This window comes from Haemaphysalis longicornis, unplaced genomic scaffold (assembly GCF_048455015.1).
Source record: "Haemaphysalis longicornis isolate Haplotype H1 unplaced genomic scaffold, Haemaphysalis longicornis Haplotype H1 scaffold_2, whole genome shotgun sequence".
Lineage (NCBI taxonomy): Eukaryota > Metazoa > Arthropoda > Arachnida > Ixodida > Ixodidae > Haemaphysalis > Haemaphysalis longicornis.
This window is the reverse complement of record NW_027526295.1, coordinates 90,955,093-91,243,450: the sequence shown is the minus strand read 5'-3', so window position 1 is coordinate 91,243,450 and position 288,358 is coordinate 90,955,093. Positions and strand designations below refer to the sequence as shown.

General features: G+C 46.5%; 1 non-coding gene and 1 pseudogene across 1 annotated transcript; one reads left to right on the top strand and one right to left on the bottom strand.

Moving 5' to 3' along the window:
• Positions 1 to 100,576: 100,576 nt before the first annotated feature.
• LOC144168156 (uncharacterized) lies at positions 100,577 to 108,786 on the top strand (annotated as a pseudogene).
• A 28,681-nt stretch (positions 108,787 to 137,467) lies between these two features.
• On the bottom strand, positions 137,468 to 137,540 carry Trnat-ggu (transfer RNA threonine (anticodon GGU)). The gene has a single exon. It is a non-coding gene; the product is annotated as a tRNA-Thr (tRNA).
• Positions 137,541 to 288,358: the final 150,818 nt, after the last annotated feature.

Genomic DNA, 288,358 nt, shown 5'->3' with positions numbered 1-288,358 from the left:
GGATGCTGGCGATTACGTTTAACCAAATGAGTCATATCCCAAGAGTAGCTAAGCTCACCTTCAAACATCGGGACTAAATTAACAGCTGCGCTTCGTCAGTGACAAGGCTCTGTTGTTATCGCAAATTTAAAATAGTTTTTTTTTCTAAATAGGCGGTCGTAAAATCCCATGAAGTAACATAGTGCAGGGCACGAAGTTGATCCTACCAATGCGCGAGCGAGTCTCTTCTACGTTTATCACCAACAACATAGTGCAACATTGTTTGTCGCAGTTTAATTGTACGCAGAATAACTTGCGCTTTTGCTCGCACTTGCCTTTCTTTGGTGGGGAGTCCATAACATGGTGGCGTTTTAGCTCCGGCGTGGTGGTCGCTTGCTCGACGCCCTTGAAGTCCAGTTATTCTGGTGAACCATCTCCATCTCGGATCGGACATCTCTGCCGGGTCGATGTCTCCGATGCTCTCCATTTCTTGAGGGGGCGAATAGCCTCGAGCTGATGCGTCGACGAAGCCGGCGGCAGAGGCGTCGTAGCGGCGATGACTGGCGAGGCTTAGCTCACCCGTCGGTGTGGCACAGTCTTCTTGTGGCAATAAATGACATTTCGATGGCCTAAAAGGTTTCCTTCTGATGTCCAGTGAGTCCTTGCACCTTGCCCGTTCACCGAGAACACTCAATACTGCTTGAAAAACGATGTTCGTTCATTTAAAACGTAGAAACACAGAGCGGATGAAAAACGCGTCCCCGTCGTTCGGCTCCCCAACGGCTTTTTCTGCCCCCAGGAAAAAAACAGGTCGGTCTCCTTCTAAGCACGTCTGTGCATGAATTCTCGGCGCCAATCGCGTGCCGTTGTTCGGCTGTATGCCGTTTGCCGAAAAAAATGACGTATAACCAGATACCTTACGTAGGCCGGTCTCCTCTTGAACACCGGTTGCCAAATATTCGGTGGCCATTCGCTTGCCGTAATTCGGCCGAGGACAGCTAACCGAATGAAAAACGTATATTCTGGGGCCGTACGTCGGCCGGTATCCTTCATAACACTGGTTGCCCGAAGAAAACGAATATTCTACCGCCGGACGCGCGGTTCACCGTTGAAACAACGAATGCACGGCAACCGCGCTCCGGCCGGTCTCCTTTCGAACACCAACTGCCGCAAGAATACGCACATTCTGTGGCCGGTCGCTAGCCGTGCTTCGGTCTGTTACCGCTTCCCGAAGAAAAAACGGATGCCCTAAGGCCGTACTTCGGCCGTTCTCTTTCTCAACATCGGCAGCCGTATGAGAACTGAATATCTGGCAGCCGGTTAGCTGCCGTTGTGCGTCCGTACACGGGCGGACAGAAAAATACCGAAGAGCTGGTTGCCGAATGGTGGCCGTTCAACGCATGATCAGTGGCTGCCAGAACCTGGATGCTGGCCGGACATGCCAGAAAGCGGCCATAGACGGGCCGGTCTTCGGGCACACTTTCTGTGCCGCCTGGGAAGCAGGTTAAAGATATTGAGAAATACTGCTTTATTGTCACTATACATAGCGCGGGCAAATTGTTTTCTAATATAATCGGATCCTGCTGCTATGTGCATCTTCAAGTTGAAGAAACCCACATCAACTCCAGTTGTTGAAAATTGTTTTTCCTGGATTTTCACACCATTGCCATATACCGTTTGGTAAGGTTGCTATTCTTGAGAGCTGTTCTCGGTGTCGCATAAAATTGTCGGTAATATTGTCGGTACTATTGTCGGTATTGTCGGTACTATTATTGTTTTTTATTTTATTTGAAGCGGTGTTATGTGGAAACGTAAACAGTTCTTTCATGTTAATATAAAGCATTCTGCTTCCCAGGATAGTTTATTGTCTTCTTTTAGGTTATTGTTTTATTTCTTCTGCACTTCCTCGTAACATCGTTTAAATTCACTTCTCAGCAATCTCAGTAACAACCTTTACATTTTGCTTACTCTGCTTGCTTTCTATTTTTAAATCAGTACTCCACCAAAGATTTGGGAGGTTCTGTGTTTTTCACGTATCTTTGTGAATTGGTCCTCTGTTTGTTAAGATTGTTGAATATTTTATCCAACCTGTCGACATTATCTAATATTTCAGAAGAAATTGTTTTCTAACCACTGTCTTGTTGATTTTGAAGTATTTTTTCTTCTGCTTTTCTAGTGAATTATTAGGAATTTTCTGAAAATAGTTTCACCTTTATGTATATTTCTTCGCACTGGTTCTCTGCTTGTAGAACCTCCCAGTTTTTTGTTCTGTCACTTATTCGACAATGACCATAAATCTCTCTACTTTGTTCCGCTTTTTGTGGTATATCTAACTGGGCTCGATGTGTTGTTTATTAAGGTCACGTTATCTACGCTAATTATGCTATTATCTTAGTTATTCTATATTATCTTATATTGGCTCTTTATAAAAGGTTGTTTTCAATAAAATATCCCCTTATGATTGTTCGGCCTCAACACAGTGCAAACATATTTTCTACTTGTTGGATACTAACCTCTATCTTGCCTTTCACTGGTATGCAACATTGAAATATAACGACTTTTGCTTGTTGCCATTTAGCTCTTAGCATCTGTTGTTTCACAAGTATTAGTAATACAACTCGTTACAACAGTTTTGCAACTTTTTACAACAAATTGTATTACAACAACTTGTATTACAACAGCATTACGACTTTGTTTGGTATGCTGAAAAAAGGGCTCGTGCGAAATAGGCGCGCGACGAACGAGCACAGACATAACCGCACGGCGACAAAAAAGCGAAATGTGAAAACAGCCTGCTACAAATAAGCGCGGTGACAAAACAGCAAGAAACAGAAGGGCACAGCACCAGAGCATAGCACTGAAGCAGTTGGTCGCAGTCGCTTATGTCGGTCGTCTGGCACACGCTATCCATATGTCTTCCGCCACTCCATCCCTTTATGATGTAGTAAAGAAGGCGATGGTTACGAGGGATCCGGCATGTTTTGTTTATGGTATTTATTTTAGTTTGTGGGTCTTAAAAAGTGGTGGGGGGTATAAAGGGCCCTGTGTCACACGGTAGCTTAGAAGCAGCTTCTCTACGTAGGCTTAATGAAAAGCCGTAGTTTGATGCCCGTATGTTAATTTCAGCTATTTGGAAACTTGTAGCTGGCTGAATAATTCCCGCAGTTGATTTGTCTCTCTTCCTTGTCCTTCACAACGAGAATAAATGCATGTGCTTAAGAGGCATATCTGCCGATTACCTTCAACAGCACTTCGAACGACACTGCAGTGCTCACCAATAGTTTATCTCGCTTGCAGCCCCAACCTATGTGAGTAAATTGTGTTCTCATGGTGCTCCTTTCTCCCTGACTTCGCCGCAATCGTTCACCCAAGTCTTCCGCCACACTGAACCATTGAAGGTCCCCAAAATACTGTTCCGGACTGTGGACGACTGCATTTGTATGAACTTATCATGGGGTGGCTCCGTCGTAAAAGTGAGCGCCGGTCAGGCTTGTTCACCGCCCTCAGGGGGATCGGACCTCGCTGCTGCTTTGGTTCATCTTCCCAGCGCGGACTGAAAGCAAGAGATACCCAAGAGCTTTTAATTATTTTTTCGAAATCTTGTGGCTTAACGCACCGAAAGCTACACTTGGGCTATGATGCGCGGCATAGTGGACGGCTCCGGGATCATTTTGACCTCCTGGTGTCTTATCGTGCGCCTAAAGTTCGACACACTGGCGCATTAGTTTTTCCCCTTCAGTTGAATAGCCCTCAGCGCGGCTGGTGACGAACCCGCGTTTTTGTTTTTGTTTCTTTGCGCACAACGCCTTAGCTACTCAGCGACTGCGGCCTGGGGAAGAGCAAAACGCAAGGTAGGAGTGTTATCGCGGCGCGCATAAAACGTTCCGCAATGATGAGAATTTTTCCAAACATTTAAGAAAAATAATTCTTTTAGCCCGCACATTCGCTCAGCTATTACGTATGCTGTTGGTAAAACTGGAGCCAACAATTATGCGGCTCTACACATCAGTACACCCGGGTACATGGACTCGGGCTGTTGTGACGGCGCATATTATTCTTTTACGCCCAGCCAAGCCCGCGGAGAGAGAGGGTCGTGAAGACATATATGACACCCCGCTCCCCAAATGGAACGTGGAGCTTGGGGCCCACGGCCTCCCGCCTCTGCGCCTCCCACTAATGCAGAACCGTTTTGAGGAGTATTCCGGAGAATCTATTGTTACCGCGTGATCATCAATCTGCGCAGAATACCTTATCTGCAGTTATACAACCGAAAATGGAATTATTCAGTCTAATGGGTATTGCAATTGGAGCTGCAATTTTAACATCGAGAAATTAGCACACGCAAAATAAAACATTTCCTCCAATCACGTCTGTTTCAATCTTTGCTCTTGGCGTCCCTTGTAGAGTTTGCATGAATGTATCTTTTTGCTTTTGTTTTCTACGTCATGTCCGAAGAGTACAACTTTATTACAGGTTTATAACCTCTCTTACCAGTTCCTAAAGTCCCAAACTGGATATGCAAACTTTCGTGAACCGCAGTTTGGTGGGTCCAAGAGATTTCCGTATGAAATTTCCATTTCAATGACATATTCGCGCGGTTCTACAATACGCCCTGTTATAGCCACACGATAGGGGTTCCACGAAAACTGAATCATATTGGTTCAGACTCACGCACTGTATTCTCAGCGATCTGACGCGCAAGAGCCACCCAGTTCCTGTCTGCGCTTGCGTGCGTCGCCGATATGGACAGTGTTGTGCCGTAAAGACCGGAGGGCATTTTTGAGCATCGAAAAGTGAACGGACGCTCAATGCCTTCATGTCTGCCTCGATGCCTTGGGACATGTTTTGAATTCAGAAGCGCTGTTTTGTTCGCGTCTCCACAAAACAATCATTGTTTTCTGTCTCTGGAAGAAGGCGGCTGCCTTGAGGCAAATTCAACCGCCCCGCTTCTGGTTAAAATATTTGCAAGTGGTGCCTTGGATATCCCTCAGCTCTTGCGTGGGGAATATACTTGAGCAAGTCATCCTCGACCGACTGCAATTTTACTTGAAAGAAGCAAACAAGAATCCTCCAACCATGCCACCTTTCGACCCAGCACATTCTCCTGCAGATCGAAGGAGTTGTAATGGTTCAAGCCCAGCCCCACGTTCCGAGGTTGCCTGGGAGGTATTGCAGGTTATCGTGCCCTTGACGTAGGAAAGTGCAACCTCCTAAAGGACGAGTGAAAATACCCCACCTTTCAGTCTCGTCAACTCAGTGTCCTCCCGCTGAGCCACGGCCATCGCCTCGAAGTCCAAGACTTTTGTCCCGGAAGCGTTCCCGCTATACAAGACGTCAGCTGCTCCGTTTTTGACCCCGGGAACGTGGCGGATGTTTGTAGAAAACTCAGTGATGAATGAGAGCTGACAAATTTTCCGTTCTGAGTAGGAGGAACTGTTGTCGAATACGTAGGTGAGGGGCTTGTGGTCTGTCAAAATGTAGAACTCACGACCTCAGAGGAAGTAGTAGAAATGCCTAATGGAACAATAGATTGCGAGCACCTTCCTTCCGAAAGTGCTGTACCGTACTTCTGCAGCCTTCAGGCGTTTCGAAAAAAAGTCCAGCGGCTTTCATTGTGCACCCTCGTGTTGCTGCAGCACTGCTCCGACCGATGTGGAGGAGGTGTCCACCATGAGGCGTCTAGGAGTATCAGGCACTGGATGAATCTCAAGCAGTGGATGAATGAGAAGGGTGGCCGCGGCCAGCTCGTCCTTAGCCTCCTGGAAAGCGTTCTGGTGTTCGCCAGACCAACAAAATTCTGGTGCCCTTTGGTCGTCTCGGCGCAGCAGGGTGGTCAATGGCTGGAGTACTCGAGCACACGAAGGAATGAACCGCCGGTGGAAATTTAGGAGCCCGAGGAACTGTCGCAGCTTGCGGAAAGATGTTGAAGCAGGAAACTTCTTGACAGATTCCACCCTCGATTCCAATGGCAAAATGCCTTCAGCAGTGATATGGGCGCCGCGGAAGTTGAGAGCCTCGACAGCAAACACGCACTTTTGAGGTTTCCACACCAGACCGTGCTCATCCAGATGGTGAAAGACCTGGCGGAGGTGCTGTTCGTGCTCGGGAGAAGTTCTGTGGCCCCCAAAATGTCATCTAGGTAGACAAAGAAGAAAAGAAGACCCTGGGTGACCTCATCCATGAACCTTTGAAATGTCTGGGCTGCATTTTTCAACCCGCAGGGCATGCGGACAAACTCAAAGAGGCCAAATGGAGTTGTTATGGCGGTTTTTGGTGTGTCCTCTGGGTCGACAAGCATTTGGTGGTATGCCGCCAGAAGTTCGATCTTGCTGTATATTTTTCTGCCTGCCAGCCGCGCACTAAAAACGTGAATGGGTGGCAGAGGCTACTGGTCCAGCGTAGTCGATGCGTTCAAGGCTGTGTAGTCACCGCACGGGCGCCAATCGTCCCCGTCGTCTTTAGGCACCATGTGCAGCGGCGATGAATGGTTGCTAGACGAGGGGCGAATAATTCCCATCTGCAGCATATGCTCTAACTCACTGCGTGCAGCTTGAAGCCTGTGGCTGGACAGCCGTCGTGGCCGGGTGGTGACTGGCGGCTGGGTGTTGACGATGTGGTGAGTCACGTTATGTTTCACCGGCTGCTCCGTGTTGCGGGGCTTGGTGAGAGAAGTAAATTTGGCCAGGATGTGGTGGTAGCCAGATACTGGCTTGAACGCGCAGATGCCAGTTGAGCAGATGTTTCACTCCAAACCACGTACTCTGAGAGATGTCTTGTTATGCTTGAGGGAACGGTCACGTACGCTCACATCCAGGTTGAAGTGGCTGAGAAAATCTTCTCCGAGTATGGCGAAATTAAGGTCCGCTACCACGAAGACCCAGTTAAATAGACGAATGAGTCCAACATCTATTGTCTGCGAGGGGAACCCGTACGTAGCGATGGCAGTGTTATTCACCGCCTGCAGCGACGATATGTTCTTGCTAAGTCGGTGATCCTCCGGGGTTTGCGGGACAATAGAGATTTCGGCTCATGTGTCGACTAGCAGGTGCGAGTTGCTTACGCGGTCGACTACGTAGAAGAGGCGGCTGGGTGCAGAGCCGATGTCGTAAGCCGCCGTTCACGACTGGACGGAGCGTTTCCCGGAAACGAACAAGGTTGAGTGGAGTGGCTAGCACATGTGTCGAATTAACGGTGGTACGAGCAAACTCGGTCCTGTATATCTCGTGACTGGCTCCTCTGGGAAGACCTTAGCTGTCTTGAAGGGGATAGGTTGCGTCATTGCTTGCCCTGTTGGGGAGCTCCAGACAGGAAAAGTTGCTACTTGATCTCGGTAAGTTGTTGCACTTTCTCCTCAAGGCGCGACGGTCAATCTGGTTGTTCATGAGTTCTTGCAGCAGGTATGGGTGCGACGTTTGGAGCAGAGTATTCCGTGATGCGATCTGCAAGTTGCGTCAGTCCATCAAGGGACGTATTACCTGAACACGCTAGAACCACAAGCACCGACTGGGCAGCCGTTGCGAAAAACGTTCACGAAGATGTGGGAGCTGGCCGTCCTGACTCGCGTGCACACCGAGTAGTTCCCGCATCCGGTGAAGCTTTTGGGAAGGTGGTTGGTCGCCCAACTTTGCCCAAGATATGAGCTGCTGAAGTCTGCTTTTTTCAGGCACCTATAGGCGGTCCAGCACCACCTTTTGGATGGTGTCGTATTCCCTTTGTGTAGGGGGTGAAACCAAAATGTCGTCGATAGCGTCGGCGATTTCTGGGGGCAGGGCTGCGACGACGGGAAGGTACTTCATCGACAGCGAGGTGATGTTCCGGAGCTGAAAACGGGCTTCTACTAGGCTGAACCAAACTCTTGGATATTTAGGCCAAAACTTTGATAGCTTCCGTCCTGTGGCGAAGACTGGAGTGGAGGCAGCAGTGGTGTCGTCGGAGCTCATCGCGGGGTGTTCGTTGAAGCGTTGTTGGGGTCGCAATTTTGTAGCAGCCCCGAATGTCGGCTGCTGAAGGAGGCGAGAAAGCAGACGCGAATCTGATTTGCAGTTTCAAGACAAGACTGTTTATTTTCAAAAAAATGCGTACGCTGAGAGCGTCCCCTGATGAGGGAAAGAAGGGGAACCCCTGCGTCCACCAAAAAGAGAGGAAAAAAGTCCTCCAAGCAAGCAGACGGCCAAGGCGCCAGAAATAATGCCAGAAGTCGGCCGGACAATTTATGCCTCCCCCGACGGCGACCGTAGAAGAGGAGGAGATGGGGAATAACCCCCGAACCAAACCGGCAGCATACGCGTCTTCCACAAAGGCTCACCCCGTCCCGCGGGAACCGCTTGAACTGAGGTGCCGAGCGGCTTCCGCTACACATCCTACAAAGTACTTACCGCTGTGTAGGTCCTGCCCGGTCCCAGGCAGCGTCACCACATGGAATGTGAGTGTTGGGCAATCCCCAAGAGTCCTAGAATCGCGCACCTTTCCGGTGAACAGTGAGGCAAGGAGTGTCCAGTCTCGACTCCAAGATTTGGCGGTTGGAAAGGTCCATTGCAGCGGGTGTGTCCAATGAAGTCGTCCACTGAGGACCTCACTCGACATCACGATGTTCTTAACAATTTTTTTTCCTTTCTCTCTCTCTCTCTTTTTCTCTTTTGGTTTGAAAGTTATACCATAACCTTGAGGTCTGCCCACATGAAAGCGCGATCACCGCTGCCGAGCTGTGCGGATGTGTGTAGGTCTCGTCCACCTGAGGAGAGAGGGGTGTGTTCGGATCTGCAATACGGCCGCAGCCCAGGGCTCGAACCTCTCACGTTGTACGCCCTTGTGCGTTGGCCCGTCGAGAACAGGTTTTCTCTTGTTAGTAGCTGCTCATCTGCTTGAGTCTTTTTCCAATAAACTGTGAGGTATTGGGATGGCCGTGGACGGTTCAACGCCTCCCAAGCTAGCCTCGTTCATTCACCGTTCATATCGACACTCAGCCTCCAGACACCGCACTACGACAGAACAGTATTTTTTAGGTGTTGTGTGCACGGGTAAGCCCAACAATAGTGGCGAATGCTTTTCCATTTTTGTTCTGCCGTTCCTAACGTTTCCTCTTTTACCCTATACTCTATAATATTCTTATCCTATATTACCAAAGCCACAGATAGTTGAATACGGGTGAGCTGGAAGGTGAGCGTATATGCTCAGTCCACTTTTTTCCTCTTTATTAGATGCAACGCTCAGAGCATCTCTTGTCGGCGGCTCTGCCCTTCCTGCGTGCATACGATGTTGTCCGCGTGCGTCCGTTGTTGTCCGCAGCCACTTTCCCGCTCTCCTCTCCGATAGCGAACACTTTCTCGCGAGGGGCATTGGATTGGATTGGATTGGATTAGATTGGATTGGATTGGATTGGCTTGGCTTGGCTTGGCTTGGATTGGATTTGGATTAGATTGGATTACAGTGAATTGTGTTGGATTGTGTTGCGTCATAGCCGAGGGAGACGCAGTGGCGCCGGCGCGGGCCCAGGTGAGAGCGTGTGCGGCCCAGCGTGCTCTCACTCCGCCCGTAGGCAGCGCTGCGCGTGGTGCTGCGCATGTGCAGTACTCGCTCTCTCCGCGGTCTCCTCTCCTTCGGGCACGCTGCGCATATAACCGGTGTGCCACTCTCCGGCGGCCTTTCGGTCGGCGGTTGCTCTAACTTGCGCTTGAACCCCCCTCAGCGTCGCATCACACCAGGGTTCCCGCGAGGGGAGGGGGTCGTAATTTTTTTAATGAAAACTTCTCTGTCTCGCGTTCTCTCTCTCTCTCTTTTGTTCTCTATTGGCGAAGACATCTAAAGTTCTAGTGGTAGGTTTGATACCATTTGTGGCTACCTTGACGTGCGTCGGGAAGATCATCGTGCGGATTTAAGAGTGAAACAAGGGAGCTCTAGCTGCACTGCTTGGGTTTTCGGCAAGGCCCTTGCGCGAGAAGCAAGCTTTGCTAAAATACTGGAAAAACTAATCCCGGCTTAGTTTTCCCGTATAGCTGTAAGCAACGTAGCTTGCTATAAGAAAATCACGACAGCCTTTCCGTGCGCTGAATTACAGCGATTGTAGAAGCCATACTCTCGAATTTCAGAAGAATAATGGCGTTAACCTCTCTTGAATTTTTTTCCTGAAAAAGTTTGTCGCAACTTTTTGACAGCATCATCACCAGCCTATGTACGCTTACTGCAGGGCAAAGGCCTCTATCAGTATTCTCCAATTACTGCGGTCCTGTGCCAACTGTGACCAATTTATCCCCGCAAACTTCTTGATCTCATCTGCCCATCTAACGTTCTGCCACCCCCTGCAATGCTTGCCTTCTACAGGGATCCACTCTGTTACCCTCAATGACCAACGGTTATCTTGCATTCGCATTACATGCCCTGCCCACGTCAATTTCTTTTTTTAATCTTAACACGCGTTTGTTTCCTCACCCACTCTGCTGTCTTCTTGTCCCTTAATGTTACACCTATCATTTTCTGCTCCATTGCCCGCTGAGTCGTTTTCAATTAAGTTGAACCCTCTTAGCGAGCCTCGAAGTTTCTGCCCCGTAGGTAATACCGGTAAAATGGAGCTGTAATACACTTTCTTTTTCAGGGACAATGATATGCTGCCATTTATTATTTTAAAATGTTTGAAGTATGCACTCCAACCTATTCTAATCATTCTAATCATCTCTGCCTCATGGTTGGGATCTGGGGTCACAACTTGGCCTAAGTAGATATGTTCGCGTACCACTTCCACTACCTCGCCCCCTATCCCAAACTGCTGTGCTGTCCCGAGGTTATTAATGCTTACTTTGGTTTTCTGTATAATACTTTTCACGACCAAGGTTCTACTCTGTCCGTCCATGCGGAAATCATGCTTTGCAATTCGTCCCCCGAGTTACTTAGCAAGGCAACGTCATCAGTAAATCTGAGGTTTCTGAGGTATTCTCCATTAACCCTTATTCCCACCTGTTCCCAATCCAACTTTCTGAATACTTCTTGTAACATGCTGTGAATAACAATGCAGAGATTGTGTCTCCTAGTCATACGCAATTCCTTAAACGTATTTTACTGTGTCCTTATGGATAATTATGGTAGCTGTGGTCCCATTGTAAATATCCTCTAGTATTCTTACATAATGCTCATCTACCCCCTGGTTTCGTAATGCCTGAATGACTGCTAGGGTTTCGACCGAGTGAAATGTTTTCTCATAATTCATGAAGGCTATATATAGGGGTTCAGTAGTCTTAGCGCACGTCCATATTACCAGATCGATCGTGTGAATATGGTCCATTGTTAAATAACCTTTACGGAACCCTGCTTGCACTTAGCTTGACTGAAATGTTAGGTTGCAGAAGTTTTGTTAGCGATTACCTTGGTAAGTACCTTGTAGACGACTGACAGCAAGCTGATGGGCCTGTAATTATTCAAGTCCTTCATGTCACCTTTCTTATGGATTGGGATGATGTTCGCGTTCTTCCAAGATTCCGGTACGCTTGCGGTAATTAGGCATTGCATATACAGGTTTGCCAGTTTTTCAAGTACAATTTCTCCTCCATCCTCCAAGAGGTCTGCTGTTATCTGATCCTCACCAGGTGCTTTGCCCCCTTTCATTTCTTTTAAAACCTCCCTTACTTCTTTGGTCGTTACTGGCGGGATATCTATCTCCTCTGAACTACTTTCTCGTTCGGCATTATCCTGGATGTCCCGGCTACTGTACAGATCCCTATAGAACTCCTCGGCCACTGTGACTATTTTATCCCTATTTGTGATTACATTGCTTTGCTTATCTTTAGGTGCATACGTCTGATTTTTCCCCACGCCAAGACGCCTCTTCACTGCTTCCAGGCTTCTTCCGTTCTTTACAGCGTATCCGATCCTCTCCATGTTATACTTCGATATGTCCCCCGCACGGGGCACCTTGAGCAATCTTGGTGACGGTACTGGCGATATCGCGGACCCCGAGCCCCCAAACACGAGCTGGATCCAACCGTGGCTATGTGTTTATAGGTGGAGGGTTAGAAACCACGAACGGTGGCCGTCGGAGCCTTGGTCAAGCTCCGGCCGATGGGCTCCCTGCCTGTCTGCCAGGCAGGGAGTTCCGTGACCTCTTTGACTACCAGGGTAATGTCAAAGAAGAAAGTACCCCCGTCTCCCTGCTTTTACACTATGGTATAAGGCATTTTCAACCCCCCCCCCAAACGCCATCGGTCCCTGAAAATGGGCCGCACCGAAGTTTCATTCCCACCTCTTCCAACAACTGTCTTTTCAACAACTGAGAATAACACAATTTTTTCAGCAGAAGCGTATGGAATTTTACTGATTGTACGACACATTCTTGAAAACCAAATTCCCAATTTTATTATCTATACAGAATCTTTTAATGTTGTTCGCGGACTGTCATCACACAAGCCCTCAAAAAACCACATAGTTAATCTTGTATTTAACACTATTATGTCCGTGTATGCACAAAAGCATGAGCTGGTCCTCTGCTGGGTCCCAGGACACGCGGGGATCGCTGGGAACGAGTCGGCAGACGAGAGGGCCGCTGCTGCTGCACTCAGGAACACTGTGGACAAAACAACGATACACTATACAGACCTCAAGCCACACATAAGACAACACTTGCGCAGAACATGGCAAACACACTGGAATGAACAGACAGACAACAAACTACATGTAATAAAGCCACACTTGGGACGGTACACAGCTTACTCACACAACAGACACACGGAAGTCGCCTTGGTTAGGCTGCGGATAGGGCACACCCATGCAACGCACTCGTATCTGCTGACGGGATCTTCTAGACCCCAGTGCAGCAGGTGCGGAGAGGCCCTATCCTTAGTGCACATACTAATCACATGGAAGGCACTTCACACAACACGACACGAACACTTCAGAGAGGTCTATAGACAACAGATCCCCCTACATCCATTACTGTTTCTAGGTGACGATGCCATGGTTTCCATGAAACGTGTGTTTGAGTATTTGTCAGATGTTAAGTTTTTAAACCTCATTTCTTATCACGCATAATCAAATATGGCCCTATACACCAGCCATCACCATTGCCGTTAATTGATTTTATTGTTGTTCTGGCTTTAGTAGCCACTATTTTTTTAGGATACTTTTGTTTGGCGCTCTTTGCCCCAGCTGGCCTTGCGCCAAAAAACTTCCATATGTCAGCTGTCTTACGCTTCTTGATTAGCTTGAAAAGCTCCGCTAGTTCTATTCTGTCAGCTGGGGTGGAAATTGTCATGGTTTGCCGCTTCCTAATTAGATATTTCGTCTCCTGTGACAGTTTAGCAGTATCATGTCTAGCCATCGTGCCCCCGACTTCTACTGCACACTCCGTGATAATGCTTCTAAGATTGTCACTGGCTTCCTGTGTCGTAAACTCTGCTTCCTCGGTACGAGCTGAATATCGGTTCTGCAGCGCGATGTTGAATTATTCTACTTTATGTCTTACTGTTCGCACATAATCGGTTTCTTTCGTACTAGCTTGTTACGGTCCCTCCTCAAACCTAGGCTAATTCGAGTTCTTACCATACGGTGGTCACTACACCTTACCCTTCCGAGCACTTCCACATCCTTCACGACGCCAGGGTTGTCGCATAATATGAAATCTATTTCATTTTTATGGTCCCCATTCGGGCTCATCCATGTCCACTTCCGCCTCTCCCGCTTACAGAAGAAGGTACTCATTATGCGTAGGTCATTCCGTTCTGCAAACTCAACTAGTAGGTCGCCCCTGCTGTTTCTGCAGCCCAGATCATAGTTCCCAACTGCCCTATCTCCAGCCTGATTCTTGCCCACTTTAGCATTGAAGTGCCCCCTAACTACGGCATACTGTGTTTTTAGTTTAGCCATTGCCGATTCCACCTCTTCATAGAGGCGTTCCACTGCGCGGTCGTCGTAGCTGGATGTGGGCGTATAGCCCTGTGCCACCTTGATCTTGTGACTCTTATTGAGCCCAATTACAAGACCTGCTGCCCTTTCGTTAATGCCATAGTATTGTTCTATGTTGTCAGCCATTCTTTTATTGACAAGAAATCCCCCTCCCAGCTCTCTTCTGTCCACTAGACCACAGTAACATAGGCCGTGTCCTTTCTTCAGCACCGTAAAGGCTTCACCTGTCCTCCTAACATCACTAAGCCCTATGACATCCCATTTAATGCCCTTTAATTCCTCGAACAACACCTCTAGACTCGCTTCACTAGATAAGGTTCTCGTGTTAAACGTTGCCAGGTTCAGGTTGTAATGGCGCCTGTCCGGGTCCAGGGATTCTAGCACCCTCTGCTGCGTCACAGGTCTGACCGCCGCCGTGGTCACTTGCTTCGCAGCCACTGGAGACTGAGGGCCGTGGGTTAATCGGTATATTAATGGGAGGTTGTGGCCGTTACTACACCAGAGTGGCCAATCCTGCTCTGGTGAGGGAGTCTTTTACCGGCAATGGTCGCGGGAGTCAGGTCGCACCCCAAGCCCCATTTTGCAATTCCATCAATACGCGGATTTTTTTAAAAATCCGGTGGGATTTGTCCAGCACCGGTATTTGAACTACGGTCCTTCTGCACGCGAGGCGGATGCTCTACCTCTACGCCACCGCTGCACTGTTAGCAGCATATGCAACCGCTATTTATTTTTCTTTCAACCAGCACGTGTTATTCGACTGAAACCTCAATTGGGACCGGGCGGCCGTTATATGTCACCACCATCGGTTCAGCGAATAGCGCGGCCTGTGGCTACCCGTTCGTCAATAGAATGCCGATGACGGTCAGCGTGGCGTACTTGTGCAAAGCGTTCCGTAATTCTGGTGCAGTGCGGTTTACAAAGCCTACATAACCATAAACACTTTTCAGACCGATAATCTTCATAGTGGAGGCGCTCTTTGCGAGGTATGCCGTGTGTATGAGCTACGCTGATCTGAGTGATTGCAAATCGCGTCGACGATCAGTGTTCCAAGCTGTAGGTCGAGTTATAAGTGAAAGTCCAGTTCTTCCAGCGAATTTCTTATCGAGTATTGTTCCCTGCCTGCTGTTCGGCGCATAGAGAAGTATAAATCAGCTAAAAGATCTTGCCAAGACGGAATTTGCAGCCCATCCAGTTATGTTGCGGTGCTGACCGACGAGAGTTGGTGAAGAAAGCCTATCGCGCACGAGTGAAATATGAAGTTGAAGGTACCGTTTACCCCCCCCCCCCCCCGCCCACAAAAAAAGCCGAGAAAAGACGCTACATAATCTCATTAATGACGGTAGACACTGGGTAATATCACGAAAATACGTTTACAACAGCCACCGGGAATAGTTTGGAGAATACATTCCTCATGGCAGTGGAAAGTTATTGCTTGACGTGGTAGAGGTTTATGCATTTATGTCTGTATAAGACTTGATTGCTGACTGATAGGTTCATGTTTTTCAAAAAAAATGGTTACAGCGTGGCTGAACTACGGGAAACAGGAGGGTGCCAAAAACTTGCCTTGGGTATTACAACTCAACGCTGCTGTCACGTTTTACCACGAGCAGCCACCCACGCTTCAATAAACAACCGTACATTGCTTGCGCTTCACTAAAACCGCTGTCCGAGGTTGCAAGACCAAAGGATACCGATGGATTAAAAAAATCCAGAAAATTTGGGAATTGTTTAATATTGCGTAAGAATACTTCTGCGGTTTTACTGTTTCCGTAACCTTGCGTTTTCACACCGGAATAAATGCCCCAATCAAGACAGGTAATCTCGTGAGAGCGCGGAATCGGAATACACGACGGGCAATTGCAAGTTGGGCGAGTTCTTCATATACAATCCAGCGCGACAGACGAGGCAGACAGGAGAACAACCACAGGGCCAAGGCTGAATACAAGTTGATTTCGTCAGTTCATTGCCAGTTCCCTTCTTTTGTTTTTGGTAAACCAGCGAGCGCACGTGCCTATAGGTAGAACTGCAATTTACTAATTTATTTTCAATAAATTTTATTTTCGTGTTTTCCCTGCAACGGTAAGTGTTTGCTTCGGCTGTCACTACTGATGTTGGGCGACGTGGGCTCCAACTGGATAAACTTTTGTTGTTGTTTTTTCAATAATTTACGTTTACTCGTATAACGTTGAATGTATTGAGGAGTCACTACACTGTTCGCGTCGAGGTACTCGGCCGAGAATGCTTAGGAATAAAAAAAAACACATTTTACGTTAACATTCTGCCACATGTTAAAACGCCTTAGCCGTCTTTTGGTGCCAGCCGTATTCACACAGGTCGTAAAATGGGAAGGGAAGGAGCGGAAGAATTTTATTTTGGGCTGTTGGGTAGTTGAACTACTTTAACTCTTGGTAAACCGACCACTACAAACACGGAAGGTCCGCTTAAGCTTTCAGGCTCTCTCGCTGTCACTCATGGCAACAAAAGGCACAAAGGTTAAGATTGCCGAAAAAATTGTAAGCTGCTGTGGCCTCTACACAGCCACACGGTCATCAATCTCGTAGGTAGGTGCCGCTGTGTTCTAAGTACGCGTATTCAGGTATTCAGCCGTTATTTGTAGTGATTGAAACCAGCACAAGTAATTGAAACTGAATAAAATTATCACTTATACTAGTAATTTTATTCGTATTCAAATCCGGTGGAGCCTCGTGTCCATCGCCGCAAAAAAGCGCCCATAATAATGAGGCCCATACTCAACCTTAGAAGCGTCCGAAGAGTTTACGTAGTCGTTAGTGAAGCCAGCGCCTCTGGAACTTGAACCTGGCAAAGTTGACCACACGAACTCTTTGTAGCGAGAGAAGCTTAGCTGTACTATTGGAAGAGCTCTCAGACGTTGAATGGCATATTATTGGGCTAAGTGAGATCAGGAGAACAGGAGAAGGCTTCATAGAACTGACTAGCGGACATATTATCGGGTATCGGGAACCTGAAGAAAAGACAGAGTAAAGGGGTGGGATTTTTGGTCCACAGGGATCCTCCTCTGAACCCCGGGGGTGGAAACGTGAAAGAATTATTCAGTGTTAACGAAAAGGTCGGAGTCGTTGGGGCCAGCCTAAACAAGCGATACAGGTTAACGGTAGTAAAAGTCTATAAACCAAAAGATAACTACGATAAAACCGGAGATGGTTTCTACAAAGACGTTGAGTCAGCAATAAATAAGGGAGCAACACAGTTCACAATCGTAATGGCAGAATTTACCCAAAATTAGCCACGAATAGAGCAGGAGAAAAGTCACTGGGGAATTTTGGAACAGGTACTCGGAAAAATCCAGGCGACACACTGGTTAGATTTGCGAAAAAAAGATTAACGCTAGGTTAATGAACACTTTCGCGAACAAAGGAAGGATAAATTGACATAAAAAACCCTCGACGGGATGTCAGAAAAAACGAAATTGAGTTTATTCGAAGTGACAGCCCAGGTACTCTGCCGAACGTTGACGTTCTAGGCAAGTTACGGTGCAGTAATCATAGGATGGTTAGGTGCAAAGTAGGGCGGAATTTCAAAAAGGAAATAAACTCGTAAAATTAAAAAAATCCATCATCAAGTCAGTCAAAGACATTACGCAGAATTTTCAAATAAAGCTTCTTAACGAATTCGCGCCTTTAGGCGGTATACGGACAAGGGCAGTTTTGACACCATAAATGACAAATTATACACAGCGATCGCAGAGTCAGCAGCGGATATTGGACAAGCAGGATGTAGCAAACAAACTAGAAAGCGAACTCAGCAAACGAAGAAGCCTATTTCGGAGCGTAAGGAGCCAAAATTGTCGAGTAGACTGGACCAAAGATATTTGTGGAGCTATCGAAATTGATTAGCAGAAGTAAAACAAATGGAATTTGCGCATACAACATGATATTCATTGAGCAAACGTGGAAATAGGAGAAAGTGTTAAAGCAACAAATAGGAAAGTGGCTATTGGACAGAGACATAATGTACGCACTCGGCGATGCACGAGATCACATTGCGCCCAATATGGATGCAATAATAAAAATAGCGGAATGATTCCACACCGGGGTATATTTCAGCGACGTTGGACCAGGGCAAACTACTGAGCCTAAAAGCTTAGCTTGCGATGTTCTGCCAGTAACTAAAGAGTAGGTAGAAAAAGCACTAGAGGGAATAAAAAAAGAGGAAAAGCTGCAGAGGATGACGGCATAACCACAGACCTTTTAAAAAAGGGTAGACAGATAACTCTAGAAATGCTGGCTGCACTATTCTCAGAATTATAAAGGATTTTAAAGGCCCCCAAATACTAGAAAAATGCCAACATAGCTTTAATGTCCAAGAAGGGAGATAACAAAGATCTTAAGAAATACAGGCCCATCTTCCTATTGTCGGTTATATACAAATGTTTACCAAGGTTATAGTCAATCGCATTGGCGACAGCCTAGACTTGCAACATCGGAGGGAGCAGCTGTGGTTTAGAAAAGAATGATCTACAATGGGTCAAATCAATGACATAAAAGAAGTAATTGAAAAATACGCAGAGTGTAAGCCGATTTACGTGACGTTTATAGACTATGGAGACCCTTTTGATTCAGTAAACACTGCAGCCGTGATTGGCGCCTTAAAGGACCAAGGAATAGATGACACACGACTGGGCTCTTAGAAGACACACATGAGGATTGCACGAGCAGGATATTCCTCGACAAGCAAAGCGAAAAATTCTCGATTTGAAATTTAGTGCGAAAATGCGATACCATCTCGCCGAAATTGCACACGTCATTTCTGGAGAGTCTATGGAGGGAGCTTGACCGAGAAAATGCCGGTTTACGCATGAACGGGGATGCTTGAGCCATCTAATCTTTGCAGACCACATAGTCTTGCTATGTAAATCTTCTTAACTCCTAAAAATGATTAAATAACTTCAATCAGAGAGTTCCGCCGTGGTACTTAAAATCAGTATGAATAAATAACAATTAATAATAGATAAACACGCTCAACGCGTCCTTTTCAGCATAGCTAACAAAACACTGCAACAAGTAGACGAATATTACCTTCGCCAAATATTCAGTCCTTACCCCAACAAGGAGAAAGAAATCTGACGCAGCATTGGATTGGGTTTGGGTGCACTCGGTAAGCATTCGTTACTAATCAAAAGTAAGCTAACTCTATCCCTAAAAAGGAAGGTATTCAATCCATGCATCACGCCGGTGATGACTTACGGTGCGAAAGCTTGGCGCCTCATTATATAACTAGACCGCAAACTTAATCCGCCCAGCATGCCGTGGAGCGAGTAATGACAGAAATGACGCTTAAGGAAAGGAATTTAGCAACCGGGATTACGGAGCAAACTCGAGTAGAAGGTATTGTAGTTCAAATAAGAAAAAAATTTACTTGGGCTGGCTACGTAGTACGATGAACTGACAACTCTCGCACCACAAGGGTAGCACAATGGACACCGATACAGGCAACAAGACGAGGGGGAAGGGAAGTAACTTGGTAGAGAGACTAGGTAGGGAGGGACGCGGTAGGGAGGATAATAAACTCGGACAGCGCAAGACAGAACCAGGTGGCGGTCAATGGTAGAGGCCTCCTAAACAGAATTGATTTGATTTTGATTGATTTATTGTGAGCTTTAACGTGCCGACGCTACGCAGGCGATGAGGCACCGCAGTGGAGGGCTGTGTTGTGTCGGTATACCGACAGAACAGCACGCGACGAAACGGCACGCGACAGAATAGCACCGACATAACAGCGCGGCGTCAAAAGGGCACGCGTCAAAACAGCACGCGTCAAAACAGCACAGCGACAAGAGCGCACAGCGACAAAACCGCACACGACAGAAGAGCACGGCGCCAAAACAGCACGGCGTCAAAATAGCACGCGACAGGAGAGCACGGCGACAAAACAGCACGGCGACGAAACAGCACGCGACAAAACAGCACACTGCAAGAGATGAGCACTGTAAAAGTTGGGTGCGGTGGTGTTGCTAGGTAGTATGGCATAGTGCACTCGCCGGAACGGAATCCAAATTCTGCGGCAAGTAAGGAATAGAAAAGCACATTCATTTGAACTTATTTTTACAAGACTTATCTGTGCAGGAACATATCAGTACATGGACATTTAGGCACCCGCATATTCCAGTGGAGGGCGATTTGGATAGAGGAAGAGATTTAGGTGTGCCTGTGATAGGCTGAAGCAACACAACATAGTGAGCCGTTGATATCAATTACAGATTTTACTTGTTCGTATTACTTTCTTTTTCACGCATGGTTATATGTGCAATTATTTCTATGAAACGACTACTCCAGTAATTGCCTATTAAAGGTGGTTCCTCGATCCCGTTGTATTGATTGGTTTTTGGTCATGAATTCAGGGATCTATTTTTATGAAGACGGCTCTGTGCCCTTTCCGTGGTAATTTAACGCAGAGCCATGAATCTGCATATTTCGTGAACACTTTTTTCTGCGTTAATTTACTGAGGATTGTTCCTGGATCCTCTATTATTTAATTACTTTTCTTATAAATGTTGTTTGAATTATTCATTTGCTCATTGACGCCATTCTTTTGAAAACTTCGATGTATAGTGACGGTCTTTTTCACTAAAGTGAAGAATGTGAGCTGCCGGGTCACCAATGAGCCACGATCCACAGTAGCTCATATTCGCGGACGCTGCTTTGACGCGCAATATTGTTGCGGAAATATTTCTTACCCACTAAGAGCTCCTCTGTGCTGTTAAACAAATTAAACCCCCATGTATAAATTAGAATTAAGTGGTGTAGGACTTCAGTAAGAAGCAAATTATCCGTCAGAATAGTAGCGCTTAAGGATTACACTTCGGCTTTTCGCTTCCATCATATTCCAGGTGATTTGGGTTGCAGCAGCTCATGATAACCTGAGGCATGCCTATTTCAACTGGCACTTGTTCTTTTTTTATACTTTCGATAAAACAGCAGCAAGAGAAGATCTTCTTGTGGGAGCCGAAAGATCACGGCCGCTGCAAAGCATGCCTCGGTACCGGGTTAAGGTCTTTTCTTGCCTTGATGCCGTTTTTTTTTTTGTTCGCAGTGCGGACTCAATAAAAGAAGCACACAAAAGCTTTCATTTCTCTCAGCTTTTTTAGGCTTCACAACCAGAATGCTAAATTTGGAATATGGGATGCTCCGCAGTGAAGGACTTCACACTTCTTCGCGTGCATTTAAACGGCGACACTCCGGCGTGTTCGCTCTTCTCCTTTATTTGAAATGCAACCACCATTGCGGGCATCTAACTCGCTTTCTTTGGCTCAGCGGCTCAACGCTATCCGCTCTTTCCAGCCCCTACAGGTGGCGCTGCGGAAAACGGCAATAGGAGAAGCGAGTTTAAAACCGGTAGGCGGAGGGCTAACCCGTTAGGGTAATAAAGGGTAGGTTTAATGAGTAGAGTAAGACAGGCAAGTTGGTTGGTGGCAACGGACGTCCCGATACAGATGGAGGGCTTCTAATCATCATCATCATAATCATCATCTTAATCATCATGGCGTACCAGACTGTGATCCGGCCTTCATACCAACATGCGCGCCAGCATCAATAGAGGCCCAAAAGCCCGTAGCTCTACTAGAAACAATTACTTTATTAAAGATAAACGCAGGCATATGTTGCTAAATGCGAGAGAACGTTAAATTTGTTTCAGGGTGCCTGGTGCGGCGTAAAAAGAGCCGCATTATACGCAATCCGCTGTGCATGGCTCCGGCCGCACGGAAGTGGTTCGCGAAGACCCGCCTTATTGCGAAAAAACTGCTATAGGATGTGCAACGCTAATCTCGTGGGGTGTTTGCAGTGTACGTCATCGCAGTGTACGTTAAACTTGAGGCGTGTTTGTTTTTTTCCTGTGTAACTGCTAAGCAGAAGACCATACGCACGATGTGCGGGCGATATGGTCCCGGCACAAATGGTCCCGGAGCTACTGGCCCCGTAACTGATAGTCCCGGAACAAATGGTGCCGGAAAACATGTCCCAACTTCAAAGTAGGAAAAAAATGTCCCACCACTACTTCACCTATGCATGAGCGCCTGTATAAGGGAAGCAGGGAGGGGTTCAGTTTATTTGTCTTTACATGTTTGTATTTGTGCACAATGTATTTGCATCGGTCTGTACATAATATATTTGCTAAGGCTGAAATTATTTGAAATAAATGCTGCATGCGAATTTGTCGTCGTACGAGTATGTTCTCCCGTGCTTCCATTGCTGGTATCCTTTCGTTTATTAACGCTTGAGAAGCGAGTATCACGATTCAGGCTGTGCAGTGAGCGCTTTTACAGGCACAATATTATTTAGGTTACATGATGTATCGAAAATGGGAGTGGGCCGGCACCACTGAATATCAGACAACATAAAGCTGTACTAGCGATCACGCTCGCCGATTTCTCGCTATTTAAAAAAACGAACTTTACCCGATGAATGGTTTATTGCGTTACCTAAGCTGCGATACTGTGCTCTTCATCTGAAATGCTTCGATATCTGCAGTTAGAATCAAGCGAAGCGGCACTAAGGTTTTGGACCTTGATACTTTTGCAGCTTGCAGCTTCGATACTTTTGATTTTCCCCGAAAATATGACATATAGCTATTATCTATGACGCCTATTATCTTGCTGCAAGGCTTAGAAGACTGCTGGCTAACATGCTTTGTTCAATTTGCCGGCGTGTTGCGGGAGCCTAACAATTGCTGACGGCAGCAGGTGAGCTCATAAAAACAGGCCACTCACCATAAACAACAAACTCTGTTGTTGGGAACCGCATTTGTGCAGAAACATTTCCAGTTCATTCGCTAAAATGCATAAACATGTCCGTGTGCATCTTTCTGACGGCTTTACTTTCCCAGAAATTGCGAGAATCAAAGACTGTCACTTGTCATGGTACAATGAAAAGCCAACGATTGATGCAACGATTGATGCAAGAACGGGTGGACCACGGAACAACCCGAACGCGTTTTGCCTGTTTCCAAGTCCCGCTCTCAAAATAAACTGGCTCGTGTTCAAAATCCCTCCACTCAATGCGCATGTTAGCAACTGCCCCCTCTCGTTTCCCCTCGACCTCCTCCCTCTCCTCAGCGAAAACGAGGGTTGGGTCGGCTTTTGGTGCCGCCAAGACGAACAAAGGGGCAGTGGCTGCTGTGGAACGCAGAGCGTACAATGCGCACGCGGAGACGTACAATGAGTTGCTCCGCCCCGAGCGCGAACACAGTCGGCCCCTGGCGGTGGCGGTACGAACCGCTCCTAGTGTGGACGGCGCTCTCGCGTCGTCTGCTTTTTCACGTTGCGTGCGGCGCAAGGCGCGTGCTGCACACGACAAAACAACCAATATGTGTGCTCGTTTGGCAGTAAGCAATGACATAGTAACCTCTGCGTGCTCGTTTCCTCTAGAAACGCAATAATCAGCGGCCGTTGCGGGTTTATGCGCTGGCTTAATTCCACGAAACATCTTCGTTGTGGTCACCGCTTGAGTGCGAAACGTGTTATAAACATTGCTTCCACACATTGCACTTTCCTTATTGTTGAGTGCAGTCGTCTGCCGTTTCGGGAACGTCGAAGGGTTCTTTTTGAAGGTGGCATGGCGATTATTTAAAGGATAAAAGTTTAGTACGCGAAACGGGTAAGAAGCGACAAGACCTGTGCATACGCGTGCAAATTCCACACCCTTGTAAAACTGCGCTGTGTCCTTATAGAAAGAAGAAACAAACAAAAACATTTACAGTGCACACGACCCGTGCGCTATCGCCCATACATTACCGGACACGTATTTTACACCCGCAAGCGTCTGTGTGATCGTGTCCTTCCCGCACCTTTTCTAAAATCAATACCATTTTTGGACCGTCGTTGGTTATACTCAGGAGGAGGAATAAACACTTATTCAACTGTATCGAGTTGCTAATTTTACGTATTATTTAAAATACGTTTCTATGGATGCGCAAGAGTATTTAGGGGGGATTTTTCGGTAAAATTAAGCAGTTGTGAGTTTGCGTCAGTCACGTGGCATTTTGTGTGTCATTTTCATATATATCATTTTCAAATCCGGCATGAATCACCTTGTCCAGAAACGTGTCTCACTCAGCATAACCAAATGCCTAATTTGGTCACGTCTTAACCTCTTAAGGTAGACCTAAGTTTAAATAAAGAGGAGAAAACGCGTAATATATAATGCACGTTGTTGCCCACATGTGTGTGGGGTGTGTGCCATGACTCTCTGTTTTTTTTTTTATGCTTGCTTTCAATACAACTTTGAAAAAGGCAGCCCACAATTTCTGGACAATCTCGGACCAAAGGGGGGTTATACATTTTGGAAAATACGTGTACTGCTTTTTCACCGCTACAGAACACGACGCCTAGTGTAGTTTCGATTGTAAATAATACTGATAACCATAGTTTGGCTTTTCGCGCGCGTTACATGCGTTATCTTCTCGCTGCTCTTGCAACGTTGGCAGGACCCCCCCCCCTCCCCCTTCCCGAAAAAAAATGAAATGCGCAGAATTTAATTTTTTACCAATCCTCAAGAATTAAATGCCAAGACAAAGGCGATATTCAGTTTACAAAACAAAGTAGTTACCGGGAACCCGTTACGCTGATTTGCAACGATAAATAAAAAGGAAATGTTTTACTACATCTGCAACAGTGCAACTTCATTTATTGCCGTCTTTAGGGTTCGTAAGCGACCTTATACGCAAGAATGCAAACACATCTCGCTGTTGCAGGCACCTGTTAGATTCTAAAAGAACGCAAATCTTCAACAGAGCAGCCGTCACAGAAAATTTGTGCTCACTGTGAGGTCCCAGAAGCTTGGTTTGCACACTGTAAGCCTGCTTGTCACTTTGCGAAAACCTAGCTAAACATGATATGTTGATTGTACTGCGTGCGTTGACAATTCAATTCGCAAGTTCACTTGCGACGAAAGCCGTAAATAGGTGATCCGAAACCGTTATTCATGAAACCTTCATTCAGAGTCGCTAAAATTTCATTTAAAAGACCCGTTAGAGCGGTTACATTTATATCTCTGCGCTGATCAAAATTCAGTAATTTTATGTTGCCTTTTGAACACACAAAAAATATCGTAAGCTCTTAGAAGGAATTTCGGGGGAGTTAAGTAGTGTTACCATTTCAGAGCATCCCACAAATGCAAGAATGCGTCATGCTACCAGTGAAAGCGATTGAGATTGCCGTTGTAAACTGAAGTTCAGAGATCGAGGCTTCCTGATTTGTTTCTATTTATGCTTTTATTGAAGGCTCAAAGCCATAGTCTGGAAAGATCGAGCTTGCTACGAGCCACAGCGTATAAGTTTATTGTCACAATTACGGCCATTCTGAGATTCCCGATGGGTCGTCGCGTTTTTTGGCGTAATAATTAAAACTGACTGCCGCTCCCATGCTATACATTGAACGTTGAGTAACCGAACCACAGCATACCACTCTTGTTTGCACCTGTCGTGCGCACATACGGCAAGAAAAAGGCACGAAGCGCGCCCATAGTGTGCATTCTTACGGGCCGCTCAGCGGAGCATCCACACTGGCAGCGCGACGCTGTCGCCACCTACATGTCGAGCTCGCGGCGGGGGCGATCGAAGTTCACTGATAAGGCATCCCTGGCTTTCCCTCCATCTTAAGGCGCGGGAACACCGGAAACACAGGCTTCAGAGTGCTGTACAGATGAAGTACAGAAGTGACGAAGCAATTAGGAACAATAGTATCGCAATAAAATTATTCTTCTTCTTATTATTATTAATAATATTATTATTATTAATATTATTATTATTATTATCACAAAAATTGTAGGGCTACCTAAAAAGGAACAAAAGTCTTACCAAATGTCGTCCCTGGCTTTTGCTTCTTTCATTTTGGATATCCCACATGCTGTAATAATTAAAGCCGTAGTATTTTTCCCGAGAAAGAGTAACGAAACGTGAAGAGAACCTCAGAGAGAGCAGTTTGCGCCCACTAAAGTGTTTTTACCCACGTTAAAATCAAAATATTTGCCCATTTAGGCGTTCCATAAAATCGTGCCGTTCTGTCGCTGTGCTGTTTTGACGCTGTGCTGTTTTGTCAACGTGCTGTTCCGTCGCGTGCGCTTTTGACGCCGTGCTGTTTTGTCGCGTGCTGTTTTGTCGGGTGCCCTTTTGACGCCGTGCTGTTATGTCGGTGCTCTTCTGTCGCGTGCCCTTTCGTCGTGTGCTGTTTTGACAGCGCCCCGTTGTGTCGTGGGCGACGTCGAGCGGCCTCGGCAGCGACGGGAGCGAAGGCGCACCGCGCCGGCCCACGCAGAAGCCCACAAGAAGGAGTGCGACCTCGCTGTTACAACCCCAGACAAAGAATGATTTATTCCACATTTATGACGGCACCACCGGACACGCATACGCATGTGATTGGATCATTCCCCTCACGTGCGTCCCACCGCAACGACATAACGACATCAAGTTACATACTAATACAACACAACCGTACACAGTGCGCGGGCGATCCATCAGAGGGCGCCACATCACCACATCATCTCCCCGTGCAAATGAAGTTCGCCCACTCTGTGAAATACATACTCCACATCATTCCCCGTGCTTTAACGAATGTCTGCATCGTCCTTACACTTGATCCACCACACAAAAGCACTCAGTCGCACACGACAGTCCTACATAGTCCCTCAAAAGCACTATCACTTGCGCAGGAGAAGTGGAAGTATGAATAGCGGAGTCGCGCACACTCCTGTAAGTTGCACACACGACACGCAACAGAGTACGACATTTTTTTAAGACCCATTAAGAAAAACCGTCCAAAAAAACTTTCAATGGTGATATGCGACCCAACACAAGACATGACACGTCCAACACGACACAAGGCAAGAACCCTACGTCTACCCCCTACCGCACATAGTCGCGAAGCCACTGAGGCTGCTTAGTCTTATGGCGCGGACGCCTAGACGTTGAACTTGAGTTATCTGACTACCCAGACGCCCCCTCATTTTCCCATGTGTTGTCTACATGGTTATTTGGATCTGTTTGCTCACTATTTTCTTCCTGACATTCTACCGTTTCCATAGGAACAACGGATCCAGACCTCACACTGGAAGGAAGCTCTGACAGATCAGAGTCTGTCTGGACCCTGGGGTTTGCCCCATCTGTCAACGGTAGACTAGGGAACTGACTGGCACAAATGTCCAAGTAAGCGAAGAGTACAAAAACTCTTCATGCCTCGAAGAGAGTTCAACATTTTCAAAGGAATAAGGTGCCCAGCCAACCTCAATTCCTTTCGGAATGACTGTGAGTTTTGAAGCGTTCCAGATCTTTCCATCACTGAGCTTGAAAGTGAAAGGTGCAACCTGAGCCTGCACTGTCAACGGCTTCCTATAATTCACGACATCTCCCACCTTTATGTGGGTCTTCTGCGCACCTTTCCTTCTGTCAAAGTAAAGTTTAGCTTTATGCTGCTTCGAGAAGACCTGATTCCGAACATGAGGCAGGAAATTGTTCGATTCTGCTGCCTTTTTACGTATCCTGAAGTTGCTAATATCCACTTTGGAACGAGGCTGACGTCCATGCAGCAAAAAAGCTGGACAAAGACCTGTCACAGAATGTGGTGTGACCCTATACGACCCAAGAAATTGTGTAATGCTTTTCGAAGCATCCTTGACTTCAAGTCTGGCTACCTGTGAATGTTCTTTGAGAACCCTGTTAAACCGTTCAATCTGGCCGTTAGCCTGACGGTAATAATTTGACGAGAACACGTGGCGGATACCTTTCTCCTTTAGATACTCTTGCATTTGTTTGGAGACAAACTGGCGTACATTATCTGTCACTAAAACCTCAGGGAGCCCTTCCCGACTGAAAGACAAGTCCAACAACTTAATGACATCCTCAGTTGAAATGGAATTTGTGCCCATAACCTCAGGCCACTTAGAGTAGTAATCGACTGGTGTAACAAAAAATGGGGGGTACGACATATCTAACGGACCGACGATGTCCATTCCCAACTTCTGCCATGGCCCCTCAGGCCATTCCACTGGCTGCAACGGAGCTACATGAGGCTTAGCAGACTTGTCTGCCAGCTGGCAACCGCGACAATGCTTTATATCTTCTTCAACATTACGATCAATTTGAGGCCACCAGTAACGTTCCCAGTAACGTTCCCGGAGAAGTTGTTTCGTACGTACTATTCCTTGATGATTTTCATGTGCTAGCTGGAGGAACGTAGGTGCAAGTACACAAGGAATAACTACACGGTCATCACGCATGAGTAAACCGTTCACCACAGAAAGTTCATCCTTAACATGAAAATAAGCTGTTAATTCACTGTGTACTTTGTTCTTATCTGGCCAACCCTTAGACACATACTCTACTACCTTCTGCAACGTCACATCTGCGTTCGTTGTCAGCTGCACGGTTTCTTTATCGACTACTGATGTTACTAGTGACACTATCTCTTCCTCTTTAACAACTTCTTGACCGGTCTGAATGGGTAATCTCGATAGAGAATCAGGCGCCAGATTTTCTGATCCTTTGCAGTACTCGATGTCAAAATTGTAATACAGCAGACGCGCCGACTACCTTGAAATCCTTAAAGGTCTCCGACCTGCATCTCCTGCGGCTAACAAAGCAACTACAGCCTGATGTCAGTCCTAAGCGTGAACCGTCTACCCCAAAGAAAAATGTGCCACTTCTCAAACACGAACAAACAAGCTAGCGCTTCGCGTTCTCCCACAGAGTATTTTCTCTCAGTCTCCGACAAAGTTCTAGACGCAAAGGCTACGGTTTCAAGCCAAGAACCATACTGCTGCTGTAGTACCGCGCCAATTCCCATATCAGATGCGTCGGTAGTAACTACTACAGGCAAGTCAGGAATAAAGACTTTCATGACAGGAGAACAAGTGAGGCATGCTTTCAACTGATCAAAACTGCGCTGAGCATCATCAGACCAACAAAACGTCTGACCCTTCCTGAGCATAAGGCGCAGTGGTTCAACTATCTCTGCATAGTTCTTTATGAACTCTGCATAGTATCCTGCAAGACCTAAAAATGATTGCAGTGACTTTATGTCCGTAGGAGCCAGAGCATGTACTATACCTTTTACTGTGCTTTCCAAAGGTGAGATGCCCTCAGCCGAAATCCTGTGACCCAAAAAGTCAAGTTCTTTGACCGAAAAAAGACATTTGTCGTTTAACTTTATGCCACTGGTGGCTATACATGTTAAGACTTCAACCAAGCTCGTGTTATGCTCAGACTGAGTCTTTCTCTACACAAGAATATCATCAAGATAGCAAACGACATTTTTACAATTCTTCAAGATCTGGGACATCATTCTTTGAAAGACCAGAGGCGCCGAAGCCACACCACCCTCTTGAACCTGAATAAGCCTTCATGTGTCACGAAAGTAGTTAAATCCCTACTTCCCTCTTCCAGCAACAACTGATGATAAGCCGACGCTAAGTCGAGCTTAGAAAAACAAACAGCCCCATGAAACATCTGCAACAGCCCCTCGACATGCGTCAAAGGATACCCATCAATGATAATTGCCTTATTCGGTTCCCGGAGGTCCACACACAGCCGAATGTCACCATTCTTTTTCCGGAGGACGACGAGTGGCGAAACCCACTCCGAGGCGTCGACACGTTCAATTACATCATTGTCCTCGAGGCGTCGCAGCTCGCTGGATACCGGATCACGGAGAGCAAGAGGCAATCGTCGTAGCTTAGATGCAACTGGAGTCACATCTGGCCGCCGTTGGATCTTATGCGAGGCGTATTTGACAAGACCCAACTCGCCGTTGAAGAGATGTTCGAAACCTGGGGGCACGTTCACGGAACACTGCACTGCACACACCGATGCTAGTCGACACGTAAGAGACGCACCGTCGATCTGAATACCCAATTGCTGGATGGCGTTGAGTTCCAAAAGCGATGTCCCTTTGTCTGCGACGTAGAATGTGACGGAGCAAGACCGTTGCAGGACTTGAACAGGAGCTTGGAATGAGCCGCGGATGCCGATACGCTGCTTGGAAAAATTCCACAAGTCGACGGAGGCCTTCGACAAGGCATGTTGTTTACTGAAATGACTCTTGAAATCTTCGGAAGTTATCAACAACACGGATGCTCCGGTATCGACCAAGAGTTGCATGGTCACTCCGCTGACTTCGGCTTGTACGACTAAGTCCTTTCTCGAAGGATTGTTGACGCTGACTTCCGCTTGGACGACTAAGTCCTTCCTCGAAGAAGTGGTGACTTTTAAGACGGAATATCTCGAATATGAGTTGATCTCCGTGGATGTTGGATGCTCTACAAGTTCCGGTGCCACAGCGGAGCCCGTAGCTTCCTTCGAAGAAACTCGATGCACTCGTGCCGGCTTGCGGCACATCGACGCGAAATGTCCCCACTTGTTACAAGAGTTGCAGCGCCGATTTCGGGCTGGACAATTTTGAAATGCTGAATCATGACATTTATTTCCGCATCGTTCGCACAACTGAAGCTTGCCTGCACACTTCTTCGGTTGGACTGTACCGCGAAACTATTCAGCTGAATGCGAATAGAAACGTCCATCTTGGGGGCCACAATCTTGTCTTACAGAACCCGATGGAATGACGTGACGGCCTCCCCGGCTTGCCAGGCCTACTTGAATTCCTTTGCCGCCATCTTGAGCGCGCGGCTTCTCCGGCGGCCCATGCCATCTTGATTCTCCACGCCGCCAGCTTGAGCGCGCCGGCTTCCCCGACTGCCATCTTCTGCGACGCCATCTTCTCCGCACCGTCCTACCACTTGTACTTGATGATGATGCGAACCGAAGGCTTGATTCGCCAACGACAACGACTCAAAACTCCGACCAATCTCTTCAGCTTTATCCAAAGACAACTTTTCACCATGCGCGAGAAGCTTTTCTCTAACTTGGTGGTCAGACGTTTCATGTATAATTTGATCTCGTACGCGCTCCGCGTACGTCAGACCGAACTTGCAACGTAGGGCTTTCTCTTTTAGAACGGTCACGTATTCTAAAAAACTTTCCCCCTGTAATTGACGACGGCTTGTGAACTCGTGTCGTTCAACAAGCGTGTTTGTAGACGCGGCGAAGAGCCGGTCTAGCTGCTCCACGAGTTGGTCGTATTTCGAAACGGCCGAAGCCAATGATGCAGTCACACTAGAGTCGGCGGCGGAGTCTGTCACTTTAGGGTTGGTCACATTCGAGTCGGTCACGTTACTGGCGTCCCTCCTTGTTTCCTCCTACTCCGTCTAGCAAAATACGTCCGTTGCCCCTCCCTAACCAAAACACGTACGAGCGCCGACGCGCGCCGTCCGTCGCTCCACTCGCTGCCGCCAGCCGCCAACCCACGCATTGGGCTTCTCTCGCCAATGGGTGAGAAGCTATTCGTCGTCTAACAACAGCTTCCGCAACCAACAAAATCTGTTAAGGCATGAAGGATAAATTGCTTTCGAAACAAGGCGGTAAGCTTTGCTTACACTTGTTTCCTTGTACTGGCTTCGATATTCGGTAACCAAAGCAGTGGTCTAACGCATGTGGTAAGCGCATGCATAGAAAAAGCTTCCTCGGAATAAACGGCCCGCCGACAAACAAAGCGGATTGAGCGCCACTAAACGCAACCTTGAAAGTTGGGTAGTCGCCACTCTAGAGGAAGGGAGGCTTCATGTCTAGATTTTGATTAGGCTCTGATGCATAGGTTGCCGATTTGTGTGCATAAACCCCTTTACCATATTTCGTAATTTTGCCCGGTTCGTAAACTGCATGGCTATGTTACTTTAGGTGTTGCGACAGATAGTGAGATTTAGAACAGGTTGCGCGGGCACTTCGGGGTCTAACAAAAATAGGAGCGCCGCACTTACCATACAATAATCGGAGTACTCAAATAACCTCTGCTGTTGACAAGAATATACTGTTGACTTTAGGTACCCCAAAACCCCGTTGATGAATTGAACGTTTATATTATAAGGTTGCAGTTTGGCACCGATGAATGGTAAGGGACCAAATCTGCCTTTTTTTTCAGAAAGTTAACTATGAACACCTGCGCGGTTATCTCATACCTTTGCAACATCATGAGAACACTCTTTTAAGTGGGTGACAGTTCAGAAGCGTCTGCTGAAACCACGTCTGGGGGGGGGGGGGCGGCGGCGGGCTCAACTCGCAACTCTGATTCCTTTGTTTTATTAAGGCTACGTTGAGACTACAGACGCAACAGCCATATCAGGATCTATGGACGTAAAAAAACGTCGTCTCACGCAGTTCGGTTGGCTGAGAGTTGAAATGTTAGTCTTTGAAGTTATTACGACAGTTGCGGCAGCAGTCTGAACACGGCCTAAGGGCGTGTATACGGCGTGCTAAGAATTTCACAACAGACACCGCCAAGGGAGCTGGCCGATACTTGGCGACGACCTTTCCCGGCACTGATTCGTCAATTGGTACTACAGATGCTAATTTTCCAATATTAGTTGTAGTATTCCGATGGTATATTCCCGCAAGGTGTTAATAAAGCTTTTGGCAAACCATCCGGCCCACTAGCTTTCGAAGTGCTTAGACCCTGATGTAAGCTTTCTATATCACTTGCATTTAAGATAATGCCATTCATGCCAGGCACGTCGTCCACTAAATACCACTCATGTGCGTCTATTCGTGTTTGAACAGTGGAAAACACAGCCTTCAATTAGAGGGAAAACATTCGACCTTTTGGTTACATTTGGCATGTTTCCCAAATGTTTAGGATTTTGCTTAATTCCGCTTTGAAAAGAACCAAAGGGACCCTATTGTACTCTTCAGATCATTTGTTATTGTCTTCATTATATGAAGATTGGTGTTGCGTCAGCGCACTTAAACGTGTTGTAAACCTTATCTTTTTGATCGAGAAGTGCAGTTTTTATACGTAAACCATGGTATTCTCCCATTGTTTTTGGTTAGCGATTAAGGTAAGACCTAACGGTCGTGAAGTTCAGGATTTCAAAACTCTATAAAAGCTTTTTTATAGGAAAGCACAGACATTTTTTTCTCAAAATCGGCACAATACTCCTGAAGATCGCAGTTCATTTCAATACTACTCGCTTTTTTTAATTGTGGACATGTCGATTTCCAGTTCTATTATTGTGTACATAATCTACTTTCGTTTCAAAAATAAATGCTTGATGGTGGCGAATTCGTGGTTATATTTATGTGGACTGAACCTTATCTGGTTTATTTGTAAACATAGGACAACAGCACGATTCCGTCTACTGGGTTCGATAACTGTCTCAATAATGCGAACAAATTACCGACATGTGTAATTTCGACATTTATCCTACCGATTAGTAGAGGGAAAGAAGGCTGCTTGTTACAATTTATGTCGGGAAGATTAATGTCAACAGCTATTGCAGGTAGTCTGCTTTATTGGTTTCAATTTTTCGGTCTAGATACTGAAGATCCAGAAGGGGCTGATAAAAAGAAGACACGTGCAACGATTTACCGTGTAGAAGTCGGAGTTTGCACCACACATCCTTTAAGGAATCGGTCCGGTTAACACATTTGCATTTTGGAATACTTAGTTCCACCAAGATAAAATCGCCCGCTCCCTGACTGTTCCGATCTTTTAAATTGTCCTTCGTATGTAAGGTGTTCTGAATGCACATCATTGCTTGTAATATTTTCATCTAGCTATGACTCCGTACCTATACCTATTGATAGATGGCCCGTCTGCAAAATGCCGTAAATTCTCAAATTTTGTTTTTGATGCACCTACAGCTTACCACGACCAAGGAGGTGATAGCAGCTGGAACCTTTTGACGCCCAATGTCGCCCAGGAGCAACAACTCAAATAATTTTTTTTCATATGTCAGTCCCTTTGCGCTACTTGGTTTATGGCGTCATCACAGATTTATTTAACCTCGTCCATGTAAACAGCGCCATACGTTGGGTTCACACTAGTATCATCTTTATTTCTGGATCGAGAAAATTCCTATCATCATCATCATCGAGTTCCCTGCAGGTCGAAGGTTGCTTCCGCTGACTTCCAAATGATTCTGCCCTGCTCTGTCTGAGACCATTCCTTGCCTCCGAATTTTATTTCTTTCCGAATTTTATTTACTTCTTCTTGTCCTGTTTCTCGGTAGCCATTCTGTAACGCTGGTGGCCATCGATTTTCTCATCTCTAGCATTCCCAGACCAAGTTTACCTATGTATTTAATTTTACCAACGATACTTTCTTCTCTAGTAGACTATTTGATATGGGAGGTTTTTTCTGCTTTTTAAGCAATCCACCCAATCCCTCGGTTTAGGGTTGATTGAGTAGACGTAAGTTTTTTTTCCTGTTGCTTAGTAAGACACCATGTTTCCATCCAAGATGTAATCAGCGCAGAGCGCAATGGTTGTTTACTTTTCTTTTGAGGGATGTAGTTCGCTTACGATTTATGATTTTGAAGTATTTGGCGAGTGAACCCAGGCTATACCTTTTATGATTCAGATTGGTTGCGGTTTGGAACAGCGCTGCGAAACATTTTAAGGTAGTTGTATCTTGTAGTTGTTCTGGGCTACTGTTATCCGCGTGATTTATTTATTATGAGAATAAACTGAGTCATGTTTACCTATGGCGCTACAGTCGAGCTGTCGGATTTCAGTACCGGACGCATTCTCTGCTGGTGCTCTTCAGACTCAAACAACAAAACTACCTCTTCCAGAAACCTCAAATGAACCAAGCATTCTTCGTTAATTCGTATTCGTGCTTTTTGCGCATGCTATTCCCTTATCTATTGTGATTCAACGTCGTCGTAGATACAGTTCATGTTTCATTCCCGTAGCTAAATGCGGGTGCATACACTTGGACCACTGGGATTCTTTTGCTAATGTTAAAAAATTTTCCACGCTTCCTGATATCTCTCCGTGTCTCAAAAATGCCACCCTGTGCTCCTTTTGTTAAGACTGTGGGTACCATATTAGATTCCCTGAACTCAACTCCAAGCCTTCTTTCAGCGTTTGAGTGAGATTCTCACCTTTGCACTTGCGCCGTTTTGAACTTTTTATGTATAAATGTTTCTTCTTTTTCAATAAACCTCAGTTGATAGTTAGCGCTCGTCCTGTCCGGTTCTTTTCTTTGTGATCCCGTTTTAATGCGCTGTTTCCAACCATCCAAGCCTTCTGCTGTTTTTAATCTCGCCCAATTCCCGTTATCCAAATTTATGTTCGAGATTCCCTCAAATACCCCAGTTAGGCTTCCATGACTAGCTTATGCTGGCGCAATAAACGATGCCAATTTTATGTTCCTGAAATCGGTTGTTCGACCCCAGAGGTTCCTCGCACCCTCTGCCGTATCGCTGGCCTGAGAGCCCGCCCTGGTCATGTGCTATACATGTGCGGGACTGAGGATTCATTCACAAGGTTTTCCATCATGGGAGGTGCTGGCCTGGAACTACGCCGGGGTGTACAAGTTCTTCACTGCTACGAAGAGCTGTTTGTGCCCCAAAGTGTTCCTCTTCTAAACATAATCCCTCATATCAAGTGATGCAGCCTACGCATTTGCCTAACAGGAAAACCACGAGCGTAGTTCGAGACCTCTCAAGCAATGGTCGCGTTCAATGACAACTAGTCTTTCCAGCTCCGTCACGCTCCCCATCTTAGCTGAACAGTTCCAGCTTACTTGCGACGGTCATTTACTGCTCAATCTCTACGTATAGAATGTTCTCCGCTGATGCCGAATTCTAGCTTTTTCTATATTCCAGATAGAGAATAGGTCCTCTCTCGGACGTCGGTTGTGAGAGAATTGGTGGCCAGTCCTTGGAACCCGCGTCGAACAAATGAGACAGCCACTTGAGAAGTGCGTAGTATACAGATACAAACATTTATCTAGACGAGACAAATAACAAGGCGGACGTTACAGCGACAAGCAGAATGCAATAATAGACTATCCTAAAGACACAAAGCTCTTCGAAAACGTAAATATTATGTCTACAGTTCGCACAACGGTCTATAAACCTGCCCGTGATAGATAAAACGTCTCACATGGTACGGCGCACACTATGCTGATGCGTTGAAACAGTCGTGGTTCTCGGCGGTTGTTGGTACATCGGCACGGGACCCAACGGCTCACAGTCGAAGCCGGCGATTGAATGCACATCGAGTAAATGGAGCTTTCATAGCTCCCCGGTACCACAGAAGTGTAACCGGTTATACTCAATTGCAACAGTACCAAAACAGGCCAATCGCAAAGAGAATTTTGTCCACCCGAAGGTGGGGAGAAATTATCGAGAAAAAGCTATATCGCGACCCGCCGCCAGGGGGACGGGCCCGGGCGGACCCCCCTTGTTCCCCCTAGGAAGAAGCCGGATGGAGTGGGTTGCTGAGAACGGGAACTTAGGCACCAGGATGCGTTATGGGAAGAAGGATGGGAATGGGGGGAGCAATTTTGCTCCAATCCAGTTGTCTGACTCTTTTTAGAGACTGATTGCTCAGCGAGAGCATCAGACAGTGCAAATTGTCAAATGTGCGGTCCTGCCACGGGTAACCGCTCGCCCATCATCATCATCATCATCATCACCAGCCTATCTACGCCCACTGCAGGGCAAAGGCTTCTCCCATTATTCTCCAATTACCTCGGTCCTGTGCCAACTGTGACCAATTTATCCCCGCAAACTTCTTGATCTCATCTGCCCATCTAACTTTCTGCCGCCCCCTGCAACGCTTGCCTTCTTTAGGGATCCACTCTGTTACCCGTAATGACCAGCGGTTATCTTGCCTTCGCATTACATGCCCTGCCCACGTCCATTTCTTCTTCTTAATCTCTACTAATATGTCCTTAACACGTGTTTGTTCCCTGACCCACTCCGCTCTCTTCTTGTACCTTAATGTTACACCTATCATTTTCAGCTCCATTGCCCGCTGAGCCGTTCTCAATCTAAGTTGAACCCTCTTAGTTAGCCTCCAAGTTTCTGCCCCGCAAGTGAGTACCGGTAAGATGCAGCTGTCATACACTTTCTTCTTCAGCGACAATGGTAGGCTGCTATTAATTATCCGAGAATGTCTGCCATATGCACCCCACCTCATTCTGATCTTTCTAATTATCTCTATCTCATGGTTGGGATCTGGGGTCACAACTTGGCTTAATTAGATATATTCGCGTACCACTTCCACTGCCTCGCCACCTATCTCAAACCGCTGTGCTGTCCCGAGGTTATTGATCATTACTTTAGTTTTCTGCATATTAATTTTCAGGCCCACGATTCTACTGGGTTCGTCCAGTGCGGAAAGCATACTTTGCAATTCATCCCCCGAGTTACTTAGCAAGGCAACGTCATCAGCAAATCTGAGGTTACTGAGGTATTCTCCATTAACCCTTACTCCCACCTGTTCCCAATCCAATAGGGTCCGATAACTGCTCACCCATAGGGTCCGATAACTGGGCCTCAACCGTCGGAGACAGCAAGTACCCTATTTGGTGGCGACGGCCGGGCCTCCCCCCGACCCCCAGCTCCGCGGCCGATGCGTACTAACGTCCTCGATGGACGGCCCCGCACCAGGTACTGACGAATCACCAGCTAAGCTTTCCACTATACACGGGTACTTGCAACAGCTGCTTTTCACGGTCTCTGGTCACCGGAAGTTTGTATGTGCACGGTGCCTCAACGGCCCGTTCGCAAGATCCCTTCGGCAGGTAAGGACCTATTCTTATGTCCTCCTCATTCCCTCCTCTTTGGCTCATAGGAACAAGAGACTTTGGGCATTGCCTTGCATATGCCAGAGGAGATCGGTCCGGGCCTACTAGCCGTTACTAAGCCAGGAGAGTTTCCCCGGTCGGTGTACTAACCTCACCTTTCCTCGTTTTCCCCGTGCTGCACACCAAGTAGCTCGTGGTAGTACATCCCTGCGGCTTGGGTGACGAGGTGACAGTGCGACGGAGTGGAACTGTTGAGAGGGCTGTGGACAGTGCTTAGATGAACTGTAGTGATCTCGCTTTAGAGCGGGACTTTGTGCGGGGACTTCGTGGCGATGGGGACCTTTGCCCGGGGCCTGATTGGCCGTTGCAGGTTGTGTGGTGGGTCTGTAGACTTCAACGTTGCAATGTGGATTGGTGCCCCCTCCTCATGCACTGCGGGGGAGCGGACTGATGAACGTGTTGTGGACGTTGCTATGGTGAACTGCAGTGAAAGCGGGACTTTGTGCGGGTACTCGGTGCTGATGGGGACCTTCGTGGGCGAATGGCTGTGGTGTGTGGTAGGTCGGTGTGTGGACTGTTGAGTGATATTGTAGAGGGGTCTATCGAGTCGTGATAGCAGTTCTGGGGGGTTGTGGGAATGGTGGTAGTGCTGCCGAGGTGTGGGGCCTCTCCGGGCGCTGGTGGTGACCCGGGCAGCGGGCATTTGCGTGGGCGGGGAGCTGTTGGGTTTGGGAGGGGGGCGACTAATGGGGGGTAGCTTGATTATGAACTCTGCAAGAGCCGCCTTTACTATATTCTGGAAGAATAAAATGTGACAATCGTGGGTTGTGTTGTCTTCTGCCGACCGAAGCAAGAGCCTCTTTTTTTTCTTGATTGGCTTTTCTATCAAAACGTTTGGAGCCTTGGCTCCCACCTCATTTATTTTTCTAATTGGCTTAAGCCAACCTGCACCAGCTGAGCTATGAGCCAACCTACTCATAGCTCAGCTGGTGCAGGTTTGTTCGCGTTTTTATTTATTTTGTTAAATTCTTTTTGGGAACATTTATTTTTTAACATGGGCCCCATACGCATTGTACAACATCTAGCCCCCATTGACGTTAGGTTACAGGGGTCTGTCACTCCCCTGGACTTGTTGCGATCAGGTCTGTGGCCCCGCCAAGCTTGTGGTTACAAGGGTCGCCAGTCCCCCGGCCCGTAGTGGTTCCCGACTAACAATCGGTACTGCCAACTACAAACGACTGCACGCCGGCATCAGTTGCTACTTCGCAACTTGAATCGCCGGCCTCCTCTCACGCTGGATTAAATGGCTGCGTTACTTCCCCCGGCCAAGGAAAGTCATAGTTGATCGATCTCGACACGCCTTCCTACTTCAACCGCATTGCCAAGTGCCGGGATCACACCCGACCGCCCGACCTCCGCGTAGGACCTGATTCCAGTTGACCAGGAACCTCCGCTGTGGCGGCCGTTTTGCACGCTCCCTGGGCAGGAGTTGTGCGGCCTCCCCGATTCCCCGAGGAGGTCCTGTGGAATTACCGTACTTCCAAGCTCTGGCCCTTATGACATTAGGTTACAAGGGTTTGTCACAACCCCCGGCCTGCAGACCAGTTCGCAAGTTCAACCGAACGAGCCCCAAGCTATGGTTACAGCGGTGTGCACGCCCCCGGCTCGGTAGTGGTTTACCCATTGCTTCAGCAATGGTACGCCAACACTACGTGCGAACTGTACCGCTTGAGCGCAGTGGTTACTTCGCAAGATTTCCCCGCTGGCTTCCTCTCTCGGTGGATTACAGAGGCGCGTTACCACCCCCAGCCTTTGGCCTCCTGCCACACTGGATTACAGGGGATCGCTATTCCCCTATCCAAGAGATTCATAGTTGCTCCACAAATACCATCTTTCGAAATACACGGGATCCTCTGAGGAACTCCCAGTGGCTCCGCACTCTCTCCCCCAGGACTGAAGGTTACAGGGGCTCATCAAGTTCCCTCGGTCAGCAGACCAGCTCGCGTTAAAGGCCCCTTCCATGGTCTGGTTACAGAGGTTCGCTACACCCCCGGCCTCATTGTGTGTACCCATGCTCCAGCATGGCACGATAAAACGAACTGTACCGCATATACCCCTATGACTTGTGTTACAAGGGCTCGTCACCTCCCACGGCGAGCAGATCGGTTCGTGTTTATAGGCCCCTTCCTAGCTGCGGTTACAGGGGCTCGCAACTCCCCCGGCCTCATAGTGGACAAGGTTCTAGTAGACAATTCACAACCATGGTCTCGGAGACCACGGCTACCGCATCCTGCAGGTAGCCCTAAAAAACCATGCCTCCTTCGATTCCACCCTCTTTCGTCACCCACCCTCTTCTTCCTTCCGTTACTTTTATACTTCGGGCTATTCTTCCGGTTTCTTTATGGCGACATTGTGCCGGCGCGTACTCCCAGAGGGAGATTGCCCGTGGCTGCTGAGTGATCTATTGAAGAATCGTCGTCGTCAATGTCAACACACAGCCGCTGTCCTCTACGTATTCACAGGGTTCAAAACTGTGGCAGACATTACAGGCAAACCGAACGAACTCTGATAGAGCGAATTCGGATTTATAAGGAACATCAAAGTGATTTTGTAATTATGCATGTAAAATGTATGTTTTACAGGAAACTAAACATTGGATACATCGAACCATGAGCGCACGCGCGATCGCTCACCAAACTCACGCCAACGATCGAGCTTCTCCGGTGGCTGCGCCTAGCCTCCGAGACGTCGCGCTGCCAGACGGTGGTTCCGTGAAACGCAGCAGCGGGAGCAACCTTTGCCAGCCTCCCCTTACGGCACTCCAATTCAGCAGCTGTATGTTACTGACGTGAAGGAGTCTGGTGCCGGTGCCACCGGCGAGCCACCGTCAAAGACGACCGCCCTCGCACGACGTTGCAAGACGGATTTTCTGCTACCTATGTACTGCCTAGATAGTAGGCCGAAATACGGCAAAGTGGACTAGATTTCGTTCAAATGGTGTCGTGTGTCGAGAATGCTATTCTCATTGATGGTGCTAAACGCAGTGTTCAGGCGAAAATGAATACTTACTGCAAATCGGTGTACATTTCTCTGCAACGAAGTTCTTGTGGAGTAGATTGCTCTAAATGGTGAGTTGGATCGTCTTTGTTTGTTATCGCGTTTTCAATGAACTGTTCGCATTGTTTGTGTAGAATCTGATGCTGAAGCTCGTTATAATGGGATTCGGTTATATCGAACTACTTCGTAACGCGAAGAAATCTTGTTGAATACCGCCGTTTCTTATAACCACATATTATGGTGTGACGCTCTTCTGAAGTGGGCGTGCGCCCCATGGACGTCGGCAACAATACGGCAACACAGGAAACGCAAAAAACGAGAACTGGTGAATTTTACACCCAAGGCAGTGTAAATACGTTTTGGATACTCAAATTTTTGAGGCGGCTTTGTTCCCTTGATCACCTCACCAATCCCAGCACACCATTGTTGCGATTTTACGCAGCTTCAAGGTACAGCACTTCATGAGCTTTGCCAGCGGCTAGCAAACCGATTAAGGCCTAATAGGACACCAGAGGAACGAAATTGTCTGTAGGTAAAGATTTCCTTGTCCTCTAATGTGTATTCATAGTGTGGCAGCAGTTATTAAGTCTAGCTCCCTAGGAAAAGAATAACAAATTTCAACCAGATAAGGTACCTCTTTTGTATTGCGCAGGTGTTGTCGAACCACATGAATGAACACAACACATGACATCGAAGTGCGGATCCCGCCATTTGGCGCGGCCAGTGGTGGTTACGACAATAAGATGATACTGGAATTGATGGCACCAATAGGATCCAGGTACCATATTTTTGGCATTGGCACCTTGATGCTAAAACTGCCGAATGTTCGCCACTTGGTGTCCTTTGCCATATACCACCAAAGGTTTTCTTTAAATTGGCTTCGCAGCACGTACATTGATTTTAAGAAAAACGAAGTGAGAGCATTTTCGGATATGGAACGGAACAAAGAATCCGCGGTCAGATATAGTGTGTTTATGCTAATACTGCTACTAATATGTACCAATGTATGACAATTTAGGCGTCAAAATTAAGTATCGGCAAACCGAGCCCGTGCGGACACATTTATTGCGTGTATTTACAATCTGCGTTAAGTGCGTGCATATTGCTTCTGGTTCTAAGTTGTGCAACAATTTTCAGGTAGGTAAATGCATATCAACTCTTCCGCTGAATTTACTGACCACAGCTTTCATATCTACTAGGGTTTTGCAATGACAAAATAGATGCAGCTTGTGTAAAAGTGATAGGATTGCTTGGAATTCATTTCCCGATTAACTCTTTCATCTTTCATTGAAAGTACATCTTGGAGAAATATTTGATTTCTCCACATTTAGTTCACCTATGTTATCCAGGCAGCGTGCAAATCCGTTCATGAAGTTAGTAGCCTAAAAGCTAAGGGATAAGATAGCTTCAAGTTTGGTACCTCCCGTCGCATGCCATGGCACGGTACTTGGCAGGCATGAAAAGCAGCAGTAATTCTTTTGCAGGACTAAATATAAAGTTGGCCGTGCTGGGGATAGTAATTATGAAACTGAAGAACCTTCGAAGGCCAAACTTCGAAAGCGTAAGAACGTTCGAAAGCGTAATAGGTTTGGGTTAATGTAGTGAGATTAGTAGTGTTTAGTTGTTTTGTTCTCGCCCCAAAAGTAGCCCTCAACCGTCTAAAAAATGTCCGTTTGTTTTCTCCTAATATTCGCTCGTTCCCGTGGCTTCTAAAAACTGTAACATGACATCGCTTAGTGTTTGTGCACACATAAGCTTTAGTTCTACATAAGTGTGGGCTGCGATATCTTATTTCTTAATTTTTTTATGCTGCGTATGCGTCGATATATTTGACATCGTTCACACAATAATGCAACAGTTCGGCGGACTGTGTCTCGCCTTTCAGTAATACTCTAGGTCAGCGACAACTTTGCAGTCAGCGCCGTGAAAAAGGCTTTTTTTTAGTATAAAAAGTAGTCGTTAGTTTGTTGAACACGTGCAAGAGCATTAGTCACTTGTTTTAGAAACTATACAATTTAGCTTAAACAATGTTTTTTCGAAGATGCTACTGTGTTAATGAACGAAAAAAAACAAGATACTTAGATTATAACACTGAAAAAATGCAAAAGTGGGGTCAAAAAGAGAGCAAGTTTATATATTGAGTTTATTTGTAGTATGCATGTCACAACCTACCATTCTGAACCGCGCGTTCCGCTCTGCTTTCTCTTGGACTTGCACTTTGGTTTATTTGTTTTGGGCTCTGGGGTTTGTGTCGTAGTGGTTTTTAGCTTCTTGTTATCACGAGAGGGATTTTTTGGGCTCCTAGCAACACGCTTTTTGTCGGTTTGGCCAGGTTGTGTCGTTGTTTGAGCAGACGTCTTTGGAAGAGGAGGGGTAGTTTTTTCTGTTTTAAGTCTTTCTTGATAATATTTTTCCGCTTCGGAACTGGAGTTACGGTAACAATTAACAAGTCCCGATATTATCAAGCAAATGCCATCGTACCGTTGAGAAGACTGTAAAAAGGGAAAGAGCAAAATATGTAGGAGTAAACATAGTTTGAGTAAAAGATGCGCGACACGCGAGTGCAGAGTGAGGAATTTAGACAGCCTACTGATGCTGGGTAGCTTAACACGCTTAGTTCAACGGAGATCGCCAGCGAGCCAAAACATTGAAAATATAATGGAAATATATAAACTAACTTTTATTCAGAGCAGTAACTAAAATATAGTTTTGTGGTCAAGCGATGCCAACATCTCCACACGCATGGGTTGTTCCCTAGACTGGGCTGAGGCACGGCGGTAAAATGTTATTCCACAATCGAATTCAAGCTTAGCACATGCACACAAACGTGCCACGTTATTCTCACCAACGCGTCCCCTTCGTTTCAAAACGTTATGATTCAGCGCTATATTTATTCTATGTTCAGCGAGGCAAAACACAGGAACTAGTAACCAAGCACACCTAAGTAGATTCAGTTGCGTGCAATAAAGCTACACACGAAATAAAGATTTCATAAGACGATGCACGCCAATCTATATATAAAATCATGACGGCAAAACTAGCTACACAAAATAGCGATTTCATCAGCAAAGAACTAAAAAATAAAATTCTGAAAACTTCGTCGCCAGATACAAAAATTGCTAATTGTGAATGCTTAACGTGAGGCTTAGCGCCAAGAACACGAGAACGGTGGCATACGAAACAGGTACTATACTAACAACTGAGTTTATTTCTAACAGGTCCAGAATATACAAGACATGCATACACTGAAGAAACGAGAAACAAAAAAATTAAAGCACGGGCATTTGGCAGTGCGCATACATCAGAAAAACGTTATTAAAAATTACTTTTGTTATCATACATAGAAAGCGACGGCTCGTTCATGCACATTGGCCCCTGTTTTTAATGAAAGACGACTGAGCAACATTGCCTGAAGTCACATTTCTGCTTCTTTTAATTATATTTGTCTTTTCCAGCTCGGTTTCCCAATCGCAGTCACAATGCCTCTATACAATTAACCGAGAAGTGCTAACCAGTTCGATGTTTTATCGATAGGGCATGGTTTTTCTAGGCGGTCACTGATGCATCCGTCGGTTTGGCCGATATATGCCTTACTGCAAGTTGAAGGAATTTTATATGCAATACCCATCGCACATTTTATGACAAGCTTGGCATGTTTCTTGTCGCAATTTTTGCGCTTGGTTTCTGGCGTTAGCCTTGATCCCAGCGTAGCAATTTTTAAAGCGTAAATAAAACCGGTACATTTTATTTGGAAGAGACCTTCATAACGTTGTGCGTATCTCGGTGCAAGTAGAGTGGGGCCTCAGGCCTATACTCATTTGGCAAGCGCTCAGCGTAGGTCCAGTGGGAAGAAGCTTTTGTTTTTTTAACACTCTCTCCACCACGACAGTAATGATTGAGCGGGGAAAACAAGCAATTTGATGCCCGGCCATTTTATGGTCAAAAGGGCTTCCGATAGCATACTCGCAGGATTCGTGCAGGGTAGACTGAATGCAAATAGTGGCGATGGCACACTTTATAATTATGGAATGCGCACAATAAAATGACAACCGTCCCTTGGAGGTTCGAGGTGAATATTCCCAGAAAACGTGGTTGTCCAGAAAAGGTTAATATATCACAGCATGCGCACAGCTCAGCACAGTATATATCACAGCATGCGCACAAATCTTCTGAGCATGCAATAGGAAGCACGTTTGATCAAAGAATGCCCAGACTTTAAACTTCTGGTTTTTCGCCATTAATCCTTGCTGCCGTCGCGGAGGTTTTGTTAGAAAAACGAGAGCTGCTCCACAAAGGGCTTCCGCCGAGCGCTTGCTAAATGAGCCAAGGCCTGACGTCATACCCTACTCGAACGGAGTTTCGCAAAACCTTAAGAACGTCGCTTGCAGGTACAACTTACCGATGGTGTTTTCGGCTACCTTAAAACTACGACGCTCTGCCGAAGAATACCGCCACCACGGAAACGCAAAATGATTGGCCGCGTATCGCCTCTTTTTGTTGCAAATGTTGACAAGAGCCAGTCTTTCATCGACATTTGCCAAGTATATGCCTCCCTCTGATTTCCCGCTCACCTCTCCTGCTGTTGCTCTACCACTGTGCTCCTCCAAACGTAAAAACGCTAGAGGTATGCTCAAGTTGATTTAAATTTACCGCTTTCGACTGCTCCAGGCCGGGTTCATCGATGCTAGCGCTGCCGAACGGCGGGTACGCGCGTGACAGATGGCGCCCTACTTCAACGTTTATAGACCCACGTTGCCCTACTCCGCGTGAGGATGCCTGCTGGATTTTGTACCTCTTTGTTACACACGTGACTCACGAGAAGGCATTATACATGTTATATCTGTGTCCAAAGTACACTGTGCACACACAGAAACTCATATAATCTTTGTTCCGGCCGCTTGGTGCTGGACTTGGGCTGAGGGTGTTTTGGGTCCTTCGTCGGGTTCCAATCAGGCTACATAAGCAATCAAAGATGCCTTGGAATTTCTTCTGGCACAGAACTGTACAGAGGTTTGTGATTAATAATTTTGGGTGCACCAAATGACATCTTTTCGTATTTATAATTGTTTCCTTTTTGTTTTTCTTCTCTCATCTAGCGTAGCAAGACAGCGCGATGGCTCGGCTAGCGTGGCTGGGCTTCATTAAAGTTATTTTTCTCTATTTCACTCTCCACGTGCGCTTCCAGCAGAACATAGAACTTATCAATTCGAACCTTACGCAACTGTTGCCGCTTGATTTCTTCAAATGCCGCAAGAAGCTATACTGGCGAGGGCAAGAGCAGCCAAGGGAGTGAATTTTTTATGCAGTAGATGGAGTATTTTCTTTCGCAAAAATTCAGCCTCTACAGTTTTTTTTTTAACAGAACACTTTATACACTACTTACGTATTGATTTTCTGCCTCATACTAGCGCAACGCCTTGTTATTGTGCAACCATGTTGAAAATATAAGCATTGACACCGGACTTAGACCGTTACATTTGGCTGGTGGTATGTAAGACTATTGCAAACCTTTGGTTTCATTTTGTCCGGGTGACTGAATCGAGGCACGTACAGACAGGCAGACATACATACAGACAAAACTTTCTGCCTTTAGGTATCCCAAGAAAGACCACAGTCTTTGAAAACGCGACAAGTAACATGCCAAGCCTTTCATCTAGTGTGTAAATGGTGTTGTGTACGAAATTCCTCTGACGTGTGCTAAGGTATATATCGGCCAAACCGGCCGATGCATCGATGATCACCTAAGAGAACATGCCGGAGCGACAAAAAATGAAACTCGTTGAGACTTGCCGGTTCATAGTAAGGATTGCGATTGTGATTGTAGACCAGAGATAGACAAGACAAAAATAATTGTGAGAAGCTGAGATGCGACTGCACGCGAGGTTGTCAGGGCGTTTTATAAAACCTCTAACGGAGGTTTTTAAAAAAAACCTCCGTCTTTTATGGGAACTTCGTTTAACGATGACGATGGTTGAATGCGATGCTTTTTCGTTATAGATTGGTCAATCCCACACAACGAGTATGTGCTACTCGGGCAACACGCACCATTTTTCTAAAATACCCACAGCAACTCTAGGGTTTGCACTCAGAAGGCGCAACACTTGGGTTTCCGGTGTACGGCGCAAATCTCTGCGTGCTGCTCGAAGTTTGTATATACTTGTATAGATGCCGGCTTCATAACTTGAGGGACCCAGGTTCAATTCTGGCCACTGGAAGCGCTTTTTTTTTCACTGCACCCAAGATCATTCATCGTCTTCGTCAGAGAATGTCGGCTTTGCTGCCGAGCGTATGTGCGTACAATGGTGTCAGTGCGGACACTATAGCTTCGCTTTAAAAACAAAAGTGCCCTTGTGCGTGCGGAAGCCCTCGCGTTCAATCCATGACACGGAAAGTGATTTTCTAAAAATGTTTCCCTGATGTATGTGGTGGGCCCGTGGTTTATCTTTGCGTTCTTTCTTTCATTTAGTGTATGCATGCCTTATATATGTTTGTCCTATTCGAAACAAACTAAGTAGTTAGTAGCGCCTGTCTCGTATGCCACCGACCTTATCTTCATTGCTCTCAACCTCCCATTAATATGTACCCACCACCCAAACAATAGGTTATGAGTGCTGAAGGTTTTCTTGTTATTAGCTGTAGTTTTTGACACCGTAAGCTCCGGATATTTTCATGGCACGTTTACGTAGATCTTTTTAACATCTTGTCTTGCCATATTGGCTTGTGTCAAAATTTTCTGCAAAGAGTCGCGGTTGTCTGCCTGTCGCTTTCTCCCATCACTTCTTTTGTGCTGATAAGCATTGGTTGTTCTCAAAGCACACCTACCGGCTTCTTTGGCCAAAGCAAATGTATGCTGTTTGAACGTACTGAGAAACCCAACCATGAACTTGAACGAGCATTCCTCTGAACTGCAAGCGAAAGTCTTTTTTTGACGGGCTTATACATATTATGAGCTTTTCTGTGCATACTTCGCTCGCCAGAGTGTCACCGCCAACGTAATGGGCTTCCAGGGAAACGTGAAAAAAATTCTTCATCCAAAGGAGCATATGGCAACGCGGCAGTTACTGACATGATTGAATCAGTGAACGCGCTTATAAATTTATGACAAAGGAGTATACACGAAGCTTTATCGGGGTGGATGTAGCAGATAACCGACAAGATTTCTTTTAGAGTGGCCTGGTTTCTTTATCCGTGTGTTCATCCTGTAAGGGACACGTCGGTGCTGCTTACACATGATCTAAACACTGCTTGCAAGTCGTTTTCGCGATTATATAAAGCTAGCGTCAATCTAATCGGAATGGCATTGTAGAAAAAGGAGACGCTTGAGGTACAAGTTGCTTGACATAAATATGTGGTCTGCAGAGCGAAGATTTATCGAACCCGTCCTCTCAAGAAAGAGGGCCGCAAGCGATGCTTGACATCCCTGAAAACAGATACAGGTAAAATCTATACGCAATGACTGCAAAACAAAACGGAAAACACTTCGGTTGAAATCAAAATGCAATTGCTGACATGAAAGATGAAAGCGCACAACCATCTTTCGACCAAAACGAATTCCTTTAAATTCACTGAGCTTTGCCCGAACGACCATGTCGGTTATAATTTATTGTATATAATTTTTCAGCAATTTTTGGGAACTCCTACGTTCTTACGTTCTTCAATGGCTGCCCCCTCTGCCCCAAAGTGAACCGCGCACGGCCTACTAATGCCGCGCTTTGAGGCGAGCTGCCCGACAAGAGCGAGCACCCGCACCTTCGATGTTGCGTGATCCTACCGACAATGCTCATTCATTCCGATTTTCGATGGACGTAGCGCGAAACTTCAGCGCGCGCGGTCGCGCCAGCTGCAAAGGGCGAGCAAGATGTTCGCCTAGAAGCGCGTGTAATGGTGCTAGGTAGATAGTGTTTGTGTCCCAATACCATCCCGGAATCCCACAATGGTCGCTTTTAGGCCCGTTGCTCTATTTCGTGCACATAAATTATGATGTTGTTTACACAGAAATTAAATTGTTTACCGATAATTATCTAATGTACTCTGCAGTGTAGTGTACGAATGACGAAAATAACTAATGATTGCCTTTCGATTTTTAAAACATGGTGCGATAAATGGAAAATCAGAATAAATTATTCTAACACAACAAGTACGCATATAACTAATTGAAAACCTTCTACCATTTGCGTACAGCATTGGGCATAATTTTTTACCGCAGGTGTGAGCATTTATTATGTGGGACTGCATATCACGAATTATCGGAAATGGCCTGCACACGTTGAGAATATTTGCCGTGCCCCTTATAGATAACTGTCTTTCTTTCATGCTGATTTAGGTAAGGCTACGAAAGACGTCAAGCCGCTTGCATATAGAAAAAAAATATAAGAAGACTGTGCGCCTTGTTTTAGAACACACTTCTGCTGCCTGGAACTCCCACCAAAAATATTTAATAGCTAAGCTGGAATAAATTCAGACACTTTCCCTTCGATTTATATGTTCGAAGTATAAAAGAACGTATTCAGTTACAGAGATGTTGAAATTAAGCGGTTCGGAATCTTCGCAACTAGAACACAATAGAAACGCTTAAAATTATTTTTCCAGGTATTACAAGTACAAATAAAAAGGGTAAAAGAATTTGCGTCAACCCCCGATTAAGCTCAACAGCCGAATAAGCCATGACGTGGCAGTTCGCCCTTTCGGTGCTCGCACGAAAGTTTTCTTAATTCGTTTTTTTCCTAATGTCATAGAAGCGTGCAACAAATTGCCGCGACATATTGCTAAAAGTTCTGACGCTAAAAATTTTCAGTGCACTCAGGATGGATACTACGCACTGCAATGAATAAGTGAGTGTGTTTTTGTTCGAAGCCGCTGTAAGCGTTACCGTCTGTGTTTGTTTTCCGTATTGTTCGCTTCCCTCTCTGTTACGACCGACAAGTGAGTGTTGACAGAAACAATAAATAAATAAATAAATAAATAAATAAATAAATAAATAAATAAATAAATAAATAAATAAATAAATAAATAAATAAATAAATAAATAAATAAACAAACAAATAAATAAATAAATAAATAAATAAATAAATAAATAAATAAATAAATAAATAAATATTAAATAAATAAATAAATAAAAATAAGAAAGAAACGAGTGCCGAGTCCGGACCCTTGAGACGGGCCTGACATAACTTAATTAAAACAAGGCTGGAAATCATTAGCGGTTACAAATTGTGTTCGGTTAAACAGCTTATTTGCAATCCAAGGTACCATATAAAATTCAACATTTAATTTTCGAAGATGCATGCGAAGTAGCTGATAAGAAACAATATCGAATGCTTAGGAGAAATCCAAGGAAATGCAGACAACAATAGATTCGTTATGCATAGTACAGAAAAAAACATTTGTGAAAGAAGTGACCCGGGTATTGCAGGAAAATGATTTCGTAAAGCCGTGTTAGCATGAAAAAGAGTCATGTTCGAGGAACCTAAGCAGCAGAGAATTATTTCGTTGTTCACAAAGCTTACATGAACTCTTGGCTAATGAAATCGGACGGTAATTGGGTGGGTTTCGGGCATGGTAGGACCTTAAAAATGGCACCACCTTGCAGTTCCCCCAATCGTCTCCTGAGATACTGGAATTTATTTGCTGGGTAAATACCTCAGCAAGAAGTACGGATGAATGTACTTGAGTGGTTTGGAGAAATTTTGAATTTATTTTGAATCTACGCCTAGTGAAGGTCACATCTTTAAATTCCCTGTGAGTGGTACGACTGCAACTCAAACAACAAGTTCCAATGGTGGGAAATTGAATGATTCGATGCGTTATGAGTGGACGGTGCCTATTCTGTGACCAATGTATGGTGATTATCGTGAACACAGGATAATCTGAAACCTTATACTGTGGACTAGCACACAGGGTAATGTTCAGGTTTATTCTGTGGATCCTGCCACGGGGTAGTTTAGCCTGATTCGTCTAACGCAGCGAGAAGATACCAATCCACACGTATTTCTATAAATATTGAGTAGAATTGACTTAAGGCAACAGGTCAAAGCTAAAAAAATACATAACGGCTGCATCTCGAATAGAAAAGGTTAGCGCCCAAAACCCAACACTCTATCCCTGCGCCACGGAAGAGCACAGGCGCACTCCTTTTAGCACCAGCTCAAAAGATAACATAACGCTGTGGTCTAGAATTTTGTGGTCCGGTCTACAGAATCTACTGAACATTATTCTGTGGTCCGCTCTCAGCCCCTCCCTTACAACTGGAGAAGTGTTATCCGGGTTCGCCCCTTGCCAAAAAATATGCACCCGGACCTACAACCCGGCCGCCGAAAAGCACGAAGTCACGTGCACGGGACCATCTATGGAAAGCGTGCAGATGTCTCTTACACGGACGCGAGCACCTACCCCAACGGACAGCATCAAGCAGCCGTAGTCACCACCAAGACCGCCCTCGTAGCTTCAGCAACAATCGAGACGTCGTCAACATCGATTGCCGAAGAGATCGCCATGGCATTAGCCCTCATTCATACGAAGAACCCCGTAATCATAACAGATTCTCAAGCAGCCTGCAGAAGCTTTCTAGCCGGAAGTGTGGCCCGCTCAACTTTAAAACTACTGTCTTTGCATCAACCCTGCCGGAAAGTCACCCTCGTTTGGACTCCTGGCCATTCCTCACTGACGGGAAACAACTTTGCTCACAAGGAAGCCTGCGCCCTGTCCCTCCAGGCTACTCAGGATACCGAACCGTCCGTCCCTCTACTGACTTTTCAAGACATCACTTAATATTACCGGTTCGAACGAGAGCACTTCCCTCCTCCGCATCCTAACCTCTCAAAAGATGAAGAATACCTACTTCGCCGACGGCAGAGCAATGCCTTCCCTCACCCAGTCCGCCTCCATCGCATGTTTCCAACGCAATTCCCGGCCGCATGCAAGTTCTGCTTACAACACTCTTCCCCTCATCATATTAGAGTGCAAGCACAACCCCAACCTACCCCCTCTACCATCCGCCCTTCGCACCCCTGAGCTGTGGGAGAACCTGGTGACCAGTAGCGATCTGGACGTCCAGACACTTTTGGCCTCCAGAGCGAAGGCTGCCGGCTCATCGCATGGCTTCCTGGAATAAGGAACTACTCCCACTTCACTGGCTCAATAAAATGTTTCTCACTCTCACTCCGGTAGGAGACAATAGCGCAATGTGTGAGAGACAGACCGAAGCCACTCAAAGCCGTAAGGCAGATCACAAAGCAAATCGCATCAAATGAGAAGATTGTACTTCTTAGGAGTTCTTCATGCCAATGCAATAGTGCCTCATTGAACTCCTAATGAGTTGAATGAGGCATTATTCCGTTGGCATTCACCAACCTTAAGAAATGCTTATGTGCTTCCTGAATTTGATCAGTGTGTTCTTTAGAACACGTGAGGTGTGGTCATGGCATAATGGTATAGCCTTTAGCTGTAATTGTTTGCGTTGCTGATAAGAAACCATGCAATTGGACTTCTTACTTTGCATTTTGTTCCTGGGGGACGTTGTTGATTTTCCCACTCGCCACGGGAGTCCTTGCAGTAAAAATTGCACCAATCAACTCCTTCCCCCTGAAAAAAAATTGTTTCTTCGGCAAAACAATCTCTATAAATTATGAATGCAAACGTGACTTCTAGTTTGTAAATTTAGTGATCCCAGTGCAGCCAAATTACACAAAAGATTCAGACATGGTGGTCTTATTTTTCGCGTCAAATACAAGCCGGCGAGAACGTTTGTAAGAGTTGCTTTGTTGAATAAAGCTTATTGTACAACTTCGAAGTACCATAAGCATAGCAGAATAGTGCTCATCCCACATAAAAAGAAAACATGGGAAGCTTACACTAAGTCGTGCAAGGCTTGAAACGTTGGGAAACTGGAGGATTTCTTTCTTCGTGAGCAGTGAAGGACACATCACCACAGAGCGTCCCGGGGTCAGTCGTTGGTCGCCGCGACGCCCACGCTCACGCGTACTCGGCATTTTCTTCGTATTTTTATCACAGTACGCGTTACGTGGCACACATTACGGCCAACTACTACCTCTCTGCTGTTAACAAACTCGGAAAACGTCAGGAAGCGACTCTACAAGTTCCCCAATGAAATACCTACCCTCATCCCAACTGGCCTAATTTAATGGCCGCAAACCGAAAAATCACGCATCCCTCCGTTTAAACGAAGATGGTTGACGGCGAAGCTTTATTGTTATGAAGTCTTCGGTTGGTCAATCTCACACTGCGACTATGTGCTACTCTGGAGGTACGCATCACTTCTCTAGAATACTTCCAGCAACTCTCTGGTGTGTATTCGAAACAACGCAACAATATGAACCATTAATACTGTAATAATAAAACCCTAAATTATGTTGCTTGAAAAATTTTTGTGCAGCAAAGGACAGAAAACGCAGAATTATTCATGTTTATTTAAACACAATGCCAAGCATTTTTTCTCCCTTACATCTCACAAACTGGACGTCAAATTTAAGCACTGCCCATGCACAGCACAGTGCCTGTTATTACAAGTGGTCGCATTGCTACCGGAATTTTCTGGCGAAAAGACAGTCCGAAAGGTAGCTTTGGAATGCCAGATTTTATCGACACAAAAGTGTTGAATTTGACATACACTGGACAAGCAGAATGTGAAAAAGGCAGCAAGACTTACCTCACCAAGAACATACTTTTCAGAGCACTCTCTCCCTTCATGCATAAATTGTGCAAACGTTCCTGCAGGAAATGTAATTTGAGGTATGAATATATACTAGCCCATCGGGAAGAAATATAAATACAGAAAAGGTAGAGGTATTTTTTATAACATCAATAACTGCTGAGCATGGACAGTTTAGAGAATAATATTCTGCAAGTGATAACGGTAGCCAAAATAACTCTGCTCACTGCAGACTTGCATAGGTCTCGAAACCTTTAAGACACCATTTACTGCACGCACTCTACGGGGCGGTATTTTGTGAGTGTTGTCCCGTACAAGAAATGTCTTCTCTAGAGCGAGAACTATCGCTTGTTACTTCAGTTGCACTTCAGATATCCCCATCAGCTGAGACGTCGAGTTAACTAGTGAGCAATTCCTTGAAACGGTTTTCGACGCACTGATTTTACGCCCTATGTTTTTGACTGTTCGCCATTCATTCATTCTTTCATTCATTCTGCAGCGCAAATACGATCACTGCAGCTCTAAGGCCTCCTCGGGCATGGTCGCCTGAGGTGGACTTGTTAAGGGGTGATCAGTGAGGGCCTGCTGGACGAGTTCATTTGGGTTAACACAAGCGTACGGTAATTTCGACAATGTGTTCTCCAATGGGATTGGGGGATTATAAGTTGAAATAAATTTCTAGTTTCTATTGTGTGTCTGGTAATTAGCAAAACCATAATGTTTTCCCTATAAATTTATATTGTTGGCGTGAAATTGTGTGTCCTAGATGTTTTCGAAACACTAGTCGCTGCTGCCTCAAAGGGACGCGAGACTGAAATATCATGGCGAGGAGATTAGTGCAGCGGCTTGGCAATGGGTATTTAGATCATCGCCCTTTCAAGAATCTACGGATCATGCTAACACTTTAGCCGTTCAAAAGAATGGAAAATACAATAGGCTCATGTAACTGAAACTAAATGGGACCCCAGTATTTCGTTTGAATATTAAAAGTTCCTTGAATATGACTCGGGGCAACATTCGAACTTGTGTTCTAAAGACACATTATCATACATTTATTATTACAGCATTCGTACGCACTACTGAAGTGGTATTTACGTTTCCAAAAAAATCACGAATGGACGACTGCTTTGCCTTTGCATGAGAGTTCAAAACATGCGAACGTTCGGATGCCAGCATCTCATTTTTTTATTATTACTTTCCTCTTTAATACCCAAGCAATTGTTGGATCCGGCGGTTCCACTTTGATGCATGTACGCAGGAGAGCGCCTTGATTTGCGACTATTATTAGTAAAGGAGCCATGAAGAGAAAATACAACTTCGTGTAATTTGAAAGAACTCGGATTCGGTATCTCATTCAGCTCCATTACAGGCCCAAAACATGTTTTTTAACAAAAAAGCAAGAAGTATTTGAAAACTTTCAAATTGTGCGCCACAGTGAGGTGTTGTGAGCAAGAATGACGTCATACGGGCCAACAATGAAACATAATTTTCAGTGCGTTAAATGCACGTTAGCATTCAAGTGACGCGGTAAAGTGGAACTAGAGGACCCATTACAGACGTCCAGTCATGTGCCGGCGCGACAGGTCCGTTAGGCGGCCACCAATCGCACAAACAAGGTTCCGTGACGTCACAGAAAAGTTGCGGAAAATTGGCTAGGGCGTCGCGACAGCTTCAAACGTTTTCTTTAATATTGAGAGACGACGGTTGGCATGGCCGTTTATTCCAACACTCTGACTACGCTTCCAAGGTACTGGGAGCGTAGTCACTGGGTTTCACAATATCTCCGTTATTTGTTTGAAGATTGCGATGATATTTGTATCATTGTTACCGGGACTAAGCAGTCTTTCTAATAAACCCAACTTGTATTTTGTCTTCACGGCTCCTTTAAACAACAATGCAAATGTGCAGCTGGCAACAGCAAATTCAGCAGATATTTCGCGGGTAGAATAAGCAAAACCACAAAACGTACGCAATAGAGCAGTTCGAATTAAGCACCTTCAAAATACCTTCAAAACACAGCTGGCCAACCAAAATTCTGAAATTTGTTTGAATTACCCGCCTTTTAATTATCTTGGTTTAAATTATCGCGGGACTACGGTAGTACGCTTCATGCTGGCGTAGATTTGTTGCGGCAATAGTCACTACTGGTGTCATTCATCCCGATCACGATGAAAGTGTGATCAACAGTGCGGTAATGTCCACTGATATTGGCCCCTTCTAAGGGAGACAAAAAGAATATACAGTAAAGCCCGCTTATATCGAACATGGATATATCGAATTATTGCCTATATCGAACCCTTATATATTTCTGGTAAAAATTATATGCATATAAAACGTTTTATATCGAACGCGATTTTGCTCACAACGGAGATATCGAACTATTCCGCGCAGAATTTTTCGCTCTTCTTAGGCATGCGGCAGGCTTTTCCGCAATACATCGGGGCGCAGCGGTGTCGCGGGTGTCGCTTGCGACTCCCGTGCGAGCTCGGGCGCGTCCAAACCCGCCGTGGCAGAGTGGACCAGCACCACGCATGTATGCCGTTGGAGGCGAAAGCGCCACATTGGGCACTGCGGGCTACGGTGTCACCGAACTTGAAGTCCGCGCCAGTCGCTGCGCGCACTTGCTCAGTTCGCTGGGTTCGCCGTTAATCGCTTGTATCCATGCTTGTCTCCGCTCTGTCGAAGACGCCGAGGACTCCGTACCGCTTCCGAGCATGAGCGAAGCCCTATCTGCCTGTGGCCTTGCTATGGCGATACTCCAGTGCCATTGAGGGTAGCGGTCTTGTGCTTGTCGACTGCCTTGGTACCGTGGAGCAAGCAGTCGCCAGCAACGCGTTGCGCCCCAAGAAGCAGGCTACTACAAAGGAAACACAATTTCTCCAATGTTATTCACACCATGTTTACAAGAGGTATTCAGAACATTGAATTTTGAACAGGTGGGCGTAAGGGTTAATGGAGAATATGTCAGTAACCTCCGATTCGCTAATGACCTTGCCCTGTTAAGTAACTCAGGGAACGAATAACAAAACATGATTACCGCGCTGGGCAGGCAGAGTAGAATCGTGGTCCCGCTAATTATTATCCAGAAAACTCAAGTAATGCTCAATAACCTCGGGAGAGAACAGAAATTTGAGATCGGTGGCGAAGCAGTGGTAAGCAAATATATCTACTTACGCCAAGTAGTGGCCCCGGATCACAAACAGGTATAAGAAATGAACACAAGGACGAGAATGTGGTGGAGTGCAGCCAGTAGGCATTCGCAGATAATGAATGGCAGCCTACCATTGTCCCTTAGGAGGGACGAGTATAGAGGCTGCATGTTACCGGTACTCACTTTCGCTACAGAAACTTGTAGGCTTACTAAAATGGTTCGAATCAGATTGGGGACGACTAAACGAGCAATGGAACGGAATAATATAGATGTAACACTAAAGGACAAGAATGGAGCGTAGTGGTTCAGAGGTCAAACGCGTGTTAAGTGAATAATATTACAATTTAAAAAGAAATGGGCGTGGACAAGACATATAACGAGAAGGCAAGATAACCGTTTGTCATTAAGGGAAACCGTGTGAATCCTGGAGAAGGCAAGCGTGGCAGGAGGCGGGAGAAAGTTAGAGGGAAAATGAGATTGAAAAGTTTGCTTGGATAAATTGGTCGCAGTTAGCACAGGACCGGGACCATTGGAGATCTGTGGCCCTTTGCCCTGCAGTGGGCGTAGACAAGCCTTCCATGATGATGATAATAATACAGAGGCTGTGGGCTTGAAATCCCGGAAACGTCCTCGTTTTATGAGCCTTGTGAATTTGAGTGCATAAAATTGCTTTAAGTGATCGTTTAACTGGTTTTTATGCGTGAACTGGTTTTATTTCTTCCTTCAGTAGCCATTGCGCCATCCCAAATTTGTTCTTATCTGTCCTTTGCTTCTGCACGTGCTTCCCCAATGTTCCTTGCCTTTCAATCAAGCTGCAAATATGGTAAAGGAGTTGCTTTATTTATTCTTTATGTCTTCGGACAAAACCGGTAACGTTCTGTACCCATAGTAAGCCATAATTTCTGCCTCCTGTTTTGTATAAAACTCAGACCTGTATTGAATTTATATCAAAGTGCCCACCGTCTATTACAGGGAGTACATTTCAAGTGTACGCAGTACTGTTTCTGGAGGAGTGCTGACCGCCTTAAATAGTTGTGTCTATCCACGAAATGCGAAGAAAAAGCAGTGTAAAATAAATAAAATAAGCTGTGCAACGATATATAATGTGAACGTTGGTTGGGGAGGGTAAGCGCACATTGCGGAACGTCTGTTTATAGTGTACAAATTTTTTTACGAAGTTTAGACACATCGGTGGAATTTTAGTCTTAGCGCCTTTGTTATCCAAGATTCGCACTACATTACAATTATTAAGCTCTTCAGTCGTCGAACGCATGCTAGCAGCCTAGGGAACATTTATTCAACATACCCCATAAGCAAGGGTTATATCAATCGGTTTATCTATAGTTGCGTTTTAGTGAGTAAAATAGGCCTGAAGGGCTTTTATATGAACACACATGCCACAGAAATAAAATATAACATGAGTTGTTAGGCAAAACCAAACGTTTCAATAAGCACATCTCATAAAATTTACAAAACAAGATCAAAGCGATAAACGTGCGCGGAAGCTGGAAGTTAAGAACATGCGATCAAAAAATGAAATGTTCATATTGGGAAAGTAAGCTATGGAGGAAAAAAATGACCCCCTAAAATTAACATTTGAAACTTTGGGGAACTTTAAAGGTTGTCTCTACGAAAATAAATGTTCACACTTTGCCGCAAAAATTTTTGTATCTTATTTTACACTTCTTACGCGAGATTTCGGAGGAAGAGTATATTACGTCGTTTACTAGCCATTTCTGTTACCATACTACGCAACGTTTGGTTCTTCGGCGGTCTGTATGCATTTCGAACCTGGAAAGAATATTTTGAGTTGTAATTTCCGCTACAGGATGCTTTTTTATATTTAGGGTTTTACCTTGAATCCCTAACTTTTAAACTATAGTCTGAGATTTGCCGATCTACGTAAATCCTTCTTCAACAAATTGTTCTCGCCATGAACCAGTTGTTATTTGCAAGAATAACTGTGGTCCTGAAAGTTCGCGTGCAAGCTAAACCTACACTAGATATCTCATTATTATAGTGAGGAAGAACTTCGAATAACTATGATGTCCTACGAGAATATGCCCCATACTACTTTACTTTTACGTGAAATTGATATGTGCAGAGCGTAATTGTGAGTCATATGTACACTATTCGGACTCTCCGGATCACGTGGCTTACTTCCTAATGCTCACGGATAAATAAAACTTTGGTTGTGAACGTCTTAAGGTATCAATATAATTATTTGTGTGTCTGCGACAAATCTCTGATCAGCTCGTCGAAAGCTTATATTTTCGTACATTTCAGTGTCACAGAGTAAGAAAAGGTGAGCCTAAAAAGAAAAATTGCCCTTGCAGGCTCTATTGTTTGGATCCCGAACTCCTGTCAATCAAAATTTTCAGCTTAAAAAACGTTAGTAGGAATCCACGCTTCAGGATAGCGTAAGCTGCTTCTCTAAAGATGTCATTCTTCTACTACCAATCAAACTGCAAAAACAGGCCATAAAAACAGGTTATCAAAAGAACATTTCGGGGATTACTCCTGGCTTGCCTAAATATGTCCAGCATGGTCAGCCTGGGCTGAGTAATGTTATTTGACTACATTAGAAGCCAATTCCCTACGGCCTCCTTAACGACTCAAGCAAAAATCCTGTTGATCCTGTTGATTTTAAATACGACCTGAATGATGCTATTTTGATCTCCTGTTTCGGAAATTGGGGCACAAGAGGTCGAGTGATAGCTGTTCGAAGTAAGAATGCTCACGGAAAACTAAAACTTTGGTTGTGGGTTTCGTCATAGTGCGCATGTTTTTTTTGAGGGCTGTTTCGAAGAAATTCCCGCAGCTGGCACTAGTGGTGCACGGGTGGAGAAACATGAGAGCTGGTGGCTCCTCTCGCTTCATCGCAGACCAAGCTCTTACGCCTCAAATGAATTTTTGAACTTTCCTCTGACAGTTCTCTATGACTAGCAGGCCCGGATGGTTTTGATCGCAGGATTTTACATCTCTCCCAAAGTGGACCTAGTCAGTGCGTCATAGAATTAGCGCAAACCGGCTTTGCGAAATCGGTGTCTGTAGCAGGAAGCCGAAGTCTGTGCTTTACACTTAAGGCGCAAATACATGTGTACTGGCGTGAAGGACAACACGCGAGAGAAAACTCCGCGAACGCGTGGAAGAGTGCTCCTAAATGTCGAACTGGCCGACGCCGGGCGCTCCTCACGTGACGCATGGTCAGGTACGCTCGGTATTTTTTGTTGATATTTCATGCGGGCTCCTCACGTTGCGCAAGCCTACGCGCGTGCCTGGATGATACCGGCGCTCCTCATGGGACGCACGCTCACGTGCGCTGGGCTGGGCTGAGTTTTTGGGAACGCTTCATGGCGGATGTAAAACCGTAAGCAGCTTTGGTGTTAAAATTGTGGGACGAATTTAAATGTTTTCATCACTGCGTGTTTCAGGCACGCCTAGCTATGCGGCGTTTCAAAGTGTGATTATCTTGTTGAAAGCGTCACCATGTTCAATGTACAATGTTCTTTCTTAATTGCAGCGTTTTCTCTTTATTTGTAACACGAAATATGGAATCCATGTATATTATATCTTAAGAAATTTGTTGTTACAAAATAAAATTAACAGCAACCCGAATTGTCACATGCATGTTTAGTGAGAATAATTGAGCTTGCATTGAGGGCTCTAGCAGTATAAAAGCTATATCCATGTGCAGGACATAAAGCAGTGGAGGCAGCTTTCTACGCTTTGCTGTAGAACCCCGCTGAGGGTTACTATTCTGCACAAAAAGAAGACGTGCTGCGGAATCCAACTTCTTAGATCTCTGTTTTACTCGAGCTGCAATGATGGTAAAAGATGCAGACAATTAAGTAGGGAATTCAGACGCTTCTTTTTTCTGTGAGGGATAGCCAAAATATATATATGCTTCTAAAAATACCATTAATTTTGATGTATCGTTAAACAGAAATGAAAAAGGATGGTATATCTTCGGTGAAATTTGTTGATACTCTCTATAATGTGTCGTGCATCTGACGTGTTGCTTGTGCACTGAGAGAGCGTGAAAATCACCAAACGTGAGGCGAAGCCCCAAGTAGAGCAATGGTTTCAGCATTTTGGTGTTCTTTTTCGGCTTGCCCATACAGAACAATGCAATAGGCCAACTGTGACCGCAGCGGGCTGGTGGAAACGGATAAAAAAGCTCCTTATCCGTTTTGTAAGTGTGGCGTGTAGGAACATGTCCGTGTCCCACAGGGACTTTTGTGCACACAGCGTTCGGTGTTGTATAAAGTTCATGTGGTGCGAAGAACTGGGTGCATGTTCCAAATTTTGTGCAAGTGCCTTAGCCCGGTCGTCAAGTGTGCCCCCTGTTATGATAAGAAGATGCAGGCGGTGTGTTAGTTTTCTTTTCAATCTTCGCAATTCTGTGTATAGGTTGTTTGGGTCTGCGTATACGTTTATAATTAAAACTACACATGGTAACTCTTCCTTTTTGGTCTCACCTTTACCGAGTATCCAAAATAATTTGCCCTAATGAATGATATTATATTTTCACACGTGGGGTACTCACGAAAGATACGCAAGGCCTTGTTCTCGGCTCCTCTTGTCCGTCTAGACTCCGCGGTTTGTAAACTGCGTGTTGACCTTTCGGCGGCATAAATGATGTGTGCTGTGACGAGGTGATCGCTTCTTGGACGTGTACGAGTCTTAGGGATTTCTAGTGACGTTCGTACGTTTTTGTAAATCTATTACAGATCGCTTTTGTTTCGTTCTACCTTTGATGGGACAGTGAAATGTGTTTGAGCAGCGTTTGAGTGACGATGGCCCCACCCACCGATGAGTATGTGCTGCAATCTCTGTCTTTTATAAATGTCGTTTTCCTGCTAAGGATGCTAAGGACACTGTGTGATTACTTGCAAAGTGCGTGTATTCTGTACACAATATACTCCCTTGTTCAGAATGAAGTATCTCAAATAAATCATCTTAATATTAGAAGACCCCTATTGTTCTACTGTGTTACGTTTTGGTTTCCTATTATTTAATTATGAAAGCGACTGAAATCGTTAGGTTCTGGGTAGCAATTCGTGGTTTCTTCGGTTTCTCTTTAGCCTTTGGCCGTTCTTTGCGTTCCTTGTTCATTCCGTTCCTTGTGCTGCGATGTAGGCAGGTACCGTGCGACATCCATTTCGTTGTCTTATATTCTTGAACGGCCTGGCGAATCGTACGTAAAGGAGCATTCATGTTTTCATGTGCCCTCTGTATGAGCCGCTACCAGCTAAGGCAGTGCGCCGGCATTGCGCCGGAAGGCAGTCACAGGCAGAGCACGGATGGTGCGAGCCGTTGCGTACTTTTTTGTGTCCATGTACATCGTGTTCTCGGTTAGGCTCCTGGCCTTCCCCGCAGTACAAGAGCGAAGACTGTATGTGGGCTCCCATTACGATGACACAAGACAAGTGAAATTTCAAATGTAAAACTGCAACATATTGAGCTAAAGCAAGTTCGTGGCTAAACTAAAGCAGTGCAGCTTGGCTAGTACGAAACAGGAAACGAAGCAACAAATGCATGCAAAAAATATTTCGCTCTTCAATACAAACATGCATGAATACGAACTCCACAGGACGCTCCGCCCAAACAACAAGCCGGTACACAGGCAAAAGCCTCGCCCATTGGATCGCCTTGATTTTTTAAAAACATTTCGGTGCGGCGTTTTTGTTCTCAAGATGTGTTGATAAACGCAAGACATTCGCCGAACCGAGCCTATAAATTCGGGCGGTGTGAATTATGCCGAGCAGCTAAAAAAGTGCCATACCACTCGCATTATAGTGCCAAAATTGCTTTGCTTCATTTCACACCAAGAAACATTTTGGGTTTAAATCGGAACCTAAACGAAGCTTACCGCTGCTATCAGAACTTCGTGTGTTTTTTAAACCTGTCCGGTACAGTGGTGTATATACGAACGTTTTTTTTTAAGTGCGAATGCACTTCTTAAGCGAGCCTGAATCGTCCGCCGCCGTAGTCCGCATAGCAACAGCTGCGGGTGCGCGCGCTCCTCGTCTTCCCTAGCAACGGGGGGAGATGGGCGCGCGCTGCCTGGCCGCTGACATGGCACATACCCACGTGGGGGATTGGCCAGGAATCGGGCGTGAGAAGGGCTAATGAACCCGCTTAAAGGAGTACTGACACGAAATTTCAAAGCTGAGATCCGCTCTAGCAATCAAGTACAACGACAACACAAATAGGTGTCTGTGCATGGCACATACCCACGTGGGGGATTGGCCAGGAATCGGGCGTGAGAAGGGCTAATGCACCCGCTTAAAGGAGGGTATTAGTCGAGCGCGCGCCGTCGTCGAGAGCGGTCGCTGGTCCTGCATCTCGATAACGATGATGGCGGACCGGGCAACGGTACCAGCAATAACGAGTGAAATATCTTTCTTTGTAGTTGTGTGCGTGTGTGTTATCTCTCGACTACTCATTAAGATCACGATATCCACCGTAATCGCGCAATCAACAACCGTGCATTCGCACTTACACACTCTCCCCCTCGGGGAAGTGCGAGGGACTTTTTTTTGTTATTGCTTATCATAACCTCACCTATTTACATTACCAACTTTGACCACACTCTGATAATCCAGTTTAATTGTTCAACATTGTGAATGAGTAACTGGGTGGAATGTTTTTACGCTATTGGTATATTATGGTTTTGAAAATTGGCTCGTTCAAAGAGAGGTATGACTAAAATTTCCTGCGCTGCAGTGCTGTTAAATCAGTCGCTGTAGCACTGGCTACGACACCCAGACTCTTTCGCTCAGACATAAAAGCACTGAGAAAGCCATAGCTCTGGGCATCGCAATGCGGCCTTGCGGGAGTAGCAAACCTCAGTCGATAGGTTTGGACGTTCGAGTTGCGAATTTCTTTTGGCTCTTCGTAAATGGCTATGAAAACATTTACTGCTACAAATAGAAGGAAGCCTGTTTAAAGCTACTGCGTGGCGTCATTAGGTCCTCCAGTGGCGCAAAGAATGCCCAGATAAAAATAAAGAAAACTGCCTTGAGAAACTTTTAGTGGTATATTATGGACGTAAAAGAGTCATTATTGGAGTTAGTGAACCGTTGAATTTTGCGCCGGACGCAATTGTTCTTTATTTACTATAAGCATCCAGATTTAGGAAAAGTCGGTAAAACTGCTACGTTGATTATTTACAGCATTAAAAAGCTAAGCAAACAATTTTCTCTCAAGCAATTTTCTTCGGCAGCTCACTACCCCGTTCCTGCCCTGAAAGGTTTAAGATGTTGCACAAGGGAAGTTACAAATATAAATAAGGAAATAGTTTTAAACCTTAACGAAGGAGCTCTGTCCTAACATACAAATCGAAAGAAATGTCTCAGGACCCGAGTCTACTTTATGACAATCTGCATTGATAAATCGGTTGTGCGGCTGTGATGGCTCTTGTCGTCATTTTTGCCAAACGTCTGAATGAATACCAGAAAACAGTGGCTCGCTATGCTGAACTTTTCAAATGGCCGCTATTGAAGCCATCGCGAGCTGCTGATGGCAGGAGCTTTGCCACTGACCAAGATCCTGCTTGGGGGTGTGTGCGTCTTCCGATTGACTTTTGTACCATTGTACGGAGAAGGCATAAATTGTTCTTATGGTAGCCTCGCTAAACCAGCATGATACATGCGGGATGTAGTATTGACAAAGAATGCCATGATGCGTTCGTACTGGAGGGATGTAAGCAGACCAGCGTAATTGGAAAGCGTGTTCTCGGTGCTTCAGTAACTTGTGAAGCGAAGCTTTAGTTTCCTCAGTTATGCTCTTATACGCGAATACGGCCTGTAGGAAAGCCAACTTTTAGACGATGCCGAAGAATGATTGTGGGTGAGTGAAAGAAAAACACGTTGCTCGGGGCCCTAATAAAACCTCGCTCTCTCGCGATATGAAGACGACGTTTATCCGACTGCTCCATTTCGACATCTTCGACGCGAACGCGAAGCAGCAGGTGCCGGTTAGGGCCGTGCACCCCAAACCCAAATGTAAGGCCTACGAAGTACACACACAATAGTTGCTGGGGATATTACAGAAAAGTGGTGCGTACCTGCAGAGTAGCATATACTACCAGCGCGGAATTGGCCAACCAAAAAATACGCCACGGGAACGCTTTGCGTTCTACCACCACCGCCTGTGGACGGAAGTGTGCATCCTTTTTTGTATCTCGTCTCGGTTTTCTATTCTCGTCACCCCCATTGACTACAGCTGTCTTTTTTATAGGCCGATGCTCCTGAGAGGTTACGGAACAACTGCGAAGATCATTGTGAGCCTCGCACTGAAGTGCGAAGAATATAAATTATAATAGCCTAAAACACTAGCTTGATACCCACACAAAGTAGCAGAAAAGGATTGCCAATAATGCTTTGACATTCGACGCACGTACGCAGGCACATTTGTAGCTGGAAAGCAGGTCCCCCTTGTCGTAGGTGTGGAATGGTAACGTAGACACTTGGCTGTCACCGCGCACATCTACTAGGTTTAATTGCACTTCCTGACAGAGGTTTAACGGCAGAGCTGTTTAAGACCACCATTATCCGACCGTCACCCCAGAAAATATTGTGGAGTCATGGCGCCACCTCAGATTGCCTACAAACCCCTGGTGCTGCGGTTGATAGCTTAACGCTCACTTCGCTTGCCTAGGCACGGCTACGCTGAGCCTCATCAGCACCAGCCCAGCCGCGAAGTCACTGCGCAATAGATGTTACTGGCGCCAGGGTGTCGAAACAGAAATATTTCGGGTTCGATTCGGCTTCAGGTTCAAGCCTTTCGGGTTCAGTTCCGGGTTCGGTTCCGATGCACCATTCTGCCCTGGTTCGAATAGGCTTGAACCCGTTCAAACGGGTTCGAAGGTGTTCGGAGAAAAAAATAAAGACAGGAGTGTTTTTCCGTTTAATTTTTTTTATACTGTGTTTGCGTTTCTTTGTCAGGTCGCTATAAAACCAAATTCATATAGTGTGTTTCCTTGTGCAAATGTTTCAATATGGGCAATTTAAAGAGATGCTGCCACACATTTATTGCGCAGTAGCATTCTTTCCCAAGTAATCCCACAGCCAGGACCGTGTAACGCCCTGCCTTCCCACAAAAATTCCGATTTTCAGGTAGTTTCGCCTGTAATTGTTATAATGGCGTAAATTAAATATTTGGTCGAGCAGCATTTTTAAAAGACAAAATGAAGAAAAATAGAACAAAAAGTGAAAATGCCGAGCCGCCTAACGCCCTGGATTTTCAGAAAATTTCAGAGACGGCAGCAGTTCCAGTTGAACTCGTTATAATAGCGTAAATAGAGGTAGTCGATGGAACAGAATTTTGAAAAACCAAAAAATGACAAAAATAGAAAACAATCGTGAAAATAGAGAACAGTGTTATGCCATGCATTTCCACAAAAAGGCAGACTTGGCGGAAGTAATACCTTAAGTCGTTATGTAGGCGTATTTGGAGATAATTGACCAAACAAAATTTTAATCCAAAAATTAAAAATAGAAAACCGCAAAAATTGCGAATCGTGTAACGGCCTTCACTTACTGAAAAATGCAGATTTGGCGGAAGTGCACCTGTAATCGCTATGATAGCGTAAATGTAAATAATTGGTTTGACAGAATTCAGAAACGCCAAAAGAAGTCGCCCTAAAGAACTGACATTATAGATAAGCGCCGTAAGAATTAAGCGTATTCGTAGACAATTACCTGAATTTCTGCAGATTTTTTCCACTTCTTTTTTTATTTGAAATTATTGTAGAACATGAAACGTTTGCAGGAAGCTTGCAGAAAGTAAAACGTAGTTAAGCAACACACCGTGTACGTAGATTAGGAGGTCCCAATGTACCTCGGCCTAAAATTACTGCTCAAAAAATTACTTGCTCAATTTTACTCAAAATTACTTGCTCAAAAGATTTTTCCCTCTTTCCCGGGTTTCGCCTTCTTCCACCGCTGGAGTTATGTCATTACAGTGGTGAAGGGGCTAAATACCGGCTTCTCTTAAGCTGCAGCAACGCACGAATTCGATATATCCGTCGGCAGAGCTTTCACTAGTGGTGGAAGGCTAGAAATAGAGCAGAACTGAGGGTCAACCTAGCTTCTTCTGTTTTGCTAGGTTCTGCTAACTTTTGTTAGGTTCTGCGTGTTCTTGCTAGGCTAGGCTAAGCGTTAACGGGTGAGGACAGGTTTACCTCGATTTTACAAGGCCGTTCCGGCCGGTCATCCGCAGTGACAGTGAATCCCAGCGGGGAAAAAGCTAGGTCGACTTCCACCTCTGCTGTTTCTACAGCTTTGCATCACAAGTGCGAGCTGCGCCCATTTTTTGTCGTTTTGATAGCACACGAAAGACTGTCACCTTTAAAATGGTATACTGAAAGGTACGGATACGCATATGCCGTTTGTGCCCCCACTCGAGCAGGTGCGAAAGTCGGCTTCACTGTTAAAACTTCCTATTTTGGTGGTGCACCCTATACCAGCGTCGCATTCTCATCCGTGGTATTTTTTTGCTAATGCCACCGGACCAAGCTCATGCTTAAACAGCTCCGCTGTTAAAAGAAAGCCGCAATGCCAAAGAAAAACCAGAATGCGGATCTGTTGGGACGAGCAAAACACGCAGCTCCGCTATGTTATGGCGACAGCTGGAGCTTTCGCAGCGCTTCCAGACGCGAAGGAAAGAGTGAAAGCGTTTATCGTAACCTACACCGTGATCGAAACTGTTCCAGAGTCGCCTTAGCGCTAAAATCCACTTAAAAATGTATTCCCTTGGATGTCAACGATTACAACACAAACTGAAGCGAATTAAAATGTTTGCACAGGCTCTTAACGCTGCTTTTGAATTTTAATGTGTAAGCATTCCTCTTTATGACCGGAAGATTGTTTTTATAATTTAGTTTAGTTAATTTATATACCCGAATTTATTTTATTATTGGCTCATAAACCCCGAGATCTATACCCCGCAGTTGTTTCCTTAAAAAAAAAAACAATATAATATGCTCCAATCCACGCTGTGAAGCCGGTTAAAAGCAAAGCTGTAAATTACACGTACAATTGCCCATGCGACGTCGCTGAATTCCCTCATGCGGGCCCTACAAAAAGTGAAACCAGGCATTCTTCCAACCGTTACCTGAGATTCGAGGGGGCGGCGTCCGGAACGCAGTAGTGACGGCAACGGCCGGGCTAGAGCGGCTGCGTCCGCCGCTCTAGCCCAGCCGTGCGTCGGTAGAAAGAAAACGGAGGCGTGCGTTTTTACGGGCGAAGCTCCTTAGGGCGTGGGTCTGTCCATCCTCAACGTATGTATGTAGCCACCTCTAGTTTAGTTCTTGGATTGTTTACTAGATGGCGTGGCTACCTCTAGTTTAGTTCTTGGATTGTTTACTAGATGGCGGGGAGCGTTGTAATAAAATCCGTTCGCTGTTGGCGCGCGCTCGGAGTCGCCCGATGGATAAGGCTGCAGATGTGCGAGCCCGCGAGGCAGAAGCGCTCCGTGAAGCTGCGCGACGCCGCCGCCAAGATCCTGCCGTACGAGAGCGGGAGGCCGAAGCGTGTCGTCTGGCTGCGCGACGCCGCCGCCAAGATCCCAGCGTTCGAGAACGAGAGGCCCAAGCGTCACGGCAACGGCGCGAGGACCCTGCCGTACGCGAAGCGGCACGGCTGCGGCGCGAAGAGGATCTCCAAAACGTCAGAGAACGGGAAGCGGCGAGAAAGCACGCGTATCGGCAGGCAGACCCCGATGCAGTGAGAGCTCGTGAGGCGTCTGCAAAACGCATCGGGTGAGCTCAGCCACAAGGTGCCGACGCGCGGTTTAAGCGAGACTTTCTAGACGTTACGTTCGGACACAGATGTAGTGGGCGAACTTTCACTGAAGAGTCACGGTTTTACCGATGATTTCCCCTCAGGAGCTTCGCCCACTCATCATCACTCACCCCGTGGATATGCTGTGAATTTTTTTGAAGAGTGAGGAGAAGGGCAAGACGCACGGCTACTGCATCATTTCTCTCACTAGCTCCCCCGTTACTCTTGTTTAATGTGTCGCCTCCGAAAACCACCCTCCCCCTTCTTAGCCGCTGAATAAAAACCAGCGTCCGTCTCTTCGGCTCCACGGGTCGGCGTAGCTAAGTCGCCAAGACGACGCGCAATCGCTCTCTTTCCCTTCGGGACCAGGTTCTGCCTGGGTATCGGGGGGGCGGGGTCCCGAGCGCAGCAGCGTCGGCCATGGCCGGGCTAGAGCGGCGGACGCCGCCGCTCTAGCCTGGCCGTGCGTTGGCAGAGAAAACTGAGGGGAGCGACTTTCAAAGGGTGAGTCGGAGGGCGGAAAGCGCGGCTACTGCGTCATCTTGTTCACTTACTCTCCCTCGCTCTTGTTTCATCTGTTGCCTCCAAAAAGCGCCCTCATCTTTCCAGCCGCTGAGTCAAAACCAGCGTCTATCTACCCGTCTCCCCGTGTGGGCGCAGCTTAGTCGCTACGACGACGGGCTCTGGCTCCGCTTCTCTTCGGGACCAGGTTCACTCCCTCACGGTTCCAGTAGTTTTATTTTGCCCTGTTGGAAGTTTCTTTTGGCGCACGCCACAACCAAACCGTTCGCTGGTAGAGGTAGAAAGATTTGCTTTAAAAGGATTGGGCGACGAATATGACACCCCCAATGGTAGAAGTGCAGCGCAGGTTGAATTTGACGGGTGTGGAACCGGCGCAGCCATGGAGGTGCCTCTCACGCAATTTCTACTGCTGTTACAGATGACCTGCTCTTTCCCACGTGTGAAATCTTGGCCTGCTGTGACGCACTCCGGAAAAGCGCAGATCCACAACGCAAGGAAACCTTGTCAGTGAACGTCACCGCAATCAACTATGCTTCAGTCAATGCTGAAGATTGGAATTCAAGATGCACCGTAGACGACTTCGGGCAATGCTCTGCACCATTGTATGAACCTTGGGACTTCTGCAGTACCTTCAGCCTACAAAAAGCGGAAATCACCAGTGCCCTTTTGGGGCGTGGAACCGGCGCAGCCATGGCGGGGCCGCTCAAGAATTTCTACTGCTGTCGCACTTAGTAACTTGCTACCACGCCAGAAGTCTGTATTTGTTTTGCCGGCTCCACCCCAAGTAGTGTATGATTGTATTTATAAGCGAACGCTGTTGAGGCCTTGTAGACGCCGCTGCTTTTCTTTGCTACGACGTTGTTTCCTTCTACTTTTGTGTTTAATCTGTTGCGGTGACGTACAGTTACACCTTGAACCCGATAAATTGAAACTACTATTACATGATCAAGCAGTTGTTAAGACTAAACTTGATAACATTGAGGCCAAACAGGTGGCGCAGAATCTTGCCCTTGATGATAAAAGAACAGATCGTAAAAGATATCGGAAACTTTAAAGCCGCATTTCAAACTTTGAGGCAGTGGTGAACGAATGTAAGAAAAGTTGCGAGAGTCAATAACATGCCATTGACGGCTTACGTTCTAACTCGATGAGTTCTAAAACCGCTCTAGGCAATGTAATCTGGTCTTTTCTGGCATCAAGGAAGTAGATCTAAAAGAACCATCGTCCACCTATGAAAAACACATTCGTGAGATATATGCAGGTAAGTTCAACCTAGTACTGAAAACAACAGAGAGATCATATAGGCTTGGCAAATTCCATCCCGATAAGAAACGGCCTTTGTTTGTAAATTTTGTGACCTCAAAGGAAAAGGAAACTATATCAGAAAATCCTAAAAAAACTAAAATGCCCTGGCACAAGTGCTTCCAAAGACTTTTCAGAACCGATGAAACCCAAAGAGGCGGACCCTCTGGGAGTTTCCGCAGTCCCGGAAAATGAAGATTCGCGAGTCAGCCTTAGGCTCGATGCACTTCACCTTGCAACGTCAAATATGTTTCTGATGAAGAGATTGGTCAAGTAATGAAGGTGAAGCGACCATCTGGCAATTTTTTATCGACGCCACGTTTCTAGCAATAAAGTCACATCCCGTTATAGCGAATCATTCGGGACCGCCCATAATCATTCGTTATTTTGAAATATCGTTGTATTTAAAAACTTGCGGTTGTAAGCCAGTGCTCATACCTGGGAGTGAAAATGACGTACCTTGGCAGTATACGCGGGTGCAGACCAACAAACTCTCAAATCAAAACGTTGCATTCACTTCAAAGCAACTTTATTTGAGGAGATCAGTTATTTTTTCTGGAGACTGCAACAATTCGCACGAACTTGGCAGCAAGATCATTTACCACAAAGAAATACCTGCCGGGACGGGCGAACAGCACGAGAAAAAAAACTAACCACTTACCGGCCGTCCACTGACACCCAAACGAACGAGAGAGAAAAGGGTCAAAGGCAGCTACACTGGCTAGGCTACGGCATATTAAACTGCAGCTTTGTGGTGGCGCAAGCAATTGGCACTAAACATGGCGATGATGATAGCTACTCTACTTGGGGGAACAGACACAGAAACGTCGGTTCCTGTTTCACGCGAGAGTTGCGGTGCTGTTACTTTACCCGAATTCGTAATACTGGTGTTCCTCGAGTGTAAAGGAGAAAATAAATTACGTGCAGAGCATTGTTCTTAAATATACACTATACTAAAATTCGTACTTCAGTAATATTTTACATTGATAATATAGGCAATCTGGCGGTGATTTTGAAAATGTTCGTAAATGGGAAAAATTCGTTAATGTCGGATTCGTAGTAACGAGATTTGGCTGTAAACTGCCGTAGTATAAATAATAAGACATGAATTTGACATCTCACTACAGACAGTGAAGCCATCTGTCGTCATCAGCACGGAATCATGGTTGAGGGACGACTTAGCGAGCGGCAAAGTATTTCCTGATAACTGTGTGGGCTACAGGAAGCACAGGAATAATCACGGAGGGAGTGTTTTTACTTTAGTCGATCAGTCTATTCCTTCAAGTCCTATTGTTGTGCCTTCCACAGCGTGTGAGGCAGTCCGGTGTTAAATAAAGATCCGTAGTGGTGAATCATTATCTGTGTGTCTCTGTGTGTAAATTATATTCAACTGGTGAGAAACATGGGGAATGCACTTTAATCTAAACAAAACTGTCCGCCTTACCTCCTTAAAAAAGCAAAGGCGAAATAAGCTCCCTTACACAATATCAAAAGTTCCTGCACAATCCGTTATGAGTATAAATATTTGGGAGTTAACGTCCCTCCTACGCTTTGCTGGCATCGGCATGTCGATTAATCCGAACGTAAAACTTCTAGCCCTCTGGGTTTTGCGCTGCGCACTACAAGGAAGTTTCGAAAAGCAACGCTCGAATTACTCTACAAGTATATCGTAAGGTCGATATTAAAGTATGCTTAGAAAGGGTACAAAGCCTCGCAGTCCGGTATGCCATTGGTAAGGCTAGTAGAAACTATACGTTTAGCGCAAGTCACTGCAAAGAGATTTTGAAGTGGAGGACACTGGAAGATCGAAGGGCAGTGGTTCGTTTAGAACTATTCCATTCCATTTACTATCCTCAAATTGACATTCCCCGCGATGATTACATTTTAGCACGTCATTACGTGTCAGCGCGAATGGATCACACCTGCAAGGTGCGTGAAATTCGCCGCAACACATGGGCGTTCACAAACTCTTATTTTTTCGAGAACAATACACCAATGGAATCAATTACCTACACCCGTAGTTACGGAACAGTCTGCGGATGCATTTTCTGCTTTCATGTGTTTCTTAAAAATATTGAAGTAACGCACCTTTGTTACATTGGATGAAAAAAGCGTTTTTTATGTGTGTATGTGACACTCGAACTGCGTTGTAGCCTGATACGGTAGGACGGTGTTGTACTACCACTTTTTCGACTATGTTTTTTTTGCTCGTGTTGTCGTTGATGCAGTATGTTTTATTTTCTGTGCGACAGTACTGAGTGGAAAGCAAGGGAGCGACTTAGCGCAGCAGTTTCTTTGTATAGGTATTGAAACCGCTGATGTTCTGTACCACTTTTTGCTGCGACTCACAACCGTGAGTTCTGAAGTTTGAACAGCATGGCTTATCTCTTCGTTTTTTTTCCTTCTTGTGTGTACGAATGTATCTCGAAAGGGCCTCGCGGTCTCTGGAACATTTTCTTTGGTTATCCATGTAAGTAGTTGATGTATTTTTGTTATCCTCCCCGCTGCCCCACTCTAATGCGAAAAAGGCGCTGCGGGTACCAAATAAAGACAGAAAAAAAGGCAGCCCAGTTTCGATCTTCTCGGTGATTGCGCATAGCTGCTGCGTATTAGGTAGTGACCAAATCGTCAGCGAACGCACGAGGGCGCGCTCTGTACGCTGGCATTATCTCGCAGCGCGTCGCCGCCGGGAAGCACGCCTCACGCGGCCTCGGCATATCACCCCCCACCACCGTCCCTCACACTTTCACCATACTTTCATCATCCCCTTTCTTTGCTGTTTGCTCTATATTCGGGTGGCCTCTTTGTTCTCTCGGTTACAACGTGGCCGACGCTGTGGGACTACGTCAACCCAGAAGAGCGGGTGCTGAAGAGCGCCGCTCTAAAACGCCTCTCTACGTAGCCGCCGCCGTGCCGCTTTGTGTTCCACTCCTCTCACCGACCAATGACGGCCCGCACCTAGTCTCCAAATATTGCGTCCTCGTCGCAGTCTTCCTCCAGGCCGGCATGTAGCCTCCTGGCCAATGTGCAGCGCCTCGGAACCACCCACGCCCCCACCCCGCCTCCCCTCAAGTGGCATCCCCAACTGAATCTTGTGGTAATGCGCAGCCTCCATACAGGCTTGGCATTCCCCCGTCCGCTAACTAAGCAGGCGACCCGTCCGCCTAATATCGTTACTTGGTACCATCGAGTGTCGCCATGGTGCGGCATCCCTACTGAGAGGACCGTAACGGGCTCCCCCTCGCGTCCAATTCGCGCATCCTCGCAGGAATAATCCGGCTGGCAGGAACGCAGGAAAACAGGTAGTTAACAGCAAGTAGGCATTAATTTGGCAGAAGGAAACATCTCTGGATTACAAAGTGGTACCATCAAGTGCCTACACATGCACACGCGCATGAAGAGGTATTTTCGCACAATGAAGAAGAAATTTCGCATTGAAAAAAATTTGCTTCATGCGCTACGCTTTTCATGTACCTATAGTTTGAACGGCGTTTCAGTTAAACACGACACCCTTAGCAGTGCTTCAAGTGGAAAGCTCTCCGGCGTGGACGTCTCCAACATTGTCAAACATGGCAGGGGGCGTTTAGACCGATTTTATTCTACCCACCTTCCATGTGCTAACCGAACGGTTGGACGGAAGGAACGGCTATAATGAACAAGTGACTATTGGAAGCACCGGATACCAACTTGCTATGGGTACTTCAGCGACAGGTGACAGCGATGGGATTCTGGGAAAGATAGTAGCTAAATGAAGTCACAGGCAGCGGTAGTGGTGGCTGGTGCTGCCAGGCTGCAGATCGGTACCACAAAGTAACAGCATATATTTGAAAACGCAATCAGATTTCCTTAGCACAAAGCGGGTCAATTGCTAATTTTTGTTTCAGTTTAGTAGCTTCCTATAGCCTTACATTATATACTTGCTTAAAAGAATATATATCACCATCATTACCACCATCATCACCAGCATGTCTATGTCCACTGCAAGGAAAAGGCCTCTCCCATAAATTTGCAACTATCCCGGTCTTGTGGTAACGGCAAACAACTTATCCCCTCAAACGTCTTGTCTCTTCACCATTCTAACGTTCTGCTCACCCCTTCCACGCTTGCCTTCTATAGGGATCAACTTTGTTACCCTTAATGACCAACGCTTCTCTTGCTTGGAATTACACGCCCTGGCCTCGTGCATTCTTTCTTATTAATTTCCACTAATTTGTCCTTAACACGCGTTTGTCCCCTGAATCACTCCGCTCTATTTTGTCCCTTAATGTTCCAGCTGCCGTCTTCCGTTCCGTTGGTCGCTGAAGCTTCCTCAATATAAGCTGAACCACTTTAAAAACCTCAAATTTCTCCCCTTGATGTGAGCACCGGTAATATGCAGCTGTCTTACACTTTATTCTTCAGGGACAATGGTAGGCTGCCATTCATTATGTGAGAATGCCTACCGAATGCACTCCACCCCATTCTTGTCCTTCTAATTACCTATGTTTCATGGTTGGGCCCGGGACCACCAGTTGACGTAAGTAGATATATTCGCTTACCACTTCCATTGCCTCGCTACCGATCTGAAATTTCTGTGCCCTCCCGAGTTTATTGAGCATTACTTTAGTTTTCTGCACATTGATTCCGCATATTGATTTTCTGCATATTGCATATTGATCATGGAGAACTTGTAGCGGCAAGTTAAAAACGATGTGATGTGCAACAACGTGGTCTCCGACGGTGGGAGAGTGACCGCCACCTCGGCCGTTTCTCCAGGCTTGCCCCCGCCACCACCCGCCCAGTGCACGGAGCGTCGTGTCCTCTACCAGGTTAGCGACGGGAGGACGCGAAACTGCTTCTGTCAGTACTTCTGTTTTGGTATGGAGTGGAAGCCCCGAGATGATACCGGTTAGATGTCTATTGAGGATGTTCAGCTCCTTGAAATGGTGGGGACGCAATTAATAAACGGAAAACCCGTCCGTCAGTCTTCCGTGCGCATTGGCATGAGCAAGCATGAGACATGTATTCTGACGTGATTCGCCCTATTTTCCAGAGGTGCGCGTTATCTAGTGTAATGTGGAGCGCCAAGTAGTTCTTAAATGGCTAATCCACGGAGCGGGACTATTACAACTGCTTATCGGCAACCCCAGGAGCTTATAATGCTATTTTTATAGGTAATAACCTTGTTGGCCACTTGAAGTTCGATGGTTTTATCCGGGCGCGTCGCGCGCTCACCGTCCACACTCAGGAATTCTGTCTTATTAGGAGATAATTGCAGATTGAATGTAGCGAGGGTGTGCTCCAAGCTGAACACAACAGCATGAAGCTCAATTTGCATACCTTCCTTGGAGTCATAGTCGGCAGCTTCTGTCCACACGACTATATCATCTGCATACATGGCGAAGCGTGCTGCAGAGTCTGTTTCGAGTGGGCGAGCAACGTGGTTCATAGCCAGGTTGAATAGTAGAGGTCCAAGAAGCGAGCCTTCAGGAACGCCTTTGTCAAAGTAGTAGGTTGTGGGCGTTGCGTCCCGCGGGTTGAGACGAATGGGTCGGTGCTCTAAAAGCAACGAACCCATTTCTGTGCCTATTTGGGAAGGCAGCGGCCAATTCTCGGAGTATGCCCTCTTGGCTGACGTTCTCGAAAGCCTTGTGAATATCGAGAGCGACAATGTAGTCAGTAGTACTCTTGCGGGATGTTCGGCGCACTACTCGACGGAGAAGCCAAAGATAGTCGTGCGTTCCCAAACTAGGGTGGAAGCCAGTTAGGGCTGGGTGAAACAAACCAGTCGTCTTGAGATAATGTTGAAGCCTGTTATTGATCATTCGCTCTAATAATTTGCATACTACAGGGGTTACTGCAATAGGCCTGAGGTTTTTGGATTTTCGAGAGGCTTTGCCCGGCTGAGGTATAGGATGAATAATCGACGTTTTGAGGTGCTCAGAAACTTCTCCAGTGTCCCAGGATTGGTTTACGAGAGCCAAAGGTGCCTCTTGACCATTAGGTGGTAGGTTACGGACATCCTGCCATTTAATTCGGTCGTGACCTGGTGCTGACTTCGGCTTCCCCTGTGACGTAGCGGCATGGAGCTCGCTCAAAGTGAATGGTGAGTCGAGATCTCCAAGGGTTGTAGTAATCTGGATAACAGGCAGGGGACGAAGAGCCGCTTTGTCGGTAGTTGCATCAGGGAAAAAGTTTGTTATAAGAGTTTTTTCATCTTCAGGGTAGTCAGAGTACAAGCACATTTCCTGTACTATCTGCAGTCTTGCCTTTGCTCGACCGCCTAGACTTCGAAAAAGGCCCCGTAGGGGCGAAAGACCACTCTCTTGTCCAAGGCGTTGACAAAGATTTTGCCAATTTTCAGACTGAAGAATTTTCTGGTATTCTTTTATCTTGTTGTAGGGGCGTTTAAGTTTCATAAGATCTTTGTGGCGTTTTCCGTAAGTTTTGTGTGAGGCGTTCTCACTTTTTTGTGAGGCGTTCAGCAGTACGCAGGAGCCTGTGCATGTGCGCATCTGGTAGATCGACTTCGACGACACTAGTCATGGACTCGAGACCTAAGCTGCGTGCTTCATTCAGGGTGGCGACAAACTCAGAGAGGTCAGGTTGAGAAGCCGTATGAAATAGTGAACGAAATACATTGCAGTTGACGGCAGTATACGTATTCTTAATGCGTAATTTTTTACCGTTTAGGTGGATTAGAATCGGGAAGTGGTCGCTGCCCCACATACACGTCAGGGCCTGCCATATTTTTACAATGCCCGGTGTAGCGATGGTAAGATGTAGCGATGGTGGTATCTTGTTGTGAGCTGTGAAGACCGACTCGAGTAGGAACGAAAGGTTCATTGCACAGTTGTAGGGGGCGAAATTCCAGCGTTTGTTGCAAAAGCTTTCCACGAAGATCACAATGGGAGTAACCCAATAGTGTGCTTCTAGCATTAAAATCTCCACCAATAATAACCGGGCCATTAAAATTTAGAGAAAATGTATGCGAAATCCAATCATATGAGTCCCTTGTTCCTGAGTTGCATTGAGGCCGGAAGTAGACTGATACTACAAGCAGAGGTTTGCCACGTGGCGGTTCAATGCGAACGACGACGACTTCTCTGTTAGGGTTACTTGCCGCGTCCCATCGGTGCTGAACAGATTGGCAAGAATTATGTTCCAACACAGCTGTCTGTCAAGGTGCATTTGGAACTTTCGCCGGGTTTTTGGGGGTGTATGTTATTTTAGGATCCATGCACGTTGTATAGTTGGGAATCCTACATGAGCCTCTCGTCTCCTGGAGAAGTACGGCGATTGGACAAATTGAAGGTATCTGTGAGGTGAGTAGCGATCCATTTTGAGTGTAACTGAGACAGTTCCATTGCATTATTAGACGGCTTGGGGGCATCGAGTGGGGCATCTATTGAGGCGGCTTACTTTTACATATCGTAGTATGCAGAGTGACCATTTGTGTGATTTTGTGCATTTCCTCCACGATCTTTTGTATGTCTTGTCTCAGAGTGGTAAATTGGCCTTGAAGATCCGCAATATTGTTCAAAGCCTTTTGCCATTCCTTGGATGCTTCAAACTTAAGTTGTGCTTCTCGTTGCGCCAACACTTCTTGAGTAATGAAAGGCGTGGAGCTGAAGCCTGTCGATTACAAAGCTACATCTGCTTTTTTGCGTGAAATGCAACAACGGCTCTGTCGGGCAGATTTAGGTGCAGATTGGGGAGACCAAATGAAAATCAGGCGTCAGTACAACCGCAGCGTCGTGTTGCTTGGCCTTTGCTTTGGTCTGTGGCCGCCAAGGCGACAATTTTACGCAAGGTGCCTAAGGCTGCGCGATAATGTGAATGAATTACTGCCACGGCTTCAAATTTCTTTCTTAATATGGAGCTTAGTTGTCAGAATATTGCAATAAAATTTACAGCACTTTTTATGGCAAAAGAGTCCTTTGAACGCACCCATCCTGCCCGTCTTCTACAACGCCCCTTCGAGCTGAGCATATTACTGTATTACCATACAGTAAAAACCACATGAAACCGAATTTTCTTGGGATTAAAGAAAACATGGCGCACAAGTGTGGCAATCGATAGGACACAAGTTCAAAAGGTATTTTTTAGCGTTACCACAATAATTAGTTTTCGTTTAAGTTAGGTTTAAAATCACTTTAAATTGGGCCGCATTATATGTTTAATGTTGATTCCGGGTACAAAATTGATTTTGAATTAGGTTTGTTTGAAATTGGCTTAAAAATTATATCGGTAAGAATGGTGATGGCACCTGCCAGGTGCCTTTGTGAGCCGACAGTGCGTCTTTAAAATCCATAGCAGTCTCCTCCTGGTTCATAGGCGTTTCGAAACAAGACAATGACTATTGTTTTAATGAATTGTGTTGCCTGTATGAAGGTAACATTGCTTGCTCTGAAGAACACCTGGGTAGGAATCATAATAAAAACCTTTCGATGTGCCAATACCAACTTCATTGGAATAGTTGAACTGTCCTTTTTTTCCACGCACAAGGATTGCTGAAGTTTTATTTTCTATTTCGTATAGCGTATCGTCGGGAGATCACCATGTACCTAAAGAACGTAAAAGCGTGTCTGCTTTTTCGCACCTAACGAAATAATGGCTGGAAGATTACTCCGAGGTTTTTTTCATTTGGAACAGCGATATGAGAAATTTTGCTAGAAGAAACATGACTGCAGCGCCTACTCACCTGGAACTGCCAAAACGAACAAAATCGCGAACACCGCCATAAATCCTGTACAATGTGTAGAGAGAGTGCCTTGTAATGCTTATTGGATCACTTTTATAGCAGGCTATGAAAGAAGTTTTCTAAGGAAAAACTTTTCGATGGCACAATAAAAATCAACATAAGACGACGTTGTTCTGGCCACCTTAGGCCGAACACCCCTCGAAAGGCCGCCCAAAGATCGCTCCAGGCTAAATTGCACGTTTAGTATATGTTCAATGCTGACTTTACTATGTATATCTCTGCACGTATTTCACGGAATATCTGTATGACATATCAACGCAGTCGGCTTCTTCTATGAGGATGCGAAGACCAACGCACCAGTTGTTGCTTTTTTGGGGTCACATTTACGTGCCGCACTCGAATATTACACTTTGGATCAAATAATTTTAGAACATCACAGGACCTTTAGTAGCCTAGGATCAACAGTCTTCGTATACAAAAGTATAATGCTATCGTAGGGTTAAGGAAAAGTACTAGGTTTCACTTCTAGCAATGCAAAGAAAGAAAATGTAATAACATCTGCCGTAAAGTTTTCTACGTAGCAAATTACAACGCATTTGTTTCTGTGGTTTTGGCGCTGAAATTATGTTGCTCGGAAAAAGTGCCTTGCGCGCTATTTTCCAGAAACCTGATACACCGTTTCTATTACAGAAGAAAGTTTCCTGGTACCAATGTTTATGGTTGTAAAGGATTTAAATATTCGGGCAAAAAAATATGGCAGTTGCCTCTTCTTTCAACGTCTGTGAAGTCCAATCAAATAAAATGTTTATTCGGGTGGAGGAATATCGGAATAAACACTTTAGCCAGAACGTGGCTCAACAAATTCAAACATGTGTTCTAAAGGGAGCGTGTATGGAAGCAGACCAATTAGTAGAGTGTACCTAAGCGACCAGATTCACGTGTACTTGCCATAGCAGTCCAAGTATGCCTTTCTAATGTAGTAAATGCTGGGACATGCTGGGGTCCCAGTAATAGAACTATGTTCAGCAAACATAAGTACTACCGAAATATTTCACGCAATATGCAAACTTATGCACAAACGACTCCCCCCCCCCCCCCGGTAGCCGCGTGGAGTGTGGGCGGGGGTAATTCTTTTCCTTGAATAACTAACGAGCTAATCGAACTAGATAGGATCCACATTTTGCTATCTGGTCAAGAGTGAGGCCCACGCTTCGCTCAAGCCAAGGTCCGCGACGCATAACAAAATGTGGCTACAATCCGCGCTGTGCAGGTGGTTGGACTGCGAAGCTGTCAACGAGATCCACAACAAATGCCACGTCACTTGAATACTCACACGTGGCTCTAAAAAGAGTGAGCCCATTGACAAGTGAAATGCACTTAACCACACTTCCTATTGGTTGGTTGGTTGGTTTCCTCAGACCATAGCCCATACCCACGCGGGAGATTGGCCAAAAAGTTTTGCCTAATCAGGATATCACCTATATTTTTTTATATCCCAAATCTTAGAAAAGGAAATACAGAACAGAAATTTTTAAATATGTACAATGTGAAATTAGATTCAGGAGGAAAACTGAGATAAGTGTGAACTTTTAGCTGGCTAGCAGGAAAACCGGCCTGTCGCCGCAACATAAGAATGAAGGGCAGACACAACATCCCTGTGGCAGACTCCTAGGGCGAAATTGCTGCACAACAACATTTACGAGTGCTTTATGTTCTTGTTTTTTTCTTCTGGTTCCTCTTCTGGCGTGTTTGCGTTCCGTGGTGTACCTGAGATAGCCTGGAAAGAACCGGAGGAGGTGCTACACTTGTCGCCATTTCTAAAGGCGTGGTGATGTTACTAGTGATATTTATGCTGTTGGGTACTTTTGCACTCGGCGTAGCTTACGCAAGCGTAGTCTTTACCGATACAGCCACTCCCCCAGTGTAGTTATGTTCCTGATGTCATTGGGAATGTGGACACCTTCTTAATGATGATGGTTTTCTGATCACGTCACCAGGAAAATTTGCTTGGGCGGTAGAAGTGTGCAATACCGGTCTCTCTTGTGATATATAAAAGCGTGGGGACGTCACTACGTAATTTCTATGCTTTTGGGTACCTTTGCACTCGGAGCAGTTACGCTACCTATATTCATTACCGGTATGGGGAGTCCCCCTTTGTAAGTATGCGCCTGCCTTCTCAATGGAGATCGTTTAAATGAAGATCGTTTTCTGATCCAGAAGAACCATGACCTGATTCGGGTCTCCAAAATAAGGTTGTTTGTACCTTGAATGCGGTTTTTTAGCTCAACAGGAATAGCGTCAAAGTTTTAGGCGGTGTATTAGCTTTTTTACCGCAAATGCGTGAACCCAGGGGTACATTTTAAACACAACTACTACAACTCACGGAATTGTCTTCAACAGTTGATTTGTACAGCCGGGTCTTTGACCCTTTAATTGTGCAATATGGTAGCCGGGCACACATTCGCTCGCAACCTCTCTAATCAGTAAACCAGGTAAACCGCCTGACATCGCCCCACAAATGTGCTTGGATGGTAAAGGTATACTCCTTCGCAGTAAAAAATCTTTTGTTCGCCTTCTTTTTTCATCATCTTTATTATTCAATATTCAGCACCGCCATGTAAGGGGATATTTACGGTAACTTTGGAAAACGTCCAGGGAGGTAATGGAGGAGGCCGTTGTCTTGGAAAAGCAAATATATTTAGAATATATACACAGAACCGTCTATAAAGCGCCCATCTTATAGCCGCGTCTAGTCGTCTTCGTCTTCCTTGCCTACGCGTCTGCTGAGCTCGATGCAGGCTTCATCTTCGTCTTCTAGAAACGTTTCAACAACTTCCCGCCCCGAACAGTTCATATGACCGGTCAGTGCCTATAGTCAGTTTGCCGTTCGTGTCCACTCCGTGTCTGATCTTCTTTTGCTTTCTTATTTTCGGCCTTCTCTTTCTCCTCGACTTCGCCTTTCTCGTTACTTTCGCCCTATGTTTCTTCATAATCATCCGGACAGGCAACGAACCACAGGCATATTTTTCTGCATAGTTCTGTGTGCGCGTAGTCTGCGGAGATGGTTTCATCGAGGTCCGGTGTTTCCACCTAACACCCAGGTTCGAAACATCTATATTCACTTTGTGTGCAGCGAAAACTGCCAGGGAACCAGCGCTTGCGTTTGTTGATTTCTGAACCAGTTCAGTGACCTGGGTAATCGTCGATTTCATCACGTTCGGAGCAGAATTTTTTTTTGATCCCTTTCCTGGCGATGTGCCGTGTTTTACAGTAGGTTTTCTGCCAATGGAAAGTTCTGCAGTCTCTGTTGAATGACCCATGCTTTTATGGGCAGCTATATTAACCAGACTGTTTTTTGAGGCCGTTCCTTCATAAAGGTGAAGCTGATGCACTTATGCCGCCTCTGTCGTAGCTGAAAGCACATCTTGGGGCGTGAGAGTGGTTTCCTTTGGTATCTCGGAAAATGAGCTGCGTAATTCGGCGAGTAGGCTGTGTTTACGTCTTGTGCCATACGCACCTCTGGTGCAGCCACACATCTCGGTCCCACGATCAGGCTTGCCTCGCAGTGACGAATCTCGGTTGTCGTTTACAGAACTCAGCTCCACTATTTCGCTTAGCCCTTCTTCATGTAGCGCCACATATATCCCCATATGAAGGTCCTTCCGCATAATATCCGTGTCATGCCTTGAGGCCACAGGGGTGCTCTCAAAGACCCCAAGGGCGGAGGCTTCGCTGGTAACACGTTGCGAAGTCGGTGCGTCTTCTGAGATGTTATCTTTTGGTTCTGTTGTGGTTGTCATAGATTTCGGGAAAATAAAATGGCCTGCATTCTGTTCTTCCTCTGGTGCTTCCGGCATCATAGCTTCTTCAGATTCCAGAGAGATGGGCACAGTGGTCTCACCAAGAGCCTCCTCATTTGAGTGGCCGCTCATAGAGGTGTATGTCGTTGTTCGAACCGGAAATATAGTTATGGGTGAAAATTCTTGGGGACGATGGCGCAATACTGTAGTACCCATCGATGACGTTATAGTAGCTTCTTCACGGTAGGTTGCGGTCTCTTTCTCAGGCTCATTACTGTCTCTGGTACTAATCGATCCACCTTCGGGTTGGTATTGCTCTTCTATCACAACATTACTCGATGGTGCGTTATCCGTTCGTTCTTGAAGTCTCATTTCGACTAAGGCGACAATTCTGTGCGCTTTTTTCAACGACTCCGGATCATCTTCGTTTTGGCCGTCAAGTTTGGATCTACGAGCCAGAGCTTCAAGCGTCTCATTGATTCAGTAAAGTCGGTCGGCGCTTTGCTGAAGCCTGGGTAATGAAACTGCGGCCTCGACGTCTTTGGTTTTTCCTAGAGTGGGCGTTATTTCGGCGATGAGCGAATGATTGAATTCGACAAGGCTTTTCTAAACAAGTTTCAGCCGGTGCATCTGCTTCGACGCCTCCTCCTCGCTTCGGTGTGAGCAATGCGGTCGAAGCGTAGATTTCCTCTCCATGGCTCACCTCGTCTTGTCGCTTGACGTCCCAGGTTTCGGCACCATGTGAAAAAATATATTTACACTATATACAGACTGACTGACTGAATAAACTTTATTGAAGGAAAGATGGAGGAAAGGGGAAGGGGAGAAAAAGATGAAAGAATCATAGGTGGAACCCTTTGTCCAGGGCTCCAGTGGCTTCTGCTCCCGTCTTTGCCCGGCTGATTAGGTCCTTTTGGATCTGTAAGTCGGGGCTGGCGAGGGCGGCCTCCCATGATTCACGGGAAGTCAGTGGCGGGTCCTTTTGGTGTTCGGCCCCTGCCCAGAGGTGTGGGCAGGCCCACGTGGCATGGATGAGGGTAGCAGTCTCTCCGCATAGCCTGCAGTCTTCCGTGTAGTCAGGGTGCCGTTGTTGGAAAATCTTCGCCCAGTGAGATTTATGTATGAAGGTGTTTGTTTGAATCTTACGTAGCATCTGGGCTTCACTTGCTGTTAGTTCACGATGCGGGATTGGATATGTAGCCCGCTCTTTTCTGGTATTCTGTAGGTATTCCCCGTACGTAGTGGTGCTTGGGTATCGTAAGGCGTCAGTCCCAGGGGGGTGGTGAGTGAAGTCGCACGCTCGCCTGTTCGCCGCCTCGTTACCCGGCAGTCCCTCGTGTCCGGGGGTCCTCGTAATGTTGTGAACTTTCTCGAGGGATTCCGGAAGTACCTTTCTAAGTGCAAGTGGTATTCTTCCTGCCGCTAGCATTCGCACAGCCGCTTGCGAATCGGTGATGATGTTGAGGCCGCGGCCATTTCATTCTCCCCAGCGAATCGCTAGAATGAGTGCTCCGGTCTCCGCGTGCTTTGTGGTGGTGTTTCGCATGGTGATTCAGTCCATGATGTCCCCTTCACGGGTGGTCACCACTAGTGCCGCCGTTTCTTCGTCATACTTCGCTGCATCGACGTACACCGTATTATCGTGATGTTCGAATTTTTTGTGCAGGAAATTGACCCTGGCCTTTCTTCTTTCTACGTGGATATTAGGATGCATGTTTTTTGGAAGGGGCAGCGCTTTGATGTGGGATCGTTGTGCAGGGTTTAGGTCTCTTTCCTGCTCTTGGCGTCTGCGATCGGGTGGATCGCCTACTTGCCATAGGATCGCCCTCCCCGTGCGGGACTTTTCTAGTCGTATTCGTTGTGCTTGACGGGTGGCGTGTTTTATCTCTTCCATGGTGTTCGTGAGCCCAAGGTGAGTGAGCTTCTCATTGGAGGTGAACTGGGGTAGGTTGAGGGCAGCTTTGAACGCTGTGCGTATTATGGCGTTGATGTGCTCTTCGTCCGACTTTGTGAGATTTTGAAATGGTAGACTGTAGCCGATACGAGGGATAATCATTGCTTGTTCTATTCGGACGGTGTGTTCTTCCCTTATTCCATTCCGGTTGTTTGTTAGCCGCTTGATTATGCGTGCCAGTTGGGAAGATTTAGCGCGCAGTTGCGTTATGGTGGTGTCCGCTCGAGCATTTCCTTGCAGGTGCATCCCGAGTATTCTTATTTGCCTCCTCTCTGGTATGGGCGCTGTTCCTATATATAGTTGAACTGGGGTGTTTTTGGACATTTCTGTGGTGCAGTGTATTCGTAGGAATTCCGACGTTTCTGGAGCGCATTTTAGGCCGTTCTCCAAAGCAAGCTTAGATATCCAATTCACGGCATTTTGAAGATTTTGCGCCTTTTCTTGTAGGGAGCCTCGGTTTGCCCAGAGTGTAATGTCGTCTGCGTAGATCACGTGTCCGACATTTTGGAGTCCCTGTAGTTGCTTGGCGATTTTAATCATGGTGACGTTGAATAAGAGGGGGGATATGATAGATCCTTGTGGGGTACCGATGTTTCCCTGCTGGAACGGATCTGTTCGTAGTTCCCCCAGGCCGATCGTCGCTGTCCTGTTTTCAAGGAAGGCTGCGACGTAATTGTAGATTCTTTCGCCACAGCCTATTTTGGTCAGAGAATCTAGTATGGCTCGGTGGGTGACATTATCAAAAGCCCCGTTTAAGTCGAGGGCTAGTACCAGGTTTTGCCCAGGGACTTTTTTGTCCAGTACTTTTTTTTTGAGTAAAAGGAAGGCATCTTGCGTTGAGAGATGTCGTCTGAAGCCGATCATGCTGTTCGGGAAAATATCGTTGTCCTCCATGTAATTGGTGAGTCGGTTGGCCATAACTCGTTCGTACACCTTACTCAGGCACGAGGTTAAGGAGATAGGGCGTAAATTTTCGATTGTGGGGGGTTTGCCTGGCTTGGGGATGATGGTGATGTCGGAGTGTTTCCACTCTGGTGGTACCTTGCCCTGCTGCCATAGTTCTTCGTTTATTGTTCTTGCTGATTTACAGTTGTGTGCAGTGTTATATTCTTGCCCCTCCTGCTGGGGCCCTTAAATGGGCCTGCAGTATTCTGTAAATAAATAAATAAATAAATAAATAAATAAATAAATAAATAAATAAATATATTGAGCGAGGGCTCGGATATGACCGTCACTTAGGTTTAGAAGCATTTTATACGTGATGTTGTCTCGGCCGGGCGCGCTGTTCCTGGTCATACTTGCCAGTGCATGAGAGATCTCCTCCTGCGTGATGTCCCGGTCTAGTGTGTCATTTTTTACACCTCCATACATTTTCTTTGGTTGTTCTGTTGTTCTTCCCAGGGCCCCGTACCAGCGCTGTAAGGCTTGCAATAGGTCAATGTCCGTGCCGGGGTAACTTCGTGCGGCTCTTGTTAGGTGGTGCATCGTAGCACGTTTCGTGGACATGGGGTCCATCATTCCACGTATGAGTTTCCAGGTCTTGGATGTACTGAGGGTGCCCCGTAAGCGCTCACAGAATGAATTCCAATTTTGCCTAGACAGATCACGGGCATGATTCTGGGCGCGTTTGGTGAGTTGCTTTATGCGTGCTTTTAATCTCTTGTTGTGCCTTTGCTTCTTCCACCGCTTGACTAATTTGCTGCGCTGTGCCCAGATTTTTTTCAAGTATATGTCGACGTCCGGTGTTGCTTCCGTCCTGGTGATGTGCTTGGTGCAGGACTCGTGAAGCTGTTTTATTCCTTTAGTCCACTCTTCTAGGTTTTGAATGGGTTCGTTGTTTGGTTCGTTGGCTCCCTTTTGTCGGAATTCTGTCCAGTCGGTGAGTCGCGCCTACCCCAGGGGTTTACTGAGCGAAGATGCTTGTACTGTAACCCGTATGATGCAGTGGTCGCTGCTTAATGTTTCCATGGTGTTTTGCCAGAAGATGCTCCGGTCAGATTCCCATGTGAGGGCTAGGTTGGGGCAAGTGTCGCGTTGCCCCCTTTGGCCATAGCGCGTGGGGTACATAGGGTTATTAATGAATTTGAGCCCGAAATATTCCGTTGCTGTGATGAGCTTGTTTCCTTTCTTTGAGTCGAAACTGTATGTCCAGTGGGTATGTGGGGCGTTAAAGTCCCCCACTATCACTACCTTATTCTTCCCAGCCGCGCGAGTGGCCTCCCAGAAGAGGTCTTCGAATTCCTCCTGGGTATTGCGTGGGGAGCTGTAGACGTTAGGAAGGAATATACTTGGCTCCGAACGGCGATAGGGGAGTAATTCCGCGAGAAGCGCCGATGGGTGCTCTGTGTCCAGTCGGTGTGTGGCGGTTACAATGTCGTTTCTGGTATATGTCGCTACTTGTGTGGTACTGGAGGCCTGCTGGTAGCCATGTAGATTGACTGCGTGACCAGCTTCCTGCAGGCATATTGCAATGGGTTTGGACGACAGCGTGGCAATATGTTGTTCTAGGATGTGTTTCTTCGTACTGAGGCTCCGACAGTTCCATTGCCAGATGTCGTAGCCGGTCGGGTTTGCGCGCTTCTTACTCCTCCGTCTGGTCAGCGTCGGAAGTGTCGGTGTCAGTTAGATGGGAGTCTTCTTCTAGGGCCATGGATTTCTCGTTTTGCTGATCCGGTGTTTGCTGCTTTCGTTTCCCCGAGGTCAGTCTTTTAAGGGGTCGAATGGCTAAGTTATTCTGTATATACGCCATCCTCGTCAGGAGCGTTTTTTGCATTTGGAGCACGTACTCGCGTAGTCCACTGGGGTCTTGCAGTGCCGATTGAGTTATAACGGGGAGTGCCAGCATCTGTTCCTGTCGGCGTTCTTTGGCCTGTGCAGCCAGAAGTTGGTGTTTCAGTCGCGTTATTTCTAGGTTTTGTTGCGCCACCTGTTCACGAAGTTCTTGAATTATTCGAGCTTGATGTGCTTGGACTTGGTCGATTTTGCTGTTTGTTACTTGACGTGTTGTGGCAACAGCTGCCCATGTTTGTTCCTGTGTTGACTTTGCCTTTTGTTTCGTGTTCGTCCTGTCGGGTTGTTGGCCAGAAGAGGGCTTCTCTGGTCTTTTTTGTCTTCCTTTGCCTTGGTTTTCGGCAATTTTGGCCACATCTTTTCGAGGTTGGCGTGATTGGCTTCTCTTCCGTTGTTGACCGGTTCCTGCAGCCTCCTCTGGGGTAGGCCAATCACTGCTGAACCAGCGTAGTCTGAGTTGTTTTCTGCTTTGATTGCCCGGTGGTATCCGGGCCTTCCGCAGTTTTTGACGGCATTCTTTTGCTCCGGTGACGCGGCTTTCCTTTCAAAGAGCACAGTCTGGTGTGCAGGGGTGGTTTTCGATTCGGTTCACTATTCCGCACGTTCGACATTTGCGTGTAGTTGGCGTTGGGCAGACGTCGGCTCTGTGCCCTGCCGTCATGCTGGCTCAGTGTCGCGCTGGTCGGCTTGACAGGTGGAAGCCCAGCGCCTATCAACGGCAGAGTAGTCCTCACATGCTGTGGCCCCCACTCCCGACACCTCGAAGACCCCAACGTGTGCGTCGAGTGAGTGTGCGACCTCTTTATGGACTATTCATACCGACGAAGTCGTCACACGGAGGAACACTGCTAAGCCTAACGCATTGCCTCGGCACGGCCGGCCGCCGTGGCTGCCCCGTCGGCCCCCAGCCAGCCCCCGCCGACAACAATGAAACCCACCGACACACGACGCCCACCAAGCTCAAACGGTCGCCCGCTGGGTTCGGACCGGGAAGAACAACTCGAAGAAAATAACATGGACTTCCAGGAACACGTGGCATCAACCAAAGCGACGTATCCTGGTGACACAGCGAATGCTACTGGCCAGCCGGTAGAGCCGGACGACGACGCAAGCTGGACCCAAGCCATCAGCCGTCGTACCAAACAGAGGCTGCTAAAAGAAACCCGTCTCCGCACCGTAACCAACGCTACCATCGGAAACGCCATGGAGGCAAGTACCCTCGGTACGTTGCCCATTAAACCTACCGAGCGACAGAGCAGACCACGCACGAGGCTGCCCCCACTGCCAAAGGAAGATGTAAAAATAATTATCAGGCCGAAGCAAGGACTGTCAATAAAAGGCCACTCAACGGTAGAAATTACCCAAGCAATAGCAAGAGCATGTGGAAATAAGACGCAAAGCCTGCATGACCTAATTATCAGACCACGCCTAGGATCGAATATTCTTATACTCAGTACCTCCAACATGGAGGCGGCCAACGAGCTACGAAAAATACGAAGCATAACGCTTAGAGAGGCCAAGTATGAAGTCACTGCATATGTGGCCTTCTCGGAAAACGAAGTGAGAGGCGTGGTGCATGGATTCCCGCCAAATACTTCCTCGGAAGAGGTAATGCAAGGCATCCGAATCCGCACGCTCGATACTAAGCTCATTCACGCCCGAATGTTGGGCCAAACAAAAACAGCTCTGCTTACCTTCGAAGGAACAACAGTACCACGGGCGGTTTACTTTTACGGAGGAGAGATGGCCTGCTACCTTTAGCAATCGACTCGACAATACTGCCAGATCTGCATGAGATTATATACAGAGAACCGTCTGTAAAGCGCCATCTTGTAGCCGAGCCTGGTCGTCTTTGTCTTCCTTGCCTACGCGTCTGCTGAGCTCGATGCCAGCTTCATCTTCGCCCTCTAGAAAAGTTCAACAGTAACATTTGTATATTTCTAAAGCATACAAAAGCAAAGATATAGTGAATCCGCAACCATTTCGTTATTGACGCTCTAAATTTGATGATTTCCAAATTGATAAGCGCCATTGATTTATGCCACTTTTTTCTAAATCCCTAAGGGCTCATGTGGACATTACATGCGGGGCATTGTGTCAGGCTACAAACAGGTGTAGAGAACATTTAAACGTATCTTAGGGGAAATAACAAAAGCGACATTCCTTGCGCTCAAGTCCATTCAAAGGCTTTTGTTTTATCAACACCATAGTCAATTCAATTGAAAGGCCTTGGTGTTATCAATATTACGGAATAATCCCCCTTGTTGTTGATAGAACTGTGAAAAAACTTTCTACTTCTCAAACATGCGTGAATGGGCCGGAGTAAGGGCAAACAGACAGATCAGGTTGAAGCCGGCGTGTCGTGCTATAGCGCTTGCAGTTTTAGTTTTTTTCTTCGCCAATCAGATGTTATATTCTGTCTGATGTTCTGGAGAGAAAAAGTGTTACTTTGTTTCACTAGTAATTGTGCCCTGCGGCACAGTTAGTAATTGTGCCAGTAAGTCAGTAATTGTGGAACACTGTCTCGGCTGCATCAAAGGTCTTGTCGCAGCCCCACAAAAGCTGTGGGAATACTGGGGCAGTGTTCAGATGAAGGAGAACCAAGCGCGAATGTCCGGACGTATCTAAGCTAGCCCTTGCTTTGCGACTCAAATATAAATAGTAGAAATTTACACAAGCCATGACAAATTACGATTTTGTCTCTTGCACACTACCCCAAAAAGGATGCTAATTATTTGAATTAATAATTGTTAGATCTATGAGTGAAAGGTTTGCTTGGAGAGGTTTTTAACACAACTTTGAAGCCAGGAGTTGTGTTTTCGATAACAAGGAAACTGTGGGACTGACCAAGGACACTAAAAGAAAACTGAGGTCGGCCCAACTTGAAATGGGGAAATATGATAACAAGAGCGCATAGTAGTAGGAACCCCGGGTGTTATAATAAAAGCAAAATCCGATCGTCAATATCCCGGCATCAATAAAAAAATGCAGCGGCCTGATGCTGTAGATGCAAAACAGAGAATAAAAGGTGGCTCCAGTCAACGCTGTGAAAGTTGTTCCGCTGCAAAGCTGTAAATGCATTCGAAACAATTACCCATGCGACGTCACAAGGATTACCACAGGTGGCTCTGCAAAGAGAGAAACCAGAAACAGTGCAATGCACTTAACCACACTTCCTACTGCTTAAAACAGACATTCACGACTGGTTTATGTTTTTCTTCTCCTTCTAGCTGTTCTTCATGCGTCTTTACTTTCCGTGTTCTACCCAAAGTAACCTGGAATGAACTGAACGAGGTCCCATACTGGTCTTCATTTTTAAGCGTGGTGGTAACGTCTCTACGCGATTTTTATGCTGTTGGTTACTTTTGCACTCGTAGTAGCTTACTCAAGAGTGATCTTTACCGGATTGGCCAGTCTTCCTAGGGAGATATGTATCTTCCTTGTTAATGATGGTCGTTTTGTGCTTACATCACCAGAAAAATTTGCTTGGATGGTAGAGGTATACTGCTTCGCTGTAAAATATCCGTGAATGGGCAGAGAAACAGAGGGGCTTAAGATAGACAGTGCCTGTGGCAGAAGAAGGCAGCTAATGTGATAGAAAAATAATGAAATAAAATTTGATGGTAAACAATACATTGAGAAACATAGGGCAGATAAAGTTGTAAGTCATAGGAAGAGCCTCCTGCGTAAAGTGCACCTAAAATCGGCTGATAAAAAGTACGGCAATAATGACTACTATGACGATGATGACTAAGCCGAATAGGATTGGGACAACCAGCCCTGAGACTACCCCTAATCGATGATGTTGAGCGGTGTAGGCGAATTTCGATCCAGATGTTTCTCCCAATAAAGGAGAAGGGGCTGTAAAAGGCTTTAACTTTATAAGTATGTAGCAGCAATATGATTTTGATATAAATAAGGGGCTTGTCTTTCTCATCAGAGTGAAAACGAGTGCTTCTGTTTCAAACACGCTTGCAGATGCACAGTAGAGGTAATCAACGAATAATTCAAAAGGAATACGGCAATGCCGAGCAAAGTTTAGATCTTTAATTAAAAGGGCGATATGTTCAAGAAGACAAACCCCGATAATACGCAAGTCATTACGGCACTCCGGTGGGTTGAAAGATGATTAAGACAAAACCGCAAAAATTAGTGTTCGGCAATTGGTGATGCAACTGTAATGAAAGACAAAAATTTCCGACAAGATATCTGCAAGTACATTGGCAAGAGTATATAGCATAACGAGACCAAAACCCGTTTTGTTTGTCCGATGTCTTATGGTTTTGTAGTTTCTTAAAAAGTACGACTAAAGCGTCAGACAGTGTAGTGATTAGCCTTTCCCCTTAAATCCCAAGATATCTGCGCAGATGTGAACCTTCTGCCACCCCATGAACATAGGAAACGCGGACTGATAGTACTTCAGGTGGATTTCTTCAGTGAGCTGGCCAGCTTTATTTGTGGCCTTTTTCTGCGCCAGCCCTTTTTTCTGGTTGCTAATATTTACCAGTTTTGTAGTAAATAACGCCGTTTGGAATTGTGTGGCGGGTGCTTCGTCCTCGAGTCGTCCTCAATGGCGCTGAGCTGAAATCTGTAGGTGTGGGATGTACGTGTTGCCGCAGGGGTCTTTATTTACGCGTTGTTGCACTGTGGTGGCGAGATAACCTCCGGTCTATTTTGCTGTCATCTAGCGGTCACCTTAGGGCAACAGAACTACAAAAAGCGAAGTGCGAGGCTACCCCTTGCGTTTGAACTAAGGTGTATTTCATCATCATCATCATCATGATCATCATCATCATCATACATATCTGCGCCCACTGCAGCGCAAAGGCCTCTTACATGGATATTTATTATCCCGGTCCAGGGCTAACTGCGACCAATTTATCCTCGGAAACTTTTTGATCTGATCTGCCATCTAACCTTCTGCCGCGTTAGGCCACGTATGCTTTCTCTAGGTATCCACTCTGTCACCCTGAACAACCAACGGTTATCTTGCCTTCGCAATACATGCCCTGCCCCGCCCCGCCCCCCTGTTCTTAGTTTCGTCATTCTTCTGTCTTCTTCCACTAATATGCCATTAACGCGCGTTTGTTCCCTTACCCAGGGACGTACCCAGAGAAGGGTCCCGGGGGGCCCAGGCACAGCCCGAAATTTTCGATGCGACTGCATCTCATTCACTCGCCTTGTCCCTCCATACGGCGTTGTGGTTGCCCGTCCACACCCCTTCCCCATTCTCCTCGCCGCGCGAGCTGCACCCTCCGCCGCTCACCCCCTCTCCTATCCGATAGCGAACACTCTCTCGCGAGGGGCATTGGATTGGATTCAATTGGGTTGGCTTGGCTTGGATTGGATTGGATTGGATTGGATTAGAGTGGATTGTGTTGCGTCATATCAGTGCCACGTTGCATCATAGCCGCGGTCGTTCCAGCACCGGCGTTCCGATTTCGGGCACGTGCATAGACTTGATCTTCGCTGCAAATTGCACGGTGGTCCCTCTACTTCACCATCCACTACCCGTACACTTCAGCGACCACAATGCCGTCATCGTTAACGTTACGCCGCGTGTTAAATAAAGAATGCATCATACGCGTTCCTTACACGTTTCACGCAATTAGAGAATCAACCCAATGGAAACACCAAGTGAACCCCCAAGATGCGTCGCATCTCCACAGGGTTCCCCTCGCGGGAAGGTGGGGATGCGTCGCATCTCCACAGGGTTCCCCTCGCGGGAAGGTGGGGTATTGGTTCATACCCCCCGTCCCCACGCCACCTCTCTTTACCCCTCGCACGCATTCTAAAGCACCGCCACATAAATCCTGGCCTTGGTGGCTATTTGAGGCGTTTTTTTAAATGACCCAAATCCACCTAACGAGATTTGAGGGAAAAATGGATGTTCTGAACTTCATCGAAGTGCAAAGCTGTCGACACAATTAAATGGCATGTTTTACACGTCAGCTAGGGGAAATCGACAGCTACAAGTAATTATTATTCATGCGAAGAATTTGAGCAATATTAGGATAAGTTCAGCTTTGCTTCGTACTCAACTGAAACGGTCAAGTTGACGCGGCATTCTTATGAAAACTTAATTCTATTTATTTTAAGGAATGGTACGATAGGAGTTTAAGCAGAGAAGGCAATAAACATATGCAAGAGGGCTTCCGGAACAGTAACACAACGCATGAAGAGCCGGTTAGTCCTCTTGGCAGCATTAGCAGCTCTTTCGAATTGTCCGTAGGGTACTTTTTTGAGCACACTCCGCACGATACTCTTGAAGCTATTCGTCTCCTAAACATAAATTTCCAAACGCTTCCAAAGCAGCCTCCCCACATCATCTTCTTCACCTTATTAAAGTGGCTCGTACCCAATGAGAGGGAAGGGGGGCTTTGCAATGGCTTGTAAGAGGAAGCTAATTTCTTAGGTACGTGAATAGGAAATATGAGAGTAATAATAATAAAATAAGCAAACTTACTCCGTAAGAACGAGGGAGACGAGATGAAATGATAGTATCACATCTCTAAGTTTCATTTCCTGCACTTCTGTTCACGTTATCGTAGACGTGTGGCTGCAGATCATTCGCCGATTTCCTCATTGCTCTCTGAACTCATGAGAAGCCAGCTCTCAAAAGCGAAAACAAATTCATAAAAAACACAAAATAGCCAGAAAATCCGCACCAAAAGACAAATCCCATTAGGCAAATGAATTTGGCTCATTTTGGTCCGTTCCACAGCAGGGTCTGGCTCATTTTCTATATGAACTAAGATCTACGTACACGTTTGCAAGGCATTGTCTCAACTATTTTCTTGACACATGTTGTCTAGAAAAAAGTTGCCCGGATTTTCTTGACAGTGCCGTTTTATCTGGTTTAGGTATGGTTGGGAGATTAGGTTCATTTGCAAAAAAAGACGCCTCATTTGGTGGTCAATGTGAGATTAAAAAAACAGCGAGGTTTGTTTGCTCCGTTTACACGGAAGTCTGTACCGCTGTACACTGACTTCCTGGTCTGCTACTGACTTGCCACTTGCCATTTGCTGCACCCCTTTTACCCTGTTCGTCTGCAATGGGTCCTTGTGTCCTCTCGGACAGCAGTAACTTATCGCTTGTTTTGCCGTGGTGGCAGTTTCCGCGGCTCGGGCCGCATATGCTTTGGTGGGGAAGAAAATTTTTGTCTTTCAACATTCAACAAATACCTCCCTTTTAGCGCACCGTGGTGCAGGGGGATACTGTCGCCCATGCCTGGTGTTTGTGGCTCAACCGTTTTCGTCCCTAACCCGAACTCACAGCGTGTTTTTCACTAGTATTCGTGGATTTGTTGCTTTTGCGTTCGTCGGTAAGAAGCCTTCTTGCCGCAGAGAAACCCGCCGTAGGGTTGGCTGTAATGCCTTCCAGCATCCGGCTCCTGCACGTGTGCAGCGTCCACCGAACAAGCCAAGGCGACACAACGCTTGGAGCCGGATGGCGACGAGCGAAGCACTTGTCGAGGGGATGCTTGACCCCATCGCACGGCGCCTCTAACGAATGTTACACCCGCTTAGGGAACGTTACCGTGGGAGTACAAAAGCCCTGTTCCACAGTCGGTGTGGTCGTCTGGACAAGAAGGATTGCTCACTAAAGAAGCGCAAGAAAGGTACCAAGCCCGACGACGGCAGGGTGGCAAAGTGAAGGCGTGCATCGCAGTTGTATGGCGGCAAGAGACACCGGCGGCATTCCTTCGGAGAACTAAAGCCAGTGACAGCGGCATTGTTGATTGACAGCCATTCTGGTAATGGCTGCTATGCACAATGGTTGGTTTATGGACCCCGAGCTGCATTCCTATGAGCAGACCTCGAGAACACCGGGCTTGAGCGGGGACGGGCACGCAGTCAAGGTGGACAATGGTCAACATGAGAGAGGCGGGTGTTCAGCGGGTGATTGGTGAAAACGAACCCGGACCGGGCATCTCGACGGACACCAACCAGACTTTTGGCCGAGAAACATTTAGGCTTCAACGTTGAACTGTGAACTTTTTCTTTGTATTATAGACGTTATAAAATAACGAGAACACAGGATGACAATACCATGGTCATTAAACATAGCGTAGTCTCGCGATATCAAAATATCGTCACGGTGTCGGCAGATAGCAACGAGTTTACTGCCACAACGGATGCAGAGGACGGGGGAGAAGCTCATTCCCGCATTGCATCCTGAGCCATTGGTCTGGGAAAAACACGAGGCCAAGCTACGCTGCGACGCCGAGGAAGCAACATGGCGCATTCCTGGAAACAGCAAGCTTCTTTACAAAACTTGCGTAGATAAGCGCTGACGAGCTCACGCTTGCCACCGTTTTTTATCTACATATACTGCAGTCCAGTGTGTTTCGATACTGCAATTTCCGAGGCCTGAATCATTGACACTTTGAATGCAGACCGTTAACCGTTTGAACTGTGAGGGTGTTTTAGGGTAATAACATACGGAAATAGGCGTATGACATCCCGGATTTACGTAGCATTTTGTTTCCTTCCTTCATAACTAGTAGCCACAGGTTTTGTTTGGAGAAAAACTTGAAAGCGCAATTGGTTTGCCTCGGAGATCTGAGCTCTCGAGTGCCTACATGCACTACCGTTTCTGCCGACATCGATTGCGTATAATGTGTGGTATGCTCTGGAAATATGCCTTGACATTAGCAGAGGAAATCTATAGTTACTTTGCACTACGCGTATTTATTCTTGTAAAAAAGAAAAAAAGAAAACCCCAGAAAGAAAATCCTGGGTACGTGCCAGCCCTGACAAACTCCGCTGTCTTTTTGTCTCTTCACGTTACACCCATCTCCTTCCGTTCCATTTCTTGCTGAGTCCTCCTGAACTTAAGTTGAAACCTTTTAGTCAGCCCCCATGTTTCTGCCTCGTAGGTGAGTACCGGTAATATGCAGCTGTGATTCAAGTTCTCCTTCAGGGACCGTGCTAGGCTGCCATTCATTATCGGAGAATGCCTACGGAATGCACTCAGCCTACTCTTATCCTTCTAATTATCTCCGTTTCACGGTTGGGGTCCGGGGCCATGAGCTGTAGTATGTAAATATATATGCTTGCCAATTCCACTTCCTCGCCACCCATCTCAAATTGCTGTGCTCTCCCGAGGTTATTGAGCATTACATTGGTTTCCTGCATAATAATTTTCAGGAGCGCGGTTCTACTCCGCTTGTCCAGTGCGGTAAGCATGCTTTGCAATTCTTCCCCTAGTTACTTGGCATGCAAGGCAACGCCATCAGCAAATCTGAGGTTACTGAGGTATTCTCCATTAACCCTTAGGCCGTCCTGTTCCCAACTCCAGTGTTCTGAATACGTCTTGTAAAGATGCTGTCAACAACAATGGAGAGATTGTGTCTCTTTGTCTGACGGCCCAGGTGGCAGACATATTGTTAGCGATTACCTTGGCAAGTACCTTGTAGACGTCTGACACTAAACTTATCGGCCTGTAATTTTTTCAAGTCCTTCATGTCACCTTTCTTTCTTTCGGGTTATTTCAGAGGTGTAGTCATTCTCTGATCTCCGTTTTTCTGCTTCCCTATCCTTGTGTATAGCTGCATGCCACGTTTTCTATTGACCACTCACTTTAGGCACTTGCTCTACACGTGTTGGCCTCGCGCTTTAAGGCGCTTTTCCCGTGGCACCAGTCTTGCTCCACCAGCGCTTCTGTGTGAGCACTTCACGGCCTAATTTAAGCATAGCGCTTCCTTAGTTCAATTGTCTCTCCTGTGTTCATTCTTCGGTTTCACAGGAACATAATATGCCCGAGTCCGGTCCTGCCACTGGCAACACGTGTTATCCAGTTGTGATCCATAATATTTAGGACAACTGACATTAATTGTGACGGGATCTTGTCTTATTAACCCCAAACCCAAAATGCACGAAAAAGCCACAGATAAAGCCAGAAAAAAGAGGAATAACGTCTCGGCGACAGTACAAACGACAAAATGCTCGATCAAAACTAAAAATTTAAAGCAGTTCCATTCATTGTAAAAGTTGTCGAAAGTGCGGCGCACTGATTCGCCAATATTTCTCTTGTGATGCTATTGTGAGTACCTTGTGTTGATGTCGCTTCTTTGTTGACGCTTGGCTTCTGCTTCCCGTTGTTGCGCAGGCGAATCGGCCCTCCGGCGTTGCTGTCACTCAGGAGCAAGCGGCCGCTTAAGCGGTGTTTGCACGAGGGAGCCCTTCAGCGAAGAAATTCTAAGTAATCATGACGCCGAGCAAGGCAGCCTTCCACCCGGCACGCTCCTTCGCCCACACGAAGGATGCGACTGCCGGACGGATACTACTGTTTGCAGTCTCAAATCTCTACCAAAAAGTATAGCAGTACTAGCAGCTTTGATTCCGCGTCGGCGGCAGTCTCTGCAAAAGCCCCTAAGTACTGATATCGTCAGGCGCCTAAAACGCAGCCGCGGACGTAGTGCACGGCTGCGAGTGCTGTTGCACCCACGGGCAGAGAACGACGAGAGACGTGCGAGGCATTTGGGGGAGGCGCAACCTTGGAGCAGCCGGCTGTCCGTCTACACCCATGAGGCTTAATGTTGCAGGGGATGTTCGATTGACTCTCTAGTAAGCTGCACCGATGACGATTTTTAGTGCAATTTGCAATGATATCATTACCTGTTTTCTCGTGTGTGCAGCCTTGTTTACGATTAGTCCCATTGTAGGAAGCAGTAACAAGCTGTCGCTCGTGCTACGTACGCCAGCATGTGCCGCCGCCCCCCGCTCGCTGCCAGGATACCCGGCTCCCTCGGTGCGCCTGTCGTGGCCGCGGCGCGTTTTCGCGTGGAGTATAACAAAAGCAACACAAATAGAGTCCCTGAAACCGTTCTAAAACTTGAGCCGAAACCGGCTGCCCGACGAGCAGATGAAGTCCCGCCATTTGCACCGCTAATGATCGGACTGTTTGTAGCGGTAGAGGAAAAGCTCCTACCTCCGAACTGAGCAGCGAGCCGGCAAGAAACCGACATATCGGTCGCATTGTGCGCACTCATGGGAGCTGCAAGCCGTATTCCTCCGCCGTGTGAATACCCCTCAATCTCGACACGAGCAACCTGGTGGATGTCCATGGCGGGAAAGACTGGGTATTTGGGGGTTTCATTTACAGGCCTGTCCTACTAACGTTGCCTGTGAAAGAAACATTGCTTTATACAAGCGGCGTTGCTCCTACTCTCCCACCAAGGGCGGCTGTGGCGCACTCTCTTGTCTAGTGTTAGTATCAGCGTAACGTTGATACCGAAAGTATTCAAGAGAAGGGGCCGCAGCCAATCAAAAGGCCTCTAGAGAGTTACAAAACAGCGCGGGTAACGAGACTCCAGAAAGGCACACAGACACAGCACTGTAAACCGCAGTCTCTGTGTGCCCTTTCCGTAGTCTCGTTTCCCGCGGTGTTTTGTAGCTCACGTACCAACAGACCCACCTTCAATACGTGTCTCTAAAAAGACACTGAAGTGAGTTTTCATTACATTGATGGCATCATTGAGTTATTTCCCGATGTATTTTTTAATTTACACTATTGTCGACGAATTTGCGGCTTAACAACGGCAGCGTCCGTGGCAACAGCGCAGCGGAAAGGTCCCGCCTTGACCCTTTGCATAATAGTAAAGTTTGCCTTTGTTGCGCATTGAGATACACATGAGCTTCGTAACATGAGGGACCCAGAATCCAACCTGACTTGAGGAAGCGGTTTTCTTTACCACGCCTTTGTTTTGGTGCGTGACGCCGTGACGTCGGACGAACGTGGACGACAATGCGGCCCTAAGTGCTCCCGACTTAAAACAACTGGGTACAATCCACGCTGTGAATGTGTTTGGAAAGCAAATCTGTGAGGGATCCCCAAACGATTCCATATGCGACGTCCCTTGAATTCATACACGTAGCCCTAGAAAGAGAGAAACCAGAGATTTTGCCTGGCTTTACCTTGGATTTGCGGCGGCGCTCCCCCCCCCCTCTTTACTCCCCCCCCCCTTAACTAAATAGCGTCGGCCACTGCCGGGCTCGAGCGACGGACGCCGCCGCTGTAGGCCGGCTGTGCGTCGGAAGAAACAAAGCGGACAGGAGCGTGTTCCGAAGGGTGAGACAGCGGAACCTAGCCATCCTGATGCACTCACACCACCGGGCGACACAAGCGCAAACACCAAAACAATCGGGCATGTGAGCTTAGTGATTCCGACTTACACAGATTTAAACTAAATAGTTCCGTAAGTTTTAGAATTGTGATAAAGCTGACATAACTTTTATAATTCGTATATATTAGGACCAGTTGCTTCATTCGTTCTTTGTAATACCTGTTAAAATACAACCGAATTGGTATTCATCAACTTAGAAACCGCAGTCCCTTTCCGACAAGCAGTACGCAAAAAAAGGGCGTTTGTCTAGCAGCCAGATCTCTGTAAGTGGTCTCTACATTTTGGTTTCCCGCCCTGCAAAGCAATTTTTAGCGCATCTTCGCCGTAGGCACACTTATTTCTGTCGGGTCCCGGTTACCCAGGACGTGCTGCGGAACAAGTTAATCAAGCCGTGCGAAGTAAGCGCGCAACAGACGCGAAGCTGTGCCAAAAGAGGCCCGACACCGTCGCTAAGGGAGACGATAAAGCCCATGGAAAAGTCCTGCCGACGCGCGCGCCTTAGTGAGCGTGGGGAACTGTGGGTAATAGCGTCCTATCGCCACATCTTCACTGTGCTCCCTGATAGAAAAGCGCCCTCCGGATCCCCAGCCGTGTGCGGAGTATCTTGTACCGGACGCCATAAAAGAACCGTTGGCTGGTAGAGGTAGAAAGCTTTTCTTTAAATCCGGACGAACTTGTCACGTCACAGTTGCGGTCGCTCATAAATTGTGAGTTGCACAGTTTTGGGGCCTGCAATTGCGCGGCCAGAACGCGCGCAGGAGTTATCGGTGGTACAGCGTATTCCGAGTTCGTGCACACATTTACGAACTCATCTATCTTGGATGAGCTGTTGCCCCCTTGTGAGACCCGCCGAGACAATTTGCTGCATTGTAGGCAAGACGGCATATTGTTTTTCGTCGCGCAGGGCCTCTCGGACGTATTAGAAGCCCGGCGCCGTACCCCCATGGGCCAGCGCACACTTCCCCATGTTTTTGTGTCCATGCACCATATCCCCTTTGCCATCGCCCCTGGCAGCTACTAATAGCCCGGCTGTTATATTCAGTTTCGGTTTTACTTAGTGTTATTTCACCCCCAGGGCGCGCGTCTGTCCTTTATGTATATAGTTGATGTGTTGTGTACAATAAACGTTTTTCGTACGGTGGAGCTGCCGGTGCTTCTTACGACCTTCGCAAACACCACATTGGCGACGAGGGTGGGATCGCAACACGTCAAGCTACCTTCAGAATTGTCCGGATCTGCCCCGCCATGAGTTTCGCCGGGCTTGCACCGCCGCCGCCGTTCTTCCTGACGCCTGGCCGTCCGTCACTTCCATGGGAGCAGTGGGAGCAGACTTTAACAGTCTACCTTCTAGCGTCCGAAACAGCTGAGTTCCCACCAGAGTGACGCAAGGCCATTTTTCTGCATTGTTTGGGGGCGGACGGGCAGCGTATTTACCGGACTTTACCTGCAGCGTCAAGCGCCGCAGCACCAGCACCAGCAAGTGCCGCAGCACCGACAGTACAACAGAAGCCTCCCGCGCCCGGTACTGACGAGCACGAGTCTGCACTCATCGCCTTACGGCAGCAGTTTTCGACGTCGTGCAACGTCGTCGTCGAGCGTCACCGTTTCCACCGCCACAGCCAGCAGGCAGACGAGTCCGTTCATGACTTTCTTGCTGCTTTACGGGAGCTCGTTTCGCATTGTTCGTTCCCTTCACAAGATGATGCTCTGCGGGACAGATTTCTTGCCGGCGTTGCTTCCAACCGCGTACGTGAACGGTTGCTGCTCGAGGGTTCCTCCCTTTCGTTCGAGAGTGCAGTGCGGATCCCTCTTCAGTTTGAGCAAGCAGCTGAAGAGCTGAAGGAATTTTCTGCTTCCGTCGAGCCTGTTTCTGTACGGCGTCGTCTCCAGTATTCCCATCTCAAAAATTCTATTCACAACCACACGCGCATTTTCAGCAGAACTTTCCAAGGAGCACGAGCGGTTTACGTGCGCCGCAGGGGCACCGCCCCCCTCCCAGGCAGCACAGGACTGTTCGGCCTTACTCAAGCCGGTGTACTTTGGCCGGTGATTTTCTGACCGGCCTTTCTTCGGCAACCATGTTCGGCCCGTGTCCAAATTTGGGCCTTTTGGCCGTATACGGCCATACTCCGATCACTGTCCAACGGACAGTGTCCGTCGGCCAGTCGACCGGCTTACGTTCATACGGCGAGATCCCAGCCGTAGGGCTCTGGCCATCCCAAAGCCACCCGTGTGCGGCCGAAGTACGGCCACCGGAGGACAGCAGAGATGCGGTCGTCGGACTCCAGCCGGACTAAAGCTGCCGGAAATTCGGCCGTGCTACGGGCATTGTAGTTTAGCCACAGTACGTTATCTGTACTGAGGCCGGTGAACGACCACTGCATGCAGCGCAAGCAGATGACTCAATCGCGCTGCCAGCAGCTCAAACCCACCATTTTGGATCCACTGCACCCACATCAAAGTGAGCCCGCGCGCAACCACCAGCCGTCCAGCCTTCAGCGCAGCCTGGCTTAATTATCAACATCAGTTTACACCAAAACTAATTTATTCAACAGCTCATAAATGGTCGTTCCTTTAATTGCTGTGCCTCTTTTACTGTCGAATACAGCAAATGTTCATTTCTTTGCAGAGCTGGAATAGATGTATTGTGCAGGTCCTGATATCTTCTGTGGGGCGGCTTACCTGTAATAAACAAGGAAAGATGGGGGGGGGGGGGGGGGGGCGGAATGCGCATACTTTAATGGGTTGAATTTCACAAAGATGAAAGTGCCGCTTTTAGGCAATTTGTTTTAATACAATACTTTCATGCTATGACTAAATCAACTATTTTTACAACAGCTGCTTGGCCAGTTTTTTGTATATAAAACCGGTGCGAATGCCTTTACGAAGCGTTTCGGTATTCCACAAAACACTCAGCAGCAAACTATAATTTGCTTCACACAAAAGGTATGTCCAGTATTTGCCCATTTTTTTGCAAAGACATTTTCTACTCGATCAACTTTTCTGATGATCTTTCACAGGGCTGACCCTAGAAGAGATCAAAGAAGTACTTTCAGTTTCAATATATTTTTTATGTTGTTGTCATGAGTTACGTGCACACTCCTTAATAGTCCAAAGGAACTTAATTTTCCTCTAAGGCGTACTAAGTTAAGAAAATTCTGGACGTGTTGCGAATGACGCCGTTCTTTAGATGGCTGCAGTTGTATCCCTCTGTGTTCACGCAAGGAAAGGCGTAAGGCAAGAGTTTCATGTTTTCTTTGAAACAAATAACTTAGCAATTGTAGTATTCATACAGCAAATCTTGCATACTGCAAAGAATAAAGCAATAAATATTTCATTGGTCAAGTTTGAACGCGTAGGGTTCTCAACCCGTCGGAGGCGAACTTGGGGCTCCGCAAGTTTATTTACTTATTTATTCATTTATTTATTTATTTCTTTATTTATTTATTTGGTTATTTATAGGTTTGTTCAGTTATAATAATTAATTAATTTATTTATTTATTTTTATTTTATGCCTGCTTGTCTTGCATGCATTACAGCAGGGAGATACATAACACTAAGCATCAAATATGACACCAAATAACAAAATAATTCTAGAAAGCGCGGTGAAAATCGTCATTATAAACAGTGGATAAAATCATACGTGGAAGATAATTACACTCTCATATTGATCTAAAATAAAATGAATCGCGCAAGGCGTCACCTTAAAGGAAATTAAATAATTTGCTTCAAGCTAGCGATCACACTTTGGGATATGTAGAATGGCGCTTGGATATATTTCTCCCCTTCTATTCCAGTTTTGGAATGATAGATATGACGAAAAAATTTCAAACTCAGGTTTCGTCTATGATCTTTCCCGTCTTACCATTTAAGTTTACTTTTACTTTCCCTCATCCTAAGTTCACCATGCCAATACGAAGAACGAATCGCACTACCCTATTCTGTATGTTTTCGAGCGTATCAACCAGCTCTTTGCAGTGGGGATCCCAGAAAACACATGCGTACTCCTACATTGAGCGCACATGAGTGAAATACGGTTGTTCTGTTAAGTTAGGTGGAGGTTCGGTGAAATTTTATCTCGGAAAGCCAAAAACACGTGCAGCCGTAACTTTTATGTTGTGAACGTGCCTATTTCGCTAACAACTCGTTAAATAAACTCCTGGTTATTTATATTCCCCAGCCGTTCTAAAGTAGGGTAATTTACTGTATACGCAGTCAATTAGAATGAAGGTGTTCTTGTAAAGTTGATGTTAACAGACTTTTTAAGATTCAACGACTTTTCTGAACCAGCACAACAGGATGTTATTAATTTGAATCATGCTGCAAGTATTCGGAATCACGTTCATTCGCTATGGTCCTGTAAATTACACAGTCATTCGCGAACATTTTTAACAAAGATTTGAGGCCACACTAACAAAAAAAGGGCCCGCAACTGAGCCTTGGGGAATTTCTGAGGTCGCGGGAACATATCCGGACGGACAACCATTGAGAGCGACCAACTGCTGTCTTAAAGAGATATACTCGGCTATCCATGCAATAACCGATTCATTCAGTTTATTTCCCGCAATGTACTAACAAGAAGGTGATATGAAACCCCGTCAAATGCTTTTTTGCCGTACAAGAAATTGGTCAGCTACTTTAAGCTTATCTATTGCTAGAGCCAAATCGTGCGTGAACTCAACAAGCTGCGTTGAGCAAGAAAAATCCGACGAAATCAGTGTTTGCTAGGATGCTAGCGATTATGTTCACCCAAATGAGTCATATCCCACGTGTATCTAATCTCAATTTCAAGCACCTCAACTAAATTAACATCCAGGATTCGCCATTGACAAGGCTCTGTTGTAATGGCTAATTCAAAATAACAGTTGTTTCTAAATAGGCAGTCATAAAATCCCATGAAGTAACATAGTGCATGGCACGAAGTTGAGCCTACCAATGCACGAGCTACCCTCTTCAACGGTTATCACAAACAATATAGTGCACATTGTTTTTCGCAGTATTATTGTGAGAAGAATAGCCAGAAACTTGCTCTTTTGCGCGCCATTGCCTTTCTTTGTTGGGGAGTCCTTGACATGGCGCCGGTTCAGCTCCTGCGTGGTGGCCGCTTGCTCTACACCATTTAAGGCCACTTATTTTGGTGAACCACTGCCATCTCGGGTTGGACGTCGCTGCCGGGTCGATGTCTCCAATGGTCTCCATTTCTTGAGGGGGCGAATAGCCTCGAGATGATGCGGCGACGAAGCCGACGGGCGAGGCGTTGTAGCGGCTATGACTGGGGAGGCTTAGCTCACCCGTCGGTGTGGCACAGTCTTCTTGCGGCAATAACTGGCATTTCGATGGCCTCAACGTTTCCCTGGTAATGTCCAGTAAGTCCTTGCACCTTGCCCGTTCACCTAGAACGCTCATTACGGTTTGACAAACGTAGTTCCTTCATTTAAAACCTAGAAACACCGAGCGGATGAAAAACAAGTCTGCACCATTCGACTCCCTAACGGCTCTTTCTTCACCCAGGGAAAAACCAGTCCTAGATCGGCGGGTCTTCTTCCAAGCACGTCTCTGCGTGAACTCTCGGCGCCCAGACGCGCGCCGTTGTTCGTATGATGACGTATAACCTGATACCTTACGAAGGCCGGTCTCCTCTTGAACACCGGTTGCCGAACATTCTGCGGCCAATCGCTTCCCGTAATATGCCGAGGACCGCTAACCGAATGAAAAAATTCCCCCGCATTTCCCCGAGGGGGAGAATGTGAAAGTGCGAATGCACGGTTGTCGGCCCGCTTGCGGCGCTTGCGCTCGGCCCCCGCAGCCCACCCCCTCGCCGCCTTCTCTTCCATCTCTTCCATCGGGTTTGTAGTATCACGTGTACACCACGCAGTTATCAAGCCGCTATAACGCCGCTGAGTCGCCAACGCACGCCGCTGACGACGTAGTTTGAATGCGTTAAAGATATAAGGCGCGTCTAACACTGATATCACCGTCGCGTCTGTGGCTTGGTCGATAGCGCATCGCGCTGCGGCCCGCAAAGTCCTCGGATCGAAACCTGGCGCCGGATGCTGTTTTTTCTTTAAAAGCACTGCGGACGCCGCCGCCGACGCCGGCGGTGGATGGTTTGGGGTCGCTTATAAAGAGCATTCGCTCTTAAAACGTACATTATTAGGCCGTAAGTCGGCCGGTCTCCTTTATAACACCGGCTGCCCAAAGAAAACGAATATTCTGCCACCGGACGCGCGGTTCACCGTTGAAAGAGCGAACGCGCGGCAGACGCGCTACGGCCGGTCTCCTTTGGAACACCAACTTCCAAAGAATACGGATATCCTGTGGCCGGTCGCTTGCCGTGCTTCGGATGAACACCGCTTCCCGAAGGAAAAACGGATGCCCTAAAGACGTACTCCGGCCGATTTCTTTATCAACATCGGCAGCCGAAAGGCAACCGAATATCTGGCAGTCGGGCAGCTGCCGTTGTGCGTCTGAACACGGCCGGCCGGAGAAATACCGAAGCGCTGGTTGCCGAATGTTGGCCGTTCATCGTATGATCAGTGGCTGCCAGAACCTGGATGCTGGCCGGACATGCCAGAAAGCGGTCATATACGGGCCGGTCTTAGGACACACTTTCTGTGCCGCCTGGGCTCGGCGAGACAGAGATAGCAGGTCCGTTTCACCGCACTGTTTCCGATGTGGCTCGCGGAATCACCGCGCATCAGCGTCGCAGTGCCCAGCGCAGGGAAAGGAGTGTTCATTTTGCGGTATCAAGGGCCCTTTCAGAAAGTATGCAACCGCAAGCGACAAATGCAAAGCAGGGTTCGTGAAGTTGGATTCAATGACGATACTTTGTCAGGTGGTGCTGAGCAAGTTTTGACTGTGCAGCATACCGCTCGCAGCGCTATTTACGTACACGTGCGCGTTGCGGATGTCAATTTGGTGTTCCTTGTTGACTCAGGGTCCTCTATTTCAATTTTGTCGGAGCAAGAATTTCGTCGTCATTTTCAAAGTGGTGTGCTCCAACCAGCTCCCCACATCACCTTGTTTGACTACCCTAAGCGTTTAATTTCCGTGCTAGGCTGTTTCCAGGCAGACGTTCAATTTAAAGAGCGCTATGCTCCAGTTCTTTTGTACATCGTTGGCCAAGAAACTTGTCTCATTGGCCTTGACGGCATTAAGGCTCTACATTTTCGAATTCAGGGATCCACTCTCGAGTGCCTGCACGCGTCCGTTTCCCCGCCGCCGCGTGTCAATGGCCCGACACTTTGTCACATTCCAACGCAGACAATAGCGCAACCCAGGAAAGCAAACCTTCCGCCAGCCTTGGCGCACGACTTCGGTTCACTTTTGAGTCCTCAGTTGGGCCTTGCTAAGCGGTTCACGCATCGTGTCAGGTTTCGGCAAGGCGTGCAACCGGTATCTTCGAAGCTTCGCCGTCTTCCATGTTCACTTCGGGAACCAGTGTCAGATGAACTTCACAGGTTGTTGGGCTTTGTCATCATCGAACGTGTCGATGCTTCTGAATGGGTTTCGCTCATTGTTGTCGTTGACAAAAAAGATGGCAGCATCAGGATTTGTGTTGACCTTCGGGAGCCTAACAAGGCTCCCGAAGGCAGCTTCCAGGCCTTCGGGAGCCTTGTACCAGGCAGCTTCCCGTTGCCTGATACAGAGGAACTTCATACCTTGGTAGGTGCGACACACTTCTCAAAACTTGATTTGGCTTCTGCAACCGTTCTTTCGCAACCGGACAGCAGGGACCTCACAGCCTTCATTACACATGAAAGGCTTTTTAGGTTCAAAAGAGTTTGTTTTGGGTTAGCTTCCGCCCCAGCGGCATTTCAGAAGATGATGGCCACAATTCTTGATGGCTGCCCTGGTGTGTTGTTCTACATTGATGCTGTGATAGGTTTTGGGAAAAGTGCAGAAGAACATCTTTCGAACGTGACAACGGTCTTGCAGAAAGTCAAGGACGCAGGCCTGAAATTGAACGACAAATGCCTGAACGACAAAAGCAATAAAACACTAGTGCTTTATTGCTGCGAACGCACAGTTGAGCAAAGAACGGCATCAGATCTTCCGGAAATATTGTGCGCATGTTGAATGCAGTGCTCTACACCAGTTTAACATTTTTAGGAGGATGAGTTGATAAAAAACCTTTGCTGGTGAGTGACCTTTCGAGATTTTTGTTTTTAGTTGAGGATGTTTATATCTAACAGTAGTAATCACCTGCTGCATGCTTGTTAACCTTAAGGCAAAAAGTTTTATCTTGATTTAAAATTGGCACAGTGCTTAAATTGTGTACAATTTATTATCCCGTGTTTTTGCCAGCTTCTGGTCCCCTCCTTCTTGGTGCCTTTTAAGCTGTGGATAGGAGCAAAGCTACCAATGTGGTGTTGCTGATCAACGTGTTCTTGTGAAAGTATACCGAGCCGTGCTTCCACAAGTTCGAGTATATCGTTTCAATTTCTTATTCGCAGCAGTTAACCACTTTCTGCGTGTACCTTCTGTTGCAATTCGACTTTTTCTTGCAGGCCCAAGATGTTTCATTGTAACAAAACATAAAAATGCTGATGTGTTTCAGTCTTTCAATATTAAGTGCGCGCGTGATAAATAAAAGCGAACGTTTTCAGGCCCTTTTGCACTTCCCGAAGCAATGTGACTGAGCAATGCTACAAGCAAACATGGCTCTCTGAAGGAAGTCTCGTCTTTGTGTATAAGGCACAGTGGTGTCTCATACCGCTTGCCAACTATATTCGGGTGCAACTTAAGAACGACAACGGAAGTCCCTCCCTGCCTTCCAGTTGCACCGGCTGTTCCAGCGCGAGTTGCCAAAAGTGGCTTAATCTGACTATTTTGAACGGGACACGAGTCATTTCCCTGATTTGTGAACTTAATATGCTTATGAATTACCGCAGCGACAACAATGGAAGTATATGAGAAAAAGGTGATCATGCTATGAATAAATCAATCTCCTTTCGAAACGCCTCGCCACGTTTTCGCCTCCCCACCGCACCGGCTGTTCGTCCGCGCGCTGCGATGAGTGGCTTAATTTGAGTATTTTGAACGCGACACGAGTCATTGCCCTGATTTGTGGACTTAATCTGCTTTCAAATTCCCACAGCGACAACAATTGAAGTAGACGAGAAAAAGGTGATCATGCATGAATTAAATTAATCTCCATTCTACAGAGCCGGCAGAGCATCCGGCTCTGGGTCCATCGACTGGCTGCGACGGGCCGAAACAAGAGTCCCCTACGGCAGTGCTGTGCCACCCGCCACGTCTTTGTGGCTGGCCGGGTGGGCTGTGCCGTCCTTGCTGCACCTGCTCTTTGAGTGCCTGTAGTTTGCGAGAAGGGGGCCGAAGCTGCTGGCCGCAGGGCGGTAAGTCGACCGCTGGACCAGCTGCTGTGGCTGCCGCACTGTACTAGTGAGCGCAACCTAGCCCAAAAGGGCCTGGACTCGTACCTGGACGCGTAGGGACTCCTCCCCGCAATGGGGTTTGCAGGCCAGTGATTTGGGAATAGAGAGATGATCTGAGGTTTTTTTTTGTTTAGCTCCTTTTTTGTGTGTGTGTATGTGCATGCGCGTGCGTGGGTGTGCGTACGTGCGTGCGTGTGTGTGTGTATTTCTTATCTTTTTATTTTTTACCCTCTTTCAATACTCCTCACTTCGCCTCTCCTCTCTATCTACTTGTCCTCTCTTTAGTTCCCGCACACCTTCGGGCATTTCGGTGACTACATGTGATAAATTACGCTTGCTGGTAGTGGATATGTTTGATTTTACTGGCAATAAATTCATTCAGAGATTAATTTTGGTAAATAATACAGATTACTGGAATTTTCTTTCTTATACTTCTTTTGTAGTAGCTATTTGTAGATCTAAAGCATATTTATTTATTTATTTATTTATTTATTTATTTTGAATACCCTAAAGGCCCAAAAGGGCATTACATAGGGGGGGATGCAATTCAAACAACGCAACTCAACACATATGAATACAAACTACTAACGGCAGTCAGACACATATCTGTGTAAAAGGTTCAATTTACAAAAACAACTTAGAGAAAGAGAGAGAGTAAGATGGCAATTAACATTTTCAGTGCATGACACCACTGAACCAGGCACTCGCGGGGGTCAGTTTTAGAGAAAATTCACTGTTCAAAACAACACCACCACCACCAATAACAAAAAAACAAAGCACAGAAACCAAAGGGCTGACAAAAGTTACGTTTGTACATCTAATAGATGTGAAAATATCTTATATTTTTAAAAACGCACCCAACGCAGATTGTAAAGCAGAGGTGTTAGTGAGAGAGACAATATTTTGAGGACGAACGTTCCACTCCTGTATAGCCAACACCAGAGGGGAGTTTTGATGTTTTTTTGTCCTGGCAAATATGGGAGCAACTTTGCATGTATGGTCATTGCGGGTGGACACGTAAGGGGCGGGAAGGATCTGAGTTATCGAAAAAGATAAACTGCAATAGTAGAGAGAATGAAAAAGGGACAACCGGAAAAATTTTCGGCGCGTGCTCAGATCCGGAAGGTTAAGTGACTGTTTTAATGCCGAAACGCTTTGATAAGGAGAGTAGGTGCGCAAAATGAAACGGGCCGCCGTATTTTGGATGGATTCGATACGATCTGTAAGGGAGGTGGTGTGAGGGTGCAAAATAACTGAGGCGTAGTCGAGTGTAGCTCGGATAATGGAAATGTACGCGCGAAGCCTTGTGTCACTATTAGCTAGATATAAACGGCGCTTAAGAAAACCAAGCTTTTTCAGTGCCTTATTAGTGATATGTTCTATGTGCATATTCCAGTTTAAATCGGATGTGAAAATGACACTGAGGTATTTGAAAACAGGGCTTCGTTCAATTATGCTACTGCGCAGCGTATATATGTTAGACGGAGGGTTTAACAGGGAAGAACAAGTCATGAGTTTGGTTTTTTCTGCATTTATTTCCATTTTCCATACGCGACACCATTCCGCGAGGGTATGCAAATCTTTTTGCAGAATCGCTACATCACCCGCAGTGCAGATTTGATATAAATCACACAGTCATCGGCGAACAGCCGTATTGTTGAAATAATAATATTGGCTATGTCATTAATATATATAAGAAATAATAAGGGGCCCAACACCGATCCTTGCGGAACCCCTGATATAACTGGACAGGAATTAGATAGGTTATCATTTATACGTACTGACTGAGTACGACCGCATAGAAACTCATTAATCCATTGGCTGGTTTTTTTATCTAACTTGAGTCTGTTTATTTTCCTAATTAGCCGTTTATGGGGTACACGATCGAATGCTTTAGACAGGTCGATAAATATTGCGTCGGTGTAAAGTGATCTGTGCAAAGAATCGTGCAAATCTGTGGTTAGTTCGAAGAACTGCGTTTGGCAGGAGTGCTTGTACCTGAAACCATGCTGATTTTCGAAAAGCCAATTATTTGCATTAAGGTGGCACATTAAGTGAGAGTAAATTATATGCTCTAGAGGCTTACAACAAACTGGTGTGAGTGATATCGGGCGGTAATTGCTTGGACAGGATGGCTCACCAGATTTAAATATGGGTACAACATGACCAAACTTCCAATCATCAGGAAGGCAGCCGGTATCCAGTGGTTGCTGAAATATTAAGGACAACAAGAACGATGATACATGGGAAGTTAGTTTCAGCAGTTTTGTACTGATACCATCCGGTCCAGGACTGGAGTTTAGAGGGAGCCTGTCAATAGCGCGGAGTACACCTGCAACAGTGACGGTTATAGGCTCGCTTGGGTGCGTTATTGTGCAACTAGAAACTGTGCAGGGCTCATCAAGTGGTGGTTCTTCGACAAAAACGTCACTAAATGTTTTGTTCAGAATATCAGGACATAATTCATTGGGCACAGTGAGACCATTTGAATCCTTCAGAGTAACTTGATATTGAAATTGAAATATTGAAATTGATATGAGCAACTTATCCAGCTGTGTCCTATCCGGCGGCTGTAGTTCTGCATAATTACTGGTACTATTCTCCATTTGTGCACTCTGTCAGTGACATGGTACTATATGTTCTACTCAGGCGTCCTGCTCGCATAAGGCAACACAGGTGGAGCCATGAAACAAAGACGCTGGGATTCCCGAAATCAAGCCCTACATCTGATGCCTGCCACAAAAATTTGCCATCCCTGCTCATGGATGAATAGCTTGATGAAAGTTGCATTTTCTGAAAAAACTTCCTCCTGTAGTTGGTGCCAGTGTGGTGCCAATGCTGTACTAAAATGAAGATTGGTTTTCAAAATATCACAGGTTGGTTTTACTTGTTGAAATTCGCATCACTTGGTGTAGACATGAAGAAAAGCTGGTATTTACTGAGGTCAAATCAAAGCTGGCATCAAGCATCTCTATTATTGTGAGTTAACGCGAATACCTCCTGTCTATGTTGTGCTAACATGACCACCTGTTGTGCTGACCCCTTGATGCTTTCTCTGTTCACACAGGCAAGTATGGATATTGCCCTAAGCTTTCAACCATTGACATGCACAATCGTTGCTTTCAGGACACTCGACAACCGCCAGCCCTTCTTTGACGAAGTATCATTTAAAGTGTATGCTAGTTTAACCAAAGATATTTATTCGGATAACAGCGGGCAGTCAAAGGGAGTGCGCGAAAAGCCGCCGCTTGGTGTCCCAATTGTGAGGAGAGCTTGTGGTAATATTTGCACTTCGCCTGTGAGTACAGATAAAGCCTGTCATGGCTGCCACTGAGGAAGTATTAAGTAAACATGGTTAATAGTTTTTGCAACAAGTTTTTGAAACCTCTTGAACCGTTCTTGAAACTCCTCTACAAGAAGCTATTTAGATGTTAGAAACTAGTTTCCGAGATGTCTTGCAAGGAGTGGTGTAGACGTCTCTCATGCACCCATATAGATGGCTGTTATCGTCACATTAGCAGAGCTACAGGACTTCTTCAGGACGGCTTGAATAAATATCTTCTTGCTCGAGACGTCTCCAAGAAGACGGATTTTACTTGTGTAGACGTCTTTTAGATTTCCAAAAGCCCTTTTAGCATTCAATGAATTATCGTTCAATCGCCCTGACAAGCTGCCTGTGTCTGCTGCCCAAGAAGATGATCAATAGGAGACTTTTTAGGACTAGCTTTTAGGAGTACAATAGGAGTAGCTTTTAAAGTACAATGATCTTCTCGAGAGTCGCCAGGTATGCTTCCGGTTGGGGCGATGTAGAAATGGTCGATTTGTGACACATGAATCGTTCGTACATCACTGATGCCTTTGTCCATAAATAAACCACCGCTACAGTTTACTGTAGCGGTGGTTTTGACCTTGAGAAGGCTTATGACACCATTTAGCGTTATTGCATTCTTAGCGACCTCAGGTCATTTCGTCTTTTGGTTATCATGTGTCACACTTCTGAGAGTTTAATGCCTGTACAGACATTTTATGTCCGACTTGGTTCATCACTCCTAAAGTTTCATGTGCAGGTCAAAGGCATGCACCAGGGTGGTAGTCTAAGCTGAAAATTGCTTAGAGTTACGATGAACTCATTCGGCAAGGCACTTCCACTAACCACTTTCTGTTCAATATATGTAGACGACGAGCGTCTTTTAAATCAGGTAATCTCTGAATTTACGCTGGTCAGGTACAGCTAATTGTCAGTAAAATATCGGCATTGACGTATGAAAACAGTTTTAAGCTAAATCCAGTTAACAGAACTTGTTTTCTGTTCAATGAAATACGCACGCAGCATGCCGCGTGATCCATACATCAAGCGCAACGGTGTCTCTAGTTCGTTCAAAATGGAAGAGAAGTTTTTAGCCATAGTTCTTTTTAAAAAGTTACTTTTATCCTAGACATCGAAAAAAAAACCAAAGTGTAAAAAGTGAATATTCTCGGGGTCCTGTGTTCATATTACTACGAAGCTGAGAAACCGCTTGTGTTCGAGGTTGTGAATGCTTTGTAGGCACGCAGTTGTGAGAATTTTGGTTTTATATCGGTAAGAAAGAGAAAGGTGCTCGACCCAGTGCAGCCGTTGGGGTTCAGTTTCCGCCTGGTTCTTTCGACGCCAGCCTTATGCTGAGAGCAGAAGTCAAGTGTGACATGTGGCCCTAAGGGTACGAGCGAAAATACGTGGACTTTGTATATACTGTTCAAATTCCACCAACAACTCACCAACATTTTAAACAAGTACTTAACAATACATCCACATCACAACTTCTTTTAAGTCATACATCTTTTCTTGTGCCTTTCTCCCTAAGGTTAAAACAGGACGCTTCTTCACTTTCTGCCTCATGTTTTTTACACCTTGAGAACTTTGTCACTGCTTTGTAGCAGCGCGGAATCTTCACGCTTTATCACGTGACTTGTTATTCACGCTATTTGAGGAAGACTGGGCACCACAAACTGCTATTTTGTAGCAGACAATGCATATACAAGAGAAATATGAGTCTGCAGAATTTGTCAGCGATGCGTTAAAACGTTCTACCACTGTTCGTAGTAGAACTGCGTAGTAGAACCGAACTGTAAACCATAAATTTATATACCAACAATTTCACGGCAGAAGCATGATATTTTTGTTATGAATCGTATTGCGGAAAATCATATTGTCGAAAGTCCACAATGTTCCGACTAACTCTGCATCGTTTGCGTTATCATCCCAAACGTCTCCCAGAAATTATATCAGACTAAGGTTTAGATATTTTGCATCACTGAAGCCTGAATCCGCCTCTAATCTGATTGTGACAGTGTGCTGGTTGTGACATGACGGATGGTGAGGTTGTCTTGACCAGCTCAGAGAGATGGACACAGGAAGGCCGTAGACACGTTGAACACAGCGCACATTTATTGCACCCTTAGAGAAACACTAAAGCCAACCAATCAAGATATAAATTGTACAAAACTGCCAACGATTCAACCCCTAACCAAACATTCTAAAATACGGTCAACACGAGAACACGAAACACTCTACAATAAAGTTCTACACTTTTTGCCCAAATACACTCACAACCTCAAGTCTTAACTCTTCCTCACCACAACTCCCTAGCTGCGTTCTAGGACTGGGTCCCTAAAGGCGTCGCCTACCCCGCTGTCCTCGGCGCTGACGTGTCGCACCTTCTGCGTAGCCACGACATGGTAGCAGCGTAGCCGGTGTTGCGTAGCCGCGACATGGTCGCAGCCGTCCCTTTCTTGCTTCGATGGCGGCGTTCGATGCGCTCGGTCGTTCCTTGGACGGCGTGGGCTCCACGCGTCCTGACGTTTGGTCTGTGGTTATACCCCTGGTAGCCGCTGCCGCTGGAGGCCCCAGGACGTCTCGGCACGAACATCAAGGGAAGGTCGACGGAGCGTTGACGTTGGCGGCATGTGCCCAACCGCCGCCGCTGGGGTCATAAACACAGGTTCGTGCTGCGCCTAGAATGCCGCAGCTGATGCGAAGTCGACCCGTTTCCGCCAAGGCTTGGTAGGCACAGTCGTTGGCCTCGCCACGTCTCCCTTGCTCTTTCCTTGTAGCTCACGTGCTCCTGCCGCCTCCTGGCTCACCCATACTTCAAGGCCTTTGCGGAGCAGGTGTTGAGAACACGTATCCGGGATTCACATTTTAATTCAATGTGTGACACCTGATAAATCAAGGCATAAACATTTCGCCCAACTCTGGGACAGCATATCGCACTCAACCGTTAACTCTTTTTGCCGTACGATCCCATTTGAAGGATTTAGCATAAATTAAATTTCTACACCTCATTTATTACCACGCGAAACCACAAACTGGATTTCTACAACAGCCATCCTCATTATCTTCATTGCTTTGTATTGTTCTTGCTCACTCATTTTAGTATTTACCTTTTAATGATTTTAACCTTTATTTTTGCGCTTTTCGACTAGTGTCCCCTGCGCCATTTTCAGTCTGTCATTATATTCTTCCTTTGAGGCTGCATAGTCTTTTGTTTCAGTTTCAGATAAAGTGGATTCATATTTCGTGGCACAGCGCACTTGTCTTCATGTGAATTGGCTTGGTCGTCGTCTCCTCTGGTTTCTTCATTATAGGTAACCTTCCTCACCTACCCTAGGAGCCATATAACCCTTCGTCACCATTCCATCCCCTAACTTTATCACCATTCCAATCAATTCATTCGTACCCTAACCGGCACTGCGCTGACATGCTCAAATATTGCCTTTTCGCAACCGTTAGGACAATCTAGCGACAGGGACGCACAAGAATGCCTGCTGCGTATCCCAAAACGCGCAAGGGCCCCCTGTCCTTGTTCCTTCAGCCCACCTGCCCAAGCAGAAGGAAACCTTTAGCACGGAACTCATGCATTCCCTCCAGGCTCAGGGATAATTCTGACAACATTATTTGGTACTAAGTTTTGTTGAACAGTAATTATATCTGCAATTTTGTTGCACACGGGGACTAAGTTGTCAAAAAACCATACAACACGATGTAATAGACAGTGTGTGGGCATTGGCTTGCGTTGTGTTCTCTGTGTGTGTAGTGCGTGCGTGTGTGCGTGTTGTGTGGTTTGTATTGTGAGTGTTGTATGTGTGTTGTGTTGTGTGTGTGTGTGTGTGTTGTTTTCTGTGTGTGCTGCTTTTGTGCGTGGTTCGTGCGTGTGTGTGTTGTTGGGGCTGTGTTGTGCGTTGTTGATGTGTATGTGTGTGTTCTGTGTGTGTGCGTGTGCCTCGCTGTTTCTAACGAAGATGAAGAAGCGGATCACCTATGGAACGTTTGTCTCGTTGTTGACACCATTGGAAACGCCTGCCTCACACTTCCGTGCGCAACAAGCATCGGTGTTGACGTAGCGATTATACCTTTGCCAGTAAGTACCCAATGAAGCAGTTCGTTCCTGGTAAGCTAAAGTTGGAAGGCTTTTAGAGCTTTAGCTTGGCAATCGCTTGCGGCTTGGTCTTAGATTTTGAAATATTTATTTATTTATTTATTTATTTATTTATTTATTTATTTATTTATTTATTGATTTATTTATTTATTTATTTATTTATTTATTTATTTTTGTGAGCATCAACCTGCTTGACGCACTAGTGCCCACTTCGAGGAGACATGAACATGTGCCCTTGTACTGTTGTGGCCAATTCACCGTGTATTTTGTCTGCTTCTCACGACCATTATCATCACAACGTCGCACCTCATCTTTCTTATACCAATCCTCATCATCTTTTCTTGTGCTGCAGTTCTGGGTTCTGCTCGGAATAAACGCTCTGTACCGTCTACCTCTGAGACGCCCCTCCTGTGTGACGGCTCTCCTTGACTTAGGCTTCAATTTATGTATGTATGTATGTATGTATGTATGTATGTATGTATGTATGTATGTATGTATGTATGTATGTATGTATGTATGTATGCATGTATGTATGTATGTATGTATGTATGTATGTATGTATGTATGTATGTATGTATGTATGTTTGTATTTGTATGAACTACAGCCCTTTAAGGGTTATAGCAGGAGTGGTTAATTAGAGATCAGCTATTATAAGTGCAACACTTCTATGGACGGGAAATGCATATACACCCATACCCACTTAGCTATTCCATCCAGCACAACAGTGCCCGATCCTATAGATGGCAATGTACATATAATCACCGTTATACAGCCAATAAGTGGGCACTATAGGACGGAGCGTTCAGACAAACCTAACAGAGCAAAGGAATATTGACTAACGCGACATTCCAAGGACAGCTGAAATTTTATATCGTAGGCAGTAAGTTGCACTGTGGTGTTGTTCTTGGAAAAAAACAAAATTTTAAGAAAGCTTGCGCTAGGCTGCCATCTGGGGGAAAAAGAGCCAACCACAAATAAAACAACATAAAATTGATGCTGCTTGCCCCAATCCTCTCAAGAATTTCTACGGCAGAGGCATCGGCAGCATCTCAACAGATTTGTTATTATTTGTTTGGAATAAAGAGAATGCCAAATTTTACTATAGATAAAAAGTAAATAAAAATATTGAGTTCTGCTACATGTAGCCAAAAAGAGTCAACATTGTCCTGACGTCAAATGTGTTGCACTACAAATTTACAAATAAAATAAAGAATCAAACAGAAAAGTAAAGGCTGATATAGCGGAGGTGACTAAGACCTTAGTATTTCACAAGCTCGTAAAACAAAATTAAAGAATGTCACAGCATTTTTAAATACCTCAGAACGACTTTTCTTTGTGGCGTTGAAAGAAAACGGTCGGACTGAAAAACGACATTTTTGTTTGTTAGCAAGACCACCCCCTCCCAACAACAGTTGCATGAAAAACCAACAGTCGGCCTCACAAGTCTCTACTGTACCTTGGAAAGACTGTTCGGTTTCGCTTGCAGCCCGTTCTGCTTTCGGAGCACCTAAATCTGAATGTGCAATACGTTGAAGGGGGGTCTTCGGAGGACAGCACATCTGGCTAGACCTAACAGAAAGGAACACAAACATCAAAACGATAGATGAAAGAAGAAAAACAGTCGTGTGGCGCCTATGACAAAAAACGAAGGTCAAGTTTAGATACAGCCAAAGACGACCTGCTAACGCACCGATCAAGAGACCATATTATCAACGCCTCTTCCACAATTTCTCTTGTCAGACCAGAGCGGTGAAAATACAAAACAATCATGAGGTCGTACAGAGGATAACACGGGCTTCTCGAGATACATTTCGTACAGGGAGCGGCAAGCTGGCAAACTATTAGGCGAACGTTCAAGCACCTGCCGGTATGGCCGATGAGGGCCTGCCACATGCCATAGGAAATTTGTACACAATGCTACGTCGGGATTGTACAATGAGGATGGTGGTTTGAGTTTAACGGCGCAAGGCCAACGAGAGCAAAGAGCACCAGTGACAAAGTTATTGGATGAGGACAAATGTGCAATTATATACTAAATTGTCGAGTAAAAAGAAAAGTGACGCAAATGCATGAAGATTGCTGTTGTATAGGGCCAGTGTGAGTATGCACGATATGAATGAAGCTGTAAAATCTTCATGTTTGATAAAAACTGAAAAACACGCTTGTGAGAAAACATTGGGTTGTCGGCCAAGAAGTGTGATGGGTGTAGCGGGATGTGTTGTCTGCACAGTCCATGAAAATGTTTGCGTCGTGTGGTGTCGAGTGCCTTGCAACGAATGAGTACGTGAACTACGGGTAGGGCCTCTCCGCACCAGCTGCACTGGGGTCTAGAAGATCCGGTGAGCCGATATGAGTGCATTGCATGCATGTGCCCTATCCGTAGCCTAGCCAAGGCGCTTCCGTGTGTCTTTTCTGTGAGTCGTTGTGTACAGTCCCAAGTGTGGCTTTATTATATGCGAAGGAAAGTGTGAAATTCACCTGAATGTAGCCATACCTCAATACGGCCATGTAGTTTCTTGTCTGTCTGTTCATTCGAGTGGGTAGGCCGCCATCTGCGCAAGTGTGGTCTTATGTGTAGCTTGAGGTGTGTATATGGTACCGTTGTTATGTGTTACAGCGTTTTCCAGTGAAGGAGCAGCGGCCTTCTCGTCTGCCAACTCGTTGCCAGTGATCCCAGAGTATCCTGGGACCCAGCAGAGGAGACGCTCATGCTTTTCTGCATAGATGGACATAAAGGTGTTGAACACAAGATGGACTATGTGGTTTTGGGGTGCTTGTGCAATGGTAGTGCACGAACAACACTAAAAAATCTGTATATATGATGGAATTGGGAATTTAATTTTTAAGAATGTTTCGTACAATGAGTAAAATTCCATACTGTTCGGCAGCAAAATGGTTGTGTGTATGCTCAAGGTTCTAGCCGCATTGAAATTTGGACCATGAGAAGCGCAGGACAGCATTGTAGAGGTTTTAGAAGCGTGACTGTAAAATACTGCACATGGGTATTTAAATTGCAGATACAGAAAGTGCTGCAGTATTGCAGCTCGTGGTACCTGATTTTTGTAAAGTTTCATGAAAGAAATAACACACGACCCAGGGCGAACTTGCCAAGTCGGTAAAATGTTTAAAAAGGATGATCTCTACACATCTAAAAACGAAGCGTTGAGTTCAGAGGCTCGCTCTTTCACTATATTCGGAAAAGGCAGAGGAACGGGTGGGCGATTTATAAAGAGAGCAGGGATGTGGATGTATTGTTAAGGCAGTACAAAAAGGATGGTTATTCATTGATGGAATTTTAAAAGCATAAAGCAAGTCCTTGTATGTCCGTTGGTTCTCAAGGCACCACTTGTTGCACTCGACATACAGACTTTGGACAGGGATAGTGCGAAAAGCACCCGATGCAAGACGAAGATCCAAGTGTAGCACTGGATCGCGCGTTCGTAACGCTGTTTTTGTCGCCGACCCATACAGCACACTGCCATAGCCCAAACGAGACCCAACCAAAGCACAAAGCAGTATACAGGCGTAGCAGGAGTTCTTTGTTGGAACCATACGATTGGTGAGAGGACCTTAATACATTCTTTTTCTCGAGACATTTATGCTTAAGTTTCTTGATGTGCGGAATGAATGTGAGTTTGTGGGGAAACACTACACCTAAAAACTTGTGCTCCTTGTTCACAGTAAGCGACACGCCATTAGGAGTAATGTGTTGGTCCGGATGGGCCCCGCGCTTTCTGGAGAACACAGCTCAGGGGAATTTTGCAGGACTCAATTTAAAACCATCCTTGTCTGCCCAGCCGGCAAGTTTCTTGACATCAAGCCGGACTTGACGTTCCCAGATAGACATATTATATGGTTTATGTGATATCTGGACGTCATCTACATACATGAAATAAGAGATTGTAGGTGGCAATGCCTTTCAAAAGAGAGTTCATCGTAATTACGAAGAGAGTGCAGTTTAACACGCCACCTTGCGGCACGTCATTTTCTTGCACTTGAACCTTTGAAAGTGCGCTGCGGACTCTCACTCGAAACGTCCGCTCTGACAAGTAACTAATAAAGGTGTTTAGCCTGTTACCCGATAGATCGAATGACTTGAGTTCACTAAGGGCCCCGTAACGCCAAGCGGTGTCGTAGGCCTTCTCGAGGTAGAAAAATAGTCACACAATGCTGTTTATGCTCGAAGGCATCCTTGATGTACGAGTCAAGTGCGACAAGTTGATCATTCATCGATCGCCCTACCTTGAAGCCTAACTGGCAGCTCTCGAAAAGACCGTTGTACTCAGAGAAGTACAGGAGCCTGCGATTTATCATCTTCACGACGAGCTTGCACAGGCAGCTTGTAAGGGCTTTGGGACGGTAACTTGACGGGGACGACGGGTCCTTTCCCTCCTTCAGGAAAGCCACTACTATGGCCTACCTACAAGATTTTGGAATGTGCCCCGAAAGCCATATTTTATTATATAGATGTAGAAGTGTTTCAAGTGTGTCTGCGTGTTGCTGTTGCATCATTGTATATGTGATGTTGTCTTGGCCTGGGGCTAAGAATTTACACGTGCTCAGAGCAGCCCTCAGCTCATACAGGGAAAACTCTGAAATATAAGATGATGTTTACCTATTGTTATCTAATATAGGCTTTTTTTCGGCCGATTGTTTGTAAATAATAAAAGTGGTGTTGTAGTGTCCTGAACTGGACACGTGTTGGAAGTGTGCGGTTGTGTCAGCATGGTCTTCTAGTGTGTCCCCTGTTGTGCTGACCAGAGGCAGGCTGCGTGTTTGTTGTCCCTTCAGTTTGCGTATTCGTGTCCATACTTTTCTTGTGTCAGTGGAGGAGTTTACTGTTGTTATGAATGAACGCCGACTATCTCGTTTTGCCTCACCTCGCACGTTTTCCTAACGCCTTTGTCCTTTTAAACAAAAGGAGGTTCTCTTACGTGGGGTACTGGCGAAGGATACCCCATGCCTTGTTCTGGGTCTCTCGCGCCCGCCTACACTTCTCGTTCCACCATGGCCTCTTCTGGTTGTGCGGGGCACCAGAGGGGTGGGGCATACACTTTTCAGCGGCGTCGAGGACGTGCGCTGTGAGGAGTTGGGTAGCTTCTTCCACGTGTAGGTGTCTTATAGATGTGTGGTGTAGTTTGTATGAATATGATTATGGTGTAGTTTGAATGTCTCTGTAATTGTGTTCCAGATTGCTCTTCCTTCTTTGAACCTATCATGGGAAGATAAACTGCTTGGTCCTTTACTATATATGTTAGAGAAGTGGGGACGTGGTCACTAACATATGGGTCTGTGCCCACAGCCTCCTCAAGACATGGAAAGAGAATTGCAGATCCAATAGCCAATTGAACATTTGAGTATCTATTGTGTCCTAAGTTATGGTATGTAGGCTGTTTTTTGTTGAAAAGGCACGCCCCCGGTGATGTTAGGAACTCCTCTATCAGGCGACCTCGGGCATGCCTGCGAGAACAGCCCCAATGAGCTGTGTGCGCATTAAAGTCGCCTATGAGAATAAAAGGTTCGGGTAACTGATCTACCGGACCCTCAAAATCTGAACTCGAGATCTGGAAGTCAGGAGGGATGTGAAAAGACCATAGTGTTATGGGCCTATTAAAGATTATGGTTCGAATGGCCACAGCGTCTAGGATGGTCTGTAGTTGGACAGGCTGGAACGCCAAGGATTTTCGTGCAATCTTGGCCACACTACCCGAGGATGTGCGACCACCATCTCTGTCCTTCCTAAACACCATGTAACTATTCAAGAAATTTGTGTGCCTGGAGTTCAAATGGCTTTCTTGGAGACACATCACACTTGGCAGATTGGAATGCAATAACTCTTAGGCATCATCAAGATACTTAAAAAGGCCTCTGCAGCTCCATTGCTTGATATTTTGTCGTTTTATTAAAGTTTATAGCGACTGGAATATGTGCGTGTTTATTTGTCGACCTTCGGGGCTTGCAGTCTTGGAAGGGGTTTTTTCCCCATCTCTAAGGGCCTGGACGTCGCAGCCCGTTCCTTCCGCAGTGACGCAAGCCGGAACGGTTCGACGTTCTATGTCAACATCATATGAAGGCAAGGGGGTGCCCAGCGGACTGGGCCCCCTTGCCTTGGTACCCTTTCGGGTGTGCTTTGCCTGCACAGCCAGTGCCGACGGCGTGGGGAGCACCAAAGATGGCACAGGCAGTAAGGCGTGCGAGGGCCGGTGTATACCTTGGGCCGGTGGAGGAGAAAATGCGGACGCAGCACCTACCCCAAGCGACGTGGTTGCCACCACAGCCTGCACGGCGCATTACGCAGAGGTTGTTTTGCCACGGCAAAAAGTTGCACTGTGCCGGAACCGCTGGCACTTGAATTAGTAGAGCGACTTCAGTATGTGCAGGCGAAGGGAGCATCGGATGTAGCCTGACTTTATATATAGTGGAATTTCCGGTCGATCAAAAGTAAGGGTAATCTGTTTGGTGGGGATTATCTTATAATCCCTGCTCATTGTGATGTGATGCACGGGTTTGACGACCTGGTCATTTAACCTTTTAAGAAAGTCGGAATATGTTTTTGTAAGAAGATCTGCCTCTGAAATCACACGCTGGGAACTCCTTCATGCTCCGGTGGGGCGTGACCCTGATGTCCAGATTAAGGATGCGAGTTTGGGCAAGACGTTTGCGGGATTGTTGTTCAGTATTCGAAAAGGATTTCTCCTGTCCTGAGCTTTTTAGCTTGATACTTTTCACCTAATGTGCTTGCAGAAATTTCGAGACCAGGAATACAGGCAGTGAAGCGACAGGTTTTGTAGGGTCAGCTGACTCCATCACAAGAAAACGAGAATAGTTGTTCGCGGTTGTTAAAGACACAGTGTTTGAAAGACATGTAAATGAAACTTAGGTGCGACCCCTTTTCAGGTACCGATCACGTTTAGATGGGGAGTATAGAAAATACCATATAATATAGTACAAAAGCAGGGAACGTGGGTACTTGCTTTGTCAGCCCTACCCTGATTGCGGAAGAGGTCCCGGAGCTCCCTGTCAGTTAAACAGACAGGAAGCCCATCCGCCGGAGCTTGACCGGGGCTCCTTACGGCCACCGTTTGTGGTCGGCCTTTCACCTTAATACTCCTAGCCCGAGGTCAGTGAACTCACTCATGCGTCCACTCACTCAGACTCATTTGGACTCAAACTCACGCATGAGTTTGAGTTTGAGTCAGCGCGAGGCTATTGTGGCAGGGTTACTTTGAGCTTGAGTGAGTTTGAGCCGAGTGAGCCCGAGTGAGTTTGAGTCCGGTTTATTTTTTGTACGCCTGAGACCTAGTGAATTCTGAGTCCATTTTGAGTTCTGGGTACATTTTGAGTTTGGGTACATTTTGAGTACTGAGTGCATTTTGAGTTTGAGTCCATTTTGAGTTCTGAATACAATTTGAGTTTGAGTCTATTTTGAGTTCTGAGTACATTGTGAGTTTGAGTCCGTTTTGAGTTCTGGGTACATTTTGAGTTGGAGTCCATTTTGAGTTTGAGTACAAATTGAGTTTTGAGTACATTTTGAGTTCTAAGTACATATGAGTTTTGAGTCCATTTTGAGTTTGTGTACATATGAGCAGCGTAGCAGGCAGCTATGGTTGGCTGTTAGGTTCATGCGTCGCTGTTGGCTCGGAATTTAGGTTGCCTGCGGGTACGGCACCATTCGCGATCCGCATGATCGGTTTGGAGGGAGGGAGTGTTTGATTTTTCTTAGTTTCTTGTTGAATTTTTAATACCCTAAGCACTTGCTGTATATCAAGTCTTCGCGGCTGGACGCGTGACTGATAATTGACTGGTGACGTCATAAAAGAAGTCTTAACTTTTCCTCCTGATGGATTCACTAAGAGGGTGGGAAAGGGTGGTGCGAAGCACACTGCGGCGCTTGCTTCCTGGTTGTTCGCCTGCTACTGTTAACGGCTTGATATACTAGGGGTCAGAAAGGAAGAGATGAGAGCCGGGGGTAAAGGGTGCGGGGGCTCTCCCTTCTCCTGTTTCAAACAAATTAGCTGAACTGAACGCCCCTTTAGACAGAATATTGACCGCAATAAATAGGTGAAAAGGCAAACTGATGACGCTAAGGCGTGTAAGGTATCAAATGAATTAACGGAATCACGTGGGGTAAATAAAAAAATGCTTCCTCATTGGCAGTTTTAATGAGTCATACATTAGGTTCAAATTCAAAATGACGCTGCTAGTGCATATGGGGATTAAAATTCAAGGTCTCGATGTGGGGAATCGTTCGGAACAAAATTGAGTTATGGTTATATCATGACGTAGTCATAATTAGTCTAAGATACGGTTAAAATTCAATTTCATGACGCTAGGGCGTGTGGCGTATCAAATATAGGCCTCGATGAGGGTAATCACGTGCTTCCTGATTATTATCATGACATACTCAAGGTGGGTCATAAATTAGGTTAAAATTCACAATGCTGCCACTGGGTGTGCGGGGAATCAAATTAAAGGTTTCGATGAGAGAAAGAACGTGGGACAAAGATGCGGTATGGCTGTATCATGAGATAGTCATGGTTAGTCATTGATAGGTTTAACATTCAAATTGATTCCGCTAGGATGTGATGGGTATCAAATTAATGGCCTTGATGACCGGAATGACGTGGGAGAAATACAAAAATGCTTCCTGGTTATAACCATGAGTTAGTCATGGGAGTCTTATCTTGGGTTAAAATTCGAAGTGACCTCGCTAGGGCGTGTAGGGTATCAAATATACAGTCTCTACGAGGGGAGTCACGTGGTACAAATAACAAAAGGCTTCGTGGTTCTAATAATAAGGTAGTTAATATGAGTCATAGATGTGTTGAAATTTAAGGTAAGGCCGCTAAGGCATGTGGGTTGTCAGATTGAAGGTTTAAGTTAGGGGAATCACTTCGGATATATAAATAATGCGTCTTGGTTACAGTCATGAGAGTCATGGTTAGTTTGACTGCTATGAATTCCATATGATCCTGCTAGGGTGTGTGGGGTATCAAATTAAAGGTCTCGTGGAGGGGGATCACGTGGGACAGATATAAAAATGCTTTCTGGTTATAGTTATGAGGATATAGCCAAATGTATCTTTCTTTAATTGCTGGGTCGGGTTTAACCAAAATTCTTTGCCAACCCGTAAGGCAGTTGTGGTATATACACATGAAGGCTTGTCCAGAGATGTCCATCAATGCGGTATATAGTAATAAAAATATTGGCGTCTAATGGCTTTATCATCGAGGCAGGATGGCATGGGGTAAAACGAAAGCCATGCCAAGCTGTCGAACCTAAATGACCAGACTCAAAAACTCTCTGCTAAGAACAACCATTCAAACATTACTTCATCTATTTCCCCGTGTTGCAGCAAACAAGGAAATGCTTCGACACATATGCTGTTGTGGATATTGTGGATGGCCATAGGTAACAGGGGACATCAGAGCTTATCAGAAAGACGAATTTCACATTTGTTTATGAATGAGGCTTGCGGCCGCGTTTCATGTCCGTAATTTCCTTCCCACAGTGTACCAACGTGCACTCGAATCCAGAATTGGATAAATACACGTGAGACATTAACTCTTCGCTAGAGTGTAGAAGATAGAGAGGCAACAGAGCTACCCAGACATAAACAGTCATTGCGACAGAAGGAAAACACTTCAGAGAAATAATCAAGCGCAGTTTGTGTGTGCGCTCGAACTGATTTTATTACAATAAGAACTAAGCGCAAGATATCAAAACTAGCACATGATAACAATGTAAAGGAAAACGTCCCCGCATTTCCCCGAGGGGAAGAATGTGAAAGTGCGAATGCACGAGTTGAATTTGCGCGGTTCGGTAATGTTCGCGAAAGAGAGATCACACACACACAACTACAAAGAAAGGACGATGCATTTATTCACAGACACCTATTTGTGTTGTCGTTGCACTTGATTGCTAGAGCGGATCTCAGCTTTGAAATTTCGTGTCAGTACTCCTTTAAGCGGGTGCATTAGCCCTTCTCACGCCCGATTCCTGGCCAATCCCCCACGTGGGTATGTGCCATGTCAGCGGCCAGGCAGCGCGCGGTCATCTCCCCCCGTTGCCAAGGAAGACGAGGAGATTCCTGGCCAATCCCCCACGTGGGTATGCTATGCTGACATCGCCGGTGGACGCAGGCTCAGGGTCGCTTAAGAAGTGCATTCGCACTTAAAAGAATTACCTCGGGCTCTGCAGTTCTCCGACGACTGCATGTCAAACACAATGAAAGAAGAGATGACTGATGCAACACACACACACACACACACACACACACACACACGCACACACACACACACACACACACACGCACACACACACACACACACACACGCGCGCGCGCGCGCGCGCAAACGCACACGCATACGCACGCGCACACGCACTCGCACTCGCACACGCACACGCGTGCATTCTGGAATTTAACAGCTGGGTACGGTTGCGGTAATTGCTTACAACGATAGCGTGGTGCTTTTCCGAGCTACGAGAACTCATCCCACCTAGCAAATGCTAATAAAATAATACAAGTGCCTCAGCAAACAACGAGTCACTTTTCTGTTTGACCCTCAATTTGATACACCATATTCTTTAGCGCCACATCTCTCCGAATTGTAACCCAATCTGAACCTATCCATGACTCCCGTGTTATACGGTTCGCCATTTGCGTTATTTTTTCTTATTATGTCTTTTTTAAGTTTTTTACCATTTAGTTTGATCAATTGTCTACATTTAAACTTTTGTAATTAATAATGGTTGAACTTCCGTGATATCTGCTTTTTTGTGTAAATGCAGGGCGTTACATGATCCTGGCGGGTATTGGGAGGAGGGGGTACTCGGCAGAGAAGGCTACGCATTTAAAAAGCAAAGGCATATCCATAAACGCGTCGTGCTTCAGAGATTCGCGGGGACAGTTCGCTTTGACACAAGGCAGGATGCAGAGCAAGAATGCACGGAACCGTAACCCTAACAGCTTCGACGTAAATGAACAGAGCAGTGAGCGCACGTCCCCTCACCCAATCTTGCTTATTTGCACCCAGGGACCCAGCACACCACCGAGTCTGAACCGCCTCTGTCCTAAACACGAACACGGAGCCTACATCAAGAGTTTGGTATCCAATATATCCATACAATTGCTTTCAACCAGCGCTAGTCATCATGGGCTGCACGTATAGCTGTATTAAATCTGCAATGAAAATATTTTCCGACCTCACAGGAGCTACGGTGTCATGTCGTGCCGAATGCAAGAGTTTGAGCTCACGAATTTGCACCCGTATTATTTTTACCACGCGTGAATTTGAAAACACTGAATGCTAATGAAATCAGAGTCCATCTGAGCCCGAGTAAATTTCTAACACGAGAGAACTGTGAGGCCATTTTAGTTGTCAGGCCATTTTGACTTCTCACCCCATTTTGAGCTCTGAATTCATTTTGACTTCTCAGCCCATTTTGAGTTCTGAGTTCATTTTGAGTTTTGAGTACATTTTGAGTTTTGAGTCCATTTTGCATTTGATTGCGTTTTGAGTTTTAGTACATTTTGAGTTTTCGGTAAATTTTGAGTTTGAGTAAATTTTGAGTTTGGGTCCCTTTTGAGTTTGAGTACTTTTGGGTTTGAGTACATTTTGAGTTTTGAGTACATTTTGAGTTTTGAGTACATTTTGAGTTTGAGTGCATTTTGCGTTTTGAGTCCATTTTGAGTTTTGAGTACACTGAGTTTGAGTACATTTCGAGTTTGAGTCCATTTTGAGTTTTGGACTTGAGTGCATTTTGCGTTTTGAGTCCATTTTGAGTTTTGAGTACACTGAGTTTGAGTACATTTCGAGTTTGAGTCCATTTTGAGTTTTGAGTCCATTTTGAGGTTTGAGTACATTTTGAGTTTGAGTACATTTTGAGTTTTGAGCACATTTTGAGTTTATGCACATTTTGAGTTCTGAGTCCATTTTGAGTTTTATAACACTTTGAGTTGGAGTACATTTTGAGTTCTGAGTACATTTTGAGTTTTGAGTCCAAATGAGTTCTGAGTTTTGCGCTCAATGTGTGTTTGAGTTTGAGTGAGCCCAGATGTGCTGCGCAGCATTGAGTCTGAGTGTGAGGGAGTGGTGATTCGAAAAAAAAATTGTGAGTGAGTTTTAGTGAGCTGCGCCAACTTTGCCGAGGTATGCTCCTAGCCAGGGTTGGTTACAGCGTGAGTATGGGGGCTTGGGGTCCGCGTGTCGCCAATACCGTCGCCAAGATTACTCGAGGTGCCCCGTGCAAGGTCGGGATTGTACAAAGGCATCTCTGTGGTTAACAGCGCGCATAGGTTTCTGAGCAAGCGAAGGAAAGCACAACCTGGACAGGGCCAAAAGATTGTTTTATTTAAAATTGAAACAAGTTTAATTGGTTCCTGGTGAATGCCATACAACACAACATACAGAAAGAGGTCCCAAAGTAAACAATGTAGTGAACCATCTTATTGGTAAATGCGAGAGCTGATATAAAAAGGTACAGACAATGCAGTCACGGGTACAGTAAAAAATACGACAAACAAGGCTTATTATTAATATAATTTCTAGTGCCAAAAATATTTTCATACAAAGAATGCACAAATTATACAGTGAAACGAACTTCTAGATTGGTCACGAAGAACCTTGGTGTAGTAATGAATTTCCGCGGTAATCTCTGTGAAAAACGAAGCACTACAATAAAGAAGATAAAAATGACCAGATTGAGTGTTTCAAACAGCAAAAAGGCAACGTATCTTTGAGTTGAAGGAGGACACTGTTACACCTCCTTACAGTACCAAACTCTACAAATATTTTGCTGTCGCTTGTGCGCACTCTCGGAAGCAAATAATTATGCTGAAGTGAGAACCATGTGTTGTTAGGATTGCTAAGTTTTTTTGCATTGATTATGCATAAGTATTTCTGGTTTTGGTGAAACGATAAGTAAGTATTCCAGCACGAGTTTGTCAACTGCGAGAAGGTTAGCGATTCAAAAAAGTGGTGGTGCATCAGCGTTGTACACGGTGCATATTATCAGCCGTACCACTTGGTTGTGAATTTGGCGAAGGGGGGTCAGGTGCGTATGACAAGTAAGGCCCCAAGATAAGAAAGAGTAGTTGATGTGACTGTGGTTCAGACCTTAACCCTGTGATCAGGGGTCAAGGTCTTGGCGCAGTGAACCAGACCATGACGCCTGAACGTTTCCCAACTTTATTGAAGTTGTGCGAAATTCCATTCTTGCATGCGATGACATTTATCATTCATTTCTTTAGCTCTTGTTTCTTTTTCCAGTTCCCGTTTTCTTCAACCTTCAGCCAGGACTCGAGTAGACAGTTGAGTACCTTTTGCTGACCCTATAGCATCGCGGATCTTAGACACTTTTATTATCTGGCTTGTGCCACTCACATTCACGTTTGAATCGCCCCAGTATGAGAGCATCAGTTTTTTAGATTTGCGGTTGCGTTTTCATGACGATCACTTGTGTTTGTTGCACGACCCAACAGCCAGCATGTCGAACCTGCCGTACAGATGGCAAAAAAAGGTTGGTCAAGACAATAATTGCGTACGCCTCATCCTCCGCTTGTTGCTTTGCTTGTGTTATGTGAGGCCATAAAATATCATAGCCTACACTACCTGATTTCGGGCGAATAAGTTTAACTGTCTGAAGCCTAATACAAAAGCATAATAGGACGCTGTTTCCATCCCCGGCCGCTGGGGCCGCTTTTCTCATGGCAGCGAAAACCAAAAACACACGAGTGTTCGAGATTTACGTGCACGTTATATCCCAAAGTGGTCAATATATATAATGGAGCTATCCACTATGGCACAGAAAATCGCCAGTGTAGTTTCAGCCCGTTAAAAACTGTATCCTTCATATAAAAACGCCTAATACAAAACAACAAAACGGCACACGGAAGGGAGAGCGAAGAGGGAAGTAGAAAGAAGTAAGACGGGCGAAAATTTGAGGAGGAAGCGGTATGCTACGTGGGCCAGGCCAGCCGAGCTCCGCGGCGGCGGGCCTCTACGAGATAACAAAAGTGCAGATGCCATAGACAAATGCATTGCTCACACGACCATATGAATCAATACAGGGAAAATAAAAAAAATTGATCGTGCAGATCAAATGGTCGGAAGTGGTATACTTGGAAAGACAAAATATTTGAAACCTTTGTTGCAGTAATATAGCTGGGCGACAATTAATTATGGCTGCGTAATACTTAATATAGCGGCGCGGCAATTACTGCCATTTCTTCTGCCGCTCGGCAGACGAAATGGTGGTATCTGCGTGGTCTGGTCCATCTTTTCCTGTTCGGGTTCGCGTGCGTTTGGCGATACTTCAATTAATTCCTGTCACGCGTAGGAATACTTAGTCGGCCACAGTAACGAGTTGTCCAAGCAGAGGCCTCGCGCCTTCGCCGCCAAAATCAAAGGGGGTACGCCACGAGTGAAGCAGCTATCGGCCGTCTCAGAGGCTGCAGTTCAGGTTGCGCTCAAATTTCGGATTAGGTTATATAGTAATAAGCCACCGTTTTTTTTTTTCATTTCTCTTCAAATTGTTTTTTTAAACAATTTTCTAGATGGTCACCAGGGCAATAAGCTGAAAAGAAACAGTTTGGCTGGGCACGGTGAATAATTGTGAAGCAGCGACACAACAGAATCCCCGCGTGAGAAAAGAACGAGCGACAACGTATGCCTCAAAACAGCGTATAATACTGTGCGCATGCTTTTTTCGAAAAATATTGATATGTATTGATATGGTGAGCTAAGAAGCTACTAAAAAAAACGAACTTCGTGGTTGAGAAATATAAAAATAACTTTAAAGAGTGTTGTCGGATTTAAATAAAAACCCCAATTACATGTAACAAAATCAATTTTCAATAAAAATAGAACGTGTGGTTGTGAAAGAAGGTGCAGATCAGGGCAGCAGAACAGCATAACAAGAAACTCATATAAAAGACAATAGGTATATATTGCACCTAAACATCCAGCGAGCATATTCTCAACGAACTTTAAGTTATGTTGAAAGTTCGAGGCACAAAATAAAAGAATAAAAAACTGAAGTACTAACACTACAATGTCCTCGTTGGGTAAACACAAAGTATACCTCGTGCAAATTGCTTCTCATTTTTACTGCTTTTTAATTTTAGTTGAAACAAGTGTGATATTAGAATTACAATCAAGCGCACTTGTATTAAACTTTCCTTGCGCAACATTTTACCTTCAGGAAAGTGTGAAGTGTGTGGGTTCGCAACCATGAAAATGGTACCCGCCGCTCAAATTTTTAGGGTGGCATGGGTTGCCCCGCTTTACGACGAAACCGAGAGGTTGTAGAACGTTAAGCCTAATTTTAAAGCGCTAGGGCTAATGTTAAGCGTCAAGGATATTTCCACGAACCATGTATTGTGTTTGTTTATGTTTTGTTTTTGCCGACTGGCTGCACCGGGCTGCGTTATCTCTGTTATCCGTGTCCCAAGTGAAGCCCGTGTTCCATTCTTTATTTTTATGCCGCAAGTGTTATCTCTTTTGATGGAGAGAGCGTTTCGAACTAACGTGAAGAGAGAAGAATTATCTTCTTTGATCTACAGTGTTCTGGATGTAATTCCACGGTTCGAGAAACACTCGCGCTAAGACATCAATGCCCGCACAGCAGACACCGCGGTATTCGACTCGCTGAAGCTCGCCTACGCACGTCACTTTGTTGACCACTGCTTCGCCGCCTGTGTATTCTTTGAGTGGTTAGGGGAGCACAAGTTCGATCCAATAAACTTATTTTCCTTGAAGACAACTGCGTCGTCTTTGGCTTCGTGACAATATAGTAGTATACAAGTACGCATTTGTAGAAATACATTCCCTATCCCAACACGCAGGAAGTGGTTTGCATCATGAGCCTCAAAAGCGATGGGCCTGTTCTTAACCACATACCTGACCTTTGCTGCCTACACTGACAAACGAGCGCATACACGCGGGAGTACATTCAACAACGCGTAATAATTAGGCACGCGTAAATGTCGCTGCATAATATGATGTTTTTGCGGCATCCAACAACCACCCTAAAAATTATTCAATAAAGTACTTTGTTGTGCAGAGACTAAAAAGGTAGACCACAATTATTCTGAACCTCCCGTGCGTATTCCCACACCCTACAATTGTTTGTTACTTAAAGCAGCACCTAACCCCAGGGAAGCGTTGAAGCACGCTTTATGTTTGTTAGGAATGTGTGGTGCTTTCGCCCAATGTTCTGTATTTGGTACCACCAAATCATCCATCAGTTTGTGCAACATTTTATTTTTCCAAACGGTAAAATACACTTTTAAAAGAACCGGATTGGTCTAAACCCTCCAACAAATAGATGATTTTTACTTTCAAAACTTTCAAGGTCTCGATTCCGAACAGTGCGGCAAAGATATCTTCCAGAAAATATCTAACACTAGGCGGTAATTTTAAAGTTCAACCTATCAAACCCAACAGATATGTCATGGACAACACAACGCATAACAAGAAATCGGAACACATTGTCAGCGAAACTTATTAAGCTAGGCTATCTTAAGACTCTCCTATCGTCAAAGTATAGACCAATTTGGTTTACCGATTTCACGCGTCTGAACAGCGTTCAGTGTCGTTGCATAAACCGTGACATACACGCAGACCTATTGTTACCACATAAATTGCAAAATGTCTTCGTCTGGCCTTTAATGTGCGTCGCAAAATGCTCCCATCTGACCTTTCAGAAACCTCAGTTGTGTTGCCGATGACATTTGTTTAAAAGATTAGGCTACGATATTTTGGCTTACTGTCACCGTAGGACCTTTTGCAAACAGCACATTTAGGGTATTTGGAAGGAAAAGAGCAACTGGGCCTCTCTTATTATCGTGCGAGCTCAGTCCCTTGAAAAAGGGCAATCTGCAAACAGGAAACAGGAGTTCATTGCCAGACCAACTCAGACACAGCGTCCACTAACATTAGGCCCTGCCGCTGCATCTTTCGAGCCAATGTATGTTGCTCCAGGAACACTGTGAAAGAAAGAATACCGAACATTTCAGTGTGACGCCCTCATTTTTCAAAGCATGATTAAGAAGGCTCATTGGCATAAAACTATTGTTAATACTAATGAATTTTAGAAAAAAAGACACGCTATTAAAACAATTCAAATTGCAGATTAACCTGCACTACATCTAAATATTTTATTCAGGGGTATACCACTGTTCAGATAAGCCTATGTAACCAGCAGCGGTAACAAATAGGTGCATTGCAATAACATGAATGTTTCAAAACCATGCCTGAATATGTTTTCCTTAAAATCCAGTGCAAACACAAAACGGTTGTCTACTGCTTCGCAAAAATGTTTAATGCAAGAATAAAACATCTAAAACTTTTTTTAAGTGCAAATGAATTTCCTTTGAATAAATGTAACATGATTCTCTTATTCTCTGCAAGGGTTCTAAAAGCAATGATTCCGTCAAACGTACTACAGCAACAGAAAATCTATGTGTACGCGTCCCTTAGGTTCAGCATTCTGATTTCTTTCCTTACATAAAGGTCACTTCGGGATATGGTGATTGAATAAGGCGTTCATGATATGCAGATATGCAATGTCGTGCCGTACGGGACTTCTGGGGGAGTATTTATAGAACACCATGCAAAATAACAAGTGAACGAATAATGCAGACGATACGGATAAAAACTGCGCGGATGCGTACTAGAGCTCTGATTTTATTCGTGCTGTTTTTTCAGCTCAAACGCTTAGCTACAGCGTAAGCGATAAGCAGCATCAGCAGTATAATGTACTCTTATTCATCTTCAGCATCATCATTATCCTAATATTCGTGAGGCTATTTAGGTTATTTAAGGACAGCACTCCCTCTCAGTGAATTCCAAGTGCTTTTGCCAGGTTCCAGCAGAATAAACTTTTCTACGAAATTTTCTTGCATAGTTATCCTACCAAATTGTAGCTGTACGGCTTCTGGCCGCCAGTCTGTCACCCTGTTTCTCCAGTGGTTGCCAGATCTCCACATTACATGCCCTGAACTGTTTCCGTGTCCTGTTGAGCCGACAGGTTTTTTTTCTATTTTCTTATAACTTCACCATTCTCTACCTTATAGGTCACCAGCCAGAATGTGCATTCGCAGTATCGGAGGGTTTTTGTGACCAGAGACTATTTTTCAGTGCACAAAAGGTTGGCGATTTATCTTAATCCTACAGTTATTCCACGCCCCCATTTCTTTTTTCTCGTCGTACGAACGGGCGTCTGTAACTAGCTAAAGTTAGACACACTCATCGACGTCCTCTAGTTGATTGATTGATCGTGGGGTTTAACGCGCCGACGCAACGCAGGCGATGAGGCGCGCCGTAGTGGAGGGCTCCGGATTAATTTTGACCACCTGGGGATCTTTATCGTGCGCCGAAATCTCGTACACACGGGCGTTTTTGCTTTTCGCCTCCATCAGAAAAGCGGCCGCCGCGGCCGGGAATCGAACCCGCGACCTCGTGCTCAGCAGCGCAACGACGTCCTCTAGTAATTTAGTGCGTACGTTAAAGATGATGCTATCAGAATATTTAATCTAGTTATAACGGCTGAGTGTCGTCATTTAGTAGGTTAGAAAATGCGGTTTAATATACTGAGCGCATTGCTTAATAATAAAGTTGATAGGAAGAATAAGAAGAGATTTTAAAGACTTTCTACAGAGCGAATAGCTAAAGTGTCCGCGCACAAACTCTAGCCTACAAAGTTATCATATATATACATACATATATATATATATATATATATATATATATATATATATATATATATATATATATATATATATATATATATTGTGACGTCGAATGGGCGCCGGTACCTCTACGGGCGCCCATTCATTCGACGTGGTGACGGACCCCCACGCCCTTTGTTGGCTCTCGTCGCTAAAGGATCCGTCTGGCCGCCTCGGTCGATGGGCCCTCCGGCTGCAAGAGCATGACATATGAGTGGTATACCGGTCCGGCCGCAAGCACACAGACGCAGATGCCCTTTCTAGGTCTCCTCTACCATCCGACGCCGACTCTGGCCCCCCTTGATATCACCGACATGGCTGCTGAACAGTGAAAGGATCCGTGGATCACTTCCATTGTGGACTTTTTGTCCCGTCCATCGTCAGCAGCCGCACCTCGCTCTCTCCGTCGCCAAGCTGCCCATTTCTCTGTCCGTGACCAACTCCTTTACCGCCGAAACTATTCGTCCGAAGGTCGCAAATGGCTCCTTGACATTCCTCGTCATTTACGCGTGCACATCTGTTCTTCATTCCACGGTGACGCGCTGTGTGCCCACGGAGGTGTTCTGAAGACATACCGAAGACTTCGCCTTCGCTTTTACTGGCGAGGCAGGTACACCTTCGTCACAAAATATGTTCGTTCCTGCACAGACTGCCAGCGCCGTAAGTCTCCCCCGCAATCAACAACGAGCGAACTCCAGCCTCTGCAGTGCCCAGCCCGCCCCTTCGATAGAGTGGGTATCGACCTCTACGGGCCGTTGCCGTGCACCTCCAGAGAGCACCGCTGGATTATCGTTGCGGTAGATCATCTCACGCGATACGCTGAGACAGCAGCCCTTTCAGCAGCCACAGCCCGTGACGTGGCGTCCTTCCTCCTCCGTCGTTTCATCCTTCGACACGGAGCGCCCCGGGAGCTGCTGAGTTACAGAGGTCGCGTATTTTTATCGGACGTTATCAAAGCGCTCTTGGCCGAGTTTACCATCGTTCATCGCACTACCACAGCGTACCATCCGCAAACCAACGGCCTAACCGAACGATTCAACCGCACTCTGGGGGACATGCTGTCTATGTATATTTCATCAGACCATTCAAACTGGGATCAGGTCCTTCCGTTCATCACGTACGCGTACAATACCGCGACGCAGTCGACTACCGGATTTTCAGCGTTCTTCCTCCTCTACGGACGGGAGCCGACCTGCACGCTGGACACGGTACTTCTATACCGCCCTGATCCTTCCGAGTGTACACCGATTTCCCAGATTTCGCAGTTTGCTGAGGAATGCCGCCAGCTCGCTCTTTCATTCACTTCTGAATACCAGCAGCTACATAAATCTCGCCATGACGCGTCCAGTGCACCACGCGATTTCTCTCCCGGCTCTCTTGTTTGGCTTTGGGTGCCATGTTCCACTCCAGGTCTCTCCCCGAAGCTTACATCGAAATACCACGGTCCTTACCGTGTTATCAAAAGCACTTCGCCAGTGAATTATATCGTCGAACCAGTTATGCCCTCGTCGGTTCTTCGGCGCCGCGACCGTGAGACTGTGCATGTTCAGCGACTCAAGCCCTACTATGATCCGCTGGTTCCGTCGTCACCATGAGTCGCCAGGATGGCTCCATCTTCTCGCCGGGGGTGATTGTAGCGAAGAACCTGAACATTAGCAGATGGACACTTTTCCAGTGGCTATGTCCTGTCATGTCCTGTCGGTGGACAATCTTCCGATAAGGTTATGTGCCATGCAGCGCTTTTGGAAGGAGACGAAGTGTGTCCTGGCACAGCTCGAACCTCAACCCCGGTTTCCTACGTCCGCTCGAACTCTGCCTGTCTTGACGACGTGACCGTTCCCAGGTGTCAATAAACGTCACCACAATATAATATATATATATATATATATATATATATATATTGTTACGTGGCGGCAGGGCAATGACGAGGCCCACCATGGGAGACGGTGAAGTGACGTATTTACAAGATGTTACCGCAGAGCGATGCGATCTATTTACAAGCGGCCATGATCGCTCGGTCTAGCCGCATCCGCTTAGTCGTCTTCGGTGACAGGTTATCGCGCTATAGGGCATTGATAGGTGTTCCGTGACAATATATATATATAGATATATATATAGAAAGAAATGCCGGCAGTCTACAACGCCAAAGAAGGCATAGGGGAGTGGTTAGAGTTTTTTTACCGTTATTGACGTTTTATTATTTTTTTTAATTAATTACGTGAGAAAGAAAGAAAGAAAAACACGCGCCCAGAGTGGGGACCGAACCCACGCTTTTCGAGACTGCCGGCATTTCTTTCTGTATTTCCTAACGAGCCCCTCATTTCCAAAAACTATATATATATATATATATATATATATATATATATATATATATATATATATATATATATATATATATATATATATATATATATATATATATATATATATATATATACACACATATAGGAAATGAGGGGCTCCGTGAAATAAGACAGAAAATAAGGGTTGGCAGTCAAGAAAACCTCGGAAAGCAAAGGGGAGGTTGTGGTGGGTCATAGAAAGAGATGAAGAATTTTTTTGAGTGGAAAAGAAAGTGGTGAAAATATGCCCGCCGGGTGGGATCCGAACCCACGACCTCCAGAATACCGGTCTGGTGCGATAACCACTACGCTACCGGCGGGGCTGTTTTCCCAGCACTATCTCGGGTATGTATGTTCAGGTATTTTTGTTTCCTGCACTTGGGGGTGGTAGCCGGCGCCACTCGGACTACTCGGGGTGAAGGGGACCGTCTTTTTAAAAAAACCCCCGGGCCGTGACTTGAATATATATATATATATATATACATATATATCGAAAGGCGTGGGTTCGGTCCCCACTCTGGGCGCGTTTTTTGTTTTTTTCTTTCTTCCGTATATTTACAAAAATGTTCACTTCATTACCCGAGAAAAAACAGCGCCTAACCACATCCCTAAGCCTCTTTTGGCGTTGTAGACTGCCGAACCATCTTTCTGCATATATATATATATATATATATATATATATATATATATATATAAATATATATATATATATATATATATATACGGGCTCTTCAACCTTGGCCGACGGACTTCAATGAAGGAGTGCTGATTATCAGGCGTACCGTTATGGCCAAATTCTCCTCTCCTCCAGGGATACGCACCACTGTAAATCTGGCACACATCCCTCAAAAAAGGAGGAGACGACGCTGAGAGCCTTGCGGACACGCGCGCTGTTCCTTGGTCTTTGCAGCTGCCCTAGCTACCAGCTTGTATTTGCCTAATAATACATTTTATTGCAAACGGTGCCTTCACTGCCACGTCACATTCTGTTGTAGAGGTGCAAGTTCCGTATTTCTCTCCTGGCAGTCTTTGTGCAACACAGAGCTTCGGCGAGGACGTCACACCCATCGCAGGACGATGGCACCCCCGTCAGCCCTTTCCCATTGTCCCGGTCGAGAAAAAAGTGGATTCCGGTTGCCACCGATTATGCAACGCGTTACGCTATCAGACGCGCCCTCCCCACCAGCTGTTCCTCAGACGTAGCCACTTTACTCCTACATGATGTAATCTTGCACACCGAGGCTCAATGTCAACTGCTTACGGCCCGTGGGCGGTACATCTCGTGCCAAGTTATTGATGACCTCCTTCGTTCCTGCCGTACCAAGCACAAATTTACCACTGCCTATCACCCACAAACAAACAGACTTACTGAACGCTTTAACAAGACGGTCACGGATATGCTCGCCATGTACGTGTCCGCCGACCACTGTGACTTGTAAGTACCACTACGCAACGTTACGTTTGCTTACAAAGCTTCTCGCCTCGACACTGCTGGCTACTCTCCTTTCTTTCTTATTTTTCGGCGCGACCCCGCCTTGCCGTTGGACACCGTGTTACCTAACGTGAAGACGTTGACAACCGAATATGCACGAGAAGCGGTAGCGCACGCTGATTTGGCCTGCCAGGTTGCCCGCGCCAGGATATTGACAGCACAAGCAGCCCAAAAGAGGCGCTATGACCTGCACCACCGCGATGTGTAATTCGCCCCTGGCCCTTTATACTCCTGTGGACCCCATCCCGCCACGTCGGTCTGTCTGAAAAAAATGCTCTGCTCTTTCACGGGCCCCTACCGCATACTACTCATGGTCACTCCCGTGACCTACGAAATTGCACACCTCGCACCTTCGCCGTCATCCAATTCAACGTCGGAACTTGTGCACGTCTCCCGTCTGAACCCATACCATTCGCATGATCCAAGTTGCCTCTAACCTTGTTCCAACGTTTGCACCGGGACGGTGCTCCCGCCGACGGAGGTTATGTCACGGGCTCTTGCACCTTGGAAGACAAAAGGACTTCAATGAAGGAGTGAAGATTATCAGGCGTTCAGATATCGCCGACCTCACCTCCACGGATACGCGCCACTGCAAATTTGGTACATATCCTTAGATAAAGGAGGAGAGGACGCTGGGACCCTTGCAGACACGCACGCTGTTCCATGAACTTTGGAGCTGCCCTAGCTACCAGCTTGTACCAGCTTGTATGCCTGCCTGCCTGCCTGCTTGCCTGCCTGCCCTGCCCTGCCCTGCCCTACCCTGCGCTGCCCTGCCTCCCTGCCCTGGCCTGCCTGCCTGCCCGCCTATCCATCCATCCATCCATCCATCCATCCATCCATCCATCCATCCATCCATCCATCCATCCATCCATCCATCCATCCATCCATCCATCCATCCATCCATCCATCCATCCTTCCATCCTTCCATCCTTCCATCCATCCTATTGCTAGCCACCAACCGGTGCTCTCTGTGTTTTTCCTCTGGCAAGTTAGGCACCTCGCCTAATAAATACTTTGCCCCTGCGTCTTCGCCAAGACAACTTCTCTGCGCCCCTGTTTGAAAGGACGCAACACTGGTGGAGCGTGCTTCCGATGCCCTGTACGCCCCCGGACGTTAGCCCCGAGAGACCTTCGCCCGTCCACACTCCGGTTCATCGGTGTAGCCGCCGGAAACTCGGCCTTCCTCCAGAACAGGGCCCTCTCTTGGAGTCTACATCAAGAAGGCACGCTTCTCAGCCAGAGGTAATGGCGCAGGCGATGTCTACTACGGTGACTTTTCAGCAGCCGCGCGAACCCGCCCACTTCCACGCAGAGGATTACGAAGACGTTGAGGACTGGCTTGAACAGTTCGAGCGTGTGTCTGCATTCAAACAGTGGAGTGCCACCCAAAAGCTCTAACAAGCCGATTTTGCTCTTGAGGAGGGTGCAAGAACCTGGTTCAAGAATTGGGAAGCGCGCCTGCGCACTTGGGAGGACTTTCGTCGTGAGGTTCAAGCGAAATTCGCCAATGCCGACCGCCGCGAACAAGCCCAGCGTCTTCTGGATGCACGGACTCAGAAACCTAACGAGAGTGTGGCTATGTTCGCGGAGGACATGGCCCGACTGTTCAAGCGAGCCGGCCCAGACATGGCAGAATGCAAAAAATTACGCCATCTTATGCATGGCGTAAAACAACAGCTTTTCGCCGGTCTCGTCCGAAATCCGCCACGAACGGTAAGAATTCATCCGCGAGGCTACCGCCATTGAGAGGGCACTACAGCAGCGCTCCCGAAAACACGACCGCATGGGAGCCAAAACATCGTCGAGCATCTCTGCTGCCATGGCCACGGATGACGACAACCGACTTCGGGATCTCATCCGCGCGGTGTTGAGAGAAAAGCTCGCAAAGTGCGGCATCATCCCATCGGGGCCCATCAGGCCTCCGTCGCCGATATAGTGCGCGATGAAATTCGCAACGCGTTTTCCCTACCAGCAGTGCAGCCAGCGTCACCATGTCCAGTCTCCTACGCCACGGTTCTCACTGCCCAGGCTCCCGCCACAACCACTAGACCTGCCGCGCCGCTTCTTCCATACCACCCGCCAACGCCAGCCGAATGCTGGCCACAACAAGCAGTCCCTCTTACTGCCCAACAGTAGTTTCGTAATAACTCTTTGGTCCGTGCGCAACAATACTATCGTCCCCAAGTAGGCAAGACCGACCTTTGGCGAACTACCGACAGCCAGCCGCTCTGCTATCACTGTGGCGAACCAGGGCACATTTATCGCCGGTGCCCCGACCGTGAAATTGGACTGCCTGGACTCCCACCCAACGCTGTTCGGCCCCAATTCGGAGAAAGACCGGTCGCCATTTCTGACTACCTAGCCGAGCGTCGAGCTACCGCACCACTCCGCCGATCGCGTTCACCGTCCCCAGCTCCCCAAGGTTGGTCCAGCTGTCGCACTTCTGGAGGGCCACCTACCCGCCGGTCTGCAACACCACCGCGGGGAAACTAGATGACGCAACCTTGGGAGGCAAGGTTGCCAGTAGTCGAAGCTCCGAAGGACTACCTCTACCACCGGCAGTTGGGGAACCGGCAGCCCCAAACTTCGACGTCGACGTGAACGCACGGGCCGAACTCACAGTTTTTCTCGACGGACATGAAATGACCGCATTAGTGGACACCGGGGCGGATTACTCGATAATTAGTCGGGAACTCTCTGACAGGCTCAGAAAGGTCAAGACCCTATGGGATGGACCTCAGATTCGGACTGCCGGGGGTCACCTAATGACGCCTGTCGGAAAATGTACCGCGAGGGTACGCATTGGCGACTCGGACTTCGTCGGTACGTTCGTCATCCTTCCGGAGTGCTGCAGAGAGCTTAATATAGGAATGGACTTCTTGCGCAATCATGATGAAATCAATAATCGACGTCGGCGAAGCCTTTGTGAGTTTTTCTACGAAAAATAACACACCAGAACTTACCGGCAACCGACCCCCGCACCTGCGAATTGTCGGCGATGAAGTTAGCCTACCACCAAGATCCTGCATGCTTGTTTCCGTTAGGTGTGATAACCTACTAAGTAGCCCTGGTATTGCCGAGCTCTTGAGTACCCTTCTTCTGGAAAGTGGGATCGCTATTGCTAGGGGCCTGTTGACGCTATCGTGCGGCGAAGCTGAGGTACTGCTGACAAAATTCACCAATGAACGTCGACAAGTCGCCAAGGCAACGGCGGTTGCCGTCTTCGAAGACATCGAAAACGCAACGGACTGCTTCGTTCTACAGAGTAAAGCGTCAGCCGTGGTGCCAAATAAGCTCGTAATCGACGTTAACCGCAACCTCCCGCCGACGGAGCAACGCCAGCTTTCTGAGCTCTTAAGCAGTTTCCGGGACTGCTTTTCGTTGACGTCGAGCGTCCGCCAAACCCAGTTGATCAAACACCGAATAATTACGGCCGCAAATGAAAGACCGGTTCGCAAACCCCTACCGAGTGTCCGCAAAATAACGCGATGCGATAAGACAGCAGGTGGACCAGATGCTAGACGACGACGTCATTCAACCATCGACAAGCCCCTAGGCATCACCCGTCGTCTAGGTCAAAAAGAAGGATGGCAGCTTGAGATTCTGCGTCGATTATCGCAAACTGAATCAAGTAACCAAAAAAGACGTATATCCTCTGCCGAGAAAAGATGACTCACTCAATCGATTACGACATGCCCGCTACTTTTCGTCAATGGACTTAAAGAGCGGATACTGGCAAATTGAAGTCGATGAGCGTGACTTTGAAAAGACCGCATTTGTCAATCCCGACGGGCTGTATGAGTTCAAAGTTCTTCCTTTTGGTTGGTACTCAACGCCTGCAACATTTCAAAGAATGATGGACACGGTTTTGGTGTTTGGTATACCTAGACGACGTCATCGTGTTTTCCAGGACCTTTAAAGAGCACTTGGAGCGATTGACGTCCGTTCTTCAGGCTATCCGATCGGCCGCACTGACACTAAAAGCAGAAAAATGCCACTTCGGGTATGAAGAACTACTATTTCTCGGTCACGTTGTCAGTCGAGCCGGCGTGCGCCCGGATCCTGATAAACTTGACGTCCTGTCGCAGTTGTGCACCTCTACCGACAAAAAGAGCATTCGGCGTTTTCTGGGGCTGTGGTCTTATTATCGCAGATTCATAGCGAACTTCTCCCACATTGCGGCTCCGCTCACTCGCCTCACGCGTGACGACGTAGCTTTCGTCTGGAGTGATGAACAGCAAGCAACTTTTGACGAGCTCCGGCGTCGCTTACAGACACCACCTGTGCTGGCTCATTTCGACGAGGATGCCGCAACTATGGTTCACACGGATGCCAGCAATGTGGGGCTCGGCGCTGTTCTCGTTCAGTGGCAAGACGGCGCCGAAACATTCATCCCTTACACCAGCCGAACACTATCACGGGTCGAAAGTAACTACTCGGCCACCGAGAAAGAGTGCCTTGCTGTTGTTTGGGCCCTCCTGAAATTCCAACCATACCTTTATGGGCGTCATTTTACCGTCGTGAGTGACCACCATTCCCTCTGCTGGCTCACGAACCTTAAGAACCCTACTGGCTGTCTTGCGCAATGGAGCCTGAGGCTCCAGGAATTTGACATGACCATCGTACACAAATCCGGCAAGCGGCATTCAGACTCAGACTGCCTTTCAAGAGCTCCTGTTGGCCTTCCCCCTGCCGATGACGACGACAGCGACGATGCCGCGGTAATCGGTGTTCTGGACGTGTCCACTATTTCGGAGCAGCAGCGCGCAGATCCAGAACTACGATCGCTGTTTGATGATTTACAAGGCCACACTACTGTCGCGCCGAATGCATTTGCCAGAGCACTCTCCTTATTCCGTCGGCGGAGCAACATTCTCTATAAGAGAAATTTCGCGCCGAGTGGGAGTAACTATCTGCTTGTCGTACCCAACCTTCTCAGGAATGAAGTCTTGCAGGCTTGTCATGACGAGCCTAGCGCTGGTCACTTAGGCTACACACGTACGCTGGCACGGATCAAGCAGAATTACTACTGGCCGAAGCTATCGGCCACCGTACGGCAGTATGTACGAACTTGCCGGGACTGCCAGCGACGGAAAGCACCACCCGGCCGGTCGGCCGGACTTCTGCAGCCCGTTCAGGTCCCTAGAACGCCTTTTCAACAAGTTGGCATGGACTTGCTCGGTCCCTTTCCAACTTCCACAACTGGGAACAAATGGATAGTTGTCGCCACGGACTACTTAACCAGGTATGCCGAAACAAAGGTGCTTCCACGGGCTACTGCGCTTGAAGTTGCGGAGTTTTTTCTAACAAGAATTGTGCTGAGCCATGGCGCACCCGCAGTGCTGATTACCGACCGTGGAACGGCTTTTACGGCGCAACTGCTGCAAGAAGTGTTGAAATTGAGTGGCACGTCCCACCGAAAGGCCAGCTCGTACCACCCCCAGACCAACGGCTTAACAGAACGTCTGGACCGAACAATAGCCGACATGCTCAGTATGTACGCGGATGCGGAACACAAGACGTGGGATGTCGTTTTGCCTTACGTAACGTTCGCGTATATAATACGGCCCAGCAAGAGACGACGCAAATGACGCCATTTGCACTTGTCTACGGTAGGGAACCTTCCACAATGCTTGACGCCATGCTGCTACCTGATATCCACGACGACCAAGACAGCCCCCTTCACGAGTTTGTGCGTAGCGCCGAAGAGGCACGCACACTGGCACGCCAGCGAATACAACAGCACCAGCGCTGTGACGCCGCTCGCTATAATCTTCGTCACCGACAAGCAACCTTCTCCCCTGGGGACCAGGTCTGGGTGTGGACTCCAGTTTGGCGCCGGGGACTCTCGGAAAAACTTATACGGCGTTACTTCGGCCCGTACACGGTGTTAAGACAGCTTAGCTATGTTACCTATGAAGTCCCTCCAGCCAGACCGAGCGCCGCAGGACGTTCCCGATCTCGCCCAGAAATTGTGCATGTGGTCAGCATGAAACAATACTTCTCGCGATGATCACAATGCATCTAGCGGCGGGCTACATTTTCCGGGCATTATTGTAGCACCGAGTCGATGATTTAAAGGAGAGGGGGTAATGTTACGCGTCAAACTGTGCGACGACAGCATTATGCAGGACGGACATGCTGATCCCCCGCTTGGTACGTTCCGTGTGATGCGGCACCGCAGAGGACGACGAAGGAGCGCGTTAGCTAGCGGCTCGTGTGCTATGTTCTTGGTCTCCATATTCCTAGCCACCAACCGGTGCTCTCTGTGTGTTTCCTCTGGCAAGTTAGGCAGCTAGCGTAATAAATACTTTGCCCCTGCGTCTTCGCCAGGACAAATTCTCTGCGCCCCTGTGTGACAGGACGCAACAATATATATATATATATATATATATCATCATAATCATCATCATAACCAGCCTATCTACGCCCACTGCAGGGCAAAGGCCTCTCCCATTATTCTCCAATTACCTCGGTCCTGTGCCAACTGTGACCAATTTATCCCCGCAAACATCTTGATCTCATCTGCCCATCTAACTTTCTGCCGCCCCCTGCAACGCTTGCCTTCTCGAGGGATCCACTCTGTTACCCTTAATGACGAGCGGTTATCTTGTCTTCGCATTACATGCCCTGCCCACGTCCATTTCTTCTTCTTAATTTCTACTAATATGTCTTTAACACCAGTTTGCTCCCTAACCCACTCCGCTCTCTTCTTGTCTCTTAATGTTACACCTATCATTTTCCGCTCCATTGCCTGCTGAGTCGTTCTCAATTCAAGTTGAACCCTCTTGGTCAGCCTCCAAGTTTCTGTCCCATAGGTGAGTACCGGTAAGATGCAGCTGTCATACACTTTCTTCTTCAGCGACAATGGTAGGCTGCTATTCATTATCTGAGAATGTCTGCCATATGCACCCCACCCCATTCTGATCCTTCTAATTATCTCTGCCTCATGGTTGGGATCTGGGGTCACAACTTGGCCTAAGTGTATATATTCGCTTACCACTTCCACTGCCTCGCCATCTATCTCAAACTGCTGTGCTGTCCCGAGGTTATTGATCATTACTTTAGTTTTCTGCATATTAATTTTCAGGCCCACAGTTCTACTTTGTTCGCCCAGCGCGGAAAGCATGCTTTGCAATTCGTCCCCCGAGTTACTTAGCAAGGCAACGTCATCAGCAAATCTGAGGTTACTGAGGTATTCTCCATTAACCCTTACTCCCACCTGTTCCCAATCCAACGTTCTGAATACTTCTTGCAAGCATGCTGTGAATGACATTGAAGAGATTGTGTCTCCTTGTCTGATACCCTTCCTTATAGGTATTTTACTGCTCTTCCTATGGAGGATGATGGTAGCTGTAGACCCATTATAGATATCCTCTAGTATTCTTACATAATGCTCATCTACCCCCTGGTTCCGTAATGCCTGAATGACTGCTAGGGTTTCGACCGAGTCAAATGCTTTCTCATAATCTATGAAGGCTATATATAGGGGTTCAGTATACTCAGCGCACTTCTCTATCACCTGATTGATCGTGTGAATATGGTCCATTGTTGAATAACCTTTACGGAACCCTGCTTGTTCTTTATGTTGACTGAAATCTAAGGTTGCAGAGATTCGGTTTGCGATTACCTTGATAAATACCTTGTAGACGACTGACAGTAAGCTGATCGGCCTGTAATTTTTCAAGTCCTTCATGTCGCCTTATGGATTAGTATGATGTTCGCGTTCTTCCAATTTTCCGGTACCATTGCCGTCATTAGGCATTGCGTATACAGGTTTGCCAGTTTTTCAAGTACAATTTCTCCGCCATCCTTCAAGAGGTCTGCTGTTATCTGATCCTAACCAGGTGCTTTGCCCCCTTTCATTTCTTTCAGAGCCTTCCTTACTTCTTCGGTCGTTACTGGTGGGATGTCTATCTCCTCTGAACTACTGTCTCGTTCGGCATTATCCTGTATGTCCCGGCTACAGTAGAGATCCCTATAGAACTCCTCCGCCACTGTGACTATTTTATCCCTATTTGTGATGAGATTGCCTTGCTTATCCTTAAAGGGACACTGAAGTGAATTTGTCAAACTCCCGTTTTTGCTTGCACTGCGTAGACTGGCTCAAATTAGCACACTTTTCATCGTTTATCCGGTTGACAAATCCGTAATTATTTTACAAAGCGCGAAAGAAGAAAAACTACCATGCGCGGTTTGCGGCGGCCGCACCAACTAAGGCTGTGACGTTGGGAGGAGGGGCGCCGTGATTGGACGATGCCCAAGGTTAGCAATCAAACAAGTTTCGGTTTCGGTTTCGGTTCTGTAAAACATAACCAATGGCGTTGCTGGATGGGCATCCTCAATATCTCAGTAATCATCGTACCGCGCTTCTGCCATGTTGTCGGCTCTAAAATGCACAAGTTAAGCCTCCCAGGACGGCTTGTAGTCGTAGCATTCACTAGCCGAGACCTACGCAGTGCATGAACGCCCTCCGCGTACCCGCAGACGCCCAAATGTCATGCGCTTTTCCCCCATATTTGGAGCTTTCCTCCCTCATGCCTGTATCGTAAAAAGCGTGTTCGTACCAGGCCAAGGGTCTGTTCATTCTGGCCTGTGCCCACTGCCTGCAAGCAGTCGGTGCTTATGGCAACAGCACACCAACGAGAACTCGCTAGCGCGCCAGTGCCAGCCTGCGCGCGTTTTGTGAACTAGTTCGTGAAGCCATGAGCGGCCCAAAAAAGGTGAACTCAATATAGAAAACATCGGCGGAAAACGAAAAAGTTAACTTACAGAAAAAAAGCACGTACCCGCAGGTATTCGAACTCCTGACTTGCAAAACACTTGCGGTGGCATATCTAGCGCCCCAAACAACTCGGCCACGGAGCTGGTTCCGCTGGCCATGGTAATATAGGGTATATATTGTACAACCGGATTACACTTTTATTTAGTTCTGGCATTTCAAGTAGCGTAGGTGACTATTTGTTGTACTACGCTCGTGCAGTAAGCGTCGCCCGAGTTTCCACAGTAGCTCACGTCTAGCAATTGCATTTCGTAGACGTAAAAGCGTTCTCAGATGCGTAGTCGTGCTGCTGACCGCTGTGCATTCTTGCTCCGTGCCGCTGTGCTTGTTCGCCCAGCGCAAAAAAGTGCTCTCCGCGCCCTAGTTTTACGCTGTACGGTAAAAATATCAGTTGATTTTATTTCCTTAGTACCTATATTGACTTCGCTGACTCTTCTCCCGCCTTCAAGAGGCCTTATATTTTCCTACTGGCGTACCAGTCAGCGAAGCGTCGCATGTGGGCTTGTGCAGCGCCTGTGTGAAGCGACCTTGACTTGGAGCTAGATACAGTGTACAAACAAACCAAGTAAAGAAAGGCACATTCTTTCATTCACAAACGTGTCCTGGCTTCGTTTCAGCTAAGCGAACGAATTGCGACGACCCGTCGGCGGCCGGCAGACGAAACGCTGGGCCGACTGACTCTGTCTGAAGGCCGGGGTGCCGTGCAGTAGCGCAGCCAGCCAATTGCCAGCTCATCCCCTCCTGACGTCACACGAAAACGCCACAGAAAATCGGCGAGCGTAAAGAGAGGAGGACAGCATTTTCGAATTAGTTTTTCTACTAAATAAAATCGCGTAAACGCGCCTAGAGTGGTCGAAACATGGCCTGGGGACTCCGGACTACAATTTGCGCTAGTAATCCCGCAATGTTTACATATCACTTCAGTGTCCCTTTAAGTGCATACATCTGATTTTTCCCCATGCCAAGACGTCTCTTCACTGCTTTCAGGCTACCTCCGTTCTTTACAGCGTATTCGATCCTCTCCATATTATAGTTCCGTATGTCAGCTGTCTTACGCTTATTGATTGACTTCGAGATCTCGGCTAGTTCTATTCTGTCAGCTGCGGTAGAGATTCTCATGGTTTGCCGCTTCCTGATTAAATCTTTCGTCTCCTGAGAAAGTTTACCAGTATCCTGTCTAGCTATAGTGCCCCCGACTTCTACTGCACCCTCCGTGAGAATGCGTGTAAGGTTGTCACTTGCTTCCTGTGTCGTAACCTCGGCTTCCTCGTTAAGGGCGGAATATCGGTTCTGCAGCGCGATCCTGAATTCTTCTACTTTACGTCTTACTGTTAGCTCATTTATCGCCTTCTTACGTACTAGCTTGTTGGGGTCCCTCCTTAAATCTAGCCTAATTCGAGATCTTACCATACGGTGGTCACTACACCTTACCCTTCCGAGCACTTCCACATCCTGCACGACGCCAGAGTTATCGCATAATATGAAGTCTATTTCATTTTTGTGTTCCCCATTCGGGCTCCTCCAGGTCCACTTCCGACTCTCCCGTTTACAGAAGAAGGTATTAATTATGCGTAGGTTATTCCGTTCTGCAAACTCAACTAGTAGGTCCCCCCCTGCTATTTCTACAGCCCAGACCATAGTTCCCAACTGCCTTGTCTCCAGCCTGATTCTTGCCTACTTTAGCATTGAAGTCCCCCATAACTACGGTATACTGCGTTCTTACTTTAGCCATTGCCGATTCCACATCTTCATAGAAGCGTTTCACTACTTGGTCGTCGTGGCTGGATGTGGGCGCGTAGCCCTGCACCACCTTGAGCTTGTACCTCTTATTGAGCCTAATTACAATATATATATATATATATATATATATATATATATATATATATATATATATATTATAAGCGCGAATCTTAAATGTTCTGTCATCAGGCCATAGCTCAGTATCATGACTGGCCACTACCGCCTTCGTGTTTCGTCGTCGTCGCTTCATTGTGTGCGTCCATCATCATCTCATCGCTCATCGTCTTTCTGGGACGCGCCATCATCGCCATCGTAATTGATCCTGTTCTGGCCAGGGTACCGCTCGCCGAATAAACGTCGTCCGCCAAGGCCAAGTCTCCTGGCATTGCCTCGCAATATATATATATATATATATATATATATATATATATATATATATATATATATATATATATATATATATATATATATAATATACTGCTCAGAGGGCGCTACAAATAAAGTACACCCAGCGCCACCATGCCAAAGTTTGAGCTAACTTTTGGTCGGTGAGAGCCAGACAGCGGGTGCGCGTTCACATATTCGGCGCCTCTCGGTTGTGTTTGGTTTTGCGATTCTGCAATTGTTTTTGAAAGGTTTCTGGTGCTTGAAAACTGTTCTGGAAAGTAGTTTTACCATGTCTCATGTGCTTCTGCGCGATTTCCTGACAATTACGAGGCTGAACTACTATTGGTGGTGGCCTCGCGCGAGGAAAACGCTAGAGATTGTACAGTCTCGTGCAATTTGAAGGTAATCGCGCAAGTGTCGACCGACCACGACGATAACGCCCCCACGCGGCTTGTTTTACCCTGCCTGGTTCCTGGTTTACGCATTCTTCTCTCCCTCGGTCGCTGTTTATTCCAGCAGCCATCACTCCAGCAGCAAAATCAATAACCCATTCCCCTTTTTTTTATCGCGCACGCAGCGACGACGTCGCACTCGTGGTATTTTACAGCAGTTCTCGAAAAGGTGCGCAGAAACGTATTCTCGGGAAATACTGGACAGTTATAACATTGGGTGCTATCGTTGCTCACGATAACCAAGAAAATAACGCACACGTGATTGCAACCACATAAGATCACCACAAAGCGGAAAGGGTTGTTTACTAGCCACGGGGGTGATCACTGCTTGATGGAACAGCGACCGAGAGAGAGGAGAATGTATAAACTAGGTCCCAACCGCTCCGAAAAAGGCCGCGCGGGGGCGTTATCGCCTTTATCGGTCGAAGCTCGCGCGATTAACTTAAAATTGCACGCGACTGTACGTTCCCGCCCGCGTGTGCGCCGTAAAAGAAATTCATGAGACAGACATCGTCGCGAAGTCCCATTCGCAGCAAGGGAAGCTTATTTACGGCGCCAATTCAGGTCAGTATTAACTGTTTCTTGTTTTACACCCTAATAAAATGACGCCAGCGTGTTGAACGGCGCTCCACGACAGAAGCGTGTTTCTGTTGTTTTCTCTGTTCCCGCAACGACACTGCAGCTACTTGTCTGGTTGCCCTTCTTGAACTCGGTTGGTGTGGTCACTAATTATCATAGGATTCCAAGAGTTATTAGCTGATGACAAAGTAAACGCAGTTCACACAGTTGGAAATCTTCTCCGGAGCTGCGGTTGTCTTTACGAACATTACGTTTAGTTTCGGCTTCTATCTTGTGAGTAATGTTAGAGTCTTCTTAGCGGAAAATTGTGATACAGTTTGTTCAGGCCGTTCAGAATTCTCCATTATAGTATTTCCTCGTCCTGCGGGTCCTCTTCTTAAACAATAGTAAATTGAACTTTCAGGGTGCGCAAAACGCATTAAAGAAGTCAGAGCGAGTGAATGCAACCTTGCCTTTGATAGCTTGTCACGCTCTCGGTTGGAATGCGTGGCCAAACTCTGTACACTTCAGGGAACAATGTAGGGCAGTAAGCGGGATACGTATTGACCGTCTTGACATTGCTTTTGGCATCACCCGCGAAGTGCTGTGAACATATTCTTGTGCAGCCTTTTGGCATCCGTTCGGTGCCGTGAATGTCGCCAAAAAAAGGTTACTGCTGATCAAACAACTTTGGCCGAAGCCGTATTACCTTGTGTTGTGCAAATACTATTACAGCATGCGATTCATCGCACCGCACAATGTTTATGGAACACCGAAAGAAAACGTTTTAGTTTTACGGCCCTTCGTGTCTGCGCTGTACATAAAGGGTCATCGTACTCATTAACTTTACTCCTTCCACTGACAAAAAATTTCATGGCTGTCCTACTGCGTAAATTCATTCCTTGCGACGCTTATTCTCCACGGCTACTCGAGAAACCTGCACATAACGATGACAGGCTGCAATTTGCGATTTTGGTAATCCTTCACGCAGCAGTAGCGGTGCTGCCACCAATTCTTCCTGCAGCATTTTTATCGTTTCGGACCCTGCAACTTGCAATTATAACTATGTTTCTTAAAAAAACGTGCGACACAGAACGTCGAACCGCATGCAGCGCGCGTGTTTTTACGTGCGCTGCGCTGAACGGCCGGTCGGGACATCCACCGACCCAGAGTTGCTATGCGGCGGCGAGAGGCGGCGCCGCTGCAGTTCCGCGCAAACTTCAGTGTCCGGTACCTATATATATATATATATATATATATATAAATATATATATATATATATATATATATATATCCGATAGAGAAGTCACAGTGAAAAATATAACAATATTTATTCTAACATTTCGTCCGGAGGCCGGTCTTTTTCTTCTTTTTGAAACATCTTTGAAAAAGACGGGCCCCCGGTCGAAACGTTAGAATAAATATTGGTATGTTTTTCAATGTGACTTCTCTATCGTACAGTTTAGCTTATAGCCAAGAGCCTTTTTTCTAAACTGTATATATATATATATATATATATATATATATATATATATATATATATTGTAAGGAAGACCATCGCCAACACCATGCTCGTTTAAATAATGTAGGAGCGTGGACAGCACTGGTCAGTCGCAACACGTGGGTATGTGACACAGAAGCCACACATGGAAGAGGCACCAGCTCGTGGATGTCCCATCGCTATCGCTGGGACGAAGAAGAAGTCTCGTCTCGTTGGCTCTCCGTCTCGACTTGCTGGTCAGCGCGACTTGGTGCTTCGGTGCTACCGCTGCTGCTGGTGCGGCTGAAGAATAAAGCCTGAAAACCCTCTTATAGTTTTGGTGGAGGTGCAACGATCTTCGTTCTCTTACGCTGGAGCTCCGCAACCGGACACTCGACCCTCCCAGCATGTCTCGCAACGATGACCCCCGGCCTGCCCCAACACCCATCGTCTGCGCGGGTGCAATTCGTGAGCGGGACCCTCCCTCATTCAACGGCACCGACGAGAAAGACGCAGAGGACTGGCTTGCTACTTTTGAAAGAGTGAGTACCCATAACCACTGGGACGACCGCCTCAGGCTGAATAATGTCGAATTTTCCTTGACTGGGCTCGCAGAGCAATGGTTCTGGAACAACGCGGCACGTCTTAAAACGTGGCCTGAGTTTAAAGACGACTTCATAAAATCATTCGGTCACCCCGCTGCTCGAAAACTCCTCTCCGAGCAGCGTTTGCGTGAGCGGGCACAGAAAAGGGGTGAAAACTTCACTTCTTACATTGAGGATGTTGTCGCCCTGTGCCGTAAGATTGACAGTGCCATGGCCGAACCAGAACGGATAAAACACATTCTGAAAGGCATAGACGACGATGCCTTCCATATGCTGTTGGCGAAAAACCCCCAAACTGTGGCCGAGGTCGTTACTATTTGTCAGAGTTACGACGAGTTGCGGAAGCAAAGGGCTCTTACTCGGCGACCCCTCGCAGAAAATCCGTTTGTCTCCAGCTTGGCCGCTGATGACGGCGACGGTACCTTGTTTCAACGGATCCAGCAGTTTGTGCGAGAGGAAGTGGCTCGGCAGTTGTCCATCATCAACTATGTGCCCGAGCAAAAATCTTCTCTCAGCCCTGAACTCAGGACCGTTATCCAGCAGCAAGTCGCTGACTCCCTCCCAGCTGCACTGCCGTCAAGCCCCGTTGTTGCCCCTGTGCCCTATGCCGCCACCATACCCCAAGCTCCAGCGACTTCACCCCTGCCTTATGCAGACTCTATGCACCCCGTGACGATGGCCGCTCCAATACACTTTGCCGACTCTATCCCTCAACGACCTTACGCTGAAGTCGCTGCCAGGTACATGCCTCGGAGCCCCGTCGTTTTCCCCACCACCCGGCCTTTACGTCCGCCGGTGTTGTCTGGTCCCTCGCTCACCAACCCATGGAGGACGCTGGACAATCGCCCAATTTGCTTTGCCTGTAGGGCTCCTGGACACGTGGCACGCTATTGCCGCCGCGCCACGGTGACAGGACGCAACCCTGCCGCAGCTCCTTCCTACGCCCATTCCCCACTCATGCAGGAGTATTCGCCGATGACGTCTATGCCGCCCGATAGTCGTGACTTCGGAAGCCGTCGGTCTTCATCTCCGCGACGCCGCTCACTATCTCCCATGCGTCGTCGTCCTGTTCCAACGGAAGCGGAAAACTAGGCGCCGCAGTTCCGGAGGCAAGAACTGCGCCGTCGTCGATCTGCCCAAGGCCTCCTCCCTCTCCCGCAAACGTCATTCGTATTACCATAGATGGCGCTGAAGTCTTAGCCCTTGTCGATACTGGAGCCGCCGTTTCTGTCATGGACGCCAAACTTTGCCGCCGCTTGAAGAAGGTTAGGACGCCGCATCTTGGATTCTCATTACGGACTGCTACGGCTCATCCCATTGATCCAACTGGCGTGTGCACTGCCCGTGTCGTTATTCGGGACGTCATGTATGCTGTTCAGTTCGTTGTGCTGCCTTCCTGTTCCCACGATGTCATACTGGGGTGGGACTTCCTTTCTGAACATAGAGCTGTCATCGACTGTGGCCGTGCCGAAGTAGAGCTCTTCCCGTTCATGGATGATACCGCTGATGAACCGCCCGATCCTTCTGCCATCAAACTGGTCCTCACGGAAGAAGTTAGCATTCCTCCTCATTCTGCCGTGCTAGCTTCTTTATCCTGCCCACTTCTGTCCAATGCGACAGTACTCTTTACGCCTTCTGACCTGTTTCACCAGCGACGTTGTCTTCGGCTTCCTTTCTCCCTGCTTCCCATTCGTAACTGCCAAACTACACTTCTCCTTTCCAACTACGGGTCGTGTCCGTGCACCTTGCAACGCGGAGAGTGCGTCGGCCATGTCGAGACCGTTCATTCTGTTGTCGCTGTGGCTGTGCCCGACGATTCAACCCCGCTTGAAATCAGTGGGCTGTGTGCTCCTTCAGGAGCAAAATCCTCCCCGTCTGCCGACGTCTTCCTTCGCGCCATTGATGCCGACCTTTCACCGTCCCAACGAGACCAGCTTCTCGCACTGCTGAACCGATTTCGGACGTCTTTTGATTCTGTCCAGACTGGTCTGGGACGTACCACCACAGTCGAACACACCATCGATACCGGTGGGCACGCACCCTTACGGCAACGTCCCTACCGTGTCTCCCCCACTGAACGCCGCGTAATCGATGAACAAGTCGAGGACATGCTCCAACGCGGTGTGATTCGACCCTCCACCAGTCCATGGGCATCGCCGGTAGTACTTGTCAAGAAGAAGGACGGCTCTATTCGGTTTTGCGTCGATTACCGCCGGCTCAACAAGATAACTTGCAAAGACGTATATCCGTTGCCGCGAATTGATGACGCCCTTGACTGTCTACAAGGCGCAGAGTTCTTTTCCTCCATTGATTTACGCTCGGGTTATTGGCAGGTTCCCATGGCAGAGGCTGATCGTGCAAAAACGGCCTTTATTACTCCTGACGGCCTGTACGAGTTTAACGTTATGCCGTTTGGCCTCTGCAATGCGCCTGCAACCTTCGAGCGGATGATGGATAATATTCTCCGTGGACTCAAATGGCAGACGTGCCTTTGTTACCTCGATGATATTGTGATCTTCTCTCCCGATTTTTCGACGCATCTGATTCGACTTGAGCAGATTTTGACGTGCTTGACGACCGCAGGCCTTCAGCTCAACCTGAAGAAGTGCCGTTTTGCCGCCCGAGAGCTTACTATCCTTGGCCACGTTGTCTCTAAAGCTGGTGTCCTGCCTGATCCTGCCAAGTTACGTGCTGTGGCGGAATTTCCCAAGCCGACAACTGTGAAGGCCCTCCGCAGCTTCATTGGGCTGTGTTCATACTTTCGCCGATTCGTTCGCAACTTCGCATCTCTCATCGCGCCTTTGACAAAGCTCCTCAGCAAAGAAGGCGGCATCTGTGAGTGGTCCACGGCCTGCGACGACGCATTTACTAAACTGCGCCATCTCCTCACATCTCCGCCAATCCTGCGCCATTTCGATCCTGAGGCCCCTACCGAAATTCACACGGACGCGAGCGGAGTTGGTTTGGGGGCAGTTCTCGCTCAGCGCAAGGCAGGATATGACGAGTATGTCGTTGCTTATGCAAGTCGCACGCTAACAAAGGCCGAGACAAATTATTCTGTGACCGAGAGAGAATGCCTGGCCGTTATTTGGGCACTTGCGAAGTTCCGCCCGTACCTCTACGGGCGCCCTGTCCATGTTGTCACAGATCACCACGCGCTTTGTTGGTTGTCCTCGCTCAAAGATCCTTCTGGGCGGCTAGCGCGCTGGGCTTTGCGGTTACAGGAGTATGACATTCGCGTCACGTATCGCTCTGGCCGGCGGCACAATGATGCTGATGCCCTTTCGCGCTCCCCGCTGCCTCATGACAGCGACCGGGTCTCGAGCTCCGACTGCTACGTGTCGCCATTGGAGATCCACTCTATGTCGTCCGAGCAAAAGAAAGACCCTTGGATTTCCTCCATGTTGGACTTTCTGTCTGGCTCATCAACGAACGCTGCATCTCGGACACTACGCCGGCAAGCGTCGCACTTTGCCCTTCGCGACGGACTGCTTTTCCGTCGCAACTACCAACCCGAAGGTCGCAAGTGGCTCTTAGTAATTCCGCGCCACCTACGCTCTGAAATGTGTGCGTATTTTCACGAAGAGCCACATTGCGCCCATGCTGGTGTCCCCAAAACATACCAGCGTTTGCGCTTGCGGTACTACTGGCGAGGCATGTACCGCTTCGTTCGTCAATACGTCCGTTCGTGTGTTCGATGCCAACGCCGAAAATATCCTCCCCGCCAAGGAACTGGGCCTTTGCAGCCCTTACCGTGTCCAGCAAGACCATTCGACCGTGTAGGAATTGACCTTTATGGACCTCTTCCTTGCACTGCAGATGGCAACCGATGGGTCGTTGTTGCTGTCGACTACTTGACCCGGTACGCCGAGACTGCCGCCCTGCCTGCTGCTACCGCACGCGAAGTAGCCTCCTTCCTACTTCGGAACTTCATTTTACGGCATGGGGCGCCGCGTGAACTCCTCAGTGATCGAGGAAGGGTTTGTCTGTCTGAAGTTATAGAGGCCCTTCTTAAATCCTGCCGCACGATCCATCGCACCACCACGGCGTATCACCCTCAGACCAATGGACTGACCGAACGTTTCAACCGCACTCTGAGTGACATGCTTGCTATGTACGTCGCGGCGGACCATTCCGACTGGGACGCAGTACTACCATTCGTGACCTACGCATACAACACCGCCACGCAGGCCACGACCGGCTTCTCTCCGTTTTTTCTTTTGTATGGCCGTGAGCCTTCATGCACATTGGACACCATACTTCACTATCGGCCCGATGAGTCAGAGTGCACACCCATCTTCGACGTTGCCAAGCAGGCCGAAGAGTGTCGTCAGTTGGCCCGATCGTTAACTACGGAAGATCAGCAGCGTCAGAAGTCGCACCACGACGCAACGACTCCCGCTCCTACCTACTCACCAGGGTCGCTTGTCTGGCTGTGGGTTCCAGTGTCTACGCCAGGCTTGAGCAGTAAACTGCTTTCGCGCTACCAGGGTCCCTACCGCATCGTCAAGCGGACGTCTCCAGTAAATTATGTGGTTGAGCCTCTCACTCCGTCGCCCGATCAGCGTTGCCGCGGCAAACATATAGTCCATGTTCAGCGCCTCAAGCCTTACATTGACCCCGTCGTAGTTTCATCTCCCTGAGTCGCCAGGATGGCTCTTTCGTTCCCGGGGGCAATTGTAAGGACGACCATCACCAACACCATGCTCGTTTAAATAATGTAGGAGCGTGGACAGCACTGGTCAGTCGCAACACGTGGGTATGTGACACAGAAGCCACACATGGAAGAGGCACCAACTCGTGGATGCCCCATCGCCATCGCTGGGACGAAGAAGAAGTCTCGTCTCGTTGGCTCTCCGTCTCGACTTGCTGGTCAGTGCGACTTGGTGCTTCGGTGCTACCGCTGCTGCTGGTGCGGCTGAAGAATAAAGCCTGAAAACCCTCTTATAGTTTATATATATATTTATATATATATATAAATATATATATATATAAATATATATATATATATAGAGAGAGAGACAGCGCAGTCAACATTACGGGACAGTTGGGCAGTTGCGCCGTGAGATACTTATATGCTATGGCCAATCGCGGTCAGTTGGCGGGGGCAACTCTCTTAACTGTACTTACTCCCTATAATGATCATCTGCAGATTATCAGCATCACCGGTTGCTTGTTCTGCTAGGTCAACGAAGGGGTAATAAAACCGACTGGAACTTCTGGGACCTTGTGTGGGGTGTTCCATCGCCTTCAAAGAAATATCATCATCATCATCATCATCATCATCACCACCCTATCTACGCCCACTGCCGGACAAAGGCCTCTCCCAAAGCTATAATTATCCCGGTTTATATTTGGTCCCTGTCTCTCGTTAAAGTTTGCGTATCCATTCGTGCAGATTTGCAAGAATTGTATGTTATGTCTGACTCCTCAATCGCCATATCGAATCGCAGAGTTCAAATTGTTACTGCTGCGTGCATTTTGTGAAATATATATATTATATCTTGAGATCGCAAAAGGTAAAACATGCGCTGATCACGCTGCTATGTTTTCATTAGCGGTCGCTCACCAATACGCTTGTGAATTTACCTGCATAACTTGAAATTGGGACCTGGGCTACCGCATTATTCTTTTTCATTCTGTCCGTGCACTGTCGTCACCTATAGTTATGAAGGCTACATTACTTCTGCTGCTTTATTTTTGTATTTTGCGTTGTGGTTAACCCGAACAATGCAGTCACCGTCATGTTTACTGTGCTACTTCGCTGAAACAAGCTTCGCAATCTAGTGTTACCTACCTTTTTTGCGCCGTATCTAGATCGTCGTGCGCATGGCGATGGTGTGTAGAATAGTGGAGAGATACTCGAACCACTGTGTGGTGTAACGAATAGTACGTTATAACAGTAACGTTGGTCGTGGTTATAACCTTGCTGAGCGCGCCAACGAGAACAGCGGCCGAGGGATACAAGGACGAGCGCTACTAACAACTGAGTTTTATGACAAGCACGGGACATATAAATAGAAAAGAATCACAACATGCTCAAATGACTATGAAGTTTATGACTTCACTGCACATCCCCCCATGCACTCGTCGGGCACGCACGTGTGATAAATGTTTATCTAAGAAAGCCAGCTCTTTCCAACTCAAAGATATGCACGTCTAACTGACGAAGTTACCTATCCGCTGCATTTCCGCAGCCTCAAAGATCTCTCGCCTGCGCTGATCCACGTCTCGAAAAATGACGGAGCACGCATCGTACATAGGCTCGCACTTGTCGCACTTTTGGCAATGAATTCCCAAATTGCTATCTTTGCCTTTCCGTACCTTGTTGAAATCTTCGCGTAGGCAAGTGTTGAGGCACCGTTCAGTCTGCCCAACGTATGCTTTTTTGCAAGTAAGCGGCAACTTGTAGACCACCCCTTCCGTGCAGCGCACGTACTCGTTTTGGTGATTGACGAAGCATCTGATTTTTTCCTTCCTGACCGGGCTCGTTTGGCTGCAGAGCCTGGATAGTTTATCAGGGGCCGACATGACAACTTTCACACCAGCCCTTCCTCCAATCCTTTTAAGGTTGTGTGATATGGGATGCATATACGGGATGACGGCTACATTCTTGTCGTTTTGGGCCACTTCTTGCGGGTCTGACTGGGGCTTCTTTCCCCCCATCCGAATCGAATTGGCCACTGCTACAATCATGCTCTCAGGATATCCTGCTGGTGGAAGGCGACAGATTTGGGCCTGAAAACTGCAGTTCATGAGGTGCTTGCACCATTTCTTCAGCGGGTTAATAAGACACGTGCTGGCGATGCCCCTCTTCACTAGTTTATTGTGCGTGGACGTAGACGGCAATGACGGTTTCTGGGTTCGTACAACCAACACACATGTGAAGTAGAGAATTTCAGACACAGATCAAAAAACTTCAGGCTGCTCTGTCGAGGAACCTCGTGAGTGACCTCAGGAGGGCTGAGGCATTTCTTAAAAATCCCAAGTGTATTGGCCACGGCCACAGGAAAGGCTTCCGCGCTACTCTCCAGCAACGCCAAGAAGTCATTGACATATCGAAAAACTTTTATGACTCCTGTATCCTTCAATCTGTCTGCGAGAATCCTGTCAACTTGAGCCATGACGAGGTTACTCAGTGATGGAGCAACGCAGGACCCAATACATACTCCTTTCTTCTGTATGTACACACCCTCGTTCCATTGAAAATATGTTGAATTCAAGTAGAATTCTAATAAATCCAAAAAACCTTGAACCGAGACACCACAATCACTCGAAAACCATAAAAAACCAAACCCCAAAATGGCATCTTCAACGCTCGATATCATCAGATCCTGAGACAGGGTGTAATATAGGTCTTTTACATCCACAGAAAAAGCTCTAAAGGACTTTCCTGAATTTTGTTTTAAAATGCGTACCAGCTGCTCGGAACTTCTAGTTTCAAAAGGTACGGTTAGTACCTTTTACGGTTAGTACGGTTTCTCAGCTCTCGGATAGCGTAATTTGTTAGTTTGTGGGTGAGTGCGTGCCTGTGTGCGTGTGCGTGTTCACGCGTGTGTGTCCGCGTGCGTGTTCATGCGTCCGTGCATTCATGTGGGTGTGTGCGCGTGCGTACAAATGTGTTTGTGAGAGTGTGTTTGTGTGGGTTGCGTGCGTGCGTGTTCGTACGCGTGCGTGCGTGCACGTTCTTGTGTGCGCGCGTGTTCATGCGTGAGCGTACGTGTGCGTGTGTGGGTGGCCGAGGACTCCCATTCTCCCCGTTATTTCGTACCAACTTTCGACATCAACGCATCTCGCTGATCCCCCCCCCCCCTGACCGGGATCATGATGGTGTATTTTAGGATCAAGCTGTGGCTTCGCTCTTTGGCAGGCTGGCGCTGTTTATGGAGGGGGACGAATGTGGCGGGGTCGGTGGATGGAGGCGGGTGCCAGCCATCTCGTGTCTGTGAGGATGGCTAAAGTCAGCCGTCGCCATTAGGCGCGAGCGCACGGCCCCGGCCCTCACCGTCACCTTGACACTGCCAAGCCGTGAAGGCCAAGCCCTTCAGTAGCGTTCATCCAAGGAGGTTAAAAAAACTTGCGTTCATCCACCTCGCTTGCCGTGTTTTGTCCTTTCGTGGCGGTGTTTTGCTGGAAGTCCCCGCTCTGCTCAGTTAGGATTGCTCTTGACATTGACTGTTTGGAGGGCTGTCCGGAAGGAATTGACTGCGCAAATGTAGCGGCGTGGATAGCGCGCTTCGCGATAGGATTATTTGCGCACGCTAGACGGTATTTTGACAGATAGACACAGCTTTTCTGGGCTTTTCTTCCGAATTGAATTATTTATTTTGTGTTTGCAACCGCTGTTAAAATGTTCAGTGTTTCTTTTGTTTTGTACAATCTGAGTGAAATAGCGTAGGCGAATAATGAAAAGTTTTCATAAATGGCTACAGGCTAATCTTCGAGAATTTGTTGATTTTGTAAAAGAGTCCGCCGAAGATGCGTAGAAAGTGGCATATCAAGGCATGTGCTTCTGTTAACCGAGTACATACTTAGGAAAAAGCGGGACTTCATCCATGAGAAAGGTAGATTTTAACTCAAATCAGTACGTATTTTATGCCGGACACTATTTCTACTTCAGACAGCAAAAACGAAGAATGCCGCTCATAACAAGATCGATACATTAGTACTTGTAAAATCCAGAGCCCACTCCAACATCGACACAATCAAAATAAACAAAAATAAAATCACGGCCTAATGATGACCACGCGAGACAGAATGTGACGCATGTTTTGTAGACCAAATGTCTACCAACCGATATCAGCTGCTACACCGACCAGTTGAATGACGGCCTTGAATTTAACAATAAATAGTATTTTATTTTAATGTAGCTTAACTAATAAAAAGCATGGTACATCTATGACCAACTGCAATTATGTCCGAAGTTTGGCTCCATCCTTCACGTAAACGTTGTTCTATGCTGTTGGTATCCACTGTGCTGAATCCCACCTCCTCTTACAACTTAGGATTTTTCTTTTGTGCCTCGGCGGCGCCCATACGCCGGCGCCTGCTTTCTCCGCAATGTTTTTTGTGTTTTCGTCCTCTCGCCGTCGGCGACACAGAAGCACATTCAAAACAGCGCTTGTTTTCGCATACGGATTCGCCTGCTGAATGTTTCACCCCCTCCCCCAACTATTTGTAATACTGTCCCCCTATCTAGACACACGGACGCCTTTGCCCTTGACTCCGTCGATGGTCGACTGAGGTCTGCACGTCACCCCAGCACGCAGTGCTACACGATAAACTGTAGGCCCCCTCCCTCCATACTGTAATGAGAGAGAAAAAACTCCCACCTCCCCTGGCGGGAACCCCTGTGTAGATGCGACGCATGGGCGGAGCGGCGATGGGACCGCGTTTTATAGCGCCCATAACGTTGAGGGGACTGCGTAAGCCGGTCCCAGTCGAAGACGACGTTGGCGTACTTGTAAAGCGGCGTGGACTCTAGGTGTTTGGGCCAAGCGTGGATGTTGCTTCGCCGGAGAACGGCACACCGGTTATATGCACAGCGCACCCGAAGGAGAGGAAAGCGCGGAAGAGAGAGTGCTGCACATGCGCCGGCCCAAGCGCGTCTGCCGCGGCTATGATGGAACGTGCCGCCGGTATGACGCAGCACAATCCAACACAATCCACTTTAATTCAATCCAAATCCAATCCAATTCAATCCAATCCAATCCAATCCAAACCAAGACAAGCCAATCCAATCCAATCCAATCGAATCCACTCCAATGCCCCTCGCGAGAGAGTGTTCGCTATTGGAGAGGAGAGGGGGTGAGCGGCGGAGAGCGCAGCTGGCGCGGCGAGGAGAATGGGGGAGGGGCGGAGAATGGGGGAGAGGCGGACAAAATTATTCTCAGGGATCACCACACGATAAAGGGTCATCTTGCCGTGAGATGAGCGTCCGTAAACATTCATATACTACATACGGGTATATCCTCCGCAAGCAGCGCGGAGACGGGCTTAGAGTATATTCCGCGTCCACGAGTAAACGCTTCTTCGAGACATCGTCATATGGCAGAGGGAGCCTGAAAAAGCACAAACAAAAATCAGAGGGCCTTATCAGATACCACACTCTTCCAACGACATTTTTTATCGCTTGAGAACTGCCTACCCTGTATACTTCAAAAATGCGTCCGCCGAACGATCAGCTGCTCGTTGTTAGTGGAAAAACAAAAGGCAAGTAAACGCGAGGTTTGTGTGTGTAATTACAAAAACGTTCATTGCTTGATTTTGCTCCGAATTTGTACACAGTGTCCTCCTCCTCTCACCCCCGTCCCCCATGTCTCGCGAAATAGCACTGCATTTCGCGTCTATCAGATCTGGTGAGTCTTACCTGGCTTAAGTTTCGACGAACGTCTTTAGCATGTCAGAAGCTGCAGTTTGTTTTTTCATCCCCTTTGGAGCTATTATGTTTGTGCGCACAAGCACAGCGTTTTATTTTTCCGTAGATTCATTAAGTTTCCTTGGTTCTTGCTACAAGGCGTGAGTGGGCGCACATTTAACGGAGCTTACCCTTGTAATATACCTAACATTTTCGCATGGCTTATGTCTTGTACCGCGCTCCGGCAGGCCCCAACTCACGTACTGCGCTCCGTATAGCCGTAAGCGGACAAGTACCGCCACCTGGTGGGGCTTACTTCAAACAGTCACTCACGTGACGTAGATTGCGAGGCCGAGAGCAGGAGTGCGCGCCAAAGCATGGACGACGCCGGACACGTCCCGGCTAGTTTTCAAAACACGACCTTCTTTGTGTTTTAGCAGTGCGTCACGAGTCTTGTAACATTGGCGACGAGGCGGAGCACCCACAGCGGCAGAAACGACTCAATAAGTGAGAATGGCAGCGCGTACGCCAGACTACGCGGCCGCATTGAAGAATTCGGCAACAACGTTGCGTCATGGACTTCATGGTACGGGCGTCTACAGTTTTATTTTGAAGCTAACGACGTCAGGGACGCAGTGAATAAACGTGCACACCTTCTCACGCTGTGCGGCGCGCAAACGTCCGATACTGTCTGTGCGCTACTGCAACTTCTCACGCCAGACCAAGTCAACTACGCCGACATTGTGGCCGCGTTTCAGGCGCACTTCGATCCGCGGCCTTCGGAAGTGTACCCTCGGGCGATGTTTCAGCGGCGAGATCAACTGCACGGAGAATCAGTGAGTGACTACGCGGCAGCTTTACGCAAGCTCTCCGCTAGCTGCAGTTTCGGAACTTTTCCTTCGGTGACCTTGATGCCAGCTGCAGTGGATCCGGAGGGAGCTGCCGCCATTACAGGGGCGCCATTGCCGGTTCGCGGGGGGGGGGGCTGTGGTTACGAACCCGACGCTGCTCCCGCTGGAAGTCATGTTACGCGATAGATTCGTTTGCGGCCTTCGCTACGAACAGCTCCAACAGCGGCTCTTCGCCGAAAAAGACTTGAGCTTTTCCTGAGCCTGGTCCGCGCAACGGGTGCGGTTCGTCAGTAGCCGAGCATCAAAGGAAAACAGACTGAAGTAAACAAGGCAAGCAGCAGTGTGGCGTCTAGAACGATGCACAAGAAAGGCCATGTCAAGGAAGGACAACGATGCTGACACTGCGACGACAAGCACTTCCTGAAAACGTGCAAGTTCGCTACGGCAACGTGCAACTTCTGCCGCAAGCAGGGGCATATAGAGCGAGCCTGCATCGCGAAGAAGAAAGGAGGGAAGTGGTGTCAGCGCAACAACGACTTGGGTGCGGCGCCTGAGCATCAGTCACCCAAGAGGCGGATACGCTGGCTTCAGAGCTCTACGAACTTCACGCGGTTCCAAGTGAGGGTACCCCACGAAGATAACGCTCACAGTCAAGGTGCAGGGCAAGCCGGTAACGTTCGAGGTAGACTCAGGGGCCACCTGCACAATGGTCAGTCTAGAGACATTTTGTACCTTCTGACCTACAAACGCACCAAAGCTGCAACCTAACGACATTTACTTACGCACTTGGTCTGGGCAATCGCTCGAGGTTCTTGGAACAGCAACGGTTGATGTCAAGCACAGTGACAAAATGTGCCAACTGCCACTGATAGTGGTAAATGGTTCGGGCTGCAGTTTGTTGGGGCAGAACTGGTTCGCCAAGCTAGGCATACAAATTGGTGGCATTCATCAGTCAAATAAGCACACACGCATTACCGAGCTTCTACGGGGGTACCAGGGAGTGTTTGCGGAAGGCATACCTGGCCATGCTGGTGTACCAGTACATGTGGAGTTGACACAAGGAGCGAAACCCCAGTTCATGAGAGCGCGTCCTGTGCCCTTTGCAATTCGCTCGGCGTATGAAGCTGAGATTGACCGCCTGGAAGAGCAGGCGGTGTTGGAGCCAACGCAGCATGCCGAATGGGCTACACCTCTGGTGTGGGTACGCAACAAAAACGGCGATCTGCGCCTTTGCGGCGACTATCGCTGCACTGTCAACGAGGCGACAAAGACTGCATACCCCCTTCCCACAACGGAGAAAGTGTTGAGTAGCCTGCGAGGTAGAACGATCTTCAGCACGCTGCACCTAGCTCAAGCATATCAACAGCTTCGGGTGACTCTAGAGACGGCAGAGATCGTCACCATCAACACGATAAAGGGATTGTACAAGGTTAAGCGGCTGGCCTTCGGAGTATCTGCAGCCCCAGCCATTTTCCAAAGGTTCATGGAGACGGCATTGTGTGGACTTGCCGGTGTTTGTGTTTAGCTAGACGACATTATCGTCAGTGGCACCACCGAGGCAGAGCACAACGACCGACCGGAAGCAGTTCTACAAAGACTGCCCAAGGTAAACCTTCGACTAAACAAGGTCAGGTGTCGGTTTGCAGTACCTGAAGTACATTTTCTGGGCCACAGAATCGAAGCTAAAGGGATTCACACAACGGATGGCAAGGTCAGGGCTATCGTTGGAGCACCTGCAGCGACAAGCAAGCGAACCTTGCAGTCATTCCTAGGGATGTTGGCCTTTTGTGACCGTTTTCTAGAAGGCCGAGCAACGATCGCTACGGTGCTGTACGAGCTTCTGCAAAAAGATGTTCCGTGGAAATGTAATCAGAAGCATCAGAACGCTTTTGATGAGCTTACACGGCTGATCGTGAGAAGAACCGTATTGGCACATTATGACGAGGCCAAGCCTCTCATAATCTTATGCGATGCATCACCTTACTGCGTTGGGGCAGTACTGGCTCAGCAAGACAGTCTGGGAAGAGAGACCCCGATAGCTTTTGCGTCCCGCACACTGGGAGCAGCCGAGCGTAACTATGCGCGGCTAGATCGGGAAGGTCTTGCGGTAGCGTTCACGGCTCTGAATTTCCAGAGGTACATCCTAGGACGAAAAGTCACGTTCATAATGAATCATCAGCCTCTGCTTAGAATCCTGGGTCCAAAAAAGGCAGTGCCGCAGATGCTCTCGCCACCGCATCACACGATGGTGCTTGAAACTGGCAGCCTACGACTATGATCTAAAATACCGGGCGGGGAAGATAAACCAAAATGCGGATGCGCTGAGCAGGCTGCCGCTACCGCAGTGCATTGAAGAGCCACATGTTCCAGGTGACGTATTCATGTTGGAGGCCCTGTCACGGCCGCCCCTGACAGTAGGTGTCATAGCAGCCTTAACCCAGGAAGATGAGACTCTCTCAAAACTGTTCACAGCTGTACAAGAAGGTACAATAGAGCAGCTCAAGGGAGACGAATTCACACCGTACCGCGGAAGAAGCTCTGAGCTGGTAACCCACCGTGGTTGTATCAATAGTCATTGCCGTGGTAGCGCGCAAACATGCGATGTCAATGTTGCATGCAGGACATCGTGGAGTCGTGGCTATGAAAGGCTGCGCGCGCAGCTACTTGTGGTTGCCTGGCTTAGATGGCGACATAGAGGCAACAGTTCGCTCATGTGAGCCATGCCAGAGCACGCAGCACAACCCAGCAAGGGCCCCAATGCCGTCGTGGACACGGCGTCAACGGCGTTACAGACAGTGCATGTGGATTTCTGTGGACCTTGTGCGGACATACATTTCTGGTGGTAGCAGATGCTTTTACCATGTGGCTGGAAGTGCGAGAAGTGAACCATCCTACGTCGGCAGCAGTGATTGCGGTACTGCGCAGCCTTTTCGCTACTTTTGGCGCACCGCAAAAAATTTTGTACGACAATGGTGCAGCTTTCGTTTTTGTTGAAATGCAGAGGTTCTGCACAGACAATGGAATCAGCCGCATAAGCTCGGCGCCGTAACACCCTGCTACCAGCGGGCAGGCAGAGCGCTATGTTGGCGAGTTGAAAGCAGCACTTGCACGGGATAAGTCTGGGTCGATGAGTTGCCGGCTCGCGCGGTTCTTGTTTCGGCAGCACAGCACCATCTACCGGACCACAGGAATCACCCCAGCCATGGCAATGTTTGGACGGGAGCTTTTAACCCACTTAGACCAGATCAAGCCTGCACCAGAACCAACTGAAAAACACAAGAAGCTGCCCAATAAGTGACAGTTTGTTGCAGGCGAACAAGTCATGGTACGGCATTTTCTGAAGCAGCCCAAGTGGATTTCAGTAGTGCTCAAGAAACAGATCGGCCCCCGATCTTGCAACGTTCGATGTGGGGTAGGAGCAGTCGTTCGACGACACCAGAATCAAATAAGAAAACGGGATACCAAGAGAGTCACAGATGGCCCATCAGGGACGTTGGAGTGGGACTTGGATATAGGTAACGAAGTTGACACGACGGAACACCGGGGTAACCTACCGAAAACAGTCGTGGAACAACGTCCAGCTGAACGCATTGCGACTGCTGCAAGGAACGGTCGAGAGTCTGACACCGTGAACCACCGGAAGCCTCAGCGAGCAATACGGAAGCCTCGCGGCTACCCTCTCTGTGGGGAAAGAGGTGTCATGTACCGTGCCCCGGCAGGCCCCAACTCAAGTATGTATGTATGTTTGCATTTATTGGCGCAAGGGTAACTAAGACCAAAGAGCGCCAAAACTATGTCGCGTCGTTTTTCATAGTGAGGTTTGTGATTAAAATATGTATGAAATGAGTATGATATATCTTAAAATATTGTATATATGGGTGTAGACGGCCCGAAGACTAAAACATGGAATGTTCGTGATGGCAGATGAAGGGGACTATGGATAGAACATGACTGTATCTTGAGCCGAAGAGCATGGTACATGAGCGGGCCCCTCGTAGGAAACATCAGGGCCTTGCTCAATGCTCGTACGCTCTGAGGTCACGCACTGTATGAGATGAGCTTTAAAAACTTGATTTCTGCAAGATAACTTAAAAGAGATTTGATTCTGAACATAGGTTCATCTCCTAAAAACAGCGAAGGGTGTAGTGGAATGTTGAAGGTATATATTTTTGGGAAATGCCGTTTTCTGGCCTCATTGCAGGATGTGCACTCAATTAACACATGGAGGACGGAGAGCCGGTCTCCACACTTGTCGCAAACTGGTGGGAGTGCACCATTCAAGAGATATGCGTGGGCAGCGTAAGTGTGACCTATGCGTAGTCTGCAAATCGATACTTCAATGAATTTGTTTAGTTTTTCTGTTGCATACCTTCCTAGCTGTGGTTTTACTGAGTGGAGTTTGTTGTCTGTGTATGTGTCCCATGTGTTCTGCCAGCATTTACGGATTCCCCTTCGGATCACTGGCTTCAAATTAAGGTAACGGACCTGCGCTACATCAACACCACTACGGAGGGCCGCCAAAGTGGCGTTCTGGTCGGCACTTTCATTGCCCAGAATGCCACTGTGTCCAGGGATCCAGCAAACAAGTATTTTTAGTTTTAATTTATAAGCAGTCACAAGAGTTTTAAAAAGGTGATTGAGGACAACACTTTTTGCAGGTTGAAAGGAATCTAGTGCTGTAACCACACTTCGGGAGTCTGTGTAGATAATTGATTCTTGTATTTTGTTCTGTGTAATGTGCTCCACTGTGATTAAAATACCATAAGCCTCTGCTGTAAAGATACTGGTATTTCTGTTCAAGGTCCTTGTGCTGGCGAAATCCGGGCCATGTGCAGCACACGACACAACGGAAGCAGACTTCGAGGCATCCGTGTGAAAGGAGGTGTATGGATATGTGTGTTGTGAATGTAAAAAATGCTGTAAGATCAATTCACGAGGTGCACGGCGATTATCAATGAGTGTAAAGGATGTGTCGCAACAAATCGCTGACATTTCCCAAGGCGGGACTACATCGGCGATGGAGGTCTTATGCCCTCATCAAAAGATACACCCATTTCCTCTGCAAGGCCTTTCACACGCAAGGACATAGGGGCAGGTATCGAGGGGCGTGCTAGATATAAAGGGGCAGACAAGGCGTCGTTCAGAATAGAACTGCACGGGTGATTTTCCATAGACATTGTTCTGATAGCACAGAGCAGTGCTGTATAAACACGCTGGTGCTCTAGGCACCAGTGGTCACATTCGACATAGAGACTTTGAATCGGACTTGTTCTGAATGCTCCCGAATCAAGGCGAAGGCCCAAATGCAGCACTGGGTCTAACATTTTTAGGGCAGTTTTAGACGCGGACCCATAAATTACGCTTCCGTAGTCCATACGTGACCTAACTAAACTGACAAATAGGCGTAGAAGGCACTCTTTATCAACACCATAAGACTGATGCGACAATACTTTTAAAATGTTCATAGTGTTTGAGCATTTTTGTTTGAGCGTCTTTATGTGCGGTATTAATGTAAACTTTTGGTCAAGTATAACACCTAAAAACTTTTGTTCTTTCTTGAGAGGAATTCGTTCTCCATTCAGTGTTATGTCAGGTTCTGGATGAATTCCACGCTGTCTTGTGAATAAAACACACGTACTTTTATGAGGATTCAGTTTAAAACCATTTTCTTCTGTCTATTTCGCAAGCCTGCTTACGCCTAACTGTATCTGCCGTTCGCATAAGGACAGGTTGCATGATCTAAAGCTAATATGGACGTCGTCAATGTACATTGAGTAGGAGATTGTTGGTGGCAATGATTTCCCAAGCGAATTCATTTTAACTATAAACAGAGTACAGCTTAACACTCCACCTTGAGGAACACCATTTTCTTGTGTGTACGTTCCAGATACCACTGTCCCTACTCTTACTCTAATGGTTCGCTGTGACAAATAACTTTCAATAGTGTTTAACATTCGTGTAGTGAGTAGAACTTGAAATATATTGAAAGTGTTTTGCTACTGCGTTTGCCTGGTCCTCCAGGGTGCCACCCGCGCTGCTAACTAAGGGTAGGCTGGGTGTTTTCCGTCCATTAAGCTTTTTAATTCTATTCCATACTTTGCCTGTATCTGTGTACGAATTTATGGAACTCACAAAAGAGTGCCAGCTCTCCTTCTTGGCTTGCTGGCGAATGCGCCTTCCTTGTGCCTTCGCAAGTTTGAAGGAAATGAGGTTTTGTGAAGTGGGATACCTGCGAAGGATGCCCCATGCATTATTTTGAGCCTGCCGTGCATGCCGACACTCCTCATTCCACCTCGGCCTCCTAGTGTTAGGTGTGGCACCAGATATTTGCGGAATTGAGCACTCGGCGCCATGAAATATATGGGCCGTTATCAGTTCACAGGCTTCATCAATGCCCAAATGGCTTAAAGATGTGTATGAAAGCTGAGATAACTGTTTAAATTTCAGCCAATCTGCACCAGATTCCTTAAACCTTTTATGACAGATGGAACTGTTAGGGCTTTTGTTTATGCCTTTCAGGACGACTGGGAAGTGGTCGCTCCCATAAGGATTATCGTCCACTCCCCATTCAACAGACGGAAAGAGGACAGAAGAGCCGATTGCCAAGTCTATGTGTGAGTATGTGTTGTGTGCAGTATTGTAGTATGTCGGCTGTTTGTGATTGAGTAGACAAGCTCCGGAAGAAAATAAAAACTTTTCCAGCAAGCGGCCTCGGGCATCTGTCCGTTCAGACCACCAGAGTTCACTGTGAGCATTAAGGTCGCCCACTAATAAGAAGGGTTCCGGGAGCTCATCTATCAGGTACTCGAATTCTGAGCTCGATAGACGATAATCCGGGGGAATGTACAGAGAGCAAACTCTTATTAACCTATAAAGAGGATAGCTCGGACTGCCACAGCTTCGAGGGCAGTGAGCAACCGAAGAGGTTGGCAGGGGACACACTTTTGCAAGACAATCGCTACACCACCAGAGGAGTGAGCGCAGCTGTCCCTGTCTCTCCTGAATACCGAGTATCGTTCGAGAAAGTTATTTTGTGTAGATTTTAAGTGTGTTTCTTCTAGGCATAAGATATTTGGATGGTACTTATGAAGGATTTCGTAGATGTCATCGAGGTTTCTAATTAGTCCCCTACAGTTCCGTTGGATAATGCTTTGAATTGCCATAAAAAATAGAACAAAGATATTGAGCGTATGTTTTGCTCGGACGGAGATTCCTATGTCCCTGAGCCCGAATCAGGACCAGTGACTCGGCGGGCTTGTGGTTTTTTCCCGGGGCCAAGACTGCCGCGCTGTTCTTTTGACGACTGCGATGCAGGCCGAGATGGCCGGACATCCATGTCCTCATCTGAGTTTCGGGGCGTTGGCGGAATGGAGGATTTACAGCGCCCGCTCCGCAACGCGTTTGAAGGAATGGCCAAAGAGATTCAGCCACTACATTTGTCGATTTGCTGGACATGGCTGGAGAAGAGGGGCCTTCTGTACCCACATCCATCGCCACTGGAGTTCGGCAACCGGAGTCTGTGCAGTAGCGACGGCAACGCCACTCCCAGTGCGATTCTGGTCAGGTGCAAGGCCTGCGAGCACCGCTGGCGATGCCTGAATTGTTTGGCCTGCCAAGGGTAGCACCCCAGGGGGTAGGTGCGCCCCAAGTCAGTTTCACTGACCTGAGTGGTCGCAGAAACCAGACGCCGCCCCACCCCCCGGCGGGCCGCGCTGGCGTAGCTTCCTGGAGGAAGCAGCGCATACCTTTTACGGGCTTCTGGAATTGAGAGATTTTGTGTCCCTTTTAGGTTGATGATTTCTTTTTCTTTCTTAAACTCCTGGCAAGAGCGAGAGTATGCCCCGTGGGGTCCTCCACAGTTGCTGCACTTAGGTTGGGTCCTTTTGCAGTCGTCAGCAGAATGGTTCTGCTCAGAGCACTTTGCACACGTTTGTTTTCCTCGGCACGAATTGCTGCCGTGCCCATATCTCTGGCAGATGAAACAGCGTCGCGGGTTTGTTATGTATACAGTGCAGAAACCCTGGCAAAGTGCATCGATCAAAGGTGAGTATTATGTGCTTCGTCTTAATTTCGTTTCCGTCCCGTCTAATGGTGATGCGTCGCACAGCGGTAACCCTCTGCTCGCGCAAACCTTCAAGCAGGTCAGAGTCTGTTTCGTTGATCAGTTCTGATTCGGAAATGCCACCTTGGCAGCTGTTGAGGGTACGGTGGGGAGTTACTGTGATCTCAAGGTCGGCTAGCTTGGTTTCTTCAAAAGGGTGTTGGACTGCTCTCTACTCTTGACTTCGATCAGCAGGTCTCCGGAAGTGATCTTTTTCGCTTCATAGTTTTTTCCTATCAAACCTTTAATGAACTTTGCAACCAAAAACACAGATTTGCTGGTAACGGGAGTTGCTTTATCAACTGACTGCATCATTAGGAAGCGTGGGAAGTTGTGAGGGTGGTTGAAGACGAGGTTAGAAATTGGTTTGAAAAGTTCTTCGGTGCAGCCTCGTTTCGGAGGCCGATCAGTTCGTTTGGGTGGAATGGAGAAGGAAGCCATAAAATATGGAATGAATTCGGTGGAAAGGCCAGTCACCCACCACGGAGCCCAACAAGGGAACGTGGCTTTGCAGCCCACGCTAACTGTACGTTGCCACTATAACCCTATGCTCGGGATCTAGGTTGAAGCCTTCGCACAGGGTTAACCCTCGCCGCCTGGAGAAAACGGAGAAATAAAGAAAAGAGAAGATGACAGGACAGGGTTAGGAAGGACAATAAGAAGCAAAAGAATGAAGAAGAGGACAGGAAAAGGCGACTGGCTGATTCCCCCCAGGTCGGGTCAGACTGGGGGCACCGTCTACGGGAAGCGGAGGCCGAAGTGGTGTGTTGCCTCTGCCAGGGGGCTATAAAGGTCCAAAACAACCCTGGCTTTGGCTCAACCACCAGGATGCCCTTTTCCCCGGACACGGCAAAGCCACGCACAGCCGAGGGCGTGGGTGGGTCCAACACACATGGGCTCGGGGTCCGCGGTGTCGCCACTACCGTCACCTTAAATAGACATGGCGCCCCTACGGGCGGCAGGGCGGAACTCAATTACTGCGATCTGTAAAGCCGTAAGAGGACAAGTACCGCAACCTGGTGGGGCCTACTTCAAACAGTCACTCACGTGGCCTAGATTGTGTGGGCCGAAAGCAGGAGTGCGCGCCTAAGCATGGACGACGTCGGACACGTCTCGGCTAGTTCTCAATAAACGGCCTTCTTTGTGCTATAGGAGTGCGTCACGAGTCTTGTAACAACGTGTATTTTTATAAAAGGCATGTCATTATTCGGGAAGGGGTAATCACATCCCCGAAACATATTTTTCTGTGGCGTATATATTCGAAATGAAGCCGCATTCGTTGTCCGCGCCGCAAAACGAAACCAACCTCCCATTGTGCTAGTATGAGGTCTAAACGAGGCGACAGATGATTTCACTTGTGCCTGACGTATTCAGAGGTGACATTGGTGAAATGCTGCTGCGGTCACGTACGCCCGGAAGAGCGGCGACGAAGCGCGCAGAACCGCGTCTTTGAGTAGCTCTCGTTGGCGTTCGAGTACGCCAAGAAGACGCAGCTGCTTTTTAAGGGACCTGAAGGTAGTCTTTGCTTGTATACGTCACCATAACAAGTTTTATTGGGCGCGGAAATGCGAAAAGAAGCGAAACAACCAAAACACTGCACGAGCCCCTATCATCCATGCAGCGCCAGTCACGGAAACTCCGCGGAGAAGCGACGACAGGCGGCGCAGTGATCGTGAAGCTCGAGGCCATGGAGGAAATAAACGGTTAGGAGGCCCTGACGTCACATTTGTGAAGCCGCGCCCGCCATGAAATGAGCCCACTGAGCCCAGCACTCTTCCCCATTTGTCTTTGCTGTTTCCGGTTTGATAACAGCTTCGCGGTACGGGCGGCTCGCGAAAGCGAACGCAGATGACGGGAGCAGTGTTTGGGTCCGTACAGCGCGGTGGTGTGCGCTACGTCTCAGCTGCGAAAAATTTCGCTTCGCTTCACAATGTAGAAACCCACAGCAAGGAAAGCACCGACTGTGGCTCTCGCCAACGCTGAGCGGGAAGGCTTTTGCCGGTAGCAGCCGCCGGCGGCGGCTGCTCGCTTCTCTGATTTCGAGGTTACGCCAGCGCTACCGCAGCCGTGACACGAGTTGAAGCCGCCTTCAACGGCGACGTTTTCAAACTGACCTAATCTAAAAACATTTGCCGTAGCCACTGCGCTGAGTTGCAAGCGTAGCGAGGCAGCTATAGTCAAAGCGGCGTAAAAAATGTCCGGTGCATTTTTCCTAATTTAGCCGCCGCAGCCGTAAAAAACTAGGCAACGCTGTCTATGGGCCCAACACAATCACGTCTCTTCTTCCACATTTTTAGCAATGCGTCGAGATGCTCGGGGCCTCTCCTGAGTATTTTTTCCTCTATGCTCGAGGCGTATAAACCATTTTCCTTACTAAACGTGGGCGCGCCTTTGCTTTTTCTTACCAGGCGATAGCGCCGTCTATGAAGCGACCGCCGAACCCGCCGCGCAGGGCTGTTAAGTGATCCGCTCTTTCTGTGCGTCTGCTCGGTACCCGCGCATTACCGAGTGAACCGTAGTGGTTTGGTGTTAAGTTAGCGGTTGCAGTTCTTGTGTGTCTGTGTGTTCTATTTTGTTTTCTCCGTCTGCGGACAGATTTTAGGTCCTAGTTTGCTGCCAGAGCGGAAGATGCCGACTCCGGCTGTTGCGAGCAGCAGTAGCAGTGGTGGGGCGGTGCTGGTGGTACTCCGCACTGCCGCCATGCAAACATACCGGTATGGCACCGTCTGACAAAGAAATCCATATCGCGTAATACATACGTGTTTTTAATGCCACCATACTTGTTATAATCACCGATTAGTCATGTTTACGGAAGCGCGGATGTCGAATGCGGAGCGTGCACAGCACCGGTCACGCTGATCCGCGCTCGCCATACACTTTCGACGAGGCAATTGCTACGCTGTCAACATTGCAATGAAATATAATCTTTCTTAACTATATTTATTACAGTTACAGACGAAACGAAATTACTTTGGCGGAAAAATAACACGACCGCACAACCAGTCAAATTACTATTCGAAGGATCGATATTTGGGCGAGTTAATACTGGTTGATTATGATCGTGATCATGATTGTCCTAACAATGCGCAGCGCATGTGGACTGTCGCTCTGAGCCCACGTTTGTGGAACCGCTGCTTGCACCACAAATGCTTTACGTGATCAGCAGTAACTGTTTTGTAATTGTAGTACTTCAGACTCTGGGACAACGCAAAATGAATAGAAACTTTTCCTTGGAACGCGTTGTGATCCGTTTGAGCTATTTTCCAAATCACGTGTCTCAAGCTCCGTTTCCACATTGGGCGGCCTGCTTATGCTGCTATCGACCAGCAGTGTGCGATGGAGAAAGTCAACCTTTCATATCGTTCAGCAGTGTAATGCGTTCGCCTGAAAAAAAGTAAACAAAACGGCGTGATTTTAAAGGCTCGATTAGATGAAAAGGGGGTTGTTTAATGGCAATCATCTATGATGACCAAAGCATAGATGCTATTTTAAATTGAATGCAAGAAACCAGAAGTTATAGTATTGTTGTATTGTATCGGCGATCGTGATAGATCCTCAGGTGGACAAAATTAATCCGGAGCCCTGCGATACGGCGCGCCTCATCACCTATGAAGCGTCGGCGCGTTACACCCCATAATCAATCAACCAATCAATCAACGCTGTATTGTAAATGGTTAAAGTTACTTCTAAGGTTTCAGGGGGTTCCGTTCCCGGTCGCAGCTTTGCGTGTGATAAATGGTTTGTGCTCAGTGTGCTTGCCGCCCAAGTGCACCCAACAAACCCTAGATTTGGTCGTTGGTACAAAGTCGTTGCGATTTATCAAAGGCGTCCACCGATATCTCAACTCGACGTCTGTTAGGAAGCGATGAAACAAAAATAGGTCGCAACCGCATTGGATTTTCTCCCGACAGTGTCGTGCAGAAGCGTTCTGTCGGCGACTTTTTTTTTCGGTTTCTCTCGTTGTTCGATAACCTACCCCCGCACAGTGCTGACCAAGCGACGTTCGCGCCTTTATCGACATCGCAGCATTGGCTAAAACAGTGGAAAGTTCCGCAAAAACTAAGCACATGGTGCGATACACTCCTCAACTACGCAGCGGCGCACACCGCGCTGGCGATGTTAGAAGCCCATCGCTAACAGGCAACGCTTGTCCGGCGGAACCGGAAGGTACGCGGGCCGCCGAGAGAACTGGTTGCGAGTATTTTCTTCCTTTCCCGGGTGCTTATAGAAAATGGGGTACAGGTTTACTATTGTTGTTTTTCCTGTTGCGCCCCACACAAGAAGGCAGTAGTCAAGTCGAGAATGTATTGGAATGCGGTACACTTGCTTTTTTAACCAAGCCGGTAGCAAATATTTCAATTTTTTCTTATAAATAATATCAATGGACCGCGATATATTTGTTTGTAGCTTGCCAATAGGAGAAGACCAACTTAACTTTTCAATAAACAAAATGCTAACGAATTTGTGAGAACTAACTTGTTGAATACATTCGCCTCGAATATAAAGGAAAAGCTGTTGCTCCGGATGTTTGTTTTCGGTATCATAAGAGGCGCTAGTGGCCTGATGATGATGATGACGACGATGATGATGATGATGATGATGATAATTAGTGGCTCTCCCTTTGAAACGGGGCGTCAATTGTCAGAACCCGACGCCGGTTTTATGACGCTTACTCGCCCTACTCCCAGCTACACTAATATATTTGCTTCCTCCCCACTATCTCCCCCTCTTCCCTGTTATAAACTAATCACTTCCACCCCCATTTTTCTGCCCTCGCTGTTCTAAATTGTCATCCGTATGATTACCCCGCGTGCGTACCCATACCTTTTTTACTTTTCCTCCACCATCACTCCAGTCGCCTCTTCGTCACCTCTGTGACCTAATAGTTGAGGTTCCCCCTCGCCCCTAATACCAAAGCCTCCGCCAGCGTCATTTCCCCCTCACCCCGCGGTGGCCGTATCTCTGTGCAGCCTTTGACGATATGGTCTATATAGTTTTCCGATAACTGCCGCAGCATGCACATGTCTTATCCTGCTGCCTGAAGCTACCCGTGTATGCCCGGGTTGTCAGGCACCCCGCCCGTACCTCGAAGAGCAATGCACTGCCTCTCGTATTGCCATAGAATCCCTCCTTCTTAATTTCCATTTCCCTGCTCTATAAGTCTCTAGAATTTTTTTTGCTTCCATTCTCTGTGCCCACTTTGTCATCGATGCTGCCTTTGCCCGCTTTTTAACTGTTGTATAAACCCCACTTTCCCCTACCGACTTTCCGTACCGCCTGGTCAGCTGTTTAGTCTTCCGTCTCTACCACGCCACATGAAGCGCCATCTGTAGGGAACTTTGCGTACTGTTGTAATACCAGTTTTTTCCCCGCAAAGTGGGTCTGGGGTTTTTGAGTCGGGGTGGCTAAGAGCATAAACCTAAATGCATAATCTGTCATATGAGATACGGCTCTGAATGTTGTCCTCGCGACTCATTGCCAAAGTGTTGGGTGCTAAAATTGTCACAATGCGAAGACAAAGAGCTATTTAACACGCCTTTAATTTTTAAGGGATAGTACACGTCAAAACTACAAAAACAAATTGCATTCAGCTACCAGTTTGAGGCATTGAGAACGTGACGCTGACTCCAGGTGTTGTGGAATACAAATAGGTTACAAAATAGCTTCGGAAGACGTTGCCACTGTGGGTGTAGTAGGCAAGCAGGATATAAATGCAAGCAAAACGTGTCAGGTTGTTTTTTTTCTCGCGCGCTTCGCGATAAAAAACGTTTGATGCGTATCATATACGCTACTCTATGCGGTAAGGTTTTTAAAATAATTGCGGGCCGAGAATAGTTTCTTGCGAAACATCGAACTTAATTTGTCCGAAGCTGCACCTGGCGTGACCAGTTTCGGTGTATTGAAGAAAATTACATAAAAAGTTCTTTATTAGAAGCAAGGTTATAGAGCACAATGAATTTTCATGGTACAGCTGCGTTCGTGAAATAAACTTTCTTCTACCAGGTTCGTGTTGTCTTGTCTTTTACATCTGCGCGGCAGAATCCGCGTTCAATTATTTTTTTCCAAACTTTTGCATAATTTTACCTGCGCGTTACAATTGGGGGCATGTTGGAATTGCGCAATTATGGTAGTACAGAAATGTGGTGCGATCGTTGCATCCATCCGGAAGAGCTCCGCTACTCGGACGAAAAGTTGGATTGCGGGTCGTCATTTGGGAGCTCAAAACTCGACGAGATGCAACTCGCAGCTGCGGAAGCTTTTGTTGCCGTTTTTTGTAGTCATCTAGCCCTGACAGAAACTCTGCGGCATGGAAGAAGGCTGAATGATCATTTAACAAAATGGCCGTACTCAACGTGTGCGGTCGAAATATTTACATACGATCGTTTCTGACTGTGTTCATGATCTTCTCGGCAACCTCCTCGTCGCCAATCTGCGGCCCTTGGGGGAATATTGTGGGGTCCCCAGCACGCCGTCCGAACCATCTGAACCCCCTTGTCACTTCCTATATGAAGGTCGACAGGCCAGTATTGATCTCAAAGGGGGTTAAATGCTAGACGAGAACGGAGAATTGATCGCTTCCATTTAGCATTGCCATCCATCTTCGCACTTAGCCAGATTACTGTTATTATTTTCAAATATCATTAGCAATTCGCTGATTTCTTTGTTTGCATTCAAAGATCCCGGCCCCTGCCACCGATTTTAAATCCGGCCCTCCGCCACGTCGGTTTCATGCAACTGGGCCCTCCACCTAAAAGGGGTTCCCGCCCTTGTTTTAGTCACTGATTAAGTCTGTTTGATCCTGTTTGAATAAATTGATTTAGTCTGTTAGCTGCGCAATGAGAATAAATGAGACAAGAGTGTAAATAACAATGTAAGAGCAAACAAGAAAACAGAATGGCCACTAAGTTCACCCGACGCTTCGTTCTACGGCCCCTGATTTCGGAATTACAAAACAGTTTATACATTCGTGTGTTTTTTCTGTCTAAATTGGTGTGTTTTGTGTGACACGCACTCGTTCAGCCATATTCTCCACTTTGCAATTTCGTTTCAATTTTTTTGTTATAACTGGCTTCTAGTTTCATCGTGACTACTGAAATCCCTGAAAGCCCAAATAAGGTTCTTTTCTCAGATGTACGGTTTAAGAAGAGCCGGGAAATATATAAATAGTCATGCACGCTGAAAGGAGCCAGAAAGTAGCCAAATCGCCTCACTAAAATTTAAGTCGCCACGACCACCTCAAATTGCAAAACTTGGCAACCATAGCCAGGCCCCTAACGTGTGCTGGCATTAGTATTGTTATACTTGTTATTTACATGTTTTCTTTCGTTTGATAGTACTCTGCACATACCCGTGTTCGCATTGCCATGCAAAGAGGACATTTGGGGGAACGCACTTTAATGGCCCCCAAATTGCTCTTTCTGTAATTAGCATGGTAAATTGTCATGCGGACCTCAGTACATGTTTTTGCTGAGTCCAAGCCTGCAGCGCGTTTTCTAGATCGGCGTGATGTAAAATAGTAACTGAACTACCAAGCAATAAAAGAAAAACGCAGACGCAAAGTAGTGCACAAGCCAATGCGTTATCCCAGCCGGTACTAAAGGCAGAAACAAGTTATTCTGTAAGAGTGCTTCCCCTCGAGATTCCCACACTAAGGTCGCGAATATTCAATGCACAGCCTAAACTTTAGCTCGCGCGCCGTGGAATACTTGACCCACGTAACTGAGCAAACACACAAGCAAACACAAAGTTCTCACACCATCCACGCTTTGGAAGGGTGCTTCACATGCAGAGTACCGATGATCTTTGCTGCCCAGTGCTGCGTCATTTGGTTCAAAGGTAGGACAAGGTGGAGAGCGGCGCACTGTTCCAACTAATACCACCAGATACGGAGGTTCTGTACCCCAATATTTGAATCTTAGTTTTCTCCATACTCACGACAGGCCCAGATGCGTCATAAAACTGCTTAGTCAATATAATGTCTCCTTGAACGCTACTTTGGCACAGACAAAAATGCTCGATGTCGTCACATTAGTATTAACACCTTTACGCTAAAACAATATTAAAAAGTCGCAGGCAGTTAAAACATGCTGACCATGCAAATACTATGATAAGTATTGAGAGTACCTCCCCTATGGGAATTAGTAGTGTGGTTGCACCGCACGAGATGTGTAACCGCGCCACTATTACTCGACCTTGGTGACGTGTTTTGCTTATCTTGTCAGCGAAGCTGTTGAGCAAACTGTTTGTGTATTGTGTACGTAGTTTTAAAAATAACAAAAAAATGTCGAGGCTTTTGCACGCGCGCCACGAGCGCACGTTCGTCAAGCTAAGCACACCCGCTTACGAAGATTGGCCATTATTGACAAAAAAAGATAACTCCCGTGTTCACCGCTCGCCACGAGCGCACGTTCGTCAAGCTAAGCCGACCAGCTTACGAAGATTGACCATTATTGACAAAAAAAAGATAACTCCCGTGTTCACCGCGTGCCTCGAGCGCACGTTCGTCAAGCCAGAGTTCTGGTGAAGCCACGCATTACCACTAAGGGAGATTGGCCAGGTAACACAAAAAAATAAAATCTCAGCGTTCGCCATATTGTGGCAACACTTGCTCGGAACGAGAGAAACACTTCATAGCGTACGCCCCCCGTTCGTTCGTCACTCTGTAGTTGTGCGCATGCGCTCTGTACTACAGAAGGGCCACGACTTGAATGTAGAAGATAATATAGGTGACTGCTGCCTCCACATGGCCCCGCCGCGGATACTTCGCACGGCCAAGGCAGAGGCCGCGCTTCGAGAGGCTCGGCGTGCAAAGCATCCGCTGGAGACGATAAGTCGTGCTTGCAGAGTGGCGTACAAAAACGTCGACATAACGACCAGCTCACTCTGGCCTTGCTCAACATAAGGTAATTGAAATGCCATGCCGCCGACGTCAACTACGACACCACAACGATAATAAAAGTGATGACCCGCAACAGCCTCACCATTCAAGACGCTTCCCTAATTTTTTTTGCAGTTCTTAACGAGTCTGATACACCGTCGTTATGGTGCGTTCATCGGTAACTTATTAAAACTATCAAAGTGCCTTTCCTGCCTTGAAGAATTCCAGGAACAAATTTGATCTTCCCGGCCATTCCTTAGGTGGAAATGAGTGAAGTTTTCGTATTCCGAGGAATTGAGTGGAATGCAATTTAGGCAAGTTGCCATTCCCCGGAATAGAACTGGAAGAAAATGGGGACGCTCATTCAGCCACACCTCCATCTGTTATAGCGCTCAAATGTGCCCTCTGATGGCTTCTGTGTGGCGTGCGCATCTGCGTAAGGGTGATCGATCCGTGCCCACACACAATATCCTCACAGGCATTCGCAGTGAAATGTTGGAACGATACAAGAAAAGTGTTTTTTTTTTCAATTTTTTATTCCCTGCTAGGCGGCTCGCCCAGGAAAAGGAACATTTTTTATTTTACATCACTTCGTCACCTGGCTACCCGTGACGTCTATCGCCCGAAGTGTGAGAGAGTGACGGGGGATGGAGAACGTTAAACACACTTCCCAATAAAAAGAAGGGTATGAAGTCCCGCTTACTCTCTCTCCCTCTCCAACCAACACGACCTAGCCGTGCTTGTGTGCAATATGCCCTGCGATTTCGCAGCATGAAGCTGGATTTCACTTGTTGTGGGCAGCATTTTAGTTTACACCGTACACAAAATTAAAGAGAGCGTACGAACCGAGGGGACAGCACAAACGCAGCTATCAACTTATTTGTTGCAATAAGATATTTGCATCGAAAGAACGCCGGTTTTTTTTTTCAAGATTTAGCTGCACGTTATGATTCCCAAGAGGTCAAAATTTGTCCGGAGACCTCCACTACGGCGCACCCCATAACCTGTGTAGTTTTGGAGTGTTAAACCACATAATAAATCAAAAGCACCGTGCAGAGATTACGCTGTAACGCAAAAATTGAACAAAAAAGTGCCTTTTACCAGCTTATAATGCTTTGCCACCTATCTCCTTTCAGTTAGAGAGAAAAGTTTTCCCACACTTGCCCCCCACTTCTATTTGTATCTTGTAACACTTCGGAAGTGTTTTATCTCCAAGGGAACGTTGCTATCCTAATAAGTAAATTCACAGTTGCGTTCGCACTGCCCACTTCGTGTGCCTTAATTTTTTGGACTGGGGATCCTAAAGCGCACCCTACAAACACGGAGGGGAATATTATTTTTATTACTAGGGGCACAATAATCGGCCTGGCAAAGTAGCAGACGCCACTGCCTGGAGTCAAGCGTTAGAGCTGAAAGACTGTCGGTAGACAGTGTGGATTACGCCGTCACCTCTGTACGCCCAGCACGCCCAGCATGCTTCTTCAATATAAAGAAGAGGTCATGCTTAAAGCCTCCCGTGACCATCCAAAAGCCATATTAGACCTATATTTAAACGAGGCACCCAAAATTGTTAGCCACACCGGCATACTCAAACACCTAAACAGCCTAACCGGGGGGGGGGGGGGGAAGGGGGGGCAACGTACTTACCCCTATGTTCGGGACTTCCTTGACGGCCGCAAAGCTATTCTCAAGGTGGGTGACCTGACATCAGATCAGGTTTCCCTCGGAAGCAATGGCACACCCCAGCGTGTCGTCCTGTCACCCCTGCTATTTAACATAGCCCTGTTTGTTATCCCTATGGTCCTGGCTGCCACACCAGTATACGCCATGGAGTATATGCGGACGATATTACCATATGGCCCATCATGACCTATAGTAGTCACGAGACATCATAAGAAATTATGTTCACCCAGATGCTACTTGCACATCACATGAAGAAGTAATTCAACAGCGTTCACTTGATGCCTATGATGCCAATACTTAGAATGTGAGAATTGTGATGAAGAGTAACGTGACTAATTCATGATTTATATGAGTGACGTGACATCATAAAAAAGCATGTGCACCATGAAAAGATTCCTTTTGCACAGCAGGTGAAGAAGTAATTCAGCATCATTCATTTAATACCAATGAGGCCAATGCTTGTAATGTAAAAAATGTCATGGTAATTCCCGTGATCAATTCATGTTCCATAAAAGTCATGTTGTTCTCCATGAAAGGAATCTTGTTCTCCATGACCAGATCTTTTGCACATCATGTAAACAAGCGTTCATTTTGACACCTATGATGCAAATAGTTGTGATGTAAAAACGTCTTGGTAAGTCACGTGGCTTATTCATGACCTATAAGAGTTATGCGATCTCATAAGAAAATATGTTCACCGTGATTCTTCTTGCACATGACGTGAACAAGTAATTCAACAACGTGCATTTGATGCCTAAGATGCCAATCCTTGGGATGTAAGAAATGCCATGATACGTCACGTTACTAATTCATGATCTATAGGACTCATGGGACATCATAAGGAATCATGTCCAACGTGACCAGATCCTTTTTTTACATCACGTGAACAAGTAATTCAACACCATTCATTTGCCAGATATGATGCCAATGCTTCTGATGTAAAAACATCATGGTAAATCACGTGAATAATGCTGGATCCATAAAAGTGAGGCGACATCATGATGAATCATGTTCTCCATGACAAGACTTTTTGGTTGATTGATTGTGTGGTTTAACGCGCTGACGCAACGCAGGCGATGAGGCGCGCCGTAGTGGAGGGCTCCGGATTAATTTTGACCACCTGGGGATCTTTATCGTGCGCCGAAATCTCGTACACACGGGCGTTTTTGCTTTTCGCCTCCATCAGCAAAAGCGGCCGCCGCCGCCGGGAATCGAACCCGCGACCTTGTGCTCAGCAGCGCAACGCCTTAGCCACTGAGCCACTGCGGCGGGTAAGATTTTTTTTTTGCACTTCACGTAAACGATTAATACAACATCGTTTATTTGATACCTATAATGCGAATAATTGGGATGCAAAAAACGTGATGAAGTCATGCGACTAATTCATTATTCATAGGAGTCATGCGACAGCATTGGGAATCTTGTTTGCACTGATGAATTTGTTTTGAACAGCGTACAAACACTAGCAAAAGAATTGCAAATATTTGACACCTATGATGCCATTACTACTGAGGTTGTGAACATCATGGTAAGTGACGTGACTAGCTTATCATCCGTAGGAGTATTGCAACATCATAAACAATCCTCTTCACAATGACAGGCTTCTTTCGTGCGTCACGTAAACAACCAATTCAACAGCGTTCACTTAATGCCGGTTACACGGTTGCTCGTACAAATGCAACTGATGATCATGGTAAGGGACGTGACTGTTTCGTGGTTGCACTTAATAAAAGGGATGTCCTGTTGGTGTTCTTCACATGGTTCACGCCGTCGCTGGCTGTTCCAAATCGTTGTCACATGAGCTGGCAATATTCAACCTTTACCAGTCCTGGAGCTCTCATGTGACGTTTTTTTATTCAGGTACCCTAAAGGCCCTGAAAGGCATTACATTTAGGGGTGGGGGAGGGGGCAATGTGTTGGATACATTTCAATTCAAGAAGAACCAGAGTCAAGAGTGGGCATGAGAAGGTAGAAAAACAAGCAAATAAAAAAGTAAATGGAAACAGAAGTACAAAGCAAGCGCACATAGTGCATGGTTCATGGTTCTAGTAATTTCAGCAATCTATACATAAAAATCGCTTCAAATAGCTTACAAACAAATCATGAGTATGAATTGTGGCAATATCTTCTGGCAATCGATTTCAATGAAAGATGGCCAAGAACAACAGAGATTGACAAAAAAGATTAGCACGGGCAAACAAGGGGAGGACTTCGAAAGGGTCATCTAGACGTGGAAAAAGGCGATGAGCAGGTTTGATATGCGATGCAGCAAATGACGACGGATTATGATAGAGCCGGTGCAAGTGAGGGAGTAATGCTTGTTATCTTCCTTTTTTTAGGGAGGGCAGCAGTAGAGATTCTTTAATGGCAGTGATGCTAGATGTGCGGGAATAGTTCTTAGTAATGAAACGTGCCCCTTTATTCTGCAAGGCCTCCAATTTGTTTGATATGTATGTCTGGTATGGGTACCAAATACTCAACGCGTACTCAAGTTTGGATCGAACTAATGTACTATAAGCTAAAAGTTTAGTTCACTGACTAGCTAAATACAAATTTCGTTCGATGAAACCGAGATTGATGAAACCGTATAAAGATGTCCCGCCATGGTGCAGTATGAGAAGCCCTTCAAATGCATTTGATTGGTATTGATGACGTCATAATTTAGAGCAGACTTCTAGTACAGCTAATGTCAGAATTGCATGACTATTAGGTTTGGAGAGTTAGGCGTTCTAACAGTTTCCCCTAACCTGTCGGGTAAATGAGCAATTTAAATACATTAATTTATACCTGCGACACCTTCTTAGGGTATTTATAGTAATTGGCCGCGAGTGGTTGAAAGCCACATGACTCTGTTTCTGTGTGCACTTTCTAAGTTACCAGCCTAAACAGGTCACGTAACCTTAGTTCACTCTACTTCGATGAAAAGAAACTGTGCCTGGATGGTAATGGCTGCGCCTAGCATACACTGCGCTCGCGTCCGTTCGGCACTGAGTGACTACCGGATTTTATTGGTTAGCGCCTAGATTATATTGGTTGGCACCTATATTATATTCGCTGGCGCGGGGAATATATTCACTGGCGCTTGGAGTTTACTGTGTGCGCTCCACGAAGAATTTTTGCCCAACACGGGTGTGTACTAATGAGTGTCCTAACTGCATAGTTTCTTAAAGCCGCCCGCACCAAGGCTAAGTCTTATCTAAGATTTGATGGAAACTCGTCTTGTCGGATGCAAGGTTCATAGACTAAAAAAAATTAGCCCCATCTTCCCGAAGGGAACGCTGAGTAGATGCGGAGCATCTCGGGGTTTCGTTGTGTTTCCGTTGTGTTCGTAGAACTTCATCGGAAGAACGGAGTGAAGTGGAGTCAACCGCAGCAAGCGCTGAATCGAACGCGCGCAGTGCGCTACCCGATTTAGATTTAAGGCTGAAGGAGAGGAGACGAGAGGAGGAGAGATGCGCAAGCGCCGAGCATTCGCGCCGACGAAGCTGAGGGTCCGCCGCTCGCTTCAAGCGTTTGCGCTCAGCGCCGCGTGCCCTTCGCTGCGCAGCTTTGTCTTCAGTGGATGTAGCATTGCTGTTAGTTTGTGGGGTGGTGCTGACGCTTGCTTGCGCCAACCCACTAACTGACGGGACGGTTGCTTCCATCACACTTCATCGGAAGAACGGAGTGAAGTGGAGTCAACCGCAGCAAGCGCTGATCTGAACGCGTGCAGCGCTCTACCCGATTTACATTCAAGGTTGAAGGAGAGGAAACGAGAGGAGGAGAGATGCGCAAGCGCTGAGCATGCGCCGCGAAAGCAGAAGCGAGAACGCTGGAGAAGCGAAAGCGAAGTGCACGCAGCTGGTACGAGAGAAGAAGTGGCGGGAGTATCGCTCAGTTGTGGGAGAAAGGGAAGGAGGAGAGTTGCGCATGCGCAGTGTGAGTGCGGATGCCGACGCGGGACATGCCCAGACTATAAGATGCTCCGCATCTAAAACTTCTATTCATAGACCAAGGGTGCATTAAGAAGTGAAAAAAAGATGTTTAGGCTTCTATACCAAAGCCTTGTTAACTGTGCGGGAAAGCACGAACCTTGAAACTTTTAGGTAGTGGTTAGAAGTACTCGCTCCTGTCCTGGCATCTTGCATACGTAGACGGGAGGTTGCCTGCGTTGTGGGTAAGCGTTTTTGGTCGTTTTAATCATCGGTGACTGGAGATATTTGAGAGACAGCCATTTCTTTCCTTGGCGACAACTGATACAACGTCCCAGACTATGTTAGGCGTCGGGCTTCCACGTGTTCCTCAAGCGCATTCAATCCACGCAATCCTAATGGTTTAGACGCGATGGCGTTTTTAGGCGCATTTTTCGATGCCCTTGTGACTCCTAGCCGTCGGCTATCAGCCGTGCTTATCAGGCGTCGAAGGAAATACGTCATCGCTGCCACGCACAAGCTACGACTGAGGCAGGAAGATTCGAGGGCTCCGCTTAATCTGTAATGTGTAGCTACGGCAACAGAAGTTTAGAAAGGAGGACAATGATACAACGTCGTATACGAAAAAAAGGACGCGCGTTTAACCAGGTGCCGCGCCTTTGCGGTGAAGCTCGGTCCATGTCCAGTCGGTGGTAGCATCATAGAGAAATAAAAAAAATTAGAAGAGAGGACACTCGGGCTTATCCCAGCCGAATGGCCTCACTCTTGTTCCATCCGGCAGTTGCCGTAAGTGGTAAAAAATATAAATTTAAAATTAAGCTAACACACAATATTAAGCCTTTAAAATGTTGTTACACATTAGTCTACACACTTTTATTTATGTAGCAAGTTGAATGGCTGTGGGTGTAAATTTTCGTGGCTTCTTTGTGCACGTTATAAAGACAAGCCTGGCCAAGCCGCAGGCGCAAGCCGCCATTTGGCTCTTTCAGCAGCGTTTGCGCGTGCGTTTCGGCAGCCTCGTGCTAACCTCTGTTGTGGAGAACGAAACGCCTAGTGCTTTCTTTGCGACATCGGTTTTGCATCCTGAACCGAAAGTGAGACTTCTTTATAAAGTGCAGGTGAGGCGCATCATATTTAGGGTTCCTTGTACTGCAAACGCTGCGAGCCTGCGTAGCCCCGTTGAAATCAGGCATGGCTAGTTCTGCGTCTTTAGGATAATAGCTTTGGAAACGCCCCAGAAAGGCGTAAGACACCATTTTTGTAGCCAGACGTAATAATATTTTAGGCTGGGTATGCCGTTTCATCTAGCACTGAGGGACGTCAGCGGTACGCCCCCGTCGTCGCACGTAGCGTTTACGTGCCGCAAACGACGGCGGTGAGTTGTGGAAGTGGCCGCACGGCCCGCGGTCTGTAGGCGAAGCATGCGCTGTCGCTGCACTGAATTACGTGATCGGCACGCTGCGTTGTATTATACTAGGTAGCTATTGCTAGCTTGGCAAACTGTTACTGCTATTATTTATTATTTGGCCGTGATGCACTGAAGCGCTGTTTTGGCGTATGTACGCGACGAAGTAGCGGTATCTGCATTATTTGGCTCATCTGGCATAACCAGCAGTACACTTATTGCAAAGTTTTATACATATGTGCATACAAAGCTACCGACGTACCAAGCGAACCAACTCGCCGACGCCGATAACGCGCGTGCGGCGCTTCGCTTTTGGCTCGTCAGGTGCGGTGAAAACGCGTCTTTAGTCGGCAGATAACAGCTTTGATCGAGGCGGGGTGAGTACGCAGTGAATGTACACCTTCAAATTTCGTCTTGGTTCTACATCGTATATCAAGTCTGGTATCGCAGGCATTGCATTGAACTGTTCTCCACTTGCCATTTTTTCAAGCGATTGCTCTTTTTTCTCCAGACATATTTTTGGCTAGTTTCATAAAACAAGTATTGCGCAGAATACACGTATTCAGCCGGAGATGTGTGTGTTCTTGTCATGTTTTTTAGTCAAGGGCTTGGGGGGGGGTCATCTGTACGACGCTGACTGATGCTTTCTTTGGTGGCCACAAAGTGGCCAAATATACTTTCGCGAGGTGCCCATTTTCGGAATGCGCTTCTTTCTCTGGCCCGTGAGACAACAGGTTTGTTTAAGCTTTGTATTACGTTCAGTTCACTATCGCTCTTCTTCCTGATTTTACAAAAAAGGCAAAGGGATTCAGGCTATGTGAGAAGCATTATCTTTTTTTAAAGCCAAAAAATAGCTGAATTGCATTAAGAATTGTCTAACCAGTGTTGCGAAAATACAAAGACCCATATTTTTAGTGTTGCTAATAGAGCGAACACATAATTGCTGAATAGAATAAGAGAAATTATGTTTTAAATAGGTGGTATGCGCTGGAGGCTATACTTGAATACTAGTTACAGTGAAATTACAGACTGTTCGCAGGTCATCTGTCATTGCAAACAGTTTGTGTACTATATCCCCGATCACCTGTGTAGGTCTACAGGTGCCCTCAAGACAGAGCAAACCAGCCAGCAGCATTCTTCATATCAGACATGGTGTAAGCACTTCATGACACAGGACTTCAGGAATCCTACCTTAACACGACTCAGAAAAATGGCCGTGCCAACGGTTCTCCCAGAGTTATTCAGTTGTATATATGGCTGCCTGCAATGCTTCTTGCTGCCCTATTGGTGCTTCTGATGTTTACCGCAACTATATTCCATCTTTTGAACCATCACATTAGCACCCGAAAATTCAACGCAAGTCTCGGCACTCAACAAGGCGTGACATCTGAAAAGCCTATCGTTGACACAAGGAACAAACTGTTTTTTATCTCTTACGTGCATCACCTCATTAAAAACCCTCACAACAGCGTCCACTGTCCAAACTCTACTCGCAAATTATTGTTGCTGCTAGCACTACTATTGTGAAACAGTACATCCACGAAAAATCTTTCAAAATATGAAGGCTGCCAGGGTAAGAGGTCATGCTATATGTCGTTGTTTGTCACCATACGTGCCGCGTGTTCTTGGAGCTACCTAGATGAAGAGAACCATGTTGGGGCCTATGTTGTCAAGTGCGCTCATAACGTCCTCAGCAAGGATGCTTGTCTAAGCTGAGAACTTCTGGCTGGGCGTGGTGGTGAATTATTTCCAGCGCCCGTCTCGTCTACTCTGTTTCTTTGTCTGTGTTTTTGTTGCGCTGAAATAATGGCTCACTTGCTGTGCCTTAGAAGTTCGTTGGTACTGAGTGTAACCCCTCAACGGGGAAAACTTTAGTCAGGTGTTTTGTTTTGCCAAATTGTGTACTCGCATCGTGGCAAATAGATGCACCTGTTGCAAGTGAAGTGTACGCCGACCGTCCAGTGTGGTGGTCCTTTTCTGGACTATTTGTTTTCAGGTGAAGTACAGCTTGCAAGTATACGCAGTGCTCTGATGATGTTCCACGTACATCAAATTGCACTGTAATTCTTCGTGTTGCAATCAGGCAGATAAAATGCATAATGCCATGCTCAATACACATGCCCTGTGTAATCTGCGAGCATATAGGCGGAACAGACATTTTTAACCTTTGTCATAGCAGATGGTGGATTGCGAAACATACCTGATATAAATTATAGTCTAGTAGCATTCCCCACGGCGTGGTGCCTGGTTGTGAGCTGCAAAGCATAGTATGGTCAAGTTCATTTGTGCATTTGTGCGCGGGGCTTTGGAGATTGTGCTCGACCGCGTGTTTGAATTGCAAAAATTTTGCTCGTGGTCCCACAATTGTTTTCGCATTGCCTGATGGGACTCTGTAATGTGTCGCCATTGTCTCATACAGAAGAAGCATATACTGCTTCCCTGTTTCGTATATTAGACTCTTTGTATTGACAGTGGAAGACGTGAATTTGTGTTCTTTAATCGAGCCTGGGACCAGTCATTTGACTACGCACACGCACCTAAAATATCCCCGCCTGGCCCTTTGCCTTTGCTGGGAAGACGACGCTTTCAGAAGGTAACAGGGCTTCTTGGGAAAATGCACCCTTGCAAGGAACCAATGGGAAGTTGATTTTTCCCCATAACGTTTTTGTGTGTGCATGTCCACACAAATGTGAATTCTGTTCAATTACTGCTGCTGATTTGAAGTTTCCCAGAAGCAATAGACCTCATTGGAGTTCATCAAATAAGCAAGGCTATCAAGCCTTTTTGGTAAACGGGGCGCAAGTGTTTCTCTTCTTCACACTCTAACTGGAGAAATTGCCAGAATAAAACAATTATCGGCGGAGATTGTGGTCGTAAACAGTTGCAAGTATCCAAGTGTCTAGATTTTGTTATGGTTGATATGTTCGTATGACTGCAACAGCGCACAGAGTCTGAGGGTGTCGTAGATACAAGTAAAACCTTAGATGGCTGATTCTTCTGGGTTTTCTGCGTTTTTGATTACCACCGAGAATAAATCCTTTGTGTGGTTGGGGTACCTTTACTTGCGCATTTTTTTTCATTCCTGGAAACGTGTTTTCCTCTCACTACTGTGTATTGTCTCTGTTGTCGTGTATTACCCGTTGTTTATTATTGTATGTGTTCGCAAATAACGATGATAATTTGAACTTGCTCCGTTTAGTGCCATGCAATAAATATTTCTTCACTTATGAGGTCTTTTATGTGGCTTGCCAAGACGTGAGCTTACGACAGAATTATTAACTATGTGTAAATAGTAGTGTAAATTGTAATTTCACATTTACAAAAAACGTTTTCGTTTAAAAGCATGCGGGCACCAATACTGAGAATGATATATTCAAATAAACAGTAATTATTGCATGAAAGCGTCCGAATACTGTAGCGCTCTTCGTCGCCGTGCGTAGCGCTTTCCAGCCATTCAAACTACCCGCTCGAATCGGTGTCCGCGAAACCGAAAGTGAACAGTTAGTACTTTGACTTCCCGCCCACTGCGCTAAACTACACTACAGTCAAATCGGCCGCAGGGTTCTGTGGGAGTGTCCTCTCTTACTAGTATTTCTTTCTGTTTGGTAGCATGCCCGTCATACACCGTCTCCAGCCGCGCCCGCAACTTACGTCATCGCACCAAAGTGTGTTTCCATCAGAAGATCAAAAATATAAATTTCCGGTAATTGATGTCCCGAAGTTGCACGTGGGTGACGGGGCTCGTCAACGTGGAAGTCTTCGGAATTATTTAGACCACTTTAGGATCCTTAACGTGCGCGGAGATCACGACACACTGGCGTTTTTGTTTTCTCCTTCCAGCCGGAAAATGGCCGCCATGGACGGGAATCCAAGCATCGTCCTTGGGCTCAGCAGCGCAACGGCTCACCCACTGAGCCACCATGTTGTGTTTACCACAAGCACTTATGCCGGCACCAACAATGGGTGACCTAACTAAAACATGGGACAAAGGTAAAATGCCAGGCTTCCAGAAATCAAGGAAAGCATAGATTATAAGCCAAAAATGGGTAATGTAAAGTCTACTGTACAGCGTCAAATAACATAAGGTTTCCAAAAACTTTTAAATATTCACACGGTTCTGTCCACGCGTGGCCTCCGCGATCGGCTACCGGCGGGGCGCCGTTGCTCCGGCCGTCCCAATCGCCCGGAGAGAGTGTAAGTTGAAAAGGTGGCGTGGCCGCGTTTTTCGCCGCACTGCGGCGCGCGTAGCCTAAGGTCGTATTCCCTGGCGCGGGCGGGCGCAGAGGACGAAAACTCGGCCTTCGTAGCCTGTGGGCGACGTCTAATAATAAAAATGTTACCGCACACCAATGCAGGAGAAAGGTAGAAGTAGTTGCTGGTGCCATTAGGGTAGTTACTGGTGCCTTTGAATTTTCGACGTAGACTATGCCTGGGGTGATGCATAAGTGAATTCATTGCACAGCAGTATTCTTTTTTGTAGTCACGCATGGTTGCAAAACACAACACATTTCCCGGTTTTAATTCTGAAAATATCGTACATGTTATTTGGAACGCACGGAACGCATATTCCGTGCGTTCCGAGCAAGAACCAAATTATGGGAATTCAACCGACCGAAACCCAACCATGAATAAACACGAAAGTACCCCCTGTGTCGTTTCCTTTTTTCTCCTTTAAACGTGCCGTCATTGACAGATAAAGTAGATGACATGGCAACACTACTTGAAACGTTTGGCGTAACTTTTACCGCGATACTATTAACAGAGACGTCGTATACTACAGCATCTGAAGTGTATACTGTCCAAATGGCTATCGATATTTCTTCCGCAATAGGCAGGGCAAACGTGCTGGTGCCGTTTATTGGCATGCATGCTCGCATATACAAACGTGCAGAGAGTATTCCAGTCTACCATAAATGGACGTGGTCTAAGTTATGTAATAAAAATCTTTACCCGAGTTACGATTGGTATAGTTCTCCACTTGATGTGTTTATTCACTAATATCCCGGACAACTTACTTACAGCCGATGTTGTGCATACAGATATTAGTGATCAGCTTAACTCCTGACCGAAAAAAAATATAGCCCTTAATATATCATGCCAACAAATTATGCGCAGAATATATTACCCCAGCTATTCTAGAAATTCAGAAACAGTCTTTCGAAAAAAATACGTATGTATAGTCGATAGCGATGTAAAAGGCATCGCGGAATACCATGACTTTTTCACTCACGGCAAATAACTTAGTAGCGAGATTGCAGTAGGTGCTTAAAACCCCTAAGCATATTAAATAAAACGCGAAAAAATGATTGATTCGTACCCGTGGAAGCCTAACAGATCATTTCACTATCGTAGTCGCCTGCCTATAAACAATACACGAGAGTTTATCGGTATTACATTGTTTTCGCGCACGTGCACTCGCGCACACAGACACACACACACACGCACGCGCACGCGCACGCACGCACGCACGAGCGCACGCACGCACACACACACACGCATGTACGCACGCACGCACGCACGCACACACACACACGCACGCACGCACGCACACACACACACACACACACACACACACACACACACACACACACACACACACACACACACACACAAAACGAATACCCAGAGCGTTCGAAACAACTTAAAAGGCAAATAAAGCATGTTTTCGCGCAGCGATATCGCGCGAAAATGCTGTAACAGCGAGAAACGAATTCAGCACGCTGGCATTCACTCTGCCCGAGATGACAGAACCCTGGGCTATGGAATTCGCCTTTCTAAGCAAACGACCACTAAAGCTGCGTGCAAAGGCAATCGTGGTGTTAAACAACGTACGTTAAACAACTTTGTACTTGTAGGATCGAGTCAAAACACATAGACCACATATTGAGAGTTTTCTATACCGAAGACGCGACAACGAAGGCTGATTTACAACTCAACGCGCAGGCAGCGTCGGGCAGACGAGCCTCGCTTCAACCTTAGGCTAACGGCGCCGCCTGGCGGCGTGTGTCGGAGTTAGCAAAATTACAACGCTCCCCTTGCTTCCACGCCGAATAGGATGGCCGGAGCAACGACACGCTAGTGGCAGCAAATCGCGGAGGCCACGGTCCATGCGGCATGCTCGGTTTGCTAAACGACAGATGGCGCCACGCGGCCAAATTGAAAATCATAATAAAATACGTACGAATATCCCCCCACAGGACAGCTACTTAAGAATGCTCTGCGGGGCTCGAAAGACAAGCGATAGTTCTAAACTCACAATCGACAAACAAAGAAAATCTTTAACCAATTACCCACAAACAAAACGTTCAACCTGGAGAAGAGCAAAAAAAAGAGAAAAGAAAGAAAAAGGTTCATGCAACTACTGATCATGACCAGAATATTGCACAGCCGTAACACAAATTTACCTGCATCAAAGAAAGTGAAAGAAACACCATCATTAGGACCACACATAAGGCAGTCCTTAACATCGCAATTTTGGCCATGAGATGAATTTACAAGGGGCGCACCAACACTGTAACAGACTGGGCATGCACAGACGGGTCAAGACGGACGGGAATTTACTAGATGGAAGTATTAAATAAGAATCGGAGCACAGAATGGGCTACGGAAGCGCAGGACAACACCGAGTGAAAGCCAATGGGAGAGGCCTTCACGCTGCTATCGTCCTAAATGGGACGTTGGTGATAAAAACAAGGAGGATGTCCTCAACTTGTGATTTTCTATAGCAAAAAAAACCCCCGAATCCACTCTTTTAGCACAAACAAAGCGGATGTAAAACTAAAATCGGGAGGGGCCATAATACGCCCTTTGAAAACTCGAAAAAAGCAGGCACCCCAATTACGCGCCACAACAGAAAAGAAAAGAACGCACCCTCCCCCTCCCCCCCCCTGCCACCGCCCCACGTTTGAAAAAAACTACTGCCCGCCATGATAGACATTACACCGATCCACCACCCCACAGAAAACTCATCTTTGCCAAGATTTCGGATACAGTCCTGCACAAGCAGAGGCGATATTGAAGCATGAAGTTCATTCGGGGAAGGTTTCAATATAACGGTACCGCAGTATGCACCGACTCCGGGATGTACCAAAGCCCGTGGCCTCTGTGGTCATAATTGACTACTCTGCCAACCTTTGTGCCTGCATGACCCTCCAATATACAGGAACAAAGAAGTGGAGGTTGGAAACTTCGTATTGGCAATCCGAATAGCGAAAATATCAAATAGCAGCCTAATGTCACTACAGAGGCTAAACGGACATTATACAGGTTTCTGGAGGCGGAATACCTACGCGCTTCGGTAAGATGTTCCGATCCATAATGCAAAAACTTAACAACGTCACCAGGACACCCTGATCCGATGGTCTGGGAGAGACCGACAACTTTGGAAGAGGCACACGAACCCACATACCGTGCACCTTGTGACTACGGCTACCACACTGCCCTCCTCGAAAAACGTTAGGAACGAATCCTCATCCCATGCACAGGAGCACAATCTTTCGCCGTGCTACAACGAGGTCTTAATTCCAAAGAATCGAAACTCTGCGGACGAAAAACCAACAAGAGTATCTGAAAATTCATTAGCGTTAAGTTCTTCGGTGGGAACATCAGACGTTAACTTAAAACTGCTAAAATAAGCAAACATCCACTGCCTTCCTTCGCAGCCTAGCCATTTCGAAGGGTATGTCCAGGGCAGAACCACTCAAACATAACGTTTTCCACTTCTTCGAGACATGGGAGGCAGGTTTGGCCAGCTCGATATCTCAAGTTCAGCTGGAGCTCAAGTTCAGCTCAAGTTGAGCTGACGTTTAGCTCAGGCGCCACCTTTAATCTCCCTGCCATCTCTTTACCCAGTTTTTCTGAACCGCACATATTACTGTCTGAACAAAGGCGTTCTATCTTCGTTCTATCTCTCTCTTTCAAAAAAGGAAAACTGTTCAGCTCGCTCTAGACATCACAGAATAAATATTTTGATACCTTGACACTGACTCCTCTTCGCTCAAACTGCGCAACACTTCTTATTGCAACTTTTCATGCTCACATTTTAAGCGACAAAAGCGCAGAAACCTTTTCTCTCTCCTGGGTCACGGCGATTAAAAACTCTATTTCGTAGTCCTAATCTTTTCAATGACCTTTCGTGCTTGTGAAGCATAGATTGGAAATGCAGGACCTGCGTACAAACACGCTCCGTGGGAGTCGAAGTATCACTATCGCGCGTTACATCTTAGGATACAAGCGTAGATGTCTCTGCAACTTTTTTCACGTCGTTCTTGTGGTTGCGGAATCATTTTTCTGAGTTTCTGCTTTCACTAATGCAGCAATAGACGCAGTCTGCGCAGGAAATTTGGTACAAGTTTCCTACCTTGACAAGACAAGTTTCCTACCTTGTGTTTTATTGGGAGGGCGTTGCCGCTGGTAACGGCGCTTGGAATCCCTGGCGGGGCGGCAAATCATGAGAACTCTAGAAAAAAAGGCAACTGCAGACACAACGCTGAGCGCTGCATATTGATTGCTTTCGTGACACCGCACCTAAACAGCATTAAGCCCTGTGTCGCAGGGACAGCTTTGACGACGACTGGCCCTGGTAATAGAACACCGGTAACTTTATTGAAGGTTCTCGAAGCCAAAGCGCGAGGCAGACAGAGGACGAGAGAAGAGATGTGACGAAGACAAGCGCTAACTTCCAACAAAGTTTATTTTGAGAAGCAAACGAATATATACTCCGAACCAAAACGGTGAAACAGTACACAGAATTATCTAGAGATAACACACTTGCCATGCGCGAACATTCTATAGCCTCAGGAATTGCAACTCTTTATCACAAAGCGCGAGGGAGGGGGTGCTGACACATTCCGGCCCCACTCTACAAATCTTTTCCGCTTCAATGATTTTGCGCGTAAACCTGCTTTTGCTTTTCCCTATCACAAAGGTTTTTTGAAAATCTGGCTTACAACCCTTCAAAACATACGTGCTGCAGTGCTGTCCGAGTAAACCATCGCGATCATTCATTACATTGCGTGCGTATTCGCGGAGCCTATCGTTTAAACAGCGACCGGTGTGTCCTACATATTGCTTACCACATAAGAGAGGGATCTGGTACACCACATTTTCTGCACACGAAATGAAGAGTTATTTGTGCTTCTTGGAACATCCTCGGTTTACTTTTGCGTCTGAAGATTTCATCTTGAATAAGGTGGCCAATTTTTTCGGCGCTGAAAAGAATACTTTTACACTAGCACGTGCTCCGATCTTTTTTATTTTGTGCGATACGCCATGAATATACGGAACCACGGCGAATTTAGGCTGGGGTAATGACGTTTCTTGTGGAAGAGATTGTTTTGACATATGCTTCTTGACCAAACCTTCCGCTACCGATATCTGTATGTGCGTGGGATAACCAGCATTCGAGAGCCTCAAAGACGGCTCGTTCGAGAGCATGAAAGAATGCTGGTTATCCCACGCACATACAGATATCGGTAGCGGAAGCTTTGGTCAAGAAGCATATGTCAAAACAATCTCTTCCACAAGAAAAGTCATTACCCCAGCCTAAATTCGCCGTGGTTCCGTATATTCATGGCGTATCGCACAACCTAAAAAAGATCCGAGCACGTAGAAGTGTAAAAGCAGTCTTTTCAGCGCCGAAAAAATTGGCCACCTTATTCAAGATAAAATCTTCAGACGCAAAAGCGAGGATGTTCCAAGAAGCACACAAATCCCTTCGTTTCGTGTGCAGAAAATGTGGTGTACCAGATCCCTCTCTTATGTGGTAAGCAATATGTAGGACGGACTGGTCGCTGTTTAAACGATGGGCTCCGCGAACACGCACGCAATGTAATGAATGGTCGCGATGGTTTCCTCGCACAGCACAGCAGCACGTGTGTTTTAAAGGGTTGTAAGCCGGATTTTCAAAAAAAACCTTTGTGATAGGGAAAAGCAAAAGCAGGCTTACGCGCGAAATCATTGAAGCAGAAAAGATTTGCAGAGTGGGGCCGGAATGTGTCAGCACCCCCTCCATCGCGCTTTGTGATAAAGAGTTGCAATTCCTGAGGCTATAGAATGTTCATGCATGGCAAGTGTGTTATCTGTAGATGATTCTGGGTATTTTTTTAGTGTTTTGACTCGGGGTATTTATTCGTTTGCTTCTCGAAGTAAACTTTGTTGGAAGTTAGCGCTCGTCTTCATCCCATCTCTTTTCCCGTCCTGTGTGTGCCTCGCGCTTTGCCTACGAGAACGCATCACCAACAAGCCCAACTTTACACTCTCGTTTATTGAAGGTCGCTTTGCAATGGTGATGGGATCGGGTAGCAGCGGTGAGGTATAGCCTTAGAGGCCAGACGGGATCTTGAGCACTGCCATGTTATGCTACCTCTCGACATATTGTTTTCAAGTACACCTAATGTTCACCCTCATCCAGCTTGTTTGCTTTTTCTTCAACGTTTGTTATTTTTGTTTCATTGTGTGATCTTTGCCTCCCCCCGCGGTATGCATTAAAATGCGCGACTATGCGACGCTGTCGCAACACATGGCACGCGAGGTGCGCGGATGTGAGTAAACAATTGAATAAATAATTTGTACCATGGAATTAAGGCGTATGTCTTCAGTGGAGAAAAAACAGCGCAGAGCAAACGCCAAGAAAATGGAAGAAAAACAGCAAGCAAAAATGATGATTAAAAGAAGAGGCCAATAACAATTTAGTTTACACGGAATTAAACCGAGGGCTGGGTGACCTCTTCGTTTTTGGTTGCTTCAACCCGGCAAATTGTTTATCGGCACGGGTCGTCAACCGAGGGACCATAATTTTCATTGATTTGATTTTACAGGCTATGCGAAGGGTGCATTAAGTAGATTTGTTTATCAAAAAGATTCGAACAGTGATCGATAGTATATAATGGAGCCTGTACAATTTGTGAACTGCATTACTTTCTTTTATGATTCAGGGTAATAAGGTCGAAGAAGATTCGCAACATTACTTGGTAACTTCCGTCGCTGCCCGCAGATAGACATACCACCACAGGAGCTGCCATAAAACAGAGAATAGTGTACGTGTGGTTCGGCTGACGTGTATGACTGCCAGAAAAAGATAAATACACGTACCTAAGACAAAGGGGCAGTGTACACAATTTACGAAAAGTACTGAAGTTCTAAATTGATCATGAAAATCGATGCACTCCAGAATAGGTTCTTGAAATATGTTGTTCCGTAATATATATACCTTTATCCACACAGTAATTTAAAAGAATGAGGAGTAGGTTACCTCTGGCTCAATATTGAAAGTGGTAATCTAGCTATTAGTTCAAGGATTAACTCCAGGACGCATAACGAGGCTCGCGTCGCAAGTAAAAAAATTACATCACATGATATTGCCATGGGTGAGTATTCACACTGGGGACACTTCGAGCTAGTAGGACACAAAAGCCACCAATAAGAAATAAAAGGTGTAAATTATTTTCCGGCTGAATATTTCAAAAAAGGAGTAGAGATGGATGGTACACGACGCTGATGACTGAAAGCAGTAGACCACCGAAAGAATTCGAAGTCAACACAAGTCATGGAACAGATGAAATACAGCGGGGACGATTCGTAATAAATAAATAAATTTGGCGCGGTCACGAAAAGCGTCAGTGAAGGTCTTGGACGTCGGGAATAAGTTGGCTGGTGAATTTAACGATGATGCTCCACCCTTAAAAGAGGTGACTGTGGCAGTCTGTGTAGAGCTAACACCTTCAAATATTTCTGTACTTCTCCTAAACATTACGTTCCTTGACAAGAACAAGTTTTAAAGTAAATGGTTTACAGTGCTGATTGAGGAAAGAAAACAAAACGAAGCGAGGCATCAAAAACGAGTAGGAAATATAACAAGTACAAAATTTTTTTTGTCCACCCCAGCTAAGATTTCAAATTTCTATAGAGGAAAATTTGCTTTGCCCAGATATCCAGCGTTTGTAAGGAGGATAAACAATCACCCAGACTTGTTTATTAACGGGTTTTCAACGCGTACACAGTTAACACCCCGTACATTGTGTTACATGAGACCTTGTACTCGCTTTTAATGTCCATTAGAGATTGGCTTTTGTAGTTGTGCGCTCATCAATAAAAAAAAGCCGCGGTCGCAGCGAAGCCCGCTAGTCTGAATAAGTTATATGACTTATTGAACCGATCAAAACTCCTGCACTATCTGTAAATAAAAGTATGTGCTCCCTAAATGGATTATTTCACAACACCTGAATTGCGCAACACACTTCGTGACACTTTTACCAGCGTTTATTTTCTGCAAAATGGATTGCTACCTACTTCTCACTGTTTACTCTGGTGATTAACGTTTAAAAATATATCGAGCGGTTTTTTTACTTCCATGTCTAGCCGCTGGAATGCAGGGAATACTGGTAAAGATATCCGTTAGGTCGATGTCTTATGCAAATATATTTGAACGTAGAACAACTTTACCGTTTAATACGCCGTGAATAACTAAAACTTCTTTGATAATTGCCATTTGGCATTGTTGAGCTTGTAACCAGAATAATTTAAACATAGCGTCCTTTCCTTCCAACTTTGAAAAAATTGAGGACGATGAAAATAGGGCACGCTGCAGTCCGGTTTCTCTCAACTACCGTTTTTTTTTGCCCGGGCTCATGCTGGTGCTCATTAAGAAATGTGCCTATCGAATAGGTTACAGACATTCTCAAGTCAGGCTAAAACGTGCGCGACAAATGCAAAAAACGCGACCAGTGGTCCAGTGTATGCGCTCCTCGGTGCTGTAGAGCTGCACAGCAATTGGTTTTCTGGAGATTAGGCTCATTAAAGGTCGGGAATCCACCAACTGAGAAATGTCCGCAGGAGGCTCGCCATCCACTCTCCTCCGCTGAGGCACCTGCCGTCCAGGCATCAGACGTTCCTGGCATACTTAGAACCGAGGGACGACCTCACCTTGCTCCCTGTCATCTGCATACACCGACACAAACACCAGAATAACCGATTCAAACAACTTACGAGAATGAATCAAATCTGGAATAGGCCATCACTCACACGAGCATCAGAAATTTTGTTAACAAATTTTATATATGTGCATAAGTCTTTCCCGGACTTATGCACATATTCCCGGACTTCCCTTCCCGGCAGAAACCTTCCCGGAATGGTACTACCCCCAACTAAACCCAAAGTGGTAATGCCGTCAACATAACACAAAGGCAGATCTTAAGCACCTGATGTGTACTTGACCCCATTCTTTCCATATACCAATTTCAGTGTACCACACACAAATTCATCAACTCCAATGGATCCCTCATCTGTAGAAGAACGCACCACCATGCTCAGTTTACAGATTGCTGCTACGAAAGGTCCCGTGTGATTCATTTATTGATCACCTGCCGCAGTGAATGAAGCCTTCACTGCTATATTCTGAGTCAGCCCCGCACTGAATGCGCTCATTGAAATCAGCCGAGTGAAGGACCCCACAACCAACTTAAATGAAAAATGGTATCCAAGGATCTCCTCCTCTGGAGGCTCGAGTGAAGGAGGGATACCGAATACCTGGTTTAGGCTCAGGCCATGCCACCTCTGCACAAGTCATTCCTGCCCTAGAATCTCGTTTGGTCCACGAATGCCTCCACCTACCCTCCTAAGTTTCCTCTGGCCATTCCTTTGATCAAAGATTTCACGACTAGAAATAATACATTCGTTTTTCACTGCATTTGTCAAAGCCACGCCGACTAGTAGAACAGCAAATTTTGTGAATATTGTCTTAACCTTGTACTCTATATTCCAACCGAAAACTTACAACGTAGGAAACGCTTTTATATAAATGAGAGGCCATGAAGCCATGCTGGGGAGTTAGGTTTTTCGATAGGAGGAGAAAGAAAAAAGATCACAATTCACACAATGTACACAGTTACAGTCTTGAGGTCCTATTTGCCTAAGGTTCAGTCCGTCAGTGACGCAACACATGCACACTTGACACTGCAAACATTGAGCGTACAATAATATCGTCAGTACGGGAGAGTACTTGTATCGTCACGGACACGACTATTATGCTCCAGCTTGGTCGCGGGTGCAGGACATGCAGGTTGAAGGGGAGGTCGGTTGCAGACCAATACAGGACAACCCCAAGTAAAGTCAAAGAGATTTGGTTGCGTTGACGATTGCAGTATGAGCATCGGCGCAAATCAAAGCCTGCTGGGACTTTTCGCATGTGTATAATGTTTGTGATATACGCTCTGCATTAGCATATACTTTATCGGAGAATACCTCACCCACACCCCAAAAGGGCTTTACATGCCAAAGGGCAAGCATGCCAAACGGAGTTAAATCGGGCAAGCGCTTCCTGCCCTCCTTTAATAGCGCAGCCCTTTGTCGCCCCTCTCTGGGCTGAGCCGCATCGCCGTCGTCATGACCGTGCGCACAATCGTAATACTTACGAGTCAAACAAAGAAATCGAGGAGAGTATCACGATAATGGGAGGGGAGGGCGATTCGCCATGGCGGGGCGAGGCAGCGCTCTCTGAAAGTGTGCGGTGGGGGACCGGAGGGGCAGTATGCTGTGCCCGCACGAGGCGCTCGACGGCGTGACACTTGGCGAAAGCGTGAGGGGGGGCGTGCGCATGTCTATAATGGGCCTTCGCCTAAGACGCAGTTCTCGATCTCTTCCAGAGACGCACTGCGCGCATCCGACGCAGCTGCCGTCGAGAGAACCCACGACTTAGTGCTGCCCCAGCGCACTGCGGTTGTGCCCACATATCGCATTAGGGAGTGTCGTATTCGCCAGCCAATTTTTTGACGAAGCGTAGCTGGAGTTTCTAATCTGCTTATAGAGGAAGTACGGGCGTGGCCGGCACCGTGGGAGGTGATTCTAGCCTCTAACTGGCCGCCTCCTGAGCCATGTGGTTGCGTTGTGCGCCGGTCGCTTGGTCGCTTGGCGATACCTATAACGGACTTTTAAAGACTTTCTTTAACATTTTAAAAGCGAAAATTATGGTCTGTCGGTGTGTCTGCCTGTCAGTCTGTCTGTCTTTTCCTGAGTTGAACCACCCGCCCAAACATCATAAGATCCGTGAACGAGGCTCTGAAAGGGGCAGAAAATTTCCAGTCCATTACATTATTTTGTTATTATGTTTGTATTTAATGGCGCAAGGGTACCTTTGACCAAAGGGCGCCAAGACTGTGTTAGGTGGTCCGTCTATGCCAGGTTTGTGCCTAAAATATGTTTAAAATGACCACGGGTGTGGCACTGGCTAATAGCTATATATGTGTCTAGAGGGATTGTAGATTAAAACATATAAATGCTTATAATGGTGGAGGAGAGGAACAATGGTTGATACATGATGACGCCTGGAGCCTCAGAGGATGCTGCGCAGCCAGGCTCCCGGTGCACCGAAAACAGTCTTCAGAACCTCCCTGAAGTAGGAGAGAGTATGAGGTATGAAGTCACGGCGTGTATGAAATGAGTTTAAAGAAATTGTCATCTGCAAGATAAGTTAAAAGACACTTGTTAGAGAACATTGATTCGTCTATTAGGAATAGTGAAGGACGTAGTTGAATGTTGTGTGTGTTGAGTTTAGGGAAGTGTCGTTTTCCGGCATCATTTAAGGACGAACACTCAGTTAACACCTGGAGGACGAAGAGCCATTCCCCACACTTGTCACAAACTGGTGGGAGTGCGCCATTCAAAAGATATACGTGTGTGGCTTGTGTGTTGGCTATTCGGAGTACACCAATGAATACCTTGGTGAATCTATCTTGTTTCTCTGTGAGGTATTTACCTATGTAAGGTTTAACTGTCTGTAATTTGTTGTTGGATTCTTTGTTCCAGTCCTGCTGCCACATGTCACGAAGTCTCCGTCGTATAGCTGGTTTCATGTCCAGATATGGAACCAGAGGTTCATCCACGTGTGAGCGAAGAGCAGCTGCCGCAGCATACCAGTCGGCGATTTCGTTCCCCCGTATGCTACTTTGCCCCGGCACCCAGCGCACTACTATCTTCATATCTCAAGCATGAGCCGACATTATCTTCCTAATGAGCTGGTTAATGACCGAGTTTTTACTTGGTTTTGCCAAATTTAATGCCGTCACGACACTCAGAGAATCTCTAAATGTAACAGACTGTTGTACGTTTGTGTCTGTGATGTACTCTACCGTAAATAAAATTCCGTATGCTTCTGCTGTAAAAATGCCGCAGTTGGGATTGAGTGTCTTTCCACTAGTGAAGTTGGGGCCGTGTGCAGCGCATGAAACAGCAGAAGCGGGCTTCGAAGCATCCGTGTAAAAATTAGTGTAAGGGTACTTGTGTTGTAAGTGTAAAATGCTGTAAAATAAGTTCCTTTGGTGCGTGCTTTTTGTTGATTTGCCTAAACAATACATCACACGACACTGGACGCAGGCCCCAAGGAGCAACAAGGTCAGTGAGTAGAAGTCATTAAATGAGACCCCAAGCTGTCGTGCCTGCATTCCCGTTGGGAAGGGGAATGCCATGCTCATAGATGGACGGTTAAAAAAGAGATTGCTAGCCGATAAATCAGTGATAATAAAATACATGGATGATTCGTCAACAATGCTATCTTGAGAGCATACGTTAAAGCTGTATACGTCCACTGGTTCTATAAGCACCATTGGTCACGCTCAACATCTTGGCTTTGGATGGGACTTGTCCGAAAGGCACCGGACGCAATGCGGAGCCCTAGATGGAGGACTGAATCTAATATATTAAGGCTGTTTTAGAGGCACATCCTGTTTTAGAGGCTGTTTTAGAGGCACATACGACACTGCCATAGTCTAGGCGCGACCTCCTCACCAAGCGGTTGAAGAGACGCAGAAGGCACGTTTTATCTGCTCTATAGGGCTGGTTGGACAAGATTTCCAGTATGTTTATTGCCCTGATGCATTTATTCTTTAGTTGTTTAATGTGCGGAGTAAACGTTAGCTTGTCGTCTAGCACAACACCAAAGAATGTATGCTTCTTTTTTAACGGAATGGCCGCACCATACAGAGTAATAACAAGGTAAGGCCTTATACCACGCTGCGTCGCGAAAAAACACAGGTACTCTTTTCGGGGTTAACCTTAAAGCCATTCTCATCAGCCCACTTGGTAAGCCTGTTCTCATCCAATCACAGCTCCCGCTCACATATGGATGGTTTGCAGGAATTAAAACTGATAGGTATATCATCTACACACACGGAGTAAAAAATAGTTGGCGGCAGTGCCTTTTGAAGAGTGTTCATATTAATGATTAATAGTGTAGAGCTGAGTACCCCGCCGTGTGGAACTCCGTTCGAATGTGTGTGTATTACCGAAAGTGCTGCGCCAACTCTTACTCTGAAGATACGCTCATACAAGTAGCTTTCTAGTCTGTTCAGCATGTTTCCTAATACACCGTATGACTTCAGGTCTCGCCGGATACCGTAACGCCAGGAAGTGTCATACGCTTTTTTAAATCGAAGAAAATAGACATGCAGTGCTGCCTGTAAAGGAATGCATCCTTGATGTACGACCCCAAGGCCACTAACTGGTCAGTCGTGCATCTGCTCGACCGAAATACTGTAAGGCAGCTATCGAGGAGTCCGTGATATTCTAAGAATTACATAAGTCGTCTATTAAACATCATTCAAAGAAACTTGCTTAGGCAGCTGATAAGGGCAATGGGACGATAACTAGATGGAGAGGAAGGACCCTTGCCTTCCTTCAGAATTGGTACGACTATTGGTTCTCTCCATACCCATGGAAGGCGTCCAAGAGACCACATTTTATTAAAGAGGTAAAGAAGAGCGTAAAGTGTATCCGCGTGGAGGCTTCGTATCATTTCATATTAAACTTAGTCTGGGCCAGGTGCTGAATTTTTACATGTGGACAGGGCAGCCTGGAGCTCCTGGAGCGAGAATACGGAGTTGTAAGAGCCCTTGATGGCTCTTTGTCAATAACCCAGGCGGCACAGAATGTGTGTCCTAAGACCGGCCCGTCTATGGCCGCTTTCTGGCATGTCCGGGCAGCATCCAGGTTCTGGCAGCTACTGATCATACGATGAACGGCCAAAATTCGGCAACCAGCGCTTCGGTATTTCTCCGACCGTCTGTGTTCAGACGCACAACGGCACCTACCGGGCTGCCAGACATTCAGTTTCCTTTCGGCTGCCCATGTTGAGAAAGAAAAGGGCCGAAGTACGGCTTTAGGACATCCGTTTTTTCTTCGGGAAGCGGTGTTCAGCCGAAGCTCGGAAAGCGATCGGCCACAAAATTTCCGTATTCTTGTGGCAGTTGGTGTTCAAAAGGAGACCGGCCGGAGTGCGGCTGCCGCGCTTTCGCTCTTTCAACGGTGAACAGCGCGTCCGGCGGCAGAATATTCGTTTTCTTCCGGCAGCCGGTGTTATAATGGAGACCGGCCAACTTACGGCCCCAGAATGTACGTTTTTCATTTGGTTAGCGGTCCATGTCCGAATTACGGCAAGCGAACGGCCGCAGAATTTTCGGCAACCGGTGTTCAAGAGGAGACCAGCCTTCGTAAGGTATCAGGTTATACGTCCGTATGCGAACAACGGCGGGCGTCTGGGCGCCGAGAATTCATGCACAGACGCGTTTGGAAGAAGACCCGCCGATGTAGGACCGGTTTTTCCCTGGATGAAGAAAGAGCCGTTAGGGCGCCGAATGGCGCAGACACGTTTTTTATCTGCTCGGTGTTTGTACGTTTTAAATGAATGAACTACGTTTGTCAAACAGTAATGAGTGTTCTAGGTGAACGGGGAAGGTGCAAGGACTCACTGGACATTACGAGGGAAAGGTTTAGGCCATCGAAATGCCGTTTATTGCAACAAGAAGACTGTGCCACACCGACGGGTGAGCTAAGCCTCGCTAGTCATAGCCGCTACAACGCCTCGCCCGTCAGCTTTGTCGACGCATCAGCTCAAGGCTATTCGCCCGCTCAAGAAGTGGATACCATTGGAGACATCGACCCGGCAGCGATGTGCCACCCGAGATGGCGGTGGTTCACCAAAATAAGTTGCCTTAAAGGGTGTCGAGCAAGCGGCCACCATGCAGGAGCTCAACCGGCGCCATGTCAAGGACTCCCCACCAAAGAAAGGCAAGGGCGCGCAAAAGCGCAAGTTTCTGGCTATTATTCTTACAATATTACTGCGAAAAACAGTGTTGCACTATATTGTTGGTGATAAACGTAGAAGAGGCTACGCTCGTGCATTGGTAGGCTCAACTTTGTGCCATGCACTGTGTTACTTCAAAGGATTTTATTACTGCCTATTTAGAAACAAGTGTTATTTTGATTTTGCCATAACAACAGAGCCTTGTGAATGACGAAGCCTGGATATTAATTTAGTTGCGGTGTTTCAATTTGAGATTAGCTACACGTGGAATATGACTCATTTGGTTAAATATATTCACCAGCTTCCTAGCAAACACGGTTTCCGTCAGGTTTTCCTTGCTCAACGCAGCTTGTTCAGTTCACGCACGGTTTGGCTTTAGCAATAGATAAGGTTAAAGTAGCTGACTATTTTCTTGTACGGCTAAAAAGCATTTGACCGTGTTTCATATCACTTTCTTGTTAGTACATTGCGGGAAATAAACTGAATGAATCGGTTATTGCATGGATAGCCGAGTATATCTCTCTAAGACCACAGTTGGTCGCTCTCAATGGTTGTTCGTCCAGATATATTCCCGCGACCTCAGGAATCCCCTAAGGTTCAGTTGCGGGCGCTCTTCTGTTTCTGTTATGTATAAATGTTATTACTAGTGACCTCAAACCTTTGTTGAGAATGTTCGCGAATGACTGTGCAATTTACAGGACTATAGCGAAGGAACGTGATACCGAATACTTGAAGCATGATTCAAATTTAATAACATCGTGAAGTGCTGATTCAGAAAAGTCGTTGAATCTTAAAAAGTGTATTAACGTCAACTTTACAAGAAACCCGTCATTCCAATTGAATACGTAAACAGTAAATTACAATGCTTTAAGAACTGCCGAGGAATATGAATAACTAGGAGTTTATTTAACAAGTTTTTAAGAGAAATAAGCACGTTCACAACATAAAAGTTACGGATTCACGTGTTTTTCGCTTTCCGAGATGAAATTTCAGCGAACCCCCACTTAACCTAAAAGAACAACCGTATTTCACTCATGTGCGCTTATTGTTGGAGTCAGCATTTTTTTTCTGTGATCCCTACAGCAAAGAGCTCGTTGATACACTCGAAAACATACCGAATACGGCAGTGCGATTCGTATTAGGTATTGGCACTGCCAGCTTAGGATGAGGGAAAGTAAAAGTAAACTTAAATGGTAAGACGGGAAAGATCATAGACGAAACCTCAGGTTGAAATATTTTCGTAATATTTATCATTCGAAAACTGGAATAGAAGGGGAGAAGTATATCTGAGCGCCATTCTACATATCCCAAAGTGGGACCGCTAGCTTGAAGCAAGTTATTAACTTTCCTTTAAAGGTGACGCCTCGCGCGATTCATTTTATTTTAGATCAATGTGAGAGTGTAATTATCTTCCACGTATGATTGTATCTACTGTTCAGAATGACGATTTTTACCACGCTTTCGTAGAATTATTTTGTTAGTTCGTCTCATATTTGATGCTTAGTGTTACGTATCTCGCTGCTGTAACGTATGCAAAAGCAAGAAGGCACCAAAATATAAATAACTAAATAAATAAATAAATAAATAAATAAGCTTGCGGAGCCGCAAGCTCGCCTCCGACGGATTGAGAACTCTACGCATTCAAACTTGACCAATAAATTATTTATTTCCTTATTCGTTGCAGTATGCAAGGTTTGCTGAATGAATACTACCATTGCTCAGTTGTTCGTTTGAAAATAAAATATGAAACTCTAGTCTTAAGGCTTTCCTTGAGTGAACACAGAGGGATACAACTGCAGCCACCTGAAGCAGGGAGTGAATGGCAACACGTCTAGAATTTTGTTAACGTAGTACGACTTTAGAGGAAAATTATGTTCTTTTGTACTATTAAGCGTGTGCACGTAACTCATGAAAACAACATAAAAATATATTGAAAATGATAGTACTTCTTTGATCTCTCCTAGGATCCGCCCTGTGAAAGATCTCAGAAAAGTTGATCGAGTAGAAAATTTCTTTGCAAGAAAAATGGGAAAATACTTGCAATTATAGTCACAACCAGATGCCCCCAATTACCATCGATTCTTGTGGTGTTGAAAAACTTGTTAAATCATTAAAACCATCCTTTGCTCCTGGATGTGACCTCATCAGTCCAAAAATTCTAATCAGTACTAGTTACTATTCTTCCATTATACTAACAAAATTTTATCAACATTTGCTCGATCACGGTGTGCTACTAATTGAATTTGAAATTGGAAAGGTGGTTCCGTTCTTCAAATCTGGCAACAGGCACTCACCCCTGAATTATCGACCTATTTCTTTAACTAGTATTCCGAGTAATCTAATTGAACACATATTGTTTTCCAACCTAGTTAAATTTTTAGAATCGAACTCTTATTTTTCGCTGTCACAACATGGTTTCAGAAAAACGTATTCATGTGAAACGCAACTCGCATTATTCACCCATAAACTGCATACTTTTCTTGCTCAGTCCACGTTTGCCGATTGTATATTCATTGACTTTTCCAAAGCATTTGATAAGGTATGTCACAAACTATTGTTGTTTAAACTACATCAGCTTAACCTCGATTCCAAACTTCTATCTTGGCTTGAGTTTTTTCTTACGAACCGTTCGCAATTCGTATCCGCTAATAATCATAACTCTGAGTTAACACCCGTCCACTCTGGTGTGCCGCAATGTTCCGTGTTGGGTCCTCTTCTTTTCCTTATATACATTAACGACTTACCAGCATCCGTTTCTTCTAACATTCACTTATTCGCCGATGACTGCGTTGTGTACCGACAAATAACTTGCGCTGATGACATAGCCGTCTTGCAATTAGATCTTCATACTATTTCATCCTGTTGCAAAACTTGGCTCATGGAACTTAACTCTAGCAAATGTAAATATTTACGTGTTACAAGAACAGCCCACCAGTTACCTACTTATTTTATTGATAACTCCCGTTTAAATCATTTATCATCTTATAAATATCTTGGTGTTCACATTTCAGCTGATTTAACATGGACCACTCACACCGAGTATGTAATTGCCAATGCTAACCGCACGCTAGGATACCTGCTACGCAATTTTTCAAGAGGCCCTTCATCACTCAAATTAATAATGTACAAAACACTCGTTCGTTCTAAACTGGAGTATGCCGCATCAGTGTTGGATCCAAGTTATGATACGCTAATAGAATCACTCGAAATGGTACAAAATAACTCTGTTCGCTTCATTCTTTCTAACTATAATCGCACTGCTAGCATAACTTTAATAAAATGTAGCCTTCAACTACCAACGCTATCTTATCACCGTAAAAATTTGCGTCTCTGCCTGTTCCATATTTATATTCTATCACCCACATCTACGTCATCAGCTCATTTTGCCTCCGCATTTCATATCGTCTCGTTTGGATCATGCTAATAAACTCGGAATACCATCGTCAAGGACAAATGCACTTTTTCAGTCTTTCATACCCAGGACTTCCGTCTAATGGAACCATCTTCCGGCATCAACCGCTGCCATTATTGAACATGAATCATTCAAAACAGCCTTAGCTAACATTGTGTAATGATATGTTCATTTGTATTTTGTTTTGTCCCGCCTTAGCTAAAATTGTATATTTAGAAGCCATTGTTATAACTTTTTACTTCTTTTTACTGCTTTTGTCATTCCTTTTTTTGTATTTAACCACTCCCCTCTCTAATGCCTTATGGCCCTGAGGGTACTGTAAATAAATAAATAAATAAATAAATACTGGACAGACTTTTTGCGTGAAGGAAATTATATTGAATGCTGCTGAGTGTTTTGTGGAGTACCGAACAGCTTCGTAAAGGCATTCGCACCGGTTTTATATACAAAAAAAAAACTGGTCAAGCAGCTGTTGTGAAAATAGTTGATTTAGAGCATGGAAGTATTGTGTTAAGAAAAATTGCCTTAAAGCGGCACTTTCATCTTTGTGAAATTCAGCCCACTAAAATATGCGCCTTCCGCCCCCCCCCCCCCCTCCGCTTCCTTGTTTATTACAGGTAAGCCGCCCCACAGAAGGTATCAGGACCTGGACGACACATCAATTCCAGCTCTGCTAAGAAATGAATATTTGCTGTAATTGGACAGTAAAAGAGGCACAGCAAAAAAGGAATGACGATTTGTGAGCACTGTTTAATAAATGAATTTTGATGTGAACTGACGCTGATAATTAAACAAGGCTGCGCTGAAGGCTGGACTGCTCGTGGTTGCTTGCGGGCTCACTTTGATGTGGATGCAGTTGACCCGAAATGATGGGTTTTTGCTGCTTCTGCACTGCGCGAATGAGTCATCCGCTTGCGCGACATGCAGTGGTCGTTCACCGGCCTCAGTACAGTTAACGTACTGTGGCTGAACTCCAATGCCCGTAGCACGGCCGAATTTCCGGCATCTTTAGTCCGGCTGGAGTGCGACGACCGCATCTCGGCTGTCCTCCGGTGGCCGTACTTCGGCCGCACACGGGTGGCTTTGGGATGGCCGGAGCCCTACGGCTGGAATCTGGCCGTATGAAAGTTAGCCGGTCGACTGGCCGACGGACACTGGCTGTTGGACAGTAATGGGAGTACGGTCGTATACGGCCAAAAGGCCCACATTTGGACACGGGCCGAACATGGTTGCCGGAGAAAGGCCGGGCAGCAGAAAATCACCGTCCAAAGTAGACAGGCTTGAGTTAGGCCGAACAGTCCTGTGCTGCCTGGGGATGGGCTTGTGCTTAGCGGACTTTTTATACTGCATAAATGTGCCCGTGTAGTCTGATGAACTGGATACGTGTTCAAACTGTTTCGCAAGCGTGTTTGCCTGGTGCTCATGCGTGTTAACTGTGGTGCTGACAAGGGGTAAATTGCTTGTCTTGTGTCCTTTTAGTTTCCTTATTCGATTCCATACCTTGGCTGTGGCAGTGTAAGAATTATTAGAAGATATAAAAAACATCCAACTGTAGGTTTTGGCTTTTTTGTGGATGCGCTTTCCCATGGAACACCCCAGGTGTTATTTTGTGTTTGTCGTGCAAGCCTGCATTCTTCATTCCACAAAGGTCTCTATAGATTAGAAGTACCACACGTTGCATGGGGAATGGCACTTCGGGCAGACTAAAAGATACGACACGTAAGAAAACTGCAAGATTCATCGATGCCTAAGTGAGTGATGGTTGAGTAAGAGAGTTTTGGTTTTTCCTTAAACTTTGCCCAGTCGGCACCGGATTCTCTGAAATATTTATGTGAGATAGAACTGCACGGACGTGTTTCTAGACATCTGAGGGTAACTGGGACGTGGTCACTTCCGTACAGATTTGTGTCGAACTCCCATTTAACCGATGGAAAAACAATGGAACACCTAATAGCCAGATCGATGTGCGAATATGTGTGGTGGGTTTGACTGTAGTATTTTGGTTGTTTTTTTGTTGAATAGGCAAGCTCCGGATGATAAAAGAAACTTTTCCACCAAGCGGCCCTGGGTATCTGTACGTTCAGACCCCCAGAGTTCACAATGAGGATAATATCGCCTACCAACAAAAAAGGTGGTGGAAGCTCATCTATTATAGACTCGAAATCTGACCTTGATAGGTAGTAGTCAGGAGGAATGTATAAGCTGCAGACTGTCAATAGCCTATTAAAAGTTATTGCCCGGACAGCTACTGCTTCGGTGGGAGTAAGTAACTGAAGGAATTTATAGGGGACAGATTTTTGCATGACAATCACTACACCACCAGAGGAGTGAGTGCAGCTGTCTCTGTCTTTCCTGTATACTTTGTATTGAGTCAGGAAGTTGGTTTGTGTGGGTTTTAGGTGTGTTTCTTTAGGCACATGATATTCGGGTGATGTTTGTGGAGGATTTCTTAGATGTGATCAAGGTTTTTCGTTAGGTCCCTAAATTTTTATTGCATTACACTTTGGGTTACCGTAAAAGCCGAGGAGGATTACGTTGCTGTGTATGAGGTTTTCTGGGTGATGCTACCTAAGTCACTGCGTCTGAATCAGGGCCCGTGACACGGGGAGCTTGGGGTTTTTTCCCGCGACGAAAACTGCCGCGATGCTCTTTTGACGACTGGGACGCAGGCCGAGATGGCGTAGTATCCACGTCGTCATCGGAGTTTTGAGGTGTTGACGAGATGGAGGTCTTACTATGCCCACCTCGCAACATGTTTGATGGAATAGAAGGAGATAGCGCCACCACCTTTCTGGTTATGTTGAACTTGGCTGCTGAAGAGGGGACTCCCGCTTCCACATCCATTGCCACCGGTGCTTCGGCAGCCGGAGTGTGGGGAGTGGCGACCGAAACGCCAGTTCTAATGTTTTTTTCTCTTGTGCAACACCTAGAACCACAGAAGGAGTTGCAACAGTGTTTTAGGCTGCCAACGGCAGCGCCTCGGGGATGGCGGAGGCGCGACAAAGTCAGCTTAGCTGACCGGAGTACCAGTGGAAACCAGACGATGCCCTACACCCCGGCGGGCTGCGTCGGCGTAGATCCCTGAAGGGAGCAGTGCATGCCGTTTATGCACTTCTGGGAACGAAAGATTTAGGGTCACTTTGAGGTTGAGGAACTCTTTCTTGTTTGAATTTTGGGCAAGAACGAGAATGTGCTGCGTGGTGTCCATAACAGTTGCTGCACTTGAATTGTGTTGTTTACACTCGTCATTCAGAGGGCCACGTCCGGTGCACTTAGCACACGTTTGTTTCCCTCGGCACTCATTGGTTTCATGCCAATACCGTTGGCCCCTAAAGCAACGAGGCGGGTTCGGTATATACAATCTAGTCTTGCAGTATATAAAGCCAGCGTTGACAGAATCTCGCCAAGTGCAAGGATCAAAGGTTAATAGGATGTGCCTTGTCTTTATTTCCTTTTCTTCACGTCTCATTGTGATGCGTCGAACAGCGGTTACCCTCTGCTCGCGCAAACCTTCAAGGAGGTTAAAGTCAGTTTTATTTATCAGTTCTGCTGCGGAAATGACACCTTAGCGGCTATTGAGGGTGCGGTGGGGAGCTACAGCGGTATCAAAGTCTGCTATCTTCGTTCGCTTCAGAAAGGTGTTCAATTGATCCTTGTTGTTCACTTCAATGAGCAGGTCTCCAGAGGTTAGTTTTTTTCCCTGGTATTTTTTGCCTACGAGACTTTCAATAAACTTTGCTATTAGAACACAGAACGGCTAGTAATGGGCGTTGCCTCATCAGCTGCTGGCATTACCAGAAAGCATGGAAAGTTGTCGGGATTAGTGAAAAGCAGGTTTTAAATACGCTTGAAAACTGCGTCGGTGTGGGTCCTTTTTGGGACCCGATCATTTAAAGAGAGGGATTTTGAGAATAACACGCGCCATAGTATAAACAGAGACCGGGCGTTCTTTCTTCATTGACCTTACCCTGGTAGTCAATTAGGTCCCAGAGCTCGCTGCCTGGTAGACAGACAGAGAGCCCATCGGCCGGAGCTGGACCAAGGCTCTGACGGCCACCGTTTACGGCTTCTACCCTTCACCTTTCAACACCTCGCCACAGTTTGACACAGCTTATGTATGAGAGCGCGGAGTCCGCGGTGTCTCTGCTCACCGTCACTATGAATACTCAAGGTGCCCTGTGTGTGGAAACGGCTAAATCAGGTGCAACGTTTACACATGTCATTGATTTCGACCAAAACAAAAAGGATAGGCACGTAATCAAGGCGGCACAGGACCGCTCGGCCTTACTCAAGCCGGTGTACTCGGGCCAGTGATTTTCCATCCGCCCTTTTTCCGACCGACGTGTACGGCCCGTGTCGAAATGTGGGCCTTTAGGCCGTACTCGGCCGTACTCCCAAAACTATCCAACGGCCAGTCTCCGTCAGCTGGTCGATCGGCGTACGTTGATACGGCCAGATTCCCGCCGTAGGGCTCCGGCCATTCGAAAGCCAACCGTGTGCGGCAGAAGCACGGACACCGGAGGTCAGCCGAGATGCGGTCATCGGACTCCAGCCGGACTAAAGCTCCCGGATATTCGGCCATGCTGCGGGCATTGGAGTTCAGCCACAGTACGTTAACTGTATTGAGGCCGGTGGACGACCGCTCCATTCAGCGCAAGCAGATGACTCGGTCGCACTGTGAACCGCACAAACCCGCCATTTTGGAAGAACTTGTTGTTGGGCGAGTTGGCTCATCTTGGTGAATAAACACGGACTTAGCGTGAAAAAACAACACATGCAGACGAGTGCAAAATCTGAAACAACGTTAATTGGAGAGTGCACGCACATATAAGTACACTTGTCTTCTGGTCGCAAATGCACATTTTCTACAACCATAGAAATCTGTATCCCAAGTGTAGCTGAGCTTACCATGACACAGCACAACTAATACAAAATCACCCTTTATCATTGACAAGGCTCTGTGGTTATCGCGAATATAAGATAAGACTTTTTTTTAAATAGGCAGTCACAAAATCAGATAAAAACAGTGCAGGGCCCGAAGATAAGCCTACAATTGGACAAGCTGAGCCTCTGATATATTTATTACAAAAAACATAATGCAACATTGTTTTTTCCGCATTATTGTAAAAACAATTGGCGGTAACTTGCGCTTTTGCGCCTCTTGCCTTTATTTGGTGTGGAGTCCCTGATATGGCGCCGGTTCAGCTCCTGCGTGGTGGCCGCTTGCTCGACGCCCTTCTAGGCCAATTAATTTCGGCAAACAAGGGCCATCTCGAGTCGGACCACTATGCCGCTTGGATATCTCCAATGCTCTACATTTATTCGGGGGGGGGGGGGGCGGGGGTGAATACAGTCGAGGTGATGCGTCGACGAGGCCGGCGGGCGAGGCGTGGTAGCGCTGTGACTGGCGAGTCTTAGCTGACCCGTCGGTGCGGCACAGTCTACTTTTGGCAATAAATGGTATTCCAATGGCCTAAAGGTTAACTGGTAATCCCCAGTGAATCCATGGAACTTGCCGGTTCACCTACTACCACTCATTACTGCTTGACAAATGAAGTTCGTTCATTTAAAGCGTAGGAACACCGAGAGGATGAAAACTTGTCTGCATCTCTCGGCTCCTTAACGGCTTTTTCAAAACGCCAGTTTCAAGTGCATGGGTTCTCGGCGCCAGACGCGTGCTGTTCGGCTATACACTGCTTACCGACGTAACGAAGGATAACCTGAGACTTTATGTCGGCTGATCTCTATCTGAGCACCGATTGCCAAATATTCTGCGGCCGTTCTCTTGGTGTTATCCGGGCGAAGACCGCAAAGTGAGTGAAAAACGTGCATTCTGGGGCTGTACGTAGGATGGTCTCCTTTATTACACCGGTTTCCGAAGTAAACGAACATTCTGCCGCCGGACACTCGGTTAACCGTAGAGAGAGCGACTGCACGGCAGCCGCACTCAGGCTCGTTTTCTTCTGGACACCAACTGCCGCACGAATACGAAAATTCTGTGGCAGTTGGATATCCGCGCTTCGGCTGAACACCATTTCCCGAAGGAAAAACGGAAGCCCTACGGCCGTTCATCAGCCGTTGTTCTCCTGAACCTTGGTACCCCAAGAGAAATCCCAACAGACATTCAGGCTGTTGGACCGACAGCCAATCCGGAAATTCGGCATATCGGTCTGTTGGTCTGATGGCCCTTTGATGGCAGCCTGTTGACCTGATGGCAGTCTGTCGGCCTGATGGCGGTCTGTCTGTCTGATGGCAGCCTGATGGTCTGATGGCAGTCTGTGCACACTGTGTTTCTTGAAAATTCGTGCAAAAGCTTGATTGATGTGTAGGACGAGAATTGCAGCACGTTTTGACACAGGCCTTGTAGACGCTTCTGCCTGCTAATGTCAATGCGGATTCCCGCTAGTCGCCCTCTTCGCTTCTTTCTGAATATAATGCTTTAGGCAGCCACAAGGACTGCATCAAAACATGCAGCAATTACCTACGTCCCACACATCGGTGAAACTCTCGCACACATTTTCAAGAAACAGTGCATACATCGTGCATGTGCCCACTAGCAAGCTGCGTTCTGACATTGTCAGCGTGAAAGACCCCCTCTCGCGCTCCAAGCTTCTGTGTGTTGTTTACTAGATTCCGTGCACTGAATGCAAATCAGTGTACATTGGCGAAACGGGCAATCTGCACAGAAGATTAACGCAGCACTGAAACGAAGTGAACAAGGGCCATGCAAAAACAAGTGCACTGGCAGAGCACCGTGAGAGGACGGGACACGTGGTCAACTGGAACAAGGCGAAATTACTGACAACTGAGTGCAATCTATCTTCTCGATTACTGCTCGAGTCCTTCATCGTTTAGACGACGCCCAACATTATCAACATAATTGATGGCAATCTGCACCATATCTATGCAAACTCATTGCGCTTCGTAATGCCCAATATATAGCTTCGTTTTCCACGACATATCCTCACCGTGAACAAGCAGCAAACCGTTAAATGGATTTCTTGACTTGGTCAGTGACCTACGTTTCATCACTGCAATAATGCTTTTACCTGCCTACACGGCATTTTGTCAACACTGGACTACACTACATGAGCCATTGCCGTTCTTAACCTGCACCGGAGTATATAACCTTTCACTACTGCTATGAGATACACCCATAAACGGACTTCAATATGGCCTTTATATTTAGCTCTTGGAAACTTTATGTATAATTTCACCTTTATGTTGCACCTGCTACAGCAGCAGGTAATATTTCAAAAACATAAAAAAGGTGATTTAACACGCCAAAGCTACATTTGGGATATGGGGAGCACTGTAGGGGAAGGCTTCACATTAATTTTGACCACCTGGCTATTTTTGTGCGCACCGAAATCTCAAAATACGGGCGTCTTTACGTGTTGCCTTTATCTGAAAAGCGGCCACACCAAACGGTATCTAACCGACATTCGCCTCCACAGCACACCACCCTAGAAACCGCAGTGGGTTAAACATATTAAATAAAGGGAGTTTTGGAGTGAAACTGAAAATATAATTCCCACGTCTTATTTCTTCAATCGAGCTACCTTTTGAAATCCACCATAAAATACCCCCTCCCCTACTGGCCTACTAAAACACCTTTGTCTCAAGAGGTAATCAGGCTGTTGTTAATGAAGTAATTATTTACAATTTGAGACTTGCCACCGTTAAAGTCATGCACTTTGTTTTAGAGATAAGGGACATTAGCCATTTGCAACACCAGGAGTTAGTTGTGTTAAGATCAGATTGAAAGCATTGACGGTAGTAGTTGAAAGAAATTGTGTGATAAATTAAAACATCATCTGCGAATAGACTACATGGGAGGATATGCAACTTGGAAGATAGACAGCACCAAGCAACCTGCCTCGGGGGACAACAAAGTGGCACGAGCAAAAGAAGTATATAGTTATTAGGAGAAGTAAACTGCATTTGAGAAGAATGAAAATCTTTTGCTCAAGTGAGGACGTTAGGGCGAAGTTTGAGTAGTCTGTGGTGTGCAATGCGATTGAATGCTTTAGAAAAATCGAGAAAAACTACCGCAGTTTGTAAAGCCTGCGTCAATGGATGGATGTAGATCACGAACAAATCCTGAAAGTTGTGTTTCTCAAGTAACCCTCGTGAAACCCGTGGGGATATTCGAATGTGATATTGTGATTTTATAAATAATTAGCGACCTGAGAGTGGATGAAATGCTCCCCGACCTTGCATATGGTGCTTGTTAGGGAAATTTAATGGTGAAGTACTGTCTTCTGATTTAAAGATTGGTGCTACCTTGACTATGTTCCAATCATTGAGAATAGTGCCTGTCATGAGAGACTGCGAAAAAAAGCGCTGTTGGAATTCTACAGACTGCGGGATGCACTTTTCGGTATAGTATGATTAATACCAGTATGATCTGAAGTAGATAAAATTGTTAGCTAACCTAAAATGGACAGTAGTTCCACACCAGTTTGTATTGCAAGTTCAGAACCATAAATAAAGATCCTAAATGTTTGCTTGCCTTGATTACATACGAATACTGGCTTCAAAGTCAGTTCAATTTCTTTTCTTGCCATTTAGTCATCGGCCCCAGATTTTCTTCAATAGCTCCCATAACCCATAAAGCTTTTATAACTATGATTTAAGTTTGAAATAGATAAAACTCATCAAATCACGAGAGAAACCACTCGGCACAAAACGCCATGAAAAACACACAAAAAGTAAGAGATAGTTGACAGACTTCAAATGCAGCACCTCTATGTGTATTGTTAATTATCTTTCTGTTCTCAAAGTCTGAAATGGGTTTATAACCTAAATTTAAGGTTTTTAAACGAAAAAGTGAATACACATAAAGTAACTGACATATGTACTGATATTGTAAAGAGGTTTTGACGTTTGTTTTGGTTTAGTTTTCACGGCGGGCTTCTCAAGAGAGAAGGTGCGAGAAAACGAGCTAATTGGGGTTTAGGAAGAGGGTGGTAAATATCGGCTTGATAGACAGCAAGGAACAGGCGCTTACCCTGGTCCTAAAAAAAGAGCTAAGAAACCCTCACCTTAAGAAAAGCAAGGTTCGACGAGGAATCGAACCATTCACCTACAAAACAGTAAACGGACGCGTTACCCCTCAGCTATCTCGACTAGCGGTGTCGGGGCGCCTAAAACAACTCTATACTTACGTACGTTGTCAACAAATATCGTCGCTTGTGTCTAGTTTATGCTGCATTTTTGAAATTCTGGTTGTCCTAACACTTGTTTCTCACGCACCGGTCTTGCAGACGAGGCCGCATTGCTAGCGCTGCAAGCGAGTGAGCCAAAGCTCCTTAATGTGACTCAAGAAAAGCTATCGCAGTCAACCCGACCTTTTCAGCGCAAGCCACGGTAGCCACGAATGAAATGGAATGTGCCGTTGGAATTATGGCGTTGATAACGCTTGCTTGTCCGGCACCGTCTTGCAGACAAGCAACGTCGCACCAATACTACAAGCGATGTCACTCCTGGCATGTCAGGCGCATCAAACCCGTCGTGTAAAACAACTGCTAACAGTGCGAAAACCTGTGAGTTTGTAACAAGTGGGCATTATTAAAAAGCGACCGAAGCATGCGGTGGCGGCGACGTAATAGGTACAGGAAACAGGTAGGCAGAACGGCAGCGACGAGCGAAAATGATTTTACACGACCGCCCTGGCGGCCTGCGCAAAAAAAGAAGATATAACCGCTGCTTACACGCCCTCGAAGAAAACTGTACAGCCGATTCAGTTTGTTGTGGACGAAGAGCAACCGAGGCTGCAGAAACAAACGATTGTGCTTGCCGTGGTATGAGCCAAAGCATATCTTCACATCGTTATGTTATCGTCCGTCTAACTGTTACTTATTGAAGAGAAAAACCAGAACACAAACATTGACGTCTAGCGTCCATTCCAGACATAGACGCTGCTGTTTAGGCCCTGAAAAGCACCTTCAGCGCGTCTGTCGGTTCTGTCTGATGGCGCGCTCGCGCCGCTGATTACGAACAAGGCGTCTGTTGGCCTTCACTGATCGTGTTGGCGAGCCGCTAAACGCTATCACGGTTAAACTCCCTGATGGAAGACTACGCTGTTGGGGCGATAGAGTGCCGACAGAACTTCTTATTGGCCCCACAGGCGTGCTGTCAGCCTAACAAGAAAGTCTTGTTGGACTTTTTGTCAGGGTACCGAAAGTAAACTAGACATCTGGCAGCCAAATACCTGCCACTGTGTGCCTGAACACGGGCGGCCGAAGAAATGCCGAAGTGATGGTAGCCAAGTTTTGGCTGTTTATCGGTTGAACAGTGGCTGCCAGAACCTGGATACTGGCCGTACATTTCAGAAAGCGGCCATAGACGGCCGGTCTTCGGGCACACTTTCCGTGCTCGTCCTTGAACTGTTCTCTAATTAAAAATAAACATGGGCATCCATTTTGCGATTGCAAAAAGAAAAAGGCAGTTAAAATAATAGTTCACACAACATACAAGAGCTCCAGATGAAGCCTTGTCGCTTGTGGGTCCAGTGCCAATCCAAACCGTAACAAAGTGTTTCAAAAGATGGTGCGCGAGTAGTTTGATGGGGGAAAACTGGATTGATGAGCAAACGTTCACCACGTTTATCGTGGCAACAGGGAGACGAGGGCTAGAGGGTGATGGTTGGGCATGAATGAGAATACAGGCATTTACGTGGCAGAGACGCCACACCCACACTACTACTGTCTTACACATAATTTGCGGCGAGGTGAACAGATACGCGACGGAATGCTTGACTGGTATAATATGTTTGCGCCTGTTCCTTCACTTTCATTTCACCTCGTTTCGCTCGAATTACTTCGGCCGCCACACTGCCCGCACGTCACGTGAAAGCCTTCCTAGAATCAGAGCTCTCCTTGTATCACATCCGTCTATTTCTGGCACGTGATCTTACGTTCACCTGTCAAGCGAAATGACGTCAATGCAACTTGTACGGGCGGCAAGAATGGCACCTTCGTACACGCAGTGAGCACCGATTCGCTATCTCCGCTTCCCCGGGATTTTGATATAAAAGTTGTTTTTCTCTTTTTGTGTTCACTTATTTGATTTTGTTGCTAAGAGCTTCCTGCAGGCCATTTCTTTGCTTCTTCAACAAATTATATCTTGCAGACGAGTTACAATTCGGGAGTTGCACATTGAACACACAGGTTATTTACCCTTATTTTCCCTTTATTTTCTGATTGTGCTAGTTGTGTCAAATCATGCAGGCTAGAGACTTATTGATAGCCTTCACACTGCCAGAGAACATTGCGTAGCCGTTCACACTGGCAGAGAATACTGCACACCGTAATGAAAACCCAAGCGCGATTATAGTTTTACCGTTACTCCCGCAGCATGAGAGTATAGGAAACACGGGTTTTAGAGGATACAACTTATCACATTTGTCATTTTGTAACAGGAGATGCAGGTACTATAGCAAACTGGCACCCGAAACACACAGCGCCAGACCGGCAGCGCCAACACAGAAACGGCCAAAAATTAGTGTGGTGGTACGGACATGCACGGAATGGTGTGCATACTGTAATGCATTGCATCTTTGGTCTACGTAGTATGATCTCCCGTGACGAAATTCTATTGCTCTAAAGCACCACGTAAGGCTGTGCACATTTTAGGCGAACACTCCTTGTTAACAAAAGGATTTAGTGCAATACAATTGTGCTCCTTAGTACTTAGCTGTTGCGGGCATTCAAGGGTTTTCATTGGCGTTCAAACATTGTCGTCCTTAAACGGAAGTGTGCCTTTTCTGTATATTTTTGCACGTCTATGCACCCATGTGCAAGTTCACACTGCTTAGACCTCGCCGGAATGGCGCAATTGTACAATCATTGTCTTCACAACGTCAGGAACTAGGGTGGATTCCCACCATGGGAAGCGTTATAACTTTTCTTCTCATCATCCACAATCATCATCGTAGTCAGAAAACTCTTGCAGTGTGTTTTGCGTACTCTTGACAGGACTTCAGTGAGGGGCTGAAAGCTTTGTTTAATAACTATATTTAAAGTTGGAACGGCCACGACCTAAGTTCCGTCGTCCTATCGTATAGTAGCGGGAAACCCATTTGTTATGTATAGTTAGCAGCCGCTGGATCTTAGCTTTATCACAGGAAATGGGGACCTACCGAATGACGTTGACGCCCTTTGTTTTTTTTTTCTGGCTGCGTGCTTCCGCGAGAGAACCTTGTGTCCTCATTCAGTCTTGAAGAAAATCGGCGCCGACAAACGAGGACAAGAACACTGAGAACGCATACATAGTGCCCTTACAAGGCAGAAAACATTTACTGAAACACCTTAAGGAATGTAATTGCGAAAACTGTCTTGTCAAACATTGCCAACCCCAAAATTAGGTGTTAAAAAGTTTCAATTCAGTTCTCATAACGAAGACGATGGTTAATGCGCGAAAAATGAAAGGGCTGAGTCCATGGTCAAAGCCGCTGTAACCAATTCGAAAATATCAACGCTTCTTCTCCAAACCAAACTACCTGCTATCCAACATTCCAACTCGGACAACAGCAAACGAATCCCTTACGAGAATGCTGAGCGCCCCCCCCCGTCACCGTTTCTGTTAGACCTCTGTCATGTTGCACCCATTGTTGCCTTTAACTCACTCAAAATTCAAAGCACACCAGCGCAACGAGGGAAAAGAACTCGTCGGGGTTCATCGGGGTTACAATTCCGCTAGCAGTGAGACCAGAAAAGCGTCGATTTAAACTGTCGCGAATGCATTCCCGCCTTAAGAAATAAATTCGCTGAACATTTATAATAAAATATTTAGTGTTAACGTTTTATGCTGATACGTGGAACATACGGGTGCTTTCTTTTTCAAGCTTTAATCGCAACTCGGGCCATGCTGAAACTTTGCATCCAGGGCTCAAACTTTGCTTCCACGCAAGCGGGCTTGCATTCAGAATGACAGCGCGCTTCCGAAATGCCGCCAGAGCCGGGTTTCACCCCTTCAAGAAGTAACACAGAATTTAAAAAGGCGCGTTATAAAGTTATGCGCTCAGTGGTGTTTAGATGGGACAACAGGGAAGCGCTTACCCGAATGAGACGGCGCAATGAACTGGGATGCAGCCAATGCTTTCTTGTATCTTTTTTGATGTCACGTGTCCTTTATTTTCCACTTTTCCTCAGCGCGTGTCCCCTTAGGGCAGACGAGTGATCAGACTTTAACCACACTAGGCGATGTCTTGACCTTGGCTGAGCTTGATGGTCAGATTCCTTCTACTAGGAAACTGTCGTTCTCTGGGCGTGTACTTGGAGAAAGAGTGTTGTAGTAAATTTATTATTTCCCGGTCTGGCTAGAGAGGCGTGAAACAAGTTAAGAAATGGCATAGAAAAGAGGCGAGAGAGAAGAAGAACAAACACAAACTATAAACAGTGCCTTGCGGTGTAAACAGCGGCGCCAAATGCAACAAAAACAAACAATAAGCTTCAAATATGATTCAACCATGAATCCTACGCCCTACAGGACGGGTCCCCTGAAGCGTGTGTGAGGCCTATTTCTTAAAATATTGCCTCTGGTAATAATGATCACCGCAACGGGTCGACATGCCTTTGTGGAATACCTATAAATTAAGCCCATTATTATATATAAATGTCATAGCAATTGAACGTGTACTCTACTTACTCATGTATACAGTCAAGAATTAATTGAGCGGAAAGCTACTGCGGAAAGAGACTTTAGTCATGGCGTTAGCACCTGCTACTTTTGCTACATTTTTGGTATATTCTATTTCGGAAGCACATGGCCTGTTTCCGTGCTATGTATTCTTACGTGATCTACAAAGGAACCATTACTAATGTATTTTCAGCCATTGCGAATGTAGCTTGCGCAGAATGTCTGCTCAGTGTTTCTCGAATGGTCGGTTGACAGGACGAGCCATTTTATTGTTACAGATGTAACACTTGTCTATTACAGGATACATGCCACCTTAATGGACAATATATTGATGTCAGCTAACAATGCGTGGCCGTGCACTCAATTCTATCCAATGAAAGGCGATTCAACGTTTCTTAAATCAGGACCATAAGTGTGCACCTATGGCACATTCTCCCAGTAGAAAAATAAATGCTTTAGAAAATACGGTACTGGACCCTTACAATGCAGATTTTTGTTTTAACATAATGCACTAATTACCTCAAAGTACGGTGAATACGGCGAATATTTTCTTCATTATTCAATGTCGCAAACCGGTAACACTTGTATACCCATCACCACCAATTGGATCTTCTTCATTTTGAATTTTCTGAATAAGGAAATGAATTGCCCGCTATATTTGCAACAATAATTTTATCACGAGACGAGGTAGACGGGAGCAGGAAGGCATGCCACTGTGGACACGACGATAAACGACGAAGCTGCTGTGTGTGGGGGCGTGCAGTCTGAGCGAACGATCTGTAACGGCGGTCTTGTATTCAAAGTAATTAGAATATCTTGTCTTTTAAATTGGTCCCTTAATCATCAACCATGGTTCCGTCCTCTCTTCGGCCGTCACGTAACACTTTGGCACCGGTTTTGCGTCTCAGTGGACGCAGGTATAGACAGCAGGGTGTTGATAAACCTATTAATTAGGCGTGGCTTTTAACCAGGCAGTAATGGCCAGGCAGCAATGGTGTTCGGTCGGCTGGTCTTAGCGAAAATGGGTGACTCACTCTGGCACAAGGCACGGTCGCAGAATCCATGTACACACCCACGATGGAGATTGTCCGGATAGCTACCCTACCTTCACCTTCCTCGAAACACCATTGTCCCGATGCGGACAAGGACAAAGAGACGCAAAACGTGTCCGGGGTAATTTTGAAGTAGGCCCGCTTGCCGCAGCGATCGTGTTTTGCGCCATGGGAATTCATGAAATTGCGCACGTAATGTCGCACGGCGGCAGAGAGTTTTGGCCAGTAGTTTGTCTTCTGGATCTTAGCCAGATTATGTGGGTAGCCGAGGTGATCGGCAGTTGGCTCGTCACGGAAAGCCTGCGAAATTTTGTTTCGACGTTCTGTGGGAACCACCAGCAGCTACGTTCTGCCACGGGAGGAAAGTTCGTTTTCTACACTACGCCACTACGTAGGCAAAATGACGAAATTTCTCTTGATAAGATAATGTTCCGACTAGCTGACCCCGAAATGGCTGAAGAGAAGGTGCACTTTCTAATGCGGGAGTTAAACAAAAGCGCTCAGCTGTACTCAATTACGACCCCCCAAAAACCATCGCCAAGTTCGTGATGGAGGCTTCTAGGATCAATAGCACTCTGGAGGTGCGTTCGATGCAGTACGATCGACCACTCAACGCGTTTTTGGGGAACCCCACCAGCGCCCCAGGACACGAGTCCGAAGACTTACGGGAAACAATCCGCGCCGTCATTCTCAAGGAACTGAGGAAACATTTCCCACCAAGGCCGCAACCCCAACTCGCCTCCCTGTCCGATGTGATCTGAGAAACTGAACACACACTGGGAAGTTCGGCTCCGTCGGAAGCAACCCGTGAGCCACAAGCTATGGTCTACGCAGAAGCTGTTCGTGTACCTCGCTTAGCTTCATCCCGTCGTCAGATGGCCCCGACGCACCACCGCCCACCGTCGCCCGCCCGCCCCCCTGTAGTTCAAAACCAGACGCAGACGAAGACAGGCGTAGGGCGAACTTCAGATAATCGTACTCTGTGCTACCACTGTGGCAAGGCAGACAGCACCTATCTTCGCTGCCCCAACAAGGAACTCCACTGCGCGGTTTCTCTGTCAATGCATCTCGCGCACCCTGGCCAATGACCACGTGTCCACGAGATCGACAAGTATCTATCTCAAACCAGCCCTGGCCAAGTCCATTTCAACCGTTTTCTTTCGCCCTACCCATACCAATCACCGACCCACCGTAACACTGCTGGCTTCCCAATTAGAAGGTCGCCTAGCTCTAGCAGTGGAAACTATAAGCAACAACCTTTGGAGGGGAAGTGGCACAACGGCGGAAAAACGAAAACGCTCCAACGACGCAACGAATCACTGAAGACCACCATTCGCGACATTACCTCCGCCAGACGAACAGATCAAACCCGGACGTGACTGCCGAACTCGACGTGAACTAAACGGCGCGACGGGTACCCGACATGACCGAGCCTACCGGTGAGAAGACGACGACCACGACGACGCATAGCCCCCGACCGTCTTCCCACACAAGCCGAGATACGACGCCCAGCAACACACGAAACTCCAGGAAAGCGGCGTCCGATGCCCATTTGTCCAACAACGGGTTTGCTGTAGTCGCTCTCATAGACACGGGAGCCGATTACTCGGTAATGACCGGGTGATTCGTGTTCAAGCTGAAGAAAGTTACTACCAGATGGGATGGTCCAAACATACGCACAGCAGTAAGCCAACTCATAACGCCAAGTGGAACGTGCATATCGCGGGCCACCATCGATGGGAAAGCTACCTTACCGCGTTCGTCATTTCGCATTACTGCTCCCGCGACATAATCCTCGTCAATGACTTTTGCTGGGCAAGGGTGAAATAATTGATATACAGACCCGGTCGATAAATGTCTTTCTCCGATCACTCCATCAAGCCGGAACCGAACCCCAAACACCGTACAGCTGTAAGAATTGCCGATGATCATGTCAGACTGCCTCCGCGCGCAAGCGTGATGATCACCTTCTGCTGTGAAGATGCTGCTTCTGACGTAAACGCTACCGTATACAGTGACTTCTCGACCGCAGTCTCTGTCGAAAGAAGCATTGCGCAGATTAAGCAACGCTTATCCCACATTGTGGTCACTAATTTCACGGAGGAGTATCAGCATTTAAACAGTGGTGCTGCAATTGCGTTGCTCCAAGAACGCCAGAAGCAAATTACGTCATCGCGGTCGCCAACTTTGAACGTGCACCCGAAGATACCTTCAGCCTTCCACGTCCCTTCGACGTGAGTACGGCCCTGCCGCAATAAAAAAATGAACACATTATTGGCTTTACTGCGTCACTACAGCGAGTGTTTTTCGTGGAGCTGAAAATTACTTCAGACACTTCTAACAAAGCACCGGATAATAACCAAAGATGGAGCCCCACCTTCCCGGCACTCACCGTACCACGTGTCTTCACATGAGCTGGAAGCCCTCCGTACACAAGTGGAAGAGATCCTCAGCGATGACATTATATAGCCACCGAAAGCCCCTCGACTGTGCCGGTCGCATTCATGAAGAAGAAATACGGCACATAAAAGTTTTTCGTTTACTACCCACGACTAAACAAATTCACGGAAAAGGATCTGTACCCCCTGCCACGAATCGATGATGCCCTCGACCACCGCGGTCCCACGAAGAACTTCTCAGTGATGGATATTAAGACGGGCTGACACGTAGAAGTGGGCGAGAGAGACCGAGAGAAGACTGCATTGATAACCGCCGACAGCCTTTCCAAGTTCCAGGGGACGCCGTTCGGGCTGTGCACAGCACAAGAAACGTTTAATAGAGTCATGGACACCGTGCTAGCTAGCCTGAAGTAGCACGCCTGTCTTGTATACCTCGACGACGTTGTGGTATTTGCCGGAACTTTCGACGAACACATTGCAAGATTGGATTCTGTACTCGAGGCTATTTGCACGTGGAGGTTAAGGCTGAAGCCTCAAAAGTACCGCTTTGCGTAAGACGAACTCTGGTTTTTGGCCCAAGTCGTGAACACCACGGAAGTCCTGCCTGACGCAGCGAAAACTTCAGCCATAGCGAACTTCCCAAGACCGAAGGATAAGAAGAAAATGCGAAGATTCCTCGAACTGTACGCGTACTTCCAGCGCTTCGTGGCTAACTTCGCACACATTGCAGAGCCACTCAAGTGCTTGACAAAAGATAGCACCCCTTTCAACTGGGTAAACACCCACGAAGAAGCATTCTGCGACCTGTAACAACGATTTCAAAGCCCGCCATGCTCGCTTATTTTGGCGAAAACGGCGAAACGGAATATAGCCTTGGGTGTCGTTCTCGTCCAAAGCAACGCAGCTGCGAAAAATTAATCGCCTATCCCAGCAGTGGTCAATAGGAAAAAAAGAAGAAATACCTAGCCTATGAGATAGAGTGCCTCCCTATTATATGGGCCATTTAAAAATTTTGCCCACATGTGTATGGTAGACCATTCAAGGTTTTGAGAGACCACCATGGGCGATGTTGGCTGGCCAATATGAAGAACCCCATGGCTGTCTTAGGCGGTGGAGCTTGCGCCTGCAGGAGGTCATCGTTACAATTGGATATAAATTCGGCAAGAAACACTCCGTCGCCCACTGCCTGTCCCGCGCCCACATCGAGCCACTACCACAACACTTCTATGAAAACAGCGAGTTCTTCGGAGTCGTGACGGAGAGTGACCTAGCTGCCCAGCAACGTGCCGACTCATGCGTTACGATGGACTATTTCGAAGGACGCGACCTTGCCATCAGTACGACCTTCAAACGTGACCTACGAGCATTCAGCCTGAAAAACTTCGTCCTCGTGAAGACTTTGAGCCACGGAACGGGAAGGGATTATCTTCTTGTCATCCCCGTAGACCTTCGTGACAAATACTTAAAAGCGTGCCTTGACGTCCCATCTTCCGGACATCTCGGCAATGTTAGACTATTGGAACAATCAAGGCGAAGTACGGCTGTCTCTGCCTTACATCCAGCGTCCCCCACTTCGTCCGGAACTACCGTGACTGCTAGCGACGAAAAATGCCCCCGACAAGACCCGCCGGACTTATGCGGTCGGTACCCGTCCCATCGAGGTTCTTCCAAACAGATTAGAATGAACCTTCTGGGTGCGTTACAATCTGAGCTCAAGTGGATTGCCGTAGCGACCCACTACATGACGCCCTACACAGAGACCGCCGAGCTTCCGATAGGGACTCCAGAAGAAGTCGCAAAGTTCTTCATATACCAAATTCTGCTGCGATATGGCGCCCCTGAAGTCGCAATCAAGAGCGCAGAACGGCCTTTACTGCGGAGCCTATGCAAGGAATCTTACTCTACAAGACAGATCACCGAAGAACGACGGCGTATCACCCCAAAACGAATGGACTAACGGAACGCCTGAGCAAAACTATAGCGGATATGCGGTCATATGTACGTCAACGTTGAGCATAAAACTTGGGACGAAGTTCTCCCGCATGTCACGTTTGCGTACAACACAGCGATCCAGGAAACTGCGCAGATAATACCGTTCGAGCTTGTCTACGGAAGACGGCTGACTATGATCCTTGAAGCCATACTCCCGCACGTAAAATACGACGACCTCAACGCCGACGTCCAAGGATACCTTCAGCGTGCGGAGGAGGCCCACCAGATGATTCGAGTTCCTACAACGGACCAGGAGCACGTGGATACGGGACGCAACAACCTCCGCTGCCGAGACGGTGAGAACCTCCCAGGTAATCGTGTGTGCGTTTGGACTCTCATCCGATGATGCGGACTCAGTGAGAAGCCTCTGCGACGGTATTGTGGACCCTACCAGATTCTACGACGTGTTCGCGAACTTACCTAAGAAGTGATCCCCGATGGTAATCCCGCAACTTTACGATGACGCACGCGACCTAAAGTCGTCCACGTCGGTCACCTCAAACCTTTCGGGGCAAGATGACGGAATTTTCGTTGTTTTTTTTTTCGTGCTGCCGTTTTGTTTTAGCATCGGGTCGATGCACTCTTAGAGGGGGAGTAATGCCGCAAACCATGCATTGGGTGGGTTTGTTTATGTTTTGTTTTTACTGCCCGGCAACGCCCGAGTGTTATCTGTGTCCCGAGCGAAGCGCGTGTTCCATTCCTTATTTTTATGCCGCACGGCTTATCTCATTTTGATACCGAGAGCTTTTCGCCCTAACGTCATAACCTAGAATATTCTTCCTTGATCTACAGTGTTCTGGATGTATATCAAAGCTACGAGAAACACTCGTGCCGAAAGAAACACTCACGCCGAGTAACACTGGCGCCGCAGTGCAGACTCAGCGGTATTCCACTTGCCGACGCTCGCTGGCGCACGTCACTTGATTGACTGCTCCTTCGTCGCTTGCGCATTCTTTGAGTTGTTAGGGGAACCCAAGTCCTCTACAATAAACTTGTTTTCCTTGAAGACAACTGCGTCGTCCTTGGTTTCGTGACAATATTACAGGCTAGGCGATACTTTTTAAATAGGAACTAAATTATGCCTCTGCAGTATCGTTCCTACGATACACAATTTGCCTTCGTGCATTTAATATTTTAAAGCTTCCATGGAATAGGTTTAAAATCTAGTTTTTCTCTCTCTAATAATCCAGCTGCTCAAATGATGTCTTGATAAACCACGCCTCTTTGACAAGAACGATGGTTATCTGCGTATACTATGTATGTTTCTTCTGTTTGGTTTAAATAAAGACCAGCAAAAAACAAAAGGCTGTATGGGTTTCTTGAAAAAGTCAGAGCTATTAGAAAAATTACTTTGCCTTGTCCTTTTGTGTAGGTAAGCATGTTAGTGTTGGGTTATAACAAAATATAATTTTGCCCCAAATATCTGTACACAAGCCTAGCAAAACCTTAAACCCTAAAACAATTTTTGTAGAGGTACCAGCTGTGTGAACAGCGAAAAAAATTAACTTGTCGGCAGCCCATAAGGGGGCAGCCTGCATGCTGTCTGTTTTCAAGAAGATCTTTGAGTGGCTGATCTGCAGTGCTAGACGAGGCTGGCTTGCCGGTAGCCCGGGAAAAAAACACGATTCTAGCAAAGACTATTTCAAAAAAAAGCAAAAGGGCTTGAAGAGACGTTCCTTCCAACCTAAAAAAACTTTCATTCTAGCAAATTCTGTACTTTGAGCCACACAATGTTGACAAAACATTTTTAAGGAGAGTACCTTGCAATGCTATAAAAAGTGTTGTTTATTTCTTGAGGGTTGGACACAGTCGATGGCTGCGAAGAAGTATACGATCGATACAATTCATTGTATGTGTAAGCGTGGCTTTTAGGGGCGGCTTTCCCTTTGTGATAGCCTCTGCACAACAGGATAGCCTCGTTAAACTACTAGTACCGTGAAGAGCCATTTGAACATTTGTAGACGTGCTTGCTGAACTGAAAGTATGAAATACAAGTAGTCGGCGTGGCGTTTTAGCCCACTGTGTTCCTGAAGTGGTATTCACACTGCAGATTGTGCCCAAAAAGAACGTGCATAGTGCCACCAGCAGGAATGGAGGTAGCGCGTACTCGCTGCCCACTTAATTCCTCGTGATCACGTGGCATTAAGAACCGATTTCGTTACTCCGTCACCTACTGCCACATAGCTATAAAAACCTACACGATGGGGTCCTACTTCCACTATGTGAATGTTTCTAAAACTGTCATTCTGTACTGTGGATACAGTGTTTTGTTTATACACCAGCGATATGCCTGCTCCTTAACAATGGAAAAATTTTAAACTGCGCTCTCTTGTGTCGCACTAGTAGAACGGCTTAAAAGATACTCGTTGACGGAGGCTGCCTCACTAACTTGTGCCCGTTATCAAAGTGTGATTCTATCCACTGCTGTTCATTTACACTGCATATTGTTATGTTGTGTGTCGGCAATTTTAAGAAGCTTATTGCATTCATTGATCAGACATTTTTGCCCTGTTTCTATTTTGGGGCCAGATGCTGGTGAAACCACGTTTGCGCAAGAGCTATAAGCTGTTTCAGGGTTTCTTATGTATTAATGTAGCCGTTGCAAGGCACTCACTATGTTAGACACTTAAAGTGACCATTTCGATTGTTCCTACATAAAGCACCGAGTGTCCATCGGTTCGCTGGTTTGAAAAACAGGCTGCAGAGGTACACAACTGCAAACTGAATCGTGGCACCAATATAGTGGCAGTCGATATTCCATAATAATATCAATACACTCCTGAGGCAACTGATGTCCGCACTCATTATAACTACATAGTAGGTATATTTTCTGCTCACCAGCCTCGAACGTTTCAAACTACTGCCTCAGGGAAGTTGGCTGCCTTGTATTGCATAACATAATAATGTTGCAACGTGTAACCCACCGCGGTGGCTCAGTGGCTGTGGCGATGTGCTGCTGAGCCCAAAGATGCGTGTTTTATTCCCAGCACCCTCAGCCGCTTTTCTGATGGAGGAGAAAATCGCAAATGCCCGTGTGTTAGAGGTTTTGCCGCAGGTCACAGATCCCAAGGTGGCATGGGCGGTCGGCAAGAGGATGCAAAAGGGGCATTTTCTCTTCTCGAGACGCATCAGAACATGTCTCCTCTTCCCAGACCTCTCCCTTTACCTTGTGATTAAACGGGTTTGCCTCTTTCAAGGCAAAATGCCGGTGACGCCAATGTGAGGTGGTCAAAATTAATACACAACCACCCGCTACGTCTCGCCTCAGCGCCTGTATAGCCTCGGTGCGTTAAACCCTACAATCAATCAATGAGTATAGCAGCGTATGACGGCGGCGAGTGGTTTTTATAAGTGATTCAAACCTAAATCTGCACTTTGTTGTTGTGCCAATAAATTCAAACTTTAATTTCATCAAATTTCCTTGTGCCTGATCGACATGCCAATGTCCAGGCACTGAACCATGGCTTCAGTAATGCCAACAGTTGCTACAGCTACATTTTGTAGTATATAGGACCGCACTATGACCGATGTAGACTGATGACGATTTCATGAAAGGCCAAGTATGCTGATGAACGCCTATTGAAGGCTTATAATGGCATCAAGCCATAGGTTCTGGCTGAAAAGTACTGGTAAGCCCTGAAGTGGTCGGTGCCAAGTTCTGTAACGTCAGGCAAAGCCGTTTTACCGTAGCATAGGGATATTTCTCCATCCCTATACGGTACGGCTTTACGAGATCATATTATAGTATATTACAGATTAGTATATTACAGATTACTAGTTTCACTACATTGAACTCCTTTTAGCTCGAAACACTATGGCTCACACTCTGAAATATCCCACAAGTATGGTCACTGGCGGTCAGAGCGATTATGCATGCACGTTGTTGATGCCCATAAATACATCTGATGATTAGCAGCGGTGAGGGGCTTGTTGGGCTTGCGCGTATAGCTTAGCCGACGAAGGTTGCACTGGCGGGATTCTACGGTGAATACGACCTGACTGCTCGTTTCATCGCAAATTTCTACTACGACTAAGCGCTGACTCACCCGTTGATCGACGCTCATGCAATAATATTAAAACATCGCCAGCTACACACACACACACTTACTGCTGGTATGAGATTATTATAGCATTTGGTGCTACCACGCTAGCGTTGTGCTTGCAAGCCTCGTCATTAACGGCACCAGGCTGAAACAGCGTGGCTTGAGTATCTACAACGGGTGATATTCCAGAAGGCCCGAGATAGCTCGGTGCCGACTTTCTAGCTGCTCGAGTTAACAAAGTAGTGATAGTACAGCATCCGATAAACCTCAAGCGGCACCGGCGCAATCGCGCGGAGAGCCATTGGCATTAGAAAGTTTTAGCTGGCTGTTTTGGACGGTTACCTCCGGTATCGCCGGCACGCTCAGCGCAACCGAAGCCAATGCCGCTCACGGCCAAGCTCACCGCGCATGCGCAACGGTGCTCCCGCTTGCTATCATAGCGAGCGGACCGGGAAAAACGGTCAGCTAAAACTCGCTAATTATCAGCGCGCCCAGTTCAGGTCGCTCACGTTGAAAAAGCACGGCTTTACCAAAATACGCGTGCAGCGCCGTGTAGAATCGAGTTGCAATATGCACTTCGTCATTTAAAGTAGATGATCCAGTTATACCTTTAAACAGACCGGCCTCGTTCCAGCGTTCTTTTAAAGCTCCGCCCTCCAAAAGTGGCGCGGGGCGGCCCCGATTAGCTCGGTGTTCAGGGGCGGTATTCTCGTAACTGTCCCTTTTGAAAACGTCCCTTTTGCACCCCTTCCTCGTTACGCACTTCCGGTTAAGCAGTGAGTGTTGGCAGTAGGTTTGCCGCGCTTGCGTTACGTCACTTCTGGTTGTTTGCTTTTAGCCAATCAGGGCTTGCCAAAAGGGACACTTTTGAAAGGGACGCAAAAGGCACAAAACTCGAGAATACCGCCCCTGTTCTTCCACCGAAATGGATTTGCTACGTGGTTTGAGGGCGGCGCCAGTGCTGATAAGTGCAAGCCCAAATTAATAAAGCGAAGCAGTTCCCTCTAGCGAAAGGAACGTGCCCTTCGGCCGATGGTCAAACGTGACCGGCTTTGTTTGCGTCCGGACGGCGGGCGTAGTATCAGACATCGCCCCAATTTACGTGTCATGAGCGTGTTTCAACCTCTTTACGAGCGCGTTTTAGTCGTTGAAGGTGTGTCATCTGTCATCGATTGTGTTTTTGCTGTCTATATATATGGGTGCCGTGGAAACATCTTTTCGTCTCGGCCTTCGTATCGACCTGACTAGAGCGAGAACATCGTACTGGCCGGACGCCCCCCTCCCCCCCCCCCCCCTCCCACCTCCGTGACTGTGGCAGCAATTGATTGGCTGTGGTGTGGGGACTTCATTTGCTCATTGTTTTCTGCTAAGCTTTTCTGCTAGAGCACCCAATGCAAGTGAGTTCGTGGCTGCAACCCTACCCCTCCGGCGATGTGGACGTTATGGCCGCCATAACTGGGTGGGGCTTCGGTCGCTATACCGCGTTCACGGTTAGGCTGGGTGCGTGTGATTGTCACGAGATCTCGGAGGAAACTCGGGAGAGCTATTGCATGACCGAGTGGAACTCGTGACGCTCGTGTTGGTGGCTGCTGCGGCGTGGTTCATTGTTTACGGTCGCCGTAGCAGGCATATATCTATCCGACAGAGTGTTTTGTTTAGAGGAAGATGATTTTCAAGCCCTCTTTCGTCTCCTTAAAGTACTATGCATTGGCTGTGCAGCCATCTGGCTCCCTTTACGCGACCAACACCTTCCACAGAAGCGTTGGTAGCGACCACACAAGCGACCGCCCCCAGTCGACAATCAGCTGGGGTGCATGCAATAGGATTACTGCAGACAAGTTTTTCCCCTTTTTATGTGGTTAGGCGGACATGGCTTCCGCAGGTTCTACGATGTGTTTATCCGTCTGAAGCCAGAGCCTACGCTTCAGTCGCGACCGCTCAACGGAAAGGTTTCGCTCGAGTGGCCGTGCTTCAGTTATTGTTTGCTAGCAAAACTTTCCAATGTGACGTTGCATGACCATGCGCTTCATTTATCGTGAGTGCGGCAGATTGTTTCTCTTGAGCGTTGCGTGTCACACCATTCTTGCGGAAATTTTATTCGGAGGATAGAAAATAATTAACAGCGTGTGTCTATTATCGGAGGCGATCTTTACGCATTACAACGGGTGTTGTCTAGCGTCTTTTTCGTCTGGGAGGAAGCGGTTCATCTAAAGCTTGCGAAGGGAACAGCTGACACAGAAAGAAACAGCGTGACGCCAGAAGAAGGGTGAATGTATAGAGTTCATAAAAAAAACACCCACTGTGGAGAGCTTCTTCGAACAAGAGCTGTGAAGAGCAAAGTGAAATAAAGGAATCACATTTCAGAAGCTGTGGCTGTTGCTATTCGTTTCTTGGTTGCACATGCCCAATTGGGCGACTTGCTGTCACGTCAATCAGCTGGGAAAACGGGACGCAGAAAAAACTAGACGTTTAATAGGCAACGAAAATAACGCGCACGACTCCACACACCACAGCGCTCCTCACTGCAGTAGCGTAAAACGTTCCGGGCGCAAGCACTATACACAGTTAACTTCAGCTCACTTTACACTTGATGCTCGTTGCTGGTTGCAGCGGTAGTCATTAGGGTCCGCTGGTCGATGACGACTTGAGAGGCTTGCCGGACACGCTGCCAGAGACCAGGGTGCGTACCCCGGGTGCCGTGGGGACCTTGTTTCGGGTGCGCAGCCCGAGCGTTCAAGCCAGGTCGCCCCGCTGGTGGTCGTCTCTGAAGCCGCCAAGGGTACGTTGTTGCGCTCAGGATCGTTGCCGCGCTCACGAGGCCGGCTGGGCGCCTAGCTTTCCAGGTTCGGTGTCTAGAGCTTCCGTGCAGGCGTCGCCATTCCTCGCTCTCGTCTGTCCACGCGCCTCTCTTCTTTTCCTTCTTGCAGTCCCCTCCCTGAGGGGGGTTGCCCATCACATTCTCCATGTCTCCTTTTTCCTCCTCTTCTTCTGCTAGGCTTCTTCGGGAAGTTGGTCTCTTTGGGGGATTGCTCATGACGCTTGCCCGCGTGGGAGAGTTTTGAGGAGCGAATGGGCTCGGTTGGAAAATTCACAAAACTGTGAATTGGACAAGTAATACTTGTAGAATAATGCGTGAAAGTGAACGTAATGACACATGAGAAGGACAGGGGCGCACCAGCCGCGCAAAACCCCCCTTATACGGAGGCTGTGCTGTGTGCCAGTCTTCTTGCTGACGAGTTCACAGCGAAATAAAAGAGAAGAAACTGACGCAAACACGGTGTAGAAGAAAAGAAGCCGGTCGTAGTAATGCCAAAATTCATACCGAGAGACAGAAATAAAGGTGAGAAAAAATACGCAAGTGCACTTTATCAGTGAAGAATTGTCGCAAGTAAAATCATCACTTGTAATAAGTATCGCAAGTACAGTGTATCAGTTGTTATTAAGAACCACATAAACAGACTTTAGTGTCGCTAGGAAATTTTGTATCTGAAAGCGCACGGAGGGACTCGTTAACACCGAAGAGCAGATACTTTGAATGTGTTGTGTTTACATTACCCGCTTTTTTTTGCCAGCCGGCCTTGGTCACGTGATTGCATCGTCTGTCGCCGACGCCAGAAATGGGCAGAAACACCTTTGTAGGGCGGCCAATTTCAAACAATGAGCCGACAAAAAGCTCACAATTTCAAGAAAAACAAACAAAAACAAACGAACTTTTCGGGGATATACAGATTATTAAAATAAAAGCGCGATAAAGTAACTTAGTTGGATTTGCTTGTACCCAATAGCCACCAGTGCAGCAGTGGAACGAGAGACAGAAGTGAAAAATGCGCCACGCCCAAGTGACCCCTCCTTGAAACGAGCTGTTATGGACTGGCTACGTCACCCCAAGAATCAGCAAATAGCATGAATTGCATTTTGAATACGGTTGAACTCCACCTCAGAATAATATCATTATGTTGCGTGGGCGTCGCTAAACCTCGTGTTTCCGAGTTTCGCTCAATATCGGGCCTTCTGGAATAGTCCCCCAGGTGCGCAATGCAATGTTTGCGTTGGTTTTATGAAACGCCGTTGTACATCAAAGGTGCTAGAGTAGAGACTACACGCCAATGCCACTGCTTCCCGTATGCATTTCAGTCCAGCCCTGCGGTATTTTTTTGTTGTAGCCACTAGAATCAGACACTTTGAGGACTTCCGTCCCGAAATGATCCACCGGCGCTTTTCACGTCAAAATCTAAAATGATTGCACAAAAACATTTCGAAACCTACTGCACATAACGATGGTCAAGCCCCAAGGTAGGTGAAGTTGGATAATCACGGGTTCGCGTCACAGAATCACCTCCATGATAACCAAAAATTGCACGCCACTGGCCGCTATAGTGAGACAGTATGAAACCGTATGCATGATGGAGCCCCCGAACTTTCCCCACTTTTCAGGCTTTCTGTTACCACATGAAAAGCTTTTCGATTTCGATAACTTCAAATAGAGTTTTGTTATCCTTGCAATAAACGCAACACCGTGCGCTTAAGCGAGAAGGTGAACAAAGGGCACAAGTGAGCACCCTTTACGGCGCCTTCTCTGAGGTACGTCGTTTTCGCGCTCTTTCTAGTACAAAAAACTGTGGCTGATTCCTCTGTTATAGGAATAAGTGAAACACGAAGTGGAATGTGCAGCGTAATGTGCGGCTGAGCACGATTTGCGGGTCGGCAGCTGTGTTGTGGGTGTGCTTGCCGGGTCACTTCGGCAAAAGGTGTACTGGCGTTATTTATGTGACGGATATGACGTCAGTGAAGACTTCGCCATGCCGCGATAAAACACTTTTGCCTTAAAATATAAAACCCGAAAAGGAACAACGCGAAGTATAACGTAATGATGGTGATGATTGATGATTGCTATTGGTTTCCCCTTTGTAGCGGGGTGATGACATTTTATCTTACCAAAAAAGACTAATACACCCATGTTTTACACTCTTGGTTTACTACGAGCGCTTGGTTTACTACTACTACTACTCTTTAGTGCTAAAGGAGGCTTCCCGCAAGAAGACCCTGTGTGCAAGAGTGCACCCTTTACAGGCCGCTTACTTCGTTCTTCTGGCGTCACTTCCGTGACGACGTAAGTAAAACTGTCGTGTATCCCGTAATAAAACACTTTCGCGTTAAAACATTGCATATATTTGAGGCAAAACATCAGTCCATAACGGTACTAGGCAGTGTTCCTTTAACTAATAGCCGATACGCGCTTGAGATTTGCGAGAGCAAATAAAGAATTTTCGGTGAAAACTATATTTTGTTTTTACCACAAATGACAAAAACAAAAAAACAATACCAAGTCCGGCCGGGGCATTCCGTCTCCAATTGTCACAAGGTTTTTCAATAGACGGCGCACGAACCGTACACGCGGCCAATATCGGCTGCCATGAACCATTGTTGAAGAGTTTATCGTGGGAGCAGCGAGACGGGAGGGGAAGACCATCAGGATTAGGTGGGGTACAAAACAGAGGCTCAGAAGCGCCGCAAGAAGACATTCGGACCAAAGTGGGTAAATTTGTTATTACTTTTATCACTACTTGCGGGTTCGTTATTAATGCCTTCTCACTGATGCGTCGCGTTTAACTGCGTTTTGTTTCTGAGGCTGGAGAAATACAACCTACTGGTGTTAAGGCGGACGATATTTTTACTTGTGGTTTTTCTAAGAAACGTGTTCTGAACTGTGTAGCAGCCATGAGACATATAAAGGTCTTCACCAAAGCTAAACGCCAGAACGTCTGTTCTCTTGTCATGGTGTTCTGTTCTCATGATTACCTTTTGGAACGTCGCATAAAGCCGTGTAATAAAACTTTTGTTTCTTGCGAGCACTGACGAGTCAATTTGACCTAAACATGTTGCGTACTTCATGCAATGTGATCGGTGTTTCGCTGAGATGGCGCTACTTTTCTTGCAACAGGCAACCGCTTTCTTTACGGCTTGCATGTTACTTTCACTAGCCAGCCCTTTTATACAAGAGTGGCTGTGATTCGCCGAAATATTTTTATGCGTTTCTGGCATCTGAAATTATGCCTTCGAAACAGTCGCACTCAGGTAAAATTTTCAGCATAGTTTGCAAATTTTCGGATGTGCGCGTAGGGTCGTAAAATACCGGGCTGGGCGTATAAGCCCACTTATATTACTCGAGTAGAAAACCTCGCGTTCAGGCAATACATTTTGAAGCGGATATCATGTCTTACTAGTCATAAAGAGCTGGACACGTATTTGGTTTAATAGTGAGCCGGCCTACTTGGTTTTATTGATGCAAATTACTATAGGGTTAGAAAACTTCTAAAATATCTTGCCTGCATATGTAGTTTCGTTCGGTGGTTCTCTCCAAAAAAACTCGCATTGTCTTGTTCAAAAAATGACCATATCTACAGCGTGTGTGATTTCGCTGCATATTTTGAGTTCTAGTGCAGTTCTAGTGCTGGTGCCTTACTTAAAAACCGAAGTCACGGAAAAGCAAGAGAAAAGTGTAATCGTCACAGAAAAAAATATTTTGCTGAATCTCTGTGCGGCACTGACTTTATTTTCCCCACACATCTGGTCAAAAACTACATGAAGAGGAACAGCTTACACAGCAAGTATTTGTTAAGCCTTCCCAAGCATTGAAGTTTTTATTGATTTTAGCTGTGTGATGGAAAGGATGTAATCATCGTTTTTTACACTTTGAATGCTTTGGTGGCACAGTTGGGGGGCGGTCTGTCGTCCTTGTTGGACGGCTGCTGTCATATTTGTACACTCTTGGGTCGGTGTTAGCATAGCACGAAGATACTCCGTTAAGCTCCAGACATAGTCCATACTCTTCGTATTTGCGCTATAATGAAGAAAACAAACTTCGCATTACACACTCCGTTAGACAAATTTCGGAACACTTGCTTTGAAAAAATTACGAACGCAATTATGGGCGTCCGCCCAAAGTTTTTTGAGGGTTTGGAACAGCGACCCTGAGGGCACAGGGGGGGGGGGTGAAAGCGGATCAAGCACTGAAGCTACAGAATTAGCAATACCAAATTTTGTGAAATAAATTTGAAAGGGAAAGTTTATTCCATGTTTGAAAAAAGAGGCGGTAGATTTTCTACTGAACACGAAAGATGGCCAATTTATTCAAAAGGCAATAAAAAGCAGTTTTAGTTTCACGTGCGTAGAGAGTTCACGTGCGCAAATTTCAAGAGCATACATTGCCCAAGCACATGTAGTTTGAAACAATTTTAGTTACAAGGACGCGGCGCACTCCGCGCTTAGGGCGTGTCAACGCACGCGACCTCCGCTCATAAACGCGCGCTACTCTTAGCGCCATCTACTCAGGGAAACAAACAATGCCGTAGCTACGCGCGATCTCGCGAGCCCGTTGCTATGACGACGACAAACGCTACTTCATCAGGTTTAACACCTCAAAAATTGCTCTTTTATCTGAGAAACAAAAGCTGGTTGTTGATTTATACTTTAGGTGGGGGTTAGAATTGGCAAACTGAAGGCGAAATCCGCACCTTAAAACACAATATCGCACTGAGGGATTACCGACAAAGGTGTTTTCGCAGGGAAGCCGGGGGGCAGTGCACCACCACGTTGGTCAACTATACGCGCCGAAGCAACGTGAACACCGCAAAGTAAAATTTGGGATCTCGCGTACGTCCGTGAGACAAACGTAGGCTCTTTGCTTTTTGAGCATGCGCACTGGTCACCCGTAAAAGTTATAACGTACATGGAGCTTCTACGTACGGTAAAGTAAACGTGTGTAATGTTCTGCATATGTTGCGTACAGGATTTACAAGTGTCAGCGAAAACCAGTTCACGTTATACGGGAACTATTATCAATCAAACCAATATTCGCCAACACGCAACTGCCATCCGTACTCCTTGAAGAGCAGTAGCAGACGGATTGGGTTTTTGTGCCCAAAATTCGTGATGACACAGTTGATAAAGTCCTCCTTCGGCTCCATTAGAAGCTCGGGTTGCACACTCATCACGCAAAGCCCGTCCAGGCTTTTGTTACTGATAGTCGAGCGTAGCCACGTTTTTACTTTACTTTGAGTGGTGAATGAGCTTTCGGCAGTGCAGGTGGTATCCGGGAATGCCAGAGCAACCTCGATTACTTTCACGGCAGAGGTGAGAATGCCTTTATCTAAGGTAGAAGTTCGGGGCGAAAGATTTTCAAAGAGTCCTCAATTCGGTTCCGCCCCATTTTGTATCAAGAGAGACCCTCTTCTTTTAAAATTTTGATGCTGCACAACCTTTAAAGATCAGCAGCTAAACCAGCAAGCTCAGGGTAATTTAAATACTTTATTCTTGCCGGATGCAGCTGGAGGATAAGGTAGTCTTAGTGATATTTTCTTAAAAGCGGGGGCCCAGAGAGGCCAAGTACAAAACATACTGCTACGCCATAGTGTTCCTCCAGCAACTGAATCTTGTTTCAGCCTCGGTGTGCCTGACTTGCACCTTGTCTTGGCAGAGATATCAACACGCTTAGAGAACGGGCCGCGTCACCTGGATCGTTTATATCCCAGAAATTCTCTTCAGCGTTCATGCGGTGGCCCCCGAAAAATTTTCAAGCTCAGCGCTGTAGACATGCACATGATTCACTCTGCAACATGTTTGTTGCGAAGTACAAAGCGCGGCTGGACCCCGCTAGAATGTTCAAATAGATGAATAAAGGTGACGCCGTTGTTCCGCAGTAGAGAACATGGTCACTTTGCTCCGTAGCACCTTTCGAGCTTGATTCCTCTGGTACCAGATCCTCTAGACCTTGCACTTTGGCCCCGTGATATTAAGATAATTTCCTCATAAACTAGTATTTTTACGACCACCCCATTTAGGAAAACATCGGAATGTTAGGCAACAATTTCTTTTCGAGACGCTCTCACAGAAATGTATTGTTTGTTTGATGAATCTTATGGTATTTCAGATTTATGTGACTTGGTTGAGATCGGCTATTACAAGATTTAATGGGTGACTTGCACAGGGGAAGGATAGTGTCTTTGGGAACTCTTCCTGCATTATTCTGTTCCCGTCATCTATTTTCCCGACATTTCGGAGTATCCATCATGCACCTGTCTACTCAGCTCACACAAAATCAGCTGGGCATACCTAAAAAATTTTAAGATGGTTATGACGATGCACGCGGAGTTGCTTTTCTCCAGCTCCATAGATTCCAAAAGCTGCCCTCAAACGCAAGATTCGTTACCCACCTTGCCAAGAAAGCCAGTACCTATAGACAGCTGTTCTCTTGCTACAACGTTCACTGTTTTATCTGCGAGGATGAAAAAAAATCTGTCTGATGTTCGGATGCTATTTGCTCTCTGAAAATGTCCCCATAGGACCTCATGAGCTTGTCCCAAATTTTGGCGGAAGTATATTTGGCGTTTACGGCAGCAGAATTGAAGTTCTCGTGAAGTCACGTATCTCCAGCTATTACCCCAAAATCAAGAGGGTGGATAAAAACTGTACTGTTGTACTGCTTAACGCGAATTGGCAAGCCCTAGATTGAGCAAATATTATAGTGAAAACTACTGGAAATATTTTCTTGTTACTCTTTACGACAACTTGATGCAGTGATGAGTTCAGGTGCTGCGCAAAGGGAAGCTGCTTCCACACATCACATTCTGAAGTATTGTGGAGCCGCCGCCATAGCTTCCTTGCGCCGCTGGATCTTGAAATGATATTTGCAAGCCTCGTGCATCGTTTCGTAGTATGCAAACGACCGCAAAGTTAAGCTACCTTTAGTTTCACAGTGAACATTTTGAGAAATGGTGAGGCCGTAAGGGCAAAGCGTCTTTGGCTGCCGCTCAGTACGCAAGCCAAAGAAAATAATCTGCCAAGCATGGGGGCCGGACATTTTGTTTGTGAGATGCTGCATCCTTCTTAAGAAGGTGTGACTTCAAGCTGCCCAAAACGCCTTCGTTTCTTTCTTTGTGCATGGGCTCCCCTTGGCCATAATAATTTTAGAGATGAGTTGCTTGCTTGGTGGTATCACCGTGGTTTAAACCCAAACAACAGGTAGGGTAATCTTCGTGTCTTAGTACTTGGTGGGAGCACACAGTTGATGTCACCGCTCTGGTACATTCAATTGTGTTTGCAGTCGTTTAATAAATGCTTGTTTCAGTTTGGTCAGCTGTTGTTACATCAGGATATTCAGCAAAAAAACAGTTCGTCACACATCTGCTCACGCTTGAAGTGTCAAAGGTCCACTGTTTGGAGCATGCTAGTATGGCCAGTTGTCGCGACCAGAGTCTGCCGATGGCAGGCCATGTCGCCGTTGCTCCTTCCTAGCCAGCAGTAGGAGAAATGGCAAAGAAAAAATGTCACAGACGTTTTTCCATTGTTACGGTTCTGAATGCAGCAATTTTTCGGCCACCAGCAGCAGGCCCGGTTTCGTAGAACCCGCTTCCTAGTTCCTTTTGGTGGGCATTACTTCTTAATTCAAAGAAAGCCGACGGTTATTTGGAAGCTCCCGATTGGGTAGTAGCGTCCCCAAGCAGTTTCACCCTCTTCTAGTTTGTCGTTACCTACCACAACACACACACACACACACTCACACACACACACGCACACGCACACGCGCACGCGCACGCGCGCACACACACACACACACACACACATACACACACACACACACACACACACGCACGCACGCACGCACGCACTCACACGCGCACGCACGCACGCACACGCACGCACGCATGCACGCACACATATAAAGATCCCATGACACTCTCCGGAAATTTCTAGCAGATGGGAGGATGCGCGGCGCAGGAGCAGCCAAAGGTGTCTTGTTCTATGAGCGCTGGGAGCAGCGACATTCTTTGCTGACCGCGGAGTCAGCTTCTTCACAAAGGCAGGCTCTTCTCGCTGGACATCCCTTGCGGTGTAAAACAGAGGTAGTAAAAGAGCGTGGGACAGCCGGGTCTATCAGCTTCCACGAAGGGGGCTGCGAAGGAGGCTGATAGACTCGGTTGTCCTACTTCCCAAATCGCTTGTTCGTTGCAAAAGCTTTCTGCACTCTACCACTATCACCGCCTAAAGCGATCGCGATTAAAAAAAAATTGACCCCATTACATAGTGCGAGTTTCGAACAGGTGATATCAGCGAAAAGCCAGAGTGGTAGAGGCTTGAAATTTCGGATGTATGTTGTTATGTGGGGTACTAGCTTCACGTTATTGGATAATTAAGAAGTTACACCCCTGAGAGAGTGAAAAGGCATAAACTACATTTTAATAGATTTTTTTTGAAAGCGGCCTCGGTGAGATATTTAACTTTTTTCTGGTATAGGACACCCATGCAAATTTACTGACACCGTTCTTCAGGGTTTTCCCCTGCCGACCACCATAAAAGAGGGTCAGGATTTGAGGTAACGTAAGGGCTGTTCCTTCTTCAAAACGCGTTTAGAAGGCATTTCGCAATTGATGTTCAGACCATTCATATACCTGTGTTATTTATTTCACCAATAAAATGTGAAGCAACAAACTTAAGATATTTTCCCTTCGGACCTATAAAGGGTAAGCGGGATGTTTAAAATTACACAGCTAAGGCAGTGAACGGGGTGAGATGGGATGTCAATGCGCCAAAGGGCTCTAGCTAGAGTTTAGATGTTTTGGAATCTATTTTAGTCTTGAAGTAATCGCCAACTAAGTGTTCATTTGTAATAAGCTCCTAAATAAGACAGTGGACGTTTCAAAAAAAGATACAGATCATTTTCCCGGAAGCTTGCTTTGGCGCAAAGCGTACTTCATCAATCTGTACCTTTGAGGCATTCGGGGGCTTTGGGGAGCGGCTTTACTCAAAGACGTCAAAATGTTTTTTTTTTCAGAAATGGTTGGTTATTTGGGAGGCCAGTTTATTTATCGAACGTGATTTTTACTGATATCTAAAAACGCTTACGAATGTATAAAAAAGCTTTCGGTATTTTCCAAATTATATTGTCCAGGGTTACAGCTGCTCAATGACGCATACCGCCATAACACAACAGCAACAATGGCGAGAGAGTGGCTAGCGCGGCATGTGAAGACTGCTACCGCACAAGATCAAGCTGGAGTTCAGCAGAACCACAGAAAAAAGATTGGTATCTAAAGGTTTTCTCAGTTCTGTCTAAATTCAGGCTCTTGTAAACATTATAAACACGTCGTGCATCATTTTTACTACGGATCTTCTCATGTCTTCACCTAGCACGCAACAAAGCTGCTAGGTACTTGTTTCTTCCCATCCTGGCCTCAGCTGCGCGTTGCGTCGGGCAGCCCAAGCTGCGCTGTGACCACGACACCATTATGTCCACAGGTCCGTGTCCCCAGCTCAGCCAACCGAACGGAAATGAGATGAGATCAGTATTCGCGAGGCTAACCGCCGGTGCGTTCCCTTCTCTTGTTGGACGGGGTTTGGAGCACCTCAACCAATCCGTAGCTACCATAAGGACGTCGGAGGTGCGGGGTCAGAGATAATCGATGCAATCATCTTCGACTGTCGCGAAAAGCCAATCTTCACTGTATAACGACGTCGTCGCAATCCTCACTTTATCTCGCCTCGACTGGGCAGGTCGTCCTCGGCTGGGGGGGGATGTCATGGGACGCTAATGTGTTCAGTGTACCATAGCACCATTGCTTAGGACAAAGGACGACGAGAGAATGCCTGTGGCTAGCATCCAGCCTGCGAGAATCTCTCATGCGCCATTTGTATACATTGTAAGTAGATTTGTTAGCGTTGGTTACCATGGCCTGCCTCATGTTTACTGCTACGTAACATTTTTGATTTTGAGCAAATTTGGCTCTGGGGATATAACTCCCTTTGCAATTTATTTATCTGTTGTGTGTAACCCGTTAATTTTACTAAAGCACATAGCCACCGACGAGAATATGGCCACTGTAGCACACATTGAACGCTGGTCGAGTGCACTTCGTTTTGAACCAATTTTGTCCCTGGTTTCCTGCATGAGTTTGGGATCAGCATTGGCAATTCCTTCCTAGTATCTTATACTAATTAACTTCTCGTATTATTTGGTGCCAAGGCACAGCAGGGTACTCAGATCATAATAATGTCAAAACATTTTAAAATATTCTATTTTTATCTCTGTCTGCACAACAAAGGTTTCGCAGAGATGCTTAAAAATTTTCAGACTTACTGAGCATATATATATATATATATATATATATATATATATATATATATATATATATATTGTGTGATGTTCAGTGAGTCTGGAGATACGCAAGGGAAACTCTGAGGGACAGGCAACACTGGAAGACCACCTACAAGAAAGGTTCTGGCTTATAATTCATCTTGCTAACACCACGCAGAAAAGCAACAGCATCAGTACGAACACTTGGATATCACTTTACCAAGTATGTCTCTCGGTCTACTGGGCAAACTGGAGAGGGACCACAACATCATATAATTTCAAACCAGTGGTCGCCCAGCTAAACCAGACAGAACAAAATGGAGGTAGTAGAAATAGAACGACTTTGAAACCCTGATGCTAGAAGATTGTGACCTCGGCGGCAATATGCCAGAGATAACCGACATCGAAACCTAGTTGCCACTGCTGCGGGCATACCTCAATAACCAGACATAAATCTTAATTAAGCACGCAAGAATGGAGGCACCTAATTGCCGGATACATCATATGTGTAGAGCCAAACAAAAATTGCACAAATGCCTGAAAAATCAAATACAAGGTCACCCTGAATAGACTCACACCTTATTAGAAAAATGCGCAAACGAAATCGCGCGTCAGTGATTGCATAAAACTTGCGAAGACATGGTCATATAAATCTGGTTCCCCAAATATTGAGTATTCGGCGATGCCTCATGTATCCAGAGCCTGAAAATACCATGCAAAATATAAACTTGAGAGAATCCGTCAGTATAACAGAGAAAAAAATCCAAACAATCTTACATGTGCGTCAGGTTTGATGATCTCGACAAGCTACCTACAAGCATTTGGACTAAACCGGACCCGAGAACCCCTCACTTGGCCGGTTCAACTGCCGAGGACCTCAGGGAAATTAGGGCCGTTGTTTTGGAAGCTGAAATCAGCACGGGGCCCGACGGCATATGGAATAAGGCGACAAAATCCCTCGAGGAGACATCCGTCACTGCGCTAGACAAATCGACAAACTAGTGATTTTTGACAGCAAAGCACTCCAAGAGATTGATGACTGAAAACGTAACGGTACTTAAACTCCGAAGATGGCTGGAATTGTCAACTTAAGGCCCATCTTTCTAAAACTTGTGGAGGCAAATTTCTATAACCCGTCGTAGCCCACCGTACCAGCAACTACACAGAGGACTTCGAACAGTACTGGCACATTAAGATAGCTTTCAGAGCAAAGTTTTTCTCCCCCACTATATTATGTTGCATATCAAGCACCAAATTATCAATGGTGACCAACTTTCCCTAGTCGGACATGAAAGCAATGTTAGGTCTTCACTTCACTAAAGTATTCGATAATGTAAGACACGAAACGATAGTGGAGGGGCTCACTGAGGTCGTTAAAGGAACCGAATACACCACTACGTAAGAGACCTCCCTAGAAAAAGGACTACTTCTCATCCCGCCGGCCACCTCATCTCGAATGACCTTGCACTGAGTGTTCGGGTTACACACGGGCCATCTGCGCAGTCCCCTTTTTTTCAACGCCTCACTCCTACACCTGCCAGAAAGAATAAGGGAGCTAAGAGATCTCCAGCACAGTCTCTACGCCGGCGAAATCAGCCACTGCATCGGCGAGGCCGACGTGCAAATATTGAAGGGATCATTAAGGAGGCAGTAAATGTGGTGCAATAGAATGCTCTAAGCCGCAGTGGACATGGTGCAACATTATTCTCTTAGGACGTCTGAGTAAATATGAGTTTCCCTTGTACCAGACCTCCAATGTAAGGGACTGAGATGAGATCTGTCATGTCCCTACATCCCTGTGTATGCCAACTACAAGAAGATACCAATCGTGAACAACATTAGTATGCTCGGCCTACGACTACAATCTGCCTCTCAGAGCAAAAATGCAATTATTATTTTGACAAGAACACTTACCACACCGTGTTAGACATTTTATCAGTGGCGAACAAAATCAGGGGTATGAAGGAAGACACCCTGATAAAATTTGTACAAACTTGTAATTAGTAAAGCCATATTCCGCTTTCCTTCTGTGGAACTTAAAGATAACGAAAAATGAAATAATGATAATAACGAAAATTGTAAATGAAATAATGATAATAATAAAGATAATGAAAAATGAAAAGCTGTTTGTACAACGTTTCTAATGAAGAATCCGGTTTTGGGAAAAGTATGGGAATGTCTGATCACGGCTAGATAGATTTTGAATTAATCGTATACCTTTTTGTGCATTATATATAGTCGTTCCAAATTATACTTCGATGTGACCCCCCAGACTAATAAACAATATTGTATACGGGAATGCGCTGTACTAAAACAAAGTTGCCATTTTATTCGTATTGGCAACAACGTTCGAAATCTATTTAGCAGTCCAAGTGGTTTCGCAATGATACCTTTTATAAAGTTCACGTGACTTTTCCACTAAAGATTTTCATGAAATAGTACACCTAAAATCTTGTATTCTGAAGTCTGTTCTAGCGGGCATGATTTAGACGTTATAGAGGTATTAACGTTGATTGGTTTGTTAACACCGGAGAAGACAATGTACTTGGTTTTCTTAACATTCAATAAGAGCCTAGTTGCGTCTAACCAGCAGGACAAATTTTGAAACCATAGATTGACAGTAGGAATGAGAGAGGAAAGGTTATTACACGTGAAAAAGACATTCGTATCATCGGCGTAAAAGACAATGTCTGAGGTCACTGGGATGTTGACATATCGTTTATATACAGTAAAAATATTGTTGGTCCTAATATAGTTCCCTGCGGAACTCCATAATTCATTAACTCAGTATCCGACTGCAGATAATTAATCACAATGAACTGTGTACGATTAGTCAAGTAGCTATGCGGTAACTTAAGTAGAACTGCTCTTATTTAATAGTAGGGTACTTTTGCAAACAGTATTGGATGTTTAATAGAATCAAAAGCTTTGTTAAAATCTAAAACGATACCTATTGTGTACAGTTGATTCTCTATATTACTTGCAATTTTCTGTCTAATGCTTAATAATGTGATTCAGCAGATTTAACTTGCCGAAACCCCTACTGATATTCGGGTATTAGGTTGTGCTTACGAAGATGCTGAGTAATTCTAGTATTTATAACTTTCTCTGCTATTTTGGAAAAAAGGAGTACTGATATTGGTCTGTAGTTAGAAATAAAGTCAAGAGCACCACCTTTATGTGAAACCGAAACCCTAGCAATTTTCATTTTATCCGGAAATATTCCTCACAACAAAATGGTATTCATTAGGTGGCAAACTACGTCACATAGCAAATCTGACACCGCTTTAATTGGATCCACTTTAATGCCACCGAAACCACATGAAACGTTATTTTATTTTAAGGCTGTTAATTATACCAACAATTTCAACTTGCGTAACCGGGTAAAAAAATAAGGTCTGTGGGAGATTGTACGTGATATACGTTTCAAAATCCTCACAAGGGGTCCCCTCCGACGCTCAGAAGTCAAAAGTGGAAGTTGCATAAACGTTTTTGTGTAGTGTGCTGAACTGAACACGTGTTGAAAGTGTTCTGCGGGTGCGTTAGCGTGGCCTTCCAGTGTGTCCCCTGTTGTACTAACAGGGGGAAGGCTGCATGTCTGATGTCCATTAAGTTTTCATATTCTTGTCCATACCTTCTGTTCTTCGGTGTATGAGTTTATGAACGAGTGGAAGGCGCGCCAGCTCGCCCTTTTGGCCTCACGCTGCACACCGTTCCCAAATTGCTTTGCCCGTTCAAATGAGATGAGGCCCTGCGACGTGGGGTACCGACGAAAAATACCCCACGCCTTCTTCTCAACCCCTCGCGCCCGTCTACAGTCGTCATTCCGCAATGGCCTCCTTTTGTTGTGCGGGGAAACAGAGGCGTGAGGCAGGGATATTGTGGCGGCGTCGAGAATGTGCTCAGCGAGTGGTTCGGTAGCTTCGTCTACGTGTAGGTGTTTTGTGGATGTGTGGTCTAGTTTGGATGTTTCTGTAAATGTATTCCAGATTGCTCTTGCTTCATTTACCTTATGATGAGACGATGAAATGCTTGTGCCATTGCATACATATGTTAGTGATCTGCGGAAGTGGTAACCCCCGTGGGAGTCTGTGCCCAAGTCCCGCTCAAAGACTGGGAACCAATAGCCAAGTCAAGATAAGAGAACGTGTTTTGTCCTACGTTATGGTATGTAGGCAGTTTCTTGTTGAAATGGCATGTTCCAGAGGTTGTTAGAAACATCTCTATCTGGTGGCCTCGGACATCTCAGCGACAACAGCCCCAAAAACAAATGTACAAATTCAGGTCGCCTGTGAGAAAGTGTGGTTCGGAAAGATGGTCAACCTCCGCCTCGTATTCAGAGCTAAAATGTGCAAAATCAGGAGGAATATAAATGAAAGATGCAGTTATCAACCTACGAAATACTATTGTGCGAACTGCTACGGCCTCAAGAACAGAGGTACAATTGGTAGGGTAGCATTCTAAGGATTTCCAGACGATTATGGCCACACTGCCTGAAGGGTGCGTGCAGCAATCCCTGTGCAAGAAATTTGTGATAGTTGAATTTAGATGGGTTCCTTGGACAACCATTACACTTGGCTGATTAAAATGTAGGATGTCATACACATCGTCAAGAATTCTAAGAAGGCCTCTACGGTTCCACTGAACAATATTTTGGATTGCCATTGTTAAGTGTTCAGAGCTACTGCAGTTTGACTAATTATGTAAGGTCTTTGGGGGTTTGGACTCTTGGAGGGGTTTTTTATCTTCTGCGGATGTTTGGATTAAGGAACTCGCTCCTTTCGCTGCGAAGCAGATTCCAGTGCCCTTCCTTTCTGCCGTCCCCGCCATGGGTGTTGGGAGCTCTACGGGCGGTGCAGTTGGTGGGGCGAAGACAGGAGTTGCTTTGGGCTCCCCCGTGTCTATCTTCTCGTTGCCCTCAGGTGTCCTGTGGGCGTGCGGCGTCGCAACTGGAAGAGAGGCATCGCTCCCAACGGTGTTTGTAGGCACCGCTACCATTGAAGGTTCTGCATGTAGTACGGGCCAGGTTGGGCAACCGAGAGCACTCCACCTCGTGCGGGGGCAAGACGAAGTCCGCCACGCAGCACTGCGTTGCTGCTGAAACCATGCGCCACTCCACCAGGCGGCGACCTGCGTTGGCGTACCTTGGATAAGCGAAACAGGCGAACCTTTTTTGCGCTTCGGAGTAGGAGATGTTTTGTGTAACTTCGCAGTTAATTATTCGTTCCTTCTCATTGAACGTGATGCTTGATCGCGAGAAAGCCGCTTGGGACATTTGAAAATGTTCGGTGGTCACGGATGGAGCACTTGGCCCATATGAATTTTCTCTGACACGTGTTGCTGCCGTGCCCATACCGTTCGTATGTAAAGTAGCGGCGTGGATTTGGGATGTCAGGAATTACTTGACACTTGAGGAAACCTGCAATTACAGATTCGGCAAGGTGACAGCGCTCGACTGTGAGGATGATAGGGCACTTTGTGGCGATATCTTTGGTGGCGATATCTTGGTTATCACTGCGGAGTTTAATCCGTCTGGCAGGAGCAACTCCTTGGTCCCGCAGGCCCTACAGCAAATCATAATGGGTTTAATTTTTCAGGTCTAACTCAGATATGAGAACTTGAGAGGTGTTCAAACTTGTATGAGGATTTACTTTAATTAGAACGTCCTCAATTGAGGTTTGTCCAAGAAGACTATTTCATTGCGCCTGGTTATGGACTTCGACAAGAATTTCACCAGAAGATAGCTTCTTTGCATTGTAGTTATTTCACATTACACTCTTGATAAACTTAGCATTGACGAACACTGATTTCGGTGTTACAGGTTTGGACTTGTCAGAAGATTCGATAATGGGAAAACAAGGGAAGTTGTCAGGTGATTTCGGAAATGCTAGCTCGGGTAGCGGTGCATATTCGACTTTGGTGTGGCCCTTTTAGGGTGCCGATTTTTGGATTTTAAAAATTTAGATACTATACGGCATGCAATAAAAGCAGGGGCAGTTGTTCACACTTCCCAGGCGGCACAGAAAGTGTGCCCCAAGACCGGCCCGTCTATGGCCGCTTTCTGGCATGTCCGGCCAGCATCCAGGTTCTGGCAGCCACTGATCATGTGTTGAACGGCCAACATTCGGCAACCGCCGCTTCGGCATTTTTCCGTCCGCCCGTGTCCGGACGTACAACGGCAGCTAACCGGCTGCCAGATATTCAGTTCTCTTACGGCTGCCGATGTTGAGAAAGAGAACGGCCGAAGTACGGCCTTAGGGTATCCGTTTTTTCTTCGGTAAGCGGCAATCGGCCGAAGCACGGCAAGCGACCGGCCACAGAATATGCGTATTCTTGCGGCAGTTGGTGTTCGAAAGGAGACCGGCCGGAGCGCGGCTGCCGTGCATGCGTTGTTTCAACGGTGAACCGCGCGTCCGGCGGACGTACGGCCCCAGAATATACGTTTTTCATTCGGTTAGCGGTCCTCGGCCGAATTACGGCAAGCGAATGGCCACACAATATTTGGCAACCGGAGTTCAAGAGGAGATCGGCCTACGTATCTGGTTATACGTCATTTTTTTCGGCAAACGGCATACGGCCGAACAACGGCTCGCGCCTGGGCGCCGAGAATTCATGCACAGACGTGTTTGGAAGGAGACCGACCGGTCTTCTCCTGGGGCGAGAAAAAGCCGTTAGGGAGCCGAACGACGGGGACGCGTTTTTCATCCGCTCCGTGTTTCTAGGTTTTAAATGAACGAACATCGTTTGTCAAACAGTAATGAGTGTTCTCGGTGAACGAGCAAGGTGCAAGGACTCACTGGACATTAGCAGGGAACCTTTTAGGCCATCGAAATGTCATTTATTGCCACAAGAAGACTGTACCACACCGACGGGTGAGCTAAGCCTCGCCAGCCATCGCCGCTACCACGCCTCCGCCGCCGGCTTCGTCGACGCACCAGCTCTAGGCTATTCGCCCGCTCAAGAAATGGGGAGCAATGATGACATCGACCCGCCAGAGATGTCCGATCCGAGATGGAGATGGTTCACCAAAATAACTGGCCTTCAAGGGCGTCGAGCAAGCGGCCACCACGCAGGAGGTAAACCGCCACCATGTCAAGGACTCCCCACCAAAGAAAGGCAAGTGCGAGCAAAAGCGCAAGTTATTCTGCTTACAATTAAACTGCGACAAGCAATGTTGCACTATGTTGTTGGTGATAAACGTAGAAGAGACTCGCTCCTGCATTGGTAGGATCAACTTCATGACCTGCACTATGTTACTTCAGGGGATTTTACGACTGCCTCTTTAGAAAAAAAATTATTTTAAATTTGCGATAACAACAGAGCCTTGTCACTGACGAAGCCTAGCTGTTAATTTAGTTCCGATGTTTGAAGGTGAGCTCAGCTACTCTTGGGATATGACTCATTTGGGTAAACATAATCGCCAGCATCCTAGCAAACACGAATTTTGTCAGGATTTTCTTGCTCAACGCAGATTGTTGAGTTCACGCGCGATTTGGCTCTTGCAATAGATAAGCTTAAAGTGGTTGACTGTATATTCTTGGACTGCAAAAAAGCAAATGATGGTGTTGCATATCACCTTCTGCGTAGTACATTTCATCCTATGAACTGAATGAATCGGTTTTTGCATTGTTATTACTATTGGCCCTATAGCTTTGTTCAAAAGTACTGTGTAGTTAACCGGACTATAGTGAATGAACGTGATTCCGTATACCTGCAGCTTTATTCGAATTTAATAACATCCTGGTGTGCTGATTCAGAAAAGTTTTTGGATGTTAAACAGTGTGTTAACGGCACCTTTACAAGAAAACCTTCATTCCAATTGCATACGTATACCGTAAATTATGGTGCTGTGACAACGGCCGAGAAATATAAATACCTAGGAGTTTATTTGGGGAGTGGTTAGAGGTCAAATAGGCAGGTTCACACCATAAAAGGTACGGCTGCATATGTTTTTGGCTTTCTGGGACGAAATTTCAGTGAACCTCCATCTAACTGAAAAGAACAACCGTATTTCACTCATGTGCGCTCAATCTTGGAGTACGCATGTGTTTTCGTGGATCCCAACACCAAAGAGCTCGTTGATACGCTCGAAAACATACAGAATATGTCAGTGCGATTCGTATTAGGTAATTGGCACGCGCAACTTAGCATGAGAGAAAGTAAAAGTAAACTGAAATGGCAGGACGTGAAAGATCACAGACGAAACCACAGGTTGAACTTTTTTCGTAATACCTATCATTCGAAAACTGTTGTAGAAGGGGAGAAGTATGTCCAAGCGCCATTCTACATATCGCAAAGTGGGACCACTAGCTTAAAGCAAAATATTAACTTTCCATTAAAGGTGACGCCTTGCGCGATTCATTTTATTTTACATCAATACTGCAGTGTAATTATCTTCGACGTATGATTGCATTAACTATTTATATTGACGATTTTCAGTGCGCTTTGTAGAAATATTTTGTTATTTTGTCTCATATTTAATGCTTAGTGTTATGTATCTCCCTTCTGTAATGCATGCAAAGGCAAGCAGGCATCAAATAAATAAATAAATAAATAAATAAATAAATAAATAAATAAATAAATAAATAAATAAATAAAACAATGAATAAATAAATGAATAAAAATTATTAAATAAACAAATAAATAAATAAATAAATAAATAAACTTCCAGAGGCGCAAGTTTGCCTCCGACGGGTTGAGAACCCTACGCATTCAACCTTGACCAATAAAATATTTTTTGCCCTATTCGTTGCAGTATGCAAGGTTTCCTGTATGCATGCTACCATTGCTATGTTATTGGTTTGAAACAAATTATGTAACTCTAATTTTACGCCTTTCCTTGCGTGAACACAAAGGGATACAACTGCAGCCACCTGAAACAGGGCGTCATTCGCGACGCGTCTAGAATTTTTTGAACGTAGTATGACATTAGAAGAAAATTAAGCTATTTTGGACTATTAAGTGGTGTGGACGTATACTCATGAAAACAACATTAAAATAGATTGAAAATGAAAGTACCTGTTCGCTCCTTCTTATGATCAGCCCTGCGCAAGACCATCAGAAAAGTTGATCGAGTAGAAAATGTCTTTGCAAGAAAAATGGGCAAAAACTGGACATACCTTTTTGTGAAGGAGGTATATTAAATGCCGCTGAGTGTTTTGTTGAGAACCAAAACGCTTCGTAAAGGCATTCACGCCGGTTTTATATACATCAAAATTGGTCAAGCAACTGTTACAAAAATAGTTTATGTAGTCATAGCATGAAAGTGTTCCGGAATATTGCCGTAAAAAAAATTGGCTAAAAGCGGCGCAATTTAGCTCTCTGAAATTCAACCCACTAAAGTATGCGCCCTCCGCCGCCACCCCCCCCCCTCCTCTTTCCCCGTTTATTACAGGTAAGCCGCCCCACAGAGGATATCAGGACCTGGACAATACATCTATTCAAGCTCTACAAAGAACTGAATATTTTCTGTGTTCGGCAGTAAATGAGGCACAGCAATTAATGGAACGACAATTTGTGAGCACTGTTTAATAAAATAATTTTGCTGTCAACTGGGGCTGGTAATTAACCAAGGCTGCGCTGAAAGCTTGACGGCTGGTGGCTGCGCGCGAGCTCACTTTGATGTGGCTGCATTGGACCCAAAATTCTGGGTTTGTGCTGATTCTGCACTGCGCGAATGAGTCATCTGCTTGCGCGACATGCAGTGACCGGCCTCAGTACAGCTAACGTACTGTGGCTGAACTCCAATGCCCGTAGCACGGCCGTATTTCCGGTAGCTGTAGTCCGGCTGGAGTCCGACGACCGCATCTCGGCTGTCCTCCGGCGGACGTACTTCGGCCGTACACGGGTGGCTTTAGAATGGCCGGAGCCCTACGGCTGGAATCTGGCCGTATGACCGTAAGCCGGTCGACTGGCCGACGGACACTGGCCGTTGAACAGCCATGGGAGTACGGCCGTATACGGCCAAAAGGCCCACATTTGGACATGGGCCGAACATGGCTGCCGGAAAACGGCCGGACAGAAAATCACCGGCCAAAGTACACCGGCCTGTTTTAGGCCGAACAGTCCTGTGCTGCCTGGGTTATGACGCTGGTGACCACACCAAAGGTTTTAATTACAGGCCCGTATCTGTCACTTCGTAGCCTGCAAAATTTTGGAGCATATTCTTTACACTAACCGTTTGCAACATGTCTTCCAATTACCCGCTTTTTTCAAATCGGCATGGTTTTCAACGTGGGAAATCCTGCAAATCTCATCTGTTCGAAATTATAACGGATATGCACACCAGTATACACTCAAGCACCCAAATTGACACAATGTTTGGGGTCTGCGAATATTAGCTCTTCGAAATTATAACGGATATCCACACCAGTATAAACTCAAGCACCCAAACTGACACAATGTTTGGGGACTTCTCGAAATATTTTGATTAAGCTCTTCATCAGCGCCTAGTATAAAAATTATAGAGCTTCTACCTCAACAACACTACGATAATGTGGATAAAAATTTGTTAATGATTAGATCTTAGTGTGACACAATTATTATTATAGTCTCGTCACCTGTTTCAGTCACATCCAGGGTACCGCAAGGTTCTGTGTTGGGTCCGCTGTTTTTTATCTACATCAATGACATCCCCGACTCCATTTCATCTCAGATTTGTGTCTATGCGGGCGTTTGTGTTCTCTACCGCGAAATTTACTATATAAATGATTCTCTAGTCCTACAAAAAGACTTAAGTGCCCTATCATCCTGTTGCGCTAAGTGGCTAATGAGTATAATCATTCAAAAGAATAAAGTCATGAAAATCACCAGCATACGTTCACCTCTCACCTTTGATTATTCTATTTGTGACTCCAACATTGCGCTTGCAACCTATTATAAATACCTAGGAGTAATTCTCACTTGAATCTTACATGGAACGCCCATATCGGCTACATTACAAACAAAACAAGTAAGACCTTCGGACTACTAAGTAAATCACTTTACATGACCACAACAGAAACCAACCTGACTGCATACACCTCGCTTGTGAGACCACAAATCGAATACGCGGCTATCTTCCGGAACCCTTATCAAACGTACCTTAGGAAAACTCTCGGAGCAGTCCATAATCGCGGTATTTGCTTCATTTTTTTGCAACTACACGAGCGACAGTATAACCCAACTCCGAACAAGCCTAAACTTCGAAACCTTGCAACAACGTCGACACGACTTTCCTTGTTCAGTATTTTTGCAAAATGTACCACAGCGCTATCCTCGTTTAGTAATTTACACATCCAGGTGGCATCGCACATATCCCTCCATACCGATCACCTGTTGAAAGTATTGACCCCATTTGCGTGCAGTAACATGTACAAATATTCACCATTGTTATTAGCAATAAAACTATGGAACGACTTGCTTTACCACACTGCCATTATCACTAACTACGACGCATTCTGCAGAGCCCTGCCATACATGTAAACACTTCCCGCCTTCCCGCGACCAACACTTATGTTTGCCTGTTCCACTTAGTGTCACCTAGAATTTTTTTCGCTTCAATGTTGCATTGTTTTCGTTTATATCACGTTGCTTTGTTTGATGGCCTTTCCCTACGTATGTACACTCAATGAGAATATTTTGTACCACTTTTTTAGTGTGTTACAGTATGTTTCTTACTTTTGTTTTAATTTTTAAATTTTCCTCTCCTATGTAATACCCCTTTCAGGGGCCCTTAAGGATACTTTCAATAAAAAGGGAAAAAAGCTGCTTTATTTCGCTGGCAAACTGGGGTGCAATTATGGTAATGCCAGGGGTTCTTGAGTCTTCCGAAAAGTAAGCGCGCTTAATTGTACCTCTATATCACATTTCTGACATGCTCACTGTGGCTTCGCACTTCAGGTCCTCTCTGAGTAGCTAGTGTGACACAGACTGGTGTGTACGCACCCTGCATGCTTGCAAGTATGTTGCTGCGTGACACAGTGGAAATCGTCACATAATATATTTCGGAGGATGTGTCCTATGCAGACCTTAGACGCTTGTCGTGTGCGATGTACGGGGGCCATCTGTCTCGAGGATGTAAGTAGACGACTACCGCTTGAGAATATGGCAACACAAGCGCTGAGAGGCTGCAACGCGCAGCGAACGAGTATGTACAAGCAAGGATCTTGACTGAAGGAGGACCGGGAGGTCCTAAGCTGCTTTTAGATTTTGTATGAGCTGGGGCTGCTAGTGAAAGCCCAAAAGAATCAAACGTAGGGAGTTCACGTTTACCACGACTGAAGGGTCTGGGCCACCGAAACGAAAACTAGGCATGCAAGCAAATATCACGTGAACGGATGGTGAGGTTTTCTTGACCAGCTTAGAGAGATTGACGCAGGAAACCCGTTGACAGGTTTAACATAACACCCATTGAATGCACACTTGAAAAACCCTAACGCAAAGCACTCAATAAATAAAGTACACACAAATGAAAAACACTCCAACATATAAGAATCCCAAAACACAATTCACATCTAAACCCAAAAGTCTCTACTATAAATTCCTGCACAATTAGTTCATATCGACTTATTACATAGTCCTAGTTAAAATGTTTCCTACCACAACTTCTTAGTTGTGTCCTACAGCTATGTCCCTAATGGACTGGCCTACCCTGCTGTCGGCGCTAACGTGTCGCACCTGTTGCATGGCCGCGACTTGGTGCTAGCCGTCCTCGTATCGCTTCGGGGTCGGCGTTCGATGCGCGCGTTCACTCTTTGGACGTCGTGGGCTCCGCTCGTCCCGACTGGTTTCCTCTGTGGCTACCCCCTGGTAGCCGCGGCCACTGGAGGTCCCATGTAGGCTAGGCAAGAACGTAGCCTTTCAGGGCCGTCGAGACGAACGTCGACGGAGCGTGGACATTTGCCGCTGATGCCCGACCGATGCCATTGGGGCCATGAAGACACAGGTTCGTGGTGCACCTAGGATGATGGTGCCGATGCGAAGTCGGCCCGCTCCCGCCCAGGCTCGTACGGCATTGTCGTTGGCCTGGCCGCGTCCCCTTGGCTCGTTCCTTGAAACGCACGTGCTCCTACTGTCTCCTGGTTTCTTCGGTTTCTCGCCCCCCGGTATCTTACCTCCCCGCTTTTATCCCATCTGAGCTTTCCCGTGGCGCACTTTCATTGGCTCCTTGTCTTTCTCATGTACATATATGGCCATATTTGCCCATGATACCCCGGTGCTTCGGTGCTTTGCCTATTATACCTCGGTGCTTTTAGAGGCCAGCTGGCACCCAACTACAGTCAACCCCGAATATAACAAACCCGGATAGAGAGAATTATGGTATATATCAAGCAAAAATAAATCAGTTACGAAAATACACGCGAAACACATTCGTTATAACTAACTTCACATCTGATATATCGCACTTAGCGTGCCTAGAATGTGCGCCAAAATGCATGGTATTGGAGCGGGGATTGAGATTTTGAACGGTGGCGACTTCGGAGCAAATGCCGCGACTGAGACATTGCGCCTCGTATGGAGTGACATGACGCCCGACATTTTCCGTAACTGTTTCCGACGCGCGGCACTCATGACCCAACCCGCCAGTTCAGTGAGTCCGGACCAAGGCGGCAGCTCGCCAACTTTCCCGGTGCTGTGACAAAAGGAGTGTCCTTCGAAGACTTCCTGAATGTCGACGACGACGTTGCCGTCACTGTAAGGCCCACCGACGCGGGCACCGTCAGCAGCCCCGTAGTAATGCTGATGAAAAGCACCGAGGAGGCAGAGGATGTTGCGAATGAAAGCCATCAGACGCTTAATGAAGTCCCTTCGGCAGTCGATGTCCTCCGCCAATGTTTCTTCGATATTGAAGGAGCCGGACTCGAACTGGAGCAAACAATGTCTCGTGTAAAGAATGCTGGGCTAGTTGACGCTGCCAATACGGAAGGGAAAACAAAAATCACCGCTTTTTTTGGAAGTAGGCAATTAAGGCGTTAAGGCGGAAAGTAGCTTTATTATTTGCAATAAATTGATTGTTTTGTGTATGGTAATGACATACTTTAATTTGTTCGTTTGTGCATGCGGGGATGGCAAGGGGATTCCCGCGTATTCCGAACTCGTAACAATAAATTCGTTATAGGCGGGTTCGGCTATATCGAACTATTGGATATATCGAACTAATCGTGGTGCATATTGCAGTTTGCTGGAACCGGGTATGACTGTAGTTGGAGCGTGCTCCATCTCTGCGAATGGACGTCTCCTTTCTGTATAGATGAAAAGGAGGGTGTCAGCAAGCGCCCATTTCTAAACTTAAAACGCTTTCTTAAGTCCTGCGTGTCATTTCAATGCTATCGCAAGGCCCACCACGGCGGATATGTTGTGGAGAGGCTCAAACGGCATGACACGGTTTCAGAAAAATTGCCTTGAAAATGTTGCACACTTTGAAACTGGAGAGGCATTATGCCAGATTTTTTTCTTGCAAGTCACAAATGAATGCCTCAAAGAATGCCTCTTTACCTACGGTCCATGACTGTCAAGGTAATGCATACACCCAGAAGTGTGGGGTCTGAATTGAATATTGTCTGGCGCATGCACTTAGACATATGGATCAAATTATGAGGTTCACTCAGACACATTGCGGCGCCGGATTAGTTTTTACCGTCTGTAGAACTAAACTTGAGCCGATATCTCAAACACAGAACCGTTTTCGCTTGTCGCCTTCACCAAAAAACAGACACCGTGGCCTGGAATCCAACCCGCGTCCTTGGACTCAGCAGCACAAACCGTGTAGCTGTATTTTTGGATGATTGAATTTGCCATTTCATTTGGGCTGAAGGGCGTGCACAGAAAGCCAAGACGACATGCCATCGATGGTGAGACAGGAATTAAGAGCCCTGAAAACAACCAGAAAAGCAGTGCTGTCGCGTGCGTGTATTCTGTTCACTGGTATTCCTGCCTGTAAACAAAGTTAAAGGAAGTATTTTCATAACTTATCGGTACATCCCCTCTTAGTGACATTGTTTGCTTGCACTAAACCGCAAGTACACAAGTCCGAGCATTAGGGTGATAAGACACAAGCGAAGCAGCTGTTTTAACTCGCCTAGTTATTCAACGTAGCGAACAAGTTCAGAGCAATCGGAGTGGCAAGAAATGTGCAGGTTCCACAGAAAGCAAGACGCAACGTGCACTTTGGTGGATGAAGGTCATTGCGATGCGATGAGTGACCTTCAAAGGTGTGCACATAGTAAGAGCTATCGCATTTAGACAAGCAACGACTTCATTGAGACTAGCCCCCGGTTTCTGTGATTTTTGTAGTCGCAGAGCCTATTCGAGCTATTAAATTTTGTAGTGTCTCAAAACAATAGCGCCAATACACCAGTGCTTTTTTTGCAAAGTGCGAAGGCGCTCGGGTGCAAGAAGTACCATGCGCGCAAAAGATATAAAAGGAGTGCATCGCAAACTCTAACTGGCAATCGACGTTTCTATGTCACGTCATTTCGGTAGATACGATTGCCAAACTCACGTTTCCAAGACATCCCCAAGCAAAAAACCCGTGGATGGAAACGCAGCTTGCAGACGGTTAAGAAAATGACAGAAAATAGACAGGCAACATTGTCGACAGTACGAGAAACAACAAAAGCCACTCGATGCTGAAGGTTCCATTAAAAAAAGAACTAATTGCCTAAGGATCATGATAACAAATAGAGTGAGCCACTGTCAATTTATTTTAATCTGGTCTGAAAGTTCAACTAACCCGAAGCAACCGCAGTAGTGCGCCCTCGTTCACCGTTCCGTTCGCATTCATCCCTCTTGTTCCTTCTGTATCTGTGTACTTATCCATCATCGAGGGGCGTCATATTTTCACAAAACGACACGTGGGTCCAACCGCGAACTTGAAGTGGCTGTTGTATTTATTTAAAGACAAAACGTTTAGTTCTGTAGGAAGGAGCCAAGTAAATATTGTGGGCTGGCATGTAATGTACAAATTTGCTCCAAAAGTCAGCCTCGTATCTGGCACTTAGTGGCCGTGCTCTACTTATTCGCAGAGAAATTGGAATGCTAATGTCATTGAAGTTCGAGACAACGAAGCAATTCTTCTACTCCCAAAACTGTCCACAGCTCCAAAACAACGCGTACGCCAGTGGTGATTGCCCTCTACTTGAGGCCGTTTCGTAGGAAAAGCCGAATGCCACTGTCGTTGAGATCCAAACTAGGAAGCCATCCTTCAACTCACACGCGAGGAGCGCGGAACACCCACAACAAAGCGGGCTGCACCCTCCTACTGATGACTTCACTACCAGTAGCCTGTGGTTAGAGAATGAAGGCTGGTGGTGACAAAGCAGGTATACGAGACAATCGGTGGGTGCCGGCGACTTCATTCGCCGAAAGGCATAATTCGCCGACCTCAGCGCATGGGACCGATGGGGGCCTTCGCTGAAGTTGACGCTTCTCTGAATCGTATGTTCCAACCTGGCTCCCGGGCTAGTTCGAACAAGCTCAGCAGCCTCGCCTGATAGTTCTTGTGTGCGGCAGCTACCCGCAGTGCGACAGCTGTCTAGAAAGTATTTTCCACAGACGCTGTGGTCGGCACTTGGCTTTGTCGTCTACGATGCCGCGCCATGGCACGAAAACTGAATAGTCTTGCAAGGTCCACTGCGTGAAGAGCTCAACGCTGACAGCGCTAAAGAGAACAGCGATAAAAAAATGATGAACTCAGCATAGTAGAGTGAGGTCTTCGTTACCGAACAACCTCTAGGACTGAAGCGAGTTCTTATGTACTATATACTAACTATGTACTATATACTAACGTCGCATGTTGCTTCCAGCGATGAAGTGCTCAATGAATTAAGAGCTACTGGGGTTAACCTGCATAATTTATTGTCAATGGCATGTCGTCCCATCTCAAGTGATAAGATTTAATAGGGGACAGTATTTTTATTAAAACTGAAGTATACTCGAATACACAAAGAGAAAGTCTCACGAGCGTATTCAGGCGCCTTCAATAATGGCACAAACCAACAATACACAGCATGACTAAAAACTTCTAAATATCATGTATGTGTTGCATTACCCTACAGCGTTGCGTTTGCAAAAGCTCCTCGGTATGCCATGCGTCGCGAACAAATAATTTACTATTGTTTCTATTTAAAGCGCAGTATAGCGTACGTAGAAAAATGCACCAGAACCTGCTCGAATACACCAACGTATGAATTGTGCGCTTCTGGGCGTATTGTTGGCAGTATGAGTTCATTGTCTACTTCCATTCATTCAGTGAACGGCATATTCAAAACACAACTAACCGGAACAATGGCCACGAATCAACAGGAGCAATAAACACAGCCTGAACTAGGAGTCTGTATAACTTCGTGCTGATTGAAATTGCTCTTACCGGACACTTTGTACCGTTAATGTAATAATGGCTTTCCCAACTATAACCATCGGCCGCCTTGCACCAGAAGTCGCATGTGTCAACCATGATTCCCTGCAAAAATAAGCAAACATTGTATTAGAAGGGATTGCACGGGTCAAACAAAGTATTTATCAAGTCTTGCGCAGCGCACAACCTCTATGCAGAAAAAGCGTGTGCTAGCAGTAACTACATTATGTCTGCCTTGCGTTTGCCTCGATTTTTGGCTGGTATACTTAGTTAAAACGACCACTATCGGTACAGATGCATCATTACCATTATCGACAGCCTAATTAGGTCCTCTGGAGGATGAAGGCTTCTCCCGTTGACCCCAAACCGCTCCCTTCCTGCGCTGCTCGAGTCGATTATTACCACAAATTTTTCTTTCATCGCTCACTGAGTTCGGTTCTTATGGTGGTGCATCTTTTGTCATTTTGTCCAACTACATCACCAGTAGCCGAAGCCCATTTCTTTATCTTTATTTGAGGCATGACATCACCAACTTAAGTTTGTTCCCTGACCTAGGAAGGTCGCTTCGTGTACCTAGGGTATGCGCGTTTTATAGGTAGTTCCATTGGCCTTGGCGACTTCCGAACTTTGATCTACAGTTGTCTCCAAGGTTCTGCTTCATATTTCATCCCCTGCAGGACGCGTCGGCTGTACATTCTTGTTTTGCCTGTTAGATGTTGTTCGCTTGAATAAAAAATTCAATCGATCAATCAGAGTGTTTGCCGCGTGCACCCCAGACCAAACCTATTCTGCGCCAGATTTTCTTCATGTGCCTTGGGTCCCCATGACTACTTGTCACATGTGGATAAATTCTTCCATTCGATCTAGTTTTGCGTTCGCTAAGCTGAAAACGGCGATTTGGGCATGTTTATTCATCATTACTTCAGGTTTATTCCGGTTTATTTGTAACACCACGGCAAAAATTTCTGATGGTCGTTCTTTAAGTATATTTGCAGCTGCTCTGCCGATTCACTGATCAAAACTATATCGCCTGCAGACCTCAAATTTCTGAAATATTTTCAGCGCGCCCGCAGTCCTACATTTTCTAAGTGAACCTTTTAAAATATTATTTCTAGACCCACTGGGAACAGTTTTGGCGAGATGGCCTCTTCCTTTTTGTTCGGGAACATTTCGCCTTTGTTGTGAAGGATTACATTACTCTAATACAGCATATATATACAATCGGGGAGCTTTATGTGGGTAGCCTATTTTCTTTGGTCTCTCAATGCGTCCAGCACTACTGCGGTGCTTGCTTAGGCAACCGCTATTTCCTAGTGTATGAATGCCATGCTATAGGTAAAATAACTTAGGGGGATTTTTTTGAACTGGTGGTTGATTGTTAAGATGTGGTTTACATTTAGGTGTCTGTTCCTAAAGCAGGCTGCTCTTGGGTTGTTGGGGATCTAGGCGGTCAGTTATACGGGTAACTATTACTTTGCTAAACAGTTTGCATACAACTGACAGTAGGCCAATGGGTCTGTAATTATTAAGGTCCTTGGTGTCTTGCTTCATGTTAATTAAAAATATGTTGCGATTTTTTTAGGCCTGTGAGCACTTCAAGTCTCTTCACTCTATATGACAATATATATTTCGTGAATTACCAATTGCGTTGATGTTCTTGAACAGGCTACCCCACCAATCGATCTTGTGAAGTGAGCGATTCAAAAGTTTATTTTCTGCTTCCATTTATTTTGGGTAAATACGCCAAAACTATGCTATTTGTGCGTCTTACACACTGTCACACAGACCCTTCCATACCTACGAATCATACTTCGAGTATTTCTTCTACGCAGCAGGGATCCATATACAAATATTTACTCCATTTTTCGTTTCATCAGTTACAATTACTTTTCGGTTTATTGTACATAAAATTGTTGAGTTATTAGTTACACTAGTGTATGAAATCTTGTGAAGAGCAGCCACAGCGCTACTTTCAAATAGCAAGCGGAATTAATGGAAGCATTGTGATTCGCTTCGATAAAGAGACAGTTTCACAAAAATCTGCATTTACCATCAACCCCTTCCCGTGAGCATTGTTTTGATGCGGGTTGACGGTTCGTGGACAGGGGCCCATCAAATGGTAGAACTAAAGGAGAAGGAAGTTGAGCACTCAAAAAAATATTTTCATGCTCGAAGTATCAAAAGCACTTCTATCAAATGTCACTGCGCGGTGGAAGTATTCCGCAAGCAGTGAATCCCAGTCATTACAGAAATTGTCCCTTCAAGTCTTGTAAGTGGGGCAAGGAATACGGCAAAAGTTTAAGTCCTGTATCATCCATTTCCCTTTCACGCTTAACTTCCCTGTTCTAATTCACTGTCCGCAACGACCCCTCCAACAAGGTTAAGAAATTTATATGCGCACCAGCCCCATGTCCTAGAGGCAGAAACTTCTCGCAAGTGCCGAAAATGGCGTTTTTGTAAAAATGTTCAGAGAGAGAGAGAGAACAATCTTTAATGAAACATGGCGATGTCAGCACAGCTAAGATGCCTGGCTTGCTACGTCAGATGAATGCGATGACGATGATGATTATATTGATGAAGAGGAATACATATGATTTTTAACTAATTACAAAGTCTAATCAAGACTTGGGTCTTTTAGGTATGCCAATAAGGCTTTTGTTGCACGAGCGACACGTTTGGAAGAGTTCCAAGGACCTAATACGTCCCTCAGTTCTAGTTTTACGGACAGCGGCCGGCCCAGGGACACTGCGAGAGACACTCTGTGTAGTAAAGCGCACACAGTCACATATTAGTGTCGGAGGTCTTCACGCACACCACACTGTAGGCACAGAGGCGAGGAGGACTGGTTGATTTTGTAGCAGTAGTATCGCGTGTAGGCGACGTTCAACCGCATGAGGTGCAGTAGTGCTTCATCATGCTTGGATAGTGCAGGTGGCATCTTAAAATGACAATGCGGGTCGATAGAGTATAGGGACGCGTAATGGCGGGATGCGTCTCCCCAAAGCGATCGCTGCATGCTCCATGCCACACTGGATGCAAGGGCTGAACCATCTTTGCGAGAAAATGGCACCGGTATTTTTGATCCGCGTTGGTCATGCGCTGTGGATGCTGCAAAGTCCGCGTTCACATTTCCAGTTATCCTGCAATGGGCAGGGAGTTACTGAAGTGCTATTTGATGGTGCGCTTGGAGAGCTTGAAGATGTAAAGCTTGTACATCAACCGCAAGCTGATATTTGGGGAAAGACGGCAGACATTGCAGTGCAGCCCGATAGTCGTGAGGATGGCCCACGCGCGTGCCGGCTGTTCGATGATGTAAGCCAAGGCCATCAGCAGAGCTGCAAGTTCGGCAGCCGTAGATGATGTTTCGTGGCTGAGCATGGCACTGAGGGTGGTGCGGGACGAAGGTATCCACACTGCGACAGTGGATGATGTGGATGACACCGATCCATCAGTGTACAGACGTGTATGACCTCCGTATGGGTTGTACATATATTCAAAAGCAAAAAACCGTAGAGCGGCAGGTGGAATGTGATTCTTGCGTGTAATTCCGAGCACCGTGGTCACAATTTTTATGGGCGGGAACATTCAGGGCGGGTGGAGATGAAGTGATGGCGGCTGGTAATGCTGCGGCAGGAAGTCGTACACTTCAGGGAGCGAACTTGGCACTAAAGGGTCGTCACATTGCCTGGCCACAATACGCAGTCGCACGCGGAGAAGTACCTGCGTGCTGAAAGCCAAGAGTGACAGACGTCGGCATTTCGTCAATGTTCCAACAGTAGAGATAGTTTTCGAAACACCAATGCAAGTCCTCAAGATATTTGCTTGCGTGGGCTCTAGAGCCTTGATAGTTCCTTTAAAAAGTGGGACCAAAATGGCGATGCTGTAGCGTATGAGGCCAGCTCAAAGCGCTTCGTAGACCCGAAGGGAGAGTTAACGGAGCAACCGCTGGAGTTTCTGGAGAGCATACTGAATATACGGGCGAGTGAGGTAAGCTTCTCCTTGAAATGGCGGACATCAGGTGACCAGGTGAGTGACCTGTTGAATGTCACCCCCAGAAACCTATAGCTGGGAAGGTATGGAATGTTAGTTTCACGAACAGTGAGCCGGTAGTGCGTAAGGTCCCGCTTCGTAAAAGCCAACGCAGCACATTTGCTTGCCGAAATTTCCATTCCTCGTGCTGCCAAGAACGATGCAATGGGGTTGATTGCTCGCTGAAGTCTCGACCGTAGCACACGTCTGTTACGGCCAGAGCTCCATATGCAGATGTCGTCCACGTACAAGGAGATTTCAATACTGCGGCAAGCATTTTTCTAAGCCTGTAATGGAGATGTTGAACAGCGTGGGGCTTATCACCCCGCCCTGGGGAACACCTCGAGTCACTCTGTACAGTGCTGAGTACAATGCTGATGTATGCTGTACAATGTTGATGTCACTCTGTACAATGCTGATGTATACATACCTATCGGAGAGATAGTCTGATAGCCATGCATACATGCGGCCTCCGATTCCTGAAGACTTCATCGCTGAGCGAATAGCATGATGCGCTACGCAGTCATAGGCGGATTTCATGTCCAGGAACACGGCAATGGTGATGTTCCGGTGATACTTAGCTTGTTTTATGCTGGTTGCAAGGGCAATGGCATTATCGATGCTGCTACGGCCCTTGCAGAAGCCAGACATCTGTGGCGGGTATACATTTCTGACTCAAATCCCAGTCCAAGCGATACAGCACCATCTTCTCCATCAGTTTGCCGACATATCTGAGGAGGGCTATGGGACGGTAAGACTCTATGGCCATTGGAATTTTCCCTGGCTTTAAAACTGGCGCAATGCGGGCGTGTTTCCATTTCGGCTGTAGTCGGCCGGTCTTCCAAGAGTGGTTAAAAACGTTTAGAAGACATCCTTTCCCCTTTTCGCCTAAATGCGAGAGGGTTGTATAGCTGACGTCGTCCGGACCTGGGCACGTGGATTTTTTGATGGAGGCCAGTGCAGCCAGCAGCTCTGCCATTGAGAATGGAACGTCCATGGTACACGACATCGCTGGGGAATCCTCGCTCTGGGGTGAAGATGATTGTGGAACTGGTGTCGGCGCCGTGGTAATTTTCTTACAGAAGGCGTTAGCGACGCGTAGGTCAGTCGTGTTCGTGCTGAGTGCAATTGAGCTTAAGGGGTGCAGTTGACTTGGTGGGGAACCGCAGGCTTCGAACCAGGCGCCATATTCTGGAAAGCGGCTTCCTCGGGTCCATCTTCGAACAGAAGGACTCCCATTCGCGCTTGGCAAGCTTGGCCATATGCCTCTGGACCGCCCTCTGATAACGCCTGGAAGCTTGGATATCCTCAGGCGCTAGCGTCCGATGGGCTCGTCTTTCGGCTCGTCGACGAACTGTTCGAAGCCTCTCAAACTCAGTGTTAGCAGTGCTGTATTTGGGTGGCAACCTCACCACTTTGGTGCTGGACTTACAAGCTCTTGACATTGTGTCCACGAAGGAGTCATATGAGCTCACTGAGTCTGCACACTCCTTCATCACAGCTGTAAATGCTTCCGAATTTGTACAGCGTATTACACGCTGTTGGCAGATACTCGTAAGACAATCCACTAAAATGTATGTCGGAACGTGATCACTACTATGCCCTTCAATGTCCGCTGTCCAGCTCGTCCTAGCAATAAGTTGGGATGAGACGACCGTGACGTCAAGGGCGCTCGATACCTTGCCCCGGAAGAAAGTCAGCTCTCCAGTGTTGACGACGTACATGCCATGCCTTTGAGCTTTGAGCAGTGTCAAAGAGGCGCCGCCCTTTGACAGTTGTTTTTGTACTGCCCCAGGAGGGGTGGTGAGCGTTAAAATCTGCAGTCTAAATGTGCCGGGCTGGTCTGGCACTGATGATGCTTTCTAGCCGGTTTGTATTTAATGCCACGCCAGGCTGAATGTAAGCAGCAATTATTGTGAATGATAGACCTGCGCCCCAAACAGTTGCTGCCACGTATTTATTCGATACGTCTGGCGGTAAGCTATGCACCACCGAAGTGAGGTCGTTTCTCAGGGGCCACTAAAACTCTTGATATTTCTATACTAGTTTTTGACTGCACAATTGTGTACCTGGAAAGGCGTATATCGTACGACAATCTTGATTCTGAAATAGCAATAATGGGAAATTTCTGCTTTAGAGCGAGTTTGCGTAGATCACAGAGGCGTTGTTTGAGTCCGCAGGCATTGCACTGGAAAACTGTGACTTTGTCACGAATTTTGTTAACTCTGGGGCTGTAACCACACGAGTCGTAGCAGCTACCGCCATTGTGCAAGGAAAGGAGAGACATAGTTCAGGAGAGTCAAGAGCGATGCGGCTACGGGAGACGTCAAAGGGGCCAGAAAGACGCGAACAGCCTCTACAAGAGAGGACAGCACAGAACACCAGCCCTCAGTACTTCCGTCAACTGCACGCTGCGCTGGCATAGACGTCCTACGGGCAGATTTTGAAGACCGTGCAGCTGGAGTAGGAGTCTTGCAGGTGGCGGATGAGGCGCTGCTGTCGATGCAGACGATGACGCATCTTTTGAAGAAGACGCGGGGGTTACTCTTGGATCCCGCTCTGGCAGAGCTTCTGCAGCATAATGCTGCTGCTGCGGCTCGCGCCGCAGGACTGGTATAGCCGGGAAGTCCTCATCTACGTTGGTGGAGATGAGACCCGCGGGTGGCTGTTCTGGCTTTTCCGAGTCTTTGCGCCCAGTGCGACGCCACTCTAGTAGGGCTGATTTTGCTGATTTGTAGTCAACATGGTTTGCAGTCTTGAGTGTAAAAATCGCCTTCTGATTACGGCGGACGGGGCAGTGATGAAAGTCGATTCGTGGGTTTTGCTGCAGTTATGGCATTTTAGATTGTCCGCCGAACAGGATGCACGATCATGACTGCCACTGCACTTGGAAAAGCGAAGCGAGAATTTGCAAACTTCTATAACGTGTCCGAACCGCTGGCATTTTTTGCGCTGCCGGGGTGCTTCCACGTAGTCATACACACGATAGCGCGTATAACCAATGACGACGTGGTCTGGTATAGTTTCTGTAGAGAAAACAATTTGGACGCCCTCTGAACCATTGCCTAGTCTTCGGGCCGATTGAACTGGCCCTCTGAAGCGCAACGCGGCGAGGATTTCAAGATCGGACAGGTCCTTGGCAACACCCCTGATTACACCCACGCTGCAGTTGCTGGGCCGTGGCTCATATGCCTTCACGGGACTATCATCAATAGAAGAGATTTTCAACAGCCGCTCGGTGGCGTCGGCATTGCGTGTGTCTATTGCGAGAAGGTTGAGGCGGTAGTTTGGACCCAGTTGCAGCACTCCATTTGGAGCCAGTGACTCCAATTCGTCTTTGACAGCCAGGGGATTGTAGCGCGTAATGATTTTGGATGCATCAACTGGCTTTATGATAACGACGACACCATGTTTCAAGGGGCTCGGGATTGTGCTGAGATCAAGAGGCCTGCATGAGCGTTTCGAGGCACGACAGCGCTTCGGGGGTTGCACAGGCTGAAATGGCTCAGTTTCCTCTGCTACCGGAGTGGAGTCATTAACGTAGATGACAGTTTTGGAAGCAGAGTCGGTGAGATCTGACATGTCGTCCATGTCATCCGGCAGAGGTTTATGAGCGGGATTAATCACAGGAATCACTTGTGCAGGGGAAAGCGACGACCCAAGATTGGTGCAGCAGGGGCTTGTTGTAACTGCAGGTGGTTCTGAAGAGGCTGCGAACAGCGAAGCGGCAGGGGAACCCGGCTCCATGCTTGGGCCTGGTGGTTCACTCGGCGGTTGTTCCATGAGCGACGTTGACGGCGGCAAACACGATGCCGCGCCCGTCGCAGGGAGCATATCCGACGCTTGAAATACCTCGTAACTTGATGACAGGCTCAACAAATGCCCAGTAAGACGAAAATAGCAGAGAGGTGATCGATATAAGCTCAGCTAACTCTTCGGCTTCGTCTTCTTTCCATGAAACCTTTTTGGTAATACCTAACCACACAACATAGAAAACACTACTGAATAATCCGTTAGTAACAAGAAATTTCTACTTTAAGTAAAATCTGAGTTAGTATTAAGATAGTTTCTAAGCTTTGTAACTTTTTGAGTGGGGCAACGCGTTTTCTTGCAGCGCTTTTTCAATAGGAAACATCCCAAGATTGCCTATCAATTGTTTGAATCATTGTAACAAAATGTAGCACACGGAAAAAGTAAATTCGAACGCGAAGGCTAACCAGTGGGAAGGACGACATAGGGCTGAGTGGCCGGCAGGACAATAGAATATAGCATCTTAAGATAAGGACTTCGAGCGTATTTTTTTACTAACAAAACAAAGCGCATGGAACTTGGCTGCACCTAAAATTACGTTGCACTAGCTGCTCTTTTGCGTCAAGAGCTCTTGCCGTGCGGTGATTGGCAAAAGGGAGCCAATCAAAGCGCCGCGGGTCACGTGGGGACTGAGGTCAGCGCACCCTCCAGCTCTCTGCCCGCTCTCCCCAGAACCAAGCCAAACACGCTGAGTTGGCTGAGTTAGATTGCAGCCATAGCTTCCGCGTTGCCAACATAAGCCTCTAAACAACTACATATGCAAAACTGTTCAGGTGCCTTCAGAAGTAGTTGGAACATGCGATATGTGGCCAAACCACAGAGGAGCATCTTGTAGCTGCGCCGGCGGTAAACCAAAAACTATAACACGCATCCGCGCCTGCCCACGCGATAGCCCTTCGGTACCTTTTAAATCACAAAGTTTCTTAGTAAGTATACTATAGTGGAAACTGCACCTGGGAATCCATGTCGTCTATGGAGGGGGGATATTGGGAAGACCCCTGCATCTGGCTTGGGCTTGGCACAATAACTGGATTCTTTGGCGGTTTTTTTTTAATTTGCTTTCTTTACTATGCATTAGCACGTCTACGGGCTACTAGGTCACCAAAATGCTCCTTGTTCTGTGGCAACCGTGAGCGGTGGCAGCTGCGTGCTTCGTGAACGAGCAGGGAGTGTGTGATCCAACCCCACGTTGGTCATGCTGGAGTCGAAGGAACGTATGACTGCACGGGTAAAATGCCCCCACTAAAAATGTAGGTGTCGCAAAAAAAGAAACCAAATGTACTTCGACGACCACCAGATAGGACAGATACTGCACCGTCTATATCTCGTCTGCGCTCACGATTGTTTAGCGCCAGGTTTTCCTGTTTTCTTCAAGTATAAACCCACTCCCTCAGCAACAGCTTTTGTTAAACTGTAGCTGATGGTCGGTGCGCTACTCCACCATGAAGCCGACGTTTTCATAGGCACGCTAAAAATCATTTCCATGAACCTCACTTGAAATATTGGTACAATTACTACATGAGAGCCTCTCGTGAGTTTCTCCCAAATGAATACACTATTGTAACCTACCATCGTGACCTGCAGAATAGTAGTCACAACCCCTCCGGCAAAACTGCGCTTTGCTTTATTTTTTGTTAGCTTTATAGCAGCCTGCTTTATTTTTATTTATATAATACCACACCACAGTTTGCGTTTTTGTGGCTTGCTCGAATATACGGCCACTCAAACGTTTCTATTCAAGCCATGGTGAAACTAAGAGGGGGGCATAGTATATCCCTATCGGAAAACCCCGCGTTTTCCAGCATAAGGAGAGCGATGGAATACGTCGGAAAGAACGGAATACACTGGAAAACACCGAGCCGGACGACAGTAACGCGGGGACCGCATTTTCCAGCGTTAGGAGAGCGATGGAATACGCCGGAAAGAACGGAAAGCACTGGAAAATGCTGCGCTGGAAGACATCAACGCGGGGAGGTTGCTGGAAAGCATCGAAGAACACGGGGACGTTGCCTTTGGAGACTGGGATACAGACATGGCGAACGGGTCAGTACGTTCTCATGGCGCCGCTGCTTGGCTGGACACAGCAATGCCTCGCGCCGGTTACGTGGTCGACTGACTGTAATCCAGCGCCGAGATCGACGCAGGTGCTCCTAAACTTGGCGTTTGCGGCCCGTGCGGTGCCACAAAATCCCACTTTTTTAGCCTGCGCTTCGCAAAAACAATGCTCCGTACGAGCGACGATCATGTCGTTTAATTGCATTGCAAGCGGCTGTCATAATGAAAGTTTGTTGTATTGCTGCCATTATCATTCCGGTCGTGTTTGAAAAAACCTTCGATACAAATTTGCAGTTAAGACGCAACTTATCGCAGATCACGGTAATGTTGGAACATCTAAGCGCAGCCCGCTAACCAAACTAATCGGTAAAGCCCTTCACAAATTCCTGGGGTTGTTTGAGTGAACGGCAATTACATATATTGTACCTTGGACGACCTTTTATGAATGAATCAGGCAATAAGGGTAGCCCGTTTGCAAAACGGACGCATAAAGAGCAAGCAAGCCTTGCTTTTTGAGGACGTGGTGTAATTATTGCAGTTCTCATTCTGACATGTATTTTTGGGTCTTTGAGAGCCCCATTGTCTCAATCTGCGTGCTGTTGTATTAGTTTTTTTTAGCAAGCAAACTGTTTATTTTAATGCGAACCGTGTGTCCAATCAAGCTTAAATAGAGAAAATAAGATTTTAAAACCGGCTAACCAGTTGCTGCTACGGTGCTAAAAGAAAAAGAAATGGCGCCAGTTAACCCATTACAATATCAAGATGTGTTAAAAAAGAATAAATGTAGAAAGAAAGAAAACGCCCGCCTTCGCTCCAGCAGGGCCGCTCGGAAGAAAGTCCGGGGATGCACCGTCACTCACGAAAACCTGTCGCGCTACAGCACTCGCGGGGCGGGGGAGCCCACAATACGGAGAATCGAGAGGGGTGCGGAGGGGTCGCGGCGCGGAACAAGCTCTCGGGATCGGCCGGGGAGCACTTCGTTCCTCCCTGCTTTTCGCCTTTCGGTCACAATTCGTATGTGGCGGCGTGGCTGAGTGGCCCGTCCACATTTCACACCGGTGCTGTGCCTAGTTTAAGTTACGCGTAACGTTTTTGTAAAAACGTGCATCTTGTGTCTCCGGGAAGTGCCAGCAGCAACATGTGAAGCTCAGAAAGCTGTGGTAGAAGCAAGAACAGTGGTCCGGATTCCAAGCATCTCGAATTGACGACTCCTCTGGCGACGACACACCGTGGTGCTTGGGATTATTGGCCCTTTGATGCGAGTGGATACGACGACTCTCGGAGGCAGCGTGATTTGGAATACGTGCGATGTGCGTCGACAATCGACTGAAATTGCAAAGACCCCTGCATGACTTGGGCTGGTATCGTGCGCGCGTACTCTTCGTGATAGTGCTGCACCACGGAGACGTGCACTTTTCGTCAGAGGATACTCTTCCAAGCCTTGCTGTACGAATGCATTGTCAACGGATCAAGGTTCACCAAGGCAAGGAATCCAGCTAAGGATTGACTTTCTATTTTAATTCTCACGTTTTGCTGTTAAAATAAAAGAGGTTCAAGAAATATGTGTTTAATTGTGTTTTAATGGCCCTAAAATTGTAAGGAACGAACTTTCGAACGGTTACTGTCGATGCTAGTTTAATATTTTTTTTTTATCCGGGAGAATACATTTTTTTTATGAACAGATTGAGCGCTACTGACGGAACGCGATGATGAAAGAATGCATTCAGCAGGGCGAAATCAGATGAAAAGTGCTTAAATGAGTCTAGCTAAATTTTGTAGCGCTACTTACGTTTCCCCGGAGGAAGGAATTCTGTATGTCATAAAAGGCATGCGGGTTTGTAATTACACGGCTATTAAAGAAAAAAGGCCTAGCGCGAGCACCGGCCACGCTATACGCTGGAGATGGCGTGGTCTCCGGCGTGTTCCTGCGTCACGTGCCAGCGCGCGCCGGATCCACGCGTTTCCGCTTCCAGCGTGTTCCAGCGCCCAGGGTCCGGCGCGCTCCAGCGTTTCCGCGTCCGGCGTATTTCAGCGTTAGGTAGTCCCATAATCAGGCATTCGCTGGAAGCGGAGCTCCAGCGCCGCTGGGTTTTCCGATAGGGTATAATGGTGGCCCATGACGACAGGTACGGCCTTGATATGAGCTGCATGGGCGCTAGCGCCAGATTCCTCTCTAGTGCATATAGCAAGCAATTATAAGTCTCAAACCACTTTTTTAGCCTCCCTTCAAGCACTGCTCGCAGCATACTGTCTTCCGCGATGGCTCAGACAGCAGACACAACCAAACATATTTGAAAAAATTCCGCTCAAATACCCGTGGTAGCACCGCATCTCCGGCAGCTCACATCCGCTGGAAGTATACCAGAGATGCCACCAGACGTGTCTGTGCTCTCAGCGCCATACATGGTGAAACGCGGGAAATTCTGGTGTGCACCCAAGACATACTGACAAAGCGCGAGAACGGTCTTTTCCCGAAGGTAGCGGAGCTGTGGCCGCTTTTTTCTGCAAGTGAGGACGTACCGCAGTAGGTAAAAAAGTTATTGTCTCACTTCCGTCCGGTTACGTGCCGTGAAGGCCAAAATATGACAACCCTTATTGCATACTTTTTAACTCATGCGCAGCGTTACCGTGTATTTCTTAAGTTTCGTTCTTCGTCGTATGGCGCGGATGCCATGACAGCCGTTTTCACTGCCACATCGTATTTCAATCTTTTCGTTCGCTTTGGTTTCTACGTATTTAGGCGTGATCAGACTGTTGCCGCAGTCGTCGTAATAATATTGAAGAATGACGTCATTTTACTCCTCAGCCAAACCAATTGCGCTACATACCGTTTTTTTGCGTCCGTAGATCACAATATGGCGTTTGCGTCGCTAGTCTGAAGATAGCGTTACTTCGTCCGACATACTGGTGACACTTCACGCCGAAGCATCGCCGAATCAAGATAATTTCGACAGTCATGCGCCGCTTGTATTTCTGTGCCGGTACCTTCCAGTGTCGATATTACGCAGGGGCACGCGCACTAAGCTTACAATGCTTCCACAGTAGAAACAGTGCTAATTTAGCGCCATGCTAAAGCACTATGTCGGTATCTCGGGATAGTGTAGAGATCCGGTGCACAACTAAAATGTGCTTACCCTTTCTAAAGGCGTACGTTTTGTGTATCCCCCAACAACAACGACACTTTTTCGCACAAGACCCACTGACGGCTTTCCCCTTGAAAACCTGAGGGACATCAGCACCTGTGAATAGTGAATTCGAAATTGATTTGATTGATTCTGGGGTTTAACGCGCCGACGCAACGCAGGCGATGAGGCGCGCCGTAGTGGAGGGCTCCGGATTAATTTTGACCACCTGGGGATCTTTATCGTGCGCCGAAATCTCGTACACACGGGCGTTTTTGCTTTTCGCCTCCATCAGAAAAGCGGCCGCCGCGGCCGGGAATCGGTGAATTCAAAATCAACATTCCCTAATGTTGCACAACAGAACCCTTTCAGTGAGCTTGTTGAAGTTGATGCCACTGGGTATGTGTTAATTTTTCTTGTTCCAATCGTTGCTGTCACCTTCACAAGCCAATGATTCGGTATGTAGGAAGTTCGCTATTTTGACGTCGAACCAAAAAAGCTGTGACTTCGCCGTGAGATTTCGATGGCAGGTGTTATCAACATTTTTAAATTCTGTTGACTGGCAACGTGCGCACTGTGGGTGGCTCTTTAATTGCAGCAAAATGGCAATTGGTGAAATGGCTGTGAGTTTCCCAGGTATTCATTTGCAGCGGCGAATATATCTGAGTTGGTGCGTTGTGATACGCATATTTCGCCTTAGCCTGTGTTTACTATATTGGTTTAAAGCCAACCAAGAGAAACAAACTTACTTCAGGTGAAGCTTCATGCCGAAACTTACAAGATGTTTAGGTGAAAGAACACAAGACAATTCCAAGATCCGCATTTATTTAGCTAGAAAATCAACCCAACATTTCAAATACCTATTTATTTATTTATTTGTTTATTTATCTATGTATTGTCTACTTATTTATTTTTTGTCTCTCTATTTATTTATTTATTTATTTATTTATTTATTTATTTAGCACATACTGCAAGCCAAGTTTGGGCCCAAGCAGCAGAGGCGATACAGCGCATACAACAGATGCAAATTAATAGCAACAAAATGTAGCAACACATTTTGGCAAAAAAAATATGGAAATAACAATACAATAAAACAATTCACTACAGAAATCAAGCAACCGCTAGTAAAAGAAACTAAATTAGATCTATGCTATGAGTAGACTGTAGTTATGACAAAGGCAAGCTGTTCCAATCCGTTATGGTACGGGGAATGAAGGAATTTTTAAAAGAGATTAGTTCTCGCATTACCAGGTGTTAACAATCTTTCATATCGATGTCTTTTTAGTCGTGCCACTGAAGGTTGTAGGAATGGCTCAGGATCCAATGAAAGCTGCTTGTTATACAGCTTAATGCGTTTGTACGCATGCTCGACTCTGCTTACGGAAACTTCGGGTTACTCTTCTAGTCAATGCTTAATAATTCCCTGTTTTCGATTTAAATAGCATCGCTAATATTCTCTCCAAGCTGTTGCCCAATATAGGCGCTGCTTGGCTGTTAGTGAAGCTGGTGCTGGACTGCCTGTTTTCGAAAACAAAAGTTTTCTTAGTGTCACCGGTAGCATTCTGACAAAAAAAAACTATTCACTTTTGTCTAAGCCAGTTGCTCGACTGAAAATCTCTGTTAAGATGTATGGCACGCGGCGCGTCCATACAACCGGGCTTAAGTTATGGCGAAACGGTTCCTTAGGCAACACACGTACCGATCATGCATAGGCAGTGCAATAGCGTACCTTTTTCTCATAAAACACGTATAGCTATACATGTATGGCTTTCATAGACGCGTTTACTTAGTGAGTGGAAAATCGCCACTCTGGTTCATTCTTGGTTAAAGATTGGTTCTTTCAAGGGTTGACAGTCTCCTGAACGTACTTTTAATGAAGGCTGGAGTAACGTTTAGTTTTTATGCTTTTCTCAGCTTTGATGAGGGAATGGTAAACTTTGTTTTTTTGATGGGGAATTTGTTATCTTAAAATTACAGAGGTTCAAAGTAGAGACACAGAAAAAATGACAGCATCTCCACTCCGTGGATGATGGCAAGGGTGCGTAGTACGTTGTCTCATTATGACACCCAAGTAACATCCGATTTTCGCCCCAACCGTCATTTGATTTGAGCCTTGAGTTCCACCTCGATTATTTTCTAAATGAAACTGCAACTCTCCAGTAAAATGTATTTTCGCTTTATTTTCGCTTGATTACGGTGTGCGTGCGGATGGATGTGGACGGACTTTGGGAGTTCCTAAAATAATCCGCACAGTTACACGCGAGGGAGAAAGCCTTTTGACTCTCGGGTACTAACTCACAGTCGTAGTCACAACGGGTAAGACGACTGACACTAACTCTGTCTGGTGTACAGACACAGGCTCGAAATCTGCCGGTGCCTGTGTGATTTCTTGCGATTGTAAATCCCATGCGCACAGACGCAGACGGACATTGTGCGGTACTAAGATGCTCCGCACCTAAAAATTGGGTATGTAGAAAAATAGTCGCACCGTATGTCCTTGCTTTGTTGCAAATGCCTTCAAAAGAGGATAGTCGCCTGCACCCATACCCACGAATTCTTTTTCGCTATGGCCCAGGAAACCACTAACATCAATGCGACATCCCAAAATAATTCGAACGTCTCTGTCCCTGCAGTATCTCCATTAGTTATCCGTACAAGGTGCAATAATTTTATGAAAAGTTTTGGATGTTGGGATAACGTTGCTGGCACCTTAATGTCGGACGTTCTTTCAATTATGCTAAATACGTACTCTCGATGTTGCTGCTGCGTCATTTGTGGACGGTATTTAGACATATTTTGCTGGCGTTGATCAGACCATGCCGGTATGTCCGTTCTTTACTTCGTACATGTCTATCGCAGTTACACCGATTTTAGCTATATCTGCTATACTTACTTTCAAACTTTCCGAAGGCGTACTGTTTTGAAGTTACCGAGGGGTTTTGTACGTGTTTTGTATGGGTTTTGTACCGATTGGTTTTGTGCAAGTTTTGTAATCCACCAATATTACTTTTACGGAAATATAAATGCAGAGGACATAATAAATAAATTATACTCAACATATGCATGAACAAAATTTGGTGCTCATAGTAGTTTTTATAAGTGAAACCACCATTTTACTTGGTCGTTCTACCTTTGTAATGAAAATACAAATGCTGACCTGACATATCGCTGGCGACACTGTTCAGCCCCATATGTAAACAAAGAAATTTCCCCAGCTTGTACCGATGGTGAAAGGCTGGAGGAACAGGAGAGATGGCAGGCTTTCAGCCCGTCACTTTCCTCACCGTACGGACATCTTTCCTCGCAACGGCGGGAGAGGCGGCAATAGCCCTGGCCCTCATCACCGGTCTGCCACCACACATTATAATCACTTATTCGAAGCCGGCCATTCAAAACTTCATTCGTGGTAGCGTTTCGGCTACAGCACTCAAGATTCTCCAAAATCCCCATACTCAACCAGTCGACATCTTCTGGACGCTGGCACCCATTGGGGTGGGAGGCAACGAGGAGGCGCACACAGCAGCACGAGAACTAAATAGCCGTGCTGGGCTCGCTTCTGCTCTCTAACACAGCACCCGGTTGACACGCGATCGTCTTCTCTCGTATGAAGAAGCCACCGAGCATTATCGCCTCTCCCGCCGCCATTTTCCCGCTGCCCACACATCCCTCACCAACGCTCAGAAGCGCCTATGGCGACTCCTTCAGACCAACGCCTTCGTCCGTCGATCCCTCCTTCACAAGACCTACTCGTCTGAGTTCCCTGCGCCCAACTGTCCCCTCTGTGACTCCTTGGACGCACTAAGCCACTGCATGTGGCAGCGTCTAGCAGTGAGAGGACGAGCTCGGCTGCTCACAACCGGGGCCACAGCTACTTCTGGTTGACCTAGCCGCCACTGCCACCGCCAGCCTTCAGCCGGCAGCCACCACGCGTTCCTACTCAACTTGCTTCGAAAATAAAGTGATTTATCTCTCTTTCTCTCTCCCTTCGTCGGACACCCGCCTGTCGCACCTGACATGGATTTCTTAACTTGCTCCTGAAAGCTCTCCATGAGTGACCGGCAGTAATTGTTTCGTCCTTTGGCTTAAACAAGATGCGTGGACCCAAGAATTTGGTACCCTAACAGAGGCTGCCGACAAATATTGTCGAGTGATTCGTTTTGGTCGTATTTGGCGAATTTCGGCAGTGATAACGCTTGTTTCTTCCGCACCAATCTTGAAGCCAATTAAGCCACCGAAGTAAATTATGCTAAGACTGCAAGTGATGTAAACAAAGCTCCCTTATTTAGGCCAAGAAAAGCTATCGCGCTTCATCGTTCCCCCTATGCAAGCTATGGTAGCCACGAATGAAATTGAATGCGCCGCTAGATTTCTGGCGTTGATAAGCTTTGTTCGTTACGCACCGATCTTGCAGACAAGGCAATCAAGCGAACACTACAAGCGATGTAGCCAGCGCTCCTGTAATTAACTTACAAAAAGCTATCCCAAACTTCCGATCTCCCATATGAAAGCCAAGCTAGCCACAAAGGAATGCGCACTTTCGAACAAAAATAGCTTGTTATTTGCCTCAAGGCACCCGATTACCGCAAATTGAAAAGAAATTGATTGTTTTGTGGGAAGTTAATGACCCCAAACCAGTAGATGGACATGGAATCCGAACGATGTCGCCTGCTTTCGGATGCTTTCTGGCGCTGCGTCGACGCTGACGCTGCGTCTGGCGCTGCGCCGACGCTGCGTCGACGCTGAGACATCGGCGTAGCTACCACGTCAGCTCACGTCGCCGTGCATTTTGCCGACGCTGTGAATGCTGGGCGATGTCGACATGCGAAAGCGCGGAAAATACGCTGGAAGTGGTTGCGGTTTGGAAGAAACCCGTAAAATTACGGCGCCCGCAACCCCATGCCAGCTGTATTTCTACCGTAGACCCTGAAATTGCCTTAAATGCCCTAATCTAGATTGTCGGTACAATTACTGTTTTCTCTAAAAAAACTACGCTCAAGCTTTTCTTGTATATAATTGGCAACTAATATCTGTATTTATCAATCACTTGGGCATCTATTTCGCCACGCGTTTTCATCAAGGTGGGTGTATTTCACGAAATAGTTTTTCGCTCGGACGAACATGAGACAGAAAAGTCGCTGCGCGGCGAGTCCGCCCGTCCGACAGCTGTGTTAACTGCGCTCCGTATTGATGCGCGTGCTACTGGCTGGGGACGGCACGGGTGCGTACGCCTTCAACTTTCCTTATTTCGGTGATTTGACTACCATGGATTTATCTAGCGGACGAAGAAATACTGCCAATTAGTGAAGGTAAGTGAGTACTAGTGAAGCTTGTTTTCTTGTCATATGTATATAACGTAGCAGAGTTGCTCTCGAACTTCAGTCCGCTTAAGTGGTTAACCCTAGTGTTTTGAGTGATTCGCTTTTTGCGTTGCGCAGATTTCACGGTAGACCTTTGTACCTGTGTGCTGCGTGTGTAAACAGATCAATTCTAGCGCAATTTGTAGGCTGTGTTTGGTGAAGTATTTGTGTCCCGTCCTGTTTTGCTAGCCGAATGTTTTGATATAAAGTGAAGGGAAGCTGGAGAATGCGAATATAAGTGCATGTGCGAAAATAAGTGCGTGTATGCGTTACAGGCACATCGTGTTCTTTTAGCGTGATATTATGCACTCTTGTTTTTTGTTTGTTGCTGCAGATGCCGTTTTTTTTGTCATAATAGTTTTCGGTTAAAAAACGGGCACAATAAATTGAATGATTGCCGTGAGTGTAGCATTAGAATAAAATAATAAATCAAGTGAATTCCGAGCGTACAGCATAAATGAAAATTTCATCTGGATGCTTTTTCCGCGTTTCGATTGAGTGTTCAATCTTTTCGAACACTCAGTTTGGTCGTGAAATGTTGGAATGAGCAACGTGTATTCAACCCGAATTTATTTGTAACGTCAGAACTACACGCATGTCGTTACTTGTGCGCTTACTTGTGCGCATGTCGTTACAGCAGCGCTGGGTGCGCTTCGTACTCTTAAGGCAGCATCCAAAATGTAAATTAATTATTCAGAACCTAGTAAAAATATTAAAAATGGCTTGTTAATTTTTGTCACTACTGGAATTTCAAGCTTAACGAATTTAGTGTGTAACACACGCTGGTGATCAGAGTAACACAGCTTTTGGGATTTGGCAAGTTTCAGGCAGAGTATGATTCTCGTGTCTGGGCGGTCGTTTGCTAATACCTTACATGTTCCAAACTGCTGACTGGTGCAACTTAACCACCGTTTGAATGTGATTGTGCAGTAAAAATTTCTTGCACTACTTTGATGCTTGCTGTTGTACAACTTACACTTAAACTAAAATTGTAGGCCTAATAGGACAAGCGAACAGGACAACAGGACGAGTTTTTCAGTGATTTGCTTTTTGAAGATTTAGTTATGCATATATACCAACTGCATATATGCATATATACCAAGAAAAATTACAGGTCGATCAGCTTACTGTCAGTCGTCTACAAGGTATTTACCAAGGTAATCGCTAACCGAATCTCTGCAACCTTAGATTTCAGTCAACCTAAAGAACAAGCAGGGTTCCGTAAAGGTTATTCAACAATGGACCATATTCACACGATCAATCAGGTGATAGAGAAGTGCGCTGAGTATACTCAACCCCTATATATAGCCTTCATAGATTATGGGAAAGCATTTGACTCGGTCGAAACCCTAGCAGTCATTCAGGCATTACGGAAGCAGGGGGTAGATGAGCATTATGTAAGAATACTAGAGGATATCTATAATGGGTCTACAGCTACCATCATCCTCCATAAGGAGAGCAGTAAAATACCTATAAGGAAGGGTGTCAGACAAGGAGACACAATCTCTCCAATGTTATTCACAGCATGCTTACAAGAAGTATTCAGAACGTTGGATTGGGAACAGGTGGGAGTAAGGGTTAATGGAGAATACCTCAGTAACCTCAGATTTGCTGATGACGTTGCCTTGCTAAGTAACTCGGGGGACGAATTGCAAAGCATGCTTTCCGCACTGGGCGAACAGAGTAGAACCGTGGGCCTGAAAATTAATATGCAGAAAACTAAAGTAATGATCAATAACCTCGGGACAGCACAGCAGTTTGAGATAGATGGCGAGGCAGTGGAAGTGGTAAGCGAATATATCTACTTAGGCCAAGTTGTGACCCCAGATCCCAACCATGAGGCAGAGATAATTAGAAGGATCAGAATGGGGTGAAGTGCATATGGCAGACATTCCCAGATAATGAATAGCAGCCTACCATTGTCGCTGAAGAAGAAAGTGTATGACAGCTGCATCTTACCGGTACTCTCCTACGGGGCAGAAACATGGAGGCTCACTAAGAGGGTTCAACTTAAATTGAGAACGACTCAGCGGGCAATGGAGCGGAAAATGATAGGTGTAACATTAAGGGACAAGAAGAGAGCGGAGTGGGTCAGAGAGCAAACTAGTGTTAAAGACATATTAGTAGAAATTAGGAAGAAGAAATGGACGTGGGCAGGGCATGTAATGCGAAGGCAAGATAACCGCTGGTCATTAAGGGTAACAGAGTGGATCCCTAGAGAAGGCACGCGTTGCAGGGGGCGGCAGAAAGTTAGATGGGCAGATGAGATCAAGAAGTTTGCGGGGATAAATTGGTCACAGTTGGCACAGGACCGAGGTAATTGGAGAATAATGGGAGAGGCCTTTGCCCTGCAGTGGGCGTAGATAGGCTGATGATGATGATGATGATGATGATGGTGATGATATAGCAACTAGCCCACCTAGCCATTCTTCAGCAGGAAGTATACGTCCATGGCAGTGACGCTGTCCGGATTTGTGCATGTTTCCTTTTGCCACATTTTCTGGAGATGGTTTCACCCCAGTATATATATTGTCGCTTCAATCAACCAAGCGGTTAGGATAGACACAGAAAAATATTTTGCAAGTTCAGATGGGACCTGTAGCTTGGCTAAAATGTCCTCAGAGTCCCCATTCACGAAATATATTTCTTATAATAGTGGTACCTCATATTAGCAGTCATAGTTAGTTTTAAGGTTGCCTTAGTAGTGCCAATGCTGACAATAAATTATATCCACTCCGCTCTCTCCCTGTCCCTTTCGTCACACCCATCACCTAGGGCTCTATTGCATGATAAGTAGTGCTTAATTTAAGTTAGATCCTTTTAGTGAGCCTGGAAGTTTCTGCCCTGTAGGTGAGTATCGGTAAGATGCAGCTGTCATACAGTGTCTTTTTCAGGGACAATAGTAGGCGGCCATTCTGTATTATACCAGTCTTAAAAAGCTGTATTAACAACACAGATTTTCCTGTACCCATGCCTAGATTGAAGAACTGGCTTGCAAGGGAGGTGCTACTGCAACAGTCTACACAAGGCGCCTGCTCAAGCTACTGTTGGCGGTCAACTTGGCGCAGAAGTTCACCTGGTTTGGGAAAAAGAGAAGCACGCGTTTTTGCACCTGCGAGTGGCATCCTGCATTGTGTGTAACTATATATCTTCGTGTTGTTACAGACATGAAATTCTTTCACCAGACAATGTATACGGCTTAGATTTTTATTGTCAGCCACATCCTGCCCAAATATCAGCTTTGCCGGCAACCTGCGGCTTCGAAGTTTTTATTGGTATATGAGGTAATAAACTTCTTTCAGCCTATGGACAGTAAAATGTTTACTCACTTTACAACCAATCCGGTCTGCAACTATTTTGGCAGTTTCTGGCACAACAACAAAAAACGCACACTGTTTAAGAATTTCTACCATAACTGATGATAGAGGCATGCACCATTGAACCACCACTGAATCATTTCCGTGCTTCCTTGCGGTTTGTTTGTCTTATTTTTTCTTTTAGCGTATCCCTTAGTGTGAATCACGTAGTCGTGTAAATCTGCCTTGTTGTAACTAATATTCAATCATTTCCTCCGTGTTCCCCGTTTTTCATTTGTTCCCAAATCATATGACTTTTTGTAAAATATTTAAATAGTTCACCTCTGTGTTGTTTTCCTAATCAGAATTGAATAAACTGTTTCTAAAGTTTTTTTCTTGTTTTATTGTTGTCCTGCCGTTTCACTAAGTGTGTATCATTTCATCACGTAAGTTTCTACTGCTCTTGTAACCGCCGTACAGTCATTTCTGTATACACACCTTTTTTATAGTTTATAACCATTTCCCTAGATTTTGGTTTGTTTAAAGGAGCCATGAAGACAAAACACAAGTTTGGTTCTTTGGAAAGGTTGCCTCGTTACAATCATACTGACACTACTTTTAACGTACTCTTCACTCAAATAAGCTGTACAATTAGGGTAAAAGAGAATGGCCATGCGACCCACTAGCTCATTACCCGCAACAGAACCTACGATTTCATATGAGCCCAGATGTGCGCTTGGCTGAAGCCGGCAAAAGCAAACACAATTCAAGCAGAGCATATAAGCTGGCCGAACGAGTTATTTGCGCCTGAATGCAATGCATATCCATTTTATAGCAGGAAGAATGGTGCGTTAAACAACAAAATTTACGAAAATACACGTAAACATAGAATTACTGATGCGCACTGCTGTTGGTACTGGGCTTACTATGCTTGTTTTAGCTGGACAACAGTCGGATGCTTTGAAGTTGTCTTATGCGATGCTGGCCGATTGGCGCCAGCGACGTTGACTTACGTGACCCTGACTGTCAAGCCTACGCACGTTTCACAAAGCCATTACTTTCTACCGTAACAAAAAAGCCAGGTGTAAATACGGTCAAAAACAAAGCAATGGCGGAGTGCTGAGTATGCTGGCGCCGCCTGGGAGGTTTGACGACATCAAGGTTGCAGAGCCAAATGGCGCAGTGGACGTTTGTGTACGCGCCGTGATGACTTCATCGTAGACGTAATCAAAACAGACGATTTGGCCGGAGAATCAACCTTTTAACCTAAATAATTATTTCTCAGTGAATACGGCATCATTTGCTGCCGCGCAAAAGCTGAGGACGCTATAAAACATAACATCTTTTGAATAAAACAAACTTGCATTTTGTCTTCATGGCTCCTTTAAAATAGCTTAAATTTCTATAGCACTCACAACCACCTCTCAACACCACTTGTTTCCAAGGTGCTTTTGTTTTATTGTTCCCCAAACTTTTCACTAGATATGAAGTATTTAGTTTCGTAAATTTGCTTTGTTTTTGTAACCACACATTTCTTTCGTTGTTTTTCAGCCAATTTCACTTAATGTGAGATATTTCAAGTTGCATAACTATCTTGTGCTTGTACCCTGGGTTTACATGTTCTGTTTTTTTCCTATTTTTCGTCAACCTTTCTGCTGTGTGTGACTTATTTATAGTCATAAATATTTGTACTATTCTTGTAATTATACAATGCGTACCCTGTAGGCCAGGGCAGATAAGAATTAGAATAAAAGTGGTTGTGTTGCGAAAGGACATTACATAATTTGAAGTCAATATAAACTTTTTTACCTGAACTATTTTGTGTTTTATGTGTACTTTGAAAGCTTTCTTACTACCCAACTGCACTTACTGCTAGGTTGGCAAGACTGACATTTTAATTAGTTTAACGTTTGAATTGTTTCTCTGATAGTTTATTTACAGAAGGGCTGTACAGCCGTGCAGTGTAGTACAATTCGATGGCGCTACTGTGGTTGCCTTAGTGTCAAGGGCGCTTGTGCTGATCAGGCCTGGTTTGCCCTTACTTACTGCCCCTATTTTCGATGCGACATTTCTTTTTTAAAGCTGTGCTTTATTTTCTTCTGCAAGAGTGTATGGTCAGCTTGGCACTTCACATTTGAGACTTCATGCAGTATGAAGCACTTCAAAAATGGAAACACAATAATCCTGAAACCCGGTGCCAAGTAACAGCAGGCAGTGCTGAATAGCTGGAAAGACATGTATGTGCAGTATAAATGCCCACAACACATGGGCAACCTTGGAAAGGGGGCTGGCCAAACTCCAAAGTGCATAAAGAATGTAAATTTCAAGCATACAGGTTCATCTCAACAATATCATACTAAAGCACACTAGTCAAGAATATAACAAACTAATGCTTGTGCCAAAGACAGAAACACAATGAAGAACAGACATTTATATAAGCCTTGCATGCTTACCACTACAATATCCATATGATGTACCACTAAGATAACGTGCCGTAAACAGCATATGAAAGTACCATGAGAGGTCTATTCTACGTTATCCTTCGTGTGATTTCAATGGGTTTTTTGCAGTTGTAGCAACGTAGAATGTCTAATTTTGACCCCGACGGTACGTCTCCTGGACATCTGCAATGTCGATTACTGACGTCTCCAGGATATCTGCACGACGTAATGTGGTTCGCCGGGGCGCGCTCCTACCCTACGCGCAGTTACC